This window comes from Canis lupus, chromosome 28 (assembly GCF_011100685.1).
Source record: "Canis lupus familiaris isolate Mischka breed German Shepherd chromosome 28, alternate assembly UU_Cfam_GSD_1.0, whole genome shotgun sequence".
Taxonomy (NCBI): Eukaryota; Metazoa; Chordata; class Mammalia; order Carnivora; family Canidae; genus Canis; species Canis lupus.
This window is the reverse complement of record NC_049249.1, coordinates 13101410-13370005: the sequence shown is the minus strand read 5'-3', so window position 1 is coordinate 13370005 and position 268596 is coordinate 13101410. Positions and strand designations below refer to the sequence as shown.

At 40.6% G+C, this 268596-nt stretch overlaps 6 protein-coding genes, 3 long non-coding RNA genes, 1 other non-coding gene and 3 pseudogenes across 25 annotated transcripts; 9 read left to right on the top strand and 4 right to left on the bottom strand.

Annotated features, from left to right (window-relative positions):
* The first annotated feature begins 23458 nt into the window (after nt 1-23458).
* LOC100685518 lies at nt 23459-23830 on the top strand (annotated as a pseudogene).
* An 8653-nt stretch (nt 23831-32483) lies between these two features.
* Nucleotides 32484-33040, top strand: LOC106557947 (annotated as a pseudogene).
* A 3081-nt stretch (nt 33041-36121) lies between these two features.
* LOC111093080 lies at nt 36122-40158 on the bottom strand. Its single transcript, XR_005380267.1, has 3 exons — nt 39265-40158; nt 37658-37716; nt 36122-36931 (listed from the first exon to the last, which is right to left on the bottom strand). It is a non-coding gene; the product is annotated as an uncharacterized LOC111093080 (long non-coding RNA).
* A 12611-nt stretch (nt 40159-52769) lies between these two features.
* On the bottom strand, nt 52770-69112 carry SCD (stearoyl-CoA desaturase). Its single transcript, XM_038578528.1, has 6 exons — nt 68689-69112; nt 67911-68196; nt 63498-63628; nt 61426-61631; nt 59743-59975; nt 52770-56840 (listed from the first exon to the last, which is right to left on the bottom strand). Exons 1-6 carry the CDS (start codon nt 68713-68715, stop codon nt 56641-56643), a joined length of 1083 nt encoding a protein of 360 aa, XP_038434456.1. The 5' UTR covers nt 68716-69112; the 3' UTR covers nt 52770-56640.
* Nucleotides 69113-106210: 37098 nt separating this feature from the next.
* PKD2L1 (polycystin 2 like 1, transient receptor potential cation channel) lies at nt 106211-136498 on the top strand. 2 transcript variants are annotated; one of them, XM_038578525.1, is made up of 16 exons: nt 106211-106538; nt 107073-107186; nt 127368-127495; nt 127963-128216; nt 129136-129360; nt 129524-129752; nt 130418-130588; nt 130768-130949; nt 131256-131376; nt 132194-132292; nt 132484-132605; nt 133830-133956; nt 134773-134891; nt 135137-135260; nt 135581-135650; nt 136165-136498. In XM_038578525.1, the coding sequence occupies exons 1-16, from the start codon at nt 106307-106309 to the stop codon at nt 136419-136421; spliced, it is 2574 nt and encodes an 857-aa protein (XP_038434453.1). In that variant the 5' UTR covers nt 106211-106306; the 3' UTR covers nt 136422-136498. The 2 variants fall into 2 exon arrangements, with proteins under 2 accessions (XP_038434453.1, XP_038434454.1); XM_038578526.1 differs by lacking the exon at nt 135581-135650 and having other exon boundaries at nt 136165-136349.
* Nucleotides 133747-137846, bottom strand: LOC111092995. Of its 3 annotated transcripts, none has more exons than XR_005380501.1 (3): nt 137743-137846; nt 134828-135945; nt 133747-133941 (listed from the first exon to the last, which is right to left on the bottom strand). It is a non-coding gene; the product is annotated as an uncharacterized LOC111092995 (long non-coding RNA). The 3 variants fall into 3 exon arrangements; XR_005380503.1 differs by having other exon boundaries at nt 135621-135945; XR_005380502.1 differs by having other exon boundaries at nt 135792-135945.
* Nucleotides 137847-137870: 24 nt separating this feature from the next.
* Nucleotides 137871-141915, top strand: BLOC1S2 (biogenesis of lysosomal organelles complex 1 subunit 2). Of its 3 annotated transcripts, none has more exons than XM_038578522.1 (5): nt 137871-137987; nt 138313-138429; nt 138934-139053; nt 139742-139846; nt 141418-141915. In XM_038578522.1, the coding sequence occupies exons 1-5, from the start codon at nt 137927-137929 to the stop codon at nt 141447-141449; spliced, it is 435 nt and encodes a 144-aa protein (XP_038434450.1). In that variant the 5' UTR covers nt 137871-137926; the 3' UTR covers nt 141450-141915. The 3 variants fall into 3 exon arrangements, with proteins under 3 accessions (XP_038434450.1, XP_038434451.1, XP_038434452.1); XM_038578523.1 differs by having other exon boundaries at nt 137945-138087; XM_038578524.1 differs by lacking the exon at nt 137871-137987 and adding an exon at nt 138011-138153.
* A 6951-nt stretch (nt 141916-148866) lies between these two features.
* Nucleotides 148867-178257, top strand: CWF19L1 (CWF19 like 1, cell cycle control). 5 transcript variants are annotated; one of them, XM_038578517.1, is made up of 14 exons: nt 148867-149023; nt 151075-151159; nt 151986-152064; nt 152818-152919; nt 155426-155640; nt 157062-157180; nt 164155-164239; nt 165863-166003; nt 167472-167583; nt 168292-168371; nt 172887-173096; nt 173910-174029; nt 174471-174568; nt 177829-178257. In XM_038578517.1, exons 1-14 carry the CDS (start codon nt 149001-149003, stop codon nt 177971-177973), a joined length of 1614 nt encoding a protein of 537 aa, XP_038434445.1. In that variant the 5' UTR covers nt 148867-149000; the 3' UTR covers nt 177974-178257. The 5 variants fall into 5 exon arrangements, with proteins under 5 accessions (XP_038434445.1, XP_038434447.1, XP_038434448.1 ...); XM_038578520.1 differs by having other exon boundaries at nt 148959-149023; nt 152002-152064; XM_038578518.1 differs by lacking the exon at nt 148867-149023 and adding an exon at nt 150336-150891.
* On the top strand, nt 173559-173706 carry LOC119866653. The gene has a single exon (XR_005380825.1). It is a non-coding gene; the product is annotated as a small nucleolar RNA SNORA12 (small nucleolar RNA).
* Nucleotides 178258-180657: 2400 nt separating the features above from the next.
* Nucleotides 180658-217775, top strand: CHUK (component of inhibitor of nuclear factor kappa B kinase complex). Of its 5 annotated transcripts, none has more exons than XR_005380498.1 (22): nt 180658-180832; nt 187496-187590; nt 190086-190200; nt 190877-190946; nt 192200-192288; nt 193452-193541; nt 193671-193795; nt 193982-194089; nt 194661-194796; nt 199713-199907; nt 201069-201171; nt 201945-202068; nt 202473-202624; nt 204517-204578; nt 205521-205630; nt 206422-206471; nt 212434-212530; nt 212826-212973; nt 213529-213645; nt 214275-214512; nt 215713-215812; nt 216543-216584. XR_005380498.1 is itself a non-coding variant. In XM_038578513.1 (21 exons), exons 1-21 carry the CDS (start codon nt 180728-180730, stop codon nt 216570-216572), a joined length of 2214 nt encoding a protein of 737 aa, XP_038434441.1. In that variant the 5' UTR covers nt 180658-180727; the 3' UTR covers nt 216573-217775. The 5 variants fall into 5 exon arrangements, 3 of the variants coding, with proteins under 3 accessions (XP_038434441.1, XP_038434440.1, XP_038434442.1); XR_005380497.1 differs by having other exon boundaries at nt 213529-213662; XM_038578513.1 differs by lacking the exon at nt 214275-214512 and having other exon boundaries at nt 202473-202600; nt 213529-213662; nt 216543-217775.
* LOC119866575 lies at nt 213291-220453 on the bottom strand. 2 transcript variants are annotated; one of them, XR_005380499.1, is made up of 2 exons: nt 220342-220453; nt 213291-218132 (listed from the first exon to the last, which is right to left on the bottom strand). It is a non-coding gene; the product is annotated as an uncharacterized LOC119866575 (long non-coding RNA). The 2 variants fall into 2 exon arrangements; XR_005380500.1 differs by having other exon boundaries at nt 220273-220436.
* ERLIN1 (ER lipid raft associated 1) lies at nt 220446-257499 on the top strand. Of its 2 annotated transcripts, XM_038578515.1 has the most exons (12): nt 220446-220593; nt 220876-220999; nt 222889-222970; nt 226849-226895; nt 229032-229093; nt 232865-232990; nt 235427-235500; nt 242244-242302; nt 244134-244225; nt 251627-251716; nt 252750-252829; nt 255202-257499. In XM_038578515.1, the coding sequence occupies exons 2-12, from the start codon at nt 220887-220889 to the stop codon at nt 255421-255423; spliced, it is 1047 nt and encodes a 348-aa protein (XP_038434443.1). In that variant the 5' UTR covers nt 220446-220593; nt 220876-220886; the 3' UTR covers nt 255424-257499. The 2 variants fall into 2 exon arrangements, with proteins under 2 accessions (XP_038434443.1, XP_038434444.1); XM_038578516.1 differs by lacking the exons at nt 220446-220593; nt 222889-222970 and having other exon boundaries at nt 220898-220999.
* Nucleotides 257500-263526: 6027 nt separating this feature from the next.
* On the top strand, nt 263527-265139 carry LOC100685206 (annotated as a pseudogene).
* Nucleotides 265140-268596: the final 3457 nt, after the last annotated feature.

The window sequence follows — 268596 nt, the reverse complement described above, 5'->3', positions numbered from 1 at the left end:
CAGCTGAGATAGTTTTCTTTACCTGAGAATTTGGATGAGAAGCGAAATGACAAAGAGGAAATGGTATCTCTGCCAAGTTGAGCTTCTCAGGGTATTCGAGAATATTCCACATATTTTTTTTTTTTCAAAAGAAGAAGAATGCTGATGGTAGAAAAGATAAGTATAGGATAGCAAAGTGCTTCCTAAAATAGATGACTTAGAGAATCTAGAAGCCCTGTAAGAGTGGATGGAAGGGCCCAAGACTGAACATAAGCTTTTGTACAACCAAGAAAGGATGACAGCAACTTACTTGATTCCTGCCTGTGATAGTTTAATGCTGAATAACGTAACTTGTGGAAGTGATCCTCTTTCACAGTAAATGACCTCTACTTAGAATTCTCAGTCTTTAAATGGAAAGGCTAGGCAAGGGGGATCCCTGGGTAGCTCAGCGGTTTAGTGCCTGCCTTCAGTCCAGGGCATAATCCTGGAGTTCCGGGATCAAGACCCACATCAGGCTCCCTGCATGGAGCCTGCTTCTTCCTCTGCCTGTGTCTCTGCCTCTCTCTCCCTCTCTCTGTGTATCTCATGGATAAATAAATAAAATCTTTAAAAAAAAAAAAAAAAAAGGAAAGGCAAGGCAGGAAGCATCAGTAACCCAGGATCCTGATTAACCCATTCCTTTTTACTCTACTGCGCCATTTCCACTGGATGCCAAGATTGGAAGAAATATACCAAGCCTAAGAAAGAAAAATTGATAGGGAAAACTACTTTTTTTTTTTAGCATGCCTTTGCTGTTCCCATGTTTTATTCCTAAACAAGATTGTTTGGTTTGGTTTTCTGAACTTATACTAATGAAAGTGTACTGTATGTATTCTTCTGCAATTTGCTTTTTTTCATTTAACATTACATTCCTGAGATTATCCATGCTGTTATGTGTAGCTGTAATGAATTTATTTTCCATGTGATACGGAGTATTCAGTTGCATAGATTTATCCATTTTACTGTTGATAGTATTTGGATTGTGTCAGACCTTTTGCTAGTATTTAGCAGTGGCGCTATGAGAATTCTTATACATGTTTTTTGGTACACACGTTCCAACAGTTTCTTTAGTGTATATACCTAAAGTGGCATTTGTGATCATAGGGTTGGTGCATCTTCTATTTTACAAGATGATGTTAAGTTATTTTCCAAAGCAATTGCATCAACTTACACTCCAACTAGCATTTTGTACCCCTTTAGGCACTTTATGATGTATATGTTGAAATCTTTCACCTACTTTTTTTATTAGATTGTCTTTCCTCTTTTATTTTTTTATTTTTATTTTTTTAAGATTTTATTTATTTATTCATAGAGACGCAGAGAGAGAGAGGCAGAGACACAGGCAGAGGGAGAAGCAGCACCATGCAGAGAGCCTGAGGTGGGACTTGATCCAGGATCTCCAGGATCACGCCCTGGGCTGCAGGCGGCGCTAAACCGCTGCGCCACTGGGGCTGCCCTCTTTCCTCTTTTAATGATGTATACTATATTCTTTATGTCTTGTCTTATTAAAATGTAATAATTTAGTATTATTACTGACAGTAATTTATACACATTACTATTATTATCATTATCACTAATGGTTCATGCCTCTGTATCTTAATTAAGAAATCCTTCCTTGCCCCCAGGTTGTAAAGGTAGTCTCTCGTGTCGAACTTAACAAATAAGTAATTATATGTGAAACTCATAGAACAGTACTTGGGGGGCAGCCCAGGTGGCTCAGAGGTTTAGCGCCACCTTCACCCCAGGGTTGGGATCCTGGAGACCCGAGATCGAGTTCCACGTCAGGCTCCCTGCATGGAGCCTGCTTCTCCCTCTGCCTGTGTCTCTGCCTCTCTTTCTCTCTATGTCTCTCATGAATAAATAAATAAAATCTTTTTTTTTAAAAAGAAAGCAAATTAGCTATTTTTTAAAAGATTTATTTATTTCTGTATTTACTTACCTTCTTACTTACTTATTTAGAAAAAGAACACAAACAGGCAGAGGGAGACTGAGAGAATCTCAGGTAGACTCAGGATGCTGAACACAGAGCCTGACTCGGGCTTGATCTCATGGCCCTGAGATTATGACCAAGAGTTAGAAGTTCAACCAACTGCACCACCAGTTGCCCCAAAAGCAAATTAGCTATTATTGATATTATCATATCTTGTCAATTCATAGATACACATTTTTCACATTTATCATCTGTGGTAGGCTGAATAGTGTTCTTCAAAGACATCCATGTCTAAAACCCTGGAACTTCTGTGGAAAAAGCCATGATGTCCTTTGAAAGATGAATGGATAAAGAAGGTGTGATATATATATATGGAATATTACTCAGCCCTCAGAAAGGATGAATATCTACCATTTGACATGAATGGAACTGGAGGAAATTATGCTAAGTGAAATAAGTTAATCAGAGAAAGATAATTATCATATGGTTTCACTCATTTGTGGAATATAATAGTGAAAGGGACTATCAGGGAAAGGAGGGAAACTGAGTGGGGAAAAATTAGAGAGGAAGACAAACCATAAGAGACTCTTAACTCTGGGAAAGAAACAAAGGGTTGCAGAAGGGAAGGAGGGTAGCTGGGTGACGGGCACTAAGGAGGGCACTTGATGGGATGAGCACTGGCTGTTATACTACTATATGTTGAAAAATTGAATTTAAGTAAAATATAAATATAAAAAATAAAACTCTGGAACTTGTGACCGTTGCCTTATATGGCTAACGTTACTTGCAAGTGTGATTAAATTAAGGATTCTGAGATGGAGAGATTACCCTGGATTATCTGGGAGGGCCCTAAAATGTAATTGCAAGTGTCCTTATAAGAGATAGGCAGAGGGAAGTTTGATTGCAGTGACAGAAGGGAGATTTGACATGACAATGAAAGTATGGAGAAATTTGAAGATGCTTTGCAGCTGGCTTTGAAGAAGGAGGAAGAGGCTATGAGCGAAGGAATGCAGCTCTAGAAAATGGAAAATGAAAGGAAATAGGTTTTCTCCTAGAGCCTCTGGAGGGAACAGGGCCCTGCCCATACTTGCTTTTGGCCTGGTGAAACTGATTGAAGACTTCCAGCCTCCACAAATGTGCATTGTTTTAGCCCCACAGCTGCAGCAATTTGTGATAGGAGCCATAGGAAACTAATACAGCATTTCTTAAAATTGATGGGTCTTCCATGCTTGCCAGACAGGCAGTAAGTCATGATATAGTTGTTCTTACCTGCCCATTCAGGGACCTGGTTGTGGGACTCCTGATCTCATACTGGACAACTGCAGCTCTTTGACATTTCTAACAGGTATTTTCTCTTTTCTTCTCTTCTCTTCTCTTCTCTTCTCTTCTCTTCTCTTCTCTTCTCTTCTCTTCTCTTCTCTTCTTTCTCTTCTCTTCTTCTTTCTTTTTTCTTTTTTTAAGAGACAGAGGGGGAGCGGACGGAGGGGCAGAGGGAAAGGGAGAGAGAGAATCTTAAGCAGGCTCCACTCCCATCACGGAATCTGACATGGGACTTAATCTCAAGAACTTGAGATCCTGACCTGAGCCAAAATCCAGAGTTGGATGCTTAATCAACTGAGCCATCCAGACGCTCCATCAAACAATAGACTATTTAAAGACTACAGAAAATGACTACAAGTCCTGATTATTGTCTGAAATATTCTGTTGATAAGACCTTGTAAATCAAGGAAATATTATGTCAAAATTTGCAAAATAGGTGCCAGTGGCTTGGGAGAAAATCCTGAAGACAGTATGTAGCACTCTTGAAGAAGCACTTCAGACTTCCAGGGAAGATGGCAGAGTAGGATGACCCAAAGCTCACCTGTCCTACTGATACAACTCTATAACAACCCCATCAGTGTCAATAACCCGCAGAAAACGACCCAAAGACTGACACAACAAATTCTTCACAGCTAATCGCAGAGAAGGGTGCACATTGAAAACAGATCTTATTAAATAAATATCCAATATCATAGCAAAATACTCTTCAATTAAGAAGAAGAAGAAGGAGGAGGAGGAGGAGGAGGAGGAGGAGAGGAAGAAGAAGAAGGTGGTTATCACCAGGGGTCTTAATGGTAGAGGGTGCTACTGTGTAGAGAATATATCTATCAAGAATGGAATCAAAAACTATTTCTAAGATCAGGCTCTGAATATGAAAACATTTTAGGAATATTTTTACTATTTTATTGCCCTCAAATTTTCTTTCTTGTGCTTGCATATAAAATCTAGAAAAAAATAAAATTTAAAAATGTTTTTAATAATGTAACATTACAAATTCTAAGTAGTAAGAAAACATTGCCCCATAATTTAATTGGCAATGTTTTTCCTTTCTTAAGTGTATTATAGAATTGTTGGCATCTGAGAGTCAAACAAATTTATTATTATTATTAACTTGTGCCTTTTGTGTCTTGTTTAAGAAATATTTTCCTACCCATCAGTTGTAAATATAGCCTTTGATATTGTATTCTAAAAATGTTATAGTTTACTCTTTACATTAGCTTCCTGGTTCACTTAGACTAGATTTTTTTTGTATGGGATAAAGTAGTTATTTAGTTATTTTTCATCTGTCACCAAGTACCATTTATCAAAAAGCTATCATCCTTTCCCCATGGCTCTTCACTATCAGCTCTATCATAAGCCAAGGTTCCATTTATGAATGGGCTATTTTATTTCATTAGTTACATTGTCTGTCTCTGAATCAGTAAGATACATTTTTAATTATTAGGGATTTATAATTCCTTATATTTTGTATGGCAAGTCCCTCCATCTAGTTCTTCAGATCACCTTGTCAATTCTTCTCTCCTCCCAACATTTTCAGGATTTTGATTGAAATTTATCAGATCTGCACATCAATTTGGAGAGAACTGGCATCTTCCCAACACTGATCTTCCAGTCCACAACTATGATAAAGCCCTCCATTTAGTCAGGTCTTCTATAATGCTTTTCAGTGAAGTTTTATAATATTTTCCACCAAGGTCATAGATGTATTTTGTTAGGTTTACTCCTAAGTATGTCATATTTTTTATGCCATTGTAAATGAAATCATTTTTTAAATTTCATTTTATTTTTTGTTAAGATTTTATTTATTATTATGATAGACATAGAGAGAGAGAGAGAGAGAGAGAGAGAGGCAGAGACACAGGCAGAGGGAGAGGCAGGCTCCATGCCGGGAGCCCGACGCGGGACTCGATCCCAGGGCTCCAGGACCGCGCCCTGGGCCAAAGGCAAGCGCCAAACCGCTGAGCCACCCAGGGATCCCCTAAATTTCATTTTCTAACTGATTGTTGCTGATATATAAAAACTCAGCTGATTTTTAATACATTGGCTTTGTATCCAGAAACATTATTCATTTTAATTCCCATGTTTTGTGGTATATGTATCTTTTGCCTTTTTCTATGTTGATACATCCATATAGTCTGAAAATAGTGACTATTTCTTCCTTTTGTTTCTTTTTTCTTTTCTATGTCAGCTAAGTCCTCTAGTCCTATGTTAAATAGAAGTGATGGTAGTGGCAACCTTTGTCTTGTTCATGAAATTAAAGGGGATAGTTTGAATGTTTTACCATAAAATAAGATATTCAGCATGGTGTTGTGATAACCAGTTCCCAAGATTGCCCCCAGACAATCTCTATCTACGGATGTTCACAGCTCAATTCCTGAACAGGGCCTGTGTCATAGGATACTAAGGAAATGGCAGTTTGACTTATGCAGCCCTCTGGGAGAGTCAATGTGGCAGAGAGGCCTCCTGCCAGCAGCCAGCATCCATTTCCAGCTCTGTGAGTAAGCCACCTCAGAAGATTCTCCAGCCCCCATCCTGCCTTCAGATGACTGCCTTACTGACCAATATTCTTAGGATATTTATGAAACCCTAAGCTAGAGCCACCTGGCTAAGCTACTTCTAATTTCTGACCCACAGAAAGTGTGCAAGAACACCTCTTCTTTATCCATTAATTAGTTGGTGGACACTTGGACTTTTTCCATAATTTGGCTATTATAGATAATGCTACTATAAACATCAGGGTGCATGTATCCCTTTGAATTAGGATTGTTGTATCCTTTGGGTAAATACCTAGTAGTGGAATTGCTGGGTCTTAGGGTAGTTCTATTTTTAACTTTTTGAGGAACCTTCATACTGCTTTCCAGAGTAGCTGCCCAAGTTTGTATTCTCATCAGCTGTACAAGGGTGTTCCCCTTTTTCCATATCCTCGCCAACACTTGTTGTTTCTTGTGTTTTTTATTTTAGCCATTCTGACAGCTGTGAGGTGATATCTCATTATAGTTTTGATTTGCATTTCCCTGATGATGAGTGATGTTGAGCCATCTTTTCATGTCTCTGTTGGACATCCGTATGTCTTCTTTGGAAAACTGTCTATTCATATCTCCTACCCATTTTTAATTGGATTATTTGGGGTTTTGGGTGTTAAGTTTTATAGGTTCTTTATATATTTTGGATACTGACCCTTTATCAGATATGTCATTTGCAAATATCTTCTTCCATTCCGTAGGTTACCGTTTGGTTTTGTGGATTGTTTCCTTTGCTGTACCTAAGCTTTTCATTTTGATGTAGTCCCAGTAGTTTTTTATTTTGTTTCTCTTGCCTCAGGAGACATAGCTATAAAGAAGTTGTATACTACCCAAAGCAATCTACACATTTAATGCAATCCCTATCAAAATACCACCAACATTTTTTCACAGAGCTGGTATAAACAATCCTAAAATTTGTATGGGACAACAAAAGACCCTGAATAGCCAAAGCAACCTTGAAAAAGAAGGACAAAGCTGGGGGCATCACAATTCCAGACTTCAGGTTATATTATAAAGCTGTAGTAACCAAAACAGTATGATACTGGCACAAAAATAGACACAGAGATCAATGGAACAGAATAGAAAACCCAAAAATGAATCTGCAACTATATGGTCAATTAATCTTTGACAAAGCAGGAAAGAACATCCAATGGGAAAGAGAATGTCTCTTTAACAAATGGTGTTGGAAAAACTGGACAGCAACATGCAAAAGAATGAAACCAGACCACTTTCTTACACCATACACAAAAATAAATTTAAAATAGATGAAAGACTTAAATATAAGGCCTGAAACCATAAAAATCCTAGAAGAAAACACAGGCAGTAACTTCTTTAACAACAGTCATTTTCTTTTCTTTTTTCTTTTCTTTTCTTTTCTTTTCTTTTCTTTTCTTTTCTTTTCTTTTTTCTTTTCTTTTCTTTTCTTTTTCCTTTCCTTTCCTTTCCTTTCCTTTCCTTTCCTTTCCTTTCCTTTCCTTTCCTTTCCTTTCCTTTCCTTTCCTTTCCTTCCTTCCCTTCCCTTCCCTTCCCTTCCCTTCCCTTCCCTTTCCTTCTCTCTGTCTCTCTGTTTCTCTCCCTTTCTTTCTTTCCTTCTTTCTTCTGACAAAGTCTTTGTGGGGTATACAATTGGGAAGATATCCGAAACTTGGTTCTACAGGGGAGAGGCCAACTTTCAACTGCCTGCTCCTTCTGAGGCCCAAGTCCTAGGCCAAAGAAGGGCTGGCATCCCAACTTTGGGCTGTGGAGTCATCACCTCAGTGCACGCTGGATTATTGAGACAGCCAAGCTAAGACAAGACAGGTCCTTGCAGCCTAGGCTGGAGCATATCCTGGTTCTCAGGACTTACCGTTAACTATACCAGGCTTTCAGCTGGTGGTACTGGGTCTTGCTGATACAAGTGGTACTTGGGTAATTTTGGTACAGTCTAGGCCTTTTCCTAGGATTCATGTCTGGCCCCTTGCTCATGTGGGAGCAGTCCGAGCAGCTGGCCCTCAAGAGGTCCTTACTATCTTGCTGACTCATAGAATTCATTTATTAAAGATATTTTAAATATGTATATAATTATAAAGATGTATTTTTAAATTTTATTTTATTTTTTTTTAAAGTAGGTTCCACACTCAGAGTGGAGCCCAACTCAGGGCTTGAACTCACAACCCTGAGATCAAGACCTGAAGTGAGATCAAGAGTTGGATGCTTAACTGACTGAGCCACCTAGGTGCCCCTTTTAAAAATATTTTATCTCGCATATTTATAGGCTTTCACTGTAGTTGTTCAGGGTATTAGTCTGCCTTACTAACAGAAATGGAAGTTCTAGATCAAGCTTTTTAATGGTTTAATTATTCAAATTTTTCATTCTTGTATTTGTGTCTGCTTATCATTCCTTTAATTTTAGAATAGATTTTATTTTTTATTTTTATTTTTTAAAAGATTTTACTTATTATTTGACAAAGAGAGAGCACAAGCAGGGGGAGTAGCAGAGGTACAAGGAGAAGCAGACTTCCCATCAAGGAGTGATTCGGCTTTGGGGCTCAATCCCAGGGCCCTGGAGTCATGACCTGGGCCCAAGGTGGACACTTAACCAACTGAACCACCCAGGTGTCCCTAGATTTTATTTTTTAGAACAGTTTTAGATTTACAGAAAAAGTCCAAAGATAATATGGAGAATTCTTATACACTCCATACTCAGGTTCCCCTAATATCATTTTTCATTAGTACAGTACATTTGTTACAATTAGCCAATCAATACTGATATTTACTATTAACTAAAGTCCATGTTTTATTCAGATTTCCTTAATTTTTACCTAATATCCCTTTTCTTTTCCACTATCCCATCCAGGATACCACATTACATTTAGTCTTCATGCCTCCTTAGGTTCTTCCTGGCTGAAATAGTTTCTCAGACTTTCCTGGTTTTTGATGACCTTGACAGTTTTAAGAAGTAGTAGTCAAGTATTTTGTAAGATGCCCCTTGGTTCCAATTTGTCTGATGTTTTTCTGATGATTATATTAGAGATAAGGGTTTGAAGGAGGAAGACCACAGAGGATGAAGTGCCATTTTCATCACATATTAAGAACACATACACTGTCAACATGACTATCACTGTTGATGTTGACCTTGATCACTTGACTGAGGTACTGTTTGTTAGTAGTATTCATGTTCAATTGTAAGGTTGTTCTTCATCACCTGCCCCACCTTTCCATGCTGTAATCTTTGGAAAGAAATCACTATTTGCAGTCTGCACTTAAGGAATGGGGAGTTTTCATCTACTTCTTGAAGGTGGAATAGTTATATAAATTATATGGAAATCTTCTACAAGGGGGATGGGATTTATTTATTTATGTATTTATTTGTTCATTCATTCAATCAATTTTTATTTATATCAGCAAGGACTGTTAGATATGAATTTTATACCTTGGGTTATAAAGTCATTATTGCTTTATTTATTTTTCTGCTCAAGTTGTTTCACATTTGGCTGCTGGGAGCTCTTTCATTTGGCTCTTGTGTCCCTTTGACATACATCCATCATTGTGGATTTGTTGTTATTGTTTGCTTGTTTGTTTTGAGCACTGTCTTACTTCCCATAACTACAAGAAGCTGCAGGCTTATCTTGTGTACTTTCTGTCCCAGTCTTAAAACAACCGTTAAAAAAAGAAAAGGAAAAAAAAAAAGAACAGCCATTTCTTTTTCCAAGGATCCCTTGGTGGTTTTAGGTGCCCCCTAATTTATATTTTTCTACTGACATATCAGGGTATCAGTGTCTGTATCCTTTTCTCAAACAAGATAACAGCCTTAGAGTGTTTTTATTTCCCTTGCTACCTCACCCATCTAAATGTGACTATCTTGGTTGCTTTTTTTCTTAATATTTTATTTATTTATTAATGAGAGACACACACAGAGAGAGAGGCAGAGACACAGGCAGAGGAAGAAGCAGGCTCCATGTAGGGAGCCCAACATGGGACTTGATCCCGGGACTCCAGGATCGCGCCCTGGGCTGAAGGCAGCGCTAAACCTCTGAGCCACCTGGGCTGCCCTCTTGGCTGCTTTTTATCTTTGCAAATCACCCTAACATTTCTCATGGAAGAGTGATGTTCTTTCTTGTTTCTTCATGCTGATATGGATTTAGTCTCTCTCCCCACTCCTCGTCACTTCATGAGATTTTTAAGTGTCAGCCTTGCTTCTTGCAGAATAAGTTGAGACTCGAGATACATCTTTAGGTAAGTACTGTTACCTCTCAGTAGACTACATGTCCACCTTTTGTCTTGGTCTTATACACTAGGCTAGGGTATTTATCCTTTTTGTCTTCTTCATTTACCAGTAGGATTGTCACTCACCTGGATACTGTGAGAAAATTTGTGAACACATTCCAAGAGGTGATGATTTTTTTGTTTTGTTTTATCATTATGACTTCTGTTCATTTCAGGCCATATTCTGTAACTGATATTTCTATATACATTTGTCTATATTCATACAAAGACTTACTGGAATCTATTGTGCAACCAATAATTTTGGTTGCCTTTTTCCTCATACATGAGTTTGAATTGTCCCAGAGGGCTATGCAAGCATGGATGGCTGATGCTATCATCACATCTGATGTCTCAATATCCTCCAGTACCCCTAGTCATCTTGACCCAAGTATGAAAAAGTCCGTTCTCCCTTTAGTTCAGCCAAGACGAGATCCTTGCTTTTCCTTTTCCTGCATCTCAACTTTGAGATTTACCCCCAAAGCCCTTTTTTAATCTTCCCACTAAAGTGTGATTTAACAGTTACCCCCCCCTTTTTTTTTTACAGTTACCCATTCAACCATCCTCTGGATTGTTGGGATTTCAGATCTTGTACCTGTGACCTGCTTTATGAAGGTGGCCAAAACACATGTGGGCCAGTCATTTTGAGGAGCTTTTCTAGGATCTATGTCCTTTAGCTATTTTGCGACTTCTCATTTGCACCTACAGATTCTTGAGAAGGTCCAAGCATCCTCACAAAAGACCCTTATGAATTCATATGCAGAATCTGTAGAAAAAGAGATCAAGAAAGAGGTGGGGTGATGTAAGGACTACTCTTTTTAAGTTGAGATTTCCTTACATAGGCATGTTCAAGCAGTAATATTCATATTCAGTATTGGGCTCACAAATGAAACTTGAGACAGGGAATTTTGACAAGGACAGAAGAAAACAGTGTTAGAAAGTGTGAGAAGTAGCACTAGTGTTAAGAGGGCCAATAACAGGGGATCCCTGAGTGGCGCAGCGGTTTGGCGCCTGCCTTTGGCCCAGGGCGCGATCCTGGAGACCCGGGATGGAATCCCACGTCGGGCTCCCGGTGCATGGAGCCTGCTTCTCCCTCTGCCTATGTCTCTACCTCTCTCTCTCTGTGTGTGTGTGTGGCTATCATAAAAAAAAAAGAGGGCCAATAACAAATCTACTACGACTATAAAAAGGCAATTTAATGATTTCATTGAGGACCAAATGAGAAGAGACAGCAATTGCCTTAGGAAGGACTTAGGTCTAAAAGTTATTGGATCCTGGAATTAATTTTCAGAAAGTGGTGGAATCCTCTCTGGAGATATTTAAGGAGAGAACAGGCTGCTCTGCTTTCAGATTGCTTGAAGGTAATTCATTCATTCATTCAACATGTATTTAATGAGTGCCTGTGTTATGCTAGAAATGGTCTATGGACAGGGATACAGTTGTAAAGAAAACAGAGACCAACTCATGTCATGGAACTTCTATTACAGAGGTGGAGGAGGAGATAGATAATGGACAAATGGCAAAATAATTTCAGATGATACATGCTATGACACAAGGTAATTAATAGGAAATTACCAGAAGCCTATTTATTTATTAAGATTTATTTATTTATTTATTATTTATTTATTTATTTATTTATTTATTTATTTATTTTAGAGAGAGAGAATGCATATGCACACTCATGCACACAAGTGGGGAAAGAGCAGAGGGAGAGGAAGAGAGAGAGAATCTCAAGCAGGCTCCCTGCTGAGCACAGAGCTCTACTTGGAGCTCTATCCCAGGACTCTGACATCACAATCTCGGCTGAAATCAAGAGTTGGATACTTAACTGACGGAGCCACCCAGGTGCCCCAAAAGGCATATTTGGATGGTGTGGTCATAGAAGGCATTTCAGAGAAGGCGATTTATGAAATGAGATCTGAAAGATAAGAAGGGGCCATCTGGCATAAATCAGGGAAGAGCATTCCAGTGAAAGAGTTAGGAACAGGTTAGGCAGGTGTACAGAGCACAAGGAAGACCTGTATGGTTGAACCATAGTAAGCAAAAAGGGCAGAATAGTTTGAGATGAGGTCATAGAGGTAGAAAAAACTAAATCAGAAAGGGCTTTCAAAGTGATTGGATTTTATTTGAAGGGCAATGGGAAGTCAGGGAAGTATCATGTATGGCTTATATTGAAGGAAAATGTATTCTGGTTGTTGTGTGAAAAATGGACTCAAGGGGTGTAGAATAGAAGCAGAGAGAACAATTTAGGAGGCTACTGTGGTAGTCCAGGTGAGAGATGATGGGGTTTGACCAAGGATGGTCCAGCGGACATAAAGAGAAACGGACAGATCAGAAGACTTTTTCTCAGTACTTTGGTTCCATGATTTTTCCAAAGGAGTTGTATTTCTATTATTTCCAAAAGAAAAATAATGCAGACATGCAAGACGTATATGAACATTTTACTTTTATTGCCTGTGATTTCACAATGGTATGTACTCTTACATTGTTTGGGGATAGGAAAGGCCTTCTTTGAAATGAAAGCACTGATAAAATCGGTGTCACAGTAGTGTTATGGAATGATCTCAATGGAGATGTATTGTCTGTTTTGTACATTTAAAATGGCTCTTTTCCTCTTGCCAGTTGCCTGAAATCACACCATGCTTATTGGATATGAAGCTAAAAAGAGAAGTTATGATACATTATGCAGAACCTGGTATGATAGGCTAAGGACAACATTTTATTTTGTAGGGGGAGTCACTGAAGTTTTGTTTTGTTTTGCTTTTTTGAACAGAGGAATAATATGACTAAAAACTTTTATAAAAATGTTCATTTGGGTAAAAAAAATGTTTCTGGGGAGAGATCCTAAAGATAGGAGAATCACTTATAAAACCCTTGCAATTATTACCTTGGAAAGGAAGAGACTGATGAGATGAGAAACATCTTGGAGGCTGACTCAATCAACTGAATTTACAGGTGGAACTGATTGGAGTAAGCGGACTAGAAGTTGTCAGAGATTGTTCATTGGTTCTGAGATTTTTGCATCTGAATGATGAGGATGCTGTTAAGAGAAAGAGTACAAAAAAGGAGATAGTTTGGGGCAAGAGGAAAGAGAATAGATCTATTTCACAAAAATGTGAATGTGATTAACACTACTAAGCTATATCCTTAAAAATAGTTAAGATGGGGACATCTGGGTGGCTCAAGTTGGTGGAGTGTCTGCCTTTGGCTCAGGTCATGATCCCAGGGTCCTGGGAATGAGCTGTGTATCAGGCTCCCTGCTCAGTAGTGAGCCTGCTTCTCCCTCTCCCTTTGTCCCCCCCCCCACTCTACTTGTGCTCTCTTGTGAGTATGCTCTCTCTATCTCAAATAAATAAATCTTTTTTTTTAAAGTTAAGATAGTAAATATTGTGTTATATATTTTTTACCACAATAAAAAAATGAAAATAAGATAAAGTTTAAAATAAAGGCAAGCTATTCTGTGTCAGCAACAGCAATCTGCTAAAGGACATGCTGTAGGGGGATCCCTGGGTGGCTCAGAGGTTTGGCGCCTGCCTTTAGCCCAGGGGCGGTCCTGGAGTCCTGAGATCGAGTCCTGGGATCGAGTCCCGCGTCGGGCTCCCGGCATGGAGCCTGTGTCTCTGCCTCTCTCTTTCTCGCTCTGTGTCTATCATGAATAAATAAATAAATAAATAAATCTTTTAAAAAATAAAAAAGGAAATAAAGGAAATGCTGTAAAAGGCAAAACTATGGAGACGAGTATACGTGATTGCTAGAGGTTGGTGGGAAGGAGGGGAGGGATGAACAGGTGGAGCACAGAGATTTGGGGGCCGGTGAAACTACTCTGCACAATGCCATAATGATAAACACGTATCATTATATGTTTGTGCAAATCCATAGACTATTCAGCACCTAGAATAAACCCTAATGTAAACTATGGACTTCAGGTGATTTTGATGTGTCAGTGTAGGCTCTTGATTGTAACAAATGTACCACTCTGCTGGGAGATGTTGATAATGGGAGGAGCTGCGCATGTGTGGGGACAGGGGTATATGGAAATTTTCTGTATTTTGCTTGTAATTTTGCTGTGAACCTAAAACTGCTCTGGAAAAATAAAGTATTTTTGAAAAAAATTCATTCAAAAAAGCTAGATGACATCCTATTCTGGTATTAGAAGTAGGCATGGGCAGAGGTGGACTTCCCATGCTAAATTAGAGCTTCCCATGCTAAGTTAGAGCCCAGTTCAACTGCCATGTTTTTGTAAAATTTTCAGAAGAGAAGGCTTTTTTGTACTTTTTTTCTTAAAGAGGGCTCCCCACATTGCATAAGGACCCATAAAATCTGGATGGAAGAGATCCTGACCCATTTTACTCTTCAGACCTGAGTGTTCATTTTTATAATTAGCTGAAGGATACCTTCTCTAGAAAAGGGGGTTTGCATTCTAATTAGTGAAACAACTTCAATAACATTAAACAAACATTTACTCTTTTTTAGTTTAAGCTAAAACGTTAAGAATTTCTAAACATTTATGCTCCCAATATACTTGGAGTCTCTCCCAATTATAAGAGTGTGGTTATCTCGTTATCCCTACATTGAATGTTCTTATTTTACCTTTGGTATGTGTCACTTTCTCTTTTATGTTTATTTCTTTTTTTTTAATTAATTAATTTTTAAAAGTAGGTTCCATACCCAGCATGAAACCCAGTGCTGGCTTGAACTCCTGACCCTGAGATCAAGACCTGAGCTGAGATCAAGAGTCAGGCACTTAACTGACCGAACCACCCAATCAGATGCCCTGATTTTTTTGGGGGGGGGGGTTAATTTCCCTCCTTTTCAACTTTTCTTTATATTAAGGCATCATCGGTGGTATTTTTTGCTGTGATGTTCCTGGTTGTTTAATCTTTGTGGAATTTTTCTTTTATTTCTAATTCTTCCACGGGTTTTATCACTTTATTTCTGAGTTTTTCTGTTTTTGGTTTCTATTATTCTTTTATGTCTTATATTATTTTTAAATGGTTTTCTTTTGTTTTGAAGTGGAGTTTAACAGTTGTAGTCTTTCTGGTGTGCTTACATTATCTGTAGAAATGTTATTCTGCTTCTTATTTTCCTTTCCAAGGGAATACCTTCTTTTATTAGATTTAACCTTGATACTTTCCTGTTATTAATTTTTTTAAAGGTTGATTTATTTATTTTTAGAAATAGAATGTGTGCATGGGGCATTTGAGCTGGGGGAAGGGCAGAGGAAGAGAGAATCTCAAGCAGACTCCATGCTGAGCAAGGAGCCCGATGGGGGCTCAATCTCATAACCATGAGACCGGAGACCATGACCTGAGCTGAAATCAAGAGTCAGATGCCTAACCAACTGAACGACCCAGGTGCCCCTCTCTTGTTTATTTTTATGTGCTGTTTGATTTCCTAAAATTTTAGGAGATACAAGTATAGTTTAAAAGTATGGTGGCTTGCTGACTGCAGCTTCCTGACATCATTCCCTCCCCCAGTTGGTCTGGACCTTCCCTTCCTTGAGTCTGTTATCCTAGTCTTGCTTAAATTTTATTCTACCCTCAGAAGTTTTTCTAAGTGTGTGGCCATGTCTTGGAATGGAAACCTGGTTGGTCAGTTAGATTGCTCTAACCACTTCAGATTTTACTTTGGGTCCCATGCACTCATCCACTAATAGGATTAGGCCAAATTCTCAATTCAATCTCCTGTTCTCAAATTGACTCACCTCCCTTTCCTCTTGGCTATTTTGGGGTTTTCCATTTTGGGGTGTCTATCAGATGTCTTGGTGCTTTCTCACACAGATGCTGAAATTATGCAAATATTGTGACTATTGTTAATTTGCTCTCCCCTGCTTGGCTTTCATGGAGGTACCTTGTCACCTAGCTTTGCAAAATGTAGTCCATGGATTTTGGTTTTGCCTTCTGTTGCTCTCAGTTTTTATGTGGGGATTTAGCGAGATTAAATAACTATGTTGTCATCACTGCTACTTATCTAATATCTATATTTGATTTTTGAGAAGATGTACAAAATGAGACATTCCAATTATTTTTTTAAAAATTTAGAGATATATAAAATAAAAAGAGAATGCTCTCCCCCAGTCCCATTCTCTGGAGGTATTTACTGTTACGAGGTATATATCCTTCCAAACATTTTTCTCTCCCTTCACCATATGTTTATATGTATTTCCCCCCACTGCTTTACAGTCTACATTTTTAAAAAATATTTTATTTATTTACTCATGAGAGATACAGAGAGAGAAAGGCAGAGACACAGGCAGAGGGAGAAGCAGGCTCCATGCAGGGAGCCCGATGTGGGACTCAATCCTGGGTCTCCAGGATCACACCCTGGGCCAAAGGCAGGTGCTAAACCGCTGAGCCACCCAGGGATCCCCTACAGTCTACATTTTTATTGCAATTTGGTTTTTCCACTTAATGATATGTTGGAGACATCTTTAAGAACTAATAGAGTCTGATCGTTTTGTTATTGATCACCATTACCAGGTGGATAGTTCTCTCAGGAAGGATACAAACTGCTTTTGGTTGCCTTGAAAATAAACATTTAAGGAGTGTTAAGATCCTATCACAAAGTAATTGATAGTACCTGTCTGTAGTTTGACAAAGCTGGGCGCTCAGGGCCCCAGGGTGAATGCCCCCTCCATGAGCTTTTACTGCTTTTCTCTAAGAAAATTCTGTTTGGTCGAATAGTCTAGGCTAGAGTAATCCTCTGAGCTGGACTTCCTCAATGCTATTTTTTTTTTTTTTTCTCTAACTGGGTATGAGCTTTAGTGGGCCAAAGAAGAAGGAGGCTATTGAGTCCACTTGTGAAATAATATGCATGGCGACCAGAGTAATCACAGAGTGAGGCTCTGGGCCCAACACTACCACCACTCAAGTATCATTGAGCAAGTCCTTTCACTTTTCTGTGCTTCAAGACAGATTTTCTCTATCTAGAAAATTATTTCAGTTAGTGCATTATAATTTAATTTCTAAAAAGAAAGAAACTCGTACTTTCCAATTCTGTTGGGTCAGCATCACACCTTTTTACCCTACACTCTGCCTCTTCAAACATGTGTGCGATCTCCATGGTCTCTGAGAGCTTTTCAATTTGTAGTGGGACTAAGTAATTCTTAGGCCCCCCGCCTGTTTTATTGAGATATAATTGATATAAACATTGTTTACATTTAAGGCACACCATGTGATTTGATTTGTGATTATTTTTCCTTTTGAGAATATTTGTCCTTAATTTGCATTTAAAATCAGTTTATTTAAATATTTTAGTTACAAGTTCTAAATGGTGAAGACAGAGTAGATGCTGCAGGCACTCAGTATCAGTTCCCAAACCCCGCTCCCTGAGGACTTGCTTCTCTGCTCAAGATCCAAACCAGCACTAAGTGGCTCCTGGTGTCAAGTGGCCACAGCCTCAGGCCTGGATGCTGCTAGATACAAAGCAATGTAGCCCAGCAGCTTTCGTGACAAGCTGTGTATATTTAAACTTGCTCCAGGCAATTCTAATGATTGTACCTGGACCCAAGGGGCAATACCAACTCAGAGGTGTGTTAGCATCTTGGGACTGATTTCCACCACAGTCCATCCTCCCTGAGACCTGTATTCTGCAGAGGAAGCGCTAAGGCCCCACTCCCGAAGGGCTATATATATATATATATATATATATATATATACACATATATCTTGTCATGTGAGCTAGGGGTTAAAGTGAAGACCCCTGTGCTCCACATCAGGATCCTGCCGAGTAGCCTAGGAAACTGCACTTTTTATATATGCTCCTGATTATCCTATTGCTCACCAAAGTCTGAAAACTCATGCTCAGGTAAGTTCCATCTATATCATTCTAACAGCTAGAGAGAAGGGGGCGAACGGAATTAGAGGGGCACCTGGGTGGCTCAGTCGGTTGAGCATCTGTCTTTGGCTCAGGTTGTGATCCTGGGGTCCTGGAATTGAGCCCCACGTTGGGCTCCCTGCTCTTTAGGGAGCCTGCTTCTCCCTTTCCCTCTGCCACTCCCTCTGCTTGTGCTTGCTCTCTCTCTGTCAAATAAATGAGTAAAATCTTTTTTTAAAAAATATTATTTATTTATTTATTAGAGAGAGAGATAGAGAGAGAGAGAGAGAGAGAGAAGCAGGCTCCATGCTGGGAGCCTGACGTGGGACTTGATCCTGGGTTTCCAGGATCACACCCTGGGCTGAAGGCGGCGCTAAACCTCTAAGCCACTGGGGCTGCCCTAAATTAGTAAAATCTTAGGAAGAAAGGAAGAAAGGAAGGAAGGAAGGAAGAAGGACGTGAAGGCAGAAGAAGAAAGAAAAGAAAGAAAGAACAATAGAAAGCCATAAAAAGCCCACGACAGAAGAAAAAGAAGCACAAATCCCGAAAGAAGCACAGAAGAAGAAAGAAAGAAAGAAAGAAGAAAGAAAAGGAATTAGGATAGATGAATATAGTTATTGTGTCTACCTGTGCCAGTTCTGGGGTGGGAAGCACACTTTCCCCTACTGTACTTTCTTCACAGGTTCTTAGAGACAAGGCCAGCAGTTCTCTTTAAAACAGCGCTTTGGGATGTGGAAAAACCATGAACATGGAGAGTCATTAGATGACACAGGTGCTTAAGACAAGTTCTAGAGATCAAGGTGGCAGGTTACTGCTACTATTAATAAATTATATTTATTAAATACCATGTACCAGGCAGGTTGCTAAGGACTTTAATCTCATTGGAATTTTATAACAGATGTCAGAGGCAGGTATGACCACCTCCTATTATAAATAAAGGTTCAGAAAGGTTAGATTACCTTTTTAAATGTCCCATCATTGATGACTTGTTAAATGAGGAATCAAACTCAGTTCTGAATGATGCCAAAAATAGCCAGATCGCCCCTGTTCCCTAACTGGGATGATTGGTACATAAAAGGAAGACAGTGGGGGGCTGGTGCTAGGGAACTATGAATCTGCGGAGTCAGAGTTTTTGCCAAAATTGGGCAAGAGAAAATGCCAAACAGAGGTCTGCTTAGTAAGCGTCTAAAAGATACAGATGAGTTTACTCATTAAACAGTGCTCTTATTTCTTAGAGAAATCACTGGCATGGAATAGATTCTCACCATTTGCTGTTATTGAACTGAAAAATAGAAGTGCTATTTGCAGAGTCCTGCAAGAACTGATTCCTCTTAGACTATTTTTTCTCTTCCAAATTTTGTGTAGACGAACCACCACTGATCTTCAGGAGAGCTTTTTAAAGACAGATGACTGGACCCTTCCTCAAATTTATGAGTCAGAGTTTCTCTGGGTAGGATTGAATCTGGGAATTGGAATCTTTTAAAGTGTTCCCCCTGGTGATTCTGTTGGGCAGCCAGCTTTGAGAACTATTGAATTAAATGATCCAAAATGAGATACTCGGGTTAGGGAATGACTTTCTTTACTGCAATGGATCTTATTTGAGGTGCTAGGGAAGTTCTGTCTGGCAGAAAGAACTGGCTTCCTTTCTTAACCTCTCCCACTTCCTAATCCCTTGTGCCCCCACCCTGTACTTTCTCTTCCCTGTCCCCGGATTTTTCTACCCTAAACTAGCTGGAAAGTGACACTGAGAACAGCAGCGCCACATGGTGGAGAAAAATAATCTAGTGCTACAAAAAGTGCAGGTCGCTGTCGTAAAAAAAAAAAAAAAAAAAAAAAAAAAAAAAAAAAAAAAAAAAAATCGCTAGGGCTGCAATTGCCACTTTGTCCTGCAGAGTGCACCACTTCCTTATGTTTTTAGGTGAGGAAGTTTCTTTCCCTTACCTGTGGGTGGATCTCAGTAAACATCCCCTAGAAGGCATGGAGTGGAACATCCTTGCCAGATCAGAAATCAAAACCCTCCATGCTGTGAAACTAGAATAAACTTGGGAGACACTCAGTGCACAGGCATGCACAGGCCTTCTGCTGAGGTTAAAAGTCAACCTCAATGACAGTCTTGGTAGGGATGAGACTATGGTAATCCCCAAGTCAATGTGTGACTTTATAAGAACTGTCTGGGTGCCTGAGCGGCTCAGTCGGTTGAGCATCTGTCTTCCACTCAGGTCATGATCCCAGGGTCCTGGGATGGAGCCCCATGTCAGGCTCCCTGCTCAGAGGAGAACCTGCTTCTCCCTCTGCCCCTCCCCCTACTCGTGCTCTTTCTTTCTCTCTCTCTCAAATAAATAAATAAAATATTTTAAAAATATATAAGAACATGTATATGTGGGGTAGTACCTGATATAAGATATGTCTCGTAGTTATATTTTAAAATGGTACATATAAGTCAGGCATTAATAGATCAAGCCTCTTGTTAGGTGATATTTCCACCCAATGACACATGGGTTTATATTGGTGGAACAGGTTGGATCACTGATCATGCATCTTTTGACTGATTCTTACCAGGCTAAGTCTCTTTCTGTCTGTCTCTTTCTTTCACACACATACACTCACATTTTTCTGATACTTATATTCAGACATGTTTTTCCAAGGCTTAGTCATGTTTAGTGACATCTAGCTACATTAATACCATAAGAAAAAGATGTGCTAAAGTTTATATAAATCCACCAGTCTACCTGATTGCATTACCTGCTTGTTTTCTAATAGCTGTACATAGGCTACAGAGTTCAGAGGTAACTCTAGAAGTCTTCAGACCTCTGCAGATTTGCATAAGATTTCCTGGTAGATGGTGGCATGACTTTGTTTCTCTATGACTGAGTCTTCAGCCTCTAGGTTTTCTCAACCAAGGGTTTCTAAAGTTATCCTGGTAGCCAGGATAGCATGGCTTAGTGTAATGGTTTCCTCATAGTTTTGTTTGCTCTGACAGTTTGCTGTCTTCCTACCTAGAATGTAAGCCTTTGACTGCAGGCTCAAAGCCTAGATCTCTGATATCCCTCAAATTCTCGCTTCACACATTGTTAGACGTGCTCTACTTGCTCAATATAAATGTTTAGGTTGGATGATGAGGAAAGGTGTGTTGACAGAGCAAGAAGTAAAGGAGAACCAGGAGAAAGAGAGAAAGAGAAAAGTAATGTTTCTAAAAGACTGACTTAACTGGCCAGTGAAAGGAAGTAGTTGAGGAAAAGAAAAATGGAAATAAAGAGGAAATTAGAGTCTAGTTGTTGATTTTTTTTTAAGTGAAAATGGGATTATAAATGATAGTAATTTATACTATACTATACATACCATGAGAAGATGTTCATGGTCAGTATAGGGAGAAGTAAGACTTCCTCACCAGTTGAAGACCACGTGGAACGGTACAAGGAATATCCTGTAAAAGAAAGTTGTAATTTCCAGGATGGGTTCAGATTGGTGGATGAGTCTGCAGATTTAATAGGCCACATTTAAAATTCTTCCTGAATGTTACAATCAAATATTGAATACCAAAATCATTTTAATCTTGCTTTATTATTTTGTAAAGTTGAGCCGGTTTAGGGCGCCTGGGTGGCTCAGTTGGTTAAGGGGCCAACTCTTGATTTCAGCTCAGGTCATGATCTCAGGGTCCTGGGATGGAGCCCCGGGTCATCTGGCTCCCCATCAGTGGGGAGTCTTCTTGTCCCTCTGCCCCTCTCCCTGCTAGTGCTCTCTCTCTCTTTCAAATAAATAAAATCTTAAAAACAAAAACAAAAAACAGTTGAGCTAGGTTAGTGTCCACTAAGATTTGAAAGATTTCTGCTTTTGCTTTAGCTTCTTAAATATAGCGAATGAAAGAGAAATACCTTGGGGCACTTGGCTGGGTCAGTCAGTACAGCAAATAATTCTGGATCTTAGGGTCTTGAGTTCAAGCCCAATGTTGGGCATAAAGCTTAAAAAAAGAAAAGAAAAGAAAAACAGACAGCCTCAAATGACAAGTAGTCTTGCTGACACTCTCACCCGTGAATTACATTTTCCAGAGAACCTTATTCTATTTTAATACTTAATAGATATTTGGAATTTAGAAAGCATTAAGATTTATCAAAATATCAGCATACTTGGAAAATTGTTGCTTTATTTCTTCTTTTTTTTCCTTGCTTTTTAATTGCATGTATACCTTATAGAGTACATCTGGAGTGTTCTAAAGCAAAACTCAGAATTTTATTACTTTATTCATATCTATTTCTTGTTTAAATAATTGTTTTTTTCTGTCTCTGAAGTGATTATTTTGGTAGCTTTTTATATTGTTTGAGGGAAGAGTGATCCATTGATTTTAGTGGTATAAATGTGAAGACTGAGATCTGAATCAGTGATTTGGTCACAGTTGTAAAGAAAAATAAATAAGTCTAAAACCAGTAAAATCTTAGAATACAGAATACAGGGTAATTGGGTTTCTGATTAACTATGGGTTGATGAAAAGACACTTTTTGTTTGAAATATCTCTAAATTGCCTCGGGGTATTTTCTTGCTTTAATAAGTAGTCTAATGAACATAATTAAATCTTCTCTTACTGATTCAGCATCCTGCAATACCTCAGGATCATTACTCTGAACATAATTTATAATTCTATACTGAATTGTAGCTACAGAAGGAATAAAAGTTTAAGATGACTCCCGGATATTGCTATACTTGAAAAAAATAAATCTCTATGAGCTGTGCAAATCACTGTATGTCCATTCACCTTATGTAAGTAAATCCATGTTACCTGTTGCAAAATAATAGACTATTCAATCCAGAGGAGACTTTTGAGATTATGAAATTCGATGCCATTATTTAAGAAATGAGAAAGCTAAGACCCAGAAAATAGCAAAGAGGATTAGTACAGCTAGACTACAATCAATGTCACTTGATTGCAAATCCAGTGGCCCTTTGACTTCACCATTCAAACGATTTGTGATTCCTGTCATTTGATTCCCTTGCTCCTAAAAGTGCAGAGTCCAGTCTCAAAATTGGTTATTTAGGAGTTTTGGTTAAATGAATGCAAGCTCCACTAACATGGTAGCTCCTTAGGGGCAGAGAATTTTGTCTGTTTTGTTCACTTATGTATTCTCAACATCTCGAACAACAGTACCTGTCCCTGAGAAGGCCTTCGATAAATGTTTGAAGGATTAAAGAATGAAATGAAATTGCAATGTTTATTCTACAGAAGATAACTTGATTTCAAATTCTTTCTTCATCTACTCAGCATCACTAAGACTGGTGGTAGGAAGCTTACAGATTAATTACTGAGTTATAATGCGAAAATGAAAGGAAAAGATAAATATTGTCAAACTTGTCATGGTATGACATTGTAAACTTTTGTCTCACTTTGTTTCTCAGTTTTAAACAGCCAGCATGGGAGAAGTAAGTAGCCAGATGTTAAATTGTAAAAACACTTTTCAGATAGTCAAATTAGTTAACAAAGTAGAAGACATCACAACTCAGCTCTGCAAAGCTGTTTGTTAAATGGGAATTCTATATTATAATTCAACACATCTCTCAAGACAAACAAAGCCATCCCAACTAGAGAGAAGAGTCCTTTTCCCTCCAGCATCTTAGTGAGGCCATGGGGGGTAGCAGCTGCTCTCTCTTCACCATGCAGCCCAAGAAGAAGAGAGATGCCAGAAAGTCAGCCAAGAAAGACAAAGACCTAGTGAACAAATCCGGGGGGAAGGCCAAAAAGAAATGGTCTAAAAGCAAAGTTCTTGTTTGACAAAGCGACATATGACAAATTTTGCAAGGAAGTTCCCAACTCTAAGCTTATAAGCCTGGCTGTTGTCTCAGAGATGGGAGATTCATGGTCCCCCAGCCACGGCAGCCCTTCAGAAGCTCTTTAGTAAAAGGACTTCTTAAACTGGTTTCAAAGCACAGACTTCCAGTCATTTATGCCAGAAACACCAAACCTGGAGATATCCTAGCTCCTGGTGAAGAGGCATGAACAGATCCCATACCAACTGCACATTTTGAAAAAGAAAACTTTATTTTGTTTTTAAAAAGGAACTAGGGGGATCCCTGGGTGGTGCAGCGGTTTAGCGCCTGCCTTTGGCCCAGGGCGTGATCCTGGAGACCCGGGATCGAATCCCACGTCGGGCTCCCGGTGCATGGAGCCTGCTTCTCCCTCTGCCTGTGTCTCTGCCTCTCTCTCTCTCTCTCTGTGACTATCATAAATAAATAAAAATTAAAAAAATAAAAATAAAAAAGGAACTAGGGAAAAGAGAACATTCATGGACACCAAATCCTGTGCTTATTAACAGATCTGCCCTTGACTCTCAAAATTGGTGGTATGCTTAAATCTTCTGATAAGTGCGTCAGTGTAAGTGTATTAAGAAATACCTCAGAAACGAATCCAAGAATGAACGAATTGCAAAAGCCCTCTACTTAAGGACCGGTTTAAAATTTAACAGTGTAAACAGTGTAAGGTTATTTGAATACACAGGTGTATTTAGACTTGGAGTTATGGTTTCATTAATACAAAATCAGAAGATGTACATAGCTACAAAAATAGATCCAGGTATTATCACCTTTATATTCTAGAAAATGCTTTAGGTTACCAGAAATCTTCGAATTTCTTTTCGAAAAGTCACTTGATTGGATTTATACCATAAGTTCCTTAAAGTTGAGGATCAATTATAATTCACAATTGTAGCCTGCAGCCCTTGGCACAATGGTGAAAAACAAAAGAAACTCAAGTCTTTGTCAAATGAATGAATATTAGGGACAGACTTAATTAAGGGCCCTTTTCTAAATTGTAATGAGAGATGGAAGCAATAATAGAAAGGAGTTTATGGTATCTAGAAACACTTAACTGGAGAAAAAGAGAGAGGTGAAAATAAAAGGAAATGTAGACTTGTCTTTTTGAAACTCCCACCTTGGGTATTTTGGAGTTTGCTTCTAAGCCCCTTAATCCTCATTATCACTAGTGAGCCCTGGGGACAGAGCTTGGGAAGAAACACATACACACAAAAACACATTTGCCATTACCAAAGTACATTGAAAGGACAGCTTTCCTATAACTTCTTTATTCCCAATTTTGCCTAATTTCTGAATTAGCACTCCTATTAATGTCTTATATATGCCATAGATATGTTGCTTTCGTTAGAAATTTGACTTCCTGAACTTTCTGCACTCAGATTTCTTTTCTTTTTCTTCTTCTTCTTTTTTTTTTTTTTTTTAGGATTTATTTATTTGAGTGTGTGTGTGTGTGTGTGAGTAACTATGTGAGAGAGTGGGGGGAGGAGCAGAGGGAGAGGGAGAGACTCTCCAGCAGACTCCACACTGAGCACAGACCCCCGACACCAGCAGATCCCATGACTCTGAGATCATGACCTGAGCTGAAATCAAGAGTTGGCCGCTTAACCAACTGAGCCACTCAGGCGCCCCTCTGCACTCAAATTCTATTCATATCAATTTAAACCTCTTCCGAACAAGAAGTTCTATGGTAGGAGAGATTACAAGGTGGCAAAACAACTGGATGTGGAGAACACAGGGAAGAGGAGACTCTTCCTGACCCCTTAAGCTGGGAAGCGATGGCCTTTAGGGAGCAGAGAACTGAGAGCTGGCTCAGGCAGTCGGTGGACTGCACACTCTCCCAACTAAAGTGCATTAGGATTCAAGGTCACTTGGGGTCTGCCGAGATCAGGGCTGTGGTGAGGGTCTGTTTTTTTCTTTTTTTTCTTTTTAATATTTTATTTATTTATTCATGAGAGACACAGAGAGAGAGAGAGACAGACAGACAGAGACAGAGACACAAGGCAGAGGGAGAAGCAGGCTCCACGCAGGGAGCCCGATGTGGGACTCGATCTCGGGTCCCCAGGATCACACCCGGGGCCGAAGGCAGTGCCAAACCGCTGAGCCACCAGGGCTGTCCAAGGGTCTGGTTTTCTGTACTTAAGGATTGGAAAGCTGTTTTTCATGCCAACTTTTCATGACCTTATAATCCTAGAAATTTCAAAATTGGAGGCAGAATGTCATTTATCTTTCCATTTTTCTAGTTAGCAATTGGACCGAATGTATAACCCTCTAGTAATAAATGACACTTTAGGTTAATATTTAATTTATAAGCCCTTAGGAAAGGAAATGTCACCTTGTATTTCTATCATTGACTTTGTTTTAAGCATTTCACACAAATGGTTTTATTAGTCCTGTTAACATCCTTATAACTAGATAAAGGGCAAGAATGATGATACACAACAAATCAAATCCCTGGGCCAGAAGTTAGCCAAATTTTAATTTCAGTTTCTCAGCTAAAAGAGATTTTGCTGTTGCTGTTTTTTAAATGTTTCATGCTCTCCATTAGATAGCTTCTTTGCAGAAAAGAAGTTGAAAAGCTTAGAGAAATGTCCTAAAGTTTCTCAATAGAACTTTATCTTGCTATTTGAGTGAGGGCCTTAGTGAAATCTCTGTGAGAGGTGGAGTTCCATTGGCTAACCAAGTCCTGACAGTAAATCCCTTGACATTCTTTGAAGGTGAGGATTAGGGCTGACCTCAGGCAAAATGATGAAATTTGTTATCTATCCCATTCCCCTCCCACTTGTAGGCACTCACTCTGGAGACCTCCTTGTTCCCCTGAACCACCATGTGATTGCCTCATCAGGGACCTGAGTCCACTCATGTTCCACACTCCTTTCTTAAAAATTCAGGTTCTTCATTTTATCCTCTCTGGAGCATAATTGTTTTTGAAAGATGACAACTAATCAGATAAATGTATTATGGCTCTGGTTGTGTTGGCTAAATCCATTCCCCGCCCCCCCCCCCATTTCCACTTAAATCACTCTGGCTTTTGTCTACCACTCTACTAAAGCTGGTTACCAAGTGCCTCCCGTGTTTGAGTTCTCAGAGGCATCAGAGACTCTTGACTCTTCCTTCTTTCTTAGATGTTCTTCCCCTAACCCTGAGACTCCATTTTCTTCTGAATTCCCTCCTACCTCCAGGCACCAGAACACTCTGGCTATTCCTCAATCTCCTTTGTTGGCTGCTCCTCCTCTGCAGAGCCCTTAAATATTACTGTCCACAGTGTTCTCCTCTGGTCTCTTTTCTTATTCCAAACTTGCTAACTAGGCTATCTCCTATACTCTGGCTTTGACTGCTTTCCCTACACTCATGACTCCTATATATGTCCAGCCCGTCTCTCCCTCCTGAGGTTTAGACTTCTATTTCCAAATGCTTAGAGGACAGTTCTCCTTGAATGTTTTACAGGTGCCTGAAACTCGGCAGAGCCAAAGCTCATTCTCTAAACTTCTTCGTCCTCCATGTCCCTAACTCAGTGAATGATACCACCAGAAACCCATTTGCTCATAAGTAAAAATATAATTTAACAAATAAACAGCTTTTAAATACGGTTATGTGCCACATACTATGTAGACCATGCATACAAGGGAATAAGACATTCAGTATGATTGGTCCCTGTCCTTGGGTTGCTTCTAATCCAGTGAGGAAGGCAGATATTAAATAAACAATTGCACAAATAACTAGTCATAATCATTATGAACACCACCATGGGAAAGACAAAGAGTCATCTTTGACTCTTCCTTCCTTAAACATTGTATCACTCATCAATTCTATCTATCCTACCAGTTCCAACTATTAAATATCTCTTCAGTTTGCCTTCCTTTCTCTGTGCCACCACCACTAAACTGTCTTTCTTAGGCTACTGAAATAGCTTCTGAACAGGTTTCTTGTGTATATCCTTATGCCCAGAATCTACTCACTACACTATATCCACAGTGGTCTTTTGAACATGCAAATCTTCATGTCTTTCCCTGTTTAAAGCCCTTCAATGGAATAGTCTATATGTCTTACCAAGGCCCTCTATGCCTACTCCTTCCTTATAAATTTACCTTATCTCTGGCCAAGCTTCCTCCTTGCTCTCTACTCTACCTTTTTGACCATTAACACATTTCTTTCACTCTGCATAGAGCATTCTGCTGTCCCTTCTCCCACTAACGTTTCATTTAAATAGTTCCTGTTTTCTTCAGGTTGCCAGAAAGTTTATCCAGATTAGCTCTTCACATTGTGCCCTCTCCAAGGTCCCTGTGGTTTCTGGTTTTGTGACATTCATCATATTTGTACTATGATGTTCCATGAGGACAAGGACCATGTCTGTCTCATTTATCGCCAGATCCATTTCGGTACCTGGCCCAAGAGGTATATTCAATAGGCATTTGTTGACTGAACTTGTTACATAAACCACAAATACAGTATGTAAAGGATTCTTTCTTTAAAGCTTGCTGTCTTTTAAGCAATAAATGTACATTTAAATAAAGACTACCTGAAGGCTATATCCCAATTTTTTTTAACTTCCCAAAATGTGTGACAAAATGTGATAGAAAAGGAGAATGGAGATATTACAGATCAATGGGGAACACTTTTTTCCAGGAGACATTTGGGACCTTGAAGTAGCCCTCAAGACACAGTGTATAGCCATTAACTCTAACTATACTTTCTAAACAAAAGGCAGGAAATAGGCAGGTGAAATAATGGAGGTGAGATGGTGATATACTTGGCCCACAAATTTTTTATTCTAGCTCAGCAAATCATTTGCCATATGACCTAGACATATCTCTTTCTCAGTTTTTCCACTTAAATGAGTATCACAGTATGAGTTAATCTTGCCAATGAGACAAAAGAAGAATAATTAAAGGTTAGTGTAAGAGGCAAACTTATTTTCAGATGCAAAAGAAGAGTTTTCTAATGTTGAATTAACATTAATTCAGATTATTCCCATATTCTCCATAATGAGAATAAATCAGAATTGCTCTTTCTCTTTTTCCTCCTCTACTTTTCTTGTCCTTTTTCCTTTCTTTGTATTCCCTTTCCTTCCCTTCTTTCCTTTCATGAACATTTCAATCCAAAAGCCATTAGGAAAGCAAGATAGATGTCTTCATGGTGGGAGTGTTTAGGGGAAGGGAGAGTCAGTGGTGTCTGAAGTGGGGAGCTGGAGTCTAAGGAGGTGAGGGGGTATCCATGCAAGGGCCACATGACACTGGATGTTGGACCTCAAGTATGGTTAGGAGGGTGTTCATTTGCTGAGGAATGGGATATTGAAATAGTCTCAAGTATTTCTCCACAGAATAATTATTAAATATTACCCTTCCTTCATCACCTTAATAGCATGAACAAAATTAATATCCTTTATAATGAGATGAATCTAAATAATGTGCCACTTGAATGTGCACATATGCATTCATGTGCATTCATGTGTTACTCTAACCAGACACACAGCCTGAATCTAATCATGAAGAAATATTAGACAAACCCAAACTGAAGGATATTCCAAAATAAAGGTGACCTCTAATCTTCAAAAGAGTTAAGATCATGAAAATCCAAAGACTATTCTAGATTGAAGGAAACTATAGAGACATGATAACTATATGCAATGCATGATTTCTGATCATTGTAATGTGGTTATATTGAAGAATGCCTTTGCTTGTTAGAAATACAAAAAAAAAAAAAAAAAAAATCCAGGGGCAATGGGGTATCATACTGGCAACTTATTTTCAAGTGGTTCAGAAAAAAAAAAAAATTCTTTGTGATGTATTTGCAACTTTTGTGGAGTTTTAAGATTATTTATGTAAAAACAAGAATGCCTACAGTTGATAACTTAGTAAGTAGAGGTGAAAATGTAATCTGACAATCTTGAGGGAAGTGCTAGAATTGCTGGTGGTTCAAAGCAGTTGCCTCTGAAGAGTGGCTGCAGAGAAGAGAGAGAGAGTTGGTTTCCATTATAAACGAGTCTATTATTTGATCTGCTTGATGTACATGTATTATTTAAATGAAAATAAACTTTATTACTTTAATAAAAGTAAATGAAATATTTGAAAGTTGGTGTGTACTTGGACCCAGACAAGAGGAATCCCCATCCTGAGTCCCAGATTTGGGGGGGAGAGTGGCATTTGATCCTTTTATCAACATGTGGAGGCATCCATGGGACTGAGAGGATGTGTCCACTATGGATCTATGTTCACCTTCTTCTAGACTAAGCTCTGGGGACCTAGAACCCTAGCTTTTCTTGTCCAGATAGCCCTAAACCCACTTCTGGAGCCTGCATGGGCCACTTGCCCATGTCTTCCCTCTCAGAGTGGACCGCACCACCTGTGCACACATTGCCAGACCTCACAGATGGCTGTTTGAAGGTTGTATGACTGGAACAGAATTAGGTGAGTTACAGGGTTCACCTGAATGGGGCAGGGACAGGTTGGGGGTAGGGAAAGAAAGGCGCCAGAGGTTGGGGCCTGGGGGCAGCTCTTTCCATACCATCACTTCCTCATATGGAACTTCAAACCGAAATCCAGCCTTCTAGAGGATAAAGGCACATGTAAAGATAAAAGGAAAAAATATCTCTTTATCCGATTTTATTTAAGTTTGTTAGCTTGATTTATACATTTTCAATATTTAAACACAGTAGATGGACCTTTGTTTATTCTCTCACAGGTTACTCTGCAAATGTTAGAGGTGAACCTATTAAAAATCCTCCCAGTAACCTTTGTTTCTACCTATTCATTTAAAAAAGAAAGAAAGAAAGAAAAGAAAAGAAATTAGGAAAGTGTGATTTAAAAGCCCTCTGAACCTATCTGTGCCTTTCAACACAATATTTTAAACTGCTTGTAAACATTTCATAAGCCAAGTTGGCAGAGGAATAATTCAGCTATGGGAAAAAACAGTACGTGCCAAGCAACCACTCTAGAGAACAGAGAGGTCAGTGACTGGAGGTGGCATGACCTGGTTAGATGAGCCACGACTCTCTCTTGACATTTTAGGAGGAGCACGTCTCTGTCTTGACTTTATTCAGATTGAACTTCACTGATCCTGTTGTATGTGACCTTCCAAATGATGTACCTTATAAAACAACAACTATCATGTTCACCTTAGTAGGATCAAATATGAAGGCTCTTGTTTTCAAACTAACCCACAAGTTTGTATTTTTGTAAAAAGTTTAGGTTTGAAATGGCTCTGGTTCTCTCTCTCCTTTCCTTCCTTCTTTCCTTCTGTCCTTTCTTCTCTTATTGTCTCTCGTGATGCTCTTTTTTCTCTCCTAACACTATGATACATTTAAGGTGGTTAGTCTTTGCTTCCTATCTTGAGCTCTGTGAGACCTTGAGCTCTGTGAAAGCAGGAACTGTATTGTATATGCTGTGTACCCAGTGCCTGCCATTGGAACAGGCATCAATAAGTAATGATATTTTTTAACTTAAAAGGAAGAGGAAGGGATTTCTTTTGTCCTGGAAAGTGAATGAGCTTTTTGTAGGGAAGAAAGCAGACCAACTTATCAACCAGAGTCCAGGACTTTTGACTTTTCACCTCATTTCTAAGTGGATCCCATCATGCGGTCTTAAGTAAATTCTGTAGCTTTTTCATACATCTTTTACTTAATCTCTAGCTACACAGAGCTGATACCTCTCTCGTACAGCCCAGGAGGAAGTGGCTATCTGCATCGACTGAATCAGGAAAGAAAAGTACAAAATGTCATGTGAATATGTTTTATTCATGAGAAACAGTATGAAAGCAGAGTACAGTGAAGAAAGAACTATTGGTCACAGAGGGTATTTTTTTCCAGCCACACCCACGTACTGACAACAATCTCAGCCAGTTAGTTGTGTTTTCTCTGATTACAAAGAGGTTAACAGACAAAAAACTCTGGTTCACCAGAGTCCCACTTCACATAAAGGGACATTTTTGGAGGCAAGACTCATGGGTACCAAGACTGAAGGGTAATCACAAGGACAAAGGTCCCATCCAGTTCTAAGATTCTAGAATTTTAATTTTGTTGAGAGTTTGGGAGCAGGGGTGCTTAGCTGAACCAGAGAAGCGTTCTACTTTTCTATGTTAGTGTCAAAATTCTGGCATAGCCTAGTCTGTCTGAGGTTGAATTTGACACTTTATCTTAATCTGGGCTTAAGTCAGTTGTAGCCTCACAGGATTACAAATACAGGATTTTTAACAATTTATTGGCTTTGCCTGGTGAATACAAAAGATAAGAAAGTATACCCTTTACTGGCATCAAAAAAAGCCTGACCTATTCCTTTTACTTTTATTGAGTCACTCATTTAATTACCAGGCTGAGGAGAAAGAAGTATAGATTTCCAAAGCCAGAGATAATTGAAAGCAAACTCTTCAGTGTTAAATTCAGGGGTCTGAGGGGCTGGTGTCTATTTTTTCCAGACAAAAGGTGGAGTGGGATAAATATACTGATCACGAACAGAGAAGCATATGCTCACAAAATGGAAAGGAAGAGGGGCACCTGGGTGGCTCAGGGGTTGAGCATATGCTTTTGGCTCAGGTCAGTGATCCCGGGGTCCTGGCATCAAGTCTCACATTGGGCTCCCTGCGAGGAGCCTGCTTCTCACTCTATGTCTCTGCCTCTCTCTGTTTCTTTCATGAATACATTAAAAAAAAAAAAAAAAAAAAAAAAAAAAAAAAAGATGGAAAGTAAGAAGTAGTGACAGAAGGAGCAGAGGCAGTTTCCATTCATTCCTGCCCCAAGCAGTCATCTACCTTTGGCCAGCACCAGCCTATTACCACTGAATCAGAGCCCATACCCGGCTGAAGAGACTCACCATCCTCTTTATCCCACACTACATCCTTATAAGGTCCCTTATTGGATAACTATGAAGAGGTTCACTTTCTTCATATAAGTCTAGTAACGATAGAAAGATTATACTCGCCTTTCACGAAGATGGTGCCGAAGGCGAAGAAGGAAGCCCCTGCCCTTCCCAAAGCGGAAGCCAAAGCAAAGGCTTTGAAAGCTAAGAAAGCGGTGCTGAAAGGCGTGCACAGTCACCAAAAAAAAAAAAAGAAGATCCACACGTCACCTACATTCCGACAACCCGAGACCCTGCGTCTCCGAAGGCAGCCCAACTATCCTTGAAAGAGTGCCCCCAGGAGAAACAAGCTTGATCACTATGCCATCATCAAGTTCCCCCTGACTACTGAGTCAGCCATGAAGAAAACAGAAGACAACAACACACTTGTGTTCATTGTGGATGTCAAGGCCAATAAGCACCAGATCAAACAGGCTGTGAAGAAGCCTTATGACATTGATGTGGCCAAGATCAACACCTTGATCAGGCCTGATGGAGAGAAGAAAGCATATGTTCGACTGGCTCCTGACTATGATGCTTTGGATGTTGCCAACAAAATTGGGACCATCTAAACTGAGTCCAGCTGGTGATAAATCTAAATATAAATTTTTTCACCATAAAAAAAAGAAAAAGAAAGATTATACTCATCTTGAAGTTTGGAAACTTTCATAGATCGTGTATACTGGTCCTCCATTACCAGAGTGAAACCAGTGGATTCCTGTATGTTTCTTCCTGATTCTTGTGGTAACTAAATCATTGCAAAAATAGCCTTTTCTTTTTTTTTTTTTTTTTTTTTTTTAATTTTTTATTTATTTATGATAGTCACAGAGAGAGAGAGAGAGAGGCAGAGACACAGGCAGAGGGAGAAGCAGGCTCCATGCACCGGGAGCCTGACGTGGGATTCGATCCCGGGTCTCCAGGATCGCGCCCTGGGCCAAAGGCAGGCGCTAAACCACTGCGCCACCCAGGGATCCCAAAAAAATAGCCTTTTCTATAAAATGTTTTAAGAAAATAAAAAGTATTGTGATTGTTATTGAAAATGTCTTCATGAAAAGAATCCTCCCCCTGCCCCCCGAATCGCCTATCTTGTCTCCTAAGACAAGATTCAAAAGGCATTTCCCTCATGAAGGAAATCTAAAGATTCTTACTATGATATGCAAGCACTTGCCTTTTATCTTCCTTAATGAAAGATTTCCCATTGCAATTCTTTATAAAGGTAGACCTGGGGATCCCTGGGTGGCGCAGCAGTTTAGTGCCTGCCTTTGGCCCAGGGTGCGATCCTGGAGACCTGGGATCGAATCCCACATTGGGCTCTCGGTGCATGGAGCCTGCTTCTCCCTCTGCCTGTGTCTCTGCCTCTCTCTCTCTCTCTCTCTGTGACTATCATAAATAAATAAATAAATAAATAAATAAATAAATAAATAAATGTAGACCTGATAGTAGATTTTGATTCCAAACCTGGCTTCCACAGATATGTCCAAGTGACAAGCGTGGCTCAGGTGGCAAAAGAATCTAAGGAACTTTGATGTTTGCTCTTTGGGGTCACTCTGCCAACCTAAAATCTCAGAAGGTTGCAGGTTAGTTTTTGTTGTTGTTGTTGTTGTTGTTTTTAAATTTCATTACAGTATAATTAACATACAATGTGTTAGTTTCAGGTGTATAATATACTGTGATAAGACAATTCTGTACATTGCTCTGCTGGTTGGTTTTTAACATAGAGGACTATATAATTTTACACCTATTCACAAATATTTTCACCTATGTTTTCATAGCTTTCTGGTTTATCTATACAGATAGTATCATTAAGAAGACATGTATAAAAGCTCTGGGGAGAAATATTTCATACAGATCTGTTGGATAATAGCCAGGATATATTTCTCACAAAATCCTGGAGCACAGTCAAATTCTCTATTTCAAAGTGGGGGCGCAGTTTGGAAAAGAAAGAAGGAGACTCCTAATACAGAGAATATAAAAGCCAATAGCTTCCAAGTCCTGAATTGCTTCTGACCTCTTTTCCCTTGCTATACCAAAGAGATATGCAAATATTTTTCATTCTGCTGATGGGTACAGTGGTAATGAATTAGTGTTGGCAAAATCTTTTGAAAGGAGAATGTAGAGTTTATTAAGGAAGCAAGAAACAGAAGACTAGAGAAAGCCCTCTTGGTTGGCCAGATTGTATAATGTTACATAACATGTTTTTTGCACCATGGAATAGGGCAGATGACCTTAAAAAGAATTTGTTTGTTTGGTTGTTTTGAAGTCTTCCTTTGACAATAGCAATAAGTAGTCTGATTTAGCAATTACCTAAAATGTTTGAAGGGTCAAGTATCTGTGCAAATGGGAGCCAAATGATGTAGCCTCTACTCCTTTGTTTCAGTCTTTCACTCAGCAAGCATTTACTGAATACACAGTGTGTGTCAGCAATAGTCTAGTCTGTATGGGAGATACATAGATTCCTAAGAGGTCAATAACATCTGCGAATGAGTTTATAATGTAGCAGAGGAGATAAGCAATACATATACAAATATCTACACTGCAAGACGATGTAATGTTTGGGACATTTTGTAGGGAGCTGACTTTTGAGCTGGCCAGGTACCGGATGAGATCTTCTGGGAAGACATAGGCCTTGGTAAAAACGTGGCCAAACTATCTCCTCCCCCTTCTCCTCTATCTCTCTGTCCCTCTTCCCTCCCCTGCCCCAAACAAAGGTAGATTTGTGTGCTCATTCTGCCTTATTGCATACTGTAATTTGTACCAACTTTCATTGTGACAATTATATTCTAATTGTTGTTTACAAGTCTCCAGGAAACTGTAAAGTTCCTTAGGGCAGGAACCATGTCTTTTCACGTTTGTTTTCCTATCATTTAGCAGGGTTTCTGACACAGGATACCTACTCAGTAATTATTGGAGGGAGAAGGGAAATAAATTACAGAATACATTCAGGGATATGAACAGTGAGTGAGTGAGTGAGTGAACGCTACAATTTGGCTGAAATCAAAGATGCATGAAGGAGAGCAGTGGGAGTTAAAGCTACAAAAGTTAAGTTGGAAAATGGGTCCAACACTATCAAGTGTTGGTGAGTTAAGTGGAGCAGTGGAAACTCTTCTGTGCTGCTGCTGAGGCTATACATTGGTACAACCATTTTGGGGGAACCAATTTATCAACATCTAATAAAATGAAAGATGCTCATATTTTGTGACCCAGAAATTCTAATTCTAGAGAAACTTTTGCTCATTTACACAATGAGACAGATATAGAATGTTCATTGCTAAAAGTTGGAATCAAATCAATGTCCATCAGGAGGAGAATGGATAACTATAGATAGTTAACTATAGATCAATAATGAATAACATTAGTTGTATTATATTAATATCAGTTACATATAGTGAATTATTACAGGTATATCAATATGGGTGAATATGATAAATTTAGTATTGAATGGAGAAAAAGAACCCAAGGCTGCAGGAGAATTGCTATGTTGTCTTTTATATAAAGATTAAAATACTGTAAAACAGCATTCTTTTTAATGCTTGGGAAGAATGAATATTAAATTCAGGAAGGTAGGGAAGGAGATGTAATCCAGGGAGTTTTTATAAGGGCCTTGACTCTATTGGGGCAGATTTTGTATATTCATAATTCATGTAGCACTTGCATGTTAGACCAATAGGAAAGACAAATTTAATTAAATTGATTTGAAAATGAGGAATGTAAGGAACCTGGACTTGGAGGCTCTAAGTTGAAATTATATTATTTGTTTTAGTGTATTAGAGGGTAAAATGAAAATCATTGGAGTTGAAAATACTATTTTGACAGCACTCAAAATGACGGGAAGAAATCAGGATTACCCTCAGCCCCCCAACCTCATCCCACATGCTCTGAAGAGATATTTATGCTTTTGCCAATGAATTTTTCCAAACCATTTAAAAATGTATGTAAAAAACACACAATATTCAACAGATACATCAATGCAACAAATAAAGTATTTACACCATGTATTAAAAAAACCATGTCTATTTCTTTTCCCATAGTTTATCTTAGAGAAACAAATTTTCTAAATTTATTACCTACTGTGATAGCTAATTTTGTGTCAACTTGGTTGGGTCACAGGGCACCCAGATATATGGTTAAACATTATTCTGGATGTCTCTGTGAAGATTTTTTTGAGTGAGATTAACATTCGACTCAGTACACTGAGTAAGAAAGAATGCTCTCTCCAGTGTGGGTGGGCCTCCATCCAATCTGCTGAAAGCCTGAATAGAATAGAAGGCTGAGTAAGAAAGAAGTCTTTTTTTTTTTCCTGACTGTCTTCAAGCTGGGACATGGGTCTTCCCTTCTTTGGACTCTGGAAGTATACCATCAGCTCTCCTGGGTCTCTAGTTTCTTTACTGCAGGTCTTGACTTTTGTAGATCTTGACTATTCAGCCTCCATAATCATGTGAGCCAATTCCTTATAGTAAATCTATCTATTGAGAGAGAGAGAGAGAGAGAGAGAGAGAGAGAGAGGAGAAAGATGGATATTCCATTGGTTCTTTCTCTGGAGAACCCATATTAAAACACCTACTAAATAAAGTAGCATTTGGTTTATTTTTGTAAGCTTAGTTTGCTCACATTTCAAAAATTCTTCAATTTAGTATCTGCATTTGATGAATCATAAAATGTTCTAAAATGCAATTCTGGGAGTCTGTCCTAAGAAGACAATGTCGTGTGCAAAAAGGGCTTGTGCTCAGAAATCACTGACATGAGTTGATTTCTGGTTATGCCACTTATTAGCAGTGTGACTTTAGACAAGTTATTTTATCTCCTGAGATTCAAAGTCCTTATTCGAAAATAGGACTTGGGGGTGTGTAGGTGGCTTAGTTAAGTGCCCGACTCCTGATCTCAGCTCAGGTCTCGATCTCAGGGTTGTGAGTTCAAGCCCCAAGTTGGGCTCCATGCTGGGTATGGAGCCTACTTAAAAAAAAATAAAAGAAGAGAAAAGAAAATAGGGCTAATAACTTATGTCTCATCAGGCATATGAGTATCAACAGCACCAGCATAGTGCCAGGCATGTAAATATTCACTTAAGATTTCCTTGTATTGTGACTCTTAACAGAAGAACATTACTTGGCCATTTGATTGTGAAGTCATCCTGTAAAAAAGTGGGTTGAGGCTTGAGGATGGGTGAATGGGAATGGTAAGGTCAAACTTACCTCAATGTACCCTGACGTAAATCTAATCTAATGTCCAGGATAAGTTGAATATTTTCTCCCTGCCAAAAGAAAAACAAACAAACAAACAAACAAAAAACGTGGGCTGTCATTTGTTCATCACTTAAAATGTTATTATATAATAAAATAAAATAAAATGTTATTATAATACCTCTATTTTCATTGTATGTTTCCTTTACTAATCTTAGAAGCTTGCAGATACTAGCTTCCAGGAAGAGAAGGAGATCCAGCAGTTTATTATTATTCCACATACAATGAAGATACTGAGATTTCGATAGTGTCTTAACTAAAGGAATATGGCAAGTCAGCCCCTAGGTTCAAATGTCTCTCCAGGCACTTAGGAAGACAGTGATGTTACATCCTTTGCAAAATTATATGCCAGGTGCAGTGAGGGTGCAAAATAAAGAGAAGACATCAGTCTACCTTCAGCCTAAGAATAAAGAGAGGGTAAAACTTGTGGAAAATATGTAGAAACACATCCTATTAGGAATATACATATTTAGGGGATCCCTGGGTGGTGCAGCAGTTTGGTGCCTGCCTTTGGCCCAGGGCACGATCCTGGAGACCCGGGATCGAATCCCACGTCGGGCTCCCGGTGCATGGAGCCTGCTTCTCCCTCTGTCTCTGCCTCTCTCTCTCTCTCTCTCTCTGTGACTATCATAAATAAATAAAAATTTTAAAAAAAGGAATATACATATTTATGACTGTAATTCCCTTAAGCCTTTGCTCAAATTATACTTTCTCAGTGCCACCTACCTTGATCACTCTAAATTCTTCAGTCTGTTCCCCTGTCCATTACTTTTAATTCTCCATTGCTTCCTGCACATTTTAGTTTACCTATATAATACCTATTATGTAATATATATATTTAGGTTTAATTTTTATTATCTCTCCCTCCACACACACAGTAGAATACAAATTCCACAAGTTCAGGGATATTCTGTTTTGTTCATTGATGTATCCCAAGTGTTTAAAAAGTACCTAATCTATATGAGGCACCCAATAAATAGGTTCTGAGAAGCTGCAGCAGAGTTTCAAGACAAGGAAGAAGTTTTGAACACATGCCTTTGCTCCCTTTCCAAACCCTAGTAAATCAACAGGAAGGGGATTTTTTTTTCTAAGGCATAATCCCAGAAGGTCAAAATGGGAAAAAGGATCATGACAAGACTTTGGAAACTGGAAAACAGGCAGTTGAGGGATTAACTGCCTTAGTAGAACCCAGAAAGCTAAAGCTTAAGCAGGCAGTGGGGATACCCAAGAAGCAATGTGATTTACACTGAAGAATCCAAAATGAGTCAAGATTTGGTGGTACCAGCTACCTTTGGAATTGGGGAGTGGGCAAGGAATGATGTAAAGGTATGGCTAAGGTCAGGGTAATTGTTCTGTTGTGACGAGATTCCCCAGACTCCAGGCAAAACACTGGAGCTTTATTCACTGGTAGGATTGTAATCAAGAATCTCTTGACTGGGGAACACCAGATCCTTCTAAGGGCAGAGTGCTGTATCAGTCCAGATCTAACTAGGAGACAGAAACTACACAGTATTATATTTTAAAAGTGACGGTTAAGTAGAATATACACTGAAGCTTACATTCCTCAGTCTCTTCTCTTCTTTCAGCTTCTAAAATGCTGGCAGCCAGGCTGAAATATTCAAGCAGGAGACTGAGAGAAGCTTCTTTGCAGATTCTGACAGCCTACAGAAAAAAAAAATTATGATATAGTATTGGAATGACACAAAGAAACAGTCTAGTCAGGAACACAAAGATCTGCTTGCTTCGAATGTGCCCTATCACATGCTCAGAGCCTCTGATTGTCTTTTTGGTGCCTTACTAGATACATGAATAGACAGCCAAGGGTCATCAGTTATCTGCAGAAACAGATTTGCCAAAACAAGAAAACAGGAACAAAAAACTCAGAGGACAAGAGACTATGCAGTGAGAAGAAAAATATTCCCTCAAACTATCATTAATAATCTCAAAGGTAAAAAAGAAACCATTCCATCCATGGAACAAGATAAGATGCAATAAAAAGGAAAATCCAAAAGAACTTTTGCCAATTAAAGTATGATAGCAGATCTTAAAAACTCAATACAAGGTTTGTAAGATGAAATTGAGGAAACCTCCTAGAAAACCAAGCAAAAGAAAAAGACATGGAAAATAAAAGAGAAAGTTTTTTTAAAAATGGAGGATCAATTCTGGAGCTGAGACAGAAAGAGGGGGATGAAAAGGGAGGAAATAATTTTTAAAAATTCTCAGAATGGAAGGACAAGCATTTCTAGATTGAAAGAGTCCTCCAAGGCCTTGATACTGAATGAAAATGGATCCATACAAAGGCATATTATCACGACATTTTGGAAAATGGAAGACAAAGGGAATATCTTAAGAACAATCTTTTCCATGAGACTATTAGAGCAGGGGCTTCTCCAAGATCAAAAGAAACCAAGAAAGAGAAACACAAAGGATCCAGGAGCAGGAAATCCAAAGTAGAAGAGAAGAAAAGAGACTCTAGAAAGATGCTGAAGAGAACTGGCCAAATGAAAGCTAGGCAGCAGGCTTGGAGAGCAGCCAGTCCAGGGTGGAGCTGGTGAGAAGGTTCCAGGAGATATCTCTTTTAGAAGATGAGATTGATAGAATTCCCAATGTAACCAAATGTAATAACAGATATAGACCACTGGTAGGGAGTTTGGATTGAATTAATGATAAGTGCCTAGAAAAACTAAAAGAAAAAAAATAGGCAAACATTAGGTTCAGAGAAAAAAAGCGTGCAGGAGAGAAATCATCATGGATGTATTATGTGGCTCATGTATGAACAGTATTTACACAGTCATGGTAATATCAACACTGAATATTGATACAATCAAAAATTAAAACACAACTGTACTGGGAGGACAGGAAAAGTGAAGCATGCACATACCTATGTGAACGAGTAGTATGTGGTGGTGGTGGGAGTGGCAGTGGTGGTGGGAGTAGCAGTGGTTGTGAAGAAGGTGAAAGTCTCATCTTCCATGGTGGGAGTCACTAAATAATGTATAAAAAAGTTAAATCCATAAGTAGCCTTATAAGCATGGTAAAGAGAAGTGGATGGGGTATTGCTATTTTCAAAATAAGCCTTATAAAATGATTTGACCCTTTAAACTATGTATACGTGTAACTTACATATAAAATAAAAACAAAAAAAAAATAAAAACAAAATGTAAAGAGACTATAGTATAGAGACTTTTCAAGTGAACAAAGCCCATTGGGACATTCCCCCCTACACCACCACATCTACAATCACGATTATTGCCTTATCTTATATCTCACCAACCTCTCCCCAAAACTGCCACACCTCAACACCTAAACCAGGGCACGAAGAGAAGAAAGGGAGACACTGGTTGAGTCTGGGATCTGTTGTCTCAGGATCTTGTTAGGAGCCCTGGGTCATTTTTAATCTATTATTGGTGTACAACTCTAGGCAATTTAAAGGTTTTCTACTAAAGTTACAAACATCAAAACTAGATTGTCTCTCCTCATGCATTTCATTCCTTACATTTCACTGAGTGTCTTGATTTCAAAACCCTTGATTCTAAATGTACCTTCTCCTTCTTTCTCTAAGATCTCCTCCTTTAGAGTCAAGAATGGCCTCAGGGTCTGTCTGCTTTTGGCAAACACCCACACCTGATAACTCTTCAACACGTGGGTAACTATTTTTGTTACCTTTTCACCTCACTGTGTTGCCTTCACCATGGATAAAAGACAGGAAGAGAGGAAAAATTCAGAAAGAGAGACAAACCATAAAAGACTCTCAATCATAGGAAACAAACTGAGGGTTCCTGGAGGGGAGGTGGGTGGAGGGATGGGGTAATTGAGTGATAGACATTAAGGAGGGCACGTGATGTTATGAGCACTATTATATAAGACTGATGAATCACTGACCTCTACCTCTGAAATCAGTAATACATTGAATGTTAAGTAATTGAATTTAAATAAAATTTTAAAAAATAAATTAAATAAAGCCGATTACAGTATAATCTGCTCAACCAATAGAAACTAATATCCAAAAGAAAAAAAAGACAGGTCCTATCAGCAATAGTTAATTTTTGTACAGAATATTACCCTTAATCTACAAAATTCTCAAATATTTTATTTTTCCTTTCTCATCACTGACTATTCTATTGGCTCTGAGTCTAAGGCCAGTCTATGACATAAATAAGGGAACTGGTTGGAGGATGGAGTGAATGTGGTAGATCAGGTGGGCTCATCCATTCATTGCACAGTACTCAAGAGAGAAGAAAGTCTCATTTTAGATTAATTGAAAAGAAGACAAAACATTTTATGCTGTCCTTGGCTCTGACCTAGACATCCCTCTTATTTGAGGGGAGGAGTGCTTATTCTATCTTCAATTAAAGCTAGAACAGATATTTAATATCTCAGAAGAAAGAATTAGGATTCAAAATGCTCTCAATAGGTTCCAAATTTAGGATTAGCAAATAAATGAAACTTACCAGAAATAATTTTAAAGTCCCATAGTTCTTTTCAAAAAACTAAATTTCATAAATATAACATATAGAAGATTTAGCATAACAGTTCAAGTGAAAACGACTATAAGTTAACTGCAAGCTTAACCAGTTGATAGCAGGAAGTGGCTGAGGAGTGACTGCCAAAAAAGTAAATTCTTCTCTTTCTACCTCCCTGAGAACACAGGCAAGATTGTTTATGCTATATCAGTCTGTTCACCAACAAATATTTACTGAGGATCTGCTATGTGTCTAGTATGAGCAAAGTGCTGTGACAGGAAGAGATTAAGAAGGGCTCAAGGATTTTCAACAGGTTGACAGACAACATAAATGTTGGCAGTAATGATGGCTTATATTTGAAGAGTGCTTATCATGTCCAATCATTTCTATCATTTCCTTTGACATAGTTGCATTAGGAGATGGTAAGTCAAATATAGTCACCATTTTAAAGATGCGAAACTGAGGCTCAAAGAAGTAAATCACTGAATCTCAAACATTTTGCTCTCAGGACCTGTTTACGCTCTTAAAATTATGGAGATACCTCACACCATGGACAAAGATTAAATCAAAAATGATCAAAGACCTAAATGTAAGAGCTAAAACTATAAAACTCTTAAAAGAAAAGTTAAATGTAAATCCTTGGGACCTTGAATCAGGTGATGATTTCATAGATTTGACATCAAAAGTATAAGTAATAAAAAAAAGTAAATTGGACATCATCAAAAATTTAAAAGCTGTGCTTCAAAAGATACTACCTAGAAAGTAAAAACACAAAGCACAAAAAGAGAGAAGTATCTGCATAATATATATCTGATAAGAGACTAGCATCAAGAATATATAAAGAACTCATGATGCAACAGTTTTTAAAAAATAATCCAATTTTATTTTTTAAATTTTTATTATTATTTTTAAAGATTTTATTTATTTATTCATGAGAGGCGGGGGGCAGAGACACAGGCAGAGGGAGAAGCAGGCTCCACACAGGGAGCCGGAGGCGGGACCCGACCCCGGAACTCCAGGAACCCCAGGCATAAGGCAGGTGCCAAACCGCAGAGCCACCCGGGCTTCCCAATAATCCAATTTTAAAATGGGCAAAAGATTTGAAGACATTTCTCCAAAGAAGATATGTAAATTACCAATAAGCACATGAAAAGATGCTCAATATCATTAGTCATTAGCAAAATGCCAATCAAAACCATGATGAGATACCACTTCGTACTCATTAGAATGGCCATAATCAAAAGGAAGATAATAGTAAGTGTTGGCAAGGATGCAGAGAAATTGGAACCCTCACACACTGCTGGTAGGAATATAAGATGGTGATTTTGGAAAACTATATCGGGTTCCTTGGGGTTAAACATAGAGTTACTGTATGACCCAGCAACTCTCCTAGATCTATATCCAAAATAATTGAAAACATACATACACACAAAAACTTATATATGAGTATTCATAGCAGTATCCTTCATAATAACACAGGCTACACTCATTGCAGCATAGTTTCCCTCCTTTATCCCACCCTCCAGAGCAAGAATCAATAGGTTTCTCTCTTCTGTGCATATATTAAGTCACCAAGTCCTCTCATCTATACCATGTCCCTCTTCCTTTTCTTCAGTCTAACAGTACTACTAAAAGCACTCAGTTTCTTCCACTTTTTTGTCTGGACCTACTCCAGGAGATGTGTGTGTGTTTATTCTGGGTTTTGCTTTGGAGGGCCACTGTAGTCATCCTTCCAGGCCTTGGGTCCAGTGTTTCTTCCTCCATGCAGTGGTCTGGGTTACCCTTCCTTTTCTCTTGATTGAGTCCTTCTTGTATTCCAGGCACTGTACCATTTAATTCCCAGAACAAACTCATGAAGTGATACCATCAACAGTCCCCACCCCAAATCCTTTGTAAGGCATTGTGGTTTGAGGATTTCGGTAATTGTATACAGCCTCACACTTAGGGTTGTGATCCAGAACAGCTTCTTCACCCTAAGTGTCCTTATGCCCTTTTGTAGTCACCTATGTATTTTTTTAATTGGATAATTTTGTATATACTATTTTCTTAACTTGAATGTTTCTCTTAACATGATGTGTTAAACATCTTTTGATAGCAATTCATAGTTTTACAACATGATTTTAATGTCTGTATCATAGTCCATTAAATTACTGTTTCATAATTTATTTAACCAAAGTCCTTTTGTCAGATATCTATTTCTTACAATGTCCAAGCTCCCTCGTCCTAGATTTTTTTTTTAATATTTTATTTGGGACACCTGGGTGGCTCAGCGGTTGAGCGTCCGCCTTTGGCTCAGGGTGTGATCCCGCATCAGGCTCCCTGTGAGGAGCCTGCTTCTCCCTCTATCTCTCTGCCTCTCTCTCTGTGTCTCTCATGAATAAATAAATAAAATCTTTAAAAAAAATAATAAAAGATTTTATTTATTTATTTGACAGAGAGAACACAAGCAGGGGGAACAGCAGAGGGAGAGGGAGAAGCAGGCTCTCCGCTGAGCAGGGAGCCCGAAGTGGGGCAGGATCCCAGCACCCTAGGATCATGACCTGAGCCAAAGGCAGATACTCTGCCAACTGAGTCACCCAGACACCCTAGAACTATTATTTTTTTAAATTTCTATTATACTAATCTAGTTTTCTTCATATCTGATATTTCTTGTTTTGCTAACTCTGTGTCCTCTTTCTACCTGTTAAGTGTTGGTACTTCCCAAGATTCTGTCCTTGAATCTTCTTACCTGTAATCCCTTCCTGGGTGATCATTTCCTTTCTAGTTTCACCGGTACACTCTTTGGATCTCATCTCTGTTTCTTTTCTGAAGACCAAGATGGTTATTCCCTACCATCTCCTGGGAACTATTTCCAGGTGGATGTTCTTCTGGTAACTCAAACTTCACATGTCAAAAATTGAATTCCTGTTCCTTTTTCAAATCTGTTTCTTTTCTCTCTCTCCCCCTAGATCCCCTTCTGCCCTTTCCCCACCCCCACCTCTGTAAATGTCAGTGAGTTGGAGGTGCTAACTCTTGCAGTCACTGAAGAGAGGAACCTGAAAGTCCTCTTTGAGTCCTCTCTCATCTCACATTTCCAATCAATTAAGTGCTACTGATTTGACTCCAAAATGCCTCCCAGCCTGTGCCCTTCTTACCTATTTCTGCTAGGACTATCCTGGATTTTAGGTTCCATGACCTGCTAACTAATCTTCCAGGCCCTAATCTGGTCCTCTTTGGATCTGCTCTTTATGTTCCCACCAGTTAACTTTCTGAAACAGAGAGGATTTTCCTCTTCTGCTTGAAAGTACCCGATGGCTCCCAATCTCTTGCAGAAGCAAGCCTAAGCTCTCGGGGCCGGATTTCTGGTCTTCCCCTCCCACTCTCCCACTCCTCCCTTATGCTCGGGTTACATCAGCCAGGAACTGTACCCCGAACACGTTCGCGCTCCCGCTTTACCCTGTGACTACCCAATCCTCAGCCTGACTTGCTGAGTCTTTGCGCCCTGCTTCATACACGGCAGGTGTTTGCACGATTGCAGACGAGATCAAACCTAGCTCTGCCTACCGGTCGGTCCCGGTTAACGAGGGCTCACACCACCTCCAAAACCAGCCGTGGGTTTAAGAGCCCATAAGGGTAGCCCTAAATTAGGGAGGGGCTGGCAGTGAGGGAGGTTCAAATCTGTCCTCGCATCCCCTCGCAGCGGAGAGGCACGGGCCTGGCTGGTAAGGAACAGAGCGGTGTTCTCCATCCCTGTGTAAAACTCCCCGGGAGCTCTATAGGGCAAGACGTCTTGCCAGCTACGCTCGCTCTTTCGGTCTTTTTCCCCATTCCTGAGAACGGCAGACTGAGGCCTAGGAGAGCCGAGCTCTGAGTCAGCCTCCCCTCCCCAAAAGAGGCGACGCGGGCCTGGACTCGGAGTGGCCGCAAGCACAGCGCCTCCTGATTGGCGCAGACCGATCAGACAAGCTTGGGGGCCGCCGATTGGCCGCGGCCTGATCAGGCGCTGTCGGGCTGTTGTAAATGTAAATAGCTCTGTGACCGGCAGTAACCCCGGAGGGAGGGGGTGGAAGGAGGCTCTTCCTCTCCATTCACGTCTGCCACCGCCGGGCCGGGCCGGGCAGGCTCGTTGGCTGAGGGGGCTGGGCGGGCGGGACGCGGCCGAGGCGCTGCGTCTGCCCAGATCTGCGCGCTGGAGCCGACGGTCCAGAGCTGCCTGCAGGTCGGGGCCAGGGCGGGCAGCTTCCACACCGGGACGCGTCCTTTCTGCGCTCAGCTTTGACGACGCAGACGATTTGATGGAATGTTCTGTGCGGGGATGGGAGGTGTTGGAGGGCGCAGGAGGGTGGTTTTATGAGATTACTTAAATGGCTCTCGTGGGTGTGCCTCTGGGTGATGGGAGCCTGTCCTTGCCTGTTCCTGGTCACAGTGTCCTGTTTGTGGAAAAGACAAGAGTAGGATCATAGCTTAAGGCAAGGGAGGTCCCTGTTGCGCAGTGCTCCCTGATGATAGCCTTGCCATTAGAGGTGCAACTCCCTCCCCCCCTCCCCCCCATCTAGAGGAAAGGAAAGTCTGTGGACACTGGCTTGGTGGGAAGTACGGAAGAGGAAAGGAACAGATGTTAAGAATAAAGGGTGACCCTGACACCTTGCTTGTGGAAATGCCAAATGCTGCAGTCACTATGGAAAACAATTTGGTGGTTCCACAAAAAGTTGAACACGGCATTGCCGTGGGACACCTGGGTGGCTCAGTGGTTGAGGGTCTACCTTTGGCTCAGGTTGCGATCTCGGGGTCTTGGGATCTTGGGATCGGGTCCCACCTCAGGCTCCCTGCAGGGAGTCTGCTTCTCCCTCTGCTTATGTCTCTGCCTTTCTCTATGCGTCATGAATAAATAAATAAAATCTTAAACACACACACACAATTGCCCTATGGCCAGCAACTCCACTCCGAGGAATATACGCATATGAATGCAAGGCAGGTACTCCAGCACTTAATAGCCCAAAGGTGGAAACAACTCAAATGTTCTTCAAGAGCTGAACAGAGAAACCAGTCGTACTGATTATGTACAATGGAATATTATTTGGCAATAAAGAGGGATGAGGTCCTGACACAGGCCGCAGTGTGCACGAACCCTGGAAGCATTATGCTAAGAGAAGGAAGCCAGACCCAGAAAGTCCCATATTGTAGGATTTCCTTTATATGAAATATCCTGAATAGGTATATTGATAGAGAAAGCAGACTGGTGGCTGCCAGGGACTGGGGGGAAGGGAGACAATGGAGAGTGATTGTTTCACAGGTACAAAGTCTTCTTTTTCAGTAATGAAAATGCTTTGGAACTAGTTAGAGGTAGTGGTTGCACGATACTGTGAGTGGGCTAAATGCTACTGAATTGTTTCCTTTAAAACGGTTAATTTAATGACATGTGAATTTTACTTCAATTTAAAAATATGGACACATAAGACCAACAAACAAAAAGAATACAGGGTGAATCCTTACTGCTTTCCAGAATTCCCTAAGATATGGGACTGTTAATGAGCATCTTGGCACCCGCCCCCCCCCCCCCACCTTTCACTTTCACTTCTCCGTGGTGTTTATTTCTTCTGGTTGGTCACAGTTTTTTAAGGCTTGATATGGTCCTGGCTACTAACTGCTTCTGTGGGAAATGGCCGGGAGGGAGAAGGCCCCTGGCCCCCCTGAGACTGTCCTAGCCTGGACGGAGAACAGCCATGAGTCAGCACAGCAGACACTTGGCCTTTGTGCGCTATCTGTGGCCTGGGTGTAGCAGGCCAGGGAGGGCCAGCAGGCCTGGTCCTGAAAAGTAGGGGGGAGGGCTGCCTCCAGCAACCCAGTATAGAATCTCAGCTCCCTGGAGCCTGCAATTAAGGCTGTGGTATTTGCCTCAAAGTTGGTATACAAGAATCAGCACTTTGCCTGCCTGCCCGCGGCACACAAAGTTAACTACAGGTCACAGAATACAGCTCCTACTCCCGGGACATGTCAACAGTTTGTGGCAGAGGCAGAATTTAAAACAAGACATGTGATCTTTCAGTAAGTTTATCAACCACTGACGGCTTAGGTGCAGGAGATATTCTAAAACAAGAAGATGCCCTTAAGGATCTCAAACCTTGACAGGAGGGTGGAGTACGGTTTGGAAAAGTGTAAAGGAAATGTCACATATGTTTCTGTGATTTGAGAGGTGAGCTTAACTCAGGTGTGGTTGAAATGGGTCATGAAGTGGAGTGAGTTGGGTTCTTCTGGAACAAAGATGCATCTGCAGTTTGATTTTGCCTAAATTGAGCTCCCTGCCATTAAAACCAAGATTTGCTTCTGAATATAAGTGAATATTACAGGGCGTACTCTTGAATATATGCAATTTATGCTTTTGGGCTTTGGTTTGTCATCTACTCCACACCCAATAGAGAGTAATTAATGACCACAGTTCTGGAGCTGGATCACAGCACCATTAATCACTCTCTCACAGCTAAACTTCTTTCCAAATAAATTCAATTACCTCATCAGTAAAATTGGGGTAAAAATAGCATGTACTCTCGATACAGGGAGGTAATGCATTATCAGGCACTCAGCACCATGCCTAGCTATACGGTAAATGTTGTATCGTTGTGTGTGTAAGTCTGGTGGACTCAGAATTTGGATTTCCTGCATCAAAAGGTTGTTAGATTTGTGTTTATGCACTGGCCTCAACCCCTTTAAATATGGTATATGAATTTTCTCAAGTACTTTGGTTTAGCAAGAATATCATCCTAGACTCTTTAGTTTATAATGTATGTCTTTTCTTGTGTGACTGGTGGTGTCTCTGTCTCCTTGCAGTTTGAGAATAGAGACCACATCACTATATAATTAATAAAATATGGAGTGCCTTTTTTGAGTATACATGAGTTTGAATCTCAGCCATTTATAATTAATGGTAAAAACATTAAAACAGAACTTTTTCTCATACTTTTTTTATTGAGATATAATCATAGACCATAAAAATTGCCCTTTAAGGGTATGATTCAGTGGTTTTTAGCATATCCATAGAGTTGTGCAACCACCATCACAACCTAACTTTAGATCATTTCATCATTCCCCCCCCACCAAAACCTATGCCTCATTTCTACCCTTAACCCCTGGCAACCACCAGTCTGTTTCTGTTTCTGGATTTGCCTGTGCTGCATTTCACATAAATGGAACCATATAGTACATGGTCCTTTGTGTCTGGCTTCTTTCCCTTAGAATAATGTTGTCAAGGTTTACTCATGTTGTAGAGGCATCAGTAATTCGTGTGTGTGTGTGTGTGTGTGTGTGTGTGTGTGTCCGAATCCTATCCTATAAAATGGCTATGCCACATTGTGCTCATTCATCTCTTGATGGACATTTGGATTGTTTCTACTTTTTAGCTATCGTATAGTATATAATGTTGCCATGAACTTTCATGTACAAGTTTTTGTGTGGGCATCTTTTCAATTTTTGGGGGTATATAACTAAGCATAAAATTGCTGGATCATACGGTGACTATGTTTTATTTAACCTTCTGAGGAACTGCCAAATTGTTTTCTGAAGCAGCTGCATAATTTTAGATTCCCTTCCAGCAGTAAATGAGGGTTCCAGTTTCTCTACATCCTCATCAACACTTGGTATTAACTGTCTTTTTCATTATAGCCATCCTAGTGAGTGTGAATGGTATCCCATCGTGGTAATGATTGGCATTTCTTTGAGAGCTGATACTGAGCAGCTTTTCATGTGCTGATTGGTCATTTGTGTATCTTCTTTGGAGAAATGTCTGTTCAAATACTTTGCTTATTTTAAAATCGGGTTGTCTTTTTATTGTTAAATTGTTCCTTTTTGTTTTGTTTTAAAGTAAGCTCTATACCCAATGTGGGGCTTAAACTCACAACCTGGAAATCAAGTCACATGTTCTACCTACTAAGCTAGCCAGGTGTTCCTGTAAGACTTCCTTTTATATTCTGGGTACTAGTCTCTTATCAGATATAGATTTGCAAATATTTCTTCTAATTCTGTGGACTGTCTTTTTTACTTTCTTGATAGTACCTTTTTTTTATTTTTAAATTTTGATCAAGTCCAATTTTTTTTTTCTTTTGTTGCTTAGGCTTTTGGTATTTTATCTAAGAAACCATTGCCTAAACCAAGGTAATAGAGATTTACACATTTGTTTTCTCTTAAGAGTCTTATAGTTTTGGCTCACCCATTTTGAGTTAATATTTATATATGATGTGAGGTAGTAGGCCAACCACATTCTTTTGCATGTGGATATTCAGGTGTCCCAATACCATTTGTTGAAAAAAACTATTCTTTCTTCATTGAAATTGTCTAAGTATTTTTGTCAAAGGTCAATTGACTATGAATATATAGGTATATTTCTATATTCTCAATTTTACTCCATTGATGTATATATCTCTCCTTATGCTGGTACTACATTGTCTTGATTATTGAGCCTCTGAAGTAATTTTGAAGTCAGTCCTCCAGCGTGTGCTTCTTTTTCAAGTTTGTTTGGACTATTCTGGGTCACTTGAATTTCCATATGAATTTTAGGATCAGCTTGCCAATTTCTGCTAAAAAAGGCAATTGGAATTTTGGTAAGAATTGCATTCAATCTGTAGATAAATTTGGGGAGTATTATCAACTTCCATCTTCCAATTCATGAACATGAAATTTCTTTCCATTTATTTAGATCTTTTTAAGCCTTTCTTTTTAAGATTATATTTTTAAGTAATTTTTACACTCAATATGGGGCTCGAACTCACAACCGTGAGATCAAGAGTCACATGCTCTACTGAGCCTGCCAGGCACCCCTTCTTTAATTTCTTTCAATGACATTTTGTAGTTAACAATGTACCATTCTTGTGGGCTTCTTTTGTTAGAATTATATCTATTTATCTTACTCCTTTTGATGCTATTATAAGTGGAATTCTTTTCTTCATTTATTATTCATTCCTAGTTTATAGAAATACAATTGATTTTTAGGTATGATCTTGTATTCTGCTACCTTGCTGAATTTATTAGCTAATAGTTTTTTCTGTATGGATTCTTTAGGATTTTCTTATACACCAAATCATGTCATTTGCATACAGAGATGGATTTACTTTTTCCTTTCCAATCTGGATGTCCTTTCTTTTTCTGCCCTGGCATATGCTTTTAGGGACAGACTATCTTGGTTCTTCCTTTAGGGAAGAGAGAAAACTTGGTGGCCACTGGGCATCAGAAATCTTATCTCTATGCTCTTCTCCATTATCTTAAATTATTTCATCCTGTCCCATGGTTAAACCTTGGTTATTATATAGAGTCTTAACCTCTTTATTCATCCCCACACAAAACATGTCAAGAAGAAAGAGTTCATTACCTTGCCCCTGGGAGCTCTCATTTTACAACTCACCCTTATAGGTAAGTTCATTATATATTCCTTTTCTCTCAATCTTGAATTCAACTGAACATACTGATCAAGCTCTAAGAACTCTCCCCTTTCCCCTTCTTAGAACTTTTGCAGATAGGAATCAGAAGACTGCCACAGGGTGAATTAGCAAATATACAAAATACAGACTGCCTGGAGGAAGCAGAGAAGCATGTTTAATTAGGACAGCCAGGTAGCAGAGAGGAAGAAAGGAAAAGAAAACAGCAGAGTTCAGTAAGGACAAATTGTTTAGATTGGATGCCAGTTAATCAGAAAAAAAGCTGATACTTAGAAGGAACAGTATATTTATAGAGTAACTGAAACAATAGTCCTGCCTGAACATTTTAAACAACATAGAGGGAGAGGGGTGGAAAGCCAGATACTGGTGAAGAGAAGTTCTTATATAACTCGAGTTATATACATAAAGGTCTGAAATGGCGTCAATGACATAGACTTGATTTTGCATGCTCAGAACTACTCTGAATCTTGCTTCTTGTCCAAGGTGAGGGCAACCTACATTAGCAAGCAAGGGGAGCTGGTTCTCTGGAACTCTTAAGAGGTCTGGGTATGGTCAAGGTAGTTCCTACTGGGAAGATGGAGCTTCTTCAAACTGTAAAATGTCCACATTCTCTTTTCTACCTGGTGATTCTCAGGTAAGTGGTAAAGGCTAAAGGCTTTCCCACTTTAGGATCAGGGGGCCCTCTTTTTTGTGGGAATTTATAAACCTTCCCTTGGATTGTTTTTTCCTCTCTTCCTGCTGCTGTTAATCAGCATTTTCAGGAAGCCACTTAATTCCCCCATTTCTTCACATTTCTTTGGATGAATAACCTGGACTGCCCAGCCTGGATTGCAAGGCAGAGATTTGCTTTCCCAGAGAGTGCCTCTCCTGCTGTTCTCTTCCTCTCTGTCTTGGGTCCATGTGACCATGTGACACACCAGACACCTGGCATTTCCCCAGGGCCAAAGTGCCAACTGGTGTAAATGTGTTGGACTTAATGGCAGCAGACTCCTGATTTCCTGCTGCCAAGGCTGCGTTTAACCTAAAGTTACCCTTAGGAAGGGCAGGGCGGGTTACTGGGGTATGAGTCAACTAGTGTAGCATCTACTTCTTTTTTATCCTTAAAGGTACAGGAACAGGGCATCAACAGTGTGGCAGATCATAGAGATAAGTTCCAGGAAATTTTGAATCGCAGCCAAAAATCACCCAGACACAGTGCAATCAGATTCACTTCACTTTTATTATGAACAAACACAATTTCAGATCAGTACAACTAAGCTTCAGAGTTGATATTAATAGAAATTATTCCAAAATTATTCTTAGGTCACAAATAACTACTATCCCACATAAAAGGGAAAAAATCCCACCCAATTAAGGAAAAGGTATCCTGTGTATTGTTTCCATGGCAATGAGTTTATGCATTCTCAAATTTTGTCTGGCTAGTTATCCACCACTTATCCAATGGATTTATCCAATCTCTCAGAGAGAATATCGATTAATGATAGGACACGTGGTTTACGGTGGACATAAGTTCACGGTGGATACTGCTACTATAAAAATACTCAGGACTTAAAAGAATTCCTCTGCTGAAGGATCCCAAAATGCTTTATAAAAAGCATTAGTCACGCCTCAAAACTGCCCTTTGAGGTAGGTCAGTATTATTATCCCATTTTAACAGAAGGAAAACTGAGGCACATTATAGTTAAGTGACTTGCCCAGGGTCACACAGCAAGTCAGTGGCACAGTGGTAGGGGAGGCCCTGGCCTTAACCACCCACGTAACATTGACATCTTGCTTTTGTTAACCTTTCACACTGACCCATTTGAGCTATACTTACAGAGAATACACTCAGGATACTAGCAAACCAAGGAGAGAAAGTTTCCATTTTAAATGCTACACCATCTTTTAACCTAAAAAGAATTATAAATCAAATACATTCAAATTACTTCCACCCTCCATCAAATGTGGGCACTTAAGAAAAACAGCCCTAAAAAAAAAGCCCAGAAGGAAATCTTGTGAATAGCTATACTGATAATTCTCCAGCCAGGCCCCCTTTTCTACCAACCACTTCTGTAGGGTCGCAGGTGCAAAGGAACTCCACAGGGGGAGCGAGGAGGGAGCGGAAGTAGGCTCATATACAACACTGATTAGAACAGATGTAAGGCACCCAAATAAGTTGTCAGCATACCCACGAAGTGAGGACTGTTAGAAATTCAGACTTGAGTTTCTGGATCATTAATGTGTCAATTGAACTCAGCTTTAGAATCTTGAAATAAGTGTTCCTTACTCAGTAGACACCCCTCCACCTCCACATTGTCATAGTCATAGGAGCCCTCAGCCTGAGGCCCTTGTCCGGTCTTGTGAAGGGTCATGGTATGGGTCAGATCCCTGGGACGTGATTAGAATAGAAAGATAAGCTTGTTTTTGGTCCAAAATTAGAAAGCAGGCATCTGCTAACCTGTGGAATTAAAACTACCCAACAGGGATCTCCAAGAGATAGGTACACAAGTCAGCAGATCTACACTACGCCGTGATCTTCCATTAGATTTGTTTCTACTGAGAGGAACAGCTCAAAAGACAAGGATGCCTTTAGTCCAGGGAACCCCTGTAGCCTCTGTCTATTCAATTAATACAGGGAAGAAAGGCCTTCTTTCTTTCCACTATTCCTCAACAATGCACAGGACATTTGGTATTGTAGATTTCCAATCTTTCATAGAGTAAAGCCAGGCCTTTGCATTGATGACTGAGGTACAGGGACATGAGTAGTCCAAGGTTCTCAAAACACTGGTGCTTTTTTTTCAGACCTCTTCTACACTACCATTTGCCCTAGGCTAGGTGGTGGGGAATGCTGGTTAGTTTGCCAAACAGAGATGCTGTTCAGCAAAGTTCATGGCATCTCAGATCCCAAGTCTCGGCTTCGTAATACACCCTGGCTCCAGGGAACAGGGCCTCCTTTTGCATGAGGCACTTTGGGACTTTCCTTTGCTTCTTGTGCTTCCCAGTGAAGACTAGGCTCCCTCCTACTTCTACAAGCATTGCACTGTCCGCTGGGAGCACGGACTAGGGCTGGGCAGGCTTACTGAGCAAGCAGGGGGCATCTAGCATACTCTCATGTTGTGATCCAGACAGAGGAGGTTAAAAACAAACCGTTTTTTGCTCCGTGGCTGGCTCACTGGCACAACACGAGCATGTGGCCTGGCTGTGCCTCCTGAGAGAGAGAGTGCCTGAGCCAGGGATGTTTCTAGTAACGTTTGCCAGCCTCATCTTGAGTCATCAGTGTGGCAGGGGCGCACAGGGGTGTAGGTGGAGAGACTCTGGAGGCCAAGTGAAAGTGGCAGCTAACTCAACTTTATAAAGAGAAACAGTGGTTCAGTGACCCTGAGCATTCTGTCTGCAGGAGAGGGAGCTGCCCGGTGGGCAATAATCATCACTGCCTCGGAATACATACAAAGCAGGCTTCCTGTCCAGAGAGAGAAGAACACATCAGGGAGGAAGGAGATAGAACCGGTAGGAGAAAATGGACGGAAAGGGTAGAGCCAGGAATCAAAAACCACAGTAGTTAGATTCCTACCTCGCCCCCGCCCCAGGCAGTCCTATACTTTAGGTGAAAAGTTAGCAGAGAAGGAATGGGAGAAATGGTTCAGCACTGCGGGGAGAAGCCTTCTAGTTTTTACTCATCCCAAGGAGAAATGGAATTAATGAATGAACTGAACATTTACTTGCTTGTATAACCAGCTTCCAAATCAGGACACCCATTGACTTTCTTAGTAACCCTCTGAATCCTCTGGCAATGTGTTCTCAGAGCCCTTCTTTTATAAAGTTTTCTCTTAGGAATTGCCAACAGACCCTGCCCCTGAACTCTCCATCTCCTGTCCAGCAGTGAGAGGAAAGTAGACAACCCACCTAATTTCTCCTCTTCTCCAGAGGGAAATACCCTAAGTGAATTACTTTAATGTTCCAAGCAGAGTGAATGTATATTATTTTTATGTCGGACCCAACTCCACTTCTTAAAATCCTTCCTTTTTTGGAAGACAGCCATGCTCACCACTATGCCACAAACATGTTCCTTTTTTGGATGTCTGGAAATGCTTCAGCCACGTTATTACTATGATGGAGCTGACCAATGTCCCGAAGATGGCAGAGCAGAAAGATGAAAGAATTTTGATGATTCCATGATCTGCTAGATTCACCAATTCTGGAAACAACCAACCTCAAGATTTCTTGTAATATGGAATAAGAAATCTTCCTGTTATTTAAAAAAAAAAAAATCCTTCCCCAGCAAAGACCACTTTGACTACAAACTAAATGCTTCTTCTTTATCCCCAACCTAAACTACATTGGGACATTGAGATTTGCTTTTGTAATCTAGCATTGCCAGGCTCTATGGCCATTCCCTAGTCAGAGTCAGGAGAGAAAGGAGGCATGCTGTCTGATGGGGCTTGAGGTCCTCACTAGGCACCAACTGTGTGTCCAATCACAGCCTGAACTTCTGCCTTGTTTCCCATCTCACCCCATCTTTACTTCTCAATCATACCATGCACGCTCTCTCCCCTGACAGTTTACCTGCTTTAGAAGCTTTGTGCCAAATAAAGTTATTTTCCACTCCAACTCACAAAAGCCTGAGTTGAAGATCATTAACAGGGGCCTTCCCAGAAGATTTTATCATACCTCTAGCATGAGCCACCCACCCTAAAGCTCAGGACAGCTCAAGGAAAGAGTTATGTGGGACAAAGACCATTAATTTTGGATTATAGAAAAGGTTGTCTAGGCTTTGGAAGCTGGACACCCACCACTGAATGACCAGCTGTTTGCCTGGGAGGCAATGAGCGAGGAGAGAAAGGAAGGTGATAAAAACAAAGCAAAGAAAAGGACAATGGACTAGGAGAGAGAGAAGATAAGAGAAGAAATAAGAATATCAGCTTAGCATCATGAAGGCAGAATTGTTGGCTTTCAATTTTAAAAGAATACTGTACTGGAATGGGTTAACATCATCATCTTTAGCATCCTGGTAGCATTATTCAGTAGTTAATAAACAGAACATTAAACTTCTGCCTGGCTGGCTTTTGGAAAAGGAACCCAAGGGACCCAAAACTCAGCCACTCTTGTAGCTTCCGTCTCCAGTTCTTTTAATCCTGGCCAAGATGGCAGCCTTGGATACTTTCTTCCGGTCGTAAGCCAGACCGAGGGCAGCCATGCAATCGATAAAGAAGGTGGTGAAGTTGATGTGCCAGCGGTACTCACTGGCAGAGTAGTCATAGGGAAAGGAGTGGTGGTAGTTGTGGAAGCCCTCCCCTGGAACAAAAAGCAAGGATAAAAGTTATGGAGCTACGCAGTGGGTTGCAGTCTTTTCAGTCTCGGCACGTTGGCACACTGATTACCTAGCAGAGGACCTCCAACCTAGCAGAAACTTGCTGCTGTTGAACGAACGAATGAATCTCTCTGAATCTCTATGACTCTGAGTCAGGTTGGTCCCCTGAGGCATCTTAAGAAATGACTGAGTAGACCTGGCCACCAAGCCTTTCTAGGAGCCTTTGTCAGAGGAGGACTGGCAATTTCTTCCAGAGGATAAGCTAACTACAGAGAAATTGCCAAGGCTGGGGATGGATTTCAGATAGGAAATTTCACTAAATATTGATCTGAAACCCTGAGGTCCGGGCAGGGAGAAGAGAGTCCAGAATAGAGGACTTTTGCCATGCTCCTTACTATGATGAGCAAAGGAGAACATCTTTTACCACTGCACTAGTACCACACCTAAGGGGGAACAATATGGACAGAACTGGATAGTAAGAACCCAAAGTCAGAAGGAAAAAAGCCCAGTGCAGGGTCCTGTATTTCCTCAGAAAGCTACTACTGGTTCAGAATGGACTGTTCCAGCTTCTAATTCTTTGAACTTTGACTCTGGTTGGGGGCGGGGGAGGCAAGAATGCTAATAAAACTGAATCTCAGGACGCCTGGATGGCTCAGCGGTTGGGCGCCTGCCTTCGGATCAGGGCATGATCCTGGAGTCCCAGGATTGAGTCGGGCTCCCTGTATGGGGCCTGCTTCCCCCCTCTGCTTGGGTCTCTGCCTCTCTCATAAATAAATAAATGAAATCTTAAAAAACAAAACAACAACAACAACAAAAAAAACCCAGAATCTCTGACAGAATAAGAAGTAAGAGGCTTAGCGATTCCCTCTAACCTCTGAGGTTCTGAGATGAGCAGCTCACTTTGCTGGACTGGGGGAAAACAAAGAAATCCTGGTCTCAAGAGAATTTCAGTAAGAGGTAAAACTTTAGAAACTCCACAGACAGTGAATTCTCCAACCCTTGGCAGGACTCTTCTTTCTGTATCATATTCAACAATTAACAATACAACAATTAACAATACCGACCCTTCAAAAGCCAGGAGAAAAGCTGGATTAAGAATAGCTCAAAGAAGAGCAGGGGGAACCCTTTGAAGATCAAAGAACCCCAGGAGAGTAGTAATGATATTAATAACAAGCAAGTGAAGGACGTCCTACAGAGTAAATGACACCATCCAGGGCAAGTCAAGGTATGTTCTCTCTCTGTGACACCTGATTATTCAGTGTGAACTGAGTAGGAGGTTGGGATAACCACAAGGCCAAAGGTACTGACAGGATTACTAATTTCCATAAGTGGCTTTGTACCAGGGCTTCATAGAAGCACTAACCAGGCCTCTACTTATCAGATTTAAACTACAATCAGATACACACAGAGCCAGAAGAGAAAAAAGAGGAAGGTCCACGGATGGAAGAAGGACAAGACTTTGCAACTGGGGCAGCAAGATAGAGTCCAATAAAGGCTCAAGGGAGGTCAGCTTTGGCAGAGAGAAAATGATCATGTGACCATGGGGCAGGGAACTTGAGAAGAAAAGATGGGAGTGGCAGAGAAACAAGCTCCAGGAGAATGAAGGTGGAGGTGATAAGGGAGATGACAGGGAGCACAGCTGAATGGTAACTGAGATGAAGGTGTTGGCAGCCTCTCAGTGCTGATGCTCACAAAGAGGCTGGAGTCCGGGAAGCTTGCTCTAGATCCCGTGGTGGCACAGGACAAATCTCATTCCAGAAACTTCCATGTCTCTGAAAATCTCACGTTGACAGAGTTGAGGAGATTGATTTCAAATGTGGTTCAAAGTAAGGACAGGCACAATGGGGGAAGGTGAGATGCATGAAGGTGTAAAGGAGAAAAAAAATGCCTTAGTCCAGATAGTAGAGATGATTGGGGTTGAAAGTCTAGAGGAAGATTTTAAAGAGAGAAAGTGAGTGTGAGGCCATGGTGTGCATAAACATGTGCAACAGTGAGGTTGCCTAGATATCCTGGATGACCACTGGCACTGATCACTGGTGAGGAAAGGCCATAGGGTCTGCTTAAGGAAAACAGATTCCAGGCCTTGGTCAAGGTCTATATTTAGTTGAAAACTGTGACAGAAAAAGAATGGAGACAGATGGCAAAAGCCTGTTGTCTTCAGCTCTGGCTAGTGGGACTGGAAAGATAGAAATAAATTCATCAAGAGTCAGCATTAGATCAGCGAAGCAGGTACTTGTGAGCAAAGTAATTGCTTTACTGGTGGTTCCCTAAGCCATTGTTGTGGGGAAGGGGGTGCTCCTTGCACAGAATAGAAGCAGGAGAGAGAAAAAGAAAGGACAAGAGATAAGACTGGTATGTGGCAGTTAAGGGCCACAAACAAGTGCTTGGTGGTGCCAATACGAATGACATCAAAGCACTTCTTTGGTCTCAGGACTCTGAGAACATGACTGTTTGCTGAACCCAAGAGTTGGATGCCTAATGGACTGTGCCACCCAGGTGCCCCTATATAGGGTATTTAAATATAAGATCCTAGGCTCACTGCCCACCCAGATGATCCTGTTGTTCCATTTATGCATTCCCTGCCCCACGCAAGACTTTCAGTCCAGCCCAGAAAGGACTGGAAAAAGGAACACCCAAAGGGGTTTATTATACATAGCATTTGCAAAGGTTCTGGAATCTATAATCAAATGCCCCGTTGTTTTTTACCCTTTCCTTTCTACATAAGACCTGTTGCCCAACTTTCTTATAATTTGTCCCCTAGTTTTGTAATGGAAAACCAGACAGAAAGAAGTCATAAAACAGGTTAATCTGGTTTTTCTGGCTCCTCGCCTAAAACCCTCACCAGCAGACCACCAGAAAGGGTCTCGCTGTGGTCTGTTGACTCACCTGCAGCTCCCAGGGAAACCAGGATATTCTCTCGGGGGCTAATATTCTTGTCGTAAGGGCGATATCCGTAGAGGTGGGCAGCACTGTTCACCAGCCATGTGGCATTGAGCACAATGGCGTAACGCAGGAGAGTAGCAACGCACACACTGTGTAGAAAAGTTTCACCCCAGAAATACCAGGGCACAAAGGTGGGCAGGATGAAGCACATCAACAGGATGCCAGGTTTGTAGTACCTACATCAAGAGACCAGACTCCGTGTCAGGGTAGAAAGGACTCTTAGTCCCATCTGATTTTCCTCAGTCACTGGTGGGGCTATCTTTCCTTCTACTCAAGTACAGTGTGGCAGGAGACAGAGCCAGAGGGAATGGGGGTGGGAACCTTTGAAGAATGTCCCAGTCTTTAGAAAATGAGGTAACATGGGGTTAACTGATTTTTCTAGGATCACACAGGTAGGAACTGGTGGAGCAAGGATTAGAAGGCTTGTCTCCAGCCTCTGAATCCATTGTTCTTTCTGACTATAGCATAATACCACCTTGGTGAAACAGGTGAGGTCCAAATTATCAACTTATAACCCAAGTCCTCCTTCGCAGGCTTTTTTTCCATTCTGCCTTTAGGTTCCTTTCTCTTTCCCGTTCATGTTTTTTGCAGAGTCTAGGTTTTGTGCCTTGCCTCTATGTTCCACCAGCCACCCCAAAATCATTCTTCTCCTTCCTCAGAGAGGCACAGAGTGTCCTTGATGCGCGCAGACCCTCTGGAGGCCCTACACCATTCTTCACTGTCTCAAATGTAGACTGTGCCATTGACATTCCTAGGGAACGGATTTCCTGCTTTTCTTCAACAGCCAAGTCTTATACTCATATCATTAGTATTCTCTGCATCAAACTTTCCATTCCTGCTGCTGCTTCCCAAGCACAAATCCCCATTAGCTCCTATCTACCTTGTGGCCCTGCTTCTCACCTCTTTGGCTCCATTTCTCTCAACCATCCCGAGAGTGACCTTTCTAAAGCACACCTTCCTGCTCAAAAAACTTGTAATGGTTTCCTGTTGCCTAGTGAATTAAAACCTAAATCTGCTATTAAGCCTCTGTAGGAATAGCATCAACCTCTTTCTGGCCTTACTTCGACCACACCCTATGCTTCAAGCAAAAGGCCTTTATTGTTGGAACATGCTTTCATGCTCATTCTGTTATGTTTGTATGTTCCCTCCCCATACACACCTGTGAGAATCTCTATCCATCAGTGGATTCCAAAGCTACCTTCTTCATAAACCCTTCCCCAATGTTCCCTCACCACATAATCTCTTTCCTTTGTGCCTCTCGTTGGCATAGAAAATATGTTGCCACGTGTCATAGTTATTCAGGTCCTTAGTTTTCCCTCTGCTTCCCAATAGGCTACAGGCTCCTTGAAGGTAAGGACTGTGACACAATCATCTTTGTATCTGCGACTGTCCCTAAGTCAATAAGTATTTATTGGATTTAAATTGGTTTAATTCAGAGAGCTCTGAGAGAAAGAAAGAACAATAGTCCATAACCATGGGCATGTTGGCTACTAAATGTTAGGGTTTTAAACTTAATTTGGAACATACAAACCCAGTAAATTCCTCAGCTTAGGTTTATAAGCTCTAGGAGAAAAAAGGGGGTTCCCCAAACACTTAGATGCTCAGCTCCATTATCGCTTCACTCACCTTCTCTGGAACATCACCAGCTTCTCAGCTTTTAGGTCAGACAAGTCTAGCAAACCACCCTTCTCTTTGACGGCTGGGTGTTTGCGTACAAGCAGCCAACCCACGTGAGAGAAGAAAAAGCCACGCCGGGAATTGTGAGGATCAGCATCTGTTTCTGAAAACTTGTGGTGGGCACGGTGATCTCGGGCCCATTCATACACGTCATTCTGGAGGGACAGAGAAGATGAATGAAGGCCAGGGAAGAGGTACTCTCTTAGGGGAATTCCAATGGACAGGCAACTCTAAGGGCCCATGGCTCACAGCCTAACTCACAAAATACCCCCTCTATGCCCCCAACTTGCTACTGAAGCTTAAGTGGAAAAGCAATTTAAAGTCCCAGGGCCACACGAATAGGATTAGCTTCTTGAAGGTTATATGGTAGACAGAATGGAGGCAGATCATACAGAGCTCAGAGTTTCATTAGAAAAGCACGCTGCAATTCTTCAAGAAAATACATTGGAAAAGGTTCACACCCTGGGGTGCCAAACCCTGGGCATGGAGAACATGAGGCAGGCAGCCTTGCATCCCAGGTTCTGGTTGATGGGTAAAGCTGCAGGGAACTCCATTCTGATGCCTTGCATATAGATCATGGCCAGGTATAGAAATCCTGATCTTGACCACATTTCCAAATGACCTCTGGGCTCCTCTAGGATTCTTTTCATCCCTTAAAGAATGTGCTCAATCTCTTCCTTTTCCCCACATAAAGACAACATCAAGAGCCCTCTCAAGGTATGAAGTGCTGTGACAGAGAGGATTATGGGACTGTGGCAAGTACCTGGGACACTGCCATGAAGAAAGGGATCAACTTGGTTTCTTTTTCCTCTTGCTCCCAGCTAAGCCCCACACCACAGGCCATCTTTTGTCCATTGCTAGCCCTTAACAACTAGGAGTTCCCTTCTCCCAATTCTCGGCATTCTCTCCGCTATAAACTTTCTGCCTCAACAAACCTCAATACATGGGGCGCCTGGGTGTCAGTCTGTTAAGTGTCTGTCTTCGGCTCAGGCCATGATTCCAGGGTCCTGGGATGGAGCCCTGCATCGGGCTCCCTGCTCAGCGGGAAGCCTGCTCTCCCTCTCCCCCTCCCCTCTCCCCCACTCCTGCTCTCTCTTGCTATCTGTCTCTCTCAAATTAATTAAGTAATTTAAACAACAACAACAAAACCAAAAAAAAAAAAACAAAAAAACTCAATACTTGATTTAGCCAGCCTGGCAGCCTGAAACAGGACCATAATGTTGGTCTACCTAACTTCTCAGTGACACAATTTCCTCATCTGTAAAATGGGGGTAATAGTACCTACCTTCTAAGATTGTTGTGACGATCTTTTTTTTTTTTTAAAGATTTTATTTATTTATTCATGAGAGACACAGAGATAGAGAGAGGCAGAGACACAGGCAGAGGGAGAAGTAGGCTCCATGCAGGGAGCCCAATGTGGAACTCAATCCCGGGACTCTAGGACCACGCCCTGGGCTGAAGGCAGATGCTCAACCACTGAGCCACCCAGGTGTCCCTGTGGTGAGGATCTAATGAGGTAGTTTATGTCAAGGGCTTAAAATACTCAGGCACATAGTGCTATAGGGCTATATCATTTGCTCTGATATCTGAGAACACAGAGTTCAAGAGTCTATGAAACATCAACTCCAATCCCACTGTGGGGGAATCCTAACTAAGCTTTTCACCTAAAATAGTGAACTTAGTGTCCCGTGTCTGCCCAGGAAACCAGGGTCAGTTCCTGGCTTAGGCACCGTGGCCCATGATGATAAAGGACCACAACGGCCAAGACTGCGAGATAACAGAGGGATGTTAGGATCAAAACCCATCCCGTGACATCAACACTATTGCCTATGTATCTCCTACTGCCCCCTTCCAGAGTGGACTTAGGGCCTGGGCCTGTACTTGACGTGACAGTAAGGGGGGAGAAAAGCGAAATGTTGCCCACTGTGGCTCCCCTCCAGATGCTGAGCTTCTTTCTCCATCCCGCCCCTGGAGCATCAGAAGAGCAGAGAGAGAAGAGCTGGGCAGAGCCAGCTTCTCACCTGGAATGCCATCGTGTTGGCAATGATCAGGAAAAGCCTCAGGGGCAGCCGAGCTTTGTAGGTGCGGTGACTCCACAGCCGATGAGCCCCTGCTGTGATGCCCACAGCGCTGATCAGATAGTAGGAGAACACTGCCAGGAGAAGTCAGTGCAGGTAGTTACTCATATGGGAAGGCATTCACGTGATATTTTCCTGTCCAAGTCTGTGTGTTCTTTAGGTTCTGAGTGAGGCTTGCTTTCACCCTGAACTCCAGAGATGTCTTGGTCTCCTCCATCCCTTTGCTTCTACCACCTAAAAAATACCATCACCTCCCACCCTCTGGAATTAGCTGAGTAACAGGCACTTCAGAAAGGCCGAACAGAGAAGAGGGCATTTTTCACCCAGCGACTTGTCATTCTCCGTCTTGAGGGACCTCATCCCAGGTCCTGTCTCCTCTGACCTTCAGCGAACCTCTTCCAAAGTTTTAAGGACCACAGACCACTCTTGAAAAGCTTAGTACCCAGCAGCACAGGTAGTATTAAAAGATTTGAAAGCTAGTCCGGTCTGAGCACTGGCCAATTCAAGGGACCCTGGGCTCTTCGGGACACTCACAGGCTTCTGAACAATGGCTATTTACCAACTAGTCTGAAAGTATTTAAATATTTTAGCAGGCAGTATGGCCCACGTGGGGGGGAAATCTGCCCTGTACATAAGTTGTATCTGTGTGGTATCTTAAGCTTTGCCAAGGATTCTGTTCTGTCTTTCTGATTCATGGGATACCTTGAATGGGGTTTAGCGTCTTTACTTTGCAGTTGAAGAAATACATGCCAAGCGGTTGAAGGGTTTATCTGTGGTCACGTGGCTAGTAAGAAATGGAGCCATGATTTGAAACCAAGTCTTCTGTCAATAAACACTTTGTGTTCTAACTATCCCAACCACCTCCCCAAGATCCGCACATGGTTCCCATGTCTCTCCTTTGCCACATGACTTGGTCAGCCTATACTCCCTCTGGCAAGGCTAATTCTAGGTAGTGGTGGGATATTCTCTTACATTTTCGGTAGAACACCCCAACACTGTCCTGCCTCACCTTCCTGGAAGTCTGAAGGATATAATCTCTAGATCATGTACTCTAACTGGGAAGTGGGTTTCTGGGTACACCCATCTTGCTCTGCTGGCTCTAGCAGGCAGGGGCTGAGGCCTTGGTGGAGCTGTAACTGTTGACAATGTTTCATTCCTAGGGAAGCAGCTAGAAACAATGGATCCTCAGTGGCCACAGAACTTAGTTGCAGTTGGAGACACTGCACATTGTAACAAATTGTTCTGTGTTCTTCTCCAGCCATAGATACTAGTTTCCTAAACAACCAACCCCTCCTCCCGCCCCTCCCACTCCTCCCACCCCTGAACCCTATTTCCTCCACACTCCCCTATTCCTCCTACAGGATCCAGAAGAGAGCCATGGAGCCAGAGTTTGTCCCTGTGAAAGTTCTACCCATGTTCCCTCTGAGCTTGGATTAGAGCCTCAGGTGATTTGCTAACCTTAAGCCATGTGGTGACTTCTTTCCAGATATAGTATCTACCTGTATCCACACTTGGAAAAATGACAGTTGAGCCACAGGCCACCAATCACCAAGGAGGAAGAAAAATAGCTTTGGGCTTGGTTCTCAGAACCAAGGAAGCTACTGGGTTGTTTCATGCCACAGAGGGCCCTGGCAAGTTGACTCAGAAAGCACATAAGATCCTCATATTAACAGGGGCATTGGGAAAAGAGCCCATATACTCTGGTGCCTTTTTCTATCAGTATCTAACAGAAGACCTCAAGTCAGCTGGAGATCCACATCTCTATTAATGTTCAAATTGTCAGCCTAAATAAAGTCTCATAGTTTTGGCTCTAAGAAAGAGACTTAAGAAGTTTTATTCATTGGCCCTCAGTGTTGCCAGAGATCTCTCTTCAGCGCCCCCCCCCCCCCCAAGGGCTCTTCTGAGAGGCCCTCAAAATTGCTCATGGTCATGAGAAATACTGGAATCACAACCAGTTGCTAATGTAACACTCTCCTTAGGGATAAAACAAGAAGAGGTGAGGCCAAACTACTAAACTCTGAAGGTGGATCTCTGACCCTCTTCCATCCCACCATCCCACTTGTTCCTTAAGATGGAGAAGTTCTGATTTCCCTTTATCCAGCTGGTTCTTCGGTCAACTAAGTCATCCACCATGTGGCCCACGGCCAGGAAAAAAAAGTCACCATCCAGTTCCCATGTGCTATGTTTCTCTGTCCAAAAGCATGGTACACACCTATGGGCATAGCACCAAAAAGGTAGTAGGCGAAGCCTGGGTTTGGGGTTCGTACTCTGCCCCCTCCACCAGCAGCAAAGGGTGAGGAACTATGGGTGGCAGTCTGGCCAAACTCTGGGCTTAACAACGCCTACAGGGGTCCTGAGGCTGGAAGGGGCTTGTGGGTGACAAAAGGGGTGGAGAGAGGAATCCAGTCTCCTTGGGGGATCCTTATCCCTGCTCTGAGACCTCTCCCACCTCTCCTGCTACAGCTAAAGTTCTGCTGGCTTCTCAGAGGGGGTGGAGAACACATCCCCCTCCCCTCCCACATATAAGAGCTCTTCCTAGGCCTGGCCAATCTTGGCAACGACACACATGTAACCTCAGGAGAACTATTTTCCCAATCCTAAGAAGGTACTGCTGTCCCAGTTTGTACCAGGAAAAATTGAGATCCCAAAGAGACAGGATCTACCCAGTTGCATTTCTCTGTGGCATCGAGAAGATTTTCCAAGACAAGGGTCCAGTGACCAGATCCTACCACCTTAGGTCAAAGAGGTCACCTGGGTGGCTCAAGCGGCTGAGCATTTGGCTCAGGTTGTGATCCTGGAATTCCAGGATCGAGTACCACATCGGGCTCTTGCATGGAGCCTGCTTCTCCCTCTGCCTATGTCTCTGCCTCTCTCTATGTCTCTCATGAATAAATAAATAAAATCTTAAAAACAAAACAAAAACAAAGAGGTCGTGCGGGAATCAGCTAACGCTTGGCCTACCAGCCTTTCGACACAACTATTCTCCAAGAGTGCAGCTGTCGGCAAGCACCCCATACCCAAAGCTGCTCTGGAAACCCTAAAGTTGTTTTTTGAAGGGGAATTCTGGCTCACTATCCTCAGAAAGTGGCAACGTGGAGCCCTCCCCCGCCCCCCGCCCCCCCCTCCCAGGGATGCTGGAGCTCCATGCCCTCCTTTTCCCCCTTCCCAAGTCAGGCATTTGGTGGCACAGATGAAAATGCCTGCAAAGCACATGTGTGTATCCAGGGGGCAGGGCTCTGCCATCAGCCCACACCCATGGATCCCTGAAAGAGCTGAGCTAAGGGCAGGTCAGGGACAAACCGGGAACTGTCTCTCTTACTGCAGCAGCCTGGAGGCTAGGGCTGCTCAGGGCTCTCTCCTCTGACCTGGCCTGGTGGTCCCTGGCAAGGGGGAAGACTTCAGGACATTAGGAGAGAGGGGCTGGAGCAGGCTAGATAAGAATATGAACTATTTCCTCCAGCTCATTTTAGTCTCGGAACATTCTCATTCGTTGGCGTGTCTAGTTCCCTGGAGACTTAATGGAGTCACAGGGCAACACATCTGTGTAACCTGGGTTATACAGGAGCCTTTCTCGTCTGTCTGTTTAACAAAGGAGCCGGCTGGGCCAAGGGCCAGGGCAAAATAATTTTGTGGATAACCCCTTCTCTGTTCCTCCCTCTTCTACTAACTCTTTCCCTGAGCAGTTTGTGGTGCTATGCTCTGACTGTGCTCAGTATATTCTCCCTAAGACTGCTGCTCTAGCCCCCCCACCGCACCCCGTTCCCTTGCCTCCCAGGTCTGGCCTCGATTCTTTTGTGGCTGGCAGGGCTGGGACAGACGGCCAAGCAAATGATTTGAAACAGAAATGCTCTTTCAGGGAAAGCTGACTCTCTGGCACAGGTCTACTCACTTCAAGGCCTGCAGCACATGGTCTCAGGGCTCCCTCCCCAACATCCATACTGAAGGACCCCAGAATTGTCATTCCTGCATCTCCATTCTTCCCCCCACCCCCTTCAGGCTCAATTCCCAGCCCAGCATTGTCAGGTCACCAAGAGACATGGCTGGGAAACCCTGGGCCAGGACAGGCTGTTGCCTCTGCTCCATGTAAGATCCCACCCTATTAAAGAAGTAGGGAGTACCCCCGGGGCTGGGTCAGAAGCACAAGGGAGGGCAGGCCAGGTGGCTCAGTGGTTTAGCGATGCCTTCGGCCCAGGGCATGATCCTGGAGTCCCAGGATTGAGTCCCACATCAGGCTCTCTGCATGGAGCCTGCTTCTCCTTCTGCCTGTGTCTCTGCCTCTCTCTGTGTCTCTCATGAATAAATAAAATATTTAAAAAAATAAAAGTAAAAAAAAAGAAGCACAAGGGAATCTCTTACCCCAGAGCCAGGTGTACGTCTTGCAGGTGGGAATCAGTGTGATCCCATACAGGGCTCCCACGTGCAGCAGAGACATAAGGATGATGTTTCTCCAGACATACTCAACCTTGGGCTTTGGTCTGCCCTCCGGATCCTTGTAGGTTGGGTCGTAGATGTCATCTTTGATTTCAGGGCGGATGTCTTCTTCCAAGTATAGGGAAGGCTTCTCCAACTTGCCTCCTCCATTCTGCAGGATCCTGGAGGGAGGCGCTGTGATGGTGGTGGTGGTTGTGTAGGAGCTAGAGATCTGGAGGGGAGACGAAGCAGAGTCAGGAAAGGGGAGAGCACGTGCAGCAGTCCCTGCCAATTCACTCTCTAATCACGCTGGGGGAAGGGTGGCATGTGGACACAGACCCTGCCCCCCAAGCCTTCCTTAACCGAGAGCCGGGTATCTCTGCTGGAAGGGAAGGAAGTCCCCGGAAACTAGGCGGGTAGGTTGCGAAGGGTGGTGCAATCTCAAGGTGAAGGCGCAGTATAGCAAGGAAGAGTAAAATACTCACACTCCTAAAAACACACAAAGGAAATCCCGCATGCACACGGACATAAAGTACGACCGGGTTTTTCTTTAAAGCTTAAGAAACAAAAGTTGAGGAATCAAGTGCTCAAATTACAATGCACACTCCCAACCAACTGAAGGCAGTGCAACTCGCAAAAGATGGCTAACAGTCCGAGGTCGCAACGCTCTCGTCCCCCCAGCGCCCGCGAAGCCGCGGTCTGGGGGGAACTGCTTGGAGCTCACCTCCTCCTGCAGCAAGTGGGCCGGCATCTGGGCTCTCCGAGGCGGGGATCACCTTCCCGCGGCTGAGACTGCACAGCGGAGTCCGGGACAGCCCGCCCGCGGAGTAGACTTCGGTTCCCGAGCCCGCTTCTGCGCGGTGACCCGCGGCGCCGCTCTCGGAACCTTCCCTGCGCCGCGCGTGCCGGCTCGGTGTCGGGATCCGATCCGCCGTGCCCGGACCTGCCCAGGCTGGGGATTTAAAGGCTAGAGCTGGCAGTGGGTGACCGAGTCCCCTATTTCCTCAGACCCCTTTTATTCGCTGCCAACAAGGGGCAAAGTGCGCGGAGTTGCTCGCCGTGGGAGACCAGCCTGGGCGGGAGAGGGGAGGAGACAGAGCCGAGGCGTGCGGCGGGCTGCGGACGCGAAAACAGGATGCTGCAGACACCCCGCGGCTCCGCGGCCGCAGCCCCAGCCCCTGCCCCTGGGGAAATGCTAATGGGCTCCTGTAGAATCTGGCGCCTCATTGGCCGAAGGGAATTTGGTGCCACCTCGTCCAGCCCTTGCCATTGGCTCGGCGCAATCTGCTGTTCCCTCAGCCGCGAGCTGCTCGCTCCCCCTCCCCTCTCTTTCTCCGTCTCCGCTCGGCTTCCACCGGCCGCTGGGCCTGTGCCCGGCATCCCGCGGCCTCGGGGCGCTCGGGAGCTGTCCCTGCGCGCGCGGGCGAGGGCCGGGGCCGGGGCCGGGAGGCGGGGCGGCGGGGGGCCCCGGCCGGGCCTGGCCGCCGCGCTCGGCCGCCGGGTGGGCTGGGGAGTGTCCTCGGCAACGCGGGGCAGCCCCGGGGCCCACGGCTGCGCGCCCGGCGCCGCCTTCCGGCCCCCAGAGCCGCGCGGGAGGGCAGACGGGGCTTCCGAGCCGGGGGTCGGCGGGGGCCCCGGCGGCGCGGGCCCGGGGCCGCTGCGGAACAATGGCCCCGCTCCGCCCCCCGCCCCGCACCCCCGCCCCGCGCCCCGCGCCCCGCCGCGCGGCCGAGCCCTGGGAGCTCGCGGGTCCCGGGGCGGGCGGCCCGCACACGCACCAGGTCCACCGTGTGTGCGCGCGTGTGTGGACCTGCACGCGCGCACGCCGCTCTGCCCCTGGGCGCGCCCGGCAGGGGACAGGCCCCACCGGGCACCGCGCGGCGGGAGGGGGAATCGTCCCTGTGCCCTCGCGTCTGGGACGTGCGTGCGCGGGACGTTTGGGGAGCCCCTCGGGTCGCCAGGTTGCCCCTTGGGGATCGCCTAAAGGACAGAGGCAGGAAGAGCAGGCACGTGGGTTCAGAGGACCGCTGCGCGCAGCGCACATAACCACCAGGTGCCGCGTTCCTACCACAGCCAGTCACAGGGACCCTTTAACGTGACCCTTACTGCGAGCCGCGAGGTGGGTTGTCCGCTCCAACCTTCTAAAGGCGAGGAAGGGGAGAGAGGGAGCCATTAAGTGACTTGCCCCTGGTCTCAGCAGCCAGGAGCTGAGCTCCTCCCCCTCCCCTTCCCCCGTGTGTGATGCTAGAGCCCAAATCCAGGTCCCTTCCCAGAATCCTGGGTCCCTGAGATGCCCGGACCTCACCGACGTGTCCCTCATGACGACACCGCCCCACCCCACCCCCTCCCCGTCTTTCCGGGCCTGTGGGTGCCCTCCCATGAATGAGAGTAAGCTCTGCACCAGGCAGGACATGCATTCTCCCAGCCTCCTTCCACACGCGGGCCTCCCCAAATACTCTCCCAGGATCCCTCCTCTGAGAAGAGGGGAAAATAAGGAGTTCTGTACCAATGACTGGCTTCTCAGGAACATTCCAGGCACCTGGGATTGCCTGGGAGGAAGACTGTTGGCCACTGGTCTCAGGGTCAGGCCAGCTCCCTGGCCAGTCCCCAGCACCTGCATTCCAGTCCTGGCTCCCTGGCCAGTGCAAAAGTTTTGAATGAGACCAGATGCTTCAGTGATGGACAGCTGGTCTTGTCATGGCTCAGAAGTGCTGGGCGTGTAGAAGAGCATTCTGTGCACACGCTGCTCCTCTTCAGGCTTGGTCTGCAATGTCTATTTACTTAATTCCTCTACAACCACAGGGTTACTCTTCAAGGGAGAAGATCCAGAGTTTCTTTAGGGCCGTACGCTTAATTGTGCATGAAAGTGGCTCTACCGTGGAGACCAGCTTTCCTTCTCCTTAACTGCCTAAGTATATGTGACCCTGTTTCATCCAGACCCTGGACCTCTACTGGCATTATTACTTAGGCCAGGAGCTAGATCATTCTTTTTCTGCCATGGAAAAAAAGGGGAGGGCTGCCAAGACAAAATGTAGAACTAGACTATTGTATTTTTCTCTAAAGACAAGACGCAGCCCTGTAGGGGAACCTTTGGGAATGAATGGAAGGTCTGGATTATGGAAAGCGTTACAGGGAGAAATGGTCAGAGCCCATGTCATTGTTGATACCTATGATAGAAAGGTGACCTCTGGTTTCCTAGCTTGGGCTTCCTCCCTAAAGTTCACCCAGGGTATATCATGTGGAATTCACTGTGTCACCCACGATGTTAAAACTCTTAGTAACTTATGGGGCACCCACATGGCTCAGTTGGTTAAGTGTCAACTCTTGGTTTTGTCTCAGGTCCTGATCTCAGGGTTCTGAGATCGAGCTCTGTGCTGGGCTCAGCTTGGAGCCTGCTTGAGATTCTTTCTCTCCCTCTGCCCCTCCTGCTCATGTTCTCTCTCTCTCTCAAATAAATAAATAAATCTTAAAAAAAAAAAAAACCGCTCTCAATAGCTTGCTACTGGCTACAAGACATAGGGGCATGGTAGGAGTAATATGGGAAAAGCTTGGACTTTAGTATCAAGAAGTATTAGTAACAAATTGGAAGTTACACATAAGTATGTGATCAATCTTTGTTTTTTTTTTTTTTTTTAAGATTTTATTTATTTACTCATAGAGACAGAGAGAGAGAGAGGCAGAGACACAGGCAGAGGGAGAAGCAGGCTCCATGCAGAGAGCCCGACATGGGACTCCATCCAGGGTCTCCAGGATCACGCCCTGGGCTGCAGGTGGCGCTAAACCGCTGCGCCACCGGGGCTACCCCTGTGATCAATCTTTGGATACAAGAGAGTTTAAATACTGACTTAGATATTTAGTGTGTAAGACAAAGTAAACTTGCGGGGTGGAGGATGCAGTTCTAATTCTTCCTCTATGCAAAGGGGCACAAGGTACCATGGCAGTTTTTTTTTAAATTTTTATTTATTTATGATAGTCACAGAGAGAGAGAGAGAGAGAGAGAGAGGCAGAGACACAGGCAGAGGGAGAAGCAGGCTCCATGCACCGGGAGCCCGACGTGGGATTCGATTCCGGGTCTCCAGGATCGCGCCCTGGGCCAAAGGCAGGCGCCAAACCGCTGCGCCACCCAGGGATCCCCCATGGCAGTTTTAAAATTTCTTTTTTTTTTTTTTTAATGTTAATTTTTTTTAACTTTTTTTTATTTATTTATGATAGTCACAGAGAGAGAGAGAGAGGCAGAGACATAGGCAGAGGGAGAAGCAGGCTCCATGCACCGGGAGCCCGACGTGGGATTCGATCCCGGGTCTCCAGGATCGCGCCTTGGGCCAAAGGCAGGCGCCAAACCGCTGCGCCACTCAGGGATCCCAGTTTTAAAATTTCATGTTGATTCTTCAAGAGAACGAGAAGAAACAGATCCCTGTAGTCATTTAGATAAGTAAGATGTCAATTGCAGGAAGTCACAGAGAATGGTCTCCCTGTTCCTTCAGCCTTTCCCAAGTGTTCTTGCATCTGGTTCGTATAGGCACAGAATTGTTCATATTAGGGACCCAGTTGGAAATGCAATCTGTGCTTGCTAAAGTCTGTGATTCACTCTCACTTCTCTGGGGATCCTGGTACTCTGAGCCTAGAAATCCTGAGGTTCTCTTAACCAGCACAGCTTGGTGATATATGGACAAAGAAAGGTTTTTTATTTTTTTTATTTTTTTAAGATTGATTGATTGATTGATTGATTGATTTGAGAGAGACAGAAAGAGAGAGCATGAGTAAGTAGAGGGGACAGAGGGAGAATGAGAGAATCCTCAAGCACACTCCCCACTGAGCACAGAACCTGACATGGGGCTCGATCCCAGCACCCTGGGATCATGACCTGAGCCAAAGGTAGACACTTAAGTGACTGAGCCACACAGGTGCCCCTAAATTAAATGGTATTTCAATCACCACTCCATTCTTCTTTGCTAGCATAAGATTTAGAGGTGTTTAAACTGGAAAAGGAAAAAAAACCCAGCTACCTCAAGTTAATAATCTGAGAATATTTTTATTCTGTTTTCCTAACTAGGAATTTGTTCCTCCTTGGAGCAGAGATCACATGCACTCCTGAAGCACTGGTCACACTGTGGCTCTCAAATAACAATGGTCAAACCAACACACTGACTTGGATTCTAAGCATATTCCTTAGTCAGCAAAAGAAACAAATTGTCCCAACAGTTATAACAGTTATAACAGCAAAATATTAACAGCCTTTATTTACAAAAGGCTCATGCAGACTGATAAACTTCACTGAAACTCAAAATGATAAAGTAGCAAAGGACCTGAATAGGCACTTCATTAGGGAAGACATGCAAACAAATACTTGGAGATTTGTGCTTCACGAATCATTCAATTCAATACAAAATAATGATACGTATCTGTCAGTACCAAAGACTTGAGAATATTCAATATTACTGGGAAGGATGAGATGAGATAAGCATTCTCTTAGACTGCTGGTAGGAGGATAAATTGATTTATACATATTCACCACAGGGGGCTCCTAGGTGGCTCACTAGGTTTGGTGACTGACTCTTGTTTTCTGTTTGGGTCCTGATCTCAGGTCGTGAGATTGAGTCCTGCATCAGGTCCCAAATCAGGCTCCACACTGGGCTTGGAGCCTGACTGAGACTGTTTCTCTCCCTCTACGGCCCCTTGCTCGAGCTTCTTTCTCTCTAACTCTTAAAAAAAAAGTTACAAAGCATAATATTTAAAAAAGTATTGGGGCATCTGGGGGGGCTCAGTTGGTTGAGGGGCCTGTGCCTGTTTTGTTTTGGCTCAGGTTGTGAGATCAGGGTTGTGAGATCAAGCCCTGCATATGGCTCCATGCTCAACAGGGAGCCTGCTGGAGGTTCTCTCCTTCTCCCCCACGTGAGTGCTCTCTATCTCTCAAATAAATAAATCCTTAAAAATTATTTTAAAAAACTGTCAATGATGCAGCATTATGCAGCCAACACCAATAAAATATTGTGTAAGAAGCAATTTTTTAAGATTTTATTAATTAATTAATTAATTAATCAATTAATTTATCAGAGAGAGAGAGAGAGAGAAGAGAGAAAGCACACATTACTGGGGAAGGTGAGATAAGGGAGAAGGAGAGGGAGAAGCAGACTCCCTGCTGAGTGGAGAGCCTAGCTCAGGGCTTGATCCCAGGATCCTGATGAGATCATGACCTGAGCCAAAGGCAGATGCTTAACTGACTGAGCCACCTGGGAATCCCAAGAAGCACTTATAATGACATGGCAAGTGTTCATGCTATAATGTTAATGAGGGAGGACAAAGCTTAATATATTTATGTGATCTCAACTATGTGCAACATTTTAGATGGGAGGGAAAAAATGTTAGGCTGAGATCCTGGTCCTCAAATTTACTGTGACACATGGTAACCTTGGACAATTCACTTCATTCTGTAAGCTTTAATTTCCTCATTTGTAAAAGGGTGATAGTTTTTGTTTTGCAAAAGTGTTGTGAATATTAAGTAATTTATTAAAGTGATCAATACACTATTGGACACATAGTAAGTTGCAATTATTATTTCATTTACATCTAGGTTCCTTAGTTTTACCTATTGAAAGTGCTCCATGATTTGACCCTCACCTTCCTGTTCCAACCTTAATTCCTATTGCCTGTTTGGTATATGTTACACCTTCCTCAAACTGCCCTTGCTGGTTCTAAATATGCTCCCATCCCTCTCCCCAGCTTTTTCTTCCCCTCTACTCTTCCTGTCCAAATATTAGTCACTTTTCAAGGCAAATTCAGCTCCATCCCTTTCTTAAAGTTTCCCCTGATCTTCACCATTGCAGGATATGCTCTATCTCTTTCACTTGTGTCTTCCAGAGAGCTCCATCATTTTTGGCACTTCTTCCACAGACTTGAGAATAATTACCCGCATGTAACTTATCTCTCCTATCAACGTCCAAGCTCTTTGAGACAAGGCTCCTGCTGTCTTCTTTCACTGGGCCTAGTAAGAGGGAAGTGAAGCACTGAGCTGGTTGCTAAAAGTAAGGGAGTTAACTGTGCATGGGGGTCATACTGCTGTGTCAGAAGTAAGTACTAGGAGGGTTCAGCACTGTTACAGCCTGGAGTGGGGGCAGGAGGATGGGAGGGATAAATCTCTCAGCTCCAAAATAAAAACTCTTGGAAAATGAGGAACAGAAGGAAACCTCCCTAACCTGCTAAAGAACATCCAGAGGGATGCCTGGGTGGCTCCGTAGTTGAGCGTCTGCCTTTGGCACAGGGCGTGATCCCAGTCTGCGGATCCCATCCCACATTGGGCTCCCTGCGAGGAACCCTCTTCTCCCTCTGCCTATGTCTGTTTTTCTCTGTGTCTCTCATGAATAAGTAAATAAAATCTTAAAAATATATATCTACAAAAGGCCTGCAGCTATATTCTGCTTAATGGTGAGATACGAAATCCCTTTTCTCTAAGATGGGAGAACAAGGAAATATGTCTGCTTTCACCACTTCTGTGCATAAAATCCTTGTTAGTCCAATTGGCAAGAAAAAGAAATTGAAAGACAAAACATAGAAAAGGAAGCGCTTGTCTGGCTTAGTTCGTGGAGCATGGGACTCTGGAGCCCCACATTGGTCATAGAGATTTAAAAAAAAAAAAAGAAAAAGAAAAGAAAAATGGTCATTATTTACAGTAAATACAATTGTGCATATGGAAAACCCAGTGGAATACACACACTCACAAAGCCAAAGTTGAAGGAGAATTCAGAAAGGTCAAGGATACAAAGTCAAAATAAAAATTTATTTCATTCTATATACTATTAAAAAGTGGACAATAGAATTTAAAATATGCTCTTTGAAATAACATAAAAATATCAGATACATAGGAATTAATCTAACAAAATATTGCAGGATCTCTACACAGAAAACGAGAAAACATTTATGAGAAAAATGAGGATGAATTAGACTGCGTGAAAATTAAGAATTTCTGGTATCAAAAAAATATTAAGAAAACAAATAAACAAGCCAGGGAATGGAGACCTATGTCAGAGTACATAAGAAGATAACTTGATAAGAAAAATGGCAAAAGATTTGAATAGACACTTTACAAAAGAAGATACAGAAATGGACCAATAAGCACATCAAAATCGCTCAACATCACCGGTCTTAGTACACATAAGGCATAAGCAACGAAAGAAAAAAGTAAATCGTTTGGACTTTGTCAAGGTTAAAAACCTGTGTGCTTCAGAGGGCATTATCAAGAAAAAGAAGGGACAACCCACAGATGGGAGAAGATGTTTGCTTATCATATATCTGACTAAGGGACTTATGTATAGAACATACGAAGAACTCTTACAACTCAATAATAAAAAGACAAATGACCCAATTAAAAATTGAATAGACGCTTCTCCAGTGAAAACTCACAGGTGGCCTAGAAGCACAAGAAAGACCCTCAATACCATTAGCCATCAGGGAAATGTAAGTCAAACCCACAATGAGATACTTTATACCCATCCTAAAGGGAGAGTAGGATAGTAACAAGTGCTGGCGAGGACGTGGGGAAACTGGAACCGTCGTACAGTGCTGTTGAGGATGTAAAATGGTACAGTCGCTTTTGAAAATATATTGGCAGTTCCTCAAAGGCTAAACCTGGAGTTATCATGTGATCCAGCAATTCCACTCAGGTGTCTACCCAAAAGAAATGAAAACATAGTCCCCACAAAAACCTGTACACAAACATTCATAGCAGCAGTATCATAATAGAAAAAGGGGAACCAACCCAAATCTCCATCAAATGACTAACAGATAAATAAGATGTGGCATGTTTTACAAAGGACTGTCATTAAGCAATAATGATGATGATGATGAAGCACTGGCGCACGGCACAATGTACACGAACTTCAAAACTATAATGCTAAGTGAGAGAAACCTATCATAAAAGACCATACACTGTCTTATGCCATTTACATGAAATGTCCAGAATGGGGAAATCCATAAAAATGGAGTAGATTAAGAGTTGCCTAAGGCTTGGGGGGAGTAATGAGGGAGATTGGAGAAGGGGGGTGATGGCTAAGGAGTGTATTGTGCTCTCTGGGGGTATGACCATGTTCAAAAATTGACTGTGCTGATGGATGCACAACATTGTGAATGTACTTAAAGTCGCCAGTGGTACAACTTACATGAGTAAGCTGTATGGTATGCAAATTGTATCTCAATAAAACTATTTTTTAAAGAAACGCTACAGTGGGATAACCCTACATCCTCACTAGAATGACTGAATTTACAAAGACTGAGGAGACTCAACGTTGGTGAGCAAGTGGAAGAACCAGAGCTCTCATACATTGCTGGCGGGAGCACGAAATGGTACCACCCCTCGGGAAAAGAGTCTGGCGTTTTCTACAATGTCAAACATTCATCTATCCTAAGGAACAGTAACTCTACTCCTAGGGATTTCCTCGAGTGAAGTGTAACCCATGTCCACAAGAAGACTTGTAGAAGAAAATCCATCGCAGCTTCATGCAGTGTTGCTCCAAATGGGAACCATCCCAAAGTCTGCCAATAGGTGAGCAGATAAACAACTGATGGACCATTCATCCAGCCCGGACACTCAGAATGGAAGAGAATGGACAGCAGGTACGTGCAGCAACATGATGATTCTCAAAAACATGCACAGCAAAGAAGCTAGCCGCCGAAAGGACGTAATGGCCCATCCCCTTAGATGAAATCTGGTAACGGGAACATCTCACTTCCAGTGAGAAAAGTCAGAGTGTGTTGCCCAGGATAGGGGGACTTGACTGGGATATGGGCCAGGGGAAAGGTTTGAGTCAGTCACTGATGTGTTCCATATCCTGTTTTGGGTGCTGGTTATCTGAGTCTATACAATTGTCAAGATCATCAAACTGAACACTTAGGAGGTGCTCGTTTCAGCATATGGTCATTTTACCTCAGCTTAGCTAGGAAGGGTTGGGAAGCAGAGTATGTACCCAGGAAAGGGAGTCCTAAAATTTGTTTGCTTCATTCAGTCATTCAACATACAATACATACCCATTGAATAGGCAGACATTGTTCTGGAAGCTGGTATCACTGGCGAGTTAGCTCCATGTTCTTGCCCTCTTGGAGCTTACATCCTGGTGGGAGAGACAAGGAACAAAATGAACATATAAGGTCAGATGCGGGGTGGGAAGAAGGATAAGGGAATTTAAGGCAAATAGTTCTACTGAATGCAGGAGCTTTGCAGATTCTGGGCATCACCTTTGCTCAACAGGAACCCAAAGCTCCCTCTCTCCCTCTCTCCCTCTCTTCCTCTCTTCCTCCTTCTCTCCCTCCCTCCCTTCCTTCCTCTCTCTCTCTCTCTCTCTCTCTTTCTCCCTCTCCCTCTGTCTGTCTGTTACTCCTTCCCTCCCTCCCTCCCTTCCTCTCTCTCTCTCTCTCCCTCTCTCCCCCTCTTACTCCTTGAGTAACTCCCTTCCTCTCCCTCCCTCTCTCTCTCTCTCTCTCTCTCTCTCTCTTTCTCTCCTTCTCTCTCTGTCCCTCTGCTGTCCTCTTGCCCTGTGAGGCTGCTGCTTCTCTGTTTGGGCCTTACAAATTTCCTAGCTGAGTTCCCACCGGCCTATGACTTTCCTGACACCCCTCTGAGGAACAAATAGTGTGATCAAGACTCGCCCTCTTGGATGTTTTCGGAGCTTGGCCCAGAGTAGCTGGAACTTCCATCAGGCGAGGTTGATGTCTAGATTGCACACAGTTGCAGGGGACAGCCTGAGGGCAGAGCTCACCAGAGCAGCCTGAGTCTCTCCACCTGACTTCAGCTTTCCTGACCTCTATCAGGAATAAGGATCTTTCTTAGGAGGAATTCTGTGCCCTCTTACTTGATTTTGCTTCCCATCAGAATCCTGGCAGCCAAATGACCCCCAGCACTTGCCCTGCTGCCTTTATTTGATCTTTGTCTCAGAGGGACACCTGATGGAGGGAAGGCTGAGTGGTCAGAGGACTCTGCTGCAACTTCCCACCACTGATTGCACCAAGAGGTTGATTGTCTGTCAAAATTCCTCTCCCTGACAAAGAAAGGACAGGACTCCCAGCAGGTCACAGTCGAAGGAGATGAGGGGGACTGCTATGCCTCCCGAATGTGCAGGCACTTCTCAGAGTGGCATCAGCCTCCCTATAATGACCTCATGGCCCCAAGCATGGCTTTGGGATTCCCAATGTAAGCAGCTCAGTGAGGGGGGTAGACTTCCTTGGGAAGCCTGGAAGGGGAGCCTTCCAGGCAGGAGGCCTGGGGGGAGGGAGGGTAGCCCCCTCCCACAGCTTTCCTGGGCCTTCAAGAGGAAAAGGCCTGTCCCACCTCCTGTGGCTGTGACTCACTCTTTGCTGCCAAACCAGCTGCTACATCTGTCAAGACTGGGGCCAGTCCCTCCTTGACTGTGACATGGCCTGGCCAGGGGTTCTGAAGTGTGTGGCACACACTGTGTGCTGGTCTCTGCTTCCTGGACTCGGGCTGAAGACCCCACGTCCTGGGCATCATGATACTGACCCTGCATTGCTTTGTGGATGATCAAAAACTCACAGTTTGTAGGTTTCAGGTTCTTTCCCCAGGCCATGGTCGGCAAGGGGATGAATGACACTCTGGTTATAAGCTGACACTCGGGAGGAGGGAAACTAGCCAGATCCCAGAGCCTGTTTCTGTTTTCTAAAGATTTTATTTATTTATTTGACAGAGAGAGAGAGAGAGAGACAGAGAGAGAGAGAGGGAGGGAGGGAGCACAAGGAGAGGCAGCAGGAAAGGGAGAAGCTGGTTCCCCGCTGAGCAGGGAGCCCTATGTAGGCTCCATCTCCAGTCCCTGAGAGCATGACCTGAGTGGAAGGCAGGTGTTGAACCTACTGAGCACAGTGCTCCTCAGAGACTGTTTATTTTTTCCAATTTAGTTTGGATTTGTTCTTTCAATGCCTTGTTCCTCCATTCTCTTCTGTGAAACGGGGGCCAGCAGACTTGGCTCATCATGTGCTTCCCTCCCAGGTGGGAGGTCAATATATCCAGCTCTGGTCTCCCAGGTGTTTGGGGCAGGATGAGGTCCCCTGTGATAGGCTTTCAGCACACGAGTGACCTTCATCCCAGGAAATCTTGTGTGAGTTTCATGAATGCTGATTCAGGACATGGACAGGCCCCAGCACTGGGGACAGTTTTGGCCTCCCTCTTCTCTTTTCTTGACCGGTTCAGGGAGAGGGAGCCTGGGGACACATTCATGGATGCATGGCACATCGGGTTGCAGAAGGGAAGAGCAGGATGGAGCTGCAGCTCAGTGATAGGGTCCGGTGGTCTTTGTGGAACCCCTACCTTGTGAGTCTGTGACTGTCCCCAGCCAGATGTCAAATGGGGATTGCGGAGCTGAGGGCAGGTGTGCTCGCAGATCTTCATGCAGCCTGGACAGCCCACTGGACCTTCCCTTCCTTTTGCCCTTCCAGGCTCCCTGCAAGGACAGGCCAGCAATACCCATAAGGCTCTGAGCCTGGAGAGCAAGGCCCACAGAAGGACTGGCTGGGAATCCCAGAGGCACTCAGGCACTCACAACTGTCCCCTGGCCCAGCTGCCCCCTGGCTCTGGCCTTCTTACCTCGTCTTTCCTCACCCTTTGACACTTTAAAACACAGATCTAAGTCAACTCTGAGTGTACATAAGTAAAGATAATACATTCCCCTGACCTAAGTCCCTACCCCATGACCCATAGGTCCCCAGGCCCCTCTCTTCCCCCATGACCTATAGGTACTAGACCCAAGCCTCCTCCCTGACACTGTGGCTTCAGCCCCCCAGGTCCTGAGATTAAAGTGTCAGCTTGCTCAAATAAGCAAGCACACTGAGACAAGTTGGGATCCAACCAGCCCCACGTATTTGTCCATCCACACTGCCCATGGCATCGTGGCAGCCGGGCAGGAGGCCAGCACTGTACACAATGTCCTCACAACTCTGACCTCAGGCTTTCCCCCGGGATATAGTCACTATGGGGAAGGGATGCAAGCCAGCTCCTGCATCTGGCTCAGCATTTGCCTGGACCGATTTCTGTGCCAAGAGATGGGGAAATGAACCTCTTGGGCTTTGGAATCTTCCCTGTCCCTTGGCCCAAGCTGAGTCACAGGTAGCAGACATCCAGGATGGCTAGTGTGAGTGGACTTCCCTCCTCCTTCCCAGAGGAGAGGGGCCCAGGCTGGTCTGCCCTTCTGGATCCTGTCCTGGCACCACTGGTTTCTGGATGTGCTTGAGTGAAATAAGGGTTGGGGCTCTCAGACCTCCATGACTATATTGGTTCTCTCCTTCAGGGGATGGTTATGGAAACCACATGGCCTGAGAGGCATAGTGGCAAGTGCTGAGGCTATAAGGAGCTCTTGATCTTGGGTGAGTCACATGGTGGAGGAGATCCTTATGAGTGGACGATGGCGTTTGGCCCAGAGTGAGAAGAGGCACACACAAGAACAGGTTGGGAGAATCAGAGAAGACTTGTTAGAGGAGATGGTGGTGCTAAATCCCATGAGGCCATTTTTCGTGAACATGGAACATTGCCTGGATGACTCAGTTAGTTATGTGTCATGTCATGATCTGGAAGCCCTAGTATAGAATCCTGTGTCACACTGCATGCTCAGTGGGTAACCTATCCACCCCAGCCCATCCCCACCCCCAGGTCACTCTTTTTGTGTCTGTAATAAGTAAATAATATTTATCTCTAAAAAAAAATCAGTGACCATGGAGAAGGGCAGTGGATGAGTTTAGAAGCACAGAGGGGAAAATCTCTACTTTGATCACAAGATCCTCCAGTGTAGTGCTTCCTAGATTCCAAGAGACAGATGGTGTCTCAGTTCCTCTGCTGAGTGACCCTGGTGGAGAAGAGGCAGTCACTCCTCCAGCCAGCCCCCTCTGTTACCAGATGTATTGGCATCCACCTAACTGTAGAGCTCGGACTCCCTTTCTCTCCAGCGCTTCCCTGGAGGTTCTCCTCTGTTCTGCACAGGGCAACAGGAATGTGTGTGTGTGTGTGTGTGTGTATGTGCGCACCCATGCTGGAGTGCCCAGGTGTGCTACCAGCATAGAGTCCTCTCTGTAGGGTTATTTCCACCAATCTTCTGTCCAGGGGGTTTGTCCACAGAGCACATGGTGTGACCAGAAGCAGGTGATGTCTCTGGGCAGAGTGTTTGACCAGGGACTGATAGGTGAGTGAGGCCTGGGGAGAAAGGTCTTAGGATCAGGGCCTGGGCCAGAGATTTCCCTGACTGCTTGCTAGTTGAGACCTGGGGACAAAGATCACAGGACAAAGGCCGGGGTATGGGACTCCCCAGCCCTTGCCATTGGCTCGGCGCAATCTGCTGTTCCCTCAGCCGCGAGTGCTCGCTCCCCCTCCCCTCTCTTTCTCCGTCTCCGCTCGGCTTCCACCGGCCGCTGGGCCTGTGCCCGGCATCCCGCGGCCTCGGGGCGCTCGGGAGCTCGCGGGTCCCGGGGCGGGCGGCCCGCACACGCACCAGGTCCACGTGTGTGCGCGCGTGTGTGGACCTGCACGCGCGCACGCCGCTCTGCCCCTGGGCGCGCCCGGCAGGGGACAGGCCCCACCGGGCACCGCGCGGCGGGAGGGGGAATCGTCCCTGTGCCCTCGCGTCTGGGACGTGCGTGCGCGGGACGTTTGGGGAGCCCCTCGGGTCGCCAGGTTGCCCCTTGGGGATCGCCTAAAGGAGAGAGGCAGGAAGAGCAGGCACGTGGGTTCAGAGGACCGATGCCGCAGCGCACATAACCACCAGGTGCCGCGTTCCTACCACAGCCAGTCACAGGGACCCTTTAACGTGACCCTTACTGCGAGCCGCGAGGTGGGTTGTCCGCTCCAACCTTCTAAAGGCGAGGAAGGGGAGAGAGGGAGCCATTAAGTGACTTGCCCCTGGTCTCAGCAGCCAGGGGCTGAGCTCCTCCCCCTCCCCTTCCCCCGTGTGTGATGCTAGAGCCCAAATCCAGGTCCCTTCCCAGAATCCTGGGTCCCTGAGATGCCCCGACCTCACCGACGTGTCCCTCATGACGACACCGCCCCACCCCACCCCCTCCCCGTCTTTCCGGGCCTGTGGGTGCCCTCCCATGAATGAGAGTAAGCTCTGCACCAGGCAGGACATGCATTCTCCCAGCCTCCTTCCACACGCGGGCCTCCCCAAATACTCTCCCAGGATCCCTCCTCTGAGAAGAGGGGAAAATAAGGAGTTCTGTACCAATGACTGGCTTCTCAGGAACATTCCAGGCACCTGGGATTGCCTGGGAGGAAGACTGTTGGCCACTGGTCTCAGGGTCAGGCCAGCTCCCTGGCCAGTCCCCAGCACCTGCATTCCAGTCCTGGCTCCCTGGCCAGTGCAAAAGTTTTGAATGAGACCAGATGCTTCAGTGATGGACAGCTGGTCTTGTCATGGCTCAGAAGTGCTGGGCGTGTAGAAGAGCATTCTGTGCACACGCTGCTCCTCTTCAGGCTTGGTCTGCAATGTCTATTTACTTAATTCCTCTACAACCACAGGGTTACTCTTCAAGGGAGAAGATCCAGAGTTTCTTTAGGGCCGTACGCTTAATTGTGCATGAAAGTGGCTCTACCGTGGAGACCAGCTTTCCTTCTCCTTAACTGCCTAAGTATATGTGACCCTGTTTCATCCAGACCCTGGACCTCTACTGGCATTATTACTTAGGCCAGGAGCTAGATCATTCTTTTTCTGCCATGGAAAAAAAGGGGAGGGCTGCCAAGACAAAATGTAGAACTAGACTATTGTATTTTTCTCTAAAGACAAGACGCAGCCCTGTAGGGGAACCTTTGGGAATGAATGGAAGGTCTGGATTATGGAAAGCGTTACAGGGAGAAATGGTCAGAGCCCATGTCATTGTTGATACCTATGATAGAAAGGTGACCTCTGGTTTCCTAGCTTGGGCTTCCTCCCTAAAGTTCACCCAGGGCATATCATGTGGAATTCACTGTGTCACCCACGATGTTAAAACTCTTAGTAACTTATGGGGCACCCACATGGCTCAGTTGGTTAAGTGTCAACTCTTGGTTTTGTCTCAGGTCCTGATCTCAGGGTTGTGAGATCGAGCTCTGTGCTGGGCTCAGCTTGGAGCCTGCTTGAGATTCTTTCTCTCCCTCTGCCCCTCCTGCTCATGTTCTCTCTCCCTCAAATAAATAAATAAATCTTAAAAAAAAAAAAAACCGCTCTCAATAGCTTGCTACTGCCTACAAGACATAGCTGCATGGTAGGAGTAATATGGGAAAAGCTTGGACTTTAGTATCAAGAAGTATTAGTAACAAATTGGAAGTTACACATAAATATGTGATCAATCTTTGTTTTTTTTTTTTTTTTTTTTTTTTTTTGTGTGTGTGTTTTTTTTTTAAGATTTTATTTATTTACTCATAGAGACAGAGGGAGAGAGGCAGAGACACAGGCAGAGGGAGAAGCAGGCTCCATGCAGAGAGCCCGACATGGGACTCCATCCAGGGTCTCCAGGATCACGCCCTGGGCTGCAGGTGGCGCTAAACCGCTGGGCCACCGGGGCTACCCCTGTGATCAATCTTTGGATACAAGAGAGTTTAAATACTGACTTAGATATTTAGTGTGTAAGACAAAGTAAACTTGCGGGGTGGAAGATGCAGTTCTAATTCTTCCTCTATGCAAAGGGGCACAAGGTACCATGGCAGTTTTTTTTTTAATTTTTATTTATTTATGATAGTCACAGAGAAAGAGAGAGAGAGAGAGAGAGACAGAGGCAGAGACACAGGCAGAGGGAGAAGCAGGCTCCATGCACCGGGAGCCCGACGTGGGATTCGATTCCGGGTCTCCAGGATCGCGCCCTGGGCCAAAGGCAGACGCCAAACCGCTGCGCCACCCAGGGATCCCCCATGGCAGTTTTATAATTTCATGTTGATTCTTCAAGAGAACGAGAAGAAACAGATCCCTGTAGTCATTTAGATAAGTAAGATGTCAATTGCAGGAAGTCACAGAGAATGGTCTCCCTGTTCCTTCAGCCTTTCCCAAGTGTTCTTGCATCTGGTTCGTATAGGCACAGAATTGTTCATATTAGGGACCCAGTTGGAAATGCAATCTGTGCTTGCTAAAGTCTGTGATTCACTCTCACTTCTCTGGGGATCCTGGTACTCTGAGCCTAGAAATCCTGAGGTTCTCTTAACCAGCACAGCTTGGTGATATATGGACAAAGAAAGGTTTTTTATTTTTTTTATTTTTTTAAGATTGATTGATTGATTGATTTGAGAGAGACAGAAAGAGAGAGCATGAGTAAGGAGAGGGGGCAGAGGGAGAATGAGAGAATCCTCAAGCACACTCCCCACTGAGCACAGAACCTGACATGGGGCTCGATCCCAGCACCCTGGGATCATGACCTGAGCCAAAGGTAGACACTTAAGTGACTGAGCCACACAGGTGCCCCTAAATTAAATGGTATTTCAATCACCACTCCATTCTTCTTTGCTAGCATAAGATTTAGAGGTGTTTAAACTGGAAAAGGAAAAAAAACCCAGCTACCTCAAGTTAATAATCTGAGAATATTTTTATTCTGTTTTCCTAACTAGGAATTTGTTCCTCCTTGGAGCAGAGATCACATGCACTCCTGAAGCACTGGTCACACTGTGGCTCTCAAATAACAATGGTCAAACCAACACACTGACTTAGATTCTAAGCTTATTCCTTAGTCAGCAAAAGAAACAAATTGTCCCAACAGTTATAACAGTTATAACAGCAAAATATTAACAGCCTTTATTTACAAAGGCTCATGCAGACTGATAAACTTCACTGAAACTCAAAATGATAAAGTAGCAAAGGACCTGAATAGGCACTTCATTAGGGAAAACATGCAAACAAATACTTGGAGATTTGTGCTTCACAAATCATTCAATTCAATACAAAATAATGATACGTATCTGTCAGTACCAAAGACTTGAGAATATTCAATATTACTGGGAAGGGTGAGATGAGATAAGCATTCTCTTAGACTGCTGGTAGGAGGATAAATTGATTTATACATATTCACCACAGGGGGCTCCTAGGTGGCTCACTAGGTTTGGTGACTGACTCTTGTTTTCTGTTTGGGTCCTGATCTCAGGTCGTGAGATTGAGCCCTGCATCAGGTCCCAAATCAGGCTCCACACTGGGCTTGGAGCCTGACTGAGACTGTTTCTCTCCCTCTGCGGCCCCTTTCTCGAGCTTCTTTCTCTCTAACTCTTAAAAAAAAAGTTACAAAGCATAATATTTAAAAAAGTATTGGGGCATCTGGGGGGGCTCAGTTGGTTGAGGGGCCTGTGCCTGTTTTGTTTTGGCTCAGGTTGTGAGATCAGGGTTGTGAGATCAAGCCCTGCATATGGCTCCATGCTCAACAGGGAGCCTGCTGGAGGTTCTCTCCTTCTCCCCCACGTGAGTGCTCTCTATCTCTCAAATAAATAAATCCTTAAAAATTATTTTAAAAAACTGTCAATGATGCAGCATTATGCAGCCAACACCAATAAAATATTGTGTAAGAAGCAATTTTTTAAGATTTTATTAATTAACTAATTAATTAACGAATTTATTTATTTATTTATCAGAGAGAGAGAGAGAGAAGAGAGAAAGCACACATTACTGGGGAAGGTGAGATAAGGGAGAAGGAGAGGGAGAAGCAGACTCCCTGCTGAGTGGAGAGCCTAGCTCAGGGATTGATCCCAGGATCCTGATGAGATCATGAACTGAGCCAAAGGCAGATACTTAACTGACTGAGCCACCTGGGAATCCCAAGAAGCACTTATAATGACATGGCAAGTGTTCATGCTATAATGTTAATGAGGGAGGACAAAGCTTAATATATTTATGTGATCTCAACTATGTGCAACATTTTAGATGGGAGGGAAAAAATGTTAGGCTGAGATCCTGGTCCTCAAATTTACTGTGACGCATGGTAACCTTGGACAATTCACTTCATTCTGTAAGCTTTAATTTCCTCATTTGTAAAAGGGTGATAGTTTTTGTTTTGCAAAAGTGTTGTGAATATTAAGTAATTTATTAAAGTGATCAATACACTATTGGACACATAGTAAGTTGCAATTATTATTTCATTTACATCTAGGTTCCTTAGTTTTACCTATTGAAAGTGCTCCATGATTTGACCCTCACCTTCCTGTTCCAACCTTAATTCCTATTGCCTGTTTGGTATATGTTACACCTTCCTCAAACTGCCCTTGCTGGTTCTAAATATGCTCCCATCCCTCTCCCCAGCTTTTTCTTCCCCTCTACTCTTCCTGTCCAAATATTAGTCACTTTTCAAGGCAAATTCAGCTCCATCCCTTTCTTAAAGTTTCCCCTGATCTTCACCATTGCAGGATATGCTCTATCTCTTTCACTTGTGTCTTCCAGAGAGCTCCATCATTTTTGGTACTTCTTCCACAGACTTGAGAATAATTACCCGCATGTAACTTATCTCTCCTATCAACGTCCAAGCTCTTTGAGACAAGGCTCCTGCTGTCTTCTTTCACTGGGCCTAGTAAGAGGGAAGTGAAGCACTGAGCTGGTTGCTAAAAGTAAGGGAGTTAACTGTGCATGGGGGTCATACTGCTGTGTCAGAAGTAAGTACTAGGAGGGTTCAGCACTGTTACAGCCTGGAGTGGGGGCAGGAGGATGGGAGGGATAAATCTCTCAGCTCCAAAATAAAAACTCTTGGAAAATGAGGAACAGAAGGAAACCTCCCTAACCTGCTAAAGAACATCCAGAGGGATGCCTGGGTGGCTCCGTAGTTGAGCGTCTGCCTTTGGCACAGGGCGTGATCCCAGTCTGCGGATCCCATCCCACATTGGGCTCCCTGCGAGGAACCCTCTTCTCCCTCTGCCTATGTCTGTTTTTCTCTGTGTCTCTCATGAATAAGTAAATAAAATCTTAAAAATATATATCTACAAAAGGCCTGCAGCTATATTCTGCTTAATGGTGAGATACGAAATCCCTTTTCTCTAAGATGGGAGAACAAGGAAATATGTCTGCTTTCACCACTTCTGTGCATAAAATCCTTGTTAGTCCAATTGGCAAGAAAAAGAAATTGAAAGACAAAACATAGAAAAGGAAGCGCTTGTCTGGCTTAGTTCGTGGAGCATGGGACTCTGGAGCCCCACATTGGTCATAGAGATTTAAAAAAAAAAAAAGAAAAAGAAAAGAAAAATGGTCATTATTTACAGTAAATACAATTGTGCATATGGAAAACCCAGTGGAATACACACACTCACAAAGCCAAAGTTGAAGGAGAATTCAGAAAGGTCAAGGATACAAAGTCAAAATAAAAATTTATTTCATTCTATATACTATTAAAAAGTGGACTATAGAATTTAAAATATACTCTTTGAAATAACATAAAAATATCAGATACATAGGAATTAAACTAACAAAATATTGCAGGATCTCTACACAGAAAACGAGAAAACATTTATGAGAAAAATGAGGATGAATTAGACTGCTTGAAAATTAAGAATTTCTGGTATCAAAAAAATATTAAGAAAACAAATAAATAAGCCAGGGAATGGAGACCTATGTCAGAGTACATAAGAAGATAACTTGATAAGAAAAATGGCAAAAGATTTGAATAGACACTTTACAAAAGAAGATACAGAAATGGACCAATAAGCACATCAAAATCGCTCAACATCACCGGTCTTAGTACACATAAGGCATAAGCAACGAAAGAAAAAAGTAAATCGTTTGGACTTTGTCAAGGTTAAAAACCTGTGTGCTTCAGAGGGCATTATCAAGAAAAAGAAGGGACAACCCACAGATGGGAGAAGATGTTTGCTTATCATATATCTGACTAAGGGACTTATGTATAGAACATACGAAGAACTCTTACAACTCAATAATAAAAAGACAAATGACCCAATTAAAAATTGAATAGACGCTTCTCCAGTGAAAACTCACAGGTGGCCTAGAAGCACAAGAAAGACCCTCAATACCATTAGCCATCAGGGAAATGTAAGTCAAACCCACAATGAGATACTTTATACCCATCCTAAAGGGAGAGTAGGATAGTAACAAGTGCTGGCGAGGATGTGGGGAAACTGGAACCGTCGTACAGTGCTGTTGAGGATGTAAAATGGTACAGTCGCTTTTGAAAATATATTGGCAGTTCCTCAAAGGCTAAACCTGGAGTTATCATGTGATCCAGCAATTCCACTCAGGTGTCTACCCAAAAGAAATGAAAACATAGTCCCCACAAAAACCTGTACACAAACATTCATAGCAGCAGTATCATAATAGAAAAAGGGGAACCAACCCAAATCTCCATCAAATGACTAACAGATAAATAAGATGTGGCATGTTTTACAAAGGACTGTCATTAAGCAATAATAATGATGATGATGATGAAGCACTGGCGCACGGCACAATGTACACGAACTTCAAAACTATAATGCTAAGTGAGAGAAACCTATCATAAAAGACCATACACTGTCTTATGCCATTTACATGAAATGTCCAGAATGGGGAAATCCATAAAAATGGAGTAGATTAAGAGTTGCCTAAGGCTTGGGGGGAGTAATGAGGGAGATTGGAGAAGGGGGGTGATGGCTAAGGAGTGTATTGTGCTCTCTGGGGGTATGACCATGTTCAAAAATTGACTGTGCTGATGGATGCACAACATTGTGAATGTACTTAAAGTCGCCAGTGGTACAACTTACATGAGTAAGCTGTATGGTATGCAAATTGTATCTCAATAAAACTATTTTTTAAAGAAACGCTACAGTGGGATAACCCTACATCCTCACTAGAATGACTGAATTTACAAAGACTGAGGAGACTCAACGTTGGTGAGCAAGTGGAAGAACCAGAGCTCTCATACATTGCTGGCGGGAGCACGAAATGGTACCACCCCTCGGGAAAAGAGTCTGGCGTTTTCTACAATGTCAAACATTCATCTATCCTAAGGAACAGTAACTCTACTCCTAGGGATTTCCTCGAGTGAAGTGTAACCCATGTCCACAAGAAGACTTGTAGAAGAAAATCCATCGCAGCTTCATGCAGTGTTGCTCCAAATGGGAACCATCCCAAAGTCTGCCAATAGGTGAGCAGATAAACAACTGATGGACCATTCATCCAGCCCGGACACTCAGAATGGAAGAGAATGGACAGCAGGTACGTGCAGCAACATGATGATTCTCAAAAACATGCACAGCAAAGAAGCTAGCCGCCGAAAGGACGTAATGGCCCATCCCCTTAGATGAAATCTGGTAACGGGAACATCTCACTTCCAGTGAGAAAAGTCAGAGTGTGTTGCCCAGGATAGGGGGACTTGACTGGGATATGGGCCAGGGGAAAGGTTTGAGTCAGTCACTGATGTGTTCCATATCCTGTTTTGGGTGCTGGTTATCTGAGTCTATACAATTGTCAAGATCATCAAACTGAACACTTAGGAGGTGCTCGTTTCAGCGTATGGTCATTTTACCTCAGCTTAGCTAGGAAGGGTTGGGAAGCAGAGTATGTACCCAGGAAAGGGAGTCCTAAAATTTGTTTGCTTCATTCAGTCATTCAACATACAATACATACCCATTGAATAGGCAGACATTGTTCTGGAAGCTGGTATCACTGGCGAGTTAGCTCCATGTTCTTGCCCTCTTGGAGCTTACATCGTGGTGGGAGAGACAAGGAACAAAATGAACATATAAGGTCAGATGCGGGGTGGGAAGAAGGATAAGGGAATTTAAAGCAAATAGTTCTACTGAATGCAGGAGCTTTGCAGATTCTGGGCATCACCTTTGCTCAACAGGAACCCAAAGCTCCCTCTCTCCCTCTCTCCCTCTCTTCCTCTCTTCCTCCTTCTCTCCCTCCCTCCCTTCCTTCCTCTCTCTCTCTCTCTCTCTTTCTCCCTCTCCCTCTGTCTGTCTGTTACTCCTTCCCTCCCTCCCTCCCTTCCTCTCTCTCTCTCTCTCCCTCTCTCCCCCTCTTACTCCTTGAGTAACTCCCTTCCTCTCCCTCCCTCTCTCTCTCTCTCTCTCTCTCTCTTTCTCTCCTTCTCTCTCTGTCCCTCTGCTGTCCTCTTGCCCTGTGAGGCTGCTGCTTCTCTGTTTGGGCCTTACAAATTTCCTAGCTGAGTTCCCACCGGCCTATGACTTTCCTGACACCCCTCTGAGGAACAAATAGTGTGATCAAGACTCGCCCTCTTGGATGTTTTCGGAGCTTGGCCCAGAGTAGCTGGAACTTCCATCAGGCGAGGTTGATGTCTAGATTGCACACAGTTGCAGGGGACAGCCTGAGGGCAGAGCTCACCAGAGCAGCCTGAGTCTCTCCACCTGACTTCAGCTTTCCTGACCTCTATCAGGAATAAGGATCTTTCTTAGGAGGAATTCTGTGCCCTCTTACTTGATTTTGCTTCCCATCAGAATCCTGGCAGCCAAATGACCCCCAGCACTTGCCCTGCTGCCTTTATTTGATCTTTGTCTCAGAGGGACACCTGATGGAGGGAAGGCTGAGTGGTCAGAGGACTCTGCTGCAACTTCCCACCACTGATTGCACCAAGAGGTTGATTGTCTGTCAAAATTCCTCTCCCTGACAAAGAAAGGACAGGACTCCCAGCAGGTCACAGTCGAAGGAGATGAGGGGGACTGCTATGCCTCCCGAATGTGCAGGCACTTCTCAGAGTGGCATCAGCCTCCCTATAATGACCTCATGGCCCCAAGCATGGCTTTGGGATTCCCAATGTAAGCAGCTCAGTGAGGGGGGTAGACTTCCTTGGGAAGCCTGGAAGGGGAGCCTTCCAGGCAGGAGGCCTGGGGGGAGGGAGGGTAGCCCCCTCCCACAGCTTTCCTGGGCCTTCAAGAGGAAAAGGCCTGTCCCACCTCCTGTGGCTGTGACTCACTCTTTGCTGCCAAACCAGCTGCTACATCTGTCAAGACTGGGGCCAGTCCCTCCTTGACTGTGACATGGCCTGGCCAGGGGTTCTGAAGTGTGTGGCACACACTGTGTGCTGGTCTCTGCTTCCTGGACTCGGGCTGAAGACCCCACGTCCTGGGCATCATGATACTGACCCTGCATTGCTTTGTGGATGATCAAAAACTCACAGTTTGTAGGTTTCAGGTTCTTTCCCCAGGCCATGGTCGGCAAGGGGATGAATGACACTCTGGTTATAAGCTGACACTCGGGAGGAGGGAAACTAGCCAGATCCCAGAGCCTGTTTCTGTTTTCTAAAGATTTTATTTATTTATTTGACAGAGAGAGAGAGAGAGAGACAGAGAGAGAGAGAGGGAGGGAGGGAGCACAAGGAGAGGCAGCAGGAAAGGGAGAAGCTGGTTCCCCGCTGAGCAGGGAGCCCTATGTAGGCTCCATCTCCAGTCCCTGAGAGCATGACCTGAGTGGAAGGCAGGTGTTGAACCTACTGAGCACAGTGCTCCTCAGAGACTGTTTATTTTTTCCAATTTAGTTTGGATTTGTTCTTTCAATGCCTTGTTCCTCCATTCTCTTCTGTGAAACGGGGGCCAGCAGACTTGGCTCATCATGTGCTTCCCTCCCAGGTGGGAGGTCAATATATCCAGCTCTGGTCTCCCAGGTGTTTGGGGCAGGATGAGGTCCCCTGTGATAGGCTTTCAGCACACGAGTGACCTTCATCCCAGGAAATCTTGTGTGAGTTTCATGAATGCTGATTCAGGACATGGACAGGCCCCAGCACTGGGGACAGTTTTGGCCTCCCTCTTCTCTTTTCTTGACCGGTTCAGGGAGAGGGAGCCTGGGGACACATCCATGGACGCATGGCACATCGGGTTGCAGAAGGGAAGAGCAGGATGGAGCTGCAGCTCAGTGATAGGGTCCGGTGGTCTTTGTGGAACCCCTACCTTGTGAGTCTGTGACTGTCCCCAGCCAGATGTCAAATGGGGATTGCGGAGCTGAGGGCAGGTGTGCTCGCAGATCTTCATGCAGCCTGGACAGCCCACTGGACCTTCCCTTCCTTTTGCCCTTCCAGGCTCCCTGCAAGGACAGGCCAGCAATACCCATAAGGCTCTGAGCCTGGAGAGCAAGGCCCACAGAAGGACTGGCTGGGAATCCCAGAGGCACTCAGGCACTCACAACTGTCCCCTGGCCCAGCTGCCCCCTGGCTCTGGCCTTCTTACCTCATCTTTCCTCACCCTTTGACACTTTAAAACACAGATCTAAGTCAACTCTGAGTGTACATAAGTAAAGATAATACATTCCCCTGACCTAAGTCCCTACCCCATGACCCATAGGTCCCCAGGCCCCTCTCTTCCCCCATGACCTATAGGTACTAGACCCAAGCCTCCTCCCTGACACTGTGGCTTCAGCCCCCCAGGTCCTGAGATTAAAGTGTCAGCTTGCTCAAATAAGCAAGCACACTGAGACAAGTTGGGATCCAACCAGCCCCACGTATTTGTCCATCCACACTGCCCATGGCATCGTGGCAGCCGGGCAGGAGGCCAGCACTGTACACAATGTCCTCACAACTCTGACCTCAGGCTTTCCCCCGGGATATAGTCACTATGGGGAAGGGATGCAAGCCAGCTCCTGCATCTGGCTCAGCATTTGCCTGGACCGATTTCTGTGCCAAGAGATGGGGAAATGAACCTCTTGGGCTTTGGAATCTTCCCTGTCCCTTGGCCCAAGCTGAGTCACAGGTAGCAGACATCCAGGATGGCTAGTGTGAGTGGACTTCCCTCCTCCTTCCCAGAGGAGAGGGGCCCAGGCTGGTCTGCCCTTCTGGATCCTGTCCTGGCACCACTGGTTTCTGGATGTGCTTGAGTGAAATAAGGGTTGGGGCTCTCAGACCTCCATGACTATATTGGTTCTCTCCTTCAGGGGATGGTTATGGAAACCACATGGCCTGAGAGGCATAGTGGCAAGTGCTGAGGCTATAAGGAGCTCTTGATCTTGGATGAGTCACATGGTGGAGGATATCCTTATGAGTGGACGATGGCGTTTGGCCCAGAGTGAGAAGAGGCACACACAAGAACAGGTTGGGAGAATCAGAGAATTCTTCTTAGAGGAGGTGGTGGTGCTATATCCCATGAGGGCATTAATAGTGAAAGTGTAGTTGGGCAGCGATTTGTTTTTGCGTCCAGAGGAAGAATGGAGACCTCAAATGACACCCCACTGACTAGGTGTCTAGAGCATATCTTCTGGGCTTGTGCTTACATGTTCTGGTGTGTGTACTAGAGGAGGGGCCTCCACCAGGCCTAGTATCTATTCTCAGGACTTGTGGTATGTCTGCAGATGAGATTGCTTGATTTGGAAATCTTAATGTCTTGGGGCATAATATGTGACCCTGGGAGCGACAGCCTGGGTGAGATCCCAAGGACAAGAAAGTCACAGGACCTGACCAAGTTGGAGATTTCTGTGTGGCCTGATCTGCTACAGGGCATCTTTCCCTATTCTGGGAAGGCAGCCTCACACCTAGTATTCCATATAGATGTGCATCACAGAATCCAGGGCAGTCAGATACAGACCCAGCATCTCCCACCACAAATGAGCTGAAGGAAAGTCTTTCTTGTCCTGATTCTGCTCTGATCGTAAGTCTAAGATGAGAGGGGCTGCCCGTGCCTTTCTTCTGTGGTTAGAGAGAGCAATGCCCCCATTTGCTTCCCTTAACCTCTTAAGAGTGTCTTGAGGATATCACAGCCAGTGGTATAAAATCCGAAACAGGTTTCTCCCCCCCACACGTGAAAGGTCCAGAGCCTTAGCCATTCCTATCTCCTCTCCCCCAATCCCAGTCTTCACTTTGTTTCTCTCTTCCTCTTTCCTCCCTTTCCATAGCTCCCTGCAGACCCCTGCCAGAAATGCCCCTCAACCCCTTAAACCTTCCCCTTCAATCTAGTCCCATGCCAGAGAGCACAGACAGTTTTCTCTCCCATAGCCTTTCCTTTGCCTGATAGTAACCCCTTCCACAGCTGATGTCACCTCTGCCCTGCAGTGACACAGCAGCTGAGCTGGGCAGAGCAGGGCCACAAGGTCCAGAGGGCAGCTGGCTGTGTCCTGAGCCAAGCTTTCCTCTGTGTCCTCTCCACTAGCCTCTTCCAGCCAAGAGTCTGCTGCTTTCCCATTCTGTCCCTCCAAACCAATGTGTCCACCTGGGGATTGAGTGTTAACTGTGCCTCCATGTGCCCAGCAGAAGGTCAGAGCTGTGCTTTGCATGGGGGGCAGAATGGAGCCAGATTTCACGGATCCCCCCCTGGGGAGCTCAGCTCACAGATTTCTAAGAGAAACAAGACAAAGCATATTAATCAAGTGGACAAGATAGTATCTGATAATGGCAGAGTGAAAACACGTCAAGTGGAATACAGGTTCAGGAAATGGAGAGAGACCCTTCCTAATAGAGATGCCCTAGAACTGGTTAGAAATAGATGGGCTTGGAACAGACTCATTTAGCATCTTTTCAGTGCCTACTTACATGCACTGTGCTAAGTGCTTTTACGGTCTATTAATATTTACCCCTATATTTAGTCTTATTTTGCAAGGCTCAGAAAAGTTGTGCTAGCTCGGGGTTTTGGGGGTACGGTGTGATATGGTAGAAATAGTACCCTGCTGGGTGTGTGTGGTAGGTACTTCACAGATTGTCTAGCAAGGGGTTATTTCCGAGCACAGAACAAACATGCTAAGCTGAGAGTGAGTAGGAGACTTGATGGTCCCATCTCTCTTCTGCCCTCCCACCACTGCTCCCATGGTCCCATCCAGGCTCCATAAACCCTGAAACCTAAGGTCTGGCCCCTGGGCAAATTACAGTCTGGAAGACCCTGTGGTCACCCAGAGGCATCTCCCTTCAACTCCACCTCCCACTCCATTTTTCTTCTCTTTTTTCCCCACCCAGGAGGGAAAAGGGAAAATCTCATGCTTGTCTTCAGCTTCAGCTTACCATTTAAGGTGTAACTTAATATAATCATGGTGGATTTCCAGGCTATTTCTCTGTTGCTCCCACTTCAGAATTTGGCTGGATTCTCTTTTAAAGCCTAGAGTTATTGCTGTTTATTTACCTTGGGGACTCTGGATTTGCAATGTCATCTGGTCCAGACATGCTCTTGCAGAATTGTTGGTTTCCTCATGACCTCCTTTTAAGCAGTAGCCTAGAGAGCCAGCTGAATTCATCCCATCCCTCCCAAGCCTGTCTTTTAGCTGAGAACCAGCCAGGGAGAGAGAGGAGCCAAATCCAGAGCCCCATATATAGTAGGCCCCAGCCCCAAGAGCACTCAGGGAGGCCCACAGGGGCCATTGACCCAGTCAGTCCCTGCCAAGCTGGGTACCCAGTAGTCTTCTCCCCTAACACCCTCCTTACCAAACCTCTGCTTTCCCTAGACAAGTGCCAGCTTCTTCATTCTGACCTCCCCACCCCCGCCCGGGTCTCTGGACCACCTGACAAAGCTATGGCTGCCCCAGCATGTACTTGATCTTGGCTGAGGCCAGAACCATACTGCCAACCACTCAGGTGCTTGGGGAAGGTCACCTGAGGCAGTGGGGGCCCCAGTAAAAAGATGGGGGCCCGGTGCTGGCCTACTAACTTCCTGCCAGGGCAGGCTGGCACCTGAGCCTGTACTTCAGGACTAAAGTCAACACACAGCTAATCCGATCACCACCTTCAAGTTCCCAGGTTTATAAGCAAGAAGGAACCAAATACAGAGACATGGAAAAGGTAGGGCTTGCTTGGGAGAATGCTTGTATCTGGATTAATCCAGGAGAATACTGAGTTGGATGCAGGTTATGGGAGGAGCCTATTCTCTGGTGGGGGTAGCAGGATGCACTCAGCACATGAGGTGAGAAGTATGGAACACAGATGACATTTGGCAGAGCAAGGGCTGTGTGAAGACTAAGGCTGTCCCTTCTTAGAAATAAGGTATGGAGGCCATGAAAATGATTTCATAGACCTCCAACTATGTACACTTGACCAAGAGCGTTCACCTGGACCAGACTTCCAGGTGAGCAGCCTGGGAACTTCCACTTCCTAGGAGCTGTTTAGCAACGATATGAAAGTGGCCCCATCCAGGGAGACCACAGAACTCTCCTGATGGTTTATTTTGGCTCCCTGAAGGCCTCTGCAAATCTTCCTCAGACTAACTATGCTGCAGAAATCCACCCAACCTTCCCACTCTCTCTCCTTCACTGAGGGGCAGATTTACTTCTTGGTCTGACAGCTCTCCTAGGCTTCCTTGGCGCCCTCCCTGTCTTCTCTCACAGGTGTTTGCCTTCCTCAAAACCTCACAACTGCCACCCAACCTTGGTGTCTGCTTCTCAGAAGACTCAGATCAACACAGAAGTCTACAAGGTCTCCAGAATGATAAATCCTGTAGGTTAAGAACTGTTAGTAGGGCCTGTCGTGAACCTTTAGAGTCACCTAGAAGAAAAGAATAAGCAACTGGAAGGAGCCTGGGAGAGGACCGGTCTCTGGACCCTCCCAATGCCAATCCCTCCAAACTGGTTTGTCCTTTGCTGAGTGGGACCGGGCAAGGGTTATGCTGCCACCTGGTGGCCACGGTAGGTAGGCAAAACACCTTTGCATCTTCCCGCTTTGTTCCGTAACTGCTCAAGATGGTGCCAGTTGAGAATTTGCTGGAGTCCATTTCTCCCCCATTTACAGCATTAATTGTAGGTATTGACGCCCAAATCATATGCCCAAATGTTCTTCCTTTGAAACTAGCACCATAGTTGCACACGTCTGTGAATATAGGGAAAACTATTGAATTGTGTACTTTAAATGGGTGAATTGCATGGTATGTGAATTATAGCTCAATAAAGCTTTTTTTTAAAAACCAGCACCAGGGTGCCTGGGTGGTTCAGTGGTTGAGAGTCTGCATTTGGCTTGGGTCGTGATCCCCTGGGTTCTGGGATGGAGTCCCTCCGCCTATGTCTCTGCCTCGCTCTGTGTCTCTCATGGATAAATAAATAAAAACTAAAAACAAAAAACCAGCACCGTAAGAGGAATTGGAATCAAGTGAGGCTTTTAGAACATGAAGATAAGGATGGCTGGTTTCAGTTTCTTAGGACATCCCCAAACAGATAAGCAAGAAGTTCATACAGTACATATTCAGTACTTGATAAATAACTTGATAAATTATTTGTATAGTTTTTTTTAAAGATTTATTTATTTATTCATGATAGACATAGAGAGAGAGAGAGAGAGAGAGAGAGAGAGAGAGAGGCAGAGACACAGGAGGAGGGAGAAGCAGGCTCCATGCCGGGAGCCTGATGTGGGACTCAATCCCAGGACTCCAGGATTGCGCCCTGGGCCAAAGGCAGGCGCTAAACCACTGAGCCACCCAGGGATCCCCCATTTGTATAGTTAAATGGAGCCGGCCACTTCTTTTATTGCCTCACCACCTACTCTTTAACCTCCATACCCTCGCTTCTCCAAACCAGGCATCCATTGCCTTCTCACTTTCCAAGGTCACCTGAGAGATTCCCACCTAAGCATCTGAAGGATCAGAACCCTTGATCTTTTAACACTGTTTGATATGGTCAATAATCACTCCCTTTTAAAAATACCCCTCCTCTGATTTTTGTGTCTTGAAAACTCTTGGTTCTCCTCCTTCTCTCTATGGCTCTCTCCTTTTCTGACTCCTCTTCCTTCCCTCTCCACTCCTTAAGCTCCTTTCTCCCTTCATGCAATCCTTTGGCAATTTCAACTGTTCCTGTGGCTCCAATAAACACGTCTAGCTACACTATCCCCACGTCACTCTCACCAGTATTTATTACCATTTCAAACTCTAACCCAAATTGTCCAATGACCCTCTCGGATTTCATCATCTGAGTTCCATTAACACTTTAGATTCACACATACCTGAAGCTGAATTTCACTCTGAAACCTACTTTTGATCCTTCCCCCTCTCCTGCCTCATCCCATTTAGCAGCCTCCCTGTTCTTCTAGTCATAGAGGTTTCAGACCTTGGAGTCACCTTTCCATTTTCCTCTCCCTTGTACCTTACATCCAGTCAGGTCCTAATCCCTGCAGGTTCTGCCTCTGAGATGCCTCACATCTTTCCATTTCTTTCTATTCTTATGTCACCACCATCATTCAGGCTTTCATTCCTGTCCCTAACTAGCCCAGAAATTTCCAACTGATTTCCTGGCTTCCAATCTCCCCCCAGATCAAACCATTTTATTGTTCAATTATTGTTCATATAATACAGCTTTGATTTCATTGCTCCGCTTGGAAGCTTTCTTTGTCTTTCTACTGCCTGAAACAAGTTGAATTTCTATTGCCTGAATGAATTAATTCTCTGGCATTTGATGCCTTCCATATTCACTCCCAACCCTCTTTCCAGACTTATTTCCTATTCCCCAGTGAGAACAGCAGGGCTGTTCTTCCACAGGAGCAAGCAATGGTCCCACCTGCCTGCTCTTGCACACACTGCTGTCTCCATGTGGATGACACAGAGGAAGTCATTCTTGCTGTAGTCAGACAAACCTGACTCACAAGATGGATTCCAGCACAAATTATCTCTTGGAATACTCTATTTCTTTACCTGTAAAATGGAACAATAAAAGTCTACCCCATTGGATTGTGTGAGAATTACTAAGATAACACACTGTAAGGCATCTGCCGTGTGGATAGTTAATAAATGGTAGCTAGGCTTTCTTTTTGTCTCTTAAAATATTTGTCATCCTTCCAAGTCCATTGCAATGCCATTCATTGCAAAATTCCTTTCTTGACCTTTCCACTTGCCAACCCAGTTACCTTCCTTCCTCAGAGCTGCTGTTAGATGCTGTACTTCTCCCAGCAGCTGTTCTCATACTCATCACATGCTTTATCAGTATTCTTCCACAACTGTAATTTCCAGGGAAGTAGCGATTTATATAAAATCTTGGAGCAAGCAGGTGATAAACAAATCTATTGCATAGATGACTCCCATGTCAAGGAATGAACTTTCATGATTCCTGGCTAATGTGGAGAGCTAGTGTGGTGAAGGCAGTCACCTAAGAGATTCTGTGAGTCTAAGATGAAAATGCACCTCAAGTCTTTATGAACACAATAACTACTGACTACTGGCTTTTTAAAAATACTTTTCTTGGGGATCCCTGGGTGGCTCAGCAGTTCGGCACCTGCCTTTGGCCCAGGGCGTGATCCTGGAGACCCAGAATTGAGTCCCACATCGGGCTTCCTGGCATGGAGCCTGCTTCTCCCTCTGCCTGTGTCTCTGCCTCTGTGTGTGTGTGTGTGTGTGTGTCTTTCGTAAATAAATAAATAAAATCTTTAAAAAAATACTTTTCTTCTGAATATGAAAGTACTCATAATCACTGTCAAAAAAGTAACAAAAATAAAATAAACAAAATAAAACAAAAATTAGCGAAATAAAAAGCATCTATCCAGAGATATCACTACTAAATTTGTAAAATTCTTTAACATTAGTCCTTTTTTTCTATGCATCCAAGTATGATTTACACATAAATTTTGGACTCTGTAGATATATATGCCATAATTTTCACAAAGCTTGTGATGAGCATTTTCTCATGATATTAAACACTACTCAAACTGTTGATTTCTGCACAACAATCCATCATGTGTATGTATCTTTTTTTTTTTTTTTTCCAAATTTCCAATCAGTTTTAATGAATGGCAGTACCATATGACATGCAGTTCTGGGTGAGTTCAGGGTGAGAGTTTTCTTTTTTTCTTTTTCTTTTTTTTTTTTTTTTATGATAGGCACACAGTGAGAGAGAGAGAGAGGCAGAGACACAGGCAGAGGGAGAAGCAGGCTCCATGCACCGGGAGCCCGACGTGGGATTCGATCCTGGGTCTCCAGGATCGCGCCCTGGGCCAAAGGCAGGCGCCAAACCGCTGCGCCACCCAGGGATCCCTGGGTGAGAGTTTTCTAATGAAACTTTTCTAATACTAAAATTGCTTCTTTTTGTGTCATCCAAAGTCAACCTCAAGTTGAGGGAAGAGAAGGCTGGATGGGTCCTAAGTTTCTTGGAAGGAGTCCAAGTCTATATAGTTCTGTCTTCTTAAGGAGATGGGGCAGGAGGAACAAGTTCTAGCTCCCAAAGAAAGGACTAACAAATAATAACCAAATTATTCTGTTCTTATGAGGCCTGCCTGTCCTTTAAAAGGAATTGCATCCTTAACTCACAGGTATTTTTCAAACTTGTATCCTTATTTATTTAATATTTTTTCTATTGTTAGATATTTGAGCTTCCTTTTTTTCAGCTTTTAAAAAATTATTATCACTTATGCTGATAGAAACATGAGGATAGATTTCTACATTTGGGATTACAGAGTGAATAGGATAAAAAAGAAGCTCTTGGTTACGAATTCCTATTCAGGAAACTAAAAATGTTTTTGCAGTACTGACTTTACTGAGGTATGATCGACATACAAAAAGCTATCCATATTTAACATACACAACTTGATGAACTTGGAGATAAGTATACACCTATAAAGCCACCACCTTAGGAAATTTTTCATCATTCTGTAGTTTTACTACTCTAGCTCTCTTATTAATTTCTGCATCTTTTCCAGAGGTTAGGGAGACTATCAATTTTAGGAATGAAAATTGGTTGGATTCCATGTGTTCAGAAGGAATCTAATGCAAGCCTTTAAGCTGAGGTCAACTCATGTACCATGAGGGATAAAGATTACTGTAAATTGTAACATTTCTTGCATTGTCATAACTTCTTCCTTGTTTGGTTATTTAATTCAGCCTGTTTCCTTGTGTAGAGTAGCAGTAAAATATTTATGAATCTCAGAAAACCCTGTTTGCCTCAGGGCCTTAAGAAGGGGGAAGAGAGGTAGAAATTATGATTTTATTCCTCATTTGCCTTAGAACTTCGGGTCTCCCATCTCATTTCCTCATAGCGCCCTGTACTTCTCCTTTTCAACAGTTTCTATGAATACAAATCATAAATTATCTGTGTGTTTGCTTAATGCCTATCTTCTTTAGAAGAAGAAAGTAAGTTCTATGAGATAGGGGCCCTGATTATCTTATTTGCTGCTTATCCCTGAGTCCCCATGGTCTAGACAGCCCTCAGTAAATACCTGTGGAATGAATTATGACTGGAATGAGGACTCAGGGTAGAAAATAATGTGTCCCCTGTGATGGGGCCCTTAGAAGCTGAGACAAGGAAGTTTTGGGTGATTGCCCTGAGCCCCTGAAATGATACTGGAAGAGCGAGCCCCTGGGGTATTTGCTCTGGTGTTGCAGTCTCCCCTCTCACAGGCTTGGGACATTCAGTCGATCAAGTCTCCTATGATATTTGATGAGTTGTTCTGAAGGAAAGAACTGTGTTCTCTCAATTCCTCTTCCCCAGAATCCCTTTTCTCTCTCATGCTTTTCTTTCCCCTTCACATCACCCTTTCTTTCCAGCCTGGCATTTCCAATTCATATGGCACTCTTTCCCTCCCACTCCACCCACTCCAGCAGGAGGCCAGGCTACCACTCACCATCCTATACAGAACCTTGCCTGCCACAGCTGAGCACTGCCTAGAAGTGATGATGCTAATTATTTCAGGATCATGTGAGCACTCCATGTCTAGACTACACTCAGCAGGGGGCATGATAATAGCCTCAGACCCAAGTTTCCAGGCAAACTGAATACTAACTTCCTTATTTTTGTTGATGGCATCATCTGTCTCCCACCGCCTGGATTTGGTTGATTCCCTCTACCTGTCCAGTCTTCTGTAGAAGGCATGGACAAATGGGGATAGTTGTCCAGGAGGGTTCTCTAGAAATGGTAGGAAAGTTGGAGGGCTCATTTAAAAAGGTTCTCTTTGGAGAGATGGAAGTCCAGCAGGACTTGTTAAATCCAGGAGGTAATAGGAAGGAAGTAAAAGACCGAAGTTGGTCATTTTGATGAGGGAGGTGGGTCTCCTCCAGCTTCTTTCTGAAGTCCCTGATGAAATACAACTAAGTGCTGTTTTCTTGGCTTTCTGGGCTGGGATGGCTACAACAGGACTTCATATACCTGAATCTTCCAATGGATCTGGCTTGTCTGCTCTAAGGTATTGAGAAGCTGGCACAGTGCTATGATGTTTATTGCACAAAAACAGAGAGGGAGGGTTCCCTTGGGAATAGCCTACTCATGTCAGTTTGCTTGATCCACTGTGTTTGTTGCTGAAAACCTCAGCTACTCAAATTTCAGTACTTTTGCTATGTAGATGACTGGTGGTATATTGGTAAAGGGTAAGCCCTTATATGCAGGGTTTTCTTGTGAATAAGTGATCTCCAGTGTCTCCCACTGAGAATCATTGCCATAGTGAGCCACTGTTACTTATGGAGTGGGCTCTATTTTTTATGTTTTTGGGGGTGGAAAAGGTTGAGGGTCACTATGTAAAACACAGAAGGCAGTTTGAAGGTTGTTTCTCCCTGTAGAATCTGGACTGTGAATCACCGCAGGGTTCCTTTCTCTAGAATATGGAAGGTGACTTATCCTGGAAGAATTTAGATGGAGGACTTAGAGAAAGATGAGCCACAAGTTTCCATCCTATGGCCTTTGCTGTCTCTGGGCTCTCTGTCAGGACCAAGTGGATCTGAGTGGCACTGCAAAGCCTGGCTAGGATGATGAAAAGGGGATGTACTGGTGGAGAAATGTAGTAATCCTTTTTTCCTGGTGCATGCAATAGGATAGCATGCAACCAAAAAATGTGTCCCAGTGAAGCAATGGGACCAGTTGGCCAAGTGGGCTAAGAGGCATCATGATGAAGAAGGATTTTGGGTTCTAATAGACAATAAGACTTAGCATGTGGTCATGGAACTCTTCTAAGAGCTTCTGGAACTCTTCATTTCAGACTACTGTTAAAATAGTCTCCAGATGAAATGCCATAATTCCATTCTGTTGGTGTCAGCTGGAATGGAATGGGTGTGGCTACAGGGGGTTCTGGGACCCTTGTCTCTCAGAGATAATGACAACAGAGTCCTGACTGAAGGTATCTCTCTGAAAGATGAATTGCTCTATATGAGTGGAATACACAGGATGAATGCTATGGTAGAATAACTAAATTTGTTTTGTGCCTTATAGCACACAGTTCATAAAGGTTTATATATCTACCATTTTAATCCTAAAATAGTCCTTAAGGTCAGCAGGGCAGACTTTAATACAAACACTTTGCAGATATATAAACTAAGTCTCAAATGGACTTGCCCAGAACCATACAGTTAGTAAGTTGCAGAACCAAGAGTTAAACCTGGAGGTTTGGGTATCAAGGTCATGCCTCTTAGATTTTGCTAAATTGCTAAAAGGCAGTCTGAGCTACAGGACTCTGGTAGTGGGTGCCCATATTAACAGGGTCTGGCCACTCAGGGAAAACCAAGTGCCATGAAGGTTGGGAGCATGAAGAACTGCTGGACACAAAATCATCAGGAGCTCCCACTTGATTACTATATTTATGGCTTCTTGAATAAGACTAAACATCCTAGGATTTCTCAGCACCTTTGAGAAAATTTCTCAAGCTGGTTATATAACCTGTGCTCCCCAAGGGTATCATGGGTTGATACACACATGTGGGAATGCTCAAGACTGAAAAAGGCAAAGCAATGTTTTCTAGGAGGGTGACCACGGAATAAAGCAGCCCAGCTCTGGTCTTAACATCACAGGGAGGGAGGGTCAGAAACCAGAATCAGAAACCATCTCCTGTTCCTCTCCTTTGAACTATATTCCTAGCTTCCTGTTCATCACCTCTGTCCTAATCTTCAGTTTTGCAAATAAGAGATACTTTTGCAATTATTTGAAAAGCTTGTGGGTGGAGATATCAGCTTCTGTTCCTTCACTATCAGCTGATTTCACACAAAATGTTTTTTTTTTTTTTGTCTTCCCAAAGAAAACAAGCACCTTGGAATATGTCTCATTAGCCAGAAAAATGTAGAGATGAAATCCTTCCATCTAGGAAAGCTCATAGAGAGGCCTTAACTCCAGCCCAGGCAGAGTTAATTCCCTAATAGTTTCTGGGACTGGGGCAGGAGATCTGTGCTGCAGAGCCAGAGGTAAAAGATAGCTGCTGCTTTTTCAACCCTTTCTTGAGTGTTGGAGAACACCTATCAAGGACCTGAGGCCAGCCCTGAGTTGTCTGGGATCAGGATCTCTTTATGGGGACACTCGAGCCTGGTGACTTCCACCAGGCTGGTGTTTTACTGAGGGGGAAGGTAGGCTTCAGTCAAGTGGAGCAGTAGAGTGGCTCAGATGGTGAACCAGCAGTTGGAGAGAGGGCAGCCCCCACTCCAGCCATCGAGGATGTAACCCCCTGCACCTGTGGGACTGGTACCATTCCAGGCCATCTCATATGCTCATACGTGAGCCAGAGCAAGTGATCAGAGGCGGGAGCAGGGCCTAAGCAGGGAGGGGCCAGGCACACAGGCCAGGGTTTTAATGTAGACACTTGAAATGGAAAAGAAAGCAGATCAGTTCTGATAACTCTCTTAGTTCCATTTTGTGTTCATGCTTATAGTCCTTAGTCTAGTACTAAGAGCCATAAAATAAAGTTGTCAGGTGAGCTGGGTCCAGTCATCCACCCCTTTTAAGGAGTCCCAAGTCACATTGTCCTTGTCCTTTGCTCTCTGATGCATTCTCCTGGTCAGGGTTTAGGCTCTTCCCTAGGCTGAACGCCACACCCTTAAGGAACTCCTTTCTGTCATATAAGCCAGATGAGGGCAAACCTCAGAAGAAGGATATAGACAATCTAGAACTCTGGAGTGCTGCCCTCTCAGTCCCGCACCTCAACAGTGGTCAGAGACCCTGCCCCTAAAGTGTCTAAATCAGAGGCTCCTCCCACCACTCTCTTTTCCTCCAGGTATAGGAGTCCTCCTCCACCAGGGGACAGCTCAAGGTGAGAACATTTAAGGAGCCTGAGACACCATTGAATGAGCCTTGAAGAGGCAGTATTTTCCAGTCTCCGGTCCCTGGCCTTGGTCCACAGCCTAATCCATGGCGGCCCTTTCAGGAGCTCTTAGTGGAAATTAGCCCAGACCTGCAATGGAGTCTGCCAGCCATCCTCTCCTGCCAGCTCCTCCCCTTGCTTTTTCATCTCCTCTTCTGTCTGCCTGGGACCACTCCTCCACCAGGCCCCTTCTGTAGGCAGCCCTCCTCTCCCCCTAGCACTGGCCTCTCTCACCCCTCCCTCCTTCCACCCTAGTCTCCACATCTCCCTCCCAGTCTTCTCTCTCTCCTGCCAAACCCCTGCCTTCCAGCCCCCTCCCACCCCCTTTCTTGAAGCTAAAGGAAGAGAGAAAGCCCCTGACAGGACTGATGGCCATTCCCCACCCCCTCCTGTCTACTCCCTCCCCACAGCTGGTTCAGATTCCCTCTACAAAAGGCAGGAAGCGGAGGCTTCCTGAGACCAGCTGCTCTCACACTGCTCCTTTGCCTTCTGCTGTCTAGACTGGGCTAGGTCTTCCCTCCCTCTTTCTTCAGGTGACAGTGGGTACCTGAGGTGCCAGCCCCCTACCTCATTCCCCATGAATGCTGTGGAAAGTCCAGGAAGGGCAAGAGCTCCAAAAGATGGGGAGTGGAGCCTGGGACAACCCTGCCTACAGTGGTCCCCCCTCCCCACGTGGGACACTGAAGATCTGTACCATCTCCAGTGCAATGCCTCCACAACCCCAAATCCAAAAGCCTGAAGATGGACCCCAGGAGAAGGCATATAGGACTCTGGTGTCCAGCTGCTGCTTCCAGATCTGTCGTGGCATCAGAGGTACCTTGTGGGAGGAGGGTTCTCCTGGGATACTGGAGTTAGGAGAGGGGTCCCAAATGCTTTTGGGTTGGAAGGGAGATACAACCTGAAGAAGAGGTGGGATCTCAGTCTCTTTGGACTTTAAGAATTGTCTGTTAGAGCTGAAGTCCCCAGAACACAAGGGCCAGTCTAGTGGTCTCTCAGAGGGAGAGCCTGGTACAGTTATCTCTGGGAGCCCAGGAAGGTATGAAAGAGTTAGCTTGAGGGAGGATGTTTGTGATGATACCCTAAACTGCCCCACCTGAAGAAAGGAGCTCCTTCCCATGTCTTCATTCTCTGCTACCCAATGTCTTTTCCACTGTCTACCTCAGGGTGTTTGATGAAGGAGGTCAGGCTTGAATGTGTTAGAGTAGCCAGATCCTGCCAAGATATAAGGCTATGGGTGAGCAGAGGACCTGGGTAGAAATGGGAGTGAAGTCCAGGGACTGATGGGTTGGGCAACTGGGAGGAACCCTGCTGCTGGGGAATCCCAGGCATCTCTCCAATGTTCCTTAGGACTTTGGGGAACAACTCTGACTGAGAACACAGCTGAGAACCGGGAGCTTTATGTCAAGACCACCCTGCGGGAGCTTTTAGTATACATCGTGTTCCTGGTGGACATCTGTCTTTGTGAGTAACATCTATCTCTGTGTACATCTGGCTGCAAGAGCCATCTATGTGTACATCTGTGTACACACTTCTGCAGCAATGCCTGTAGAGACAACATCTATCTATGTAAGCAGGCTGTGTCCTGATTACCTTTTCAGCTTAAGATATTTTGATGAAAAAGAACTTGTCACGGGGTTCAGGAGAAGAAGACAGATTGTTAGAAAGCTTTTAACCTTATTTTGTCAGAGTTACAAGGGAAATACAGTTTTTAAGTTCACATTCGTGACACTAACTTAGCAGCCCCCATGTTCTTTTGGCAAGTGGAAGTTTTTACCCTTCTGTTAAAAGTGGAAATGATTCCTTTCTATTTGGAATGACAAATAATTTGGTGGGTTTCATGTAGTTATTATGCTATGTCTGATCCCCATTTCTTTAAAGGCAGCAGGAAAAAGGTTCAGCAGGCCTTAGAGCTTGGATTCCCAATAAAAGGACTAAAGATGCAAGTGGTGTAGTTGTGGTCAATGCACCCAAGATTCTCCCATGTGAGAGACCACCATGCCACAGGCATTGAAGGGTGCTTACTTGAAGTTCTAGCTATAGATACAAACTGGAAAGGTTTCAGTTTCCTAATCTATACCTATCCAACCCAATAGGATTACATTAAGTTCACATGAGATAATATCCATGAAGTCATTACCCCAGTGGATAGTAACTAGTACTAGTAAATAAATTGGCGTATAGTAAAAAGTATTCAATAATGGTCACCATCCTGGTCTCCAGACCTGATGCCCTCCCTATATGATGCCTAGTACTAGACGAAATACTCCATGGGCATATGACCCCATAGAATTCTGTGATGCAATTCAGTTGTATTCAGATTTGGAGTATCTATGAGGACATGCCAAGGAAATGATATCTGAACAAAAGCTGAAAGATAAGGAGGATTTAGCTCCTTCCTGGTGAAAAGAAGCAAACTTCCTGGGAGGGGAGAAGAGAATGTGCCAAGCCCTGGAGGTGACAGAGATCATAGTTTAGTGAGATTGCGTCAGTGTGTCTGGAGCAGAGAGTTTGCAGAACAAAGTGGTAAAAAATGGCAGGACTGGCTATATGAGCAGGGATATGTCACAAAAGGCCTTATAAGGTATGATAAAGGATTTGGATGTTATCCTGAGGCTTTGAGGGGAACCACTGAAGAGTTATAAGCATAGGAGTAACATGGTACATTCTGAGTTCTTCTCATTCTGGGAAGAGGATCAATGCCTGGATGTTGCATCAGAGAATATCTCTGGGAAAGCTGAGTAGAAAGATGATAGTCCTAAGATAAGCATATTAATGTGATATTTTATTTAATCCTCACAACAACCTTATCAGGGACACTGAAGTCAATTTAGTGTCAGTATAGCATACCGGTTAAGCACTAGAGCTCTACATTTTGATACTTCCTATATGTAGTAAAAGAGTACTGTTCCTAGTTTCCAAGCCCCCATCCTTCCCCAGCCTCTTCTTTCAGGCAAATCTAGAAGCTATAGTGAGCCTTGGACATGGTCTCAATAGGGCTACTTTGGCACTCTCCAAGGTCCTGACCTCACCTCCCTGGTATTTCAGCGGTCAGTCTCCCTGAGTTCTGACCATCTGCAACTAGACTATATATTCTCAGTGGGGCTGATATACCCCCTAGGGGGTAGTAGTTTCTTGGAGGGAAAAGAAAAAGGAAAGGAAAGACAACTTGGATATTGCAAAAGTTTTTGGCCCTCAAAAAGCCACAGTACATAAACAAATGTAGTGTTTGTGTGCTATTAAAATTTAATTGGGGTGAGGAAGAAAACATCTAGAGAGGCCGCTGAGTTGAGGGATAATGCCAAAAAAGGTTAAGAAACATTGAACTAGATCCTTATAATTTTGCTAGTCTCTATGCTAAGTTCTCCTGCCTAATGATAGGGATGCAACTCTTAATCATAAAATCTGACACTAAACAGGGTGGCTATCGTGTTGTTCTATCAGGATACTATCTTCTAAGAGATTCAGTACATGTAGTTGGATATGAATCTTTATCAGTGTGCTTTTTCCCTGAAGTTCCTATGACTGGGTGCAGATGCTCTAGGACCCATATTTGGTATTAGGATAAACACTGTGACATAATGGAAAGATATAAACATTGGAGTCAGACAAACTGGATTCAAATACCAGCTCTGCCACATACTGGTTTTGTGACTTTGGGCACTTCTTTGTTGGTAGAACAAGGATAACAATACTTATGGAGATAACATGTATAAATAATCTAACACAATCATTGAGAGTAATGATCTTTGTATTGCCTAGTGGAATTTCAAAATACTTACTTAGTACTCTAGACTGATTATAAAAAATACCTTTCAAGAAAAAAGCAAATCTGAAAGGGCTACATATTGTAGGATTCCTACTGTATTACATTTTGAGAAAGGTAAAACTATGGAGACAGTAAAAGGGTCAGGGATCTGGGAGGAGAGGGAGATGAATAGGTGGTGTGCAGAGAAGTTTTAAGGCAGTGAAATATTATGGTAAATACATGTCATTATGCATTTGTCCAAACCCATATAATATACAACACGTAAAGAAAGGTATGGACTTTGAATAATAATGTGTCAATATAGGTTGACATCGATTGCAGTAAATGGGCCAGTCTGGTGGGGCATTTTGATAATGGGGAAGCCTGTCCATACATGGAGGTAAGGGGATATGGGAAATCTCTATACCTTCCATTCAATTTTGCTTTCAACTTAAAACTGCTCTAAAAAGCAAGGTCTATTTGATTTGTAGTTAGCTTCACATATAGGGATAATATCATTTGAACTGCATCATTTAAGTTAAGGCATTTTCTCTGGAAGACCTTAGTTAATCACTATAGCCACCACCATCATCATTGTTATTACCAGCACACATGCTAACCTTTTATTGAATAAAAGCTCTACACTATCTACATTATCTTATTAACTACTCACAATGATTCTAGGATATCAGTTCTGTTATCACTTCCATTTTATAAATCAGGAAAGGTTTAGATATGTCAAACGGCTTGCCCAAGACCACACTGCAAGTAAGTGGCAGAAGTAGGAATTCAGTGACTCAATTTTTGAGCTTTTTAACCAGAATCTACTATAGCCTCCCTACATGGAAGTGTGTTGCACATTAATTTATCAATACCTATCAACGTCTTAGCAAGGATAACTACCTGTCCTACCTTAATAAAAGCACAATTTTGAGATAATTCTACCAGCTTATTACTTTTTTCTTCTTATTACTGTATTTTTTAAATGATATAAAAGCATAAAAGGATGGGACGCCTGGGTGGCTCAGCGGTTGAGCATCTGCCTTTGCCTCCTGAATTCCAGGATCGAGTCCCACATCGGGCCCCTTGCAGGGAGCCTGCTTCTCCCTCTGCCTATGTCTCTGTCTCTCTCCTCTCTCTCTCTGTGTCTCTTATGAATAAATAAAATCTTTGAAAAAAAAACAACAAAAACATTAAAGGACATTTTGAAATATAATTCACCTATAATTTACCAAACATATTGTGATTTATCAGCCCTTATCCATATATTTACATATTTTACCTACTTCCCTTTGTTAAGATTTTATTTATTTATTTGAGAGAGAGAGAGTGAGTGAGAGAGAAGAGCATAGGTGGGTGTGGGGGGAGAAGACTCCGTGCTGAGCAGGGAGCCTGAGGTGGGTCTCAATTCAAGGACCCCCGGATCATGACCTGAGACTAAGACAACCATGTCACTTGAGCCACCGAGGCACCCTGCATATGGTTCCCTTTCACTTACAATTATATCTTAAATATTTCCTCATGTTTGTAAGTAGCTTTTTTTTTTAATTTTTTTTTTACATTTTTATTTATTTATGATAGTCACAGAGAGAGAGAGAGAGAGAGAGAGGCAGAGACACAGGCGGAGGGAGAAGCAGGCTCCATGTACCGGGAGCCTGACGTGGGATTCGATCCCGGATCTCCAGGATCGTGCCCTGGGCCAAAGGCAGGCGCCAAACCTCTGCGCCACCCAGGGATCCCAGCTTTTATATTTTATTTAATGACTACAGTTACATCACAATTGAAACATTTCTCTTGTTATTTCACTATTTGTCAACCATAGGTAAATATATCTATACTTGGTACTTTTTGCCATTTCTTTTGAGGTATTTCCTTGGGAATTTCCAGGGAGGGAGATTCTTAGTACTTGCTTATGCGTTGTCATTTTGCCTTTGTAGGGGATCATACAAATTTTTTACGCCACTAGTACTCTGAGATCATACCAATTTTGTCACAGTCTCACAAACATTGGATATTCTCATTTATAATTTTTATTATTAAGTAGACATGAAATGGTATAATTTGCTTTCATCTTTGGTCACTAGTGAGGATGGACAGTTCTCTTATGCTTTAATTTATTTTATATATATATGTATATATATGTGTGTGTGTGTGTGTGTGTAAATTGTGTAAATTGCTTAAGGAAGGTATGTTTTAAGAGAGACAAGAGGGGGGATGGGAGGTGAGGTTTAGAGCATTAAACCCTATGTGAAGGACAAACCACCAGGAGGCTCATTTCCAGGATTTGGGTTCCTGGGGCTAGGAAAAATAGCCTAACTTTGGCCTGGGACAGGCCCTCATAAACTATAGTGGTCAGCCATACTGACCACATTTCTTCTCCCTTATGCTTTATTCTAGGGCCTGGGTAGTGCTAGATACCAGAGCTATTTGGAGTTTCATCAGCTAAAATAGAGCTATCTTTTTCATGCAGGCAATGTAGGTGAACCATTCATCTTCCCACAATAACCATATCAGTTGAGCAGCCTTTTAAATCTTACAGAGAGCTTTTATGCCTATTATCTCATTTGATCCTGACGGCAATCCTGTAAGGGATAGATATTATTTTCATTTCACAGATTATGAAGCCGTTATTTTTGTCATTATGAATAGTTCAGAAATGATCAGTAATTCAGAGCAGTCCCTGATGGATGGAGTTGGTCCTATTCCTCCACATAGAAAGCACTGGAGAATGATCTTCCTGCCTCCACTCATCTCCTCCCACCATCATGATATTTATGAAAGGGCTTCTAGCCCTTTGTCTTCTTGGCAGGATGGCTGTAGCCTTTTGTTGGTGGAGGAAACATTGAAGGTCTTTGTGTAGAAACAATGACTATTTGTTTTAGGAGACAGTATTGTTATCTCAAAGGTGCACCTGGGACTGGCCCTGTTTAGGAGTGGTTTTGAGACAGGAGAAGGCTGGCTATGGTCACCATGCAGTTGAGGAGGAGGGGGCTCTGGTCACCATGCAGTTAGGAGGAGGGCAGAGACCCTCAGCCCTTGGTGACTTGTGTCTACACACCAACTATTGTCAACTGGTTGCTCTTTATTTGTCACTGGTTGTAAGGAAATGCCTCCCTCTATTTACTCTGCCTTTTTTGAGTGGATCTCAAGGTTCTGCCCTAGATTGCTGGAATCTTATATTAATAGGAGAGGTTGAAGTAAGTTTGGAGGTTAGGAAAAGGATGTCTTTCTTTTTTTCTTTATTGAGACATAATTGACATACAATACTGTATTCATTTTAGATGTAAAACATAATGATTTTATATATGTATATATTGGAAAATGATCACTACAAGTAGTTAACATTCATCACTACACAGTTACTTTTTTTTTCTTGTGATGAGACTTTAAGATTTAGCAACTTTCAAATATACAATACAGTATTGTTAACTGTAGTCACCATGCTGTACACTACATCACCATGCTGGACTTACTTATTTTAAAATTGGAATTTTGTACCTTGACCACATTCACCAATTTCACAACCCCCTCATGCCCCTGTATCTGGCAACCACCAATCTGTTCTCTGTATCTATGAGTTTGGTGGGGTTTACTTTTTTAGATTCTGTATATAAGTGACATAGTATTTGTCTTTGTCTGACTTATTTCACTTAGTGTAATGTCATTAATGTCCATCCCTATTGTTGCAAATAGCAACATTTCTTTTTTTGGTGGATTGAATATATCCCATCATACATAGGTACATTTTCTTTACTCATTCATCTGTCAATGGACACTTCAGTTGTTTCCATGTCTTGGCTATTGTAAATAATGTTGCAATGAGCATAGGGGTGGAGATATCTTTTTTGAGATAGTGATATCATTTTCTTCAGATAAATACCCAGGAGTGTAATTGCTGGATCATATGGTAATTCTATTTTTAATTTTTTGAGGAATCTTCACAGAAGATGTTCTTTCTTGACTGAGCATTCCTAGAATTGACAAGGAAAGTAATAGAAATATGTTGGAGGTTCAGGAAATGTCTGTGTGTGAGCTCCTATACCCTCCGTGACTGTAATGATGGGAGAAGGAAATTGGTCATATAGAACCATGACATTAGTGAAGGTACAATGGTGATGGAGAGTATGGGACCTGGAATAAGGTGACATGGTTCAAATGCAACCAGTTATTAGCCATTGCCTTTGGAAAGGTAGGTCAAGATATTTAAATCTCTGGAAGCCCTGATTTCCTTATATATTGAATGATGATAATGACTGCCTTTGTGAGATTGGTAGAAAACAGGTAACTAAAAATAGTACAGTGCCTGGCACATAGTGGGCTTTCAATATATATCAGTTGTCATTCCACATCAAGGTATAAATTAGGAAAATATTAAAATGTAAAGTTTAACCCACTGGAAGCCTGAGATCTGAGAAAAGCCTGAGAAAGCATCAGGATAATGCTTGCTGAGGATCAGAAAGACTAGGCCTTCTAGAAGTAGTTGCCAGGGATTAAGACTGGCTATGGGATCATGATTTCATGCTTTTCCTAGCATGTTCAGTTACCCATGGCCCATCTAGACACAGAGAATTACAAAGTCCCTCTAGTACTAAGGCGAAGTCATCTGAGTTAGCTCAATCTAATTAATAAGGATTTAGGTCCCACCATCAGGCTTTGTCCTGTATTTGCTGTAGCAGAATTCCTTGGTGCCCCAGAATTCTGAGTGCCTGGGTCACTGTTACAAGATTGGTGACCCTGGACATATCCTGTTGTCCATTACTAGGTGACCACCTGTCCTATAGTTTTCTCCCATGAGGCTGCCATTGGTCTCTAGGAATACTGTAGTACATTTAAATACCACTTCTTGGTCAAGGAAAGGCTTTTTCCCCTTAACTATACTTTGATCAAGTACAGGAGAGCAGGCAACAGTAGCTGACAAAATCTAGATATTCTATATCTGATGTAAGTAGCCAGAGAAAGAACATGTAGCTCACATTCATAAAGCATGAGTCTGAGTATTGACTCTGCATCTGACCAGCTGAATGACCCTGAGCAGATCATTATAAATTTCAATTTCATAATTCATAGTGTCAACAAGAAAACCACAGGCCCTAAATGGTGTCACTTAGGTTAAGGCCCCATATCAGTAAATCAAGACTTAATACTAACCTAACTGCAGTTTTAATACCCAAAAAATGTAACTTTTAACCAGTCAGCATGGGAATTTCCTGGCCAGCACTAGGAAATTCACTGATAGACTCCTTCAGTTCCCCCAGAGAAGGGCTAAAACAATGGCTTCTTTGATAATAATTTCCTTTTTCCACTCTCTCTGTGCCTTTAAAAATCTTTCCTTTTCTGTAGCCCTTTGGAGCTCTCCTCTACTTGATAGATGGGATGCTGCCCGAATCATGGATTAGCTAATAATGCCAATTAGATCTTTGAAATTTACTTAATTGAACTATGGCATTTAACATTAGGGAAACTGCTCATGGGCAATGTCAGACCATGTCTGACAAGCTACAGGGAGACATTACATGGGAAAACACTTTGAAAACTATGAAACATGGGACACATGTCAGGAATTATAATCATATTGATAATAATCTCTTTATGCTATTACATGGTGGCAGCAGTAAATCTAGGATTTTAAGTTGAGACACATCATTAGGCCTGTGTGGAGGTTCTAATCATAGATATGAGGCAAAGGCCAATATTCTCAAAGTTGTGCTCCAAGGACCTCTGGGGCTTCCCAAGGCCCTTTCAGGAGGTTTGTGAGGTCTTCCTTTACCAAAGTACATATCTGTGGGAGGTCATATTTTCTTTATAGACTTCAACCAAAACAACATATAGCAGCAGACTGAATTCTGAAGCACATATGAGAATCTAGAAATCTTCTTTAAAGGCAGACATTAAACAGGCTGGCAAAAATGTTAAATTGTCCCATTTTTCTCATGAAATATTTTTGTTTTGTGTAATAAAATAGTTGCTTTTTCATAAAATTATGTTGTTTATGTATATTGGGTTTGTTATCATTATTTTATTTTTTATTTTATTTTTTTAAATTTTTAAAAATTTATTTATTTATTTATGATAGTCACAGAGAGAGAGAGAGAGAGAGGCAGAGACACAGGCAGAGGAAGAAGCAGGCTCCATGCACCGGGAGCCCGACGTGGGATTCGATTCCGGGTCTCCAGGATCGCGCCCTGGGCCAAAGGCAGGCGCCAAACCGCTGCGCCACCCAGGGATCCCTGTTATCATTATTTTAAAATGAATCATTATTATAAATATTTAAATTTTTCCCCAATTTTAATTTCTATAAGATAATTCTTGTTAGATATAACCCAAATAAAAAGTTTTTGGAGTTCTTAGTAATGTTTAAGAGTTACAAAGGGGTTCTGACAACCACTGGCTTGTAGAATGAGTTTGAGCTGGTCAAATCACATTATTTCACAGTATGGAGTGCTCAACAAATGAAATGGTGAGAGCTTATTAGCAAAAGGTTCAAACTAAGGACAAGATCCTGACTATTCACAAATTCGTTCATTCAAAGTTTTGCGAAGTCCTATTTTGTGGCAGATCCTCCCAACTGTTAAAGGCTTTGAAATACAAGAAATACGGAGACACACCTTCTACCTTCAAGGAGCAAAGAAAGTCAACATGTAAATCAATAGTGACACTCAGAGCTACAAATGCTATGGTGGAGGGTGCTCCAGGATAATGGCAGGATGTCAGAGGACAAAATGTTCAGAGAGACCTGGGAACTCTTATGGGTCTCAGAAACAGGCAACCATTCAAGTCTGAGGAGACCCAAAGTCATTGCCATTTGCTTGTGTTTTTTGTTTTATTTTGTTTTAACATTATTGGCTCTCAGCCTGGAGAAGGCAGGGGTAGGAGCTAGAGCCAACTAAGGCCTCAGGCTATGAATATGCAAGAGCTTTGCCACAGTCTAGAAGGGCAAGTATGAAAGGAAAATATAAAACAGTGTTTCTCCTCATTTCATCACAAAAGAATTCTACCCCTTGCCCTCCCAAACCTTGAGAATATTAAAAGTTTAATACATAGTTCTGGTTTAAAAAAGTCAATTAATATGGAAAATGTTAAAGGCTACTATTACTAAACACTATTAATAGTTTGGTGTATATAATTTTATCCATTTTCTGGGAACATGTACATACATTTGAATTTTAGTAAAATACACTGGCTTTATAATCCACTAGTGAATACTCTGAGGATTTAACCCTTCTCTCATTTCTAAGTTGCAATTTTCTTCTGCCCACTTTCCATCTTAAGAAACATGAGGCATTTGGAATCCAATTTTAAATGACCTAATAGCATTAATTAGAATGTGTGGGTGGAAGAAGAAATTGCTCAAGGAGAACAGCAACAATAAGAGGATTTCTTAACGAGGAAATCTTAACGAGGATTTCTTAACTTCCTACTAAGCAAAGGAGAAAGAATTTTATATACTCAGTAAATGTTTTTAACCAGGAGATTTGTGATTAGATTTGACTTAACATAGGAATTTTGTGTTGTCAGTTTGTTGACTTCAACCCCTTTTCCCTAATTTTCCTAGAAAAATTGCTTTTCCAAAGTACCCATCTGACATGGATGTAATCTTATTAAATGCTTCAGTTGGGATATTGATTTAGCCATAGTATCAGTGCTTAAATAAAATAGAAGTTTATTTTGCTCTCACATAACAATCTGAGTTGTATAAGAAATCCTGGACTAGAGGTGCCTGGGTGGCTCAGTTAGTTAAGCACCTGACTTGTGATTTCAGCTCAGGTCCTGATCTCAGTGTCGTGGAATCGAGCCCCAGGTCAGGCTCTGTGCTGAGTGTGCTGAAGCTCTGGACTAACACAGCCTCCACAATCATGTGCACCCAGCTGCTTCTACCTCATAGTCCAGCTTCTGCTCTTATGTCAATATTACAGCTATGTGGAAGAAGGAAAGTAGGAAAGGAAAGTACATTTCTTCCTTTTAATGATATTAACTGAAAGTTGTAAGTGGAAGCCTACCATTCTACTCACATTCTATTGGCCAGGACTTGTAAATAGTCACCATAACTAGCTGCAAGGGAGGCTGGGTAATGTGGTATTTAGTTGGGAAGCCGTATGCCTCTAGGTAACATCACATGATCATGTAAGAAGGGAAGGAAAAGTATTGGGAAATGACTAGTAGTCTATGACAAGTAGGGTGAGAAGAACTCTTGTCCAAAGTTTGACATGGGAATGGCAACAATTAATGGAACCCAGAGAAACCAAGGCACTCACTACCTCCCTGATACAAAATCATCAATGAGGCTGATGAGATATCTGATTCTTTTCCACCAGGAGAGGGTATTAAAGTGTTTTGCTAAGTTATTGTAAAACTATTATCAGAGGCTGTTGGGGAGGCATAAGAAGTGGCAGTTTCAAGGCCTTGTATTTTATTTCACAAGAAAGAAGAGTCACCCTGAAGAGTAACCATAAAACTTCCCCCCTCCCAAATTATAGGACCAAAGCTAAACTGGAACCAGTGCACTAAGAACCACATAGAGATTGATGAAATACCTGTTTCGGCAATCCAGGTGAGAAGAGGGGCTCAAGAAGAGGCCATCAGAGTAGCCACAGGGTAAATTTATAAATTGGTAAAGCTCAAGGAACTTCCAACTCCTCAACAATTGGAAAATTGATGGAACAGTGGAAGTTTTACCCTCACAATGACTGTCAGGGCTGGGTTTGGGGGTAGAGGGAAGAGTCCTCCAGATTTTTAGAGAAGCATCTTCCATACTTTTCCTCACAGCTATCCAGCTTAGGAAGGAGTAGTTGTCTTTTGAGTTTCAAAAACTTGAAGGCATAGAGTTTCCAACAGAGGAGTAGTATAGACATATAAAACAATTGTAATTATACACTTGCTGGCAGAAGCACCTTAGCTCTTCAAGATTCTTTGTCAATTAGTTGACACTCTCCTGCCCAAGGAGAGGCTGTTAGAAAATGACAGCTAAGTCCCATCACATGGTAATTAAGAACAAGAAAGGAGCTCAGTAGTATATGGCAGCCTATATGGCAATCATCTGGGAAAGTAGGTGCACAAAGTAACTGCCAACTTCTTGTTCTTGCTCTGAGCTAGGAAGATCTTCCAACAGTTCAAAGGAGAGGACAGAATATTCAATCCCTACAATAAACATTAGAATGGATAAAATCAGGTTATTATCCAAGCTCATGATTATGATGATTAATAATAATTATTACAGTCATAGTTCTTTAATAATAATATAGTTATGCCCCACCTGTGTCTAAAAGGGACCTGAGCCAGCTTACATTGAAAAGCACAGATACAAAAAATATAGCTAATTAAAAAAAATACAGCTCATTAGAACTATAATAAAAAGACTTAGCAAAAAAAAGATGGGAAAAGATGGGGAGGAAGATAGCTTATACCAGAAAACCTACGATAAACAAAAGTACATCAAATAAGAACCAAGCCTGAGGTTCCTGGCAGCCAGAGCAAGTAAAGAACATAAATAGGTTACACAGTTCTTACTGGTGAGTAAGAAAAAGCACAAAGGTTAAGAAGGAGACCCTAGCAGGACGTCTGGCTGGCTCAGTGGTTGAGCGTCTGCCTTTGGCTCAGGGCATGATCCTAGAGTCCCAGGATGGAGCCCCACATCGGGGTCCCTGCATGGAGCCTGCTTCTCCTTCTGCCTGTGTCTCTGCCTCTCTCTCTCTGTGAGTCTCTAGTGAGTGAGTAAATAAAATCTTTAAAAAAGAAAAAAGAAGGAGACCCTATTCTGGGAAGTGTTGGCTTTGTTGGATTTTTATATGAGTCATGGAATATCATAATGGATAAAAACAGTATCCAAACTGAGGCTACATTTCTTTTGACTGTATTTTATATCTGCCTCTTTAAAAAACATATTAAACCCTGTTCTTAAAGAATTTTTAGGAGTAGGGATATATATGTATACTGTACATATATATGTATGTGTGTGTATATATATATATACACATATAAGTGCTTATAAACACATACAGGTAAATATGTAAATTTTTATTGTATCCTAGAGGCCTGGATTTACTCAGAAATAAAGCTTGGAGAGCCTTGAGGAATTGATGGTAGGTGTGTTCCTAGAATATCATCATCAGTTGGTTTGGTCAGCAGCCCCCTTTAATATAGAGTAATAACGTATTTTAATTAATGTAGACTTTGGCACAAATATGCTAAAGTCATTGACTGCCCTCCAGAGGTGTTTGAACAGTAGCAGAAGCTACTGTTCTAGTTCCATTTTCCTCAGGAAATAATGCAATTTAAAGAAAAAATGTCATGGTTTTCATATAAGTAAGGATTATATTACAATGAAGTAAAATGCAGTAAAAACTGGCTTAAACCATATGGGATTTATTGTGTACATAATGAAAGTCCAAAGGAGAGCAGGGCTCAGGGATGATCAATCTAATGACTTTCTGACATCTTCAAAGCCCCACCTGTTTCTTTTGTTCAGTTCTTCCAGGTGTGTGATCAGTGTCATCTTGGGGTTGAATACTCTGGGGCTTTCTCATTCATATCTACTATGAGAGAGAAGGTCCTAAAAGGTTCCAGAACTCTCTCTTCATGACCTCCCCCCTTTTAAAAAAATATTTATTTATTCATGAGAGACACACAGAGAGAGGCAGAGATATAGGCAGAGAGAGAAGCAGGCTCCCTGCAGGGAACCTGATGCAGGACTTGATCCCAGGACCCTAGGATCATGACCTGAGCCAAAGGCAGATGCTCAACCACTGAGCCACTCAAGTGCCCCATCTTCACGACCCCTTAATCTGAAATGCTCAATCCCTGAATCTGTAATGGTGCCATGGGAAGGGCATTTTGGCTTAAGCTTCCCATCCAAATCCTAGAGCTAGAGGGTTGAATCCAGCTGCTAGCAACATATGTGGGATGATCCACAGAGGTGTGATATCTCAAATAAAATCATGCCATTAACCAAGAGAGGATCTTTTTTTTTTTCTTTTTTTTTTTTTTTAAAGATTTATCCATTTATTCATTCAGAGAGAGACGGAGGGAGGCAGAGACACAGGCAGAGGGAGAAGCAGGCCCCATGCAGGAAGCCCCATGTGGGACTCAATCCCAGGTCTCCAGGATCACACACCAGGCTGCAGACGGCGCTAAACAACTGCGCCACCGGGGCTGCCCTAACCAAGAGAGGATCTTAAGGAAACCACTGTGAAATCTAACATAGCACACAGAACCTGGAAATTTCAACATGTAACTTGGAATCAAATAGGTGAAAAGATTTTTAAAAATAATTGTACTATTTTTACATTGTATCATTATTATAGCATTACTTGAATGCCATGGGCATGAAGAGAAATAAAATCCACCTGTTATACTACTCATTCATTAAAAAGTCCATTTTTTCTTCAAGGTTTTACATACCTAGCATTTCTGTAAAATATTTAATTGTTACAATAACACAGAAAAAATTTTGCATTCTATATTTATTACCATTTCAGCTATTACCATTAAGTGGCTCAATGATATCATAGTTTACTTCAATATTGCCTCTTTGTAGGACATTTAGGTTGTTTACAATCTTTTAATACTATGAACAACTCAGGTAACATTTTTGTGCATGTGAGTTTTTCTTCCCCCGGGGAATCACCTATGTCAGAATATGACTTTTGATCCAGATTTATATACAATTATTTGTTTATACCAGAATGAAGGAATTTGGAGCTTCTTTTAAGATGGTAGTGTTTTGAGTTTACCAAATGCTTTTCTTTTTTTTTTTTTTTAATGATAGTCACAGAGAGAGAGAGAGAGAGAGAGAGAGAGAGGCAGAGACACAGGCAGAGGGAGAAGCAGGCTCCATGCACCGGGAGCCCGACATGGGATTTGATCCCAGGTCTCCAGGATCGCACCCTGGGCCAAAGGCAGGCGCCAAACCGCTGCGCCACCCAGGGATCCCACCAAATGCTTTTTGCAATTCATCTCCTAACTCAGATATTAAACTTTGAGTTTTCTTATAAGGGTGCCCTTATAAACATGTAATACTAAATGTTTGGCTTGATTTTTGGAAGAAGAATCAGAGTCCCTAATCAGAAAAGTTTGAGTCTAGAGGATATGGTAGTGTAATGTATGGTGGCTAAATTCATTGTCTTTGGAGTAAGGCAGACATGAGTTTGAATCTGAGTTCTACTTACTTGCTATATGATCTTTGGACAAGTTATTTAGTACCGTAAAATGTAGATGGTAATTCCTACTTTTTGAAGTTTTTTTTTTAAAGATGTATTTATTTATTTATGATAGACATAGAGGCAGAGACACAGGCAGAGGGAGAAGCAGGCTCCATGCCGGGAGCCCGACGTGGGACTCGATCCTGGGTCTCCAGGATCACGCCTTGGGCCAAAGGCAGGCGCTAAACCTCTGAGCCACCCAGGGATCCCCTTTATGAAGTTTTTATGGGCTTAGGGGGACAATGTGTGCAAAACCTGGTATATAATATGTGTCAGTGATGTCAGTTATTGTTATTATTCAGCAACTGTGAATATTCAATCTGAGGCCAAGGTTAAAAGGCATGATATAGTGTAGACAAAACAACTTAATTTCTGTCCAGGAGAAAAAAAAAATCAGATACTCTGTGCTGGATGATGAGACCAACACCTGGTCTCTGAATCTTCTTCATAGCATTCTCATGCAGTCATTGTCTACTGTCTGAAAACTTCCTGCAATGAGGCCTTCACTACATTAAAAAGTAGTTATGTACTGGCATATGGACATTCCATGTACTCACTCAAATTCTGATTCCTTCTAGTTCCCACCCATTCCTGGTCTAGTGTTGCTTTTTGAAATGGAGCACTTCTATTCCTTCACTGGATCTTAAAGGAAGAAACCAGGAATGCCCCTTGCAGGAGCCCCTTCCATGTGATCCTGAGTGGGTAGTCCTTGCTGACACTCTCAGAGATGATATGGATGTTAGTGAAATAGTCCATTTCATAATTTGAAAGCCCTTGTGGTTAAGAAATTCTGCCTTTGTTGGAGCTTACATTTTCCTTCCTGTAACTTCTAATTCATGAATATAGCTCAGTCCCAGGAGCAGAACAGAATTAGTTTACTATGGAAGCAGATAGATTTGCATTTCAATCTTGGCTCCTTGGGCAAGTTACTTCAGCTGTTTGAGACTGGAAAATAGGGATGATGATAATAATTGCACCTAATATATACTGCTGTTGTGGGATTAAATGAAATAGGCATGTCAAACACTTAGCATAGGGCATATAATAGATATTCTGAGGTGATAAATGGCTACTCTGGTCCTTTCTTTCTCCTGACATGGAGAAGGATGATGGTAGAATGGATATGTTGAGTCCTTGTCACGATTCAGAAATCTCTGAACTGGATATTCTGCTTAGACAAGCTGGTTCTTCATGGGAAAGCCAAATGATTTACCTGAAAGGAAATTAATGGGGTGGAGTAGGGGAAAGGAGACAACAGGAAAGATCAACAAGTTGTTTTCAATCTTTTTCTCCTACAATATGCTGGAGGGATGTGGTTCACTCCCATGACTACCAGTGGCTCCACAAGGCAATGGATTTCATGATTTTCCCTTGGAGTGAGGAGGGGATGTTTTAAGAGGTCTCCGTAGTTTGTAAAATTTTCCTATCCCTCCCTAGCTCAGAAGGACGGTTCTGAAAACTTCTTGGGAAATATGTTATTTCTTCTTCCTCACTCCCAGTCATGAGAGTCCGGGAAAGAGGCATTGAAAAAACCCCTGCCTTTGTGACAACTCTATCAAAGACAAGTGGGATTATATAGCGACAGGTCAAAGCAGTGGTTCTAGAATTGTCTCAGAACCAGTAGTATCAACATTACATAGGAATGTATTGCAAATGAAAATTATTGAGCCCCATCTAGACTTTTAGCAGTCTGTGTTTTAATAAGCCTTGGAAGTAATTCTGATGCATGCTGCAGACACCATATTGTATTAAGATGAAGAGAGACACGGGAGCTGAAATAATCACTCCATCTAGCTAATCCTGGGCCTCTGTCCTGCTTTTGGGTTCAGATTGCAGTAACCTCTAAGCCTGATACTCATCTGATGTTCTCGACGGTTGATGTATTAGGCAAATTGAGCTTTGCCATCAACATTTTTGCCATCACATTGTGTAAGGGTTACTGGCCAACTGTACTTGCTCTCTAAGCCCCTAAGGACTAGCTTTGTTTCTCTTGCCCAAGACTACGAATTTATTGCTCTCCTTGGACTAAGGAATATTCCAACTTATTTCCAACATCTATTAAATGGGAATTATCCTTGACTATTTTGATGACATTGCTGCAATGTGTCAAATATGGAGTCATAACACTTTATTTAGTTTGAAAATTATTGATTTATTTCATTCTAGTCTTTTTGGGGTACTGTCCCCCTTTTGGTTAAGCCCAACAAATGTTTATTGAGAAACTATTAAATATCAGGCACTATGCTAAATGAATGAAACATAGTCCTTGTCTCCTGAAGAAGCATATAATGGGGCGACTACTTCTAGTTGCTAAGCACCCACTGTGTTCAATACATTCTAAATACATAATCTATCATCTTCAAAATATTACAAGAAAGATATTTTATTCCCCAATTTAATGATAAGGAATGATAAGGAATCAGAGTCCAAGTCCATACTATAAGTGACAGAGCTAGGATTTGAACCTAGGTCAGTCTAGCTCCAAAGCTTATGCTCATTCTACAATAATAAATTCATTCTGAGTGCATACATGAGCAGGGGAGGTCAGCATACTATTAAAAACTTCTATTCTGTATAATTCAATTTTAAATGTTAAAGATGTACTTAAAAAAAAAGTTCATTCGGGATCCCTGGGTGGCGCAGCGGTTTGGCGCCTGCCTTTGGCCCAGGGCGTGATCCTGGAGACCCCGGATCGAGTCCCACATCGGGCTCCCGGTGCATGGAGCCTGCTTCTCCCTCTGCCTGTGTCTCTGCCTTTCTCTCTCTCTCTCTCTGTGACTATCATAAATGAATAAAAATTTAAAAAAAAGAAAATTTCTATTAAAAAAAAAGTTCATTCTAGGACATCTTTCTCAATAGAAATCTTTAAGGATAGGACCCAGTGACCCAGCATGGTGTTTCACACATGTTAGACTTTGATTAATGAATTATATTCATTTGTTTAATTAATATAAAAGGTGTCTTTAGAATAATCAGGTTGGTAGACTGATAATATGTTCTACCAAGTATTGATTTGGGGTATGAGAAATAGTAGATTGAATTTCATGGAGGTGGGGAGGTAAGCACCCCTCATCTCCTGAGACAAAGTAAAAAGTTGCTGAAATAAGAATTAGCAAGAAGAGAAGGTATGCAGGTGGAGAGAAGGCACTGAATAGGTACTATACAGGGCATAAATCTTAATTTAGAAGGTTTTTAAATAGTTTCTTAGTCTTTTCTGTTTGCATGTACTTCAATTAAATGGTTAAAAGGAATACTGAATTTCTGAGTGTCAGTGGGCATTTGACCAGGTGAAATACATAGTCTTCACTCAAAATACATAGTCTTTACTATCTCAGATGATAATCAGAGATGTTATGCCTCCATAATAGGTTGACAGTTCAGAGCAATGTTAATTCTGAGGAGTAATTTAGAATTGGAGACTTGGAGGAGAAAAAGATATAGCAACGGGTACCATCTAGTGGTCATCCAGAAGCTGAAATAATTTAATCAGCCTATGGCATTAGGAAAAATTCAGCTCACTGATCATCCTAAGTTTGTAGTGGGCTTTCAGCAGACAGAAGCTTGACTTCCAACCTATTTTCCAGATCTGGAAAAGTTGAATATAAGTCCTCCAAATACTAAGGGCAAGTAATCACAGAGAAGTGATTGAATCACAGTGATTCACAGTGAATCACAGAGAATCAGAGAGAAGTAAAGTTGTTTTTTGGACTTAAGTGGAATGGGGAAATACGAAGTCACAATGCTTCCTTCTTTGCTGATTTTCCCCTGGAAAAGTGTGACGTTGCTTGTACCTAATCTAGGACCATTCACTGGTCCCTCTTTCCCACAAAACTATGGATAGGTTCTAGGGGTGGTGGGAGCAAATGTAGCTCAAAATTTGAAAAGGAAAATTCTTAAAGAGAATTGTTCACAAGAGACTGACAGATATAACTTTAATATTTTGATGTAATTACAGACTTACGGAAAGCTGCAAGAATAACACAAAGAGTTTATATATATATATATATATATATATATATATATATATATTTCACTCAGATTTCCCAAATAAGTACATTTTACCATGCTTGCAATTCTTTTATTGTTCTCTCTCCCAATCTCTCTTTCTCTCTCTTTTCACACACACACACACACACACACAACTTGAGAATAAATTGCAGATATAATTCCCTTTTGCTCCTAAATACTTTAATCTGTAACTCTAAAAATAAGGATATTCTCTTACCAAAGTCATGAAATTATCATTGATTCAATACTATCATCTAATGAACAGACCTTATTACAATTTCATCAATTATTCCACTAATAGCCTTTCTAGTAAAAGGAAAAATTATTGTCCAGGATTTAATCCTAACTAAATGCACATATTACATTTAGTTTTTATGCTTCTTTAGTCTTTTTAAATCAAGAACAATTCTTTAGTCTTTATCTTGCATGACTTGGCTAAAAAATTAAGTAACAATATCATAATACTAATAAATTATAAACTATAGAAAAAAACAAGAATACATGAGTTCATGCTGATATACATAAATGACTAAATAAATGAGGAAGAAGGAGAAGTTATTCCTAAAGAGAATGATAACTAACAAGTGCAGAAGGAATGTTGGAATGAGAAAATCACAACTTGACAACCATAGTAGTAATAATCAGGCAAAAACCATTAGTGGATATTAAAACTAGTAGGTGAAAGACTGATGAGTAATGGGATGTTTACATAATTTCAAAGTATTTTCTCACAAAATACATACCATTTACAAAGAGAACAATAATTTTACATTGAAGAAAGCTGTAAGACACTGTCTTAACAAGGGATGAAAGTTAACATCACCAGTAATGATACAGTTAGACAATGTGTGCCTCCTGATAGGAAGCTCTGAGAAGGACACCCATCACTTTTTGGTATTCTTTGCCAAATGTATAACCTGAATTTAAACACAAGGAAACATCAGGCAAATCTAAATTGAGGACAATCTATAAAATAAGTGGCTTATATTCTCCAAATTCTGTCTTTAAACTAGAAAACTTTAGTTTCCCTTGACAGCTCTACTTCAGAATAGGTATATGGGTTAGGGTGGTTAAGAGATATTCAGTTCTTCAGGGCAAAGGGCATGCCTTTTTTTGATCTGGGGATGCTCTGAGTCCTTCCCTCAGGAGACAACTGTGCCCATCAGGATGCCTTGTGGCCAGAGGTGCCATGCCTACCTCCTACTCCCACTGCTGTGGAGTTACTGACTCCAAAGTCCAGGAGACCACATCTTCATTGTAAGGTGTTTGGCCAGGGCCTCAGAGTACTCTAGAATTCAGAGGTAATTTCCCGACAGCATAAATATAGGACAAATGAAAGGAAGCACTAACTGTTGCAGAATGTGGAAATATCTTGGATTTGGGGAGTAAGAACTAGGAAGTCAAACTGGTTTAGGAAGAGAAAAGTGGATTTTCAGAATGACAGTATCAAGAAACAATTTCTGAATGGAGCTCAGTCTTAAGGTAAGTTAGGAGGAAAGGAGACCTTGTAGCCTAATACATTCCCTGGTTTCCCCAATGCCTTATTAGCCTCCTCAACCAACTCTCGGGAGTTGGGTCTAATGGGATCCCATCTAGGTAGCATCTCTGGCTCCAGGGCAATGGGCTTTCCTGTCTCCTCTGGAGAATGGATATGAGAACAGTGAGCAAGACATAGTCTCTTGGGTTGGTTTCTAGTGACCTACGGAATGACAAGCTCCAGTGCCTATTATTACACTAAAGTGATGTCGGAGCTCTTCTTACATACCCCGTCAGACACTGGAGTCTCCTTCCAGGCCATCAGCAGCATGGCGGACTTCTGGGATGTGAGTATGAGATCCCCTCTACCTCTCCCCTGTCCTTTTCAATGGCCTGAAGCATCAAGCCACAAGACCAGGACTCAGCAATATCAGACAGTGAACCAGGCTATATCCAGAGAACAGATCATTCTGGAACCAGGCTGAGTCAAAGGGTCAAGCAAGAATCAATGGGTCAAACTAGAGTTTAGGTAAAGGTAAATGAGAGACTGGGATGGTGATCAAGGAGTCAAGCCAGGAGTTAGACTAGTATTGGAAATCAAAGGTAAGGCTGAACTTCAAAAAGCATTTTAAATAAAGAGTAGGGCCATATCAGGTCAAGAGCTGGCCAAGATTCATGGGTCAGCCAAGGACTGCAACAGAAGTGGACTAGGGATAAGCTGGGGGAGGAGGGTGTCAAGGAGGAAGGCAAAAGTCATCTCAAAAATAAAGGTCAGGATGAGGCAGGGTCAAGCTTAACCCAGCTTGTGGTCTAGTTTGCCCAGGGCCCACTACTGGACAGTTTGTATTGGACCAAATGGTACAACAACCAGAGCCTGGGCCACGGCTCCCACTCCTTCATCTACTATGAAAACCTGCTGCTGGGGGTTCCAAGGCTCCGGCAGCTGAGGGTCCGCAATGACTCCTGTGTGGTGCATGAGGATTTCCGTGAGGACATTTTGAGCTGCTATGATGTCTACTCTCCAGACAAGGAAGAGCAGCTCCCCTTTGGGCCTCTCAATGGCACAGCGTGAGTGAGTCCCCCCACCAATGTTGCTGGGCTTGCTTCTCTGAGCTTGACACAATCCTGAGGTTTGGGAACCATTTCCACGTAGTCTTAAAGAGACTTGGGGGACCTGGAGGGAGTATCTTTCTGGGTCCCATCTGTGACTGTTTGGAGATCTTGATTTGGGTCACTTAGGAACAGAGAAGGTATATTAGCAAACAGAGTCATAGCCTCTGGACTTGTTTCCACACACAGATCACTGTCACATTTGCCCTACCCTGGAGGCAGTCTTGCTAGAGAAAGCATCCTTTCTGGCCCAGATGTTCTTACGGGTATGGAGAATGGATGAAACACTAATGTTGCCACACAAGTTGTAATTGGAAGAGTCTGACCCTTGGACTGGATAGGGAAAGCAACAAGGGGTTGAAGATGGATGAAGAATTAGGAAAGAAAGGGGGGGTGGAAAGGATGGATAGGACATGTAAGAGCGGGAAGTAAGGGCCCAGGGAGGAAATTTATGCACAAAACTGAGAATCATGGGGCAAAGCAGCTAGGTCCCCAACCACAAGAGCAGAAAGGGGATTTCCTGAATTATATAAGCCAGGTGTTTCCCTAGTAGAGACTACTCAGTCTGGGGTCAAAGTGGGGCATGGGTTTGTCATCCATAGTTTTGAGGAACATCATGAGAAATACGTTTGAGTTTCAGTTCAGACACTAACCTAGTCTGAGGTTCCTCATCTTCAAATGTGGATAATGTTTACCCTCCTTTCTCACATAGTAACAAACAAGGTAATATACGTGAAATATATATTATATGTGATATGTATATATAAAATATATGAAATTGTAAAGCCCAGACAATTATAAAGTGATGCCATTGCCTTGGAAGTCAGCTTTTGGATAGGCTCAGCCCTTTCTGCTCAGATGGTTTCTTCTGTGACAGGTGGACATACCATTCACAGGATGAGCTGGGGGGCTCCTCTCATTGGGGCCGGTTGACAAGCTACAGTGGAGGTGGCTACTATCTGGACCTTCCGGGATCCCGACAGGCCAGTGCAGAGGCACTCCAGGACCTTCAGGAGGGCCTCTGGCTAGATAGGGGCACTCGTGTAGTTTTCATTGACTTCTCAGTCTACAATGCCAACATCAATCTTTTCTGTGTTCTGAGGTGGGTTCTGTTTCCCTATCTTCCCTCCATCCATGGTTCCTGATTCCCTTCTCTGCTTGAGACACATAAACTTGTACCCTATGGTAGGGGAGTATGGAAGAGAGGGGATGGGAGGAACTATCCCAGCCTAGGTCTCATCAGGTATCTCCCTCTCCTCCCATAGACTGGTGGTAGAGTTTCCAGCCACAGGAGGTGCTATCCCATCCTGGCAAATCCGCACAGTTAAGCTGATCCGCTATGTCAGCAACTGGGACTTCTTCATCATTGGCTGTGAAATCATCTTCTGCATCTTCATCGTCTACTATATGGTAGAGGAGATCCTGGAGCTCCACATCCACCGGCTTCATTACCTCAGCAGCATCTGGAATATTCTGGACCTGGTTGTTATCATGGTGAGAGGCAGATATCCTATACTTGGGACATATTAGAAAGAGGAAGGGGATTCACCTAAATAGGGGCTCCAAGGTCTTCCTTTTGGAGTCTCGAGCCCTTCTTATGACTTCTGATCAAATCATTGTGTTAAAGCTCCCAAACTCAGAGGCTGATGTTCCTCTGGCTCACCCCTGGGAAACTGTCTCCCACATGCCGTCTCCCTCTGACCTGCGATCCAGGCACCGCCTTTTCTTTATGTACTTGCTATTCTGTTTCTCTTCCGTCTTTTGCCTTTATGACCTGTCCCTTTGAAACTCCTACCTTTTCTCTTCTCTTCTAATAAAATATTCTGCCTCTTTATCTTCATGTTCTTCCTTATTAATAGGACACATTAGCTTCTCAACCAAGGCTAGGAAGTGGTGGAAGAAATAAAATTACTTGGCTCCAATTATCCATGGTACTTTACATATTTACCACTGCTTCCAAAGCCTTCTCGGGATTTAAGACGTTCCGCTAATCATCCTATTCAGTTCCATTTGAACCTGAGATAGTCAACAACTCAGAATGGAAGGATTTTTTTTTTCCTCACCTGATTTACCTACCCCAGCTCTCCCCTTGGACCTTATCATTGAACTTCTCTTGAGATCCTGACTTTTCTTGACACCTCTGATCTCTCTGATGACAGCTCTCCATTGTGGCTGTGGGCTTCCACATATTCAGAACCCTTGAGGTGAATCGGCTGATGGGGAAGCTCCTGCAGCAGCCAAACATGTATGCTGACTTTGAGTTCCTCGCCTTCTGGCAGACACAGTACAACAACATGAATGCCGTGAACCTCTTCTTTGCCTGGATCAAGGTACCTTGGGACCCCCACCCCAGCAACACCTCAGGGCACTCATTCTCCCTTCCTCAGTACTTGTCTCATTTTCCTTGTCTGGTTTGCCAACTCCTGTGACCTTTATAGCCCGTGGAGTGGACTATTCAAAGCTTTTCTCTTTTCTTCCTTCACTGCTTGGTTCGACATGGCCTGTCCAGATATTCAAGTACATCAGCTTCAACAAAACCATGACTCAGCTCTCCTCCACACTGGCCCGCTGTGCCAAGGACATCCTGGGATTTGCTGTCATGTTCTTCATCGTTTTCTTTGCCTATGCTCAACTCGGCTACCTGCTTTTTGGAACCCAAGTGGAAAACTTTAGCACTTTCATCAAGTGCATGTGTGTGTCTTGCCCTTTTCCCTCCTCCTGGGCCCCTCACCCTCCAGTTTTGTGGGTGTGCGTATCCTTGGGGAGGCTGGGTGTACATGTGCAGGCATGTCTGTGCTTAAAGCATCTGTGTGAGAATCTCCAGAAGTCCTGGTGTGTATGCTCAAGTATCTCTGTACCTCACTCTTTCTCTCAGTTTGGAAATATAGTGAGTCTGAGTTCACCGAAGAGTGGTAGTTAGGAAAGTGTGTTGGGGGTGTGAATAGGGGTCAGGGCTGTGGTTAGGCTCTGGGTGAAGCCCAGACCCTGGTCTCTCAGTTTCACTCAGTTCCGGATCATCCTTGGGGACTTTGACTACAACGCTATTGACAATGCCAACCGCATCCTGGGACCTGCCTACTTTGTCACCTATGTCTTCTTTGTCTTCTTCGTGCTCCTGGTGAGGGTCCCTCTGAGAGGTGGGAATTGGGAGCCTGAGGGGTGGAGACATAAAGGACCTGTAGAGTGAGGTTTTAGCTCCCCCCCCCAACCCCATGCTCTATACCCAGGATTAAAATGGGTATCTCCAGTCAGGGGTAGAGAATCAGGTGGGGGAAGCTCTGGCTCTCCCAAGAGCTGGCTAATGTGCTCAGTGTGTCCAGCACGTCAGGCAGTTTGCAGAGTATAAGGGAATCTGCAGACTCCCTCAGTATAATGAAACCTTTATTCTCCAAGGATGGAAAGGGAGAGAAAAGTACCCTATGAAGAAAAGTGGTTGAATCTAGAAGCTTCTATATCTATTCTCCTCTTCCTCAAGGAATCTCTAGCTATTTATATCACCATTGCTTTATATTCTCTTTCTCTGTGCCAACTATGAAAGATCTGGGCTTAATTTTTATTAACAAAGCCAGCAGGTTTCTTTATTTGATCATGGTTAGAGATAGATGGGTTAGATTGGGATTAGATGGTAAAGACAGCAAAACTGCACTCTCAGTGATTGGTAGGCTCTTATATGGAGGTGAACCCTGACATATGATGTAGTCAGGTTACTACAAAGCAACTGAGTGAAGATAGCAGGAGCTTGATCCATCCCTAATAGGGGATTGTGCTGAACAGGGGCTTGGGGACTCTGAGATGTGGGGGTTAGTGGGCTGCAGAGTTGAGATTGAAAACATTGGCTCCTTTAGAATATGTATCTGGGACATTAATAAGGTTAGTGGGCTCAATTCTGTTAGTAGGTATGTGGGTGAGGACCCGGGTCCCCACTTTATCTTCAGAACATGTTCCTGGCCATCATCAATGACACATACTCAGAGGTCAAGGAAGAGTTGGCTGGACAGAAGGATGAGCTGCAACTTTCTGATCTCCTGAAACAGGTAACCACTCAGTCTCCTTGAGCCACACATCTGCATTAGGACCCAAGCCCAAGGCCTGGTCTGTTCCGACTGGTATAAGGACCTGTGCCTTTGTGTGGCTTTGATTTATCCCTGGAAGCCTGGCATCCTGTGATGGAGGCGTGGGCAAGGAAGGCTGTGGGAACTGGTACCTGTTTCCTTTTCCCTTCCAGGGCTACAACAAGACCCTACTGAGGCTGCGTTTGAGGAAGGAGCGGGTTTCAGATGTACAGAAGGTCCTGCAGGGTGGGGAGCAAGAGATCCAATTTGAAGATTTCACCAACACCTTGAGGGAGTGAGCAACCAGAGATCCAATCTTTTCTGAGATTGATCTATAATAAGTCTTTGACCCTCAACCATATACCCTTTGCCTTAAAACTTCTGATCTTGGCCTATGGGCCTCTGACCTTGGTTTTGGCCTTTGGCCTACAGAGCTCTGATTCTGACCATCAGAATTGTGCCCTTGGTTTAAAGGTCTCCAGCCATGTTCTATAACTTCCTGGACCTTGTCGAACAACTCTTGGAACTAATGTAATAATATAATTTCCTAATTATTACATACATTTCTCATTCCCACAAAGCTCTGTAGTTGGTTCTATGCTCCCCTACAAACATGGGCCTATTCTCTTAGCCTCCCTGTTTCCCAGTCAAACATATTAACACACACTGAAAAAATATATTGTGAGCACCAGCTGTGATCCAGGCACTGAGTAGGGCACACAATTAAATAAGACAAAGTCTTTGTCCCCCAGGAGCTCACACACATGTAAGCAAATAAACTGAATTACAGAACAAGTTCAACAACCGAATTGACTAAAAGATACAGAGCACAAAGTAAAAAGAGTATTCAGTTCTATTTTTGAGCTTAAGAGAAGGCTTCCTGGAAGAGGTGATGTATGAATACCTACAGGAGGATAAGTTCCTACATGTAGACAAGCAGGGGAAGTCCATTCCAAGAGATAAAAGTGTTAAGTTGAGCAACATGTAGGGTACATGTTAGCTAAGCATTGCTAAGGTATCAAATAAAAGTGGAACATAGCAGGAGATGAGACCAGAGGAATGAAGAAGGGCAACATTGGGAAAGACCTTGTATACCACCAATCTATCCTAAGAATAGGGTTCCCAGGAGAGATTTTAAGCAGAGAATGGGTGTATTTAGACTTGCACCTTGGAAAGCTTAATTACTCTAGTTGCATTATAGAGTATGAATTTCAGGGGTAGGGAATGAAGGGTGGGATTGGGGGGATGGAGTATTTAGGGCAAAGAAATTTTGCAATAATTCCTATAGAACACTGGAGGGCCTAAAACTATTTATCAGGACTAAGAGAAGGAAGGCATAGATTCAAACAATTTCTTGGGAGTAAAATTGCTAAACTTTGGAGATCCTGGCCTTCCCACGTAGTCTCATTCTTCCCCAGAGAGCAAGAGTCATGAAGTCTGAAAAAAAGTAGGGAGTCTATAATTGAGAGATCACAGCCACAACAGGTCAGAAGTCATTTCCTCATACTGTTTTCCCCAGACTTGGGCACGCAGAGCATGAGATCACTGAGCTCACAGCCGCCTTCACCAGGTTTGATCAAGATGGAAATCACATCCTGGACAAAAAAGAGCAGGAACAAATGCAACAGGACCTGGAGGAAAAGAGGGTGAGCCCAGTTGGCTGATGCAGAGGCAGTGAAAGAAAACCACTCTCTCTCCCTTCCCTGCCAACACACCCAGAACACAAATCCAAACTGAAAATCCTTCAATAGAGGGGCAGGAGAGAACTCTCTAGAATAGTGATTCTCAAACTGCTGCATATTAGAATACCCCAGTGGGGTAGGGGTGGAGAGTCAAATAATCCTCATACTCAGGTCTCTACACTCTAGACATAATCGCTGGGGGAGTGAGAGACTCAGACATCAGTACTTTTAAAAACTCCCCAAGTGATTGCAATGCATAGCCAAGGTTGAAAACCACTGCTCTAAAACATAGTCTTGGGTGGGTGGGTGGGGGGGGGGAGGATCAATTATCCAAGAATCCCTGACAATTCTTTCTGAGGACTTACTTTCTCCTTGGGATTTTCAAACTTGGATCCTTAGCTATACCTGCTGTGCCTGCTTCATCCCTATCTAGTATAGACCCCAAAATCAAGGGCAGGAGGGAAAGTGGCAGGAATTCTGGTAGTGTTCTTCCTTTCCCAAACTGAGTTGGCTTCTAGTGAGGGTCTCATTAATCAAGGCTTCCAAGAGCTCATGTTTTGTTTCTGTGTTTCTGTGGAAGGTGATTCCCTCCCAGAGGTTGGTCCAGCTTTGTGTCCAGCACTACTACACTGATCCTATTGTCTCTAGAGATTCAGAGAGAAAGGGAATAGAATGAACTGGAGCCTAAGGGCCTGGTCCTGAGAGTCCATCAGAGCAGGTGATGAAATAGGAGCTGATGACTTCCCAGAGTCATCTTCTCCTCTCTGACTTCCTAATCAGGTGGTCCTCAACGCAGAGATTGAGAACCTAGGACAATCCATTGTGAGTAGCTCACCAGGCGAGTCGGGTCCAGAGGCTACCAGAGCAGATGGCTGGGTTTCAGGAGAAGAATTCTACACGTATGTGCAGCAGGGCTGAGTGTGTTTGTAATGTCCTATGTTGAGCTTCTTTCCATAACCTTCTAATTTTCTGTCCTAGCCCAGGGAGAACCTGTGTTCCCCTTCTCCTTTATTCTCCCTACAAGACTGGGCCTTACCTTCCTTGCTCCCATTCACACACAGACCATAATGTCTCCCCTACCCCTATAGATGTTTAGCCCCATGATGCATATTTTTGCTCCCTTAGTCTCTCTCAAATCCTGCAGACTCACAAGGAGAGTTCTTCAGTTGGAGACTGTCTTGGAAGGAGTCATGTCCCAAGTAGATGCTGTGGGCTCAAAGCTAGAGATGCTGGAGAGGAAGGAGCAGCTAGCTTCCTCCCCAGGCATGGTGAGTGGCCCTTCACTTGAGTCCTCTTGGTTTCCCACATTTGAACCCTACCATCTGTTCTACTCAGTGAGTGGAGGCAAAACATTTTTGAAATAGCCTGTTTTCAGGCTCCTGCAGAACATGTTCCTAGTAGTCACTATATCAGTGGAGGTAAGGAGTGGAGGGAAGATCTGAGGTTGATTGCTCTGGCCTGAGGGCTGCTGTGGCCTCCAGGAGATGGTCTGAGGTTGAAGAATCAGATCCAGATTTTCTAGATAAAAGGAAGTAGAGTGGGACCCAAATTCTTCCTTCAAATAACCTGTCCCTTTTTCTTCCAACAGGGGGATCAAGGCATTTGGGAGCATCTGCAGCCAACCTCACCTGTGACTCCAGACCCCTGGGGAGTCCAGGGTGGGCAGGAGAGTGGTGGGGGAGGGATTCTAAAGCATCAGATAGCTGGCTCCTCTCTCATTGCCTCCATAGAGAACTCCTCAGGACATGCCCTCCACTTCTAGGGCAGCAGATCCCTCCACTGCTACTGCTGAGTCCCACCTGGGTCCGGCCTTTTGAACCAATGTTTCTGTGTGTCGCTTGCATCATGCTTAGGCTTGTGACTCCGTGTTTCTGTGGTAGCCATGTAGCTCTGTGTAGCTCTTTGAAGTAACATTTCACCCTGGGCTTCTTACTCCCTGTGCTCCTAGCTCTGCTGTGATGAAAAAAAAAAAAATCATTAACAAACAGAATAAAGGAAGCCAGGGTTATGTTCCCTAAGCACCTGGCACCCGGATAACCACGATTTGTGAGAAAAGTAGAAGCCAAGAGAGCAGCATTATCTAAATGTCTTCCAATTTGCCAGTAAATCTTTATCCTTTGTGCATCTAGAGATCTGCTGCTAGCAGCCATGGAATTCTTGTCTTCCCCATAGAGTTTCCAGGTGGAAGAGAAGGGGAAGCCTTGGAGGAGATGAGACTTTCTCACATTGGAGATTACAGTGTTGCAGAGGAGTTGGGAGTGAGTGACCTCTCCATCCAGGGCAAAAACCATGAAGGCTCAGTTGAGAAGCCTGCTCCCGACATTTCACTAAACACTGGGAACTGCGAGAGCTGTAAACAGGCACATAGATGGAACCTGAGAAGAATCAGACAAAGAAATGACTCCAGGATTTTGAGATCTTTGGAATAAAATGTGGTGGGCTCTGACCCTATTTTTGCAAGGGATAATATGGGTTTCTCTGGTGACTATCAATAAAAATCATTAGAAAAATCAGGACCTTTGCGTTTTGCTTCTGGGATGGTACGAGGAAGAAGGCTGGAGCTGTGAACCATTCTTGTACTTGGGCTGGAGTACTCATCCTTGCTGGAAGGTGCAGAGTGGGGGCAGTGACAATGTGAAGGAGCTGGGCTGCCTGAGAAGTTCTGAAATAAGAACTTCTGACTTTTAGGAGTGATTTGAAATGGTGAGTATTATGACTGTACCATTTAAAGAGTGGAGACAGTGACCTTGGGAGACCTGGTCCTCAGGATGAAGAGAGTAAGGTAGCCCTTAGGCTACCATGAGGGGTAGCTGGTGTGTGTGTGTGTGTGTGTGTGTGTGTGTGTGTGTGTGTGGTGTAGGGTGTGGGAGGTAAGAAGGTGAGATGAAAAATAACTAGGAATCTACACCAAAATTTTGGGTATATAGGTCTGCATCCCAAGACTCACTATATGTGCTTCTTCCCTTCCCCTGTGATCTTTACCTCTTTCTCATTTTGCACCTTGATCCCCAGTTGCTTTTTCTCATCCATTCCCTTCTCCCACCCTTTTCACCATCCCGTCATGTACAGTGTATACACCTAGGAGACTTGTGAAACAGCTAAACTCAATCAAGATAACTAGAGTGTATCCTCAGCTGTAAAAAGTTACAAAGCGTTCTTCCAGAAAGGCTGTATCAGCTGAAGAGAAGTAGGTGCCAACCTGCAGTTTCAGAAAGGGGCTGGGGATCTCCGGGTGGCTCAGCGGTTTAGCGCCTGCCTCTGGCCCAGGGCGTGATGCAGGAGACCCAGGATGGAGTCGGCATCGGGCTCCCTGCATGGGGCCTGCTTCTCCCTCTCTCTCACTTTCTCTCTCTGTGTCTCTCATGAATAATAAATAAAATCTTAAAAGAAAAAGGGGCAAATGAGTTGTTTAACCAAGACACTGAAGGACCAGTATTTCGGCTCAGGAATCAATGACTGAAGGTTTCCCAAGGGAAGGATGAGACTGCCTTCAAAAGCGTGGATTTCCTGAGCAGTCTTTGGCGACGAATACAGGCCTGGGTGGGGGCGTCTCTCGGGAGAGGGTAACTTGGCCCTGTGGCTTTGGTCAGCGGGCCACCTGAGCGCAACCGGCCCCAGACAGGTAGGTCATCGGGTTTTACTAGACTAGTGACAGGGATGAGCGCAATGTCAGTTCCAGACGTCGCGACTGTTGCCAACGGAGGGACTCACTATGGCTTATTTTAGCCTCAATTTCAGCTTCACGCTTACTCTTTGTATTACTCCTCCGGAGCCGCACAACTCAGCGGGGAGACGGAGTACCTCGGGGCGGTGAGCCCGCGCGGGGAGGGCGGCGGCGGGGCGGCGGGGCGGCGGGGCGGGGCGGGGCGGGGCGGGGCACGCGCGGCGCGCAGGCGCGGGCAGCCCAACTACCGGAAGCAGCGCGGGGCCCGGCATGGCGGCGGCGGCGGCGGCCGAGGGTGTCCCCTCGACCCAGAGAGAGGAGCCGGTTCGAGGTACGCAGAGTAGATGGGCATGAAGTGCCCAGCAGGAGGCCGGGGGCTCACCTGGCCGGAGCGAGCAGGTCGGAGGGGCGCACCTGAGCGGGCGACTGAGGTGATTTGGCCACGGGATCGGGCTTGAGCCAAGGGCGAGTGCAAGGGAACGGAGTCGGTGTGTCAGGTGGGCAAGGACGAAGTGAGGGTCTTGAAATTATGGCACGTGGAGAATGGGGCCGACTTGATCGAATGAGGACACGGGAGGCGGTGTGGGGAGAGGATGCCGTGGCTGGGTTAGGACCCGGTGCAGGGCCCGACCCGTCCTCGTTCTCCTTTGATTCAGACGATGCCGCCGTGGAGACAGCTGAGGAAGCAAAGGAGCCGGCTGAGGCTGACATCACTGAGCTCTGCCGGGACATGTTCTCCAAAATGGCAACTTACCTGACTGGAGAACTGACGGGTGAGGCGGGGTGTGGGCTGACTGGGGTGCTGCCCTGCGCCGCTCGCTCGCTCGCTGGAGCGGCACTTGGGCTCTGGGGGCTGTGCGCTGCCTTAGCCGCGTCGGTGTGTGGCTCCCTCCGCAACACTCCGCGTGCCCTGAAAGATGCCTGTTGGAAGTTTTATATATACTTAGGATGCAATCCCTCAAATAACATGTTTTCATACCATAGGAAAACCAAGGCTATGTCACCTCTTTTTTCTTAAGACATGAATTTATTATTTCCCTTTTTAACCAAGAGTCTGAAGTCATTGGATCTTATTTGGTTTAAATAGTTAGCTGATTAGTATCTGAGTTTCTACTTAGACATTCAGAGTACACAGGCTGGGTATAAATGTCATAAATCAGTAGTGGCCTGCTCCTTTGACATTCTTGGGGTCCTGCCTTGAACTACCATTTGGCCTATGATTCCACATTCTGGTGATCTGTGACAAATCGTAAAGACATCTTCTGTTTATTTTAAAGCCACCAGTGAAGACTATAAGCTCCTGGAAAATATGAATAAACTAACCAGCCTGAAGTATCTTGAAATGAAAGATATCGCTATAAACATTAGTAGAAACCTAAAGGACTTAAACCAGAAATGTAAGTAATACTTTTTATAATTAAACATGTTTGTATTTAATATTCTTTTGTGCTTGGGTTTGTAGAGAAGTGGAAGGGTCATGGCACCTGTCCTGAGGGAGCTCATTCTCTAAAAGTAAATCACGAAGTTAAGGGAATTTCTGCCATATTGAGGATTAGCATGTTTTGGTATGGTTATTTCTGCTTCTGAATCTTGATTTGATCAGTTTATTCCTGGAAAGGGATAGGGGAAAAGAGGGGTGGTTAGATTCTAGTGAATTTATTTAACAATGAAATCCATAAAGGACTACTCTATAAGCAGAAAACCAGAGCATCTTTAAATGTTACACTGGTAGGATGTATTTTTCCATTTTTCCATATTTGTGTTCCTTCTCTGTGGGCACTCTTTGTTGGTAGGGGATTACTCAAGAAACTGACTCGGGAATGGAAAGATTGCTGGAGGAGCAAAGAATCTAAAAGAGGATTGTTCATGGATGAGAGAGACTTGCTTTGTCCAGCTCACAGTTCTGCTTGGTCAGCTGGCTGCTGCCTGCTAGTGTTTGTCCTGCGATTGATCAGAATCCTGTCACCCGGCTAGTGTGTCTGGGGCACAGCTGGCGGGACACTAGTACTGTTACTTCCCACTCTGTGTTTTTCTGCACTCCGTGTTGAGGCTTTATGAACGTGTGGTCTGTCTTTGTTTTCAAAGATGCTGGACTGCAGCCTTATCTGGATCAGATCAATGTAATTGAAGAGCAAGTAGCAGCTCTGGAGCAGGCAGCCTACAAGTTGGATGCATATTCAAAAAAACTGGGTAATCATTTTCATTTCTTTTTTAATTTAATAAGGGTACCCTGTCTGTCCCCCCCCGCCCCCCCCACCCCGCTGTATGATCTTACCTGCTAGGATAGTTAACATTTATGGTGTGCCTGTAATGATCTATTTTAATTAATCTTCACAAAAACCTAGTGAGAGTGATTTTTTTTTTCCCTTAAAGATTTTATTTATTTATTTATGAGACACAGAGAGAGGCAGAGACATAGGCAGAGGGAGAAGCAATCCCAGGAGCCTGGATCACCACCTGAGCTCAACCACTGAGCCACCCGGGTGCCCCGGGTAATTTTTTATTAGTAGTAGTAATAAAAATACGATTTCCTGAGTACTTAATGATATATATTAGGCACCGTTCTTAGTGCTTTACATGTATTAAGCTTTTTCTCCTCCCATAATGTATAAGATGTGATTTTTATCCCCATTCTTTGGAGGAGTAAACTGGTCGAAGGGGTTAACTTGCGTAAGGTTACAAAACTAGCATGTGAAAGAGCTATATTCCAAACCAGGTCTGTTTGATTACAAAGCTCAAGCTCTTAAAACTGTGGTTCAGCAGACCGAAGCAGCTTTAGTAATGTGAATAAATGTCTTAAAAAATAGAGAAGTTATAGATTTTTCTTGAAAGATTGTTCTTCTTTTAAGGAGGAAACTGGTACCTGTATTGTTGATGGTTTGCTAACTGGCTCTGGCTCTTATATCCATGATTAAAAACAATGTAGTTGTCTTTATCCTAGGTAATAATTTACAGATTATTTTATTTTCATCATTGACAATTTCTTACTACTTCAGGAGAGAAGTCTGTAAAAGATTGAGATTTGAGATGAGTGTGATTAACATTTTCATTATCCACATTTACTAAATGGTGACTGTGAACCGTACTATATATATAGAAGGCATCATACCAGATGCTTTCAGGGTTTGTTCTGTTTTGTTTTCAAGGTTTTAAAGAAAAAGATAATCTATCACATTAAGAGGCTTATTTGATGGTCTTTTAAATCTCTGTGTCTTTCAAAATTGCTTTCCCATAGTGAGGTGTAGGAATAAGAAAATAAAAGGGGAAACATACATTTATACAACTGGAGAGTTCCAGTCTGGCTCCCAGAGAGTGCCTGGGGCAGTGCCTGGAGCAGTGCCTGGAGAAGCAGTTTTCTGTGCTTAGTAAGGCTCCCCGTGACTCAAGTGCCAGTAGATCTGCTTAATCCTGGTGGAGCCGTCTGAGCAGGTGCTTGTAAATTAGGAACTTGTTCCTAATTCTGTGTGTGTGTGTGTGTGTGTGTGTGTACATGTTTGTCTCCTAATTTTAAGTTGTACACACACAATTTTAAGTCGATGATAGATATCCAAATATCTGTCCTTAGCTAATATGATAGTTAACATTTATGATATGCCTCCAATATGAACCCAGTTTGGACAGATTATGAGATTGAAGCCAATAGACTTTTTTTTTTTTAATATAATAGATATTGTTGAATGTGCCTGGAAATGCTGACTAAAAAGATCTTTTAAAGAGCTGGTTTTAAAAGATTTAACTTCCTCTCCCTATCTCCCTGGCAGAAGCCAAGTACAAGAAGCTGGAGAAGCGATGAAAAACTTAATCCTCTGGAACGAAGTCTTTTTTTTAACATGGAGGAACGTTTTATAAGACCTGACTCCTGAGGCTGATGAATTGTTAAAACTCCTCAAAAGGAAACTACGCTGGTCGTCCTAGAAACATCCAACATTGGAGTAAACTGGAGGACTGTGACTACTCCTGAACTTCTTTTGAGGCAGTATCCCTCAGAAACTCACACCTATAACTCCTTACCTTTTACTTGAAAGTTTCATCATCCACTCAGGACAGAGTCTCTCAGAGCTCAGGATAAACTTGGGCTTGCCAGTAGAATCAAATGAGAGGACTTACTTTCTCTCATAGTGGTTGATTACTACATTATTTTCTTAATGGCTGGTTTTTGAGTTTCTGTGTCAACAGTTTTTTTCTATTAATGATGCTAATATATTGCTAATAAGATCCTAAATTAAAAAAAAGAAAACAAACTTGTTCTTTATAGATTATCACCTTGTGAATGTCAGTAATTTGCTTTTCCATGACATTACAAATAACAGAAAATCTTAAAATTATTTCAGGTTGAGTCTTCTAGACTGAGCAGAAGCAGTAAAAAGGAGTGTTTTGATAGCTTGATGTATGTGATGGGCTCCTCCTATCTCTTCTCTGTGTGAGTCAGATGTCTGGAGATGGATGACATCTTGACATGTGCTCCCTTTTGGAACTGTGATACAGAGAAACAGTGTGTATGCTGTGTATGTGTTAGATGATGAAGTAGGGCTGCCACTTCTAAAATAAAGCATTTTCTAAAATGTGCCTGCAGGGTCAAGGCAGGGGGATCCTAGGGAGGACCTTTCAGACTAAAGACATCAAGGGATGAGGGATACTGACTGGCCAGTCTAGTTTGGAAGACAGGCATCCTTATTCAGAATTGGGTGTTAGCTAGGAAGGTGTCTGAGGTCATCAATTCTGTGTCCAAAAAGAGTTCATAGCTCTGTTTCTGTCCTTTCCCACTACGTCTGTTCCAGACCATTATTTGTCCTCTGCTCTGCTGCACTATAGCTGTGTCTCCTCACCACAATGATCCCTCCAATGCACCTTCCACAATGTTGTCAGAACAATCTTTCCAAAATGTAAAGTGGCCATGTTACCCCACCTGCTTAGAATCCTTTGGTGACTTCTCACAGCCTCTTTGAAAAAGCCAGACTATTTTTGTTTGTTTTTTTTTAACTCAGAAACCAAAATTTTAATGACATACTTCAGTTCACTTGTGTGTTTCTGAGGATGAACTAGTCTAGTAGAATTCCCTTTGGTTCTTTAATTAAACTTTCTTTTTTACGTAAGATTTAAAATGTTTGGCCAGATATATATTCTGAACATTGGAGTTGATACATGTAGTACAAACTCCCCAGTTACATTTAGGATACAGGGTTCTCAGAAGATAAGAGCTGAAAATACAGTTTTCTTCTGTGTGTGTGTGTGTATGTGTTGCAGAGGAGTGGAGGGTGTAAGTTCTTACTTTTTTTTTTTTCCAGCTTTATTGAATCATAATTGACATAAAACATTGTGTAAGTTTAAGATGTATGATATGATGATTTGGTATATGTATATATTGTGAAATGACTCCCATAATAAGGTTAGCTGAAATAGCCATCACTCCACATAGTTACCTTGTGTGTGTGTGTGTGTGTGTGTGTGTGTGGTAAGAACATTTAAGATCTACTCTCTTAGCAACTTTCAGATACAGTAGACCTATGAACAGCATGTGTTTGAACTGTATAAGTCTGTTTATATGCAGATGTTTTTAGATAGGGTACTATATGTGTATTTTTTCATGATTTTCTTAATATTTTTTATTCTCTAGCTTACTTTATTGTAAGAATACAGTACATAATACATATAACATGCAAAATACATGTTAATTGTTTATGTTATTGGTAGGGCTTCCAGTCAACTGTGGGGGTGTCAAAGTCATATACAGATATTTGACTATGCAAGTGGTCAGTGCCCCTAACCCCTGGGTGGTTCAAGGGTAAACTGTATATGATACAGTATCATTAACTACAGTCACCATGCTGTACATTAGATCCCCAGAACTTACTCATAATTGGAAGTTATAACCCTAGACCAACATTTCCCTATTCCCCCTGCCTCCCTTCCAACTCCTCCTAACCACCAGTCTACTCTGTTTCTATGGGTGCAGTTTTAGATTTCATGTGAGATCATACAGTAATTTGTCTTTTTCTGACTTACTGCACTTCGCATAATGGCCTTGAGATTCATCCATGTTATTGCAAATGGCAGGATTTCCTTCTTTCTTCATTGTAAATATATATACTATGTTTTCTTCATTTATCCGTCGGTAGACACTTAGGTTGTTTTCGCGTATTAGCTATCATGAATAATGCTGCTACGAATGTAGGGGTACAGATATCTCATGATTTCATTTCCTTTGGATATATACCCAGAAATGAGATTGCTAGATAATATGATAGTTCTAATTTCTTGAAGAAGCTTCATGCTGTTTTCCATAGTGGCTGTACTAATTTGCATTCTCCCCAGCAGTACATAAGGGTTCGCTTTTCTCTGCAGCCTCATCAGTATTATCTCTTTGGTAATAGCCATTCTAACTGTTGTGAGGTATGAGGTACTGATAAGCCACAATGAGATATCAGCCAGTTAGAATGCATAGCACCTTTTCATGGACGTATTGGCCATTGATAGTCTTTGGAAAAATGCCTACTTGTGGCCTTTGCCTATTTTTAAAATCAGAATATTTGCTTTTTTTTTTTTTTTTTTGCTATTAAGTTCCTTATGTTTTTTGGGTATTAACCCCGTATCTGATAGTTTGCAAATATTTTCTGTCATTCCGTAGGTTGCATTTTCATTTTGCTGATTGTACCTTTTGCTGTGCAGAAGCTTTTTTGTTTGATGTAGTCCCACTTTTTAATGCTTGTTTTTGTTTCTTGTGCTTTTGGTGTCATACCCAAAAAATTTTTGCCAAGACCAATGTCAAAATGCTTCTTGTTTCTTTTAGGAGTTTTATAGTCTCAGGTCTTATATTTAAAACTTTAACCCATTTTGAATTAATGCTTATGAGTGGTGTAAGATAGGGGTCCAGTTTCATTCTTTTACATGTGAATATCCAGTTTCCCAATACCATTTATTGAAGAGACTATCCTTTCCCCATTAAGTATTCTTGGCTCCTTTGTCAAATATTAGCTGACTGTATATGCTAGGTTCATTTCTGTGCTCTTGATTCTGCTCCATTGGTCTATGTAACTGTTTTTAGGTCAGTACTATACTGTTTTGATTACTATCACTTTGTAACATAGTTTAAAATCAGGAAGTGCGATACTTCAAGCTTTGTTCTACTTTCTCAAGACTGCTTTGGCTATTCAGGGTCTTTTGTGGTTCTGTACAAATTTTAGGATTTTTTTTTCTATTTCCGTGAAAAATGCCGTTGGATTTTGATGGGGATTCCATTGAATCTATATATGGCTTTGGGTAGTATGGACATTTTAACTATTAATTCTTCCTCATCCGCAAGCACAAAATATCTTTCCACTTATTTGTATCTTCTTCAATTTCTTTCATCAGTATCTTATGGTTTTCAGTATACGGATCTTTCACCTTTTTGGTTAAATGTGTTCCTAAGTATATTACTGTTTTTGATCCTATTACAAATGAGGTTGTTTTCTTTATTTCTTTTTCAGATAGCTTGTTATTAGTGTATACAAACACAACTGATTTTTGTATGTTGATTTTGTATCCTGCAACGTTACTGAATTCATTGATTAGTTCTGTTTTTTTTTTTTGAGTATTTAGGATTGTTTATATATAAGATGATGTTATCTGCAAACAGAGACAGTTTTACTTCTTCCTTTCCAATTTGGATGCCTTTTATTTCTTTGTCCTGCCTAATTGTTCTGGCTAGAACTGGTACTATGTTGAATAGAAGTGGTAAGAGTGGGCACCCTTGTCTTGTTCCTGATCTTAGAGGAAAAGCCTTCACCCTTTCACTATTGAGTATGTTGTTAGCTGTGGGCTTGTCATATTATTGCCTTTTTATTTTGAGGTACATGCCTTCTGTGCATAATTTTGCTGGGAGTTTGTTTTTTGTTTTTGTTTTTTTTTAAATCCTGAGAGGATGTTGAATTTTGTCACCTGCTTCTACATCTTTTGAGATGATCATATGATTTTTATTTTTCATTCTATAAATGAGGTTTACTGAATTTATTGATTTCAATATGTTGAACCATCCTTACATCCCAGGGACAAGTCCCACTTGGTCACGGTGTATGATCCCTTTAAGATGCTGTGGAATTCATTTTGCCAGTATTTTGTTGAGAATTATATATCTATATTCATCAGGGATATTGGCATGTAGTTTTCTTACAGTATCCTTATCCTGGCTGACTTTGGTATGGGCTAACGCTGACCTCGTATAATGAGTCTGGGAGTGTTCCTTTCTCTTTAATTTTTTGGAAGAGTTTGAGAAAGACTGGCATTAATTCTTTAAATGTTTGGTAGAATTCATGAAATAATCTGGTCCTGGATTTTCTTTGTTGGGAGTTTTTTATTACTGATTCAGACTCCTTACTCAATGGTCTGTTCAGATTTTCTATTTCTTCTTGATTCCGTCTTTTAAGTTTTACATTTGTAGAAATCTATCCATTTCTTGGTTGTCCAATTTATTGGTATATAATTGTTCATAGTGGTCTGTTGTAATCTTTATATTTCTGTGGTATCAGTTGAAATGTCTCCTTTTTCACTGATAATTTTATTTACTTGAGTCCCTTTTTCTTGATTAGTTTATTTTTATTTATTTTTTAAAAGATTTGATTTATTTATTCATGAGAGACACAGAGAGAGGCAGAGACATAGGCAGAGGGATAAAGAAGCAGGCTCTCTGCAGGAGCCTGACATGGAACTCGATCCCAGGACCCCGGGATCATAACCTGAGCCAAAGGCAGACGCTCAACCACTGAGCCACCCAGGTGCCCCCTTTTGATTAGTTTAGCTAAAAGTTTGTCAATTTTATCTTTTTCAAAAACTAACTCTTAGTTTCATTGAAACTTTTCTATTGTTTTCCTATTCTCTGTATCATTTATTTATGCTGTAATCTTTGTAATTTCCTGCCTCCTGCTTACTTTGGGCTCAGTTTATTTTCCTTTTTCTAGTTCTTTGATGTGTAATGTTAACTTGTTTATCAGAGACACTTCTTTTTTCTTAATATAGATATTAACAGTTATCAACTTTCCTCTTAGAACTTTTTGTTGCAGTCCATAAGTTTTGGTCTGTTGTGTTTCCATTTTCATTTGTCTCAAGATATATATTTTTTTTCTTTTAAAGATTTTATTAATTTATTCATGAGAGACAGAGAGACAGAGACACAGGCAGAGGGAGAAGCAGGCTCCATGTAAGGAGCCTGATGTGGGACTCGATCCTGGATCTCAGGATCATGCCCTGAGCCAAAGGACGCTCAACCACTGAGCTGCCCAGGCATCCCTATTTTTTATTTTTCTTTGTGATTTCTTCTTTGGTCTATTAGTTGTTTAGGAGTGTGTTGTTTAATTTCTATGTATTTTTTAGCTTTCTAATTTTGTTCCTTATTTCTTACTGAACTCTAGTTTCATATTGTGGTTGAAAAGATGTTTGATGTAATTTCTACGTACTTGAATTTGTTGAGGCTTTTTTAATGGCCTAACATATCTATCCTGGAGGAATTTTCCATGCACTTGAGAAGAATGTGTATTCTAAAGCCAGACTTCTTAGCATGCATCAAAACCCCTGTTTCTTTCATTTTTTTTTCAATTTCATTTACTCTGACACACTGTATTCAGCTGTCTTGAGCTAGCTTAACTTCCTGTGGATGAGCTTCCTATCCATAAACTTTATATTTCAGAGTAGATTTAAATTTGCAAGAGGTGGGGGCACCTGGGTGGCTTAGTGCTTGAGCCTCTGCCTTTGGCTCAGGTGGTGATCCTGGGTTCCTGGGATGGAGTCCACATCAGGCTCCCAATAGAGAACCTGGTTTTCCCTCTGCCTAGGTCTCTGCTTCTCTATGTCTCTCATGAGTAAATAAACCTTAAATTTTTTTTTTTTTTTGCAAGAGGTATAAAGGTAATATAGAATTCCCCTGATGAGTTTTCATATCTTACTGCTTGTTTCTTCTGCCTGAAGTTATTACTCTGTGCATGTTTGGCACATTCCTACTCTTCTAGATTCAGTCTTGATTTCTACTCCTGGGCTATGCTGGATTGCCCCCAAAGTAGTAAAGACACATGCTTAGTGTGCCATCAAAGTAGGGGCATCAATAGTTAATGAGACAGGGAATTTAGTATTTCCCTCCAAAGTAAGGAAAACCAGAGCTTTGTGGTTCTTCCTTAAACTTATTATCTATGTTTTAATTTTTTAATTACTTAGCTGACCTTAGTGAATTTCTCCTGCCCCTCTGTTGTCAGAAACCCATTTGTTTCCATTTCCTTATATACTGTTGTCTCCTACAACAAATTGGACAGAACTCCCACAAAAGGTCAGTGTCGGGATCCCTGGGTGGCTCAGCGGTTGAGCGCTTGCCTTCGGCCCAGGGTGTGATCCTGGAGTCCCGGGATCGATTTCTGCATCCGGCTCCCTGCATGGAGCTTGCTTTTCCTTTTGCCTAGGTCTCTGCGCCTCTCTCTCTCTTTCTCTCTGTGTGTCTCTCATGAATAAATAAAAAATCTTTAAAAAGCCAATGTCATGGAGGCAAAACCAAAAAGGTCCGTGGGCCATTGATTTAAACAGACTAGAGAGGGAACTGAATACAAGATAGAAACTTAATTGTATTCTGAATTAAAACAAGTCCCAGATATTAAAGAGATTGGGGGAGGGACACACAAATGGAGTACTTTAAATACGGATATATTAATCATATGGATGATATTATTGAATTAATTCTCTTGGGTGTGTTAATGGTATTTTGGTGATGGAGGGGATGTCCTTTTCTTAGGAAATGCATGCTGAGGTAATCTTGATGTCTGCAATTTACTTTCAAATGATAAAGCGAGAAGTGCTGTGCACCTTGAAGGAAAGGGAAAGGGAGGAAGAAAATGTGGCAACCTGTTGACACTTTCTGTGTCAAGGTGATCACCATTATTCTTTAACTTTAGGATGGGTTAAAAACTGACCAAATAAACGTGTGCACAGGGAGTCTGACTGTCTTGCCCGCTGGACTGATACGATTAGCTTCGGTTAGGGCCCAACGTTGTATCGAAAACTTTCTCGTGGCTCGATAACTTCAATTGCTCTGTAATAATCATAACTGGAATCCTTTTTTTATCATCGCCCCTCCCTCTCGCCCTTCCTCTCGCCCTTCCTCTCGCCCTCCCTCTCCCTCCCTCTCCCGCTCGCGCTCCCCTTCCTGGGTTGGTCTTGAGCGCCAAGCCACCGCAGAGAGGCTTCTGTCCCTCGGCGCTCTCCGTAGGTCAGCGAACCCTCATTGGCTGGGTGCCCTCGCGACGTCAGCGTAGTGCTGCCGCCGTTTTTCAGAGGAGTGTGGTTTCAGCGTCTCAATTTTTGGTGGTCGTGCTGGTCCAGGCTGTTGGAACAAATGGCTCAGAAACCGCTGCGCCTGTGAGTGACCGGAGCCCAGCGGCGCGCGCCCGTGTGCGAGTGCGAGTGCGAGTGCGCGCGCGCGCGGACCTGCTGGCCGGGGGCTTTCTCGCGCCTGGATGGGAGGAGGGCAAGGCGGGGGTGGGAGCGTGGGAGCGGCTGGTGAGCCCAGGCCGGGTCTTTGCCTGGCCGGAGCAGGTCTGTCTTCGCTTCCCAGAGGGGGCCCTCGGCGACACACGCTGGAAGAGGCGGAAGCTCCCAACGTCAGGCCTCCTCCGTCTCAGGCCTCTGACACATTTCCCCTTCACGTCTCCGCACCCCCCGTTTATTTATTGACAATTCCTAGCCGTGGGCTCCGCTGGTGGGCCCTGGTCAGTTGTGAACAGACTTGATAGATAGGGCTCCTGCCCAGGCGCACTTTTTTGGGGAGGAGGAGGCGCTGGAGTGAAGAGACTCCATCCACCTATTGAATATTTATTAAACAATCGCAGTGTGCCAGGCACTGTGCTAGACATCGCACAGATGGAGTTCCTGCCTTCACGGAGCTTAGAGTCTTGAGCAGATACCAATCAAAGAATCCAGATGAATGCAAAATTATGGTGGTGATAAACGTCAGGAAGAAAAGCTGCAGGGTTCTGGGAGGGGATAAAATAGGGGTATTGAGCTTATTGTGAGAAACAGGAGAGGGAGGATTGAGCCCTGGTTAATATTTTTGTCTTTATTCTAAAGTCCTTGAAATGCCAAAGAACTCCGTGGCAGGATCAAATTTTTTTTTTGTTTTGGAAAGCGATTCTGGCTGCGGTGTGAGCACAAATCAGAGCCAAAGAAGAGGGCAGCTAGGATTAGGTAGAGTGATGGTAGAAGAGAAGTGCAGGGATTCAAGGCTTATAGTAAGGAGTTGAAATTAACAAGGCTTGGAGATGGTTTAGTTTGAGAAGGAGTTAGCACTGTGGGATCCTAGATTTCTGCCCTTCAGTGGGATAGGAAACACTGGGAAAGGTCCTAGTTGAGGAGGTGAACTTTGAGATGGATATACTGGGTGCTGGCTCTCCGAGAAACAATTTTAATTCCATGTGACAACTACTACGAGAGAGGAAGTGCAGGCTCCTGTGGGAGCACCGGTAATTAATGACTGGTAGGGACTCGAGGGCGTCCTAGAAGAGGTGGTGCTCAGAAGGTAAATAAAAACACGTAGTAGTTTGTTACAGAGCTTGCTCTGAGATGCTGTATGGGTTTCTGAAGTTTGAGAAGAAAGTGACTTTCTGAGCCAGTCAAGAAGGCTTTAGAGATGTGTTGGGCCTTGAAGGGTGGGAAAAATTTAGATTCAGAGTGGGTAGGGTGGGGCTTTTAGGAAAGGTAACTACCTTAGGGAATGGCAGAGACAGAGTGATCAAACTGACCATAGGGGAGATTTCTGCTATGGAAACTCGAAGGATCAAAGACTTGTAGAAGCTCTTACTACTTTTTATGTCTCTGCCCCTTAACACTTAACACTTTACACATACCTCTTATTGTAGCCTTCTTCATATAAGTTTGTATCAGAGTGTCTCCCCTTCCCTGATTGTCAGCCTTTTGAGGTTTGAACTAAATCTTTCTCCTTTTTACTCCTAATGTGTTCTTCGCATAGTACCAGGCATAGTGCCTTAGCATATTGTAGGTGTCCATACATGGTTGTCAAATGGATGACTGATAGTGGCATTGGAAAGGAAAAGGGTGGAATGAATGTGAAAGATGTTTGGAAAATGGGATTGATGAGACTTGATGACTGGATGGGGGATTTTTGACTCTTGAAGACCAACTTGGCAAAACAGCCATCCACAAACCTTGGGAAGTGAGGAGAAGAAGTTGGTTCCATTTTGGAGGAAATGATAAACTAACTTTTAGATGTGGTGAGTTGAAAGTTTTGGTGACCTTTAGGTGGAGCTGCCCCAAGATCACATGTGCTGAACCTCTCCAGTACCTCAGAGGAACTGAGTCCCATACCTACCTTATCCGGGAAGACTAATATGTACCAAGCCCGGCAGGCCATTCATGTTTCCTGGACTCCCTTAACATTTATCTCTTGTTTGCAGCTTGGCATGTGGAGATGTTGAAGGAAAATTTGATGTTTTATTCAATAGAGTTCGAGCAATTCAGAAGAAAAGTGGAAACTTTGATGTAAGACATTTCCTGTTACTGAATCTAATTTTACTGTTATACTCAAACATGCTGAAATAAAGCTTGGACTTTATTCCTTTCTCAGTTGAACGCATACTTTCCCTTTTTGTTAGACTGAGTTCCTTTTGTGATTGTAGGAACTTAGTAGCTGTGGAATGGTAGGGAAAGGGAGACCTCTGTACTTTTTTATACTTTTTGAATTTGAATGTTACTTTCTTACTGTGCACAAAACTGAAAACAGTTGAGCAAAACCTCCCCAGGTGATTCTAGCCCCTGGGTTTGGGAACCTCATGTGTATTTCATGAGTGTGTGGTATGGATTAAGTCTGATAACATGTGCAAATGCTTCACAAACTGAAGAGCCTTATATAAATGTTATGTAGGGTTGCCAACTAGAATGTAAGCCCCCAGGAAACAGAAGAGTATTCTAGGTATGGGGACAAGCTGTTCATGGGTTAAAAAATGGAGTAAAGACAACAGTCAGGAATGTGGTTTTTTTCCCTGTGTCTCTCAGGGTATTTAGTACTTAAAGTTTTGTGTTTCAAGACAGATTCTTGGAAGTAGATTTCTCCATCTTTCCCTGACTCCCTCCTCCCCATCCCAGCTTGAGTTTAATAGCCAGCGAGCCAAAATTTAGTAATTTATAGAATCAGATCAACTACTGTAGTTGCTGCTGAAGAATTATATATTAAGATTCTGTAAATGATTAAGGAAAAAAAACCTACTTTGAGGCTGTTAAGTAGGCTATTTAGCTGGATTATGTTAATATCAATTATGTACTATTTAATTTAAAAAAATCTCATATCTGTTTAAAAAACTCATTTTAGCTGCTGTTGTGTGTAGGAAATTTCTTTGGCTCCACTCCAGATGCTGAATGGGAGAAGTATAAAACTGGCATCAAGAAAGGTATAGAAATTATTTTTATTTAACAAATGGTTTCTAACAAGGTTTTAAGGTTACATAATTCTTGCTGGGTTGTTTTTCATACATATTAATTATTTAAGAATTTCCCTTTGAGCTCCACCTGGAGCTGGGAAGGATGCTTATATGCATCTAAATGTTCATGTTTTGATTTGGTTGGATTTGGTTTAGAAAAATAATTCTCAGGATGCCTGGATGGCTCAGTAGGTTGAGTGTCCAACTCTTGATTTTAACTCAGGTCATGATCTCAGGGTTGTGGGATTGAGCTCCACTTTAAGCTCTGTGCTCAGTGGGGAGTTTGCTTGAGATTCTCTCTCTCCCTCTGCCCCTTCCCTCGTTCATGCTCGTGCATGCTCTGTCTCTTTCAAATAAATAAATAAATCTTAAAAAAAAAAAAAGAAAAATCATTCTCTTCTAAGTAGGCAGGAATTGAAGAAATGCAACCATATGTGTCCTTTCCTTTTTCCAGTTTGAGTGGCTTTTTTATGAAGCTCTTTAGGGTCTATGTTTCTCTTATTATACAGTAACCATCTTCTTTAAGATGTCACTTCATCAGCCAACGATAACTATTAGTCAGGCCACAGGTTGGATAGGATATCCCAAGTGCTCAGCATGTTCCACAAATAGGATTGCAGGTTCATTGCTTTTACGATGATTATTTTTCCTATGGGGAAATATTTCTCAAATTCCAAAGCAGATCTGGTAACTGTATGGTGTCATGTCTGTTTCTTTCACTAGCTCCCATTCAGACATATGTGCTGGGTGCTAATAACCAGGAAACAGTAAAATACTTCCAAGATGCTGATGGGTGTGAGTTAGCTGAAAACATTACTTATCTGGGTAAGTTGATATTTTTTTGTGTTTGTAACCAACATAATAAAATGTCTTCAGGAATTAGTCTCCTGGGAAATTTGTGGCTGGATTCTTCTGCCATTACTGCCCAGAGAATGGGGTTCTTTCCCAAAGTCTGTGTCTCTACCCTTGAGACTCTAGCATTTTTTCCTCTGTATTCTCTCCCTCCTTTTCCCAATCTCCTTGTACTCCCACAACCCAATATATACTCCTGCAGCCAACCACGGAATAAACTATTTGTGGTATACTGAGTACTTAAGGTATAAATTATGTTGAAAAAAATTCCATGTTTGTGGTCTCACCATGTAACATTGCTAGATATATACATCTTTTTAGATTCCTAACTAGCTATATAGCTCTATGTCTCACTAAGCTTTTGGAAATTCAAGTGGTTAGTCCTGATTCTCACATTTTTCACTCCCTTTGTCCTTCTTAGGTTCTGGTCCACTTTTTAATTTCAGGTTAAAGTTGTTCCCTTTTTACACCCAAATCTCTTTTAGTGGTTCTTTTTAGTATCTGGCCATTTAAAAAAGCACTGTCAGATTTTGTTTTTGTTTTTGCCTTATCTGCCGTCTGGCTATGGCTTCTTGGATTATTCGACTCATTTTTTTCTACAATGACTCCACTGTTCTTCACATTTCCTCTTTCTTGGTCTCTGACTTCTCTGGAAAGCTTCTACAATTTCTTTACTGGCCTTTATTCTCTACATCTGGCTGTGGCCCTTATGTAAGCAATCTTATCTCGCTTCAATCATATGGGGCTCCTTCAGGCAAAAAATTGAGGGACAGATTTTTGTTTGTTGTTTTTAACCATTGCTGTGAGATAGACATATTGAAATCCTTTTGTTGTAGATGTTAACATAGGCCTGACTTACGCCAGTTCTTGCAGTAGTTATTAGATTGGATTAAGATTGCCACTGTAGGGATCCCTGGGTGGCGCAGCGGTTTGGCGCCTGCCTTTGGCCCAGGGCGCGATCCTGGAGACCCGGGATCAAATCCCACGTCGGGCTCCCGGTGCATGGAGCCTGCTTCTCCCTCTGCCTATGTCTCTGCCTCTCTCTCTCTCTCTCTCTCTCTCTCTCTGTGACTATCATAAATAATAAATAAAAATTTAAAAAAAAAAAAAAAGATTGCCACTGTAGATATTTATGGCGGCCATTTTACCATATGACTTTAGTGCCAGTAGTGGAAAGAGCAAAGAGGTATTTGGATTATTTCTGTGAAAGAGATTTTTTGAGATCCAGTAGGAGGAGCAAACAATGAACTTGATAGTGAACATGTGATAGTGAGCTTGAAGTGTTGGGAGATCATCCAACATATAGTTGGAAGCGATCTTTCTAGAGTATATAAGCAAGGTCAGTGTGGAGGAATAGGCTTTGGGGAGTTGGTCCCAAAAAGATGAAAAACAAAGTGAGAAGGATCATATGGTTTCAGAGGAAATATAATGAGAAGGAAAGCACAGCTCTGTGGTGGGGGTGTATATCTTCATCCAGGCGTAGGCAAAGAGTGATTAGAGCAGTATTGGGGGGAGGTAAAGATCTTATCAAATTCATAGACTCTAAATGAAGAGAGAGTGGTTTCAGAAACCAGGAGAGACTATTGTCAGTTATAGGGCGATTCACGACCTTTATGAGAATGGTAGGAGAGGGAAACCACAGTGCAGTGGGTTCAGGAGATAAGAAGTGAAGCCCTTAATGCATGGACTGCATTTTTGAGAAATTGGAAACAGAAGAAAAGGCGGTTTCTCTTTCAGTTAGTGTATGTGTTCCCTTTATCAGTTGATCTGTGTGTTAATTGGCATGGTTCTTTATTGCTTAGTATGCCCATTAGTATGTTTAGTACTCTGTTCTTCTCTGAGTGGAAAGAGCTCACTGAGAAGAGTCTCTGTAGGTGAAAGGAAGGTAAAAGTTGATGGAGCTAGGTCTTAAAGGCAACAGGAAGAAGTAGGTTTAATGGCTCAAGCCAGGAATATATTTAAAAGAGGGTAGAGTCTCTAGTTTTGCCCAGTTGCTCTTTCCACATGTTTGCCGTCTGTCATACACTGCTGCCTGCTTGAAGAGCATATGCATTCTAGACTGTATTTTTCTCAGAACTGCTGCTCGTTTTTCCTCACTGCCTCTCCCTGAGTCCGGGTGTCTGGGTTTCTTTTAACCCGTGTAGAGTCTTCTCTAGAAGGCAGGAAGGCTTTTTCTAATCAGTGTTTCCCAACTTTTTTCATTTGTAAGGTACCTGGGGTAAACAGACCAGCCTGTGGGTTCCAGCATCCTTCACATAAGGGCTATTCTCCCTGAATGGGAACACAGTTGTAGCCATCCACCACTGAGTCCCTGCAGGCAGAAGAGAGGCTCTAGAAGAGTCTGTGCTCATTTAGACATGCTGAATGGCAGGGAGGTGGGGGCTTACAGCATGGGGAGAGAGATTTATCACTATAATACTCTGTTCTGCAATTTTGACTAAAACTTGTCCTTTTTTTTTTTTTTTTTTTTTGAACCCAGGTCGTAAAGGTATCTTCACTGGAAGCTCGGGGCTGCAGATTGTGTACCTCAGTGGGACAGAGTCCTTAAATGAGCCGGTCCCCGGTTACAGTTTTAGTCCCAAGGATGTATCTTCCCTGAGGACAATGCTGTGTTCAACATCCCAGTTTAAGGGGGTTGATATCTTGCTCACATCCCCATGGCCCAAGTATGTGGGGAACTTTGGGAATTCTTCTGTGAGTAGTGCTTGTTCAGTTGGAATTTCTATAAGCAAATTGTACTAACTTAATTTGGGACTTTTTTTTCTTTTAATTTAAGATCTTATTTACTTATTTGAGAGAGACAGCACAGAGTGAGAGAGAGAGAGCACAAGCAGGGGAAGGGGCAGGGGGAGGAACAGATTTCCTGCTGAGCAGGGAGCCCAACGCAACTGGGGGCTTGATCCCAGATGCTGGAATCATGACCTGAGCCAAAGGCAAATGCTTACCTGATAGAGCCACCCAGGTGCCCCTTTTTGCTCTTTATATTGAGTATTTCAGCTCTTAGTACCTTTCAGTAGAAATTTTATGTAAATTACTTCAGGATACTTAAAACTATATCAATTGACCAAAGCAAAAACTTTAAAACTGGTTGATCTTATGAAAGCACAATTCACAGATGGGCTTGCTGAAATCTTAATTATAAATGAATGATTCTTTAAATTATTTTCCCTGCTTCAGATGTCTTCTTTCAGGCTTCCTCATAATATGTTTTGAGGGTTCACTAATTTTTAGTGAAAAGATTTACAGCTAGTGGCAGCTTTACAGTTATATTTCTCTTACCTTCCATTCCACATTGTAGCATTTTGGCTTTCAAAATACATTTTTTTAATGGAATTATTATGGGATAAGGGATAGTGATATAAAGATCTAACCTTGAGGCCAATTCCCTGCACTTCGGCAGAAACCTAAAGGAAGCAAGCATAGGACATAAGAAATTCTTGCTTTATTTGGTATAAAACTAATTTTGCTAACTTCTTTTTTTTTGCTAACTTCTTTATCTCCAGCTAATACCTTCTCTTAAGTTCTTAATATAATATTATGGGTGAGAGGTCACATAATTTGTTGTTAATAAAAGCTAGGGGTGGATGAGGAATAAACCTAGTATTTTTGACAAATTTTATGTTACAAACTTTAACAAGGGCATGGTTGCATCCTTCTACAACTACACCTTTCAAACTACACCTTTCTTGGCTGAGGCAAAATGAAGGATTGCAGGCTTATGTCATGAAGTCTGTGAATGTCCCATTCCAAATAATCTCTGGATCCTAGGGGCCCTGAAAGCTAGCTCTTAATTTTTATTGTTTGCATTGACTAGGACTGTCTGTATTGTCAGAACTATAGGTACACAACAAAGCAAATTATAGAAGCATAGTCTGTGGGCTTCAGAGAGACATATCACTTCCCAAAAAAGATCATAGTAAATCCTATTTTGGATATTAGTGTGGAGGGCTTACCTTACCTTTTAACCCCTGGCTGTCCAGCAGTGGTTCCCATCTCTGCATTTATAATAGCCTAGTTCCTCTTCTGTGTTTGAGATTTCTGATTGCCACAAGCATGGAAAAAAGTAGAAAAAAAACTTTCAGGTTCGTTATGATGACTGAATTTCTATTTACTAGGGAGAAGTGGATACCAAAAAATGTGGCTCTGCTTTGGTCTCCAGTCTGGCCACAGACTTGAAACCAAGATACCATTTTGCTGCTTTGGAAAAGACCTATTATGAGAGGCTGCCCTATCGGTGAGTAGCATTGCATTATTTTGGCTTTTTGGAGAATTTGCCTTGGATCTTCTTTTTTTTTTTTTTTTTTTTTTTTTTTTTTTAAGATTCTATTTATTTATTCATGAGAGAAAGAGAAAGACAGGCAGCCAGAGACATAGGCAGAGGGAGAAGCAGGTTCCGTGCAGGGAGCCTGATGTGGGACTCCATCTGGGGACTCCAGGATCATGCCCTGAGCTGAAGGCAGATGTTCAACCGCTGAGCCACCCAGGTGTCCCTTGCCTTGGATCTTCTTTGTGAACTTCTCTTTATCTTAGCCATGTAACATCTTCATTCCTTTCGTTTACTCAGGCACAGAAGTGAGTGGCTCTCAAATTATTTAACTCTTCTCAGTTTGTTTCCTAATTTGAAATTTAGGGGATTGGACTGTATACAGTCCCTGAAAGATTTGCAGATCTGAAGGAACTATACTGTTTCATCCTCACAGCTTCCTGTAACATAGTATGTCCTGTTGCCTGTTTAATCAGGTCAAACCAGTACTCTTGGTATAGTCATGAAAACTCTTGTCTCAGCCTAATCAATTCAGAAGTATTTCAACTTGATAATTAAGAACTTATATCATTTTTTTTTTTTTTTTTTACTTTTTTCTTAGTTTGAGTTTGGAGGTGGAGTTATTAAAGCACGTCTTGCAGAGACAATAAAACCAGTGTTTCATAAGTGATAAAATTAAGTTAACTCTGAATTATCTTCACGGGTAAAGAGCATGGATAATTTCTAAAATAATCTATAAAAACTTTTTTAGCTTTTAAGGATCAGAATACACATTTCCCTAAAGAACACATACCAGTGGCCAATAGGCACATGAAAAGATGCTCATGTCATTAGCGATTAGGGTAATCCAAGTCCAGCCCACAATGAGACACAACTTGATACCCACTAAGAGGCTACAATCAGAAAGTATAAGTGTATAAGTGTTGGTGAGGATGTGGAGGAATCAGAACCCTCATACATTGCTGGCGGCAGTGTAAAATGGTGCAGATGCTTTACAAAACTGTTGGCAGTTCCTCAAAAGATTAAATATAGAGTTACTGTCTGACCCAGCAATTCCACTCTGTTCCAAGTGAAGTAAAAACATTGACCCATGCAAAAACTTGTACACAAATGATCATAACAGCATTATTTACAGTAGACAAAAAGTGGGAAACAACCCAAATGTCTGTCATCTGATGAATGGGTAAAGAAAAAGGGATATATCTGTACTTTGGAATGTTATTCAAGAAAAAGGAAAGGAGAACTGATAAATGCTACAAGGGTGAATATTGAAAACATTATGCCAGGGGATCCCTGGGTGGCGCAGCGGTTTGGCGCCTGCTTTTGGCCCAGGGCGCGATCCTGGAGACCCGGGATCGAATCCCACATTGGGCTCCCGGTGCATGGAGCCTGCTTCTCCCTCTGCCTATGTCTCTGCCTCTCTCTCTGTGTGTGACTATCATAAATAAATAAAAAAAAAAAAAATTAAAAAAAAAAAAAAGCAAAACAAAACAAAAAAACAACATTATGCCAAATCAAAGAAGCTAAGCACAAGAGACCATATATTGTATGGTTGGATTTATACAAAATATCAAGAACATTAAAAAAGTCAAGAATAGGCAAATTCATAGAGATAGAAAGTAGAGCCGTGGTTGCCAAGCCTAGTTGGAGGGGAAATGTGGAGTGACTGCAAATAATGTGAATATGCTAAAAACTATCAAGTATTTTACTTTAGATGGGTGAATTGTTTAATATTTGAATTGGAGCTTTCATTTTTGGAGGCTCTGAGGGAGAATCTGTTTTCTTGCCTTTGAAAGTTTCTAGAGGGCAGCCCTGGTGGCTCAGCGGTTTAGCGCCACCTTCAGTCCAGGGCCTGATCCCTGCAGACCCAGGATTGAGTCCCACATTGGGCTCCCTGCATGGAGCCTGCTTCTCCCTCTGCCTGTGTCTCTGCCTCTCTCTCTCTTTCTCTCTCATGAATAAATAAAATCTTTTTTTTTTTTAAAAAAAAGAAAGTTTCTAGAGGTCAGCTAACGTTCCATGGTTCATGGCCCTCTTGCCCCATCTCAAAGCCAATAATTCTGGTTGAATCTTGCCACTTTTACTTTCTTCTGTACTCACTTTTCCCTCTGGCACTTCAACTTCCCCCTTCCACTTTTTTTTTTTTTTAATTCCAGTAAAATTAACATACAGTGTTATATTAGTTTTAGGTGTATCATATAGTGATACAGCAGTTCTATACATCACTCAGTGCTCATTGCAGTACGTATAAGCTTAAGCCCCATCACTGCTTTTACCCATCCCCCACCCACCTCCCCTCTGGCAATCACCAGTTTGTTCTTTATAGTTTTGAGTCTCTCTCTTTTTTTTGTGTTTGTTTTGTTCCCTAAATTCCAACATATGGGTGAAATCATTTGGTATTTGTTTTCTCTGACTGACTTATTCCATTTAGCATTATATCCTTTAGCTCCATCCATATTGTTGCAAATGGCAAGACTTCATTCTTTTTAATGGTTAGGTGCTATTCCATTGTATACATATATCACACCTTCTTTGTGCATTCATTTATCAGTGGATTCTTGGATTGCTTTCATATTTTGGCTATTGTAAATAATGCTGCAGTAAACATAGAAGTGCATATATCTTTTCAAATTAATATTTTCATATTCTTTGGGTAAATACCTATTAGTGGAATTACTGGAACATATGGTAATTCTATTTTAAGTTTTTTGAGGAACGTTCATACTAGTTTTCCACACTTCCACATTTGTCCCAGCTTCCATTCCCACCAACATTGCACAAGGGTTCTTTTCTCTCTGCATCCTTACCAACACTTCTTGTTTCTTGTGTTTTTGATTTTAGCCCTTCTGACAAGTGTGAGGTAGGCATGAATGATAATGAGTGATGTTGAGCATCTTTTCATGTGTCTTTTGGTCATCTGTTTGTCTTTGGAGAAATGTCTGTTCATATAGTCTGCCCTTTTTAAAATTGGATTATGTTTTTGGTGTTGAGTTGTCTAAGTTCTTTATATATTTTGGATATACATCATTTACAAATATCTTCTCCTACTTGGTAAGTTGTCTTTTTGTTGACTGTTTCCTTTGCTGTGCAGGAACTTTTTATTTTGATGTATTCCCAATAGTTTATTTTGTTTTTTGTTTCCTTTGCCTTAGGAGACATATCTAGAAAAACGAGTATGACACTGCTACAGCCAGTGTCAGAGAAAGTACTGCCTGTGTTCTCTTCTAGGATTTTTATGATTTCAGGTCTCACATTTATGTCTTTAATCCATTTTAAGTTTATTTTTGTGTATGGTATAGGAAAGTGGTCCAGTTTCATTCTTTTGCATGTAACTGTCCAGTTTTCCCAATACCCTTTGTTAAACAGTCTTTTTCCCATTGCATATTCTTGCCTCCATTGTCAAAGATTGATTGAACATACAATCGTGCATTTATTTCTAGGCTCTCTCTTCTGGTCTATTGATCTGTGTCTCTATTTTTGTGCCAGTAGTATATTGTTTTGATTAATATAGCTTTGTAGTGTGTCTTGAAATCTGGGATTGTGGTACCTCCAGTTTTTTCTTTTTTAAGATTCCTTTGGCTATTTGAGGTCTTTTGTGGTTTCATACCAATTTTAGGATTGTTTGTTGTAGTTCTGTGAAAAATGCTATCGGTATTTGATAGGGATTGCATTAAATCTGTAGATTACATTAAATCTGTAGTATGGACATTTTAACAATATTTGTCCTCCCAATCCATGAGCATGGCATATGTTTCCATTTGTTTGCATCATCTTCAGTTTCTTTAATCAGTGTTTTATAGTTTTTAGGGTACAGGTCTTTCACCTCCTTGGTTATTTTTATTCCTAGGTATTTTATTATCTTTGGTGCAATTGTAAATGAGATTGTTTTCTTAATTTTTCTTTCTTAACTTGTACTTCATTACTAGTGTATAGAAATGCAACAGATCTCTTGCAACTTTCCTGAATTCATTTATTAGTTCTGGTAGTTTTTTCATGGGGTCTTTAGGGTTTTCTTTGTATGGTGTCATGTCATCTGCAAATAGTGAAAGTTTTACTTTCTCCTTACCAATTTGTATGCCTTTTATTTCTTTTTGTGGTCTGATTACTGTGGCTAGGACTTCCAGTGCCATGTTGAATAAAAGTGGTGAAATTGGACATCCTTGTCTTGTTCCTGACCTTAGGGGAAAAGCTCTCAGTTTTTCCCCATTGAATATGATGTTTGCCATGGGTTTTTTATATATGACCTTTATTATGTTGAAGTATGTTCCCTTTAAACCTACTTTATTGAGGGTATTTATCATAAATGGGTATTAAACTTTGTTGAATGCTTTTTCTGTATTCATTGAAATGATCCAGTGGCTTTGTCTTTTCTCTTGTTGATGTGATGTGTCACATTGATTGATTTGTGAATATTGAACCACTCCCTGCATCACAGGAATAAATTCTTCTTGATCGTGGTGAGTGGTTTTTTTTTAATTGTATTGTTGGTTTGATTTGGTAATATTCTGTTGAGAAATTTTGCATCTATGTCCATCAGAGTTATTGGCCTGTAGTTTTCTTTTTTGTAGTGTCTTTACCTGGTTATGGTATCAGAGTAATGCTGGCCTCATATAATGAATTGAAGCTTTCTTTCATCTTCTGTTTTTTGGAATAGTTTGAGAAGAATAGGTATTAATTCTTGTAGAATTTACCTGTGAAGCCTTGGTCCTAGACTTTTGTTTGTTGGGAGTTTTTTTGATCACTGATTTAATTTCATTGCTGGTAATCAGTCTATTCAGATTTTGTATTTCTTCTTGATTCAGTTTCAGGAGGCTTTGTGTTTCTAGGAATTTATCGATTTCTCCTACATTGTCTAATTTTTTGGTAGATAGTTTCTCTTTTATTTTAAAAGATTTTATTTATTTATCTATTTATTTGAGAAAGAGAGTGAGCAAATGAGCAGGTGCACATGTGAGGCAGGGCGAGGGGCAGAGAGAAAGGAGAGAGAATATCTCAAGCAGACTCCAGCAGATCAGGAAGCCTGATGCGGGGCTCGATTTCATGACCCTGAGATTATGACCTAAACTGAAATGAAGAATCGGATGCTTAACTGACTGAACCATCCAAGTGCCCTGGCAGATAGTTTTTCATGATATTCTCTTTTAATCCTTTGTATTTCTGTAATGTTGGTTATTTCTCTTCTTTCATTTCTGATTTTGCTTGTTTGAGTCTTTTTTTTTTTTTTTTGGATGAATCTGGCTAAAGGTTTATCAGTTTTTTTGATCTTTTCAAAGAATCAGCTTCTGGTTTCATTGATTTGTCCTTAGGTTCTCCTCGTTAGTATAGTGGTGTGTATACCCACTTGTCATTGATCTGTTCTTGTTCCCTTTTTTTTTTTTTTTTTTTTTTAGTGTCTATTTTGTTTATTTCTGCTCTAATCTTTATTATTTCCTTCCTGTTACTGGTTTGGAGTTTTGTTTGTTCTACTTTTTCTAGCTCGTTCAGGTATAAGGGTGGGTTATTTATTTGTGATTTTTCTTCTTGAGGTAGGCTTGTGTTTCCCTTTTTCACTTTTAAGGACCCTTGTGATTATGTCGAATCTACCCAGATAATCCAAGATCATCTCCCTATCTTAAAGTCAGTTGATTAGCAACTGATTAATTCCATTTGTCACCTTATTCCCCTTTGCTGTGTAAGCTAACATTCACAGGTTATGGGGATCAGGACGTGGACATTTTTGGGGAGCTATTTTGCCTACCACACCTGGGTAGCCTAACAGTGGGAAATATTAGCAGTTCTTGAGGCCACCGCTCTAGTCACTACTTAAACTAAAGAAAGACATTTCTGTCAGGTATTCGGCTGTTTTTCCTTAATGTATTCATGTACTGTTAAATCTTCTATTTAATAATGAGTAAACTTGTTTCAATCATTTTAAAAGTTGCATATGAAAGAACATGACTTTTACCTTGTACTGACATTTACCATTTACCAACATGTCCCATTTACCAACTATAAATGTACTTCCTCTCTTTTAAGAAACAGGTTATAACAGATAAACTGAATTTTGGCTTATTTCCTTTCAGTAATGTGAATATAAAACAAGTATTTGTGTATTTGTTTATATAAAATGGTATTATGCTAGATTTTAAAAATAAAATTATATTTTGTGACAGATTCAGGAAATTTTTGTATCTTAAGGAAAGAGCTCCAAGGGTTGGTATCTGTATTAACAGTCAGCTCACTAAAAATAAAAATAATATATATAATTCCATAACTTTTTTCTTTTAATTATAAATAAGTTGCTCAATGTAGAATACTTGTAAAACATAGAAAAGCTCAAAAAAGTGTTTTGGCATATTCATTTATCATATTTTTTATTTTTCCTAGAAAAATGAATTCATGCTATAAATTACTATTTGAGGCATATTTTTTCCTCTTAAGATTTATTTCTATTTGGTTTGCATTATTATAGCTTTTTTTTTTTTTTTTTTTTTTTTTTAGAAAGAACATTCAAGGAGCAGGGGGCAGAGGAAAAGAGAGAGAGAATCTTAAGCAGGCTCCATGCCCATCACTGAAATTAAGAGTTAGATACTTGCTGAGCCACCCTATTGTAGCCCCTATTACAGCTTTTTATTACACACACAAAAAAAGAGAATAGTATAATGAACCCTCCTGTACCCACCCCCGACTACATTCAACAATAATCGTCATTTTGCCAATTTTGCAACTCTTTTAACACCAAATGTTGGGGTTTTTGTGCTTTTCAGATATATGATCTCATTTTTTCCTAACAATATCCCTGTGAAGTAGGGATGATTATCCTACTGGATTTATAGGTGACATCTGAGATTATATTACTGATGGTGATGGGCTTAGCTCTCTCATGGTCCCATGGAGTCCACATATTTCATAATTGTAAATAAAGATTAAAGTTTTTTGGTGACCTGTTGTCAAATATTTTATAGAAACCACATCGTTCTACAGGAAAATGCACAGCATGCCACCAGGTTCATAGCTCTGGCGAATGTTGGAAATCCAGAAAAGAAAAAGGTAAAGATTTGAGTGTTTGGTGGTAGGTTAATATTCACTGTCTGCCTGATAAATGTTTCTTTTGCCAATTTAGCATTCAGATATTTTCTCCAAGGTCCTAACTCTTCAGTGACTCCTTTGTGAAGATATGGTAATGAAAGGTTAGGTTTCCTTGATTCCTTTGTAGGAGATTTTAAAGAGGGGTTTGAAAACAATAGGCCCAGTGGAACCAAGGCAAAATTTCAAATGAGTGATGTTCCTTTCTTCCCATACCTGTGTGGCTGTCTTTGTAGGTATTCATGAGTTTGCCCTCAGATGGTACTTTTGCTTTGCTTCTTTTAGCACCTTCGTTTAGTGGAAATAATAGCCTTTATAGGATTCATGTAACCCCTCCTTGGCTTTGAGAAATCTTAGTGATACCTGGAATCTATCTTTGTACAGGAAAACCGTACAGATGAATGAAAGAGAATATACCAGAAAAGTATGTTATTTTTCTCATATCCCTGTGAGCATTTCTGATTCTCCAGGACCAAAAGCAGGATGCTATAGATTGAGACAGCCACAGACAGAACAATCAAGCCAGGGAAGAATAGAGAGATAAATTATGTGAAGATTATTCTGTAACATGTCATAAACAATGTGCAGAGAAAAGATAACAAATACATACTTTGTTTTTTCCATTATATCTTAAGTTTTGAAGCCCAATGTGTTCTTAGCAAGTTTAGATTTGCGAGTTTTTTACTGCCCTTTCAAGACCCTGTAGTACTCACAATATTTTCACTATAGAAATATTTTATTATTGCTTTACTCTCAGGGGCATGTTAGCTTCAGCCCTATGCAATTCATACTACAGTAAAAAAATATGGACATTTTAAATTTTGGCAAGCATTATTAAATTCATCTCAGAGTTTTGTTCTGTATTACATCCCTTCCAACAGTGTAAGTTTGTTTGTTTGTTTGTTTTTTAATTTCTGTCTGTATTCTCATGGGGTAGTGTCAAATTTTTATTAAAGTTTTTTGCCAGTGATATGGATGAAAGATTGTGTATCACTATTAATTGTTGCATTTCTCTGATCAGCACTGAGATTAAATATCTATTTATATCTCTTCTAAAGTTTTCATTATCTGTTCCATTAGTGTGAGAATCTAGATAATCTGTATGAATATTTACTTCTTTGCTACTAGTCCCTAAGAAAACTCATCAGCATATGCAGAAGAAATTGCGTAATATCAGAGGGAAACATTAAGGTGTCCAATTTAGTTTTCATTACAGAAAAAGAATGGCAGTGCCACAGTTCTGTTGACAAAATACACAAAGATAAAGGACTGGAGATAGAAGCATTTTGTCTTCAAGGGTTATGGAACAAGTCTCTCCTGGGGCTTGTAATGACAGTTGTTTTGTGTAAAAGCTGATTTTTGTAAGGGCTAGGGTTTTGATTCATTGCTTGTGACTTTATCAGCCCTTGGTTAGCCTCTGCAGAGATCACTAAATTGATATTTGGTTTACTGTGTGTTCTCTGAGTCACAAACAGGCCAGTTGCTATTCTTTAACTCAGTTTCTGAAGCTTCTGTGAATAAAATATGTGATTACATTTGGATAAACAGGATTTCTCCTAATGTTATGTTTGGGGTTTTTATTCACAGTATCTTTATGCATTCAGTATTGTTCCCATGAAACTAATGGAGACAGCAGAGCTGGTAAAACAGCCTCCAGATGTTACTGAAAACCCTTACAGAAAATCTGGGAAGGAAGCATCCATGGGAAAGCAAATTTCTGCTCCTGAGGTGTGTTCTGTTTCAGAGGTGGCATTTTCTGGGCAGGATTGCCCATTAAATGTACACTTTTCCTGGTTATAGTTTGGCTCATAAGACCAATTTAATCCCTAGAATCTAAATCTTTTTCTCCTTGGGAAATCATGATGGTGTTTAGAAAGCCTTAGTAGATTTCAAGTAAGCTCAGCATTTTTTTATTTCAATTTAGTTTTCAGTTTCATATTTTGTCTTTCTTTGTCTACACTTCGCTTATGTGATGGAGTTATACATGTTAAAAGTCTTTATCTAAAGTTGAGTATTTTTAACTTTTTTTTTTTCTTTTAAGATTTATTTATTGGGATGCCTGGGTGGCTCAGTGATTGAGCGTCTGCCTTTGGCTTAGGGCATGATCCCGGAGTCCCAGGATCGGGTCTCCAATTGGGCTTCCTGCATGGAGCCTGCTTCTCCCCCTGCCTATGTCTCTGCCCTCTCTCTGTGTGTCTCTCTTGAATAAATAAATAAAATCTTTAAAAAAAAAGATTTATTTATTTTAGAGAGGGAAAGTGGGAGAGAGAAAAAGAGAATGAGTGGGGAAGGGACAGAGGGAGAGGGAGAGAGAGAATCTCAAGCAGATTTCCTGCTGAGCTCAGAGCCTGATGTGGGACTCAGTCCCAGGACCTGAGCCTAAATCAAGAGTCAAACACTTAACCAACTGAGCCCCCAGGTACCCCTGTTTTTAACTTTCCAGGCAAGGATCCAACTGCTTTGTAGCAATGTAATTTGTGATTTTATAATGAGTGCTAGCAAGTAAATAGGACTCACTGTGAAGAAATTTCTTTTTTTTTTTTTTTTTTTTTTAATTTTTATTTATTTATGATAGTCACACAGAGAGAGAGAGAGGCAGAGACATAGACAGAGGGAGAAGCAGGCTCCATGCACCGGGAGCCTGACGTGGGATTCGACCCCGGATCTCCAGGATCGCGCCCTGGGCCAAAGGCAGGCGCCAAACCGCTGCGCCACCCAAGGATCCCCAAGAAATTTCTTAATAGCAAACTTTTCTGAAACTAATTTTTCCCTCACTAAAACGAGTGTCAAGTTCCCTTACTGGTATGCATGGTTTGCTTTCTTAGAGTTTTTTCTTGTTGAACAATCTCCTCATCTTTTTAATTAAGTTAGACTTATGTGACCTGGGAAATTGTAGGACTACACTAAGACCCTATTGAGAGAGAAAGGAAAAGGCAAGAATTACTCTATAACTTGAATTTTAACTCGCTTTTATAAAAAGATAGATTTGGTAGTATTTTAGGTAAGTATTGAGAAGTATGACTGAGTGCAGGCATCAGGATTAGAAAGATATTTTGCTTATCTAGAATAGGCAGAAAGGACTGGGAGGAAAGATAGATAATGACATGGCAGGAATGTTCCCTTGTATGTGAATGGTTGGCTTCTTGTCTAAAGATTAGTTTAATAACATTTGCTCTTTTGCCTTTGGCCATTCCAGGAAGAATCAGCCTGTCAATTTTTCTTTGATTTAAATGAAAAGCAGGGAAGGAAGCGTTCGTCTACAGGCAGAGATAACAAGTCTCCTCATCCAAAGCAGCCTCGCAAACCTCGTAAGTACCTCGGTTCCTGAGGTCTCCTATGTGAGTAATAACTTATTTCAGATGTTGTGTGGGACATGACATTGCTAAGGGAGCCTCTTCTGGAAAAGGAAAATAGTACAATGGTCATTAAAACCAAAAATAAATACTACTGAGATTGCTTGATTTTGAGGATATCTGAGGCTATTCCTGAAAGAACTATGAAGAAAGCCCGTGTCTATAAAACATATGAGGTAAAGAGCCTACAAAACCAGTAAGGTTCATGAAGTAATAGTGTAATCAAACTGGTAAAAACAAATTTAAAGTTATTTCATTGATATCTCCTTTTTCTTCCCCTTGTTTCAAAGTTGAAGAAGCTGACCTTGGTGGCATAAACTTATTATCCGGAGCCATATGGCTGGCTAGTGGCATAGTTGGGGCTAGAATTGGGACTCCTGACATCTAGCTCATTGTTGCCATTTAGATGCTACTTTAATCAGTATGTGGTCATCGCTTGTGGTTATCCACCCGTGAATTGGTTGCAAATTCAGAGGTCAGTTTCATTGATAGTAGTCATGCGGGTGGGGGGCTATGGTAGAAGCACAACAGAGCCAGCCCTTTGTGGCAGTGCTGTATACCAATCTTTGCAAGGTATGAAGATCAGATAAGACTGAGTTCTGTAGGGTGATTATATGCTGGAGTGCTTGGACCACAGTAACATCTGCTTTCTTCCATATGAAGCTCAGCCTCCAGGACCCTGTTGGTTTTGCCTTGCGAGCCCTGAAGTGGAAAAGCATTTGGTGGTCAACATCGGCACACATGTGAGTTACTTCTGTGGACCTTTTACAGAGAATGACACCCTTATTTATTTGTTTTTCATTAACTTAATAAAGTTAGAATTTACATTTCATAAAATTTATCCACTTTAAGTGTACAATTTGTCAGTTTTCAGTAAGGTTACCAAGTTGTGCAGCCATCACATAGCACAGTTTTAGAACGTGTCCTTCACTCATGCCCATTTACTGTGAATCCCTGTCCCCATCCTGAGCCCCAAGGGACTACTAGTCCACTTTCAGTCCCCATAGGTTTGCTTTTTCTGCACATTTCATACAAATGGAGTCATAAAACATGTGGTCTTTGTGTTTGGCTCTTTGTATTCAGCATAATATTTTTTTTTTTAAAGATTTTATTTATTTATTCATGAGAGACACAGAGAGAGAGAGGCAGAGACACAGGCAGAGGGAGAAGCAGGTTCCTGACGCGGGACTCGATCCTGAGACTCCAGGATCACATCCTAGGCCGAAGGTGGCACTAAACCACCAAGCCACCCAGGCTGCCCTCAGCATAATATTTTAGAGGCTCATTCACGTAGCATGCATCAACACCTCATTCCTTTTTATATATTCTATATATTTATCAGTTGATGAGCTTTGGAGTTGTTCCCACTTTATGGTTATTAGGAATAATGCAGCTATGTGAACATTGGCACGCATGTCTTTGTGTAGATACGTGTTTTCATTTCTTGTGGATAGATACCTACCAATGGAATTGCTAGAAAATTTATGCTTAATATTTTAAGAAGCTGCCAAACTATTTTCCAAAATGGCTGTACCATCTTATATCCCCACTAGCAATGTAGGAGTGTTTTCCTATATTTCCAACATTTGTTATTGTCTGTGTTTTTTATTATTGTAATTCTCCTAAGGTTTCATTGTGCCAGTTTCACAAGAGTGCCCCTTCCTTTCCTACCTCTCTAACAAATAGGTGTATCTCCTAGGGTGATGCCTTCATATACTTCTTGACCTTTTTTAGTTCATACAAATTAGAGGTGATGAGTTGCTTTCATTAATTACTCACTATTTAAAAAAGGATTTTCTTTGTACTAAAAAGGGAGTCCTCTGTTGCCTATATACTCACATTGGGTGAAAACTGATGATATTCTTTTTTTCTGTATTCAGATTCAGAAACCTGAGTTTATTAATTTTTATCTATAATGTTGAGGACTAATTCATATTAAATAATTATATGAAAGACTAAAGTGATAAATTCTCAATTTTGCCTAGTAATAGAGGATATAGCATCCCAAGACAAGAATATCCATATCTACATTCTTAGTGTGGGTAACTGGGAACTCAGGATAATAATTGAAAGGTTGCTTGGTAAGCACTGAATCAAAGAACTGGATGATCCTGAGGATGATTTTATTCAGGCTGTGGAAAACTGATGAATTATATGTGTCTCACAGTAAAGTCCCATTTCAGAGTTCTCTGGATGCTTTTCCTTGGGCAGGACTTGTTTAGGTATTGAATAACACTGATCTTTGACTCTCATTTTCCTGGGATCTAGATAGATCATTATCCTTTTCATTCACTTGGAAATGAAGAAAGCTTAATTTTCAGGGATACAGTTGCCCTGTAGTCACCTGTGAATTGGCTGTTTCCCATGGCTCTTGATGGAAATATTTATAGACCGGTTTCTCAGTGTATAGTGCTTCTGCAAATAGATACTTTAATCTCTTTTTCATTGATTTATTCTAATTTTGGTTTCTGAGGGTGAGCATTTCCTCAACTTATCCTCACAATCATAGAGCCCCTTATTGTGGCCTCCCATAGACCGACCAGAGCCTGAGTTTCATCATTGTACCCTTTTTAAGTCACATCCCTTTCTGCCTTTATAGTTTCAGACTGAAGAGTCCCAGATTTCTACATTTAAATTTTTATGTCTTGATTATTGGCACACCCCTGTCCCTCGGGGGAGCAGTAATGGGGTCAAGGCCTGTGACCTAATTGGGCCATGGAGTCTATGGATGAACTCTTCAGTAGGAAGAAGAGCAAACTTGAAAAGTTTTTGGTTTTATAAGAATGTCCTTCTTAGATTATCTCTCTTGGACCTTGTTTTCCTCTTTAGATTAGTTTATGCCATTCTTTTCTCCCACACAGCATGTATGATAGGCAGGCTTTGGATTGCCTTCTGTTGGGGAAGCTTCAGTAGTTCAAAATGGCACACAGGGGAAGACAGGTTTGGAATAGGTGACTTAGCTCAGGGCTGCTCGAGGCCTCAGGGAGAAATAACCTTTACTTGCCATTCACCTTTTAATTGCCTGGGGTTATCTAGCCCAGGGTATGAGACTAGAGGATGATAAAGGAAACCTATTTCCTTCTCTTCTAGACCTGAAGCTACAGGGGCAAAAAATATCTTAGGTCTGGTCTGTAGCCCAGCCCAACACCCCAAGTAGGAGGCCACATGAAAATTTTAGCGTAGGGGCCTACCTAGTATTCAAGTCTACACTTACCTACATTATCCTTTGTCTGGTAGAAACCTCTTAGAAACCCCTGGGACCTTTGGGTATCTGGTAGAGGGTTTATTTATTTATTTATTTTTAAAGATTTTATTTATTTATTCATAGAGACAGAGAGAGAGAGAGGCAGGCAGAGGCACAGGCAGAGGGAGAAGCAGGCTCCATGTAGGGAGCCTGACATGGGACTCGATCCAGGGTCCCCAGGATCAAACCCCGGGCTACAGGCAGCGCTAAACTGCTTGCGCCACCAGGGCTGCCCTGGTAGAGAGTTTAGAATCCCATCCCTGCAACCATTCCTTTTCATCTGCTTTCACTACTTTTTTGTCTTGGCTTTCTCTGTCTTGGCACTGCCTTCCTCAAGGGATATACAAGGAACTATGCTAATGGCCCATGGCCACAAACTGGTAAAAGGAGAGAAAGGCTGCTAAGAATCCAAAATAATTGTTGCAAAATTCATACATTTTACTTACGGAAGAAACATTCATTCGGGTCTTTTATTTCTACATTTTTAGAGGTAATTCAAATATAAAACCCTAGAAGATGAGAAATTGAAAGGGAAGGAGGATATTGGGCAAGTGTGAAACTGTTCCCAAGAACTGGGAACAGGTACTGCATTGGGTACTGCTTTGGGGTTGAGGGGAGGTACTGCATTGGGGTTGAGGGGTGCTCTTTAGTGTGCACTAGAAACCTTCAATAGCCTCACTGAACATTATAATATAAAAACTGATATTTATGGCAGTGACCCTTTGACATAAAGAAAAGGTTAAAAGACTGAGGCTTCAAGAGTAACATTTTAAAAACATACAATCAAAAATAGTTATTGTAGGGGATCCCTGGGTGGCTCAGTGGTTTAGCGCCTGCCTTCGGCCCAGGGCGTGATCCTGGAGACCCGGGATTGAGTCCCACATCAGCCTCCCGGCATGGAGCCTGCTTCTCCCTCTGCCTATGTCTTTGCCTCTCTCTCTTTCTCTCTGTGTCTCTCATGAATAAATAAATAAAATCTTAAAAAAAAATAGGTATTGTAAAAATTAAGAAAATGTTTTAGTGTTTATGAGGTTTTGATGAACTTCAGTCATCTGGCAGATTAAGTTGGTAGATGTGCTCTGTCCTTTATGTCAAGTAAATCAAGGCTGATCATGCTTTAGATTGTTTTAGATACCTCTTCTGTCGTTCTGTTGGATGGTTTTAGTGTTGATGATAAATGACTCCTTCCTTCAGTCTTGACTTTGAACTCACAACACTAAAAGGAAATGTTGGATTTTTTCCAAAGCTCTAGTATCTTCATTTGCCTGCGTTGATATTCACTGTCCATTTCTCTACTCATAGTGTTTTCCCTTCAAAGAGTGTCTGAGTGTAGAGCCATCTTGCATGTGTTGGTTTTGACAGAAATATTTTTAGTTCCTTTTAGCTGCTGACCTCGACCATTGAGAGCCATAGTTTTCTACTTCTTTGGGTATGTCTGAGTTTGAGGTTTCTCCTTCTTCTTTGATCCCATTAGGTGATATGTTTGCTTTCATTTTGTATGGGTTAGGGAGCAGCTTAAGGCTGCAGGGATGCTGAATGCTAATTATGACATATTTGCCTTTTTTGTGAGTCCAGAGTGTGTATTCAGGGGTGGGGTGTGGGATTCGATGTTATCATAGGGAAAGTGGTCATTTTGAAATCAAGTGGGATCTTACTGTGGCTGAAGGAAATAGTAACTGAAAAATTGTTTCCAAGTTTGGAGCCTAGGAGGGAAAAACCAACTATTTGTTTTTCCTGTCTTCTTCAGCTTTGGCGTGTCTGAAGCCAAGAGCCTTATGGCATGCCATTCATTTGCTCCCAGTTCATTTAATAGAAATTTGTTGCATCTAATTTTATTCTTCATCGGGTTCTTATTATAACCTCTAAAACCAGGTTTTTTAAGGTCCGAGAATTTCTGTTGATAGCCTCTCGAGCACTTTTTCACACCTTCATGCTCACTCTTTGTATAGACTTTTCTCCCTCAAGAATCATACATGTGGCATTGATGTCTGGATTCTGTGTGCTTCTTCTCTAGTGCTACCTTGCCCTGGCCAAAGGAGGCTTATCTGATGACCATGTCCTCATCCTACCAATTGGGCACTACCAGTCAGTGGTGGAGCTTTCAACAGAGGTGGTAGAAGAGGTGGAGAAGTACAAGGTGACACTGAGGCGGTTCTTTAAGAGTCGAGGAAAACGGTGTGTTCTATTTGAGAGAAATTATAAGAGTCATCACCTCCAGCTACAGGTAGGTGGTCTTTACCCAGGAACTTGGAAGGACCCTGTGGGGACCTAGATATTGACAAGTATTTAAATAATATCAATAATATTTAAATATATAATTCCAATCTAAAATTAAATATTTGAATTTTAAATATTTAAAGTACTCAATACCAATTTTCCCATTAATGTTTGAATAATGTTTACTCTAAAGGTTTAAGAGTCCCTGGTGATAAATCCAGAGATTGCACAGGGAAGTACATGGTCAGTATGAATGGGCTAGCACAGATAGTAAGGAATTGGGTACTTGAGGGTTTCAAGAAGGATTTGGGCCTTGATAGATGGAGGTGGAAGAGAGTGGGTATTTATGTGATGAGTGGGTATTATTTCACCAGCACGAGTGAAGTCTTAGAGATGAGAAATTGTCCCAGAGCCTTGATGGAGCTATCTGCTCAGAAATTTGGAGATTGTTTATGGATAATTGGTTTGTAGTTGTGGTGGTTTTCTTTCTGGCACATTTGTTAAATTTTCAAATGGGCCTGACTCTGCCACATATATTACATAGGAGCTGGCAAAGGCTTGATGACACAGATATCTCTCTCTAGCCTTTCCTGCATTAGGCATTGGCTCTCACATGTGGCAAGCGATCTCATAAGTTTAAGTCCTTACAGACAGGCTAACAAACCTGGCTGGCCTGAGGAGAATCTTTGCTGAGGGGTATTTCTCCACCCCTGTGATGAATTTGCTGCTTCTCAGGGACCATGCAGGAGGCATGACCTCCTAAGGACCTGTACAAAGAAAGACTTTCTCCTATCTGCCCACCTCTCCCCCCACCCCTCAGGTCATTCCTGTGCCACTCAGCTGCTGCACTACAGATGACATTAAAGATGCCTTCGTTACCCAGGCAGAGCAGCAACAGATTGAGCTGTTGGAAATCCCAGAGCACTCTGACATCAAGCAGGTGAAATAGGAGGAGAAGGATGTTCAGGGAAAAGTAAAAATGGTTTCTGACATATTGAGCCTGAGGTACTAGCAAAGCATCCCAAAAATGTTAAATAGGCAGGTGGACCTTTTGGACCCAGAGCATGGAGTACTGATTAGACTGGAGATGGGGATGATACTACAGCAATGCCTCAGTGCATTCCTGGGAAGAGCAAAAAAATGAGAAATTTCCCAAGGCAGGAACTTTGAAGGATGGGTGCCACTGGGAGGATCTTTGTGCTATCTGGTAGTTTGGCTTTTTAACTGTATTCCATTAAGTGGCTTGGGATCTGTACTGCTCACATCCTTTTTCTTGTGCTTCTAGACTGAATTCTTTGCCAAATAAAAGCCTATAAGAGATGAACTAGGTTTTAGATTTTTAAAGCATTATGATATGTCCTCATACAACTCTTTACTTTAGATTGCACAGCCAGGAGCAGCATATTTTTATGTTGAACTTGACACGGGAGAGAAACTTTTCCATAGAATTAAGAAGAATTTTCCTTTGCAGTTTGGAAGGTTTGTATATTTTTCTTATTTTGTGTACTTTCACTAGGCCTAGTATGAACAGATTAATGGGCTGCATAGACCATTGACAATTGAATAAAAAGACAAGTAGGAAGCAGTCTTTGCCCCAAGGAACCTATGGTTTTAGGGCAAGTCGGATATTTGCATATGTGATAGTATGCAATGCAGAATGTGAAAAGTACCATAAAAAAGTTTTGAGGAAGAGTGGACTTTAGAAATTCAGAAAAGGGGGCACCTTGGTGGCTCAGTGGTTGAGTGTCTGCCTTTGGCTCAGGTCATGATTCTGGGGTCCTGGGATCAAATGCCGCATCAGGTTCTCCACAGAAGCCTGCTTCTCCCTCTGCCTGTGTTTCTGCTTCTTTCTCTGTGTCTCTCATGAATAAATAAATAAAAATCTTAAAAAAAAAAAATTCAGGAAAGGGATAGCTTATTTCTACTTTGTTGTAAAAGGCTTCAAGGAAAGGTTGACATTGAGCCAGAGAGAGATTTAGAGGGCAAATGTTAGGGTGTGGGCCTTCTAGGCCAAAGGAGTGAAGTGCTACCATTAATTGAGCATATGCTCTATGCCTGCCACTGTGCCAAAAGCTTTACATGCATGCTTCATTTAATCTTCCCAATTATGTAAGATATCTGTATTGTCATCTCAGTTTACCCTAGTGGAAAGTGAGGCTTCAGAGCTGTGCCCAGTAGAACTTGCCAGGATGGAAATGCTCTATAAATCTACACTGTCCTATACAGTAATCACTAGCCACATGTGGCTCCTGAGTACTTGACATGTGGTTAATGTGACGGAGGAACTAAATTTCTAATTTAATTAAATTAGGATTAAAATTTAAATAACTAGATCTGGCTAGTGGCTCCTATAAGTGTGTATAGCATGGCTCTAGGAGGGTTAGATAGCTTGTCCATGGCACACATGGTAGGTTCCAATCCAGATATGTTGAACTCTAAAATATGAGGTTTTGGGCAGCCCGGGTGGCTCAGCAGTTTAGCACCACCTTCAGCCCAGGGTCTGGTCCTGGAGGCCTGGGATCGAGTCCCACGTCAGGCTTCCTGTGTGGAGCCTGCTTCTCCCTTTGCCTGTGTCTCTGCCTCTCTCTCTCTCTCTCTCATGAATAAATAAAAATCTTTTTTAAAAGATTTTAAAAGGTTTTAAAATCCCTGGGTGGCGCAGCGGTTTGGCGCCTGCCTTTGGCCCAGGGCGCGATCCTGGAGACCCAGGATCGAATCCCACATCGGGCTCCCGGTGCATGGAGCCTGCTTCTCCCTCTGCCTGTGTCTCTGCCTCTCTCTCTCTCTGTAACTATCATAAATAAATAAAAATTAAAAAAAATATTAAAAAAAATGAGGTTTTAATCTCATTATTGAATAGTGTCCTATGGCCTAGATGAGGCTTCATTTATGCTCCTCATATTAGACAGAACATGATTGTAAAATTGTATAGGGAGTGTTTTTAACTAGGCAGACTGAAAATAGGAAGTTGCTGGCAAGAAATAGAGTATGGAGGGAGGGCAGTAGAAGATGTATGAAACAGATTATCCAACGCTGGTGTCTGATTTGCAGTTGTTTTTTCCCCTGGTTAGAACTGAGCTTTGAGTCAACTTTGAACCCTTCTTGGACTTACTTGGGAAACCTCCAAGAGATTGCTACTATTGGATAAGTTCCGGAAATATGGTTGTTCACTTTTTCAAAAAGATAATTGATAAGTGAGAATAGATATGATTAGGGACTTTAAACATCTGACATTATTTTTTGTTGTTGCCGTAGCAACAGATGCAGATGCAGACATTGATGACGTATGCACATAATTGCAGATACACACAGGCACATAAGCCCACAAGACAGATTTTCTGAATGATTTTGTGGTCATGATAGTCTGTTATATTTTCAACATTGACTGTTTTTCAAAATACTAATAGTTACATAGCATTTTATAATTAACAAAATACTTGAAAAGATATTTTTCCCCACTGTACAAGAAAGGTGGTTCTGTCTTCATTTTATAAATGAAGAAGTAGGCTTACAAGGCTTGCCTAAGGAGCTAGAACTTGAGCTCAGATCCTATGACTTAGAAAACTCATGTGATTCGTTTTTAATTCTTCTACTTATTATAGCTCAAAGTGGAAAATGAACCATAAAGATGCACAAAATAGAATTCTTTTTTTTTTTTTTAAGATTTTATTTATGTTATCTCTACACTCAGTGTGTGGTTTAAACTCACAACCCCAAGATTAAGAGTCGCATGCTCTATTCTATGAACCAGCCAGGTGTCCAAAGTAGAATTACTTCTAATGTATCAAAATGAGTATTAAAATAAGTAAAAATGTAAAACAGTGACAATTAGAAGGTAGCCTGTATGTGAGTGTGTGTCAGTAGGTATTTTTTAGTTCTGGGAGCCAAGATAAATTATTTTGTTAACATTTTCCTGTGCTGTTGTGCCTATGTAGGCCTGAGTCCTCTATGAGAGGCAGAAAGTTAGTGGTGTATGATACTAGGCCTGATCTGTACCAGGCCCTCAGCAAATTCATGATCTAATTGGGATGACAAAACCAGACTTTAAGACAAGATGTATTCACTGGTTTGGTGCTTGGATTGTGTTATCTCCATATCTCACAAAACCCTTATTGCATTTTATAGGTGAGGAAATCAAGACTCAGCAATGAAGTAGTATTGAAGTCAGAGACAGCAGTAGTTAAACTAGGAATGGAATTGAGCCTCTGACCTTTCTTTTTTTAAAGACTTTTCATTTTGGAGGTAGAGAGCGCAGGCAGGGGGAGAGGAAGAGGAAGAGGAAGAGAAAAGCAGACTCCCCGCTGAGCCCTGAGCACACAGCCCCATGTCATGTCCCTGAGATCATGACCTGAGCCAAAACCAAGAGTTGGACACTTAACCAACTGAGCCACCAGGCGCCCCAAGCCTGTGATCTTTCTAATACTAGGGCCCACCGTCTCTTTAGTGTGTCAGTATTGCTTCTCTATGTACCAGTAATGTTGTTCCAGCTTGTTCAAGAGAGAAATAACTGGGTGTGAAGGTTTAGGAAAGAGGTAGGACCTCAGCCAGTCACTTAACACGAATGTGATTTTGATAGAATGGCAGAGATGGTACTCTGGGCAAGAGAAAATGATATGAACAGTCAGAGGAATTTGCATACCTTCTTTGGGTGATGCTGAGGAGAGCTCTATAGCTGGAGAAGAATAGAGAGAGGAGAGGGCTTCAGACTGATACTGTCCATTTTTACTTTTTTCCCGCAGGGAGGTACTGGCCAGTGAAGCCATCCTTAATATTCCTGACAAGTCTGACTGGAGGCAATGTCAGCTCAGCAAGGAAGAGGAAGAGATGCTGGCTCGCCGCTTCCGGAAAGACTTTGAGCCCTTTGACTTCACTCTGGATGACTAAGTAAAGGGAAAGGCACTTTATGAACTTGACAGGAAGTATTAGTAGCTTGTTTTTTTTAAGAAACTACAGTCTCCCATGGGGACTGTTACTCTGCCTCTTTTTTGTGCATTCCTATGGAACCTGCCTGCAGCAAGAGGCTTGAAATTATTTTTTGGAAAATAATTGTAGGATGAAAATCCTGTTAAAATTAGCATGTCTGTCATCCAGCTCCAAGTACAGCTTATGTTAATCAAAATTTTCAGAAACATTAAACTCTCAAATAAAATCCAAATGCTTTTCCATGATTGGGAAGTATCTTATGTACATGTTACTTATACCATTAAATGAAGCAGTGCGTGTGTGTGTGTGTGTGTGTGTGTGTGTGTGTAATAGGGTCCAGGGCTTTAGGCCTAGCTGTTATTCTAGGATCTCACAGCTGGCTTCTTCCTGAACAATCTAGGGTAAAGAAGAGACCTAAAGCCTTCACCATTTTTCTCTTACAGCACTCATCTGATTCATATAAAAGAGCTCTTACAGCCCTTTAGCAAATACTTAATCCTATGTGCCAGGCATTTTTCTGGACTCCAGGAGTATGGCCATGTCCCAACATGGTCCCTGTTATCCCAGATTTTATAGTCTAATTGGAAAGAGAAGGGGCAGATTTTAAAAGAAATCTTAAACTTTAAAAGAAAATTCAGTTCTGCTCTGGATATGTTGAGTTGTAGTATGCTGTTGGGTAGTTCTAAACTCATGGACACCTGGGTTGGTAATAGCGCTTTGGGGATCAAGGTATAGACCATAGCTGAAATTATGAGAATGGATGAAAATAAGATAGGATGAATATAGTCCTAAACTGCAGATGAATATCTAAGAAGCATCAATCTTTAAGGAGTCCTTGGAAATAGAGTGGTCCACAAGTACATGAAAAAGAGAGGGAAAGATCACAGAATGCTATATCTTGGAAGCCAAGAGAAAAATAATTGTTCCTTTATATTGGGCATTTATGGCCCAAACAGTTTCACTTAATCCTTACAGAACCTCTGAGGTAAGCATTATTGCTTCCATTTTATATGTGAAAAAACAGACTCTCAAACTTGAAGATTGTGAAACCTAAGGTTGACTGTTCCAGGATTTAAAAACAAGCTATGCAGCATCCCTGAGAATGGGGATGTGAAGAGTCAACTATGGCAAACAACCTGGTTCCTGCAACTATGACCACTTCAGGGTCAGCGCACTCATCAGTATCCCTCCCTAGCTCTTCCAAGTGAGCGTTACAAGAATATGGCTCCAACTGTGGAGATCAAACATACTCTAGTGCTAGCTATGCAGTACACCTAGCAGACAAAGGGCTTTATATGTTAGGGGCAATTGGTACCACAATCATCTGTGCAGTCTGCCCAACTCTAGCAGATGTTTGGGAAGTACCATTTGCCATCACCTCCAAGTCTGATACTCCAGCTCCATAGCAACCAAGCACATGTAGGAATCCATCATCTGCTACCACACATTACTGAGGCCTAACACGGCTTGTACATGCCATGCTCAACATTTTGGTTGTACCATTCAGGGATTCTGAATCAATAGATGCATGTTCTCTGCCAGAAGCCAATTCAATGCTTTCAAAGCAGCCAGCAACACTGCTGTGATGCACATGCTGTATTCATCTTTAGGCTTCTCAACATGTTAATCTGTGGGTCACAAAGTGTTGGTTGGAATTTAAGTACTGAGATCACAGGTGGGACTGTGCAAACGATGGCCCAAGTGCACATGATGTCAAGGGGTGTTCAAATGACTACTTTATGGAAGCAGTAACTGATATATTTCTTCAGAGAACTGGATGCCATAGTAATTTTTATACCCAGTTCTGGATATACTGACTGGATCCCCAAGTTCTGTGAGGCTGAGGCATATGACCAACTTAAAGTGAAAATGGGAGGTTGGTTCTTCCATGCTAAGGCTATCTGCCAATGGCAAATGCTTCTAGTTGCACCAACAGCATTCCTGAAGCTTGCCTCTGCAGCGCTGCATCACGAATCAGACACAGTTCCCTCAGTGAGGAACCACTGCACTGGCAAACCCATTAATGGAAGACCGACCACTGGACTGCAACCTCCATGAGGCACTTCGGGGAAAATTCCCCAAATCAGGAGGAACATTCTTTACTCCACAACAGTGTCACATCCTTGAGTCCTTTGTGATTACAGGCGAGATCCTGGTACAGGTGTACAGGAAGTCAAGCAAAAGATCTGAGCCTGATTTTATGGAAGATGATTAATCATTAAAAAAAAAACTATAAAGTGTAATGCATCGGTAGACGTGTTAGCGCAGGATTCTTTATAGTTTTTCGGATTCCGCAATATTTGAATCACTGGTGGCTTCTGCCAGTGCCACTTCAGCGAGCGGCGGAGTTGGAGGATAGATGGTAGAGGTCTGAAGAAAAGGTGAAATGCAGACAGGGTGGAGACGATGTGGAGTTTAGAACATGGCTTGAATGGAGAGCTTATAGTTTGGAAGCCTGGGAAATCCTATGTGGGTTCTCTCAGCCAGGAGAATGCCCAGGAGACTTAGCGGACTGGAAGCGAGCTGCCCTCATCCCGACCCTTTCTCTGGCCAGGTTCCTGTGTGCCCCCGGGAGCAGCTAGGGAAGGGCTTTTCCTGTGGCGGTTACCGGAAGTGACGCACACATCTCGCGAGAAGAAAGACGCGCGAGTCTCGGCGGCCCGGAACCGGCCTGGGAAGAGTGGCTGAACTTCAGGCCGCCAGCCCTCCCGCCCCATGGAGCGGCCCCCGGGGCTGCGGCCGGGCGCGGGCGGGCCTTGGGAGATGCGGGAGCGGCTGGGCACTGGCGGCTTTGGGAACGTCTGTCTGTACCAGCATCGGGTGAGGTGGGGCGAGAGAGGGAGCGGCGGTGGGTGTTTGTCAGAGCGTTTGTGGAACACAGCGACTGTCAGTACGTGAGACATTGTCGGTGAGACTTTGGGCAGCACCGTGGGCCGGTGAGCCTGTGTGAGTGAGTGTGTATTACTGTGCTTGTCGGTCTGGTGACTGAGTCCGAAGCTGTATCTGAGGTCCTGGGTCAGTGTGTGAAATAGAGCTCTTGTGGGGGAACTTTTGGTACGAACGTCAAGAAGTGACAAACTGTTTACCGAGTGTGACACTGCGATTGTGTCTCCGAGTGTAGAGGGTGTCGGGATGTGGGAGGCAGAGCCACATTAGAGTGTGTATTGTGAGCATGAATGGGTGAGAAAACGGGACTGAAGAAGGGGGTTGTCTGTTGGAATGTGTGTTCAAGTGTGTGCTTGGAGGCTGTGTGATATTTGTAGGGGCTGGAAGAGACAAGGAAGGTTTCGGAAGCATCCAGTAGGCTTCAGATCTTGGAATGCGTTCTGAGTAGGGAACAGTGTGAGGATCAGCTTGGTGAAATGATCATGGCTTCCTAAGGGAAGGAAGTAGATTGGGCGTGAGGTGGAAGACAGCTAACATCGGAGTCAGGAATTTTGCTTCAATTTAATTGAAAATGTTTAAGCATTTAGCAGCAGTTAATAATCATGTTTGAGCCATGCATCTTTCAGTATACCAATAAAAGCTATGAAACCTTTCCCCAGCAAAATGCACAGTTGCACATCCCCACCACCTTAGGTGCTGCCATTTGAGGGGGCTCATGCTCTCCTGAAGGATGTTCACAAACCTTTTAGAGGTATTAACCCTTGACTGATAATCTTTGCAGTGTTGCCTTTGTTTTTGTCATCTGTATTTTGTGTAAGATAGTTATATACATCATAGGTCTGTTTGAAAGTTAAAGAAGTTAATATGGGTAAAGCTAAGTACAATACCTGGCCTAAGTTAAGCCCTCAAGTGTTAGTTCCTGCTGCTGTTGTGTTGTTGCTATTGTCATCTTCTTTACCATTATTTTGTTTTCTTCTTTACCATTATTAATTAAACTTAAAAAAGGATACGTCAAGATAAAAGTGGCGCCCTTGGAGGACTGTTTTGTAAAAGATAAATCTGAGTGAAAAACACGGGACAAGATGAACAATTACAATATTATTCAAATGCATGCAATTGGCTTGTAAAGGGAATAAATGAATTCAAGATTTGCTTGAATCTTAAGGAATAGGGGTATGGGTAGAGAGCCCATAATATAGGATGGGAGGTAGGGGCATGGGAGTATACCTGGGAAAAATAGGTATGTTTGTGTGGCAGTCACAATGACAAATGTCAGTGATGGAGCTGAAGAAATGTTGTGAAGCAGCTTTCTAGATAGAGCATGGGAGGACATCTTGAAGAGAGGGAGAATGGGAGGTGAAGGACTAAAGCATTAAGTACTCTGACAGCTAAACAAGTAGTAAATTTAATAATTCTCACCATCAGAGAGTACATAAGGCACTTAAAGAGAAAAGAAGGAGCCAAGTACTTCCAGTGAAATGTTGCCTTTGGTGTTGTTATCTAAGCCTGTTCATTAGCCTGGTCATAAAAAAATATATGCTTGGTAGCTTGCTTTGTGACTGCTTTTCTTGGTCACTGGTTGGAAATAGATCAACACATCATTTTTTAAAAAAATTGTGATAAGGTATATATAATGTGAAATTTACAATCTTAACCATTTTTAAGTGTACAGTTCAGTGGCATTAAGTACATTGACATTGGTATGCAACCATTACTACCATCTATTTCTAGAACTTTTTCACTTTACCAGTCTGAAACTGTATTCATTAAACAATAACTCCCCATTTCCTCCTCCCCCTGCCCCCTGGCAACCACCTTTCTACTTTCTGTCTCCATGGAATTAATTACTTATTAAATGGAAGAGATTTGGGTTCCTCTAGAATCCTAGAAATCTCTCAGGAACTTTCCAGGTATCTAGACTGGTTCTTTCCTCAAATTGGAACATTTGACAACGGGGCTTGTAGTGGAAAGAGAAGAAATACTCTAAGACTTGGAAATAGCTTCATTACTTTTCCAAGCCTGACTTTGGATTTGCCCTTAACAGTTTTCAAGATCTTTGTGTTTTGGTGGAAGCCACGTCCCCAGTATTTTATCTATATCTCTTAAATCACAATGAGGAAGAGAAAAGGATGTGAGATGGTTTATTTATCAGATTATTATGCTGGGATGGGTGCTGATGGTATCCCAGTCAACAAAAATCGTATTTTCTGCCCTCAAGGAGATTTCAAGTCTAGTGGGAGAGGTAGACACAAAAACACTTTAAGTACAGCGTGGTAACCTATATAACAGATATATTTATAAATTTTTTTTTAATTTTTATTTATTTATGATAGTCTCACAGAGAGAGAGAGAGAGAGAGAGAGAGAGGCAGAGACACAGGCAGAGGGAGAAGCAGGCTCCATGCACCGGGAGCCCGATGTGGGATTCGATCCCGGGTCTCCAGGATCGCGCCCTGGGCCAAAGGCAGGCGCGAAACCGCTGCTATGATAGAGTGGCAAAAATAACCAAAGAATTCTTCCTAGGGAATAATGTAGCACTTCTCAAAGTGTGTTTGGGAAAATTAGTCCTGTGAAATGCTTTGAAAAAAGGATACTGTAGTCAAATACATTGGGTAAATTCTGTATGTAATATTGTTTCACTTGGAGAGTGATATTAGCATATTAAAAGTGATATTAGCATATTAAAAGCTCTGAGAAGTTCTTTAGTAAAGAAACTAATTTAACTTTGTATTTTCCAGTTTTTTTATTTTGGTAAAATAGATAGTATTTACCATTTTTAAGTGTACGGTTCTGTGGTTATTTTTTTTTTTTTTTTTTTTTTTTTTTTTTTTTATTTTTATTTTTTAATTTTTTTATTTATGATAGTCACAGAGAGAGGGAGAGAAAGAGAGACAGGCAGAGGGAGAAGCAGGCTCCATGCACCGGGAGCCCGATGTGGGATTCGATCCCGGGTCTCCAGGATCGCGCCCTGGGCCAAAGGCAGGCGCCAAACCGCTGCGCCACCCAGGGATCCCCGGTTCTGTGGTTATTAAGTACATTCACATTGTTGACAACAATCACCACCATCTGTCTCTGGAATATTCCCATTTTTTAGAGCTTATTGTTTGTGGTTGTACCACATTGTCTCCATGGTGGTAAAAGCTTACATGGGACCTAACTACAGCCAGGTACCTGCTCAAAACGGAAGAAAGGTTGAAGGGAGTTAGGACTATATTTAAGCTAGATTGTAGTGTGTTCTAATTCCTTTCTTCTTTCTTTGTATATGGACTGTCTTATTATCTCTTTTTCCCCTTCATCATCCTTCTGTTCTCATTTAGAATTTCCTACACAAATTAATGTCTTGCTTCTTCATCTATATACTATATTGTTTTTTCTTCCTCTTTGGGCCTAACTGCTCTTCCTGGGCTGCATTATTACTGTTGCCAGAATGTGATGAGTCTGGCTATTTCTGTAATGTGCATCAGGTTGGATTTAATTTCGGTCAGAATTGGCTAAATTACCAGAGCTATTAAGTTCATTTTATAGATATGGAAATAGAAATATGGCCATTGTTAGGATTTTTTAAATGTCATTTGAAACGTAAAGATTAGGAACACATTTTGGAGTTTTTTGTTGTTGTGGGTTTGGTTATATTGAAGCTATTTCTTGCTAGTGAGGCCAGGTAGCCCTGAATTATCATCTTCATTCTAGTTACACTGAAGGCTGGGGTCCTTGTTAGCTGTCTTCATTAAGCTTAAAAAGGGGTTTGTTGGGGAGACTGGTCTTTGTATTTTTCTAGCTCTGTGTGGGAGACAGTTTTCTGAAGAGACCTGTAATGGGATCAGGCTCAGTTACTTTCTGCTTGTGTGCTTTGATATGTTTGAACTTTGATTGATTGTTTCTTCTCAAGCCAACCTGGAACCTGAGAGTCTCACTTTTCATAACTTACAGCTTTTCTTAGTATTTCTAAACAAAAATTGTTAGTTACCTATGAACCAGGGTGACAGTGATTTAGTGATTTCTTTAAATCACTAAAAAAAGTAAAAGGGATTTGGTTCATTCTATAAAGAAGTGTTCATTTAAGTATTACTAAAAATCCTCAGCTCTAAATATATTAATACAAGAGGTCTTTTATTTTATTTCCTCTGAGAGAAAAAAATGTGTCTGTCTGATCTTGGGCATTTGACTGTCAAGATTTTTTCCCTCTCTTTCTTTTTTCTTTTTTGTTATTGCTTTTTATTTTAATTCCGGTAAACATACAGTGTTATATTAGCTTCAGGTGTACAATATAGTGATTCAAAAATTTTGTATATTACTCAGTACTCATTATTATAAGTGTACACTTTAATACCCATCATCTATTTCACCCATCTCCCCACCTACCTCCCTTTCTGGTAACCATTGGTTTGTTCACTGTAGTTAAGAGTCTGTTTCTTGCTTTGTCTGTCTGTCTGTCTCTTTCTTTGCTTGTTTGTTTTGTTTTTTAAATTCCACATACGAGTGAGATCTTGGTATTTGTTTTTCTCTGGCTGACTTATTTAGCATTATACTCTAGCTCCATCTGTGTTGTAGCAAACGGCAAGGTTTCATTCCTTTTTATGGCTGAATAACATTCCATTTTATACTACATCTTTATCCATTCATCTATTGATGGACACTTGGGGTTGCTTCCATAATTTTGCTATTGTAAATAATGCTGCAGTAAACGTAGAGATGTCTGTGTCCCTTTGAATTAGTGTTTTTGTAGTTTTGGGGTAAATACCCAGTAGTGTGATTACTTCACCATAGGGTAGTTCTGTTTTTTAACTTTTCACAGTACCTCTATACTGTTTCCCACAGTGGCTGCACCAGTTGCATTCCTACCAACAGTGCACAAGGTTTTTCTCCACATCCTCATCAAACTTGTTGTTTATTGCGTTTATTTTAGCCATTCTGACGAGTGTGAGATGATATTTCATTGTAGTTTTGATTTGCATTTCCCTGATGATGAATGATGTTGAGCAACTTTTCATGTTATCTGTTGGCCATCTATGTATCTTCTTTGGGAAACTGTCTATTCATGTCTTCTTTCCATTTTTTAGTTGGATTACTTGTTTTTTGGATTTTGAATTATATCAGTTTTTACACTAACCTTTTACCAGATACGTCATTTCCAAATATCTTCTTCCATTCAGTGGTTGCCTTTTAGTTTGCTGATTGTTTCCTTTGCTGTGCAGAAGCTTTTTTTTTTAAAAGATTTTATTTATTTATTCATGAGAGACACAGAGAAAGAGATGCAGAGACATAGGCAAAAGGAGAAGCCGGCTCCCTGCAGGGAGCCCAGTGCGGGACTAGATTCCAGGACCCCAGGATCACGCCCTGAGCCAAAGGCAGACTCTCAACCACTGAGCCACCCCGCTGCCCCTGTGCAGAAGCTTTTAATTTTGATGTAGTCCCAATGGTGTATTTCTGCTTTTATTTCCCTTTCCTCAGAAGACATATCTAGAAAAATGTTGCTATGGCTAATATCAGAGAAATTACTGCCTGTGTTCTTTTCTGGATTTTTATGGTTTCAGATCTCATATTGATGTCTTGAATCTATCTATCTATCTATCTATCTATCTATCTATCTATCTATCTATCTATCAATCATACATGCATGAGCAGGGGAAGGGGGGTGGATGGGAAGGTCAGAGGAAGAGAGAGAATTTTAAGCAGGCTTCATGCCCAACATGGAGCCCAAAAAAGAGCTTGATCTCACAACCCTTGAGATCATGACCTGAGGCAAAATCAAAGAATCAGATGCTCAGTTGACTGGTGGGCGCTGACCTCCCTGTATTTAACCCCTTTTGAGTTAATTTTTGTGTATAGTGTAGGAAAGTGATCCAGTTTTATTCTTTGCATGTAGCTGTCCAGTTTTCCCAACATCATTTGTTGAAGAGACTATCTGTTTCCCATTGCATATTCTTGCCTCCTTTGTCATAGATTAGTTGAACATATAATTGTGTTGTTTTTTTTTTTCTGGGCTCTCTCTTCTGTTCTATTGATCTATTTGTCTACTTTTGTGCCACCATACTGTTCTGATTACTACAGCTTTGATATAACTTGAAGTCTGGAATTGTGATATCTCCAGTTTTATTTTTCTTTTTCAAGATTGCTTCAGATATTCAAGGTCTTTTTTTGTGGAATCTTTAGGATTTTCTACGTATAGTATCATGTCATCTATAAATATTGAAAAGTTTAACTTCTTCCTTACTAATTTGGATTCCTTTTATTTCTTTTTGTGGTTTGATTGCTGTGGCTAGGGCTTCCAGTACTATGTTGAATAAAAGTGAGAGTGGACATCTTTGTCTTACTCCTGATCTTGGGGTAAAACTCTCAAGTTTTTCCCCATTGAGTATGATATTTGCTGTGGATTTTTCGTATTATGGAAGCTGGGGTGAAGATCACTTTTGAAGCATTACTTTAATAGTCTTAATGATTTACCCAGCAAAAGCACGTCTCAGGAGAGTGGTGGATACATTTGTTTAGTTAGTAAAGTTAAGAGTTTTGCTTCCTCAGGTTGACATTTCTTTTATAGCAAGTAAATCTGCACAAGAACCTCATTAATATATTTTTCTCTGTTTTTCTATTTTGGCAGGAACTTGATGTTAAAATAGCAATTAAATCATGTCGCCTAGAACTAAGTACCAAAAACAGAGAACGGTGGTGTCATGAAATCCAGATCATGAAGAAGTAAGTGTATTTGATGACTTATATTTCCCCAGTTCTGCAGCCCAGGCAGATGTCATCATAAGAAAGGAGGGGAGGAATCTGTTCTTCTCAGGATATTTTGGGGAACATGTTTTTTTCTTTCTTATCAAATATATATATGTTCTATTTTAAATAATAACATCACATTATGATTAGGTTTAATTTTAAAAGTCAGTTAAGGGGACATCTGGGTGGCTCAGCAGTTGAGCATCTGCCTTTGGCTCAGGGCATGATCCCAGAGTTCTGGGATCAAGTCCCACATGGGGCTCCCTGCGGGAAGCCTGCTTCTCACTCTACCTATGTCTCTGCCTGTCTCTGTGTGTTTCTTGTGAATCAATAAATAAAATCTTTAAAAAAAAAAAAAAAACAGCTAAGGGGGCACTTGGGTGGCTCAGTCAGTTAAGCAGCTGCCTTCAGCTTAGGTCATGATCTCAGGGTCCTGGGATTGAGCCCTGCATCAAGCTCCCTGCTCAGTGGGGAGTCTGCTTCTCCCTCTGGACCTCCCCCCAACTCATGCTCACTCTTTCTCTCAAATAAATAAACTCTTTTTTTAAAAAAAGCCGGCTAGATATTCTCAAACTCAGCTCTCTGTGGACAGAATCTTTTTCTTATGGATATTGGGCAATGTTCATCAGTTATACTTTCTTTTTTTTTTTTTAAAGATTTTATTTATTTATTCATGAGACACACACACACACACACACACACACACACACACACAGAGGCAGAGGCAGAGGCAGAGGCAGAGGGAGAAGTAGGCTCCATGCAGGCAGTCTGATGTGGGACTCGATCCCTGGACTCCAGGATCACACCTTGGGCTGAAGGCAGCGCTAAACCGCTGAGCCACCCAGACTGCCCTCCATTATACTTTCTAGTTAAATATAACCACTATTCTCATTTCTTTACTCCTACCTACTTTTGTTGAATAGTGTATGTGTTGCTTCATACAAAATTACCCCAAAACTTAGTGGCTTAAAACAACTACCATTTAGGGGCACCTGGCTGGCTCATTCAGAACAGCATGTGACTCTTGATCTTGGAGTTGTGAATTCAAGCCCCATGTTAGGTGTAAAGATAACTTAAATAAATTTAAAAACAACAACAACAAACATTTAGTATCTCACAATTTCTGTGGCTTAGGAATTTGGGAGTGACCTAGCTTAGTGATTCTGATGCAGGAGATCTGTCTTGAAATACCCCAAAATGTTGAGTGGAGCTGCAGTCATCCAAAGACTTGAATGGGGCTGGAGTATCTATTTCCAAGCTCATTTATATGGCTGTTGGCTAGAGGTATCAGTTGCTAATCATATGGGCCTGTGTGTAGGGAAGCTTGGATATTTTCATGACGTGGCAGCTAGCTTTCCCCAAAGTGAATGATCTGAGAGAGAGAGAGCAAAGTGAAAATAGAGTCATACAACTGCTAGCTAATAGAGTCTGGATTTGAAATAAGTACTTTCTGACTCTAGGGTCTTTTTTCAATTCACTATTAAAGTACTCAAACTTGGCTATGTGACAGAATCACCAGGAAGCCTTGCTAACTGTATAAATACTCAGGCCCTACACATGGAGAGTCTGTTTCCTTAGGTCCCTTAGGACTGGGTAATCTATTCCAGTTTTGAGATCCATTGCATTGATGATGATGATGGTGATGGTGATAGTGATGATGATGATGATAGTGGCTGGGATGATGTATCATTAAGTTAAAAAAAAGATGTTAGAAAATGTAGTTAGTATGTAGTTAGATATAACATTTATTCAAAAATGTGTTTAAGTACAGATTAAAGCTAGAAGGAAATACGCCCAAATTTTAATACATTATCTCTGGGTGACATTGTAAGTGATTGTGGGAGAACCAGTATGATATAGACTTTGGAGCCACACTGTCAGATTTGAATCCTTACTTGACCACCTCCTTGCTGTGTGATCCTATATTACTTAACCAATTTGTGCTTCAGTTTTCTGAAGTGTGTTGAGACTATTAATGAATTTACCTATAGTAGGATTATTGTGACTAGTAAATGAGTTAAAGTATGTAAAGTAGGTACTGCTTGGCACATAGAAACGTAATAGTAGTGATAGTGATAGTGTTTTTATCTATATTTATCTATATTTTTATCTATTTTATTTATTTTTAAAGATTTCTTTATTTTAGAGGGAGTGGGCAGAGGCTAGAGAGAGAATCCCAAGCAGATTCCCCGCTAAGCCTGATGCGGGACTTGATCCTCTAACCCCAAGATCATAACCTGAGCCAAAACCAAGAAGCAGACGCTTAACTGACCAAGCCACTCAGGTGCCCTTATCTATATTTTATTTTTGAAAATTATTAATTCTTAATTATAAATGAGAATGAGAAATTAGAATATTATAAATAATGCCAGCCGTTCTCCGCACTCTGCCCCCCAATTAACTACCATTTCAAACCCAGGATCTTTTCATTAGAAAAAAAATGTTTGATTATGATGTTCCCCTTCTTTTAGGTTGAACCACGCCAATGTTGTAAAGGCCTGTGATGTACCTGAGGAATTGAATTTTTTAATTAATGATGTACCTCTTCTAGCAATGGAATACTGTTCTGGAGGAGATCTCCGGAAGGTAGTGTGGATGCGTTGAGATGATGAGATAGTAAATCATGAACCTTAGCAATGCTTGAATCATATTTAATATGATGATCTAGAATAAAATTCAGTAAACTGTGGCCTGTAACCTGTTCTTACGACTGTTTTTTTACTACAACATCAGAGTTGAGTAATTATGACAGAGACTTGTGTCCTGCAAAGCCTAAAGTATTTACTGTATGGCCCTTTACTGGGAACATTTGCTACCCCTGATTTAGAATATGCATTTTTTGGTAGGTGATAGTGTTTGCAGGATGGGAGTGGATTGATGGTGTTAGACCAAAATATCCATGTCTAAGATGTTGATAAAGAAGTTGTGTTTTTTAAAAAAAACAATTTTTTTTTTCTAGCACAAATCTTTCTCATGTCATTTTAAATCTGCTGTAGGGCTGTTTTTAAATATGTGAGGTTTTCAACCTTTTTCACTTTCACATACTTTCCCCTTTTATCTCTACCTGTGTAAGTCTTGTCATGAAATTAATTTATTCTCAGTATGGTTTTGGTGATTTTTCCCTTCTTACATTTTCTTAATTGTGACTTATTTCTTATTTGAATATTCTCTTAGTGTATATAGTGATTAATGTGTTGCTACTGCTGCCCAGCAGTATTAGCAGTATACATTTTTAGATTTCTTTGTTTTTTTTTTTCTTCAGCTACTCAATAAACCAGAAAATTGCTGTGGACTTAAAGAAAGCCAGATACTTTCTTTACTGAGTGATATAGGTATGTAATCAGTTTGAAAATACCATCATAATTTAGTGCCCCTTTGGTTTATAAAAGGATCTATATACTACTTGGGAATTAAGAATTTTTGATGTACTATACAAAGCATACACTTTTACCATCTATAAGAAATTATCAGAAAAATTTAACTCTTGTTGATGCTAAAACTAGGATATTTTATTTTTTTGTTTTTCGCCAGGAGACCATTTTTTGACTAATGGATGCTCTAAGTGCTAAGAAAGAATGGTGTGAAATGACCTTATTCAATTTTGCTCCCCCTTCTTCTCTGCCTAGCATAGTAATTTTATTTACCAGTGACGTTGCATCTTTTGGTTATAGGTTCTCAAGTCAACTTGTAGGATAAAATTCCTTTTTAATAAGAATTAATCTGGGACACCTGGGTGGCTCAGTAGTTAAATGTCTACCCTTGGTTCAGGTTGTGATCCCAGGGTCCTGGGATCAAGTCCTTCATCGGGCTCTCTATAGGGAGCCTGCTTCTCCCTCTGCTTATGTCTCTGCCTCTCTCCATGTGTCTCTCATGAATAAATAAATAAAATCTTTTAAGAAAAAAAAAATTACTCCTGAAAAATCCTTAATTAGGCCCTTGGAAGTTCAGAAGCCAAGAATATGTTTCCCTATATATTTTTTCTTTTTTTTTTTTTTTTAAAGATTTTATTTATTTATTCGTGAGAGACACAGAGAGAGAGAAGCAGAGACACAGGCAGAGGGAGAAGCAAGCTCCATGCAGACAGCCTGATGTGGGGCTTGATCCCAGGACCCCAGGATCACACCCTGAGCTAAATAAAGGCAGACACTAACCACTAGCCACCCAGGCCTTCCTCCCTATATATTTTTATTTTGTTTCTTTTTCTAGGTCATGGAGGTCAAGTCTAATTGAAGACGATGATTTAGGTGGGAGGGAAAACTAGGGGGACTTATGTAATTCTACAGTATTTGTTTAATATTAACTGGATTTTCTGTGGAGAGACTATTAACTGGTACAATACCATTAATCATATAATTATGATGGTCTGTGTAAATAGGAGCATCAGAGGGGTGCCTGGCTGGCTCAGTTGGAGGAGCATGCAACGCTTGGTTTTGGGGTTGTGAATTCAAGCCCTACATTGGGTGTAGAGATTACTTAAATAAAAAAAGAGTTTGAACATCAGAGAAGATCTGTACAAAATGTGAGATGAATTTATTTTTAATTCAGTGTTTCTGTTACCTCAAAATACATTTTAAACTTTATTCAGGGTCTGGGATCCGATATTTGCATGAAAACAAAATAATACATCGTGATCTAAAACCTGAAAACATAGTTCTTCAGGATGTTGGTGGAAAGGTAGGTAAAACCTGAAGAACTGTTACATGCCAATTGAATATAGATTCCCTGGTATAATTAGTCTTTGAAATCTGGTGCCTTTCCATAGCATTTTATACTTTTTCTTCCCCAGCCTTCATTTCACTGAACTGTGGTTTTGTGTTTAGATGTTTGTCTCCTCTTCTAACACAGTGTTTCCATTAGAGAAGGAACTGTCCCTATCTTGGGCACTTCTGGTTTTGAATACAGTATCTAGTAGAGATAATAGACAATGAATAAAAATAATTTGTTAATCCCTTACAAAGCACATCCAACACACACACACACACACACACACACTGGATTTGGTTAAGTATATTTACTTAACTGTTTCTTATTTAAGAAAGAACAACCTCATTCTCTTCCCTCAAATTCTAAGTGCTATATATAAGTAAAATTCAAAACCTTGGTTTCTCAGATTCTTAAATGAGTCATCTTGAGAAGAACCAGAAATTATGCATTGACTCCTGGAATACTTGTATTTATCAGAATAATTTGAGCAGTTTTCTTGTGACTAGCACCCAAGTTCCATTCCAATAAAGATGTAAAGCCAAGAGTCTGAACCTTGAATTGGATTGTGTGGTCTTTAGTTAGTGATGATGGTGGTCAGTTGAGGTGATAAAACTGATGGTGCTTCTTAAGAGCCTTTCATGTATGCTTGGCACCAACTATTTCTGCTTCGTTTGTATCCAAAGTCTTCAGGATATTCCTGAAGTTAGATAGGTCTTTACTCACTTAGTGGTATGATTCTTTCTCAACTTTGGAAGTCATCCTTACCTTTCCCTTTTGGTTTAATGGATCAGTCTTATTCTGAATATGCCAAAATAAAAATTAATAGTCTATACTTAATTTTGTTAACATTTTTTACCATGCATCAAAGGAACTATGTTATTCTTTTCTTTCATTATTTCATTGAATCCTAATAATAATTTTGTGAAGTAAAGATCATTAGTAATATCATTATGTAGGAAACTGAGAGAAGTTAAGTAACTTGATCAAGATCATATAAGTGGGCAGCTCAGGCTTGAAATATGTTTGTGATATTCCAGAGCTCAAGCTCTTCCCCACCACCTTCTCCAGAGCCTTATAAGGATATTGTTGCCTTTCCTTTTCAAATTTCTCATTTAATACTTCTTGTTTTGCAGATTATGCATAAAATAATTGATCTAGGATATGCCAAAGATGTTGATCAAGGAAGTCTGTGTACATCTTTTGTGGGAACACTGCAGTATCTGGTGAGACATTAATTGTTTCTTTGAATTCATGTTCTTACTTCTGAAGGTCATGAATATAGTAGTCCAAAAATAAAGTAGCTCTTCTCTTCTAGTGTTGATGTTTGAAGCATTTTTTTTTTTCTTTTTAAGGCCCCAGAGCTCTTTGAGAATAAGCCTTATACAGCCACTGTTGATTATTGGAGCTTTGGGACCATGGTGTTTGAATGTATTGCTGGATATAGGCCTTTTTTGCATCATCTGCAGCCATTTACTTGGTAAGAAATGGAAGAGAACTTTGGTGTGCTTAATGGTAATGTAAATTTTCAGTTACCTGCTTTTTTTTTCTTCCCGCTTCGTATGTGTAATTGCCTTTTAAACGCATAGTTGAATAAAATTAAATGGCAAAAAAAAATCTTAAGAGTATGAGAATGAGTTGTCAACTGAGGTAACTTGTTTTATAGGCATGAGAAGATTAAGAAGAAGGATCCAAAGTGTATATTTGCATGTGAAGAAATGACAGGAGAAGTTCGGTTTAGTAGCCATTTACCTCAACCAAATAGCCTTTGTAGGTAAGTATATTTTAGTTGAGAAAGTTCACCTCAGTTTCTTTAGGATTATAAAAGAACAGTGGAATTGTCTGTTTCAAGTAGTATTGTGTAGTAAAACTTCCTGTGATGATGAAAAGTTTTATGTCTGTGATGGCCACATTGAGCACTTGAAAAATTATAGTATAAGAGAAGAACTCAATTTTAACTTTTATTTAATTTTAATTAATTTTAATTTAATAAATGCAAATAGCTGCTTGTGACTGGGGGCTATATTGGACAGCACAGGTCTAGTGGAAACAAGAACTCCTGCTACAAGAAGATTCCTGGGATACTGAAGTAAATGAGTTCCTTGGACAGTAGAACTGGACTCACCTATTGAAGTTGCCAGTACTTACATATGTAGGTTTTGGGTTGTTTTTTCTGGAAAAAAGTTTGTCCCCTGTCATTTCATGAATTACTTGAAAGTAAGATACAAAATGATACAGATGAGTAATGAGAAAGGACATGGACAACCTATAAAATTACCCTTTTCACAATAATGAAAGAAAACTAGAATATAGTGATTTTCACTCTATTTTTGTATGCTTTCTAGTTTAATAGTAGAACCCATGGAAAACTGGCTTCAGTTGATGCTGAATTGGGATCCTCAGCAAAGAGGAGGACCTGTTGATCTTACTTTGAAGCAACCAAGATGTTTTGTATTAATGGATCACATTCTCAATTTGAAGGTTAGTTTGAATGTGGTCTGCTTCATAAAACTTGCATTGAAGTTAACAAATTTATTTGGAAAATAAACATAAACATATTTTAATGATCTTTTCTGATGCTTATTTGAAAAGAAAATTATATTTTTAGAGCTGATACGTTTTTGCTTCTTTAGTAAGTCTTCTCAGTTTTACTTTTAAGTGGTCTTTGTTGATTGTTTTTATGAAACATCTTTTAGATTTTCCCCTTCTTTGTATTGGTGCCATTAGACCTCATTCATTTAAGGTATAATCATACCGGATTTGGTTTGCTGAGGAAGTTTCCTGCCTGGCTTTCATGCCTCTATACTTTGTCCCAATCCTACAGTCCATGCAGCATGAACTACCCATCTCATCTTCTGAAAATGCTTTTTTATTCTTCTGTCCAAAAAACCAACATAGTTCTTCTTGCCTCCCAAGTCAAATCTAAACTGATCTGCCTACCTTTTGGAGCTTTTCTCATGCAGATCCACCCCAACCAAGTACTTGCCCCAGACCTGCTTCTCTTACCTCTTACTTCTCTAGGACCAACTTGTCACTGCTCCTCACACCATCAAGCACATTATCCATTTTTGTGCTTTGACGCCGCTGTCCTTCTGCCCAGAATGATCTCTGTATTTGTGTATCTCCTCAACTACACTGGCACATATTCAACTCTCCTTTTCTCTGAACAATTTCTGCGACATAATTTGTCATTTAATCATATTTACTATATCTTCTAAATGTTTCTCATCTTCCACTCATGCCTCTCCGTATAGGTTGTCTTCTTTAATATTGGGATTGTTCTTGGGGATCCCTGGGTGGCTCAGCGGTTTAGCGCCTCCCTTTGGCCCAGGGTGTGATTCTGGAGTCCAGGGATCGAGTCCCGCATCGGGTGCCCTGCATGGAGCCTGCTTCTCTCTCCGCCTGTGTCTCTGCGTCTCTCTCTCTCTCTCTCTCTCTCTCTCTCTCTCTGTGTCTCTCATGAATAAATAAATAAAATGTTAAAAAATATATTGGGATTGTTCTTACTACTTTTATTAACAACTGTTCACCCTCACCCTACCATCATGCTATCCCTACCCCACTGTTCTGCTGTACAAAGCAGGCCATGTATCAGGTTCTCAGTAAATATTCACTGGTATGAATGAGAGGCTCCATTATGCTGTATACCCAGAAACAACTCTCATCTGCAATCTTTTCATAGTTATTGATTGGTTAGAGTAGATAGGGTTCCTAAAATTGGAAGAATCTGTGGTGAGGGCTCAGTGATGAGCATCCAAGGCCATCCTGGAGGCAGGAGGAGGCTAGTTGAGGGTGGGGCTGAATTTTATTTTCTGAAAAAAAAAAAAATTGAAATGAGAAATTATAATCATGTAAGGTTTTACTGTAACCTTGGTATACTTTAGTAAATAGGAACTTGGGGCCATGTTGATGTTATTCTTCGCTAACTCAGAAAAGTTATCTGGTTTCTTGATTTGGGTTTCTTCTATTGTGCCAAGGAATAAATCATTCCTTAGTGTATAAGCCCAGCGGATTTGGTGATCCATTTTAGGTCTTTGTGTCCCCTGAAAATTTTTGTCTTTTATGCCAGATTTTTTTCAGACTTGTCATGGTGATCTTAACATCATTTCCACTTTGTGGGGTTTGTGGAGATGTGCTTGTTAGAGAGCATAGAGAAAGAGCCCTCCCTATATGTTTTGTGGTCTGTAGACTTCAGTTTGCAGAACCACTCTTTACCTGTCTGTGAATCTGGGGCAAATATATATTTATCTATTTTTAGCTCAGGTACGGTAGGTAATATATTCTTTAAAGGCTCAATATTGTTGTGAGGCTGTGCAGGATAAGGAATGTATAGGGTACTATTCATAGTAACTTGGGGATGCTTCTGAGATAATGATAATAGAGCTAAATTTTGAAAGATAAGTAAGACTTAATCAGGGGAATAGGCAAGGAGAGAGACTTACAAATGGGAATATCATGAACACAGAAACATGAACTGTAAAACAATTTGTATTATAGGACATTTTCTAAGGTGTTTATTATGTTCAAAAAGGGAATGGTGTCTGTTTGATTTTCATTTAAAAAAGAAATTTTAAAAAGTTACTAGAATACCCCTTTCTTTTTAAAAAATTTAGAGTCTGATTACATGATTTTCCAACTGTGTATTATAAAAAACTTTAAATATATAGGAAAGTTGAAAAATGTATACTGAACTTGCCACTGAAGATAATGGTGATATAGAAGTATTTAATTATTCTTTCTTTGCCTGATCTTTCATGTTCCTAAGTATAACTATACCCTAAGTGGCTCTCCTTGGTTTTCTCTTTTTCCATATTACTTTTTTCTTCCTTTCCTTTGTAATCTCTTCAGTTGTAGAACTTTACCTATAAGCTGAATATAGATAACTTCCAAATTTATTTCCTCAGTTGTGACTTTTCTGCAGAGTTCTTGTAGCTACTATATAACTATACTCGGGGGTTTCACTGGCACCCAAGACTTAATTTAAAAACTGAACACATTTGCTCTATTAAATCTCTCCTACAGCATTTCCTCTGCCTCTTGCACTGTCATCTTTCCAGTTATCTAGGTGGGATGGCTTGTCTGACTATTCCTTCTTTTTCAACTGTGTATCCAATTATTTTCTTAGGTTTATCTTTTGAATGTTCCAACAATTCTGAGCTTCTCAGGTTCTCAATTTAGAAGGCCTTACATAGTTCCTCTTTGCATATTGAATAAAGTCCAAACCCTTACATTTAGTATTCAGTATTTCTCTTGGTCTCCTTTCATCCTATACTTGCAGCCTTATCTTTTATTATACTCTAAGGGGGCATCATTCTAGGTACATTTGAACCAGATTATTTATATTCCTTTTTTTTTTAAGATTTATTTATTTGAGAGAGAGAGCAGGGGGAAGGGCACAGAGAGAGAGAGAGAGAGAATCTCTAGCAGACTGCCTGCTGAGGGTGGAGCCCAATGCAGGGCTCAATCTCATGACCCTGAGATCATGACCTGAGCAGAAATCAAAACTCAGGTGCTCAACTGACTGAGCCACCCAGGTACCCCTGGATTATTTATATTCTTTGGTTATGCTCATCCCTTTCTACCTCTGTGCCTCTGCCTACTTTATTTTCTACCTAGAAGAACCTTTCTTCTTTCAATTTTTCCTTATTCTAATCTTCCTTCCTTTCCAAAGTTCAGCTCATAGTGCCTCTTCTATAAAGCGTCCCTTTTCCTTCCACCATGTAAACTCCTTTGGAAACTGCATGATAGGGACGCCTGGGTGGCTCAGCGGTTGGGCGCCTGCCTTTGGCTCAGGTCGTGATCCCCGGATCCGGGATCAAGTCCTGCATTGGGCTCCCTGTGAGGAGCCTGCTTCTCCCTCTGCCTATATCTCTGCCTCTCCTCTCAATCTGTGTCTCTCATGAATAAATCTTAAAAAAAGAAAAAAAAAAAGGAAACTGCATGATACTTTTCATTATAATAGTACATTTAGCATTTTGCCTTGTATTTAGTTCCCTTAATGTTTCTTTGTATCTTCTATTTGGCCATTATCCTGTGGAGGGCAAGGATCATAAGTTATTTAATTTGTATACTCACCACCACCATAACACATTGAATATTTACCATAGTAGTCACTCATTAAATAATTGAGTGAACAAAAGGATAAATGTAAGTTGTATTTCCTCTCTATTTCTTTGGCTCTCTTATGGCTCAGCTTTGGTTGTGGGATTCCATGATTACTTACCTAGTTTGACATAAACCCTGTGTAAAAGTGTATATCTCTGTGTGTGTCTCTCATAAATAAAATAAAATCTTTAAAAAAAAATAAAAAATAAATAAAAATGCAACACTTAAGGGCACCTGGGTGGCTCAGTCAGTTAAGCATCCAACTCTTGATTTCAGCTCAGTTCACCAGCTCAAGGCTATAAGAGCCTGGGCATGGAGCCTGCCTGGGATTCTTTCTCCCTCTCCCTCTCTAAAAAAATTAACTAATTAATTTTTAAAAATAGAAAATAAATAAAAATTATAATAAAAATTAAAAGGCAACACTTATTTACTCTCAAAAACTTATCATAGGCCTGGAAGGAAATATTCCCACTTATGAAGTCCCTAATAGATGCTAACTACAAAGTGCTTTCACATAACATACTGTTAATTAGATCTAATCTCCATTTTGGCAAAGAGAGAAACCAGAGTCCTAAGAAGTCTCTTGAAGACTATATGATTTTAAATCCTCTTCCTTCTACTGTCCTTAGATAAACCATATAAAGTTAATACCTATGTTTCTCCAGTACATTATATTAACTAGCATATGCAAATTATTAAAATTACATTTTTCTTTAAATTCAATTAAACAATAATTAAATATAGTATATTGTTAGATTAAAATTATTTCTGCTAGAAATGCTTATTACAGAGGTAAAGCATTAACTTTCCTTCTGTATTAACCTTTATGCTTGAAAAAGGTGAGAGGAAGAGAAGGGAATTATCGAAGTTGTCATGGGTTTATAATACCAGTATTTCAACTGAGACCGTCCATTTCTTCCCATCCTAGACATATTTTATACTATGACAGCTGCCCCTACTAGCGATCGCAGAAACTGAGGATCAATATCCTGAAGGCAGTGCTAAACCGCTGAGCCACCCGGGCTGCCCAGTGTTGCGTTTTTAAATTGGGATTTTTATTTCTAGATTGTACATCCCTGTAATTTTGAAACTTTATTCTTTGGAGCTAACATCTTTTGTAGAAAAGTAAACTCTACTGTTCAGTTTTCAAAATGTTATTTTGTAATTATGGAAGGAGATCTCACTTTGAAAAATGATTGAACCTTGTGTAGAGATATTCCCTTTAGTATCTAGCACTGAATCTTTTATGTGGTAAATGAGCAATAATCATTTCTTTTTTCTTATTTATACAGATAGTACACATCCTAAATATGACTTCTGCAAAGATAATTTCTTTTTTGTTACCACCTGATGAAAGTCTTCATTCACTACAGTCTCGTATTGAGCGTGAAACTGGAATAAATACCGGTTCTCAAGAGCTTCTTTCAGAGACAGGAATTTCTCTGGATCCTCGGAAACCGGCCTCTCAATGTGTTCTAGATGGAGTAGTAAGAGAATTTTAATATACTTATAGTATAAGAACTCTGTTAGGGGATCCCTGGGTGGCGCAGCGGTTTGGCGCCTGCCTTTGGCCCAGAGCGCGATCCTGGAGACCCGGGATCGAGTCCCACATCGGGCTCCCGGTGCATGGAGCCTGCTTCTCCTTCTGCCTGTGTCTCTGCCTCTCTCTCTCTCTCTGTATGACTATCATAAATAAAAAAAAAAGAACTCTGTTAGCTTGGAGGATTGCATGCTGTGCATTTTTTTTTTTTTTTTGGATGCATAGTTGGAATCCCCTTGGTGGGGGGTGGTTCACATCTTACAATTCTTATTTTAATTTTATCCTACTCATTATTTTTATCATTGCTTCACAAGGTGAACAAGATATGTTTTAAACTTTGTATGACTTTCTCTTTGGTGACAGTTCCCCCCACCCCTTTTTCCCGCTTTTATACTTAAAGCCTAAAACCTTGAAATTAGACCAGCAGTCTCAGATTCTGCAAGAGGATAGATGGATGGTAAAATATTGTGCTCATGACTCTTGTTGTTGTTGTTGTTTTACTTTATTGAGGCAAATTTTATATATCATGTAATTTACCCATTTCGTGTATGCAACTCAGTGATTTTTTTTTGGCTTATACTATAAACCAGTCATTACTATAAGCCAGCTTAAAGAAATTTCCATGTCAGTACGATCCTTCATGTCTGCTAACTCTTAATCTCCATTCTGTTCCATTTCAGGGAATCACTGTTTTGCTTTCAGTCTCTATAATTTGCCTTTTCTAAACACTTCATATAAATGGAATCATACAGTCTATAGTCTCTTGTGTCTGACTTCTTTCATTTAACATCATGTTTTGGAGGTTCATTCATGTCCTAGCATGTATCAGAATTTTATTCCTTTTGATTACTGAATAGTATTCCCATTGTATGGATATATGTTGCTGTGACTTTGTACTTTTGTCCTTTTGGGGTCTGGTGATTGTTTTTCACATTAATCCATCCTATAGTTATTTATTTCTCCCAAATAGTAATCTAGACCTTGAATCTGTAAGATGTATGCGAATAAACATTGACCTTATTCATTTACATTTCACATTAGGAAATGTGTTCAAGTACTTAGAGAACCTAGTATTTTCAAGGATTTTTAAAAATTGTTTCTTTTTCAGAGAGGCTGTGATAGCTATATGGTGTATTTGTTTGATAAAAGTAAGACTGTATATGAAGGACCATTTGCTTCCAGAAGTTTATCTGACTGTGTAAATTATATTGGTAAGTATAGCTCATTTACTGACTGAGGTTTAAAACTGAAATAATACAATTTTGACTTAATATGGTTAGTAGAAATGGTCTTTTGGTGTTTCTGTTCTGTATCTCATACTTCTGGTTTTTAATTATGATGAGAAATGAATTTATACAGATTGGAAGGTGAAATAGTAGATTTCAAGTCATCTCTAGATCCCTCATTTGGAAGAAGACTTACTTTCTGCAGGATAAGGCTCTCACAGAAGAATGAATCTCCACTATTAATTAAGCCTGCTTTCTAGTTGCTTTATGTAAGCGTGTTCAGATACTTCATTTTATATGAATACTGCTTAACGTTCAAATGTTTTCATTTATCCTGTGAGAATTACTCTTTTCTTTGGAAGAAGTGATTAGTTTCTGTATACCCAAAACTAAAATTAAAGCATAGTATTGTAAAATCAAGAACAAAACTGGGCAAAGGGCTGAAATCATGTAATCTTTCCTTTTTGTTAGTTTTTTTTAAACAACAGCTTTAAATTTACAGAAAAATTGAGACACCTGGGTGGCTCAGCGGTTAAGGTTCTATTTGCCTTTGACTTAGGGCATGATTCTGGAGTCCCGGGGTCGAGTCCAACATCGGGCTTCCTGCATGGAACCTGCTTCTCCCTCTGCCTATGTCTCTGCCTGTCTCTTCTGTGTCTCTCATGAATAAATAAATAAAATCTTTAAAATAAATAAATGAATAAGTAAATAAATAAAAAGTAACTTCCCACCTCTTTTCCCCATCTTTTTACATATAGTACGGGACAGCAAAATTCAGCTTCCAATTATACAGCTGCGTAAAGTATGGGCTGAAGCAGTGCACTATGTGTCTGGGCTGAAAGAAGACTATAGCAGGCTCTTTCAGGGACAAAGAGCAGCAATGTAAGTGGATTCTGTTGTTTACAGGTGCAATGTCATGTGCATTAATGTTCAAGAATTAATCTTGCTGTTTTCACTAATCAGTATTCCACGCAATACTGAAATATTGGACTAATCTGAAATATAATATTCTCACCAGACTTAAAGAATTCTTACTAATGGTCTGAAACCATCCAATTGCAACAGCTTGAGAGTAGTTCCTGAGCAGTCCTAGTATAAGAAGATTGTTTTATCTTAGAATATCACAGGTAGGGAGTCTTCAGAGACTAGATTCTAGTCTAAACTATTTCTCACAGATTGATAATAGAAGCTTAGGCTTTGGGTTTATGGCAGTTTAAGCTATTAAATTTTTGTTCACTGTTTCTGAAATACTAATTTTTTTTTTTTTTTTTTTTGCTATGGTTTAGGTTAAGTCTTCTTAGATATAACGCTAACCTGACAAAAATGAAGAACACTTTGATCTCAGCATCTCAGCAACTGAAAGCTAAATTGGAGTTTTTCCACAAAAGCATTCAGCTTGACTTGGAAAGATACAGTGAGCAGATGACTTATGGGATATGTGAGTGTTTGGGTAACATGTTTGAAAGAAGTGTTGAATCTCTTGAAGCCATCTTCTGTTTTGCCTTCTTGCCTCAGCCCATTGTTTCATTTATATTAACATTAGAGCAAGAGATAGGTTGCCTCAAGACCTCATAAACAGTGTTTGTACTGAATAGTAGCTGCTTTTAACCTTTATATTAGCAACTTTACTTCCCCACAATTGAACTATAATTGGACTAGGATGGTTTAGCTTCAGAAAAATTCAAAAGCAATTTAAGAACTTTTGATTTTCAAGTCTCATTTTTGAAATAGAGGCGCCTGGGTAGCACAGTTTCTGTTTGACTCGTGGTTTCAGCTCAGGTCATAATCTCAGGGTCCTGAGATCAAGCCCCACATGGGGCTCTGTGCTCAGCATAGAGTCTGCTTAAGACTCTCTCCCTCTCTCTCTCATACCTCCCCTCTGTACACAGTGTCTCTCACTCTCTCTCAAATAAGTAAATCAATCTTTTAAAAAATAGATACAAAGTCTGTATTGGGATGTCTCCTTAACCAGGGAAGTCTTAAACTACTTATCTTACTGTAAATAATAATACAAATAATTCCAGAGTTTTTTCTTCCAAACCACCTACTGTGGAGTCCCCCCCCCCCCCTTTTTTAGTATGGTACACAGCCTCCAGTTTTCAATATTTGACTCTAAGCTCTCTCCTTTCAGATGTATTAAGGAAATGTAAGATGCAGATTTAAAATTCAAATAATAAGCTGAAGGGGTCACCACCAATATTTCTGTTTTCTGTCATAAAACAAATTATTTTTTGGGAAACAAATCCTATTCGTATAACTTGTCTTAAGCAAAGTGTATGTGTAACAGAATAAATGATCAGCAGTATCCAATTGGGTAAGTTTACCCATTAGGACTGGTTCTATGATTGATGTTTTATTTCTATTTTTGTATAATAAGCATTCTAATGAATGGCAGAACACTGTAATTATTTCACCAAATTATCTTTGACTAATCAGCTGTTAAAAAGGAATGACACAGACCTGTGTACTCATACTAAAGGATCACTTGGGTCTTTAATGGCAGTGATGTATTAAAAAAAAACAGAGAGAAAAGTATATAGAGATAGTCTCACTTATGAGGGAAAAGGGTATGTGTCTATGTAACAAGTGATTAACAGTAAGATCCTTAGAGTGGAGGGGACAAAGAGAGAGTCTTTTCTTTTTATATCCTTTTATAGTATTTGATTTTTAAAAAATCATGTTCATGTATTACTTTTCCTTTTTTTTTTTTTTTTTCATTTTTTAAGAGAAAACTATTTATATTGGTTTCTTAGGGGTGCTGTAGCAAGTTACTATAAACTAGGTGGCTTAAAGCCACAGAAATTTAAATAAATAAATAAATAAATAAATAAACAAATAAATAAATAAAACCATAGAACTGTGTCACAGTTCCAAAGGCTGAAAATCCAAATCAAGGTGTTGGCAGGGTCCATGAACCCCCTGAAAGCTGTGGGGAAGAATACTTCCTAGCTTCTTCCTAGGTTCTCGTGGTTTGCCAACAGTCTTTAGCTCCTTGGCTTACAGCTGTAGCACTTTAATCTATACCTCTGTCGTCAAAATAGAGCTCTCTCTTCATGTGTTTGGGTTTCTCATAAGAAAACTAGTCATACTGGATTAATCCACCCTACTCCAGGATGATCTCATCTTAATTAGCTAACTGCAACTGGCAGTGACCCTATTTCCAAATAAGGTCACATTCTGAGGTACTGAATTAGGACTTCAACAAAGCTTTTTGGGGGGACAGTTCAATCTATAACACCATTTTTGATGATGATATGGCAAGGAAGTGGATAGGTCAGTAATTAAGGCTATAGCTATTTCTGAGATAACCAATTAAGACTTTTTTTTTAGCCTCAGAAAAAATGTTAAAAGCATGGAAGGAAATGGAAGAAAAGGCTATCCACTATGCCGAGGTAAAATCACTAGCTCACTCTATATGCTTATTAATTCCTGAGGTCTCTCATAGAAGTTGTCTTTGGTTTCAATATATAGAATGTTTTTCATGTTACTCCTGAATATCAGACAAAAATCTAGTAGATGCTTTGTATGTGTAGAGTTGATAAAAACAGGGGCTTTGGGCAAAAGAGATTAAACTAAAACCTTGCTAAACTTGTTTCCATATTACGTGGACTTACACTTTTTAGTAGGGTTATGCAGATTAAATGGGAATAAATAATGAATGGTAGTTATTGCTGTTATTTTTATGATTGGTTTAGATAGGACAGCTGTATGTCCTGGTTATCTGAAATGGTCCCAGTTTATATCTGCCTTGCCATAATTATCAATGATACTCCCTTTCACTCTCAAAATTATGCCTGTTTGGACAATAAATTATACATATGGTCATGCTAGTTATAGGTCATTCTCTAGGAGGAATATTCCTTTCTTACCTGTTACATCTGTCCATGGTCCTACTAAATTGTTACTCTCCTGGATGTGGGTAAGGCAGTTAATATGCTTAGGTAGGAAATCCAGTGTCTTTTTCTTTCTGCATTCTTATTCAAGACAGTTGGGAACAAGAGGCAATGAAAATCCTATAACTGAGATGCAGTGGTTTTGGTGGCCACTTTTCCTGTCTTGTTAATAATACTTCTTTTTGCTTCTCAGGAGGAGAAAGCAAATGCTAGTAGTTCACTGTTGTCAGAAGAGAAAAGAGAGAAGCATGGGTATTAAGTCTGTCCTTGTATGAAAGATTAAGTGTCAGAATCTGAAAGATAAAAAAGCTTAAACAAAATCAGTGTTTCATATTAAAAAATTTAGTCCTACCATTGCAGCAAATCGTTCTCTGTCTCAGTTCTTTTCTGTTTTGTGTGGTGGTGAGCCTGTTATTTCTTTTGCATTTCATCATATTTTAGGTGGGTGTCATCGGTTACCTGGAGGATCAGATCATGTCTCTGCACACTGAAATCATGGAGCTGCAGAAGAGCCCTTATGGAAGACGTCAGGGAGACTTGATGGAATCTCTGTAAGGAAGTCTTGTGTTATTGGTATTGATGTCTATAATTTTTTTGTCACAGATGGTTCTGTCTGTGTACATCTAGCTGATTAAGGCTGTATTTGTTCTTTTCTATAGTTTTCTTTCTCCAAATATATTGCCATCATATTTTAGGAGGAAGTTTTTCTTAGTCACAAGAAATTTTGGTCATGACTTAAGGGTTGACCTTTGCTGTTTTAATCAAAGCATCTTTTCATGTGGGTGTAACAAATTTTTCAAATGTTCTAAGTTACAGACTGTTGCCCTGCTTCCCATACTTCTGGCCCAACTTATTGTCCATTAAATGCCCTAAATGAGGTTAACTTCCTAGGTATCTGAATAGAAATTTCAGATTGTTTTTCCCTAATCACGGAGCTTCATTTTTGCCCGTTTAAGTGTTTCTGATGCAAGGATGTTGTATATGTGGTGGTAGATTAGAGCAGATATGAAATATATTAAAGTTTGCATTTTTATTTACTTTAAAAATTTTTTAAATAGATTTTATTTCTAAGTAATCTCTACACCCATTTTGGGGTTTGAACTCACAACCCTGAGATCAAGAGTTGCATGCTTTACTGACTGAGCCAGCCAGGTGCCCCTAAATTTTGCATTTTTAGATCTTGCTTATTACTCTGTAAAATGCTCTGTAAAATGTTCATTGGCAATATGTACTTGCTTTAAAATAGATTATACTCTATTCAAATAGTATTGTTCATTTCAAGTTGTTGATTATTAGTCATTGAATTATCTTCACATTTGGAAGCATGTTTTCTCTTTCATAGGGAACAGCGTGCTATTGATCTGTATAAGCAGTTAAAGCACAGACCTTCAGGTAAGACACTTATCACTGTACACAAGGCATTTTAAGAAACCATCACAGGGACACCTGGGTAGCTCAACGGTTGTGTCTGCCTTCAGCTCTGGGTGTGATCCTGGATCCGGGGATTGAGTCCCACATCAGGCTCCTTGCAGGGAGCCTGCTTCTCCCTCCGCCTATGTTTCTGCCTTTCTTTCTGTGTCTCTCTTGAATAAATAAATAAAATCTTAAATTAAAAAAAAAAAAAAGGAAACCATCACAAACTTAACGAATACAGGGATTGGATTTTTTAAAACAAGCTGCAGAATAAATTCCAGTTTTGGTATTGCCACAGAGCTGTTTATGGTACAATTTTAAGTTGATGAGAATTTAAGAGATTAGGAAAGCAAAGTAACAAGAGAATTGAGATAGAAAACTTTTTAAAGCGAAATGAAAGGAAGGAATGAAAGAGAAAAAAGGAACTCAGAAGGGGAAGAGGAAGCAAGAAAATGTGTGGAAAGATGGAAAAAATAAGTGCTGCTTAAGGTTAGAGAGGTTGGACAGAATTTGATACAGTGCTTTCATGTGTGGAGTGATCGGGGGGAGGCCCATTTGCTATGCCAAAGCAGTGTACCTTAAAAATGATGCCTTCATCTGCATCTGGTTACTACTTATTTCATTGGCAAAACAATTCCTATCAAACATCTGATGAATACAGAACATGGTCTATTGACAGGAGTATCGGAGTGGTATTTGGAAGGCTTGGGTTCTAGATTGGGCAGCTTACTGACCAAGTACCTAATTTTCTTATATCTCATTTTCCTCTTCTGCAAAATGGGGCTGAAACCTAGCTTTCCTAAGTCAGTGAGTACGTATAACAATGTATTTAAGAGGCTGTTTGTGAAAATGCCTCAGGAAGTATAAAATATATGTATCTGCAAGATATTATCCTTCTGTTAAAAATTGATTTGTTTTGATGGGTTATAGAAGAAATAAAAAGTGAAGCCTGTGCCCTAATTTGCTATATATACCTAAATTACCAATAAATAAGTAAAATAAAAGATATAAGTTTTATACTTTAAAATTTACAAACAGGGCATCTGGGTAGCTTAGTGGTTGAGCATCTACCTTTGGCTCAGGCTGTGATGCTGGGGTGCTGGGATCAAGGCCCTCATCAGGCTCCTTGCGTTTCCCTCTGCCTATGTCTGCCTCTCTCTGTGTCTCATGAATAAATGAAATCTTTAGAAAAAAATTTACAACATATGCAAATTAATATTCATCCATATGAAATTCTGTCTTAACAAATAACATCTCCTCTAAATTGATTTTTATTGGAATAGAATTTGTTCAGTTTATTCCTACAAACATTTATGAGGTACATATAAGATAGGCACCTGACCCTGCCTGGGGCTCAGGAGTGGTTAGAAAAGGTTTCCTGCAGGAGATGACATCTGAGATAAGCCTTAAAGGATAAGTAGCAGTAGCCAGGTGAAAGGAGGTGCGCTCTTGTGTGTACAAGTATAGTCAGTAAAGACACGTAACACTTAGCACATTTGGGGAAATGTAATGGCTGGATTATAGAGTTTTGGGAGAGAGGCTGGATCAGATGTGGCTGGATCATGAAGGATCTGAAATGTTATGGTAATGAGTTTGGATTTCATCATGGTGGTAAAGAAAAACCTTAAAAGTTTTAAGCAGGGGAATGGCATGACCAGATTAGCATTTCAGAAATACTGCATTGGTAGCATTGCACATAATGGATTAAAGTGTAGCTAGACTGAAGACAGGCATTGGCTATGAGGCTGTTGAAATAATCATAACTCCATATAGGGTGGGCCATGAGCTAAGGCAGAGAGCCTCAACTGGGGAGGCTGGTGAGAGGAGGGTAAGGGCTAGAGACATTTACAAGGTAGAACTGATAGTGTTGGGTGATGGATTAAATATAGATGGCTGGACCTGGAGTATGGAGTCATGATGCCTCTCAAGATTTTGGCTATGGCAGCTGGGTGCGTGGTCAGAAGGACTACTCACCATAATGGGAAGAAAGGATGGCACATGATGGGAAAAGAAGATGAATTAATTTCTGTACATGTTGATGTTTGGATGTCAGTGGGATATTCAAGTAGAGAGGTCTAATAAATAGTATTAAATATATATATGTATGCATGTATGTATGTATAAACACACACACACACACATATATATATATATATATATATATGGATTTAGTAGAGAAGTTGATATTTAGCTATTTGAGAGTAGTCAGCTGTAAGAGTAAAGTGATCATTTTGAAAAAGTAGATTGAGTATGGAAGCCAAGGATGGAATCCCAGAGAATACCAATATTCAAGAAAGGCTAGAAGCAGAAGAGCCAGCAGAGGAGATTGAAAATGACCAGGATAGGGCAGCCCCGGTGGCTCAGTGGTTAAGTGCCACCTTCAGCCCGGGGCGTGATGCTGGAGACCCAGGATCAAGTCACATGTCAGGCTCCCTGCATGGAGCCTGCTTCTCCCTCTGCCTCTGTTTCTGCCTCTCTCTCTGTGTGTCTCTCATGAATAAATAAATAAAATCTTTAAAAAAAAAAAAAGAAAATGACAGGATATAGAAGGAATTATATGATAGGATCAGGACAGAGAGTTTCAAGAAGAAAGTGATCAGTGGGGTGAAATGCTATGAATGTGTGGGTAATAAAGATGATGATAAAAAGAATCAACTTAGCAGTTTGGATACCATTGTTGGTCTTGACAAAATAAGGCCTTTTGGGAACAGAAATTGGAAGCCAAGGAAGGAATGAACCAGGAAGAAATAGAGAAGTGGGTCTAGACCAGCAGTTCCCGAAGTGTGATTCATGAAGATCAGTGAGGTCAAACTATTTTCATAACACTAAGACAATATTTGCCTTTCTCACTATGTTGACATTTTCACTGATGCTATGAAAACACTGGTGGGTAAACAGCTTATACCCTACTTAGCAGGTATGGATGATGGCACTAGTACCAAATTATGTAAGTAGCTATTATTTTCACCACTATGCATTCACAGTTTAAAAAAAAAAATCATTTAAGCATGTCCTTGATTAAGTAATAAGAATTCTATTTAAATCTCAACCCTTGGGTACATGTCTTTACAAGACATCCATCCTTGGCTTCCATACTCAATCTACTTTTTCAAAATGATCACTTTACTCTTACGGCTGTGCAATGAAACGGGAAGTGCCCCAAGAGCACTTCTTCTGCTGGTTGTTTTGTTTTGTTTTGTTTTGTTTTTTTTGAGAAAGCCACAGTGGCAGGTGTCTTCTCAAAAGTTAATGAAACATGACTATTGCTTTAAGGAAAAAAACCAACAATGTTAGTTGGCAATGATAAAACTCCATGTTTCAGACAAAAAATTAGATTTAGGAAATCTTGTATCCATCAACTGAAAATTGTCAGCTTCTCAGTACTTAAACTTTTTTAACAAGATCAGTAGTTATATTTAAAAGACTTGCAAAAATGTAAGATAAGGCCAATTTTCTCACTAACATTTTTTGGAAAATAGTTATTTTTAATAAAAATATGTTAATAGGTAGTGAGTTTATTGTTATTTTTAAGTGAATAAGTAAATTTTTTTTTATTTTTTTAATTTTTTTTTTTGAATAAGTAAATATTTTTAAACTTCTCAGTTTAATTCCCGAAAAACACCTTGGGGTTCTTAAGAATTTTTGAATGTACTGAGACCACTAAGTTTGAGAACTGCTTATCTAGGCAGTTCTTTTCAGAAGCTTTCCTGTTAAGGAAAGAAGAGAGGTGAGCAGCTAAGAGATGAAGAATCAAGGGAGGTCAGTCTTCAGAAGGTAGACTTGAGCATATTTATTATGTGCTTGGGGGCCCAAAGCCTATGAAGAAGGGAGTCCCTAAACAAGCTTGAGAGGCTAACTCAATTAGCCTTGCTGTCTCTGGTATTAGAGGGATTGTGGGTGTGGATACTGACACTTTGTGGTTGTAGGGGTTAGAAGATGGGGGTCTCCCTTATAGCCTCCCATCCTGAAGTAAGAAGTGGGGTTAACTGTTAACAGAAGGCGTGGGTGATAAGGTTAATGGAAGAGATGATGACTGCATAGATTTAAGGAGTATGCTAAAGATTTTTAAAAGCTGGTATGTACACGGGCTCAGTGGTTGAGCATCTGCCTTGAGATCTTTTATAGATCACTCCTGTAGCGACAGTATGGATAGCTCAGGTTGTGGTCCTGGGGTCCTGGGATTGAGTCCTCCATTGGGCTCCCCACAGGGAGCCTGCTTCTCCCTCTGCTTATGTCTCTGCCTCTCTGTCTCTCATGAATAAATGAACAAAATCTTAAAAAACAAAACAAAACTGGTGTGTACAGTGGAAGATGTTGCTGACCCAGAAGATTTATTAAGAATCCAGAGCAGAAATGAAAACTTGTGAATTAGCAGTGACAACAGAGAATGGTAGTATTTTTTTTGGTGTTTAGTGGCTTGGCTGCAGGAACTGACAAAGCAGAAGGTTAGACTGATTCAGACTTAAGATTTTGCTCATAGAAGACAAAAAAAATCAAGATATTGACAGAAAGTGATATAAGTGATATGAAGCTGTGGTTAGAATAATTGAAATTTAAAATTTCAATAGAGCAAGTCTAATTCTTTTTTTCTAGTGTCTTTCTAGCTTAGAGTTGACTTGAGACTCTTGTTAAGCTAAAAATGGTGAAAAACTTTCTTCATTTTGTATGCTGGAGAAGATTAATGTTCTGAGGTCTCTGAGAGGAGCTTATTTGCAACTCTTTATCTAGTTGTGAGGGAGAGACAGAGGGACATGTGTAGGGAATAAACTTGAGCTGTGGGGGAGAGGTCTTTGCAGTGATAACAAAGGACACTGAACTTTTTAAAAACGTTTTTTGATACCTTTTCATAGTAAAATATGGGTAATAGTTGTAGCCATCTCCCAGGACTCCTATGAGGGTTAAATGAGAAAAGTGTTAAGTAGGTGATAGCAAATAATATTTTTGCAGCTGAGACTAAAAATTGTTCGAGGAAATACCAGCATTATCTATGAGCAGTCTTCCAGTTTAAAAAACTTTAAATGCCATTTTTTGAAATGTAACAGTGCTTTTGTTTTTTTGTTTTTTTGTTTTTTTTTTTTTTTTTTTTTTTTGAGAGGGGAAGAGTATAAGCAGAGCAGAGGGAGAGGGAGGGAGAGAATCTTAAGCAGACTCCACAGTCAGTGCAAAGCCTGATGTGGAGCTCCATCTCATGACCCTGAGATCATGACCTGAGCCAAAATCAAGTCAGACATTTAGTCAACTGAGCCACCCAGGCACCCTGTTTTTGCTGTTTTTTTAATTGAGTTACATCTCCTGTAGACTGTAGAACTCACTCATCACTCACTGTGTCCACACAGCCATCCTATTTGAGGACATTTGGCAGTTTCCAGTTTAAGATGTTCTACTACCCTCAGACTGAACTTTCAGGGTGTGTATAGGTCCTTTTATTAGTGCATCAGGTTTGGCTTAAGTTAGTCAGCTTTTTTCAAAGTTTCATGGGCTGCAAACAGATGGATAAACATGAAATCCCAAGTATCCTAGATAGGTCAAGGGCCTCCTGCTTTTAAACCAGTGAAAGTTTGATAAATTGTCCTACTGTTTCTAAATAAATGATGTTAATCATCCAAGAAAAATTGATCTTTTGGCCAGAAAGCTGCATATGGATTTAGGATTTGGGTTAATATGGGTTAAAGATAGCTAAACATATCCTTCTCAAAACAGGCAACTAAGTTCTGTGAAGATAACAGTGATAAATTTATATATGCATTAAACACACACACTTTGTTTTTAGATATATATTTGTTTATACATTATATAATCTTAAAATTTTAATCCAGTTTTAAATTTAAATGGAGATGCTTATTAATTAAAACTAGTTTCAGATTTTTAGGAATTTTTTGTTTGGAGGCTGATATGTTCATGCAGAAAAGAGGTTATACCCACTGACTGAGATCTTTTATAGATCACTCCTATAGCGACAGCACGGAAATGGTGAAGATCATTGTGCATACTGTTCAGAGTCAGGACCGGGTTCTCAAGGAGCTGTTTGGTCATCTGAGGTAGAAAAATTGTTTTATTTCCTACTGAAAAGCCAGGGTACTTTTATCATGTTCCTTTCAAAGTGTAATATCCTTTTTTTGTAAATATACTAGACCCAGGAAGATATCTGGCAATACCTTGGGTAACTTGGCCACAGTTGTGTGCGTTTAGGTGTCCTATTTTGTGTGCATCACTTTGGAAATCAGTCACTAAATCTGGTGCTGATTGTGGTTCATTTTCCCAGTTGGGTGTGGGAGTATGGTATATAGTCTTAGGGTTATGTCTAATTGTGTGACACTGATTTCATCTCTCCAGCAAGTTATTGGGCTGTAAGCAGAAGATTATTGATCTACTGCCCAAGGTGGAAATGGCCCTCAGTAACATCAAAGAAGCTGACAATACTGTCATGTTTATGCAGGGAAAGAGACAGAAAGAAATATGGCATCTCCTTAAAATTGCCTGTGTAAGTAACTTTTAATAAATTATTTAATGTGACATTGATTTGCTAGTATTCTTTGCAAAAGGGATTCTTCTTTCGGCATGAGCTGAATCCTTTTTAAAGATGTCTGTATTTTGTGTTAAGGTTGATGCTCATGTTCTTTTCTTGGTGTTTGACTTCAGATGCAGGACATCATGATCATCCTCCATTATTTCTTTCCTCTCTGGTCTCATGTTTATCTATTCCTTCCAGCCGTAGACCACTGTGGCATCCTATCCCAATTTGGGAATAGATGTGTGTGATCAGTTAATAAAACTCTAGCCCCTTGTTCAACTAGTTTGTTTTTTTTTTTTCTCCAACAAAAGTGGAATGAGAAGGGCAAATACATTTGGTTTTAGTTAAGAAAGGTGGTCAAGGACAGGATAGTTTTGTACAGAAATACTTATAAAAAGGTGAGGATAGTTTTGTGGTTGTGCATCTAAGCACTGGTAGAAGTGTAAATCTTAGGAACATTGTAGGAAATTGTATGCATCAATTGTGGTGCTTGCCTGTAATCTTATTTACTTTTTCCCCCTTCAGACACAGAGTTCTGCCCGGTCCCTCGTAGGATCCAGTCTAGAAGGTGCAGTAACCCCTCAGGCATCAGCATGGCTTCCTCCAAATTCAGCAGAACGTGAACATCCTCTGTCATGCGTGGTAACTCCTCAAGATGGGTGGGTTCACTTTGCAACAATAGATAGTTGTTTTCAAGAGCAGTGGTAGGAATGAGGTAGAGTAGAGCATAGTGGTTAAGAAAAAGTCTTCAGTACTTTATACACCAGGGTTAAATCCTGACTGTCCCTTTTATAATAATGTCCCTTTGTAATAGCCTTGGGCAAATTAACTTGATTCTTTAAATGTTCCCATTTCCTCACCTGTAAAATGGGAACTGTTCTGAAAATTCAATTAGATGTTGTATGTGAAGTGTATGGAAAGTAAATATCAGCAAATGTTACTTATGTAGCTCAATCTAAGTTTTAAGTTCTTTCTCTGTTACTGGCTTAGCAATTCTTTTACCCAAGCTATTTCTTCCATAACCATTTATCTCAAAAGTTATGCTGTCTTTTGGATTTATCATTTTGGGGTCCTTGATCACCTTTCTAATGAATTATTGAGTGTAATCTACTTGATTTTATAACTTGGTATTTCTAAAATCAGGCTTTTTTAAATGCCTTAAATCAGTTTTGCAAATAAGAACTCAAGTGTGAAGCCTTATATTTTCTTTTATTAATTCCTACTCTCCTGCTAAAAGCTGAATGACTATCCATTTCTGTTATTTTTCTCAGCATAAGATGTGCCGTATCCAGAGCCAGTGGCTCTTTGCTAGCTTGTGTATTGTCGCTTTTCTCACAACTCATGGAGACCTCTACAGCAGCACCAGCATTACCTGGAAGCTCTGCCCATAATTAGTTTTGCAGAAGTGCAGCCATGTTACATCACTGCTCAGGAGGTCATGCAGTTGCACATTCTGTACTCTACTTTTATGAGAGAAAAGCACATGGCAGGAAGGAAAGCTGATATCAGGTATTTTATTTTTTTAAAGAAAGCAAGTTGTAGGGTGTATCTTGGGATCGTTAGAGATTTGGCCCAATGTAATACATCCACAGCTACAGCACAGGCTATATAATTGACTTTAGAAAATATTCCATTACTCAGAGTTGAAACAAATAAAATTTAGTACATTACTAACCTTTTTACTTTTGTTAAAGGCATTTAGGTTAGGGGATGCTAATGGTTGCAAATGTCACCTCTATACAGTCCATTTCTAATTTGAGGTTGGGTTGTTAGCAAAAGCATGTCGGACAGGAATTTTAAATGTTTTCCAGTAGGAATACGTTATAAAGTAAAATTGATTTCAATTACAATGTGCACATAATACTTAACCACCAAGGTGGGATCTGTTGGATTCAATTTTTCATCTTTTGAATACGTGCTTTAGAATTAGAATTTAGTTTTGACCTTATAGTGGCTATCATTTATGGCCTAGAACTAATTCTAGTAAGGTAGAGACTGAGGGCTGGTAAAAGGTAAAGGATAGAGGCCAAATGGCAGAGGAAAGTGGGGAAGGTGGAAACCAAAATAAGGATTTTCTTCAAATATAAACTTCCAGAGATTCTTGTTGGTTCTGGGCAGCTACCTTATGATGCTATTTTCTTCTGCTGTCCTCAGAAATCAGCTTGCTTGTTTTCTTTTTCATCGCTGTCATCTGTAGTTTCCAACCAGTTTTCACCTTCCCTTATCTTTGCAGACCAGATTGTACTTCTTTATCTTCACCCTTATATTTGTGTCTCTGGAGTAATAAGCACACTGATATTTTTACTACTTATAAGGAAAGGAAAATATTCCAGAAACAAAAAGATTTTTCATCTGTCTGCACTACAATTTTCTCTCCCACTCCACCCCCCATTAGCATTTTTCAAGAGTGGGGAGGGTAGTTGTATTTAAGTGCTGCTTATATTTCAGAGGAAAATGAGATTGCATTTATAATGGATTTCTTCTCATTCAAGCTGGGCAGAAGCAACAGCTTGCATTAACAAGCAAGACTCTGCCTCTGGGTGGGAGGGATAAGGAAACTGAAGACCATAGGAATCAGCTGCATTGGGGTGCTGGGTTGCAGGGCTGCAGGAGGGGCAGTGATTATCCTGACCCTGAAGACCAGAAGGTAGAGGAAATTTGTATGTCTCTTTGCTGCATTTGAAAAGGCTTTGTTTTTTCATCATACAGGGAGACTATAGTACAAATGATAGAAGAAAATTTGAACTGTCTTGGCCATTTAAGCACTATTATTCATGAAGCAAATGAGGAACAGGGCAGTAGAATGATGGTAAGTTTTATATGGATATGGGTATGTTTTGACTTTCCATGCTAGCCACCTCTGGCATTTGGGATGCATATGGGGAAAAGGAGAACTCAGAAGAAAGAGAAAAGACATTTAAGTTATATCTTTGACCTCAGATCCCAATCTTCTCTTATTCATGGATATACTAGGATTATGTCATTAGTAAATCTTCAGCAGTAGCATTTTGGTCAAATTAAATGAAGGGTGAACTTTTTTTGCAATGTGACCACTGAAATTGAATGGTTTGTACCTTTTTGCTTCAGTAATCAATTTTCTTCAATAAGATGGGGCAGGATTTGTACTGTAACTCAAATATAATAACAGCTGTACGTAAAACAAATAATGTTAACACAGTCAAAATTAATAGAAATATTAAGATTTGGTTACTGTGAATTACTGATTTGTTAAAACTCAGAGAAACCACAAAAAATGTTTATTGAGTTAATTTTACTACAGTTAGTCTCAAGGTCAATTGCTTGTATTTCCTTTCATTATTTACTTCAAATATTTATGAAAACTGAAATATTTTTTCTGAAATATTTTTTTTAATCGGCAGGACAGAAGGTAAAATTAAACTAACTGTAACTTATACTTTGATTTTTCAACTTTTGATTATAAAATGTCCAAACACACAGAAAACTTGCAAAAAGTAACACCCATAAACCTACTGTTTAAAGTCAACATCTAATTATAATTTTTTCCATGCTGGTTTTAGAATCTTGATTGGAGTTGGTTAACAGAATGACTTGCTACTTATTCAGTGTGCCCAAACTGACGGAGATTGTTGCTGCACATGCAGGAAATTTGTTTTTCTCCCATGAAAATACTCTTCAGACACCAACAAATGGAAGAAATGGCTATGATCAGAAAAAATGCAAGATTTTACAAGCACGGTATTTCGACTTTGGGAAATTTTAACCCCTAAACAGAATTTTAACCCGTGAACAGAGAATTTTAAACAAGTCAGTGGACTTGTTTAAATATGATAGCTACTTAAGCATATCATGGCAATCCATTTGTCTTCAAACATGATAAAACACTTAACTGACTAAAAACCATCTTTTACCACTAAATTTTGGGCATAAGGCCAAAAGTATCATCGATATGCAGAAAACAAAACCTCAACTAATGTATGTGTTGTAAGTAAAAGTTGTTTGCCTGTTTTTGTGGGAGAGATTGGTCTCAAGTAAAACTGTATTTCATGAAGAATAAACTCTACCTCCTTTTGTTGCATTCAGAAATGCTCTTCCTGGCAACATAAGGAGTTGACTTAATTTTAATTTTACTGCACATTTGATAATATCCCTTTCCTATAGAAGGAATTGTGCATCTGTGCCTTTAATAAGTTGATTCTCATCTTGTTAAATGTGCTGTGTGTATATGTATTTAAGATGTACATTTAATAATATCAAGAAGATGCCTGTTAATTTATAATGTGTTTGAAAACTGTTGTTTTTTCATTTGTAAAAATGGGTCATTTGTTTAACGAATTTTTCATGTCTTGTCCTACAAATTTATAAAGATCTGCACTCCCTTATCTGTAATTCCAAAATCAAAACTCTGAAAACAAGGTTTTTCATAAGCTTGGTAACAAAACTCATTTGCTTGAAAATCTAACCTGAACTGACATTGAATCTATTTATCCCATTTAGTGTGAATATTCATTTATTTTGCTGTGGAAATATTAACATATTTGATTATTGGGAGTGGGATGGGGCTGCCACAGACCCTGCTGGGTGTTTATGTAGTATGGTATATGCACTGAATTACCTTTCTAAAATCCAAAAATTTCATAATTCTGAAACATCTTGTCCTAAGGGTTTCAGATAAAGGATTGTGGATCTATCACCTCATTAAATAATTTAGAAGGTATTATGTGTTTTTAAAAAATGTGAAATGCTTTTATATTATAGTTTTCCACTTTGTGTATTAAATGATTTTTAAATTACTTTTAGAATCTTTATTCATTTTAATCAGATTATGATAGGTTTGAATATGGTTTAGGAAAATGTGAAGATTCCATGAAGTGGAACTGAAGCACAGAATATAACATCATAGGCCCTCAGTGTACTTTCCTTAGGAATTAAACAGGACTTACAGTAAAAACAGCATTGGGTAACTTCTTTTAATATAGTCTTTTCTTCTGAGATGTCCTGTCACCACTGTGTCTAAAAACCATGCTCATATCTTGGTCTATAAACCGAGGTCTTAGTCACACCATCCTCATTTTGCTAGTAGTGCCGCTTTACACCATGGATCTTGGGGCTGTCTTCTAAATTTTTACTCATCTGATACTACGGTTTCTCTAAAAATGGAAATTCTGTCAGCTATTTTGACAGGCAGTCTATCTCTTACTTCTCCAGTTCTAGAGAGTTTTAATAAAACATGTATGGGTACCTGCTGCTTGGAAGATGATGAGCTAGATGGCAAGATCAGAAACAGTTAACTATAGGCAGTATAAGAAGAATGCTTATCTGGGAATCTGAACATTGCAAGCCATCCAAGCATTGAAATGATTGTTGAAAGAATTTATTTAGATGATTGTGTATTTTCTAAATATCACTGTGGTAACTGATAAAAGAGCTATTATAGGGTGTGGCTATTATATGGTGTGGCTGGGGTGATATGGGCAGGTGCTATGAGTCAGAACAGGTTATAGTGAGAGATCACCTAAGACTTATTTCTGATGTGTGATTGACTATTTTTTTATTGGGGCACATCTTTTCAGAGTTGAATGGCATTTGTGAATGTCTACATTTCATTCTTTAATTCCAGCAGTATTATGAAAAATGAAGAGACTCCATCTAGAAAACTGGAACAAGTTGTTTTTCCTTCTTTTTGCTTTCTGGAAATTAAAATAGCTAAGTTTTGCTGATATCATTTATCTGGAACAGACAAGGTCCCAGATATTTGTAGGTAATTAAAGTCTTAGGAACAATACAGGTAAGTGCATTTATTGAAGGGAGACGGCAGAGTGGCCTGGGAGGGCTTGCTACTTAAAATCCTATTTAGGACTTCCCATTTTCACAATTACTGTCTTTGTAACCTTGTGATGAAGTTTTGGAATATAGGGGAGGTCCGGAGCTGACAACCAAGAAAGAATTGAGAGGTCTGTGGTGCAAAGTGGTGGTTTTATTAAAGCACGGGGACAGGACAGAACCCGTGGGCAGGAAGAGCTGCTGCCCCGGGCTTGTGAGGAGTAGCTGATTATATACCTGGGAGTTGGGAAGGGTTTGGGGATAGCATACTCTCTAAGGAGTTTGGAAGCAAGGTTTCCAGGACCTATTGTTGGGAAAAGATCATTTATTACCGTCTAATAAAACCTTAGCCATGAGACCCTTCAGAAGTGTATCCGTGGGCCATGTGCTTGGGGGATGATTGCCAACATGATTCTTGGAGGGGTTTAGAGATAAAGTTTCTAAAGGAATTTTTACATGTTAAGGTAGACTTACAGGATCCGGGGGGTCGGGCTAAGATTGCCTTTTGCCCTTAGCAAAGTATTAACATTGAGGCGGTTGAGTCTGTTAAGGAATGTCCCTCTGACTGTTCCAAGGACTTCTAAGTGCTGCCCTGGGCTTGTGCTTTGTCCTCAGCTAGTCCTCTATTCCCCCATCACTTGGGCCTGCAGTTTCTTAACCACTTGGCTTCTCCGCCTGCAATCTGTCTCCACTCTTAGCCATTCTGCAGACTCACTGGGCATAAAGTACTGTTTTCTCATACATCCCCGCCCAAAGTTACACAGCCCTGCCACGATAATCTCCCTTGCCCAATTGTCCCACTAGCCTTTCTGGGTTTACAGGATTACTGCCCAACCTACTTTAAATATGCCGCCTTTTATTTCCCTTGCATTCATCCATCTCATTCCCATCTCTACTCTTTAATTTTGTCCTTTTCGTTTTTAGTAATGTATGTATACAATCCATAACAGAAGACTGCGGTTAGGGAAAAATGAAGTTTTTCTGTTCTCTAGTCATGCACCTCCCTCTCCCTGCGGAAAAAAAAATGCATGCAAACCTTTCAAAATCTGGGCTTGGCCTAGCCTATCCCATCCTCCTCCCCCCCCCCCCCCCCCCCCACACACACACATCACACTCTGTGTGCTCAGCGCATTCTGTTCCTATTTGGAATGACCTTCATGAAGCCCTCACTGGATCAGTATTCTGGCACGTTAATCATTACTCAGAAATACACCTGATGACGAAAGATGTGCTCAGGCTGAAGATCCTTCTCTTCTGAGTTTCCACACTACTTTTCCTGCAACAGGTCTACTGCTCCTGAATTCGCACAGGATCCGTGCCTGAAACACGTGCTTGTCATACGGTTTAAACCACAAAAAGACAAAACAGCCACCACACTGAGAGTGCGGGAGTCGGTTTCTGCACAAGAACTAACTGACCAGTCCCTCATCCCAGGCGCCACCTCCTTTCCTCTACACCGCAGCTTACTCCCGACGGCCGACGTCCCTTCTCTTCCAGAGCAGGAAACCAGCATTGCGCAGACAGGAGCGCACGTACCTCCGACGGCGGGAGGCCGCGAGAATTTTGTCCCGCCCGCTCTCCGTCTCTCTAGTGGCGCGACGAGCGCTGCGTCGGCGTGCGTGGCTGCGCAGCCGCAGTGCCGGCCGAGTGGGCGGGGCCGACTGTTGGCGGCGGTTGGCGCGGCCCGGGAGGCGGCTGCACGTGCGGGCGGGGGCGATGCGTCACTGATCCGTGAGGCGCGGCCTTAGGGTCGGCCTCCCTCCGGAGTCTGCGGCTGGCCCCTTCTCAGTTAGTGCCTTCCGCCGAATTCGGGGGGTGGGGGGGGAAGAGGCTATTGAGAGAGGGGGTGTCAGGACGCTCAGCGAATAGGGGCGGCGCACGGCCCGCTTCGGGCCGAGGGGTTAGCCAGGGGGAAGTAGGCTGGGTGAGGAGAGAAGAATGCGGGACAAGGGGCGCGGGACTCCCCGGCTCGCCCTGCGGAAGGACGCCAGCTCTCCGGAGGGAGGGTGCAAACTGGAGGGGGTGGGCCTGTCACTCACGGGGCTGGGGATCCTTTCCTGCCTCATGTAGGAGGAACAAGGATGAATATGACCCAAGCCCGTGTTCTGGTGGCCGCAGCGGTGAGTCTGGTGGTTGTCCTTCTCTACGCCTCCATCCACAAGATCGAGGAAGGACACCTGGCCGTGTACTACAGGTGAGCGGCTTGTGCAGGCTTCTGGGCTTCTGAAGTAGGTGGAAAGTGGGTCTATGAAGTCGTACCCTCTTGCGGTATCGGGGAGCTCTCCAGGCTTAGGAAGCGATTTTCGCCCCAGCCCTGTGGAAGTATGGGGGCCGAACACCCTCTAGGTACTGGACGGTTCCGGTGCTCTGTGCATTTTGTGCGGACGTTAGGACTTCTCACAATTACTCCTGGTAGACGGCAAATTCAATTATCTGTTGGGGGAAAACGAAGAAGAAAGAAAGGCAGTGGTCACCGCACTGTGACTGAAGAGGTGGATAAGTCATCGTTATATTCCATACAGCTGTACAGGCTTTGAGTTTGTAGAGATGTCACTTAGAAACTCTGGTCCTGTTTGTGGTTGTTCTTAGATTTTTTTTCCTCTAATAGCCCCTAGTTAAGGGTTTTGGCTTAGGAGGCCATGACCTTGACAATTGTTCTATCCCTGGACCTGGAGAGCCGTAAATAGGGGATTGAGGGGCTGTCCTTCTCCCACCTTACCCTTTCTTTTCACGTTGAGGGAAGGAATAGTGTGGGATGTGTTGCTCTCTAGGTGAGGCGGTATAGCTTTTCCTTCAGCGTAGTTACAACCAGTTCCTTTTGATGTAGACAGGGTACATTTTGGAGAAATTGGAATTATGTATTTGAAAGAGCTTCAACTTTCTGCTTGTTTTCATTATCCCCCAAAGCTCGTATTTCCACTTTAACATCCTGAATCTTAGAAACGGTCTTCCCTGTTTGAAACTAGTGCTAGTTTCACATACAGTTTTAGTGATAGGTCTTAGCAGTGGAGATCTAGCATAGCAAATGACAGAGTAGTCCATATTCCTATCTAGTTTGGCTTTGTCTTTCTGACAGTTAAACCAAAGAAAACATTTCAGGATATGGCTCTCAATTAGGGATGGACCTCAGCTCATCTTTTCTTAGTTATGTGTTGTGAATTCTTTGCAAACCTATTTATGTTTTCAAGATAAGAAACTAAGTTCTATGAATTTACTATTCACTCTGTAAAATAGGACTTCTTTTTTATAGTTGCCCCCCAAAATGCCTCCTTTGTAGAATTTCTAAGATGTATGTTCATATTACTCACATTGCAAAATTTGCTGAATAAGTCCACACTTATGAACCATTTATTTATAGTCTTATACCCTTATCCTTCATCTTCCCATGCTAAGTTTTGTTTTTGTTTTAAGATTTTATTTATTCACGAGAGAGGCAAAGACATAGGCAGAGACATAGGCAGAGGGAGAAGCAGGCTCCATGCAGGGGGCCTGAAGTGGGACTCATCGCAGGACCCCAGAATCACACCCTGAGCCAAAGACAGATGCTCAGCCACTGAGCCACCCAGGCGTCCCGGTTTTTGTTATTTTTTATAAAGACTTTATTCCTCCAGTAATGTAATATAGGTAGGTAGAGTAAAAGAGTCTTAAGCCTCAGAAATTTTCTTATTCTCTTAAAGTTTTTGTTATCTTCTTTTTTCAGTCTGGTGACTATATTATGTTTTGATCTGACTCACGTTATGTACAGTTAAACTACAGCAATTAGAGGCATTAGAGTTTTTTTCCCCAATTATTTCTCAGAACCTTAAAGACCAAGGAGAATCCTTTGTACCTGAGAGCAGTGCCAGAGACCCAGAGGTATCGTTGTTGGAGCTTATGAAACAAGATGTAACATTGGCAGTTTAATTTGATCTTTCCCACCTTTGGCAGATATTTTAGGGGCCAGTAGTTGTTCATCATGAGTAAATCATATTAGTGGGGCTTTAGTAGGTCAGTAGCATGACTAAGAATTTATCACACCATTTTAGAATTGGAAGGGGAATTTCTCTCTTTATAATCTTGTTGAATTGAAACATCTTTTCGCAGGGGAGGAGCTTTACTAAATAGCCCCAGTGGACCAGGCTATCATATCATGTTGCCTTTCATTACTACCTTCAGATCTGTGCAGGTGAGTGATTCCTAGGGAAGCCCCCACACTGGATAGACAGGTGTGACAGGAACAGTTACATTTGTGGGTGGAGATGGATTTCCTTATTGCTTAAGCAAATGGTGATACTTAAACACAGGAGTTACAAAGTTCAGAGTACAGTTGTCATAGCACAAGTTACAATTTTGAATCCCCTCACTCTCTTGAAGTATATTAGAAGTATGAGCCAGGCAGCTTGGAAGGATTTAGGACTTCCTAAATTCCACACCTATATAGTGCTGTGCAGCAGGGTTTTTTTGTTCCTGCTGTCAAAATAAAAGCAGGACTTTGAAACACGACTAGAAATACAAACCATTGATTACTTCATTTAGAACGGTGTTTGGTTTCCATAGAGGCCAGCTCCTGGACTACTGTTAACATGGAGGATGTGAATTTTTTATGCACAACCTTTCTGCTGCACATTTTTGCCTGGGACATTAAACACAATTTTGTGTGGAACCCTAGTGAATGTTCTATTTTGACAGCATTCCAGAATATATGAAATAAGCATCTGTTCACTGAAAACAGTATCTTGCCATGGGAGACACTTAGTAAATATCTTTTGATACAACAAGATGACAAAAAAGGTTTAGATCATGACTACTCTTACAAGTGCAGTGTGATCATAAATCTTTGGATTCCGAAGTTTGTGTATTATCCGCTATTAATTTTTCCGGGACTCAGGAAGATTCAGTGTATTTAATCTTATAATTTAAATCTAGGCTTCCTACTAGTGAGAGTTTCATTATGAATACTTAAATCCCCCAGATTTCCTTCCAGTTCCCTTTTAGATGGCTTTGGGTAAGAATTGTGTCTGTTGAAGTGAAATGTAGTGTTCTTTCCCTAGTCAGACTGATTTCCATATTGTTTTCCTATGTTTATTTTTTTCATTCTTGCCTTGGTTCATGTTGTCACCTCTTTTCTCACTATCTCTCCCTTCATTACTGCTCTCCTATCTCAATCTTGCCAGCCTTTTGAGGTTTCATTGCAAATCCGTCTTCTTCTAATCTATAGCTCGTAAAGTCTGTATAGTAAATTTTGGTTCTTGGTCACATTTCCTTTAATAATGTTGTTTGTATTCTCCAAGTTTCTTTGTATGTTTTCTTTCCAGAAAGTCTCCAAACTTCCCAAAGCAGGAGTTGTAAGAAAATTGTATTTCTGACCTTTCTTGCTTGTGGTGAAAGTTTTTCAATTGAGCTAACTTCTTAGGAAGCAATATGGTATAGTGAACATGAGGCCAGGAACCTGGAGACTTAGGTTTTGGCTCTGTCACTAACTGGTTATATGACTTTGCAGAAATGATTTAACCATTAAAGACTTCAGTTACTCCTCCTTTAAAGGGTTTTAGTTACATGAATTTACCAACAGCCCAAACAGTGATGATGTTATCGGTGGCATCCTCAGACTTTTTTAAAATCTTGTTCAAAGCCAGCCAAATCTGTTTCTGTCTTTTTGGAGCTTATTATTTTGAATCCTACTGATGCAGAGACATATCAAAGAGATAGAGTCAATAAACATTAAAACAGATTTAGAGGTTAACTACATATGACAGTTTTATGGTGTATATGTACATAAATAGTAATAAGTTGTTATAATTACACAAAAATAGTAAAAAGATTTTAGTGTAAACTAATATACTTTGCATCTACAAAATATTAAAGGCCAAAGCCAGTGTGGCTGAATAGGAATGTTCTTTATAAATGATGCAGTAACATTCTAGGAAAGAAATACATTAATAAAACTCTTTTAAGAAATTGTTCTTGTAAGAATGAGACATAAATTTATTTTTAGGAATTTTTGGAACACATGAGAAGACAGCCTATATAAACAAATGGCTTAACAAACTTGGCATTTGAAAGGAATATATTAGTAGCATCTTGAGAAATGTGAGATCTTGCATATGATACTAAAAATAAAAAAAACCTGTGCTTAGAGAAATATGAAAACTTTCACCCTTTATAGCATATATAACATAACCAAAGACTTAACTTTTAAAATAAATGTTCCTCCTGGGAAGATAATTTTGGGGATGATCTAAAAGAACTCAGTATGTGAATATAGGATATTAAGTAGAGGATTTAGCATTTCAACTCTTTCCTAGTTCTTGGCTAGGTGATATCCTCTAGGTTAAATAGGGATGTATATTAAAAGCTGATGTGGGATATGGAAATTGAATTTGGTTGATGTTTGGAAGGAAATAAATTGAACTCATCTCTTCATAAACTTCCCTCACTCTGCCCAGAACCTGTGGCTTGTATTTACTGTTCCCCTAATCTCTCAATCCTAGAGTTATAATCTTTTCCCTCTAGGAATGTTCTGTGCAGATGCTTACTACATCCTTCCTGTTATGTCTCCTGAATTGACAGCTTTCAGTTTCCGTGGCCTTTACTAAATTAATTAATACTTTAGCTCCCTAGATGGTTTTCTTGACTCCAGACAAGATGGATGAGTATCACATGTAAGTACATCACATATAAGCACAGGAATTAAAGGAAAAAAAATTTTGAAAGGTCCATTTTGTGGCTATGTGTAAAATGGACTATGGAGAGCATAAGCCCCCAGTGGACATTCAGAGCCCTCTGTCTAATATCACATTCTCTTATCAAAATTTGCACTCCTCTATATTGCCTCTTTTGCTCCAGGCAAGCCAGCTTGCTTCCTATCATCTCCTATGCATGCAGTTTGTTTTCAACTTTGTATATTTGATAAGATAGCTCCTTTTTTTTTTTTTTAAGTTTATAAAGTTTTAGTAAACATTTCAAACAGCTGTGTAACAAACACACCAGAAATAAAAGCTCTAGAATAGCAGTCCAGATGTTCTACAAGTGTGGCCTCATGGGCTCATTTCCTAGATGGACGGTCTTCAGTTCTGTCCTTTGCCTGGACTTCCTCCCTTCCCACTCAGGCAAAAGAAAGATGGATGATTTAGACTGAAAGGACAGCCATGTTGGTCCCCAGTAGGTAGGGGCCAGGAGAAAGTCTCATTTGCCAGCACTTGTTAACCAAAGCACAGAAAAAGCAAAAAGCAAGTGACAGTCACAAAGTCTTCCTATATATTCTTCATAACATATAGTCTATATTCATGAGACTGAAGGAACACCTGGCATGAGAAGCTATTAAATCTAAGATGTGGTCTCTGCTTCATCTTTCTCATTTTTTCTCCTCTAGACTTGGCTTATAAATACTTTACCAGAGAGAGCTTTCCAAACTATTATTTCACTCTTTATCATTTAACTTAAACAATTCAGTTTATGCTCTGTTAATTTTATACTTGTTATAGATTGCTTTATGAGAATTGTATCTCCTGTGTTGGATTGTGAGCTTTTTAGAAACAAGGACCGTGTTTCCTTTTTGTTTATATTCCATAAAGTAATATTTTGCTGTCTCCTTAAATAAGGTTTGGTGTGTCCAGAATATGCAGTGGAATTAAAGTTTAGAGCACTAGTCCTAATGATAGTATCTTTGTGTAAGCCATGCAATTTCCAATCCCAGGCCAGCTCTAGGCAAATAAGAGACTTAGAGAATGAACATTGAAACTTTCAGATTGAACATTGAAACTTTCCAAGTGCATGCCTATATACTTCTTTCCCTTTCTGAATTTCTTTCCTTTCTTTTCTTTTTTCTTTTCTTTTCCCAATGCATCTTGATTGGGACATTAGTTATAAAATATTTTGTCTTGTTTTTTCACGTCTACTAGAATATGAAAAGAAATTACTCTGATAGCTAATCTTTGGGGACTAAAATTGTAATGGAGCTCTTCTGTAACTTATCTCTTAGCAGTTCTCTGGAGGTTTTCCTCTGGGACCAAAGTTCTTTGACTATGTGTGTCCTGAGTATTCACGAAATATTTTTCCCCCCAGACAACACTACAAACCGATGAAGTTAAAAACGTGCCTTGTGGAACAAGGTAAGCTTTCCCCTCGCTTATCAACCTGCCTTTAGTTTAGATGGAATTTTTGTTCATAAACTCTGGTTATTTAAACGTCTTTCAGATAGACATGATAGTAATCCATGTCTCCTGAGTTTTCCATCTTAGAAGACTGTGTATTGGAAAAAAGTAGTTTTGGAGCTTGGCAGACCTTAGCTTCATGTTATCAGTACTGCCACATCTGCTTTATTGACTTTTTTTTGGGGGGGGGGGGGATAGACTTTATATTTTAGGGCACTTACAGGTTCATAGCTAAGAAAAGGACAGAGGAAAAAAAAAAAAGAAAAGAAAAGGACAGAGAGTTCCCATATAATCCTTGTCCTCATACATGCCTGTATTGACTTTGTTAAGCTTAGTTTCCTTGTTTGTAAAAATCAGATAATAAGACCTATCTTGCAGAGTTGTTTTTTTTTTTTTTTTTAAGATTTTATTTATTTATTCATGAGAGACACACAGAGAGAGGCAGAGACATAGGCAGAGGGAGAAGCAGATTCCCTGTGGGGAGCCCAATGCAGGACTCGATCCCAGGACCCTGGTATCATACCCTGAACCAAAGGCAGACACTAACCATTGAGCCACCCAGGTATCCTTATCTTGCAGAGTTATTGTGAGGATTAGGATTAGTGTATGTAAAGTGCCTAACTCAACACTTAACTCAGAGTAGGAACTCAGTAACAAATAGTTTGAATGAAATCTCACCTTGTCATCTGTACTACTAAATGCCATCTAACAAAGATTTTTTTTTTAAAAGATTTTATTTATTTACTTAGCAAGCGAGTCAGGGGAAGAGCAGAGGGAGAGAGAATCTCAGACAGACTCCACGTTGAGTGCAGAGCCTGACACAGGTCACAATCTCATGACCTGAGCTGAAACCAAGAGTCAGATGTTTAACCTACTAAGCCTCCCAGGCGCCCCCTAAATGCCATCTAATTAGAAGTTCTGGTTCATTAGGTCTGGAATTAGGTTCAATAATTTGCATTTCTAGGAGAAGATTCTAGGTGATGCTCCTGCTGCGGGTATGTGGACCTTACTTTGAAAGTCTCTGCCCTAAAGAGTTTTAGGGGGAGAATAGCAGGCAAAACCCAAATTATTTCTAGAGTATAATCAGTATATTGAATTGTATCAAAACAAGAATGTAATAATCAAGGTTTTTTTTTTTTTAATGTTCTATTTTTTGAATGACTAACTTATCAGTATTACAAACCTGTAAAAGAGACATGAACAGCTATGGAAGGACAGAAATGCTTGTAAAAAGGGAGAATTTCCCTCTTTTTTAAGTTTACGTATTTGATACTAAGTTCTTCGTAGGTCTTTCTGTAACACTCTTGTGGATTCCCTTTAGAGAGTACTCAAAATTGGCAACTCCTGAAATTTGGGGTAAATTTTATTTTCACACTTCCCATATACTCTCAGATTTTTTTTCTTTGAACAGGTGTTACCCTTTTTTTAATCAGGAAAAAAATGTCCTAAGTTGTTAGGAAGACTTAGTTGTTTGGTTTCAAAATCTCTAACTTCATGAGGCTCATGTGTGCATTAGGGTCTGTTCTGATAGGCCAAGAAGTTAGGAAGCCATTAATTAACAAGACGTATCTTTCTGAAGTGTCAATTTTACTTAAGAATTTGGAGGAAAATTCTTTTTTTCATATTAGAATAAATACAGATTAAAAAGTAGATTGTAACTCTTTATGATTATAAAGTAAGGCAGAAAACCAAAAAAATGTCAGCCCATGGATGACCTTCATACCTCTTGGGAAACTGTTTTACTTGGTTCTTTGATGGAAAAGTTTGAGAAGTGCACTGCTTTAGCTGTTGGCTTCAGTTCATAAGGGCAAAGTGCTAAGTAGCCTTAGGTTACAGGTTTAGTCTTCACGTGAGCAGTTTGATTATGGCAATTGCAGAGGTGAGCCTTAGTTGGGAGAAGAGCCAAATTAAGTGTGTGGAGGGGACATTTGAGTGATGATTGAGTGGTGGTTAGTAGTCATTTTAATCAACAAGTAGTTGTGTGTCTTTAGATTTTCCTCCCAAATTTCTAACATGTGGGATATGTTTGACGATGTGGAAATCTGGGATTGTAACTTTACTTGGCTCACACTTTTTCCATTTCTTTGTTTTTAGTGGTGGGGTCATGATCTATATTGACCGAATAGAAGTGGTTAATATGTTGGCCCCTTGTGCAGGTATGGTACCCGTATATTTCTGTTTTGGTTTTGTTTTTTTGTTTTTTAAGTAGGCTCTACGCCCAGAGTGGAGCCCAATACGGAGCTTGAACTCATGACCCTGAGATCAAGGCCTGAGCTGAGATCAAGAGTCAGATGCTTAACCAATTAAGCCAGAATAACTATTCTGTTGTTTTTATAGTTATAATTAGAATATTTAGAGAAACAAAAGCAAAGAGGAACTAGTGGGACTTCATCAAGATAAAAAGATTCTGGACAGCAAAAGAAACAAATCAAAAGAACTAAAAGGCAAAAAAAAAAAAAAAAAAACTAAAAGGCAGCCTAGAGAATGGGAGAAGATATTTGCAAATGGCATATCTGATATAAAGGGTTATTATCCAAAATCTATAAGGAACTTACCAAACCCAACACCCAAAAAACAAATAATCCATTTAAGAAATGGGCAGGAGATATGAATAGATAACTTTTCCAAAGAAGTCATCCAGATGGCTAACAGATAGATGAAAAGATACTCAATGTCCTTCATCACCAGGAAAATACAAATCAAAACCAAGATGAGGTAACACCTCACCTTACACATGTCAGAATGGCTAAAATTAACAACACAAGAAACAACAGGTGTTGGCAGGGAGTGAACTGTTGGAGCCACGTTGGTGGGCATGTGAACTGTTGGGGTCACTCTGAAGAACAGTTTGGAGGTTCTTCAAAAAATTAAAAATAGAGCCACCTTGTGACCCAGCAATTGCACTACTAGGTATTTACTCAAAGGATACAAAATAGAGATTCAAAGGGGTACATGCACCCCAATGTTGATAGCGTATTAACAACAGCCAAACTATGGAGAGAGCCCAAATGTCCATTGACTGGTGAATAAAGAAGAGATGGTATATATATATATACAATAGAATATCACTCAGCCATCCAAAAAGATGAAATCTTGCTGTTTGCAACAATGTGGATAGAGCTCTAGAGTGTCTTATGCTAGATGAGATAAGTCAGTCAGAGAAAGACAAATACTGTATAATCTCACTGAGATGTGGAATTTAAGACAAAAGAGATGAACATAGGGGAAGGGGGAAAAGAATAAAAGGAGAGGAAACAAGTCATAAGAGACTCTAAATAATCGAGAACAAACTGAGAGGGTTGATGGAGGGAGGAGGGTGGGGAATGGGCTAGATGGGTGATGGGTATTAGGGAAGACACTTGTGATGAACACTGGATATTATATGTAAGTGATGAATCACTGAATTCTACTCCAGAAACCAATATTGCATTGTACGTTCATGGACTAAAATTTAAATTAAAAAAAAAAAAAAAGAGTTGGACGCTTAACTGTGACTGAGCCATCCAGGAGCCCCTATTCTGTTGTTTTTATAATTACAATTAGAATATAACTGAAGAAATTCCTTAAGGAATTAAAAGGTACTTTTAAAGTTTTATGACCTTACTTATTTCTGATATATATGAAAAAATGATAACTGAAATCTTTTACATTTCTGGGGAATGGTGGCAGGAATAGATCACAAGTCCTGAACAGAGTTGACTTTCTGCAACTGTATATATTATTCTTCTCCTACCAATAGTTTTTCTTGTCTTTTTTACTTAAACAATAGAGTTTTTCTAAAAGCACGACAATCATTGATTAATTCTAGAGTTTGTAGAAAGTAGTGTTTTATCCAGTCAGGATGAGAGAGAATTTCCTTGCATGCTAAAAAATCTAACTGATTAATTCCTGGGCCACATTGATTGATGACTGTAGAAAACTTTTTTTCTAGTTGAGATTTGCTATAACTTGCAAAGTGATCTGAAAATTCTCAGTGTGGGGAAAACATTTCTTTGGTAAAAGATGAAAACCCACAGAGATGGAGTGGTTCAAATAAAAAAAAAATTAGAAGTTCTAAAGAAATATTTGCCCATTTTTGTTTTTGTCCCAACTTTTTTTTTTATTGTGGTAAAATACACATAACTTAAAATTTACTACCTTTAAGTATTTGTAAGTGTAAGTTTCAGTGGTACTAATTAAATTCACAGAGGTGCCTAGCTGGCTCAGTTGGTAGAACATGTGACTCTTGATCCAGAGGTTGTAAATTCGAGCCCCATATTAGGGGTAGAAATTACTTAAAATCTTAAAAAAAATATCACATTGTTTTGTAACCATTACCACCATCCATCTCCATAACTTTTTTTATCCTGCAAAAGTGAAACTATACCCATTAAATATTAATTCCCCACTTCCCTCTCTCCCCAGCCCATAGCAGCTACCATTCCATTTTCTGTCTGTGATTTTGTCTACTCTTATGTACTTTATGTAAGTGGAATCGTAATATTTGTCTTTTTGTGATTGGCTTATTTCACTTAGCATAATGTCCTCAAGGTTCATCCATGTTGTAGCATGTGTCAGAATTTCCTTTTTTCTAAGGCTGAGTAATACTCCATTGTGTGTGTGTGTACACACACACACACACACACACACACACCACATTTTGTTTGGCCATTTATTCATTGGTGGAAACTTGGATTGCTTCCACATTTTAGCTATTATGAATAATGCTATTAACACAGATGTAGGTGAGTCTGTTTAAGACCCTTCATTCATTTGAAAGAGCTGCCATTTTATCCTGCTTATTAAAATTGGAATGTTTAATATGTATAAGATACTGTGTTTGGCAGAAACAATTTAAAAAGGCAGTTAAAAACTTCCCTTGGGAGTTTTTTATTTTGCTTCAGAGGATGTGATACCAACCTTAAAAAAAAATATTTGTAATGGAATATAGGTTCATACTTAATGTCATGGCACTGGTACAGGCTCAAAATGCAAAAGGATTTCAAAATAGAGAGCAGGCTGTATTACTCTCAAGTCGATTTGGATTATATTTTTCCATTATTATTTTGTCCTTTTCTCATCTACTTTCCCTGCTTACACAGTGGAGTGGATTATGATTAGAAAAATAGACAAAGGGCAGATATTACTGGTTCAAAACTGTTGGATCACCAATTTATTTGGAAATGACCAAGTGAGTTAGCAAGTATTTATTGATGGCCTATTATTTGTGATCTGAAATCCAGTTACATAGGAAATCCTCCATGGGAAAGCCAGTAGAACAAGTACTTGAGTCTGAAGGAGGAAAGAAACATGTTTTAATAGGTAGAGCACAGACTCTGTTGTGGCCTTAGGAACATTTCTGAAATGCTCTGTTTCTCTTTCCTCTTATGCATAATTAGGAATTTTTTTTGTGAAAATTAAGTGGTAATATATGTAAATTGCCTGATATAAAGCCTGTCTTAGTAAATGTTCATTTCTTTTCCTTCTAGCTTGATGTCTATTTTACAGCCTTTAAAAACTACTTATTTGAAAATGGTCTTTGGCAGCTACTTCCTTCTTTTATTTCCAGTATTCTTCAATTAATTCAGGCTCTCTTTACCTCCTTGCTAAACTTTTGCTTTGCAGTGATTGCCTTACACTTTCCCTGCCTCACAATTCATCTTAACACTGCTGCCACAGTACAAATGCAATTGTATCATGCCCTTATTTGAACATTTTGACATCCTTTTTATCTCCAAGATAGTATATACTCTCTTTAGTGTGGAATTCGAAATTTGCCCGCTAGAATTGCAAATGCAGTAATATTTGGAAAATTGAGCACAAGGAACACATCAAGGTTTGTGAACTGTGTTTCACTTTTCCACTACTTTGTTGTCACTTTTCCTCATTCATAACTTTTACCATATGTACATTTTACAAAAAAAAATGTATTTTTACTTCTTCTTCAGTGTTTGATATCGTGAGGAACTACACTGCAGATTATGACAAGACCTTAATCTTCAATAAAATCCACCATGAGCTAAACCAGTTTTGTAGTGCCCACACACTTCAAGAAGTTTACATTGAATTATTTGGTGAGTGCCTTACTCTTTTTTTTTTTTTTTTAAGATTATTTATTTATTTATTCATGACAGAGAGAGATGGGGAGAGAGGCAGAGACACAGGCAGAGGGAGAAGCAGGCTCCACGCAGGGAATCCAGTGTGGGACTCGATCCTGGGTCTCCAGGATCACACCCTGGGCTGAATGTGGCGCTAAACCTCTGAGCCACCAGGGATGCCCATCTTACTCGTTTTAAATATGTGAATAATCAATTAGAAATCTTAGTCAACTCTATAGATGCTACAATATTATTAAACATTATGCTGTTTGAGCATTTCTTCTGAATTTATAGTAGAGCATTTGTCTTTAAAATATTCATAAGTTTAAATTTTTTATGATTAAACAAATACTCAAAAGATATTCTAAGAATGATAATTTTCTGAAATCTGTTATGTGTTACTTAATAGAGATTGGAAAAGATTATTTACAGGCTATATTCTGTTTTTGCTCTGATAACTTAGTGAAAATTAACTTTGTTGCTATTCTCATAGATAATTTGGGGAAATTTAGAAGTCTTAGAGTTTCACACTCCCATATTTGATGATTTGCTAGGAACACTGACAGGGCTCAGTGTATGTTCTACTCACAGCTAAGGTACAAAAGGATACAAAGTAAAATCTGGAGGAATCCAGGCACAAGTTTCCAAGAGTTTTCTCCCAGTGGAGTCATACAGGATATACTTCCTTTTGTATAAAGTGTGACAGTACATGTGAAATGTGATCTGCTAGGGATGGTCATTAGACTTACTGCCCAAATTTTTTTTTTTTAGGGGCCAGGGGAGAAGTAGAGCAATAGAGAATCTCTAGCAGGCTCCATGCCCAGCACAGAGCCTGACACAGAACTTGATCTTACAGCCCTGAGATCATGACCTGAGCCAAAATAAAGAGCTGGACACTTAACCACCTGAACCACCCAGATACCCCACTGCCCAGAACTTTTATTGAAGGCATCCTCAGCCTATAGCACATACCAAAATTCCACACTCAGAAGGAAGGCACATATTCAGCATAAACCACGTTGTTTGTATAAACAGTGTAGGCAGAGTGAGTCATTCTTACCAGTTCTGGGAATGGTGGGAATCCTTTCCAAATCCGTGTCCAGGTGACAGCCAAAGGCCAATTTGCTAACAGGCCCTTCTAAGGATTACAGCTTCAGGCCTGCTGTGTTAACTCTTCGCTGCATAAGTTACTTTTTCATTTGTGATAGTGAATGCTATGACCCATGATTGGATTGTTGCTGTTGGTTGCTCACTTCTCCCTCCTGGAATTCTTAGTGAATTGCTTAGAGGTAGGCATAGGGTGAATTATTTTAGAGATCTACGAATTGATTACTCATTGATGATTAACAACTACTAGTTGTATGAAAACACTGTTGTTATTTGTCACATCACCAGTCATTTTAATAAGGGTGAAAGTACTATTGAGGTGGATAGAAAATTCATGAGTTAAAAGGCCAAGTGAAATGACAGCTTCATTTTCCATTCTTGTGTACCTTCCTGTGAGCCTCTTCCCTCCCCCCTCTTTTTAAGAGAGAGTGAGAATATGTGTGAGTGAGAGGTAGGAGGAGCAGAGAGGGGTGGGTGGGGGGGGGAGTAGAGAGAGAGAGAGAGAGAGAATGAATCCCAAGCAGGCTCCATGTTCAGGGCTGAGCCTGATATAGGGCCGATCTCAACCCTGAGATCATGACCTGAGTTAAAATCAACAGTCACTCAACCAACTGAGCCACTGAGGTGCCCCCCGCACCTTTAAGTTCAATACACTAGGCAGAGATCCATGGAAATGAAATTTAGTCATTTGGAAATTTGGGTTAAAGACTGACTGAAGGGGCAGCTGGGTATCTCAGTTGGTTAAGTGGCCAACTCGTGATCTCGGCTCAGGTCATGATCTCAGGGTCCTGGGATTAAGCCTTGTATTGGATTCCATACTCAGTAGGGAGTCTGCTTGAGGATTCTCTCTTCCCCCATTTGTGTGCATGCATGTGCACGCTCTCTCTCTTTCTCAAATAAATAAATCTTAAAAAAAAACTCAAAATGGGAATTGGGTTTTTATGAGAATCAGGACACATATTCAGTAACCACACTGAATTAAGTTATTAATCTCCATTTATTGGATAAACACCTGTTTGTCGTCTTTCTTCCTTAATTTCTTTGTTTGACAGTTCTTCATACTTTGTCCCATACAAAAGGAAAACTAAATATGTATTTAAGTGTATATGTAATAATTTATATATTTGAAATACATAATTAGGGTTCTTTTTTTTTCATAAAAATGTGAAGTGGTTTAAGCTCTATAAAAGAATACTGACATGGAAATTTTAGGTCTAATAATGATTGGAGGTTTTCAATATTAATACAATGGAAAAAAATTTTTCTGAGTATCATGAGAGTTATTGTTCTTGGCCTCAAAAACAGATCAAATAGATGAAAACCTGAAGCAAGCTCTCCAGAAAGATTTAAACGTCATGGCTCCAGGCCTCACCATACAGGTAAGCCCTTTTCCTAGGGAAATTCTCTAGGGGAAAAAAAAAAATCCTCCAGGAATTTTGAGAACTTTGAATTTAATTGTTCTTTCATTGGACATTGTTTATTCAGCAATTATTTAATTGAAGTGCTATGGGATTTTATAGAATGGCTTTCTCAGTTTGACTTTAGGTCTCTGCCAAAACAAAATACTCTTGGAGCTTGCCCTGGGTGGCATTTTTTTCTGATAAAGCTGATAAGTTGAGGCTCTTACAAGGAAATGAAATCCACGCACTGCTAATTGTGAGGCATTATAAAGATACAGTAATGGTTGTAAATTAGCATAAGAGTAAGGCCTTAGTCTTATAAGATTATAAACAGGATTATAAACAGGAACAATAATTCTAGCAAAATAGATGTTACGTATTATTAATTGACAGATGAACTTACTGGATGATTATTGCTGTAAGACTTTAGAGTTCAAGAACATTTCAAGAGAGTCTGCCTGAAAACTATAATTGAGTTGGGATTTTAGGTGGGTCTGGAAGAATTAGCAGGATTTATATGGGGGAAGGAGTAAGGAATATATTTCAAGTGGGTGGAATGGCCTGAATAAAAGTAAGGTAGCAGACGGATTTGATGGTAGTGGTGATGATGTGGCAGCAGCAGAAGCAGCATTGGGAGATAGAATAGTAAGAGGTTGTATGCTGGCTTTTTTGGGGTCAGTGTTTTTTCAGATTGGGTTGAAATCCATGAGTGATTCTAAAATCAATTTAAGTGGATCATGACAGCATTTTAAATAAAATTGAGTAAGAAAGAAAATTAGAGCACGTGGCATGTACTAAGTTCAAGTATCATTTTGTGAAACTTTTGTTTTCTGTGTGTGGTTTAGATGTTTATATTGGGTATTACTATAAAATGCATGTCTTAGAGTGGTCATGGTTAGTAACATTTAAAAGCTGTGGCTGTAGGTCTGGATTACCTGAGAAGTGGTAATATGGCTTCTCTAGTGTCCTTTCTTAGAGTTTCTAGGAGATCAATTAAGATAACAAATGTTTCTCAGCTAAAGAGAAAACTTGGTTTGGTGTCATGTGTCTCAAGTGTTGGACTGTTGAGAGTGTTCATTCACTATGAGGGACCACATGTGATCTCATAAATAAGATTGGAAAGTTGGTGAGGGTTTTCCCTGTCCTCATTCATGTCGTGGCATTATCTCTGACTGGTGCCTGACGGGGAGTCACCAAAGTTAAAGGGTCATTTGAAAAGTCCAGAGCTAACTTCATAGTAATCCTTCTGGTTGTTTATACAGTGTGGCTAGAGTTGCTTTTCAATTGTAAAGGTAATAAATGTGAATGTCACAGATTCTTAGATTCTGCTCAGGTTGTTACTTGGGAGATGTAGCTCATTGTTAACAGCTGCCTAGAATTCTTTGCCTTTTATTACATAATCATTTCTGTTTCCAGTTTTTTGCTATTAATAAACAATAGGTTAGTGAATATTCTTGGCACATCTTTTATTACAAGTTAATCTTGGAAAAAACCTGCACAAATCTATATTTGTGTCAGCAGTATATGTGAAAACTTCTTTCTCCATAAACCTCACCAGCATTTGAAGCAGTCAGACATGCTGATATTTGCTATATGGAATGATGTTATATCTCTCTTTGATTTGCATTTCTTTAGTTATTAATGAAGTTGAACATCATCTGATTTTTTTTTTTTTTTGGCCATTTTGTACTTTTGTCAACTGCCTATTTATATCCTTTGCTTACTTTTGTGTTGTTTTACTTTTTCTTACAGATTGTAGTAGTATTTTGTATATTCTGAATATTTTTATACACATATGTGTTCTATATGTTGTAAAAAAAATTAGGTATTGGGCAAAACATGAATAACAAAATGAAATTCGCCAGTAATTTTACATGTGGAGATAAGAGTTTATTGTATATTTCTAGACTCTTCTTAATCTAGAGGAACATATATTTATTCATGGGTATAAATAATGTTAAACCAAAGTGAAATTGTACCATGGCTGCTTTTTTTTTTTTTTTAACCGACAGTATATATAAGCATCTTTTCAAGTCAAAAATAGAGATTCACTGCATCATCGTTTTTATTGGTCTTATTAACCTATGGCTTCCTCCAGTCTTCACTGTTACACACATGCTGCAGTGACAAGCTTATACATACATCTTTTTAAATCCTTCCCTTAAGTTCGTAAATATGGGGATCCCTGGGTGGCTCGGCAGTTTAGCACCTGCCTTCCGCCCAGGGTGTAATCCTGGAGTCCTGGGATCAGGTCCCGCATCGGGCTCCCTGCATGGAGCTTGCTTCTCCCTCTGCCTGTGTCTCTCCCTCTCTCTCTCTATGTGTCCCTCATGAATAAATAAATAAGATCTTTTTAAAAAAAAATTCTTAATTTTGATGAGTCAAAGCGTATGCCCCATTTGGAACCTTTTTTAATACATATTGCCAAATGGACTTTCAGAAAAATTATAGCATCTTACATTCTCTCATCAGCATTGTTGGTGAGCTATAGTTTCTTACACATTTTATTGTGTGATTGTACCCAGATAATTAACAGATGCATGCTGACTTTCTTAATCTTTTTAGAGAAATTAATCTGATATTTTAATTATTGAGATTGAATGCCTTAGGATATTTAATGACCGTTTGTATTTCATTTGTGAATTGTTGTGTTTGCTCATTTTTAATTTCTCTTTTTCTCATCTAAATAAGCTATTTTTAAAATAAATAAGCTGTTTTTAATATGTTAATTATTACAGCTTTCAAATGCATGGGAAACATTTTCTCCTAGTTTTTTTCTTTACCATTTAATGTCTTTTTCCCTCTGCAATTCTGAAGTTTTATTTTTTCCTTATTTTTTATTTTTTTAATTCTGAAGTTTTAAACTTAGGTAGTAATTTTAGTATCTTTATGGTGTTTTGCAGTATTGATATGCCTTAAGCTACTTTCACCCCTTTAAAATACAGAAATTTAAGTAAAATTGGAAATTACAACATTTTTCTCTGCTTTTATGTTTGTGTGTGTTGTGTAAGATTTATATATTTATGTTAGAGAGCAAGAAAGACCACATGGGCTGGGGTGGGAGGGACAGAGGGGAAGGGAGAGAGAAACTTAAGTAGAGTGTGTGTGCTGAGCGTGGAGCCCAACCTGGGCTTGATCTCATGACCTGAGCTGAAACCAAAAGTCAGATGCTTAACTGACTAAGTCACCCAGGCACCCCTTTACAGTTGTGTTTTAGATTTAAATGAATAATTCATCTGAAATCCATTTTGAGCAACAAGAATTAAGGAATGATATATACCCCTATCTCCCTTGTTTGAAATGCCATTTGTATTGTATGCTAAATCCCAGTATATAGTACGGTGTTTCTTGGACTTGGGTCCATTGATCTTTGTTTTCTATTTCTTCATTAGTTATTGAGCCCTTAGTTTTTTTCCCCATCAGATCTACTTCTGTCTTATTTTTTTCTGTTAGTAAATTACACCTCCTTCCCTTCAGACAAATCTAGATGTGTGGAGGCATCTATAACAACTTCTCACCCTTAACATATAATCAGACCTCATATCCTGCTGATTTTATCACCAAAATCCATGTAAAACTTCATCTTCACTGCTACCTCCCTAAGCCAAGCCACCATATCTTGCCTGGACTTCCAACAGTAGTCTCCTATCATGTTGCCCACTTTTGACTTTTCTCTTTATCCACAGCATTTTCAGCATAGCAGTGAGAAGGATCTTTTAAATTTAGTTTTATTTATTTGTTGTTTTATAAAAACAATTACTGAACGAAAAAATATCACTTCATTATATGTTTTTAAACTGGTAGATCAAGATCTCCATTGTTTTGGTTGCTTTAGTCTTGCCTTAAAAGTTTCTTATGAGAGCTGGAGTGCATTTTTTGAACTTCCGGTCTATTTGTCAACCTTCTCTCCTTAACACATTATTATTATATGTTTATGATAATCAACTTTTTATTCACTTTTAAAATCTCGTAAGATACATATTTCCAAAAATAGTGGCCTTTGATATTTCTGCCAGCTTATTCCTCCAGATGAGTTTTTATTATTGATATTTTTAAGCTATATCCAGGTACTTACATTGGCATATAATTTTAAAATTGGAAACATGGTTTATGGCTTTATTTAATCATATCATTTTTGTTTCTTTTAGAATTTCTGACCAGATGAGAAACTCATACCTCAAATTAATACTCAAGGATTTATTGAGTTTTAATGCTATTAAATATGTCATCTTTTTTTGTATAAGCATTGAGGAATGCAAATGATTCTTGGGGAATTTATTGTGCAGCTACTAGTTTGCTGAAATCACTGTTTCTAATAAATTTTTGGGGTTAATTTCTTTGGATTTTTTTGTTGTTTATGTGATATAAACATTTAACATGAACTCTATCCTCTTAAAATTTTAAGTACACAATACATTATTGTTGACTGTAGGTACTGTGTTATGTAACAGAGCTAATTTATTTTGCTTGACTGAAACTTTATGAATTTCCTTAGTTTTTTTTATTTATATTATTATGTGAAAATAAAAACTTTGATTTTCCCCTCTACAGCCTAGTATTTTCCAGTCTCCAAATCATCAGTCTATTTTAATTCTTCATGTAATATTCATAACTATCTGAACGTTTCTTATTCATTTATTTGCTTTTTGATATCTATTGTGGTTTCTCCCTTTAAAATATTCAGTTCCGTGAAAACAGCCTTGCCTTGTTCATTGCTATATTCATAGTGCCTAGAACCAACGGCACTTGGCACAAACTAAACACCAATTAATATTTGTTGAATAAACATTCTCTGTAACAATCAGTAATTTTTCTCTTCTCGCTGTTTATACTCCATTTTTCTTCTTGAACAACTGTGGCAAATTGGAGTAGTGAAAATAGGCATCCTTGATATTTTTTGCCTAGGTTGTTAAAGAGAGTGACTATTTTAGCCTGGCTTTTCATTTAAAATATATGCCTATATGCCTATAACCCGGTGGTCAGTTTCAGGTACATTCATTTCATCAGCTTTTTTTTTTTTTTTTTTTTTTTTTCTGCTTTCTCCATTCACTGTGTGTGTTTATTTTGGCCATTATTTTTGGGTATTTTGTCATTTTATTTTTTTTAAGTCTGTTACGGTGCAACTTATCTGTTACAGTAGGTGCTTATTTTACACATATTTGAGAATTATGAGGTTGCCAAGATTGGCAATCATGTAGTGTGTTTGTCAGTCTCATACTGCAAGATAGAAGTCTTCAAAAGGCAGTCAAGTTTTACGCTTTTTAAAAGCCTAAAAAGATACATGGCCAGTCTCTTAATTAAACGCAAAATGACAGTGCTTCCTTCTGGGTCATATTAAAACATACTGGAAGTTATCTTTATTTCTGGTAATCTGGATACCTCCTGGAGTTGTTCCTTAAGTCCTCACATGCCTCACCTTCAGCATATAATGAGTTTTTTTCATTATAGTCCCCAACTTCTTGCTCCATTTCACTATTTCTTGTATTTGGTTAGATAGTTCTCAAATTCTTTACAGATTTGACCTCTTTCATGTAGGGGAGTCATTGTTCCTTAAAAGTCTTCTTTCAAAAGCGTTAAAAGAAGGTTGAAAACGTGCTTGAAAAAGAGCAGGAGCTCGGAGGGAAAAATAAAGCAAGATGAAATCAGAGAGGGAGACAAACCATAAGAGACTCCTAATCATAGGAAGGAAACTGAGGGTTACTGGAGGGGAGGGTTTAGGGGATAGGGTAACTGGGTGGTGGACGTTAAGGAGGGCACATGATGTAATTAGCACTGGGTGTTATATAAGACTGATGAATCACTAATTCTACCTGAAACTAATAATACATTGTATGTTAATTAATTGAATTTAAATTTTAAATAAAGGTTATATGCTTAAAGACTTTTGTTACTTAAAAAGTTTAGCTAATTTTTGGAGGGAAATTTCTTCAGATTAGTGTTTTGTGTATGTCTACAGTATAGGTAGGGGATGAGTGATGTTTAACTAGTTAAGTCAAAAGCTTTTGAGAGATCAGTTGCCTATTGTAGAAAAATCAGCCTTCAAAAGGCTTCACTTCCCAAGTAGATAATCTTAATTGATGTCAAAGTGCACTGTGGTTAGGGAAACAAAGTGTCTAGTAAACAGTGTCCACAAAGACAAGTAAACTTTGTTCTAAGTAAAATTCTAGGAAGAAAGAATGTAAGCTGTTAACTGGTATTTGTTTTCCTTTAGCTTTGGGCTGTTTATGTGTAGCCATTACTGCGTAATTGCAGGTTAAGAAGTGGTAAATATATTTATTGACCACTATATTAAGTTGCATATACTGACCTGGACTTTGCTGGCTTTTATTTTTGTTTTTACTGTTTCCTACTTTACAATCTAAATCTTGGAATTTTTCCTTCCTTCTGTTTCTTTGATTTGCAGGCTTGAAAATGAGACAAAAGTATCCAACTGAAGAGCTTTGTAGGTCTTTTAAGGGAGAACCTTTTCCCTAAAGGAAAGGGATAGAGTGATTTTTTTTCCCTCCATAGCCAAGCATTTTTTAAGGAAACAAGAAGCAGTGTATCTTTGATTCTTGGAGTGATGGCATGAAAAATAGATTTTCTGGCAGAATCTCCACACGTTAGTAGGCAGCTATGTCATAGTTGTTTTATTCGTTTCATTTGAGGAGTTTTTCTATTGAAGATTTAGTTTGAAGATTTATTTTTCAAATATACTTTGGCTTTTTACTTTTATTTTTTAGGCTGTGCGTGTTACAAAACCCAAAATCCCAGAAGCCATAAGAAGAAATTTTGAGTTAATGTGAGTAATATGCTTGGGATCCCAATATTTTTATTTAGGGCTGTCTACATATTAATATACCAGAGTAGAAAAACTTATATGTGAGATGTTACACTCTGGGGTGGGGTGTATATCTATCTTCCATGCTTTAATTTTTATTATATTCTCTATTCTTGTGTCTCAGTTCATAGACGTTTCTTAGTTTTTTCTTTATATATGAACATTTCAGGAGCAGCTTTAGTGGCTAAGGATGCAGTTAGCTGTAGACCTATTGTTGGAAGGCTAAGGTATAATTTGGACATGAATATCTTGAATTAAAATACTAATGGAGGAGGGAGTCCTAGTGGTTAAGGTTGAAGAGAGTGCCTATATTGTGTACTGTGTTACAATGCTAAGAATAGATACGTTATTGGTATAAAGTTTGGTTTTCCATTGTATGTGATTGTGTTATCTAAAGTTATACCTAGATCTTTATAATTTGCTTTTGGGAAGCTTTGCCTGAATTGACTCCTGGTAGTCTTCTCTTTGGGTCCAGGGCTGACTGGGAATAAGATACTTGCTTGACATGAAATTAATTTCTTAGTGTTCTGAAGATCCGTGTTAAGGGAATACCTATTGTAGTTGAAATGGCTGTATTCTTCTTGTTTGACAGGTATTGAAAAGAAGAAACAAAAGTCTTTATGAAACTTGGGTAGTATTTTAGGAGGAAAAATATGAAATGCTGGAAAAATAACTTTGCAAAAGTCAGGAATGCAACAGATTGTATAAGTATTAGGGGTCTAAGGAATACTACTACTACTACTTGGGATAATCTACTGCTGACTCCTTACTGTTGCCAAGTCTGTATCTTCTGTTACGCAGAATTTTATTTATCCTTTTCATTTGTAGAATTGGAACTCCTCTTTTAAAATTATAAAGGATAGAGTGCCAGGCTGGGTAGAACATAGTCTGAATATCTTAGGCTTTCAATATGATAGCTTCTAGTGATGGAGACATGAAGACTATATGTTTTCTGCCCTCAAATAACTCGTAGTATCCAGAATGCCATTTTATGTCTTTATCAGTTTTGAGAGGAAAGGAAAGATCTTTTGGGGGAACTATTTTGGGGGAACTGTTGGGAGTTATTTTTTGGATAAATCTGGATCTTTCCTAATTTTGTAGACTATTGCAATTCCAGATTTAAAAGCCACCTTAAATCTAACCTCCCACCTAATGGTAATTTTTTTATACTTTTTCTGCCATGTGGTCACCCAGTCATCATTTGTACATGCTTCGTGATAGGCCACCTGTTTCCATTTTTAGAAAGCTCAGAATCTTAGAAAAATTTTCCTTACATTGAGCCCCAGTTTGTCACCTAATAACTGCTACCTAATTATATCTTCCATACAACAAATAGGGTCAGTGCACAGTGTCTGCCTGAGGAAGGGCTGAAATCCAGCTCTGTTCTGCTTGCCAAACCATGCACCTGAGGGACTGCATCTGCTCAGAGGTTGTTGCATTTTGCTAATTGGCCCAGAGGTGCTATATGGGCTAGTTGGAGGCCTAACAACAAAGGAAACATTTATACACTCTGGGTACTTCGAGATCACAGGCCTTCCCATGATACAATTAGAGGAAAAGGTCAGACTAAAATACAAATGTATAAATTGATTCTTATATCTGGGTGACTTTGGGCAAATCATTAAACCTTTCAGCCTCAGATTCATTGTAAGTAAAATAGAGTAACACCTGTCTTGGCACCTTAATGGATCAGAAGTTCATGTTGCAAATAGTTCTCTGACCCACTGTAGAGTCAAAATTACTGCCTGTGACTGCACATCATTTCTAATTTTTATAATATTTTGCTTCACAGGGAGGCTGAAAAGACAAAACTTCTTATAGCTGCACAGAAACAAAAGGTTGTGGAGAAGGAAGCTGAGACAGAGAGGAAAAAGGCTATTATAGGTACCTGGATTTTTTTCTGAAATGGATGTCTCTAAGTACATGTGTTACGAGTTTGTCCTGTTTTTTGTCAGTCTGACACTGGATATTAATGGGATCAAATAAGATTGCACCATACATAGTGGAGAATTCTAGAAACTTTTGTCATTCAGATGTTTTACAGCCTTTAAAATTAGATGGTGCCAGTACTTCGTGAAGTGCTTTGGCGTTCTACCATGTCTTTGGCTGCTACTGCTTTTTCAAGGACAGGAAAATGGATAGGATTTTTGGGCAACTCTAGCATCTGTGGAGTAAGTTTTGTTCATATGGTTTAAGAATAGAGTTTTTTGGCCAGAGCTCAGGATTATAATATGCTTCCTTGCTGTTGACATACAACGAGTTTTATTGGGATGGATAGATGTTGTCATCTTCGACAGTATGGCAGGATTGCTTACAGCTTATTTTGAATCACAGTGACTTCCCTAACACTCCAGGATACTCTATATTGGACTGCCCTCTTAGGCTCTCAGTCATTTGTTCCTTGAGATGCTGAAAGTTTAAGAAGTGTTTCATTAACTATTTCAAATAGGCAGGAATGTACAGAGAATAATCGAATGAAGGCGCAATATTGGCCACATTCCTTCAGATCACATTTTCTTTTAAGAATAAATTTATATATCCATTTGAAGCCTCCTGTGTACACTTACCTGGTCCTATTTCTTGACCTCCCTTCTCTGAGTAGCTTTTCTTTTAAAGTTTTTAGGTAGATGATTCTGTCCATATTTTTATACTGTAACTGAAAGTATGTTACAATAAACAGTTCATAGAGTTGTTTTAAAAGATAAAAATGGTATCAAACTCCATCTTTTATTTCACAACTTGCCTTTATTTTACCAGCACTGTTTGAGTTTTATTCATATTGATATGTGTAGATTTAGTTAATTTTTAACTGCTCTGCACTCATTCTGTGAGTGAACCTCCGTTCATGCTGATGGATTAGTGTTGAAGAGTTAGGTAGTTTTTAGTTTTTCCTTATGAACAGTGCTGCAGTAATGCCAATACCCATGTCTCTTCATGCACACATTCGGAGTTTTCCTGTGGTAGTGTAGTGTCAGTTAGTGCCCTATTTCACCAGCTTTTTGTTTCTAATCCCTAATGAGATGACTGCAGAAATTGAGAATGAGTGTTTTAGAAGTTCTTAAAGCATTACACAGTAATTTTATGTCTGTTGAGTCTAATAATAATGAGCCTGTGGTTATTTTTAAAATATTTTTCCTAGTAATTAATTTTAGTTATACTTTATAAAATATTGCTTCCTAACAGATTGAAATACAAAAAAAAGGAGGGAGGTTGCTCTCCCATAGATAGTTTGAGAAGCATTGCTCTGGAATACATACCTCAAAGTAGAATTGCTGGGTCATAGGGTACATACATCTTCATATTTATAACATTCAGTATTGCCAAATTGCTCTGCAAAGTGATCCTACCATTTTACCTTCTCTTCAGCAAGGTTTGAGTTCCCATTCCTTTGCTTCTTTATTGAATTCCCATTTCTGCACATCCTCCTCAACTCTTGGATTCATTAGACCTTTTAAAATTTATGTCAGTGTGATCAGTGTGATGGTGCACACGTATCACATAATTTCAGTTTGTATTTCTCTGATTACTAGTAAAGTTGAATATTGTTTACTGGTCATTCAGGTTTCTTTTTTTTTGGATGTGAATTGCCTGTTAATATACTGTTAGCCCATTGCTTGATTACTTTTTTTGAGCTGATTTGTAGAAGTTCTTTATATCTTCTGGATATTAATCCTTTCCCAGACTTATGCTTTGCAAATATCTTCTCTCACTTTGTGGCCTGTCTCTGAGCTTTATAATGTCTTTTGACATTCATATATATTTAATTTTCATGTAATCATATTCATCAGTCTTTTCCATTCTAATTTGTGCTTTTTCTATTCCATTTAAGAATTATTTCCCAACCTTAAAGTAATAATTTTATTTTAAAGGTTTTAAAGTTTTGCTTTTCATATTTAGATATTAAATCCATCTGGAATTTATTTTAGGGCTTGGTGTGACATTAGAATTCAGTTTATTTTTTCCAAGTAGCAAGCCAATTCTTTCAGGCTATTTATTGAAAATTTCATTATTTCCTCTATTTATTTCTAAAACCGTGTCATGCCTTCTCCAGAATTACCTTGTTTTAATTACTGTCACTTTTTATGTTGAGTTTTGCTATGGGAAAGCAAGTTTTTCCTTAGTTGTTTCTCTTAACTAGTCTAACTATTCCTAAAATTGTCTTACACTGTCCTAGGCCCTTTATTCCTCCTCTAAATTTTAGAACCAGCTTAAGTTCTATAAAATGCTGTATTGAGGTTTTGGAGAGAATTACAATATTTATGATACTGAATCTTATAAATCTGTTACGTTCCTGTTTATGAGAAATGTCTTTCAAAAAAATTGTTACAATTTTCTTATTAAAATTCTAGCACTTTCTTAGAGTTTCATTCCTATATATTCCTCAAATTTTTTACTATTATCATAGGCTTTTTTTTTTTTAAGATTTTGAGAGAGAGCGCGCACACAAGTGTAAGAACGAGTGTGGGGGAAGTCCAGGGTGGGGAATAAGGATGAGCAGACTCTGCGGATGAGCACAGTCTGATGCAGGGCTCCATCCCAGGATCCTGAGATCACGACCTGAGCTGAAACTAAGTGTCAGACACTGAACTGACTGAGCTACCCAGGTGCACCAAATAGGCTCTTTTTTGAAGGTGCATTTTCTAACTGGTCTTTGCTTTTGTTAGAGGTATGCTGTTAATTTTGTTTATTTAGCAGTCTTGCTGAACATGCTGTTTCTGAGTCTTTTGGATTTCCCATAAGAGCAAATTGTCTTCAGATCAGGATAGTTCTGGTTTTCTCTTTGTAGTCCTACATGTTTTAATTTTTCTTATCTTACTGGTTTAAGCTATGATTTACATACAATGCAGTATTGAAAAGAAAGATGGCAACAGATATTTTTCTCTTGTTCCTAACTTTATTTAAAATAGTCCCAGGGATGCTTGTTGTGCTGAACTTTTATTGGGTTAATGAAGTTTCTTTCTGTTTCTTGCTTGCTGAGAGTTTTTATCATGAATGACTGTTAAAACTTTGAGAAACTTTTCCGTATCTGTTGAGGATGACCATATAATTTTTCTTTTTGAAGCTATTAATGCGAATTATATTAATAGATTCTCTATTACTGAACTGTTTTGCCTTCCTGGGATAAACCCACTTGATCATGATGTAGGAGATTCACCCCAATACATTTTTCTTTATGTCTTGCTGATAATTTCTTTAAAATTTTTACTTTTATTGCCTAATTTTTACTTTTATTTCATAAATTTCAACTTCTATTTTTTTCTTGCACTCTTATTGTCAGTTTTTTTCACGAATTCACTAAGCCTCAAAAATGAGTTAGAGAGCATTTTTTTTTTTTTCTGTATTCTGGAACATTTTGTATAAAATATGTTATCTCTTCATTGTAGGTTTGGTGGAACTCACTTGTAAAAACTATCTTGGTCTAGTGGGGTTTGTGCTTCTTTTGTATGATTGCTTGTTTTTTGTGGTAACATTTAGCCAGCTGATTTAATTTCTATACTAACAATAGGTCTATTGGGTAGTTACATTTTTCTAGAAAATTGTCATCTGAAATTTCAGATTTATGGGCATAAACTTGAAGAATTTTATTCTGATTTTGAAAACCCTCTATCAAATATGCATGTCCCTCTTCATTGCTAGTATTGTTTATCTGTGCCTTCTGTTTTGCTGCATCATTTGTGCCAGAGGTCTGTCATACTTTATTCATCTTTTCACAGAACTGTATTTTGATTCGGTTGATTCTATTGTCACTTACTTTTCACTTTTATTATTTACACTTATTATTTCTCTCCCTTTTTTGAGTTTTCTCATTGGTTCTCTTCTAACTTCTTGAGTTACTTAATTCTTTAGTTTTCAGTCTTTTCTAACGGAAGCATGTAAGATTATAAATTTTCTTCTAAGTTCTGCTTTAGGTATATCTCACAAGTTTTAAAATGTAGTTTATTGATGTTCATTTTAATTTTTTAAAAACATTTCCATTATGATTTCTCCTTTCACTTAGGAAGTATTAAAAGTATTTCTTTCAATTTCTGATTAAATGGATTTTTAGGGGGCTACCTCTTGCATGACAGTCAGAAAATATCTGTTATATGGTCTTAAGTATTTGTTGAAATTTGTTTTGTAGCCTATCAATACATGGTACTTTTTTGGTAAATGTTTTGTGTATGCTGGAAAAGACTGAATGTGTTTTCTTATTTGTTGGATGTGGTTTTCCCTATATATCCATTAGGTCAGGGTTATGAATTGTGTTGTTTACATCTTCTGTATTCTAATTTTTGCCTTCTTGAGTTCTCAGTTACTGAGAGGTGTGTGTTAAAATTAAAATCTCCTATTGTGACCATGGATTTGTTGACTTGTAATTTTTTTTCTTTATATATTTTAGGGCTATATCATTAAGAGATTCAGTATTGTTACATCTTCCTGGAGAATTGCTCCTATTATGTAATAACCCTCTTTATTCCAGACACACTTTTTGGCTTAAGACCTATTTTGTCTAATGATATTATAGCTATGCCAGATTTCTCTTGGTTAGTTATTTTCTTGATGTATCTTTTCCCATCCTTTTACTTTCAACTTTTCTATGTCATTATGTTTTAGGTGTGTCTCTTGTAAACAGCATATAGCTGGATTTTGTTATCTTATCCAATGTGAGAATCTGTCTTTTAACTGGTGAGTTTAGTCTTTTTATATTTATTGTGGTTACTACTATATTTGGATTTGTTTGTATTATTTAATTTTGTGCTATTTACCATGCATTTTTTTCCTCTGCTGCTTTTTTCTCTCTTATCCAGTTGGTATTGAATTGGATTTTCTTTATTCTTTTCTTCCTTTTACTTGCTTAGAAGATTTATATTCTGTTTCTAGAATGTATAACTAGTCATTACCTGTAAAATGTTGATAAGCATGCCTGACATGACTAAGTCTAAAGCTAGTCATTTTCTCCATCCTACCTTTTTTAAAAAAAGATTTTATTTATTTGACAGAGAACACAAGCAACACAAGCAGGGGGAGTCACAGGCAGAGGTAGAAGGAGGTGGAGAAGGTAGAAGAAGTTGGGAGCCATAGGCAGAGGTTTGAAAGATGTGGCTGAGCAGGGAGCCCAATGTGGGGCTTAATCCCAGGACCCTGGGATTATGACTGAGTTGAAGGCAGACACTTAACCTGCCGAGCCATCTAGGCACTCCTCTTTCTATTCTCTTAAATAAAACCTTAGAATGCTTTAATTCTTATCACTGTCCCCCAATTTTACATATCATTGCCTTGTATTCTGGTTTTATGTTTTTATTCCCCCATTATTACCATTATCATTGATTCTTACAGTAAACATCTATTTTGATTTATAGGTGTTACTTAATTTTTTTCCCTCGCCATTGTTTTTGGCAATTCATTCTTTTTTTCTGCTAGTTTGTTGTTATTATTGTTTTTTTTTCAGTGAAGGCTAAGGAGTCGATATTTACTCAGTTTTCTTTGGTCTGAAATGATTTTATTTCATTCTTGAATGGTAATCTAGCCTACAATTCTAAGCCCAGCGAACCTTACTTTTCTTTGTCATTATGGCAATATTATTTCATTTTTGTTTGGCTTCTCTTCTTTTTACTTTTATGATTTTTCTCTCTGTCTTTGGGTGTTTCAGTTTCATGTGACGTGTCTAAATGGAAAAGAGCTTGCTTCTCACTGGGCTGGTGGGTAGAGCTTTTTAGCCTCCCTGGAGCTGAAGCCGTCTAGTGGTCTCAATTTTATACAGGAGTCTCAGTTCTAACATCTCAAGGCCTCATCTCCTGGCCTTGCATAGGCAATATCCCAACTCCCTCTCCTTCACTTGTCTAATAACCACCACCAGGTCTGCCACTGTACTGGCTCTCAGCTCTCCCTTTGCTTATGTCTCTTGAGGATCTCTCCTACTTTCTTATTATCTTAGCCATACGTTAAAAAAAAAAAAAAATGTTATAACACCTTAAGGTGTTGTTAGCTGAAGGTTTTTCTTATTAGCATACTCCACCATTTTTCTAAAACTGGAAGTCTACTCATGCTCTTTATTGGTTTATCCCTGCATGTTAGAGAGCATGTTAAATGGGATGACTGCAACAGTTTTTCTACATTGAGACACCATTCTCTGGGTTTTAAATGTAGGCTCCAGATGCCTTACCTATTATTCAAGTTTTATCTAGAGCTTCTGCGTATAGGTAAGTTTCTAGTCCAGTTGAGCATCATAGTCTATTGGGGTGTGTGTGTGTGTGTGTGTGTGTGTGTGTGTGTGACATAGGTTGATTTTATGCTAATGGAGAAATAGGGAAGTATGCGCTGGGGTCTTTGCCACAGGATACTGGATCTTCTGGAAATAGGAAGCCACTTGGAAAATTTTTTTCTACTATGTACTTTCCCCAGGGGCCAGAGAGAAGATGTGTTAATATTTAACCTCTTTGGTGGAAAAGAAGAACTGAGAATGTTCTTCAAGAATTGGAGTGATTGTATTGAAAGTATAATTAGGGTCTTTCTTCCCTGGTCCTGGATCCTTTGGTTAGGTCATGGGTTTACTTGAGGGTGTTTGGTTTCTTCTGCTGCAGCTAACTTGTTCATCCCTAACACTTATTTTCCACAGGGTCATTTGAATTAGCCTGCTTTCTCTTTCTGATACTATTTTCATCTTGTGATCTCCCTGATGGTAACTGAACAGTTGATCCTGAGTATATAAAATTCTTTAGCCTACTACTAAAGATGGGGGTCATCTAGCCTTCTTTCTAGTCTAATTATTTGTGGTCTTGTCAGTTGGCTCTGCAATCACCTTTTCATTGTGACTACTCAATCATTCTTCTTGTCTTTTTGCCTTCTGCCATGTCCTCCTAGGTCATGTACATTATTTTCTCTAGGATTTCTTCCAGAGGGCCTTTCTTGGTTTAACTTACCTTCCTTATTCTTTCTTTCTCCTGCCATTTTATAAGATTGTTCTGTGTTGCCATGCATTTATGTTGCTCTATTTTTGTTCTGAGTACTTTTCATGAAGTATCATTTTCCCGATTAGCTTGTGGACTGTTGCTGTGTAATCCCATGAAGGAATGGAACCTTTTGTACTCCCCTTTCTTACAGAACTAGCACTGTCAACAGAACAGTGAAATAGGAAATAAATTTCCTTTTTTATGTTAAGTAGTTTATAGTCTGGGTGGATAAACTTAATGAAAGTTAGCCCATAAAACATATAATTAAATGTTAAGACTGTGTGCTGCTAATTCTAAATATTTCTGGAACTAGAGAAATGTTTTTGAATGTGTCTTCTTTTGTGTATGATTATAGAAGCGGAGAAGATTGCACAGGTGGCAAAAATTCGGTTTCAGCAGAAGGTGATGGAGAAAGAAACTGAAAAGCGAATTTCTGAAATTGAAGGTACATCAGTGAGAAAAGAGGCTCTGGCTGTCCGAGTTGCCTTTCTGCCTCAGAAATTGGGCTCTTGATTGTGGTGGGCGGGAGGACAATAGACAGAATAATCTGGTCTGGAGGACTTTAGAAAATTGCCAGTACACATTCAGCTCTTGGTTTGGTTTGTGACTGTAGGTAACTCTTCCTTTCATTTTCTGTCCTTTAGTTATGGCTTATTAGCTACCACTCTGTTCTCAGGCAAAGTATGAGAATTACCCATAACCAATTGTAAAGAATGTATAAGATAAGAAAACCCACCACTACCAGTTTCTTTTCTACCCAGCAACAAAAAAATAACAAAAAAATTAGTGGTGGTGGGTGGGGGAGAGAAGCTGCAATTTTTGTAGAGGCTTTCAAACTGTTTGATTTCATATAGTGAGATGTTAATGTTCTGAGTTCACAGTCTTGAAGACCAGATATTCAACCTCTGTTGCTTGTATAGTGTTGCTCCTTGTCGTTCTCCATTAACTGACTTGATCAAATTTGGAGGAGATGGGGACAGTGCAATAAATAGAGCAGAGCTTTCATCCCTGGACTTCATTATTTTACTTGAAGCATAGAGCCTGGGTAGGGTGTGAGGCTTTTTGAGTGATGAGGGCTAGAGGAAAGAAGAAGCAGCATTAGGTGGAAAATGAAGTGGTCTCTAATGAGCTGAGAGTTCTTTGACATTGACAAAAGTATCCCCCTTTGAGAAGAGTGTTTCTGGGGACTGGGATTTGAAAACTACTAATGTTAAATGCTTTAAGTGATCAAGGAGTACTTGGCTAGCTCAGTCATTATAGCATGTGACTCTTGATCTCGGGGTTGTAAGTTCAAACCCCATTATTGGGTGTACAGATTACTTTAAAAAAATCTTTAAAAAAATAAGTAAGTGATCAAAATATTAGGCAGTGGATAAAGAGACCCCTCTTTAACATAGAATCTTAACTCTTACCCAGCTAAGGAAATAGATTACAACTTTTTTTTGTTTTAAACACCCTGACTGTATTTTGCTTGCTAGATGCTGCGTTCCTGGCCAGAGAGAAGGCGAAGGCAGATGCTGAGTATTATGCTGCACACAAATATGCCACCTCAAACAAGGTGACTGGCTCTTTGTGCCACTGTCCTAATAATATAATGTTAGGGATTTTGCTTTTCCTTGGGGGGTTGGGGGACAGGAGAGGCCTCTAATATGATAGAGGTGATCTCTTCAGTGTCAAGGAAGGGTAGTTACCACCACACTCTAGAAACAGCTAATCACTCATCAAGACATATTGCACACTCATTGGGGAGAATTTTGTAGAGTTCCTTGTAAAAGTGGGGAGCTAGGACAAAGGTCAGATAAACACAGATCAAACACGTATGTAAGTCATCTATCTGTACTGCCGTTATCCGGGCTCAGTAATCAGGAAAGATAACAGTCTTCTCGTGGAATGACAGGAGTAACAGAAAAAGAGTAAAAGTCCATTTAGGGTTGCTTTCCAGTAAGGTAGCTTTTTTGTAAAAATGCTAAGCTTGTTTAGTGTGGTGTTTCTCATCAGAAACTCTTTGCATTTTGAGATGAAATACTCTTTCTTTTTTTTCTTTTTTTTTTTTTTAAAGGTTTATTTATTCATTCAGAGAGAGTGAGAGAGAGGCAGAGACACAGGCAGAGGGAGAAGCAGGCTCCATGCAGGAAGCCCCGAATGCGGGACTCGATCCCGGGTCTCCAGGATCACTCCCCGGGCTGCAGGCAGTGCTAAACCGCTGCACCACCAGGGCTGCCCCTACTCTTTCATTTTTGAAGACTGTCTCATGCATTATGGGCTATTTTGCATCCCTGACCCTTGCCTGCTAAGTGTCAGTAGTGTTGATTATTCGAACAATCAACACCTCCTCCCCACAGCACACGTTTCCAAATGCCCCTGAGTATTGTTTGTTTAACTGGATTTAAAAAATATTCTAGTTGTGAGGAATTTCATGTCTGATAATTTGAGAAAGGAGGTTGGGTGATACAAGTGAACAGTTTTTGTTTAGAGACTCAGGATAATTAGGTCTAGAGAATGTAAGCCTACTTAGTAGGTATTAGGAAGAGGCTGTTAGGATGCTTATGGTAGTCTGAGAAGGGGAGGATATGACCAAGGTTTATAAAGCTATTAATTGTAGAGTAGATAGAAACATTGAAAGAGCTGAGAAAGGTTGCCAAAGTGTTTGGTGTGGTTTGAAGGATTAGAGTCAAGATTTAAGGTATAGACAGGTCTTAAATTCTTTCAGTTTAAAAAGGAACAGCATACTAAGGGTTCAGAAGAAATGATCATATATGATAGGTTTATAGAATGAGAGTTGTCAGTACTTTGAAATCCAGTATAAATTTTGAAGTAAATTTAACATATTTGAGGAGACACCGCTCTATAGAAACAATGGGATTTGGTCAAGATGGAGGCAAGGTGAGAAACTTTTGTGTATAAAACTAGCAATTCAGATCTGTCGTGGGAGAAGCTGGCCAGGCACAAGTATCAAGACCTTGTCATTAGCTTAGCCTTATGTTGAAAGGGATAGCAGTTTTATGCCATTTTGAAAAATGCTGTTCAGATATTGACCTATGTTAGTTAGTAAAGCAATAGAAAGTAATTTGGTTATGTACTGTGACCAGGTTTGATGACAGTGTTTCAATAGAGGATATGGATCAACTGGAGAGAGTATAGACTCAGAAAGTAGAAGGTGTTGGGGGCTGTGAGAGGCAAGATGGGCTTTTGCCTAATGGGACAATCCAGAGACTTGAGGTGAGGAAAGGATTCCTAGAGGAAGTATATTCCAGGAAATATTAGAAATAAGTTTTAATCAAACCTAAAGAGATTTTGAGTGTATATATCATGGCAGCATGATTTAAATTAAAAAAACCTATTTGATTGGCAGACATCTGTCCCTCACAGTGTTTAAATACCCAGCTTCTAGATAGAGGCATGAGGCCAGACCAGATGATTTCTTGAGATTTTTTTCCACTTTTAAAATGTGGTCAAGAAAAGCAGAATCACAGATGGTTGATTATAAGGTTATGAACCCAGCTCCTTTGAAGCTCTGCTACTCTCATCCTTTGACCTATTTACCTCTTAAAAGAGAACCTGCCGAGATTCCAGACTGATTTCCAGGTTGAACTCAGCTAGATGAAATAAGAAAGTATATACAAAATTATTTTGCAAGGTCCAAGTCACTATGGAAATCTTAGTTATTATCCTTGTTCCCAGGAACCCACCTCCTCAATCATTTCTTTATTAAAAAATGAAGGACAGGAGCTTGTTTAAGGAACTTCAAGTCTAAAATATAGCTGTTAATGTGATAGCCATGCTTCAAACTGAGAGGAGGTCATTGGCAGTGATTCAGCATTGAGTAGTGATATTCAGAAAAGCAGTAGGAAAAACATTTGTGAGAAAAGAGAGAGATGACTGTTGGACAGAAGCGTCCTGATGCCTTTGCTCTTGTTTGCTCCCACACAGCACAAATTGACCCCGGAATATCTGGAGCTCAAAAGGTACCAGGCCATTGCTTCTAACAGTAAGATCTACTTTGGCAGCAACATCCCTAGCATGTTCATGGACTCCTCTTGTGCTTCGAAATATTCAGATGTTAGGACTGGAAGAAAAAGCTCTCTCCTCTCTAAGGAGGCTCTTGAACCCTCAGGAGAGAGCCCCATCCAAAACAAGGAGAGCACAGGTTGATGCAAGTGGTGGAAATGTACTCCCATATCAAAATGTGGCCCAAGGGGTAAAGTGGGAACAATAGTTATACGACTCTTCAGATTCACAGAGAACCTGTGCTCCGTCTGTTCTGCCTCTCCTGTGGTAGCCCTGGTTTATCAGCTGATTGGAAGATAGAGCCAGGTGTCTGGCACCCAAATGTCTTTTCAGCTACAGTTTTATCAAGTATCCTGTGTGTGTTCCTTTCTGAACTGGTACTCATGAATGAGGAAAAGTCTGATGCTAAGATACTGCCTGCACTGGAATGTTAGACATTAAGAAAATAACAAGCTGTGTTTTTCTAAGCTGAGATCTATTGAATAATGTTTACATTGGTCCCCGGGGAGATGTGTGCTCAGCCATTCAAGACATAGGAGGCCAGAGAAGATGGCCAGGATGTGGTAAGTGTAAAGAAGATCGATTACACCTGGGGCCCAGGCTCTCTCTTTGGGGCCCAGTCCCAGTGTTCATCTGTGTGATTAGCATCTAGTCTGCTGAGGTTCTCCAGGAAATGATCTTCCACTTGAGCAACTATTTACTTGATACTATTTGCACCTTTTTGTTTTCCTATAGTCGAGTTGGTGGCCTGCTGGGATATGTACCTTGCCACCCAACCAGGGATTCCTAATCACTAGTTATTGCATTAGTAGGCTCAGAGATAGAGCTTGGCTTGAAGTTCTGGGTGAGATGAAACCTTTGCTTTGAACCAAAGCTCTGGGGCCCTGCATTCCCCTCCATTGGATGATGACTGCATCACTGCCCCAAGGCCATTCATAACTAAGGTGCCTGGTTTTTAGCTATAGACTCCTTATAAGTCACCTCTCAGCTCTGGCTGGCCAAGAGTGGGGCAGGGCTTTAATCAGAACTGCGAGCAGCATACAGTCCCCAGCTGTTCACTGTATAGTATTGTATCATAACTGCAGGAAGTTTTCATTTTTAAAACTGGATTTGGGGTACATTTATTTGCCTCAGTACCTCTGCCTAAAGGCTAGTCCTAGGGCTGCCATGGTTACTGGCACACCGATTCTCCTCAATTTGTCCTTCTGGAGCCTACATAGTGTGGAACAGAGTAACTTAGCATCTTTGGTCATCTTTGTCTCTCTCTCTCTCTCTTTTTTTTTTCCTGGCTCTGAGATACTGAAATCAAAGTTGTTCTCCACCTTTCATCCTCCCTAGGAAATCAGGATTCCACTGACTTCCTGGGCAGCCAGGGGATTTAGTCTCCTGTGAGAGGATGACAGAGTGAGTTATGAGTTGGCCTGTGGCAATGGGAGACCTGTTTCATCTGGGCCTTTATTCCCTTTGGATTACCTTTCCCGAAACAGTGTGCTGCATAGTTAGGCCTGAGTTTGTGCAGCTTGTTAAGACACTTTTCATGTATACGATGTTCAAGCCAGAGAGAAAAGTCATGGGACCACTTCCAGAAACCTTTCCGCTGTCAGTCCTGTCAGCCTCATGACAGTTTGCAGGTTGTGCCAAACACTTTCTGGGGAAGGTATCCCAGACATGAGTGGGTCTTTTCCCTGGGCCTTACACTAGAGAGGCATTTGTAATATGGAGAGAATCCTTTTTTTATTTTTGCCTATTGTATACACTCTCTTTATGAATGGATCTTACGTTTTCTAGTCCTCCTTTAAAGAACCTTTGAACTATAAGAATAAACTCATCACCTGTCATGGTATCGTTGCTGCAGGTAGATAATGATTGTTGTGGGAAATTTGGGTCAATTGACCTTTGTGCTTTCATTCCTAGAGATGTTTCCTATTCCCATGAGCTAAAAGCTGTTGCCCCAAAATGATGGATGTGGGTTTTCTTACAAGCCCCCTGGTGACAGAGTTGAGGAACAGGGAACTAATGTTGTGAAATTGTAAAGAAACTACTTCCACTTAAACTCTCCATGGAGTGTGCTTCCCAGTGCTCGCTCAGGCTCTAAGTCTATCCCTCCTGCAGGGATGTTCCTTTTGGCAAATATACACTGTAATCTTGAAGTCTAAATTTATATGTGAAATGCTACCTTTTTTTAAAAAAAAGAAACCAAATAAAATTATTTTACTATCAGTGATTTGTATTTTTTTTTCCTATGTCTCCATTCTTTTCTGTTGATTTAACACGTTGCTAAGACTGTCTTGCCCATTTCATCTAGGTAGCCAGTTTATTTACTAGTTTAACTCAACTGCAAAGGCTTTTCTTATACTCTTCTCAGAATACTGCTTCCCGAGTATAAGAATTTTGAAAGCAGGGTTTCCACTCTTCCTAACTCACAGAATTTAACAAGGAATGTTGTGTTTCTTGGTGGGATGTGGCCAGCATCAGAGGAGGAAAGAGGGAGCCTGGAGCATTGTGCCCTTCAGAGTCTAAGAAGTAAAGAAGGGAAATGGTGGTTTTACTGAGGTAGAGGAAGGACAAATTGTACAAATTATAACTGGCAGTGGTATGATGTAACTAACTTCACTAATTCAGATGTTAGTCCAAGAGCCAGGGCTGGACCTGCTCTTCCTAAGCTCTCAACCTTTCCTTCCTGGGGAACAGTTTCACAGTGATGTTGGGTATCAGGGTTTGGTAATTGGGAGTTTTGGGGCAAGCACCCCTTTACTTGGGTTTCTGTGGGCTCCAACCCCATAGTATTGTATATCTGCTTCTGCAGACCAGGGAAATTTAACTAAAACCAGTTATCCTATAGGCTTTGGTGGGTATTAAAATGAAGTAATTTAGAACTTGCTATGGAAAAAGGAATTTTGTGAATTAGAAGTTGTGGCTTCTGGTTGCTTTGGGATTAAGTCCTAGGTGTGTGCATAGAAAGCTGTGATCTGGCCCCCACTGGCCTCTCCAGCCCGGGTTCTTGAATGTGCCTTTTTTGTGTCTCTTTACATACATTGTTCCATCCACATGGCTAGTTTTTTTCCCCTTGTAACTCCAACTTTACTTTGCTAACTCCTGATGAATCTTTACTTCTTCAGACAGGTAATTCTAAACTGCTGGCTCAGGTCAGCACTCCACATTTCTGTCTTTGTAACATTTCACACACCTCACTTTACCTGTTTAATGTCTTTCCTCACAAGTGTTCAGCTCTCCAGGGGCAGGGACTGTGATTCTCCTCTTACTTGGGCTGATATCTATTGCTCATGCCTGTCCCATATGAGTTGGCCAGTTTTGTCACTTGAAAAAACAAAAGGATGAATGTGAAATGCAGGAAAGTAAGTAGTGGGGGGAAAAGATGTAGAAGTTAAGGTAGAGTGTCTGTGTGAGGACTTACTGTGTAAGTAACTGTGGGAAGTTATGTAACATCTCTGAGCTTGTTTATACATCCTCGAGGGGCTCTTCAGTGGGTTCAGCAACATATTTTTATGCAACTAGCATAATGCTTTCTGCATGGTAATTGTTGGGGTACATTTCTGCCTTCCTGGAGTGGGGGAGGCTGATCTGGGGTTCCCAGGCCCCATCCCACTCTGATACAGAATATAAAGGGGGCAGTGATATCTAGCAATAAGAATCTCATGGGAACTGAACTCTGATTTTTTATGATGGATTTGAAAAAGGAAGAAGAGATAGAAAATGTGTTTGCAGCTCTAAGGTACCCAAGCCAACTGTCAACCTTCTTTAGCCCAAATTCTCTTCCAGGACATTACAAACCAAGACATTTGGGCTACTGCTGCCTCTAATGGTTAATATTTATGGTTAATATTTACAGAGCACTTTGCATTTGCCAAAACATATGTGCACTGAGGTTGTAGTCAGTCTTCTGTAGTGATTAAGGGGTTGGGTTTTACATTTAAACAGTTCCAAAGAATAGAAGAGGAAGAAAAGGTGCTAAACCTGACCAAAATACTATAAAACAAAAACAGTTACCAATCTTAAAAATAACAGTGCAAAAGTCTACTAACACATAGTCTAGCATCACATTGAAAATAACTACACCACCATCAAGTGAAGATAATCAGGAATACAGGAATGGTCTAAAATCTCGTTTAGTAAAATTAACCATGTAGGGCCATCTGCGTGGCTCAGTCAAGTGTCTGACTCTTTATTTCAGCTCAGGTCATGATCTCAGGGTCATGAAATAAGAGCCGGACATCAGACTCTCTGCTGGGCATGGAGCCTGCTTAAGATTCTCTCCCTATCCCTCTCCCACTACCCCTCCCCGCCCCCACTCCCACACCCTCAAGCTCACTGTCTTTCTCTAAAAAAAACAAAAAATTCACCATGTAAGTAGAATTTAGGGGACAATCACATGATATCTCATTTGTACAGAAAATGCTTTTGATATTAACATCCATTTTTAATTTTTTAAATCCTTAATAAAATGAGACTGAATACTTCTTTAGCCAGAGAAAACATTTCTCAAATAAGGCTAAATGATAAAAAACTAAAAGGATCCCCATTAATACCAGGAATAAAACAAATCTATGGGACGCCTGGGTGGATCAGCAGTTAAGCACATCTGTCTTCGACTCAGGGCGTGATCCTGGAGTACCAGGATCAGGTCCCACGTTGAGCTCCCTGTATGGAGTCTGCTTCTCTCTTTCTGTGTCTCTCATGAATAAATAAATAAAATCTTTAAAAAAAAATAAATCTATCTACCATTACTAGAATTAGAAAACAGGAATGAAAAAAAAATTTCAAGGGAGGCAGATTTGTAGATGGTATAATTGTACCTGGAAGATAAAAGAAAATTTTCTGAACACAACTGCAAAAATAGAATTGTTCAGTGGTTAGATATGAATTTATTACTTTAAAGATTTTATTTACTCTAGAAATATCATGAATGGGGGAAGGGGCAGGGGAGAAGGAGAGAATCTCAGGCCAACTCTAAGCTGAGCATGGAGCCCAACATAGGTCTGATCTCATGACGCTGAGATCCAAAATCAAGAGTTGGATGCTTAAACAACTGAGCCACTCAGGTGCCTCACAAATTTATTATTATTTTAAAGATTTTATTCATGAGAGACAGAGGCAGAGATACAGGCAGAGGGAGAAGCAGGCTCCATGCAGGGAGCCCAACATGGGACTCGATCTTGGGTCCCCAGGATCAGGCCCTGGGCTGAAGGTGGCACTAAACCACTGAGCCACCCTGGCTGCCCACAAATTTATTATTTTAAAACAATCAATTGCTACCCTATATAAAATAAAACCTTTAAAAAGACATAATGAAGGCAAGTTTAAAAGGATAAAATGCTTAGGATTTAGGATAAAACATCCCAAATTTGTAGGGAAAATTTTAAAAGAATAGTCACAATAACACTACATAATGTTAAAATATAAAGTCACAGTTACTGGGGCCCCTGGGTGTCTCAGTTGGTGAAGTGTCTGACTCTTGATTTCAGCTCAGGTCATGATCTCAGAGTCGTGGGATCAAGCCTCACATCCACTTCCATGCTCCGTGTGGAGTCTGCTTGTCCCTCTCCCTCCACCACTCCTCCCACTACCTCCCCCCCCTTGATTGCTCTCTCAAATAAAATCTTAAAGTCACAGTTATTGAAGCTGTGTACTACAGCTTCTTTAATAGATCAATTAAAGTATAGGAATAAACTGAAAAATACGGATTATTCAATAGAAGTTAGAAAACTCTGGGGGAATTGGAAACAATATATATCCCTATCTTACATCTTACATGAAAATTTGTTCTTGGTGGCTCAAATATATACACAGAGAATGTTAAACTGTAAACTAAATAAAATACTTATAGAAGCCAATATGGCAGTATTCATCAAAATTTAAAACACACAATTTAAAAAGTACCTTCATTACTTGGAACTTATCCTTAATGAATACTTCCCCCAAACTAAAAATATTCATTGTAGCAATATTTGTGATATTTAAAGACTGGAAGCTTCCTTGAATATTCATTTTTTTAAAGATATTATTTATTTATTCATGAGAGACACACAGAGAGAAGCAGGCTCCTCACAGGGAGCCTGATGTGGGACTTGATCCCCGGACTTGGGATCATGCCCTGAGCCAAAGGCAGATGCTCAACTGCTAGCTACTAGGCGTCCCTAAAAATTCATTTCAAAAGAATTTTTTCAACTCCCTTATTTTAATAAAGTGGAATAATAAGCAAACAACAACCATCATAGGAAGTTACTTTTTGTGTAAAAATAAGGGATGTATATATGTGTCTTTTTTTTTTCTCTCTGTAAATCGCTAAGCGATTTATATCATAAGTGGGTAACAATAATTACATTGAGAAGGAACCAGAAGAGTATAGGGAAAGACAGATTCATTTTCACTTTTCACCCTTTTGTATATTTTCTTATATTTTATACCATGTACAAGTATTACCTACTCCAATCATTGTAAAATAATGTTTAAGGAAATACAAAATAAAGTAAAAATGGAAAAAGGAAGCTTTCACTTAAATAGAGATGCTTTATAATCAGATAGAACCCGGTTCAAGTTCTAGCCATGCCACTTGCTAAATTTAATCTCCAATTATTTCTTCTTTCTGAATGTCAGTTTCCTTGTTTACACCACATGAACAAAGAGAGTCTGCTGGACATGGCTAAAGTGAAAATTAAATGAGATTTCTAAAAAAACTAATAAGTGCAGTGTCAGGTAAATGTGAAGGGACCAATATAAATTGTGAGTATTGGTATTATTTTCTCATTTAATCTTCACAAAAATCTTTGTGAAAAAGGAAGAAAGCCTGTTGTTTTGGTTACCTCACCCCATTTTATAAGCAAAGGAAGTGGGGCTTGATTCAGCAGTTTCATTATCTCATTTTCTTTCATTCACATCTGGATTCAGAAAGGAAAAAATTTTCTGTAAGCTCCTGATTTGGTACAGCAATTCTAGTAGTTCATTGTCTAGATGATATGGATTGCAAATCCTAGTTTTTCAACAACTGACTATTGCGCATTGACCATAATACTGCTCTTCCTACTAAGAACCATCTTACTACTCGGGTAAAGGTAATATATGAGAGTGTGTAAAATAGCCATAACTCTAGCCAGCCACTCATTAGGCTAGTTTAAGAGTCCTGTTCAATCCACTATAATTAAGAGTGTTAGATTTGTTTTTATGAACCAAGGATAAGTGTGATAAAGTACCATTCCACTCTCCATTTCTTGGTTTCAGGGCACTACTGTATTGCATTACTGTCTTTGGTCTTTTTCACTTGCAAGGAGTTTCCCAACCCAGAAAAGTTTGATCCAGGACACTTTTTAGATAAAAATAGTTTCAGGTAAACAGAATACTTTGTGCCTTTTTTCCTTGGTAAATACAAATAAATCCACCCAAGTCATACATGCACATTCTGGAAAATTTTTAGCTTCACTGAATTTATGGCGTAACTAAGTAATCCACTGGTGATAACAAAATCAGTCAAATCAAATTGTTACAACTCTCCAAACCTGGATGAAGCCATTTAAGTCTGTACACCAGTAAGATCAGATAAGTCATCCAGGAACTATTTTGTTGTTTGGCAACTGAATACAATGCAGGTTTTTAAACTAAAGAAAGTCAGTTCAAATCAGGTATGTTACCAGATGACAAATTTGCTTTTGCAAGCTTTTGTTGATCTCCGCTTTGTAATACAGACTTCCAAAACAAAATGTACAGGTTCCTTTCTTTTTTGTGAACTATTAACCATTATTTTCTGATTCTTAGAGCCAGCGGGCCATCAAAAAGACCTTGGCCATCTTCCTTCTTCTCCTCTGAAATTCAGAGCCCCATATAACCATTGCCTCTGTGCTGGAGCTGGTTGACTCCCAGTTAATATTTCCTGTAGGTTCATAAAAATAATTTAGGATTGGTCAGCATACATGTTTTTCCTTGTTATCCAATCATTTGATTAGTATTTTCAGAAATAATAGTTGATATGCTTCGTTTCTAATTTCAGTGATAAAAGTGTTCAACATAAGAAATGGAAAATGCAGAAAAGCAAAAAAAAAAAAAAAATTTATCTACAAAGATAATCACTGTCAGTATTTTACTATATGCCCTACGTGCTCTTGAGCCCTCCCATCACCCTTTTCTCTCCACCCTCCAACCTGCCCTTCTCTATCGCACTGCCACCCCCAAGTTCGGTGGCAGCCAAGCAGCAGGAGCAGGAGCTAGAGCGGGAAGCCAGCTGTGGTCTAGGAGTCCATGGCCTAGTGTTAGGGAGGTGGTAAGAAGAAAGTCAGCTACTACTATGATGGTGATACTGGAAATTATTATTATGGACAGAATCAGCCCATGAAACCTCATAGAACCCTCATGACCCATAACTTGTTGCTAGATTATGGCTTATATAGAAAAATGGAAATAATACAGTCCCCATAAAACCACTGCTGAAGGAATGACAAAATACCACAGTGATGAGTACATCAAATGTTTACATTCAATAAAACTGGATAGCATGTCTGAGTATAGTAAGCAGATGTAGAAATTTAGTGTTGGAGATGATTTCCAGAGTTTGATGGACTCTGAATTTTGTGAGTTCTCACTTGATGGTTGGAGCTATGAAGTTAAATCAACAGCAAGCCAATGTGGCTATTAACTGGGCAGGAGGGTTACATCATACTAAGAAATCAGAATTAGGATTCTGTTGTGTTAATAATATTGTACTTGCCATCCTTGAATTACTGAAGTGTCATCAGAGAGTCTTATATATTATTATTGATATTCATCATGATGATGGTGCTCAAGAAGCTTTTTATTCACAGATCATATAATGACTGTATCATTCCATAAATATGGGGACTTGAGGAATATTGGTACAGAAAAAGGCAAATACTCTACTGTGAACTTTCCAATGAGAGATGGTATAGATATTGAGTCATGGGAAGATAAGTAAGCCTATTACCCTAAAAGTGATGGAGATGTATCAACCTACTGCTGTGGTGTCAGTGTGGTGCAGACTCACTGTTTGGTGTTAGACTTAGTTGCTTCAATATGACAGTCAAAGATCATGCTAAATGTGTAGAAGTAACAATTTTCAATATGCCATTACTAATGCTTAGGGAAGGTAGATAGATAATCTGTAATGTTGTTCAATATTTGACATATAAGACTAGTTGCCCTCAATTGTTGCAGTTCCCCATAAATTGCCATAAAATGATTACTGAGTATTTTGGACCAGACTTCAAACTGCATATTAGTCCTTCAAACGTGACAAACTGAAACACTATGGAATATAAGGAAAAGATAAAACATTTATTTGAAAATGTACACGTACTACCTCATGCACTTGGCATCCAGATGCAAGCTATTCCAGAAGATGCTGTTCATGAAGACAGTGGAGATTAAGATGGAGAAGATTCAGACAAGAGAATTTCTATATGAGTATCAGATAAATAGCTTGTGATGAGGGATTCTCAGATTCTGAGGATGAAGGAAAAGGAGGTCAGAAATGTGGCTATCTTGAGGAAAGAGTAAAGAAAGCTAGCATCAAAGAAGACAGAAAGGAAACTACAAAAAAAGTAGTTGTTAAGGAAGAAGATAAGCCAAAGGACAAGAGTGGTGTAAAGATGTCAAATCAGAACAACTCAGCAACCTTTGAATTTGAGAGTCTCGCCAATTTCAGAAACCATAAAAAGAAAATATTGGGAAGAAAGTTTTTTCTTTTTGAAAATGTCTGGCTTCATTTTATACTAGTTTGGCATGGACTGTGTTTATTTTCAAATTGGCTTGTTTTTGTTTTTCTTCGCAAGTTTTATTGACTTTTCTCATTATAAAGCAAAATTTCTTCATCTTGCTTTATGTAATAGTACTTAATGTTACAATGTCAAAAAAATGATCTATTAAAGAAATAAGTAGAATTTCTGATCTGACTTTTTCCATGTTTTGCAATTCTCTTTATTTAAAAAAATATATACCTGGGGTTTTTAAAAAAAAAAAAAAAAACACTACAAAACCATAGTAATTAAGACTGTGTGACACTGGCATATAGATTGAGATCCAGAAATAAAACCTCACACTTATGGTCAGTTAATCTTCAATAAGGGTGTCAAGACAACTTAATGGGGAAAGAATAATCTTTTCCACAAATGGGGTTGGGACAGCTGGATATCCACATGCAAAAGAATGAAATTGGACTTCTTCCTTAAACCATACACAAAAATTAAATGTGAGAATTAAAACTATAAAACTCTTAGAAGAAAACATAGGAGTAAATCATCATGAGCTTGAGTTAGACAGTAGTTTCTTGAAATGACACCAGAAGTACAAGTAACAACAAAAACATAAGTTAGACTTCATCAAAATTTTAAGTTTTTGTGTTTCAAAGGACAACCTCAAAAAAAAGTGAAAAGACAGCCCTCTGAATGGGAAAAGATATTTGCAAATCATATATGATACGGGACTTGTATCCAGAATATATAAAGAACTCTGGTAATTCAGTAATAAAATGACAACCCAATTTAAAAATGGATAAAGGGCTTGAATAGACATTTCTTCAGTGAAGATATACAAATGGCCAATAAACAAATGAAAGGATTCTCAAGATTGTTAAGTACCAGAGAAATGCAAATGAAAGCCACAATGAGATGTTACTTCACACCCACTAGGATGGCTAAAATAAAGACAGATAACAGGTACTTAAAAAATAGGGAAAAGTTAGAATTTTCATAAATTTCTACTGGGAATGTAAAATGGTGCAGCCACTTTGGAAAAGAGTTTGGCAATTCCTTAGAATTACCATATGACCAACAATTTCATTCCAAGGTATAGACCCAGGACAAATAAAACACATCCACACAAGAACTTGTACAAGAGTATTTATAGAGGGCACCTGTTGGCTCGGTTGAGTGGCTGCCTTGAGCTCAGGTTATGACCCCAGGTCCTGGGATCGAGTCCCACATTGGGCCCCCAGCTCAGCGGGGAGTCTGCTTCTCCCTCTCTCTCTGTCCTACTCATGTTCTCTCTTTTTCTCTCAAATAAATAAAATCTTTTTTTTAAAAAGTATTCATAGTAACATTATTCATAATAACAAAAAAAATGGAAACATCCACACGTCTATCAACTGGTGAGTGGATAAACAAAATGCAAAAGAGCCATGTGTTGGAATACTATCTGGCCATAAAAAGGGAATGAAGGACAGATACACACTACAATGTGGATAAACCTTGAAAACATTATGCTAAATGAAAGAAGCCAGACACAAAAGATCACATACTGTATGATTCCATTTATATGAAATGTCTATAACAGGCAAATCTATGGAGACAGTGGATTCATGGTTGCATAGGGCTGGAAAGCGATGGCAAATGAGCGGTGCTTTCTGGGGGGTGGGGGTGGTAGTGATGAAAATATTCTAAAATTAGATTGCAGTGGTGACTGCACAGCTCTGTTTTCTAAAAACTAGTTAACTGGACATTTAAATGGGGAATTTTATAGTATGTTAATTATATCTTAATAAAACTTTTAAAAGAAGAATATATATATATACACACACACACAAAATAATAATTAGCACAAATTGTCCTGATAAAATAGAAACATGATGACTAGTAAGTACTTCATGGCTCGTAGGTAATCTTCTAAACCCTGTCAGAATGGTCAGTTGTAATTCTGAGTTTTTCATGAAGCTGGACTTAACTTTGTATTTATAGTTGTTTGGGATGAAATGACTCTCATAAATTTCCATTCTCAGGGCCCTTATAAGCCAAATTCAAGAAGCTTGCTCAGGCCTCTCTTTCCTATTTATCTTCTCTGTTAGTTTCTAACATGGAAGGGATATGTTTGATCTTCAGTAATGATCCAGTTGCTCAAACGAAAAAAAAATTTTTTTTCTTCTGGTCTTAGATAACAATTATTTTTATCTTTAGGGTTAGTGCTTGCTTCAGGTGGGAGCATAGAATAGAACCAAGCTAACAGGTTTTAAAATTTGATCATTTGTGGCATTTTCTAGCTGTGTGACTTTGGGCAGGACCAGACTTTCTGGATCTTCATCTATAAAGTAGAATTAATAACACCTACCTTCCAAGGTTAGGCAGTTGAGGATGAGTGAAATGTGTGTATTTTCTCTGACAATTAGAAGGAGCTCAAAAGTGATGGTTTTTTACTCTCAAGCCACTGAAAATTCTCCCATAGCCAGTGCAAAATGAACTTTTTAGATATTATTTGTAAGCCATTCATTGCTTTTTCACCACTCTGTTTCCTGGATTAATGTATGAAATTCCAGGCTTAGGTACTATTCAATCAATATTTGTTATTATATTTCTCAAGTATAATAGTGACATTGGATTTCTCTTATACTTCTCATTATAATATTGTATTTCTCTGAATTTAAGATACATCCCAGTTTTAGAGACACTAAAATGTGAAATATAAGCACCTTATAATCAATAAAATATAGTTGCCCCCTACTACATTTGGACCCATGATGCATTACTGGTCCAGTTTGCAGGCTGCTCAAAGTCTGATGTATATTAGTCCCTTCATCCCAGATGACCAGATCACTTAGAGTCAGGCTCCTCTTTTTCAGTTAACCTTCTGCCTGATACCTGATATAGTTTCATATCAGTAGACACACGTGGCATTTTTCAAACTCAGGAAAAGCCACTTTACTCCAACAAGGAGGATTACACAGGTGCAGGCTATTGACAAATTAGGCAATACTGGTACACAGAACGGATTCAGAGTCCATGCTATGCATGCTTTCCACTGGCTGGAGGGCAATCTGAGTCAACATGTCACTGAACCAATGATTGCCCTATTGGAAGTAGGGTTAGTGAGGGCATGTGAAAGATCCTGGGTTTCTGGAATTCCACTTAGTCATTTCCTGACCTGTTCTAAAGTCAACAAAATGTATATGCAGAGGAGATAGTTCATTATTTGTTATTGCTTTTGAACATTTGTTAAATTCTGTTATTTAAGTATAGATGAGGCACTAGGAATCCAGAAACAATATATTGTCCTTGGACTTAAACAAGCCAACAAACAAGTTTTGTTATAATGCTATGTTTGTAGAGAAGTATTCACAGTTTTATGGAAACACAAGGGAAGGACACTGAAATCAGACCAGAGATAAATGAAAGGAAAGGTTTAGAGAAAATGATGCCTGAACTTAGTTTTGAAACACAAATAGGAGTCAGATAACTTCCAAATGGAGAGAAAGGGATAGCAAACCTATTTTCTGTTGGCGTATTTTACCATAATTTTTAAAGATTGGAGGGAAAACCGCAGAGGATGTTGAAAGATTGTGGGTTGCTTTGTATGGCTAGCAGGAAGGAG

Coding starts and splice junctions, on each gene's coding strand:
- SCD (XM_038578528.1), bottom strand. CDS start 68,715: ATGCCGGCCCACTTGCTGCAGGAGGAG. Junction 68,197..68,688: donor CCCACTTGCTGCAGGAGGAG/GTGAGCTCCAAG, acceptor TCTCCCCTCCAG/ATCTCTAGCTCCTACACAAC. Junction 59,976..61,425: donor CTGGTGATGTTCCAGAGAAG/GTGAGTGAAGCG, acceptor CTCTTGATGTAG/GTACTACAAACCTGGCATCC.
- PKD2L1 (XM_038578525.1), top strand. CDS start 106,307: ATGCTGTGGAAAGTCCAGGAAGGGCAAGAGCTCCAAAAGATGGGGAGT. Junction 128,217..129,135: donor GGGCCTCTCAATGGCACAGC/GTGAGTGAGTCC, acceptor CTTCTGTGACAG/GTGGACATACCATTCACAGG. Junction 135,261..135,580: donor TAGCTTCCTCCCCAGGCATG/GTGAGTGGCCCT, acceptor TTCTTCCAACAG/GGGGATCAAGGCATTTGGGA.
- BLOC1S2 (XM_038578522.1), top strand. CDS start 137,927: ATGGCGGCGGCGGCGGCGGCCGAGGGTGTCCCCTCGACCCAGAGAGAG. Junction 138,430..138,933: donor CCTGACTGGAGAACTGACGG/GTGAGGCGGGGT, acceptor TTTATTTTAAAG/CCACCAGTGAAGACTATAAG. Junction 139,847..141,417: donor TGCATATTCAAAAAAACTGG/GTAATCATTTTC, acceptor TCTCCCTGGCAG/AAGCCAAGTACAAGAAGCTG.
- CWF19L1 (XM_038578517.1), top strand. CDS start 149,001: ATGGCTCAGAAACCGCTGCGCCT. Junction 149,024..151,074: donor GCTCAGAAACCGCTGCGCCT/GTGAGTGACCGG, acceptor TCTTGTTTGCAG/CTTGGCATGTGGAGATGTTG. Junction 174,030..174,470: donor AGCACTCTGACATCAAGCAG/GTGAAATAGGAG, acceptor TCTTTACTTTAG/ATTGCACAGCCAGGAGCAGC.
- CHUK (XM_038578512.1), top strand. CDS start 180,728: ATGGAGCGGCCCCCGGGGCTGCGGCCGGGCGCGGGCGGGCCTTGGGAG. Junction 180,833..187,495: donor TCTGTCTGTACCAGCATCGG/GTGAGGTGGGGC, acceptor CTATTTTGGCAG/GAACTTGATGTTAAAATAGC. Junction 193,796..193,981: donor CATCTGCAGCCATTTACTTG/GTAAGAAATGGA, acceptor CTTGTTTTATAG/GCATGAGAAGATTAAGAAGA.
- ERLIN1 (XM_038578515.1), top strand. CDS start 220,887: ATGAATATGACCCAAGCCCGTGTTCTGGTGGCCGCAGCGGTGAGTCTG. Junction 222,971..226,848: donor CTACCTTCAGATCTGTGCAG/GTGAGTGATTCC, acceptor TTTTCCCCCCAG/ACAACACTACAAACCGATGA. Junction 252,830..255,201: donor AATATGCCACCTCAAACAAG/GTGACTGGCTCT, acceptor GCTCCCACACAG/CACAAATTGACCCCGGAATA.